The sequence below is a fragment of the Gasterosteus aculeatus genome, chromosome 2 (assembly GCF_964276395.1).
Source record: "Gasterosteus aculeatus chromosome 2, fGasAcu3.hap1.1, whole genome shotgun sequence".
Lineage (NCBI taxonomy): Eukaryota > Metazoa > Chordata > Actinopteri > Perciformes > Gasterosteidae > Gasterosteus > Gasterosteus aculeatus.
The window spans coordinates 12,353,840-12,597,632 of NC_135689.1; the positions used below are offsets into that span (position 1 = coordinate 12,353,840).

General features: G+C 43.7%; 15 protein-coding genes across 55 annotated transcripts; 11 read left to right on the forward strand and 4 right to left on the reverse strand.

Annotated features, from left to right (window-relative positions):
- Window positions 1–10,905: 10,905 nt before the first annotated feature.
- Window positions 10,906–12,961, reverse strand: her9 (hairy-related 9). 2 transcript variants are annotated; one of them, XM_040194255.2, is made up of 4 exons: window positions 12,509–12,961; window positions 12,281–12,376; window positions 12,095–12,182; window positions 10,906–11,973 (listed from the first exon to the last, which is right to left on the reverse strand). In XM_040194255.2, exons 1-4 carry the CDS (start codon window positions 12,614–12,616, stop codon window positions 11,393–11,395), a joined length of 873 nt encoding a protein of 290 aa, XP_040050189.1. In that variant the 5' UTR covers window positions 12,617–12,961; the 3' UTR covers window positions 10,906–11,392. The 2 variants fall into 2 exon arrangements, with proteins under 2 accessions (XP_040050189.1, XP_040050188.1); XM_040194254.2 differs by having other exon boundaries at window positions 10,906–11,976; window positions 12,509–12,957.
- Window positions 12,962–47,117: 34,156 nt separating this feature from the next.
- Window positions 47,118–48,935, forward strand: foxl2l (forkhead box L2-like). Its single transcript, XM_040194533.2, has one exon. The coding sequence runs from the start codon at window positions 47,490–47,492 to the stop codon at window positions 48,447–48,449; it is 960 nt and encodes a 319-aa protein (XP_040050467.2). The 5' UTR covers window positions 47,118–47,489; the 3' UTR covers window positions 48,450–48,935.
- A 642-nt stretch (window positions 48,936–49,577) lies between these two features.
- tmem201 (transmembrane protein 201) lies at window positions 49,578–59,608 on the forward strand. 2 transcript variants are annotated; one of them, XM_040193889.2, is made up of 11 exons: window positions 49,578–49,861; window positions 50,576–50,696; window positions 50,835–51,023; window positions 51,119–51,298; window positions 51,743–52,107; window positions 52,226–52,426; window positions 55,539–55,744; window positions 56,700–56,777; window positions 56,857–57,147; window positions 57,248–57,376; window positions 58,052–59,608. In XM_040193889.2, the coding sequence occupies exons 1-11, from the start codon at window positions 49,752–49,754 to the stop codon at window positions 58,147–58,149; spliced, it is 1,968 nt and encodes a 655-aa protein (XP_040049823.2). In that variant the 5' UTR covers window positions 49,578–49,751; the 3' UTR covers window positions 58,150–59,608. The 2 variants fall into 2 exon arrangements, with proteins under 2 accessions (XP_040049823.2, XP_040049824.2); XM_040193890.2 differs by having other exon boundaries at window positions 56,700–56,762.
- A 3,330-nt stretch (window positions 59,609–62,938) lies between these two features.
- LOC144383844 (uncharacterized) lies at window positions 62,939–68,124 on the reverse strand. 4 transcript variants are annotated; one of them, XM_078083507.1, is made up of 3 exons: window positions 67,993–68,124; window positions 63,256–67,855; window positions 62,939–63,118 (listed from the first exon to the last, which is right to left on the reverse strand). In XM_078083507.1, exons 2-3 carry the CDS (start codon window positions 67,610–67,612, stop codon window positions 63,015–63,017), a joined length of 4,461 nt encoding a protein of 1,486 aa, XP_077939633.1. In that variant the 5' UTR covers window positions 67,613–67,855; window positions 67,993–68,124; the 3' UTR covers window positions 62,939–63,014. The 4 variants fall into 4 exon arrangements, with proteins under 4 accessions (XP_077939633.1, XP_077939632.1, XP_077939635.1 ...); XM_078083506.1 differs by having other exon boundaries at window positions 67,941–68,124; XM_078083509.1 differs by lacking the exon at window positions 67,993–68,124 and having other exon boundaries at window positions 63,256–64,897; window positions 64,964–67,928.
- A 318-nt stretch (window positions 68,125–68,442) lies between these two features.
- Window positions 68,443–83,178, forward strand: pik3cd (phosphatidylinositol-4,5-bisphosphate 3-kinase, catalytic subunit delta). 4 transcript variants are annotated; one of them, XM_040194257.2, is made up of 23 exons: window positions 68,443–68,796; window positions 69,646–69,820; window positions 70,419–70,647; window positions 71,627–71,859; window positions 72,089–72,265; window positions 72,864–73,019; window positions 73,338–73,427; window positions 74,304–74,525; window positions 75,757–75,853; window positions 76,160–76,287; window positions 76,371–76,424; window positions 76,540–76,707; window positions 77,079–77,200; window positions 77,289–77,432; window positions 77,519–77,618; window positions 77,704–77,870; window positions 78,296–78,402; window positions 78,714–78,792; window positions 78,870–79,037; window positions 80,571–80,694; window positions 81,005–81,150; window positions 81,234–81,366; window positions 81,442–83,178. In XM_040194257.2, the coding sequence occupies exons 2-23, from the start codon at window positions 69,680–69,682 to the stop codon at window positions 81,577–81,579; spliced, it is 3,123 nt and encodes a 1,040-aa protein (XP_040050191.1). In that variant the 5' UTR covers window positions 68,443–68,796; window positions 69,646–69,679; the 3' UTR covers window positions 81,580–83,178. The 4 variants fall into 4 exon arrangements, with proteins under 4 accessions (XP_040050191.1, XP_040050192.1, XP_040050193.1 ...); XM_040194258.2 differs by having other exon boundaries at window positions 68,483–68,796; window positions 73,341–73,427; XM_040194259.2 differs by having other exon boundaries at window positions 68,484–68,796; window positions 70,419–70,564.
- Window positions 83,179–83,909: 731 nt separating this feature from the next.
- On the forward strand, window positions 83,910–102,201 carry ctnnbip1 (catenin, beta interacting protein 1). The gene is made up of 4 exons (XM_040194260.2): window positions 83,910–84,157; window positions 91,516–91,630; window positions 93,079–93,169; window positions 99,773–102,201. The coding sequence occupies exons 1-4, from the start codon at window positions 83,940–83,942 to the stop codon at window positions 99,829–99,831; spliced, it is 483 nt and encodes a 160-aa protein (XP_040050194.2). The 5' UTR covers window positions 83,910–83,939; the 3' UTR covers window positions 99,832–102,201.
- Window positions 102,202–116,333: 14,132 nt separating this feature from the next.
- On the forward strand, window positions 116,334–146,617 carry clstn1 (calsyntenin 1). 4 transcript variants are annotated; one of them, XM_040194261.2, is made up of 19 exons: window positions 116,401–116,712; window positions 128,601–128,723; window positions 130,342–130,371; window positions 131,834–132,029; window positions 132,411–132,619; window positions 133,092–133,241; window positions 133,505–133,690; window positions 133,774–134,022; window positions 135,854–135,975; window positions 136,093–136,255; window positions 136,613–136,663; window positions 137,620–137,777; window positions 138,175–138,323; window positions 139,339–139,583; window positions 140,659–140,829; window positions 141,138–141,283; window positions 141,419–141,554; window positions 142,181–142,365; window positions 143,165–146,617. In XM_040194261.2, exons 1-19 carry the CDS (start codon window positions 116,631–116,633, stop codon window positions 143,360–143,362), a joined length of 2,949 nt encoding a protein of 982 aa, XP_040050195.2. In that variant the 5' UTR covers window positions 116,401–116,630; the 3' UTR covers window positions 143,363–146,617. The 4 variants fall into 4 exon arrangements, with proteins under 4 accessions (XP_040050196.2, XP_040050198.2, XP_040050195.2 ...); XM_040194262.2 differs by lacking the exon at window positions 130,342–130,371 and having other exon boundaries at window positions 116,334–116,712; XM_040194263.2 differs by lacking the exon at window positions 136,613–136,663.
- A 1,015-nt stretch (window positions 146,618–147,632) lies between these two features.
- On the reverse strand, window positions 147,633–150,766 carry lzic (leucine zipper and CTNNBIP1 domain containing). 7 transcript variants are annotated; one of them, XR_013451288.1, is made up of 7 exons: window positions 149,742–149,839; window positions 148,998–149,115; window positions 148,760–148,895; window positions 148,573–148,671; window positions 148,337–148,463; window positions 148,043–148,124; window positions 147,633–147,961 (listed from the first exon to the last, which is right to left on the reverse strand). XR_013451288.1 is itself a non-coding variant. In XM_078083513.1 (7 exons), exons 2-7 carry the CDS (start codon window positions 149,096–149,098, stop codon window positions 147,906–147,908), a joined length of 570 nt encoding a protein of 189 aa, XP_077939639.1. In that variant the 5' UTR covers window positions 149,099–149,115; window positions 150,627–150,766; the 3' UTR covers window positions 147,633–147,905. The 7 variants fall into 7 exon arrangements, 5 of the variants coding, with proteins under 5 accessions (XP_077939639.1, XP_040050203.1, XP_040050200.1 ...); XR_013451287.1 differs by lacking the exon at window positions 149,742–149,839 and adding an exon at window positions 149,410–149,606; XM_078083513.1 differs by lacking the exon at window positions 149,742–149,839 and adding an exon at window positions 150,627–150,766 and having other exon boundaries at window positions 148,337–148,432.
- nmnat1 (nicotinamide nucleotide adenylyltransferase 1) lies at window positions 149,681–153,474 on the forward strand. Its single transcript, XM_040194265.2, has 5 exons — window positions 149,681–150,009; window positions 150,095–150,217; window positions 150,678–150,861; window positions 151,276–151,385; window positions 152,093–153,474. Exons 2-5 carry the CDS (start codon window positions 150,103–150,105, stop codon window positions 152,491–152,493), a joined length of 810 nt encoding a protein of 269 aa, XP_040050199.1. The 5' UTR covers window positions 149,681–150,009; window positions 150,095–150,102; the 3' UTR covers window positions 152,494–153,474.
- A 664-nt stretch (window positions 153,475–154,138) lies between these two features.
- Window positions 154,139–155,628, forward strand: rbp7a (retinol binding protein 7a, cellular). Its single transcript, XM_040194272.2, has 4 exons — window positions 154,139–154,338; window positions 154,517–154,695; window positions 154,834–154,935; window positions 155,070–155,628. Exons 1-4 carry the CDS (start codon window positions 154,266–154,268, stop codon window positions 155,139–155,141), a joined length of 426 nt encoding a protein of 141 aa, XP_040050206.1. The 5' UTR covers window positions 154,139–154,265; the 3' UTR covers window positions 155,142–155,628.
- A 681-nt stretch (window positions 155,629–156,309) lies between these two features.
- On the forward strand, window positions 156,310–171,516 carry ube4b (ubiquitination factor E4B, UFD2 homolog (S. cerevisiae)). 4 transcript variants are annotated; one of them, XM_040194290.2, is made up of 29 exons: window positions 156,390–156,724; window positions 157,818–158,037; window positions 158,844–158,979; window positions 159,513–159,600; window positions 159,863–160,007; window positions 160,113–160,338; window positions 160,570–161,049; window positions 161,835–161,939; window positions 163,116–163,257; window positions 163,703–163,803; window positions 163,941–164,055; window positions 164,418–164,501; window positions 165,008–165,064; window positions 165,478–165,594; window positions 165,781–165,879; window positions 165,969–166,082; window positions 166,225–166,423; window positions 166,565–166,703; window positions 166,812–166,911; window positions 167,069–167,196; window positions 167,349–167,447; window positions 167,586–167,821; window positions 167,912–168,038; window positions 168,166–168,310; window positions 168,520–168,654; window positions 168,834–169,025; window positions 169,614–169,788; window positions 170,887–171,033; window positions 171,232–171,516. In XM_040194290.2, the coding sequence occupies exons 1-29, from the start codon at window positions 156,701–156,703 to the stop codon at window positions 171,294–171,296; spliced, it is 4,140 nt and encodes a 1,379-aa protein (XP_040050224.1). In that variant the 5' UTR covers window positions 156,390–156,700; the 3' UTR covers window positions 171,297–171,516. The 4 variants fall into 4 exon arrangements, with proteins under 4 accessions (XP_040050225.1, XP_077939640.1, XP_077939641.1 ...); XM_078083514.1 differs by lacking the exon at window positions 157,818–158,037 and having other exon boundaries at window positions 156,386–156,724; XM_040194291.2 differs by lacking the exons at window positions 160,570–161,049; window positions 161,835–161,939 and having other exon boundaries at window positions 156,310–156,724.
- Window positions 171,517–173,034: 1,518 nt separating this feature from the next.
- On the forward strand, window positions 173,035–222,931 carry kif1b (kinesin family member 1B). Of its 18 annotated transcripts, none has more exons than XM_078083516.1 (51): window positions 173,035–173,404; window positions 174,542–174,684; window positions 187,550–187,626; window positions 187,736–187,915; window positions 188,296–188,364; window positions 188,747–188,925; window positions 189,444–189,555; window positions 190,043–190,120; window positions 190,211–190,276; window positions 190,449–190,472; window positions 190,850–190,925; window positions 191,441–191,519; window positions 191,633–191,775; window positions 192,172–192,213; window positions 192,639–192,710; window positions 193,748–193,959; window positions 194,747–194,826; window positions 195,319–195,394; window positions 196,417–196,496; window positions 196,912–197,018; window positions 197,380–197,463; window positions 197,720–197,900; window positions 198,033–198,105; window positions 205,211–205,316; window positions 205,451–205,468; window positions 206,113–206,261; window positions 207,038–207,216; window positions 207,464–207,601; window positions 208,523–208,774; window positions 210,117–210,235; window positions 210,620–210,705; window positions 210,962–211,091; window positions 211,395–211,548; window positions 211,697–211,787; window positions 211,874–211,992; window positions 212,148–212,203; window positions 213,436–213,544; window positions 213,689–213,755; window positions 213,970–214,054; window positions 214,503–214,608; window positions 215,887–216,001; window positions 216,092–216,225; window positions 216,313–216,374; window positions 216,460–216,605; window positions 216,765–217,025; window positions 217,127–217,198; window positions 217,368–217,489; window positions 217,754–217,906; window positions 218,108–218,300; window positions 218,517–218,635; window positions 219,692–222,931. In XM_078083516.1, exons 2-51 carry the CDS (start codon window positions 174,579–174,581, stop codon window positions 219,732–219,734), a joined length of 5,580 nt encoding a protein of 1,859 aa, XP_077939642.1. In that variant the 5' UTR covers window positions 173,035–173,404; window positions 174,542–174,578; the 3' UTR covers window positions 219,735–222,931. The 18 variants fall into 18 exon arrangements, with proteins under 18 accessions (XP_077939642.1, XP_077939645.1, XP_077939649.1 ...); XM_078083519.1 differs by having other exon boundaries at window positions 193,826–193,959; XM_078083523.1 differs by lacking the exon at window positions 208,523–208,774.
- A 599-nt stretch (window positions 222,932–223,530) lies between these two features.
- On the forward strand, window positions 223,531–229,321 carry pgd (phosphogluconate dehydrogenase). The gene is made up of 13 exons (XM_040194293.2): window positions 223,531–223,826; window positions 224,140–224,215; window positions 224,309–224,488; window positions 224,593–224,658; window positions 224,748–224,866; window positions 225,030–225,099; window positions 225,221–225,355; window positions 225,475–225,664; window positions 226,768–226,898; window positions 227,048–227,181; window positions 227,609–227,708; window positions 228,304–228,426; window positions 228,860–229,321. The coding sequence occupies exons 1-13, from the start codon at window positions 223,819–223,821 to the stop codon at window positions 228,977–228,979; spliced, it is 1,452 nt and encodes a 483-aa protein (XP_040050227.1). The 5' UTR covers window positions 223,531–223,818; the 3' UTR covers window positions 228,980–229,321.
- Window positions 229,322–231,121: 1,800 nt separating this feature from the next.
- tardbpa (TAR DNA binding protein a) lies at window positions 231,122–235,995 on the reverse strand. 4 transcript variants are annotated; one of them, XR_005713717.2, is made up of 7 exons: window positions 235,097–235,995; window positions 234,423–234,586; window positions 234,161–234,301; window positions 233,588–233,758; window positions 233,421–233,505; window positions 232,480–232,626; window positions 231,122–231,768 (listed from the first exon to the last, which is right to left on the reverse strand). XR_005713717.2 is itself a non-coding variant. In XM_040194296.2 (6 exons), exons 1-6 carry the CDS (start codon window positions 235,335–235,337, stop codon window positions 232,532–232,534), a joined length of 897 nt encoding a protein of 298 aa, XP_040050230.1. In that variant the 5' UTR covers window positions 235,338–235,897; the 3' UTR covers window positions 231,847–232,531. The 4 variants fall into 4 exon arrangements, 2 of the variants coding, with proteins under 2 accessions (XP_040050230.1, XP_040050228.1); XR_013451289.1 differs by having other exon boundaries at window positions 232,480–233,505; window positions 235,097–235,897; XM_040194296.2 differs by lacking the exon at window positions 231,122–231,768 and having other exon boundaries at window positions 231,847–232,626; window positions 235,097–235,897.
- Window positions 235,189–240,763, forward strand: ciroz (ciliated left-right organizer protein containing ZP-N domains). The gene is made up of 11 exons (XM_040194292.2): window positions 235,189–236,822; window positions 236,897–236,973; window positions 237,055–237,156; window positions 237,239–237,363; window positions 237,471–237,614; window positions 237,710–237,748; window positions 237,855–237,992; window positions 238,083–238,167; window positions 238,653–238,849; window positions 238,949–239,066; window positions 239,701–240,763. Exons 1-11 carry the CDS (start codon window positions 236,785–236,787, stop codon window positions 240,114–240,116), a joined length of 1,479 nt encoding a protein of 492 aa, XP_040050226.2. The 5' UTR covers window positions 235,189–236,784; the 3' UTR covers window positions 240,117–240,763.
- Window positions 240,764–243,793: the final 3,030 nt, after the last annotated feature.

Below are 243,793 nucleotides of genomic sequence, written 5' to 3' on the forward strand. Positions count from 1 at the left end.
AACATAACTTAATGCAATCTTGTTAATAAACATTCCGTTGAAAAATAATGGTATTGTATACATGTAATATTCAAATCATACAATATAATGTAAAATGAGTACAAGTTGTTTTTCATAGTATTTTACAAAAGTAAATGAAAGTTTATGGGTTTCTTGCCAAAGTGCAGATGTCATACCTCCTTTGATATAATAGAGATCTGTTTGTTCTGATATAAGACAGAGACAATTAGCACTGGGGGACCAACGCTGACCTGACAACAGTAGTGGGGGGAAACCGTCAGAGAACAGGCGTGTGGGGAGAAGAGGCCTCATTCCATTAGGAAAGACAAGCAGCGTGTGAACAAGACATTGAAAAGTTGACTTGTTTCATTACTCACCACTGAGATATGTGATGATGTCATTTCAGGCCTTGTGAGGGGGGTGGGGGGCTCTATAGGGTTGGCTCTTCACTCAAGGCAGCTCTTACCCTAACTGGTTATAATGAAACGATTCCTCGAATTTGTGACATTCAGGTAGTACTTTGTATAGATGAGGCAATTCCAGTAATGCGAAAAGTTCACTTATCATTAAAGACACGCCAGTTTCAGTTTTAGTTCATAAATTATTTGCTGATTACGTGATTAGATGATCATTTTTCATAGATTTAAAGGAATACTGTCAATCCTTTTTTTGCTATATTTTCTATACGCTTCGTTTTTCTCTGACATTATTTGGTTTTGACATAAATAAAAACAATTTTGGAGACCAAATTTGATAAATTAGGCCAATCCATTAATTAATACAAATTAAAAAAATAGTAATATAACAGATAATATAAAGTTATAGCCCAAACTTCCAATATTTATAATTTTCAAGTTAAATTCATTCTCCTGTGATGATCTTTTAATCAGCCATTATGTCCTTTGTGATGAGACATTAACAAGCTAACGTGCTAAACTAATATGTATGAAGTATGAACCGGCTAAACCCGTTTGTCTTAGCGCTGTTGTTGTGAGCACGTTAGTGTGCCGACATTAGCATGTAGCTCAAAGCACCGACATCTGTGAGCTTGCGAGGCTTCCTGCTAATCCAGCAACAGGAGTGTGATGTTATTTATCTTTACGGACGCTATTTTTGCTTCCCAGATCAAACTGCTCTTGAAAGCTTAGGACAGAGCGCAGGACTCCCAGTGGGACCAGAGGAGGGGGACTCACCAGTGATGCTTGGTGCTCACAATATAGTCAAAGTTGAGTGATAATGTATTTTCCGATGTTTTACTGTGAGATGGTGGCACAGAGAATTGTTTTTGTGGATACCGTTTAAAAAAAGGGAAAACCTGCACATCATTGTGCACGCTTGTGTTTCATGACAACAAGTGATCCTTGAGTACTTGAACTGTCCGACCATAAACACCCACACACACAAACATATATACACGGTAGGTCAAGCCAAATTGTCACTTGATGTCACTTGATGTGACACGTTGTGAGTGAGACCCGGAAGAAGATCTCACTTGGTTGGAGCTGGAGGTGACAGGTCCTTCTGGATGTGACCTGTCTATTCCCTGATTTCACCCCGGCCATCCGCTTGGTTGTCCCCCGCATGGACGCCTCCATTGACAGCTCTCACACTGGAGAACATTACCCTGGGGGGTCAAAGACCCCCAGGTGACCGGGTGAAGCCCCCTTTCGGACTTTTCGTCCAGGCCTGGTTTCAACTCGACACCCTGCAGGCCAATCTGGAGCTGACAAACCGGAAACAGAGAGCAAATACGCCGCGAAATTTCAAATGAAACAGAGGTCTTGATGCTCGTGTCTGCAGAGCCTTTGCCTTGATGATCCTGTCCGTCGCTTTGGATGAGATTCGGCACAAAAATATCTCAACACACACACACACACACACGCACCCTCTGGGATCATATGAGCAGACAAAGAGACCAACACATGTGCACGCGTGTACAGGCCCCACCCTTAGACCCCACACAACAGAGTTCTATGCAGAGCTCCCTTGAATTCACACAGATAGCTAAAAATACCCCCGCAAGGGAGGAAATCCCCACATTCCGAAGCAATAGACCTCCACTACAAAGACAACCGAACAATCAGCCTCTCCCGACTCGGAATCGTCCCAGACAATATAGGAAGACCGAGGCATCAGAGAGTTGTTTTTCCCGGATAGACTGTTGTGTCTAGGAGTGGAAACCTCTGACCATCGCCGCTGAGTCGTGGCATCTGGCCATGTATGAAAGAATGGGCTGCACGATGACATAAACACATATGTGGAAGACAACCTGTGTCCACAATGGGACAAACTTGTCTACACGCTGGCAAAAGATGTTGAAAGCATGAAAGTCACAGGCAGTGAGGGGTTTCCTGTGGCTACAGGCAACACCTGTTAACAAGCCTCAGTTTAATGAACGGGACCCAGGACACTGGAGGCTGATAATCGGCGGCTTGACTCACGAGTGTTTATTTCAAACAATGATATGAAGCACACCAGAAATCTAAATCTAATCACAAAGCAGTGTTAATGTAAACACCAAGAATAAAATCCCCAGGGGTCAGATCATATAAATTCAGTTCAAATCAAGTTTGTACTACTTTTCTGCAATTCCCAAAGAGAAATCAGATTTAAATTTATTGAAGGATATTGATAAATAAACAGACTAAAACCTGCAAACAATTGATTGATTGATTTATCAATTTGATTCATTCATAATGCCCCTCACAGATTATGACGGAGCCAAAGGTCCCTGAAACAACATTACTTTTCCTTGCAAAAACAAAAATCTTAACATCATATACTTGGAGAGACTCAACTCGGTGGCTTCAGACAAAAGTATTGTGTTCATGTCAGCGGGTGAAAGCTGCAGATCAGATCTCACTTCGACTAAATCAGGTCACATTCTCACTAACAGAGATCACTCATTCAGACAATGGGGTTTGATGACTCAGCTGTGACAGCTTGATAGACGCTGACATTGTCAGACAGAAAAGATGAAGGTAATAATGCGAGCCATTCATTTACAGTCCGCCTTGTTAAGGAAACGTTGGGTCTCGCTGGCTCGTAAATGTCACTTTGGGATTTCAGTTATGAAAACTTTTTTTTTTTTGAAGTTCATGCAACTTTTTGCACATACTGTAAATAGTGTACAGTTTACCGCTTATGTATACGTATAATGTTTTTACTCTTTTGAAGGTTTAACCAACATGTTCATTGCACTACTACAAGCTCTGATTTTTTTGCCACTTATTTAAATATTAAAAACAGTTAATAAACTATTCTATATTCAGTTGTCGCACAATTCATGCTATTTAATACTGATTGTACTCTTCCCACTTGGAGTATGAAACTATGGACTGAATGAGGATCAAATAAGGCGATACCTTCTGCTTGATTGACAGCTCGACAAAGGCAGTGGGACAGAGTGATTTGTCAATGGGTAAAAATCAACACAAAGAGCTATTGATTGGCAGGAGAGAAGAGGGACGAGGACAATGAGTGCGGCTGTGGGATCTTGCTGAAATGATCAATACTGGAGTTCTGCATGAGGGAGCCATCTCACTCTGTGTTTATACAGTCAGACACAGAGCAAAGAGCAGCTATTGTACAGCCGCGCTGGTGCTGTCAGTCAACGCAGGGCAGCACTGCAGGGGGTGGCCGGGCATCTCACGCACACACACACAGACGTTAACGCTCACATTACGTTCATCAGCCTGTTCCCAGACCTTTGAACAGTGAGTTAGGAGAGTTCTCAGAAACAGACACTAAGATGTTTCCTTTTCATGATAAGATTATACATCATTTCTTACGAACAATTGCATGATTGACTTAGTCAGTTTAAGCAATATAATTACAAACAAATTCATATTTTGTCCTCGGCTCCATGCAGTTTAGTTTACTTGGCAAAGGTTCTGGGACGTTTGCTGCAGCAGAGGTTGTGGTGCTTATATATTACAATAAAATCAATGCCCCTGTTTTTTTGGATTAAATTAACATGCAGTCAATAGATACCAAGAACAATTGTTGATAGAAGTACTAAGTGATACGAGAAACAGAAAATCCCATTAACAATACTGATTATTGACACTTATGATGTAAATAGAAGTAGTAAAAGTAAGTAGCGGTGTCATAATTATATTTACTGGTAAGTCAATGGAAATAATTGAAGACAACATATATAATTTTTATCACATTGATTTGAAACAAATTTCTCTCAAATATTTTCTACTACAAATCACATGTGCGGTTACAGTTAAACTGAAGATAGATTTTGAATGGTAAACTGAAGAGATGGTGGTTGGGTACATGCAAAGAATAGTTAAAATGCATGCATCGAAAGAACCATTCACGCAGACTTTTTTTTCTACATTTAAATGGATTATTTTGTAGAAAGTAATCCTAATGAACAACCTTTCTTTGACAAGTCAGACTCATGGATCCGTCCCAAACAGAAGAGTGACGGTGAGCGACATGCAGCCAGACTCTCACAGAGGGAGGGATTCCCTCGTAATGGGCTCTGACTGAGAATAACATGCCAGACACCCCCCCATGTGTGTGTTTGGCCAGGACTAATCTTATCAAGGCTCCATGAATTCATCATGAGGTGACTTCAGCTCTCCAGAGAAGAATCTGGAGATGAGTGCTCGACAGGTGATCCATCCACGAGCGATCACCGCCAGCGGGCAGAGAGACACTCGTGTTTACCGTCTGTCGGTCCATTGCCGAGCACCACTAAAAAGCTGTTTGTTATATAGATAAGAGCATGACAGTGAGGTGAGGGATGTCTGCAGGGTAATTGGAAGGTGGTGATAAATTATGTGTTTTAACATTTCCTGTTATGTCTGTTGCCAAATTCAAACTAGGTGGGTGAGTAATAATAATCGTCCACTTAAAAACAGTTGAACCAGATCCGACTCTCCTGCCAACGTTAAATTGCTGTTTGTACAACAGTTTAACTATGAAGGTATAGCTTTTTTTCTGATAAAGTTGGTCAAAACGTATCTGAAGTTTCCCAATAATAAATCCAACTGTGTAAAGCATGAATGAATGCTCAGACTTACTACAAACTGAAAATGTGTATTGCTTATATTGAGGGCCATGTGTTCTCCTCTACAAGTCTGGTTTATAATTAATATGCAAAGAAAGGTTTCTGTACAGCTTAAATAGATTTTCAAAACCTAAATCCTGTAACTGTGATGTTAGTTTTCAATAGATACGTTGTCGTAGAAAAGGCCTTTGTCCCCTTGAGACTTAAATTACAGCCACTTGATCAGTGTTAGGCCTACTATATCTCGTTTGAATGTTGTTTGAATAATGTCTTCAGGGAGATGGGGGTTAGGAAACCATTTGTTGTGTATGTGTGTGTGTGTGTGTGTGTGTGTGCGTGTGAGTGTGCATGTGTGTGCCCAGCTGCATTCTCAGCTCTCTTTGCAACGTTCTCTGGGCACATTTGTTTGGAGTGAGGCCGTCCACTTATTGACACTTGTCTCCCTTGTCTCTTGCATGACAATCAACGCAATAAAACCACGAGTGGAGCATACACTGTTCAACAGTTACCATAAGAAAAAAAACACAAGCAAGGGGGATGAGTGTTTACCTTCCCAGGGCATGAAAAGAGACGGAGAGGGAGGAAGAAAGAAAAAAAGACAAGGGTCATCTCATAACTCCAACTCCCTACATGCAGTGCAAACACACAATGACACGCATGCTCTCTACACTTTTGGTGCCTGCTTGTAAGCTGTGAAGGACTTCATGACAAAGAGAGGAGAAAAAAAAAATATGCTGATCTATTGACACGTTAAAGGAAGGAAGATCCCCACGTTTTAGAATGGTGATGGCACCTTTTCCCATCGTGGTAACATCTGGTTTAAGGATTTGCCTCAATATCCACTGACAGAGCCGTGAACAAAGGATAGCCCATATGGGACGGGACCAGACACCAGGACATCCTGCTTAGGGGACAATGCCCCCCCCCCCCCCCCCTCTACTGTGCTAAAGTGATAATGCTGTAGCAACAGGGCTGCTGTCAGCACCTAGCTTAGCCGGGGTCCAGAGGGGGCCACAGGTCTCAGCACCATGGGAGCGCTGGTCAGGATGTGCAACTTTTCAACACCTCCCAGAGAGGAATATCCTTCTGTCAAATGTGCTTGTATTTCAATTGCTAAATATAAAACAGGGGCTCAGAGTTCCTGTGACCTTTCGGTAGTAATCATTGAGGAAATTGTGTAGAATGCTCGTTGTCTTTTGTAACGCAAAGAAAGATTGACTCCAAGGAATACAGAGAAATATAGATTGTTGTCAATGAAAAATCTAAATAAACAATCCGAATATGTGTAATTAAGAGGTGAACATGTCGAAAGCTTGAGATCCAGTGTAGCCACTAATAGTACTTAATAACTTCTGCATTCCATTTAGATTTACCAGTGTGTATTGTGGCTCACTGACATGACCTCCTGTGCAGCCAGATCTCCAAAACATGTTTGTAAAAATATATACGAAAATCGTGAACATACAAATTCGTAGTGATACATACTAAATAAATACGGACTGCAACTGATGACGTCACCCTATTCAAAGTGAATGGGGACCTGCACCCCGTAAACACACCTCGTGAAGTCTAACGATGTAAAATAAACGTGTTATGATTGCATTTTTAACGAGAAATCAATGTTAAATTGTAAGAATACAATACTAACCCTAACCCCTTCAAAAAATGGCGGAGAGACGTTCACTCAAGAATCCAACATGGCGGAGAGACTTTCACTCAAGGGGCGTGGTTAACCACCGCCAGCTAGTATGCATAGTTGTTATGTCAAATATTTTGTATACATTTTTACGAACAGGTTTTGGAGATCACGTTGTACTGTGATGTGACAATGGGTCAAAGAGTCTTTGTCACATGTCACCTAACCACACACTGCGAACAAGTACACTTAAATACACACTGCTTATTAGAAGAAGAGGATGAAATACAGCCACAAATGAACAGTCGGTTGCATCTTGAGAAGACACACTTGAGTCATATGACTGCACATCATGTTTTCAAGTGTCAAATTGGGGACAAGTCTGTGCGTGTGGTGAGACGCATGGGTGGACCACGCACACACACACACACACACACACACACACAGACACTTGAATGCAGTCCTGGGTGGGGGTCACTAGGGGGTAATATTGAGTCATATTTTAATTTGTTTAAATACTAAAGGAAATTGGTATTCACCACCAATTATCACACCGAAAAGCACATGACGCTGCATATGACATCTCTCGTATTTTGTTTTACTCTTGTTGCTTGCATTATTTAAGTAACCGCGAGACTTGCTGCTGCTGAAGTCCGAAACCAGAGCTGAAATAGAGCAACAGATGCAGTGAAAAGACGGGGATGACCCCGTCACTAGATGAATACATAAATCAAGGCCACCAAGGAGTCTGCAGGATGACCTCTAGCCCTGTCAAGAGAGCCCTTAACTTTCCCTTGTGGAATCTGCACCAGTTGCAAAGGCGGTAAGCCACAAGCCTCATGCCTTGAAACGGGAGAAGCTGCTGAAAAGCCAAAACTGGCCTCAGAAATACGTTCTGTGGACAAGCAGAGAGGAGTCCACGCGGCAACCCTGTGATATTTGATCAGGCTTGGCGCGTCCCATTGCGTCTGAGCCTCACCTCCTCCGTCTGCACACACCCAACACCTCACAGCCAGTCCCAGGGATAAGTGGTCCCTTGCTAAAAATACAGAGAGAAGACTGAAGCTTCGAGGGAGCCAAATAAGAGCGACTGGTGGGAGGAGGAAAGCACGGCTAAAGCATGAAAACAGAAATGAACACCTGATAATAAAGTGTCATGGAATTAAATAGGAAGTGACACAAAAAATTCTCTGACTTAACCTCCCGTCTAAAACAAACACCTGCACACTGTGATGCGCAGTCACACGTCTGGGAACCATTTGGAACAGTTTCAACGTTTCTTAGTCAGGTTTCACTCCATTCAATCTGTCTGTCTCCTCGTCTGTCTCTCCCTATCAGTCCCTCTGATTCTCAGGAAAACAGGTGCAAGTGCACAAAGAAAACAGTTAAATGCTTGAAGCACGTTACAGCCCCGCCTTTCCCCAATCGGCAGAACCTGCGGCAAGAGCATGCCAAACATTTCCTTGTGTCCTCTTAGCTGCAGCGTCTTCACATTGAGGAGCAAATATAGCCGGGCATCCGTTTGAAAGTGAGAGCAGTGGAGCTCTCAAACAATCCAAGGGGCAGAGTGTTTCAGCATAGAGGACAACTGCAGCTACTTTTCTAAAGTTAGTTCTTTTCTACTACTACCAAAGTACTACTAAAAAAAGTATTACAATAGTTGCAGATGTCTCATCGAAAATTAGGAAAGCAGACAATAGTCCTTAAAATAAGTGGGATACAAGAAAATTGTACTAAATCTTGCATTACCTCCTTTTTTAATTTAGTTAAAATGATCAATGGTCTTTTAATATGTGATTATCTGTTCACATTTATTAATTTGATGATCTTGGCGGTCAGCCCTGGAGGGGTTTTAATTTAAAGAGGGATTAAAGGAGTGTATTTGGAGTCCTGCAGTCACGCATGAAAGAAGCAGCACTCGCTGTGGGAGAAGCTGCCTATAAAGTGCTGACTAAACAAGGAATGCAACAATGGCAATTGGAAATTTGGAGGGAAAACTGGTGTTAATGGTTTGGCGGCAACGTCGTCCGCTCGTTCCTCCATTCAGTCGCTAATGAGAATGATAATTTGTGGCTCCTCTGACGACCCCTACCCCTTTCAATAGCGACTTCTCCCATGGGACGCGATGGCGAGTATCCCCGAGGGACATTCTGTCCTCTATAGGAATCCTTTTCTTTACCAAAGACGGATTCCCGCCAGTTTCTTTTTATATAAGATTTATAATACGAGTCCATGTTGGCACCGAAGTGAAGCATATATACCAATAATGCAGAATTGAGAATCCAACGAGCCCACATCTGGATAAATAACACTAACACCAGCTGACATCTGCAGAAGGTCCTACATCTTCTGCCATCGGTGTCATCAGCATGTTAATCCTGCAACTGTTTCTTAAACAACGTTTAGTCGTTGCAAAACAGTAACATATCGTATTCCTTATCATTTCCCAACAACAGAGCAGAACTCGAGGCTTTAACCCGACTCGCTCTCAGCGTGCTGCTATTAAAAAACAATAGGACGGACTCAAGTCAACTTCCAACATCCCTGGTGTTTGCACCGGACCGCGGCTCGCTTCTTGGCGGACACGCGTGCGTGTGTGTGTGTGCGTGGGTGTGTGAGTGTGTGCATGTGTGCGTGTGTGTGTGTGTGTGTGTGTGTGTGTGTGTGTGTGTGTGCGCGCGCGTCGGCCTCCTCACCTCCGCAGAGCGGCTGCACGACCGGCGCTGCCAGCGGGGATTTACTGACTGGCGCAGTGCCCGGCCGCAGGCTGACTAGTTCGCTCGGTTCTCACGACCTCAGCTCGTACAAAGGCATCTCTGAACTATTAAATCTGACACGAAGGCAGAAGAAGCGACCGCGGAACCCACACGCGGTGCCAACACGATGTTTCGGTATGCCTCAGGGGAGGAGGAGGGTGCCTGCGCGTCGCCGGCGGCGGGTTTCGGTGCGCAGTTTGCGCCGGTGTCATCTCCAGGGCACTGGCACACTGCGGGGAAGTGAGAGAGCAAACTAATAACAAAACGGTTTGTTAAAGAAAGATGAATATCAGGTGTCGTGCTTACGTATTGGCCAAGAGACGGGAAAGCGTTTTTTAAATGTATTTATTTTGGCAACTGTTTTTGGCAAAACCTTTCCTGGTTTTTGTATATCTTTAATGTGCCTATTTTCCAAAATAAAACACTTTCTTCACTCATGTGCCAATGCCTGTTTACTTATTAACAGAAGTTTCTGAGTTGACAGAAGTTTCCACACACACACACACCGTCTGAGATTGATTTTGTGTTTACTGGAGGTCAGGGCTAAGAAACACTTTTAAACGGACTTGGATAAAAGCGTCCGCTAAATGACTTGATGTTGTCCCGTGCCGGCGGCGCGCGGCGTCCGGTGGAGTATTAAATGTCGCGGGGTCTCGGGCGGTGGTCAGCGGGCTGTAACCTAATCCCGAGAAAAGGGGCCCGCGGACCACATGTGGCCGACACACGGCCTGCGCCGCGCCGCAGACACGGCGCGCAGTTCCGAGCCCCACTCGTCAAAGAAAGATAAGTTTACACTGAGATAAACAGGGACAAATGGGGGGGTGGGTGGGGGGCACCGGGTGTCGGGGTGACCTTTAATCCACTGCAAAAAAAAAAAGTGAGCAAGAAACCAGGGCACTTCCAAAGGAAGTCATTATCCGCCCAAAATATTCGTCAACCTGCTATACGTTTCTTTATCTTCCTCCTCGCGTTTCCCCGCCATCAAAACAAAGTCTGACCGAGTTCCCCCGTCTTCTCGTTTATTGAGGGTGTAACAATTGAAACAACAAGCGAGGATCCTTCCATGTTCTCCTTTCAGCGAGGCAATCTGTTAGTGACATTAACCCCTGAGCGCATTTCCCAGGGCCATGAATGGGGTTTAAGACTTGTCAAAGCTCCCGCTGCATACAGGATGAGAGCCCTTTCTAACTTCTAATTACCTTTATGGCAATAGAAAACTATACTCCCCCCTCCCTCAATTGTCCGCTGGGCCAGATGCAAGTCGCTCCCGCCAAACTGGTGACAAGGTGGCCACTTTCAACTTGGTTGATGAATTGATAGGAGTTAAAATTGGGACAAAAGTGACAGCAGCTCCGATTTGACCTCAGCTATAAGCACCGTGCGTATTTTACGCATGACTCCAAAAAACTACAAAATGACCCATAATACTCGCAAATAGTATTACAGAACAATATGGATGATAGAAACAGGCTGTAGACAATACATTAACTTCTGAAAAGGAATTTATTCAAACGATGGGGGCATCACCCAACTTTTGGGCATCACCCAACAACCCAAGTTTTTTTCTTTTCAACACAAAATAACAACGTATATAAAACACAGCTTTGGTATAACAATCAATAACAAATCTGTACAAATCTAAAGTATTTTCATAAAAGGTACTTCATAACAAAACTTTTTTTCCTATAAATCTTCAACAAGAACAGCATATTTATCACTGACATCCAAATGTTGGAATCAGATGATAAATTAAATATATAAAAAAAAGAACTTGTGCCAAGTAAGGCAACGCTTGTTCCATAAAACGAAACAATGATAACTACATGGAGAGGGGGACATTAAGTGGTTAGAGTTACCGTCCTGTAGCGAAAAAGTCACAGGTTAAAACCCCCCACAACCGTCGGTTGTGCCGTCAGTGAAAAGTCTAAACTGGAGAAGTGATGCGAGCTGGTTTGACGCGAGTCCTCCGCGCTACCAAGGCCTCCACACGGGCTCGTTGCCCTCCGAGCCCGCGCCCACTGCGACCGGACTGACCGCCTGGGACCCCACGGAGAAGGACGTCATGCCGTGGATCGGAGACGCTGCGGTCGATCCCGAGCCTCCGTGCACCGGACTGGCGTTGACCGTAACGGGCACTCCTGCGTTCGCGTAAAGCGGGATGACGGGGGCTGTCGCGGAGGAGAACGCCGGGTTCGGGATCAAAAACGCAAACTGTCCGTCGCTCGCGGGCACGAGCTGAAAGCCGCCAAAGACCTTGGGGGAGATGGCCTCCGCGGGGCCGAGCTTGGAGCCCATGGCGGCGGCGTTGAGGGGCAAGCTGGATGGCAGCTGCACGTGCAGCGGTTGCGCCAGGTGCGCCTGCTGGGACGCGGCCTGCTGCGGGTAGTTCATGGACATCATCTGGCCCATGCAGCTGGACAGGTGGTTGAGGAGCCTCGACCTCACCTCCGTGTTCACCCCCTCTGAGGTGGACAGGAAGCGGGTGACCTCGTTCATGCACTCGTTGAATCCGGCTCTATATTTGCTTATGACGGTGGCGTCTGCTGAGAGTGCTGCTGGGGGGGGAGAGAGAAGAGTACAGGGCATTTAGAGACGCATTTTGTGACTCCCGCAACAGCACACTAATGCTTTAATAGTTGTTTTTTTGGTATCCACTCATTTGACTGAACGTACCGCTCATCTGGACACGCTGCAGGTTCCTCAAGTGCTTAACTGTCATTTCCAGGATATCTGCTTTCTCCAACTTGGAATGCCTGGAGCTCTGCAAAGGGAACAACGTGACAAGTTGAGTCTCTGTTCGAATGAAATGATCTTTGAACGTGAATGGAAAGTAAATGCATCAAAGTGATCTCAACTTACATCTTTTTTAAGTGCGTCCAGGATGAGAGTCTTGAGCTGCCCAAGGCTTTCGTTTATTCTGGCTCTGCGCCGTTTTTCCATGATGGGTTTCGACGACTGCAAAGAATAAAACAATTCCACGTTAACTTCTTGATCTCCGTTAACAGGAGTGCATCAAGTCGAATACCGCACGTCAGGCTACAAGACACTTGTTAACAGTAAAACCAAAAAAACAAACAAGAAACGTACTTTTCGATGTTCGCTGGCGCTTTTGGGTTTGTCCGGCGTGTGTGTTCCGTTTGCGGGGGCGCCGGCGAGAGGGGAAGCCGTCTGCTTCTCCATAGTGTCAGCTGGCATTGTTCACCAAACCAGGAAAACGCGTGAAAAAGTAAATCCTCTTTGGAAAAAAAAGCTCAAATCGTTCAACTGCTAAGTCGTCGGGATATATACGCGAGACGCCTGGCGGTCCCACCGGTTCGTTTTTTTTTTCTCTCTCTCTCTCTCTTCTGTTTTTTTTGTTGGGGTTTTGCGTCACGTCGCTCGTTACCAATGAGCTGTCATCCGAGTTGAGGAGCGTGCGTTGCGCCGTGCGGGGCGAGTCTCCGCTTCTGCGGTCGACACACGCCGCGGCGGTACTTATAGACGGCTCGCGTGCTCCCAGTTCGTGTGAAACCCTCTCTGCATTCTTTCCCACACTCGCCTCAGCCAATAGCAGAGAGGACTCACCCATTGGGCGCGGGGCAGACCGCTGATTGGACAACACCCCCGCGGGCCGTCGGTCACGCGCTGCTCAATCAGCCCTGCAGGGACAAACAACAAAGCGGAGCGAGCAGCAGCGGCCGAGCTGTGAAGTGATGAGGGAGGGGAGTGCGTGTGGATGTTTGCTTCCAACTTTGCTGCGTGCACGTCAAAAATGTTATCGGCTGCCGCTTGTGTGTGTGTGTGTGTGTTCAGAGTACTTTCATGTAGAGTCCGCAAGACACTGTGCAGCGAGGAGTAGAATAATCATTCATTAAAGGGGATATTTAGGTGCGAATGGCGTGTGTTGCAAGTGCCCCGATACCCGAAGGACATCCAACATATTCATTTTTGTTTCATATAAGCGTGTATTTCCTTCCTACGGTCGGAATGTCTGTTATCAACAACGTGTATTTTTTTTTTCAAGCATACACAATGCTCGCCCCTGCATGCCAACAAATAGGCATTATCTATTTTTAAGACTCCTCGTGCGCCTGCAAGGAGGAGACCTCTGTTGAGGCACGCGAGGCGGTTTGCAGTAGCACGCAGCGAGCCAATGGAATGCGGCATGGCTATGCAAATAATGCGCAGCGCACTCTGATTGGCCTCGTGAACAGCTCTCTGTCAATCATCCGGGTGAGGAAGCAAGAGAGGAGGAGGAGGAGGGGGAGAAGGGGGCACATCTGTCCGCGTGCCATTTGCCTAAAGTCTTCTCCGGTCCACGCAGAGCACGTGGCAAAACTCGCAGAATACAGCCTGGGTACCAAGAAGCACAATGGCCCGTGTCCTATTACCTGGGTAGAATACAGTGATCGGGAAAGTAGTTTTCCATACAGTACAATGTGCACATGTAAATCCCTACGCTGGATTACTCACAGGACGTGTTGCGAATATATTTGTGACGCAGTAAATTTCACTTGAAGAAGAGGCAGTTGCTCCTTCGCACTGTTAACATTATAACATTATAATATCACCCATGGAATGGAGATTCCCCACAATAAATATATGTATATATAAAAGTAAGCAAAATCAATAAAACCCAATATTAATGTGTCAATATTAAATGCACGGCTTTCGTGACATCCGCATGATGCACATTTAAGAAAAGAAAGTAAATAATGCAACAGCATATTTTAAAGATATTTCCCCTAACATTTAAAGTAACTTTGTAATTATGTTAAAGCGTTTTAAATGGGGTGTGAGCGGCGGTGTTTGGAGGAGAAGAGCACCATCTAGCGACTGATTTGTGATGAAGCTAATCGACTTGACGTGATGGATTTCCTTTAACAAAGTACCCCAATACAGACATTCAAGGTCTACGCTTTAATGAGATCATTTTAAATGGATCCTGCGTGGACTGTGGCTTAATGGAATAAGTGTTTATGGATACTTACAGCGGGTGTAATGATTACTGATAGGAATGTCCCTATTATATTATATAGTGTTTTTGCAATTTCTATAACATTAGATGATTAGGTGTTTATTTGCTGTGGCATATAAACTATTTTTTAAAAATGAGAAGAACTTGTATTGAAGGAACAAAAATATTTTTTGAGCATTGTCACAAAAATACCACAAGGTGGCACATATGTGTTCAAATAGGACAATTAGTAATAAACAGAAACTTTAAAATGTGAATGCTATTTTATATGCTACTCTATATTTCAACTCATGCTATCAGAGTCTGGTGGATTCATATTTATTCTCATATCTGACTAATGGTTATTATGTCTTATTTTACTCAACAGTTCAAGTTAATATAAGAGCGAAGAAAAGTATAATAAAGGTGAACGTGGGAAAGTAGGATATAGTTACAAGAGGAAAACCTGTGAAAGAGCCTGCATGTGAAATCAATGTGAATGGACAAACATCTAAAAATATGTTGGTGAAAAGCAGGTGTGCTTCTTAAAAAACACAATGGGAAAGTTTCCGGTGACCTTCCATAAATTTGCAACCGTGACACAGATGGAAGCTTTATGTGAGAGCGCTGCAGATTTCCATGTTAAATCAGTTGGTGTAGAGCGACAATAGGAGCATTACGAAGTCTAAGGAGGCGTAGATGTCATAGTAATCTTAAAACTGATGACAAAGTCTGTGATCCTCTTTTAGTGAGCAGTCTATTGAAACAGGCCAAATGTAATAAAATTTTGCTAAGCCCTGCTTCAGTCCCGTCTGCAGTAGAGTATCGACCTTTGTTCAGTGGCTCATGTGCCCCCCCATGGGTGAGCGGTGCTGAGGCATGCCGGACCCTTGTTTACCCAGGATCCTGAGTCTCAAGAGCCAGCTGCGTGTGCTTGGGCTCACATGGCCTTTATTTGCTTTCGGATCGGCCCAAATGATGCAGATCTAATTCTACAGAGCTCCGCACAGATTACACAACTGCTCCCTGCAGCAGTGGAGTTAATGCGATTTTGGGTTGATAATTCTGTGGAGGTGAAAAGCGGCACCTGTTGAACCTGATGCGAAGTCAGAATGAGTCTGAAAACTCTTGGTGTTATCCATCAATAATTCCCCCCTCTTCGTTCCTGCGTTTCAAAGATCCTGGGCTCAGACAACAAAGAGAGCAGGAATTCCCCTTCAACTGAAAGAATCTTTTTGAGTGACTCCGTCATTAGAGCACCATTAAAGCTGATGCCGCCATCTCGGGGAATGTAAAATCACTGCTGTGTAATAAGAGACAATCAACATTCACCGCAAGAGCCAAAAGTACTTGTTTTCTGACTTGGCTTTCTGAGGTGGTCCGCAGGAGGACATGAAAGGGTCAAAAGGGAGGGAAAAGCTGTGTTTGAAGAGTTCAGCAGTCTGTCGTCCAGATCCGGTGAATGCTCAGCAGCTCCTTTTCAATTCCGCCTTCTTAATTTGTTGTTGTACAATGAGCCTGTGCACTTCTCCAAAGCCATGCGCAGAATGCAGAGGGAGAGTCAATTATATCTGTATTAGCTGGTGTCGGCTGCACAATCCCTTTACACACACTCCCCAATCGAGTGCAAGTAGCTGTGTTTACCACGATGAATCCCAGGCGCCGAGCGGGCACAGCGCCTGTTTGGGTGGCTTTTGCTTTGTTTCAGATACTGTGGCTGTTTCAAAGAAGCAAAACAGAAAAGAGACGAATCAGGATTCTGCAAAAGCTGAAACAACTGCCTTTAGGTGCATGAAACGCTTTTAAAAAGTTGTCAAATATGGGTAAGACATATACGTTTAATCATTTTAATCATTTACTTTGAGTATTTCCATTTGAAGTTTTATATTTATATATTATTTTTCTCCGCTTAATTTAAGAGATAAATATTGGACTTATTTTTAATTATGGAGTTTTAGTTACTTTTTGCTTTGTGAATACAAGATAATTAAATGACCTCCTCCTCTACCAACCACAACTGTACGATACAACTTACATTTAGTAAATACTATTCTAATACTATAATACAATCTTTTGGGGGGGAGTATCTGTTCAACTAAGGTGTCTTAGTCAACATTGAGGTATTAATGCCAGTTCAAAGCTCATAATTCAGGTGCAGTGATGCTGCATCATGTATCAACGCACTGATCTATATCTATAGTCAAATATAAGTACGCTGAGTCTAAAGATAGTGAAGTCAAATTGCACAATAGTGTTTTTCCTGCTTGCTAAAAACACATTAGTACTTTTATTTACTTAAGAAACTTAACGACTTTGAGTGGAAATACAACTCTTTCTTAATGAAAGAATCGAAATATTTACACCAGCACTGGTGACACAAATTAAAATCCAGATACACGATGACGATCAAGACACAAACACGTGATTTTGTTGTTTCCACATCAGAGATGAGTGCAGGACTTTTAAGGTCCTGTTAGTACCTGTTGGTGCTACGAGGTTTCTAAAACAAGTAAGGCCAGAAACCCAACACCAGCAGACCTAAGCTTCCGAGTGAAAGGCCACCTGTGGCTTCTGCATTCAACTCCCACTTTAAGTAGAGGGATTTGCAGAATACCACAAACGCAGGGTTGATGGTTTGTTATGGAAAGTAATTAAACTATATATTAACAAATATTTGTGTCATGATGTTTACCCATTTCCTCACAGACATTGGCAAGCAATCTGAAGGGATTTTCCGCTTCCAGGACGAGACATTGTGCGTTGTTGCTAGGGACTTCTTACATTTTGGGAGTGGCCAGATATATTAAAAGTTTTTTTTCACACTCATCAATTGTGCTGGTATTAAAACAGCTTTTTTTCCCCAGTCAACTATTGAGTGTTTGATGTATTACCAGGACTGCAGGGTGCTTTAAAAGGGGTCAGAATTTAAATATATTAATATGAATTTCGAAATATTTCTCATGGCATTACAGGGGCGGGTGTGTTCAGTCAAAGGCTTCAAAGCTGTGTGTTTGCACCACAAACGTGAGGGAAAGTGGTATTTTTCATGCACTTTCACTTTATTCTTCCTTAATCTCATTACTCTCTCGGCTGTTTTCATACCTGCAGGAAAAATCCTCAGATCAATTATATTTGCCTCACTTTTCAAGCGGCTTGTTGTCATTTTGCCATCTGCAGACCAGCATGTCCAGTACAATGTGATGTATTCACTGAGCCTCTTTGGCTTTCTGAACAGAGAGGGACCCTTTTCTCTTGCTTCTCGCCCCAATTCAGGGCTTTCTTCTCCCTTTTAAGTGGGCTGTTGATGAGGTTAGTCTAATCAGATTAAGTCAACTCACATTGCTCTCTGCAGTTTGTTTTCCCTCCAAAGGCGTCCTGACATCTCCTATACTTTTTCTTTATCCTCCTCTTTGCACTTTTCATCCAGGCTTCCACCCAAAAAAACCTTTTCAGCAGAGGTCCCAATGGACTCCTTTATAAACCAGAGTTCCCCAATGATATAGGTTATTTAGAATGGGTCACTAGACCGCTATGCATGGGAAAAGGCCTTTAAAGTTGTGCAGTGACGCATTTGGACATTTCCACTGGTGTCTGTGTGAATGCAAGAGATTAGGTAAACACAAAGCACTAAATCAATTTTTGTAAATTGCTGGAACCTTTAATTTGATTCCTAAAATAAATGTTTTAAGGAACTTTTGTAAACTACATGGCTAATACAATCTACACTTTTATCTAGAAACTTCGATGAGAAGTTAATTTTCACGGCCAACTTGTTAAATACATTTTAAGTGTAATAAACACGATTTTACGTTCTGATTTAACAAGATGTGAGTGTTTCACACTGAGGCTAAAAAACATCACTTACCCTGTTAAATCATCAGATTCATTTGGTGTTTTTTCTCTGAAAATCTCTACTGTCTACTGAGATTGTATGTTGGTGTGACCATATTGTCTGTTTAAAACAAACTATGTTTTGGAAAGAATTTACAGAAACTGTCATTATAATACAAATATATTGTGTATATATTTTTATTACGATGGATGGGAATAGTTTCTGTAAACTTCAAGATGTGAATATATTTTTTGATTTGATGATTTTGTTGTTTTGAAAGAACAAAAACAACGCAGTGACACCAATATTTAACTATGTTTTTACAATAACTGTGTACTGCTTATAAGTACTACAAATCGAATATCTTGATTTGTTCACTTTTAAACAGATTTAATCATTAGAGGAAGTCACTAAAGGAGAATACGGTTCGGAGGGTTCTTGACCCCCCAATGAAATCAATTAATTTTCTTTACATTTGATTTGATTAATACGCACAGATGCCAAGTCAGGAATAAACCCCCCCACCTGTAACTGTAAAATCTCAGAAGTTCTCATCAGTGATGTGCCGTAACTTGATTCCCCCGCTAATAACAGGCTTACAAAGACAATGAGCACAATGAGTACAGAGGAGGTCTTTTCAGATGACTTCAGAGACCCCTTAAGAAAAGACATGGCAGCCCACCGACTGAATGGGAGCTGTGGAACCATTTCAAGCTAATGGATCTGAGAGACTGTCCACATAATTACATTACAGCATTTCAGCAGCCCTTTGAGCTCCACACTTGCAGCGAGGGCGAACCACAGCACTTCATTCATATCATAGCTGCACGGTGGAATGTGCTATGACAGATATGGCCCTCTTGGGCACTCTTGAACAAGGTTGCGCTCCATGGGACGGGCAACCCCCTCGTCCATCTGCATGCACGTTCTCGGGTTTGAAACAGAGGGTGGGCAGTGGAAAGACAAAGGATCAAACGTGGAGGGCAATGGAAATCTAAAAATCGACTTAGTGTCAAAGGAGTGATGTTTGAGTGCAACATATGCATACGTTCCTGTTAACCTTAATTTGTCCTTTTCATTTTATTTCCTGGCCCCATTTAGCACACATTAAATACAACCGATTGTACAGCTTGTTTTATAATGTGCACAAGTTTATGTTTTGTAAATTATATCATGGAGCCAAGAAAAAATAGTTTTGATGTAGACAAATGCAAGCTGCAGGGAACACAGTTTATTGTTTAGCTTCACAAACACCTACGCCGTGTCCATCCATATGATTTTGTTTTAAGCTGAATCCATCTCTCACTGTCTTTGCAGCCTAATGAGTAAAAACGTTATTGTGAAAACTACAAATATAAGTACTAATTTAAGAAAGGCTTTATTAATTAATTTGACTTTAGACTAATTTTCACTGTGGTGGAAAATAACCAATATTCACAGAGAAATGCAGGCGGTAAATCTGCCTTTTTCCTCTGAGTTTGTGTCTAATTCATTCCAGCCAAACCAAACATGTTTAAAAGGAGAACAAGACTCATCACAGGCTGTGGTGAATGCAGCTGAATAAGTTGAATAGGCGAACACAGACCAGAAAAAAGCACATTTGTCGCCACATTACCATACCAACTCTTCAATGAGTTTTGATTTATAAAGAATCTCTCCAAGCCTTCACAGGTCTAAGACGGATGTTTTCTCAATGTGTGACCGAAAGCGTAAATTACACACAAAAGTCAAAATCTGGAAAATCTAATATGACACAAAGCACCAATTTTAAGATTTCCCTCCCTTAAAGCCAAGATACCATTGATCTTTTTGTTCAATTTGATGGTTGAAGAAATGCTTTGCTCTAGTTTTTGGGGCCAAAAAATTCTATTTTTTTTTATTTTTGTGGAGGAGTGAACTCAATGCAAATCAATCCTTTATTGATTTCACTGTGAATAACTCAAGTCTTTGCACTTTGTTTGGAGCCTGTGAGCTAAACAAAATCATAAGAAAAAGTGGAGCATGTGAATGTTTATTGGCCGGTGGAAGAGAGAGATGACCCCACTCATCGCTGACAAAGACTCCTTTATGGCGTCGGTGTGAACCCGTGACGCAAGGCTATTCCGTTCTGACTGACCAGCACCACAGGAGATCCAACATGTGCAAAAACGGTGCCCCAATAAAACAAACTCTTTTTTACACCAATAATGGAGTTTAGAGAACCGAAAAAGCGCTGAGGGACGACGTGACAGGCTGCAGGCTGTGTGGCAGTCTGTCCGTCACACACAGATTTATTATCATCTTATTATTGTCAGCTGAGGAATGTTCCAACTTCTTCCTTTATTAAGGATCAAGTTATTGAAATGTACTGCAAAATGTAAAGCTGAAGGAGAACACTGAGTGTAGAGATATAAATCTGTGTCCTCAACCTAGGGAGTGGTGCTGCACATGAAGAAGCAGCTCAAAGATAGATTAACACACCTGAATCGAACTTTAGGTTGAGTTGCTTTGTGGGTAATGTAAGTACCAGCCAGGCTATACTATACTTGTTGGGTAATACCTTTTAAACCTTTTGCACTGTTGAAAGAGCTGGGAACCAAATTATTTATAGCCAGCAGTGGTTTGACAAATAAAGACTTTGACTTCTGTCCTCAGATACCTGTAATAGTTCCAGACTTTAACCCTGTTATTACTTTTGGGCTCAATTTAACCCCATTCAATGTTTAACGTCTCAAAATAGATAATTCATATCATTTTCTTTGCTTCATATTTCAGGACTTTTCCTAATTTTATGGGGACAACTAGGTAAACAAAAAATGAACATGATGATATGTTTGTACACATGTTGTATGTTTTTGCTGTATAAAACATATAAGGTTGTCCACAGGTCAGTCCAGCCTGATCTCCAAAACCTGTTCGTAAAAAATGTATACAAAAATCTTGAACATACAAATTCGTAGTGATACATACGAAATAAATACGGACTGCAACTGATGACGTCACCCTATTCAAAGTGAATGGGGACCTGCACCCCGTAAACACACTTTGTGAAGTCTAACGATGTAAAATAAACGTGTTATGATTTTTAACGAGAAACCAATGTTAAATTGTAATACAATACTAACCCTAACCCCCTCAAAAAATCCAACATGGTGGAGAGACGTTCACTCAAGAATCCAACATGGTTCGCCATGTTGTTCACTCAAGGGGCGTGGTTAACCACCGCCAGTTCCTATGTATTGTTACGAATTTGTATGTTCAAGATTTTCGTATACATTTTTACGAACAGGTTTTGGAGATCACGTTGGTCAGACACAAAATCTGCACCTGTAAGCCCAAGCACTTGCACCTGCAGTATATTATCCAATATTCTACAAAGTAACACATTTGAACCAATTTGGGTTTGGTGGGGGTTGGAGCTGGGACCGATGCACGAGGAGCCACTGTGAAACTGACCGCCTGTGAGTGCTATGAACGTTTGCACAGCAGCCTTCTAAAGCATTTATCTTGGTGCTTTGGGTGCTTTCTTATTCTGCTCTGTCTCAACTGAAAATGACTTCTAACGAAAGATTTTCTGCCAACGAGGTGTTGTCACAGCCCTTCGACCATGAAAGGGACATAGAGGAAAATGTGTCGGAGACAAAAGATGATGTTGAGGAGAATCCTGATTATGAGGCATCCTCCTCGGATGAGAATAAGACCCTCATTGTTGACCCTCCTGTTGTCTCTCAACCAGCAAACACTCTACTTTCCAAAAATGTAAAGTTATTATGGTCCGCCTCAGTTTGTAATGTCATGCAAAATGGTTCCAGGTTCCGATAGATACGCTGTCAGCCATGACATCAAATCAGCACTTGAGCTCTTCATAACACCATCAATCGAAAAGGATTTACTACTTCAGATGACAAATGTAGAGGGATGCCGTGTACGGGGAGAGTTGGAAAGATTTGTATGTGAATGACTTGCAAACTACATTGGGTTGCTCATTTTTCATTTTGGTAGGAATGTACAAGTCAAAAGGTGAAGGAAGCAACAGCAAGCCTTTGGGCTGCTGACACTGGAAGGGTAATATTCTAAATTTAAATGGTATGTCAATCACTGACATTTTATTCTGATCCGCATATTTCTCCATAGTCGCTTAACAAGTATTCCCGGATGTTTAAATGGGTGGGTTTAAAAATAAATAAATGAATACGCTATTTAGGTAGTCAACAAACAAAGTTCTTAATACATAAACCTGCGGTTTAAAAATTTCATTATGATCATTTTCTGGGTGTTTAAATTGGTGGGGTCAAATTGACCCCAATGGTAAAACATGTTAGTAAATTTATTTGAAGGTAACAGGAGGGTTAACTTAACTAGCTCTTGATCTCTGGCTCAAGCCCTCCAAACTTAGCATCGTGTTGATTTAAATCTGGTCTTATAACACAGTTCTACCAAACAGTTAAACACACTTTTCCCTGTAAAAATGAGAGAAGATACTCGGCTCTGAATACCTGCACTGGAATCCCTTTTCACCGCCATGATCGCATGAGACGCTGACTCTGCCAGACCCTGACGGGACGACGATCCCTGACTCAATCCTGTATGTCGTGGTTTCCTTGCTGAGCTCAGGACATTCCAGAGGGTAAAACAAAGGACACACACCAGCAGGACAAGTTGGCAAAGACAACTACTAAGTCCGTTGGTCATTAGATTAACCAGAATGGAGCAATGAATATCATCAAAGTCCCCTCCAAACCCAAAACGCCGCCGCCCTTCATTTTCCCTCTTATGTGGAGATTCACACACTTCACGGTGCGCACCGTCCCTTTAACTTTTATTTAGGGCCAAACATTGCAGAGGAGACGATTTGTGTTTCTGAAAACATCGTGTATCAATCACATCAAAAGCCCAGGAAACAAAAGCAGAAGGCTGGCAGCATCAGACAAACACTCCCATTAGTCACTGCAGTCTCTTTCACGTGTATCACATCGCGGACGAAGGAGGGGTTGTTTACAACGGTGTGTCACACTGTAAAGGCGAAGAGAACCTACCGCCTGGCCCATTCAACAGGCACGGAAACAAGTGGACTACTGTAGTCAATTCCAATAAACACAGATCAAAGAGCACCAAATGGACCTCTGTGCCGTAATGCACCGTGCGGCACAAGCTTTTGCCGTACAAGATCCTCACACAGCTTCCCACACTCATATACAAACTCTCCATTAATAGAGTCTGAAACGTGTGATTTTACAGCTCCTCGCTCTTGTGTTTCTCTTCCTTGTCCCATCCGCAGACCCCAGCCCCCTGCCTGGTGCTGACCCAGCCGGCAGACCCCCCTCCCCCCTCTGCCCCCTCCATGGCCCCTCCAACCCTGGGAAGAAGAGGCCCACGCCGGAGCTGCGACTGAGGCTCATTAGCAGAGCCCACCTGGAGGCCGGCTGGGGGCTAACAGGGGACCACGGGGGCTGAGTCCTTGATCTGCTGGCTGTTAGCAGCAGTGTGACACACACGTGGTGTGCAGCGCAGAGCGCCACGACGCGTACAGTATATGTTTCTATATGCATGTTTAATTGTTCCCCTAGCGAAGCGACACCTCTGTCAGCCTACCAGGATAATCCTCACAGACCCCAGAAATAACAGAAAGTTTATAACTGTTCCGTTGATGGTATCACTTCTGCAGAACCACCATCTCAAACGCTTATGGAAACGAGCACCTCTGGTGCAGCCTCTCTTTGAAGTCGAGCCATCTCATGCAAATTCGATACCACATTTTCTTTTTGACTAACAAATCACACCCTTGTTTGGAGGCAGTTTGTTTGCTGTGAATCGGTATTTACTCACAGGGGGGGGGTGTGATGCTGAGACATGCTGGTGCGTCTATGCAGTACTCCGATGGTCTGGAGCCGCCGAGGTCAGATGTCCTGTGTCTGTGGAGACACAAAGAGGTTCTTGTGAAGGAACAGCAAGTCTCCCGAGTCATGTCGCTGCAGTCAAGCCGACTGCCTCGCTGTTTGACGTCGCAGTATCTGAGCGACATCCTCTCCGGTGGAATTTAGCTGTCCGGTTATATGGTGAATTTTTCAAATGCTTTCCCATAAGTCTTTGGGGAAATTGAATAATGCTGTCCGACTGAGGGTCATCTGACCTGATTTGCTGAATAAATGTGCTCCTTTTAAACAATATCATTGATGACTTTAATTAACTGAAAAGAAAGCAATTGCACTAATGTGAGCGGAAACTTCTAAAACCTGCTCAACCATAGTATGGAACAGGCTTTTTACTATTAAAAGGGCAATATTTTGTTCACGATGCTATTCAGGAAAGTATTTTAATGATGTTTACACAATATCCATAAGGAATGATCTATTTCATTTGTATTTGTACATCAAACCATTGATAAATCAGCAGTTCTGAAGTTTTGTCCAGTTTTTCTTGGCTTACAAAACACTGAACACCAACACTCAGACAAAATAGTTCATGATTACACAAATTAATTTTGTTTCTTTTTCCAACAATGAACGCACAAGAATTCTTCCTCAACAATGCTGGTAACCCCTCAATTATTAGGAACAATAACCTTTGTAATTATTTTAATTATAGTATGATATATGTTTTTTTTTCCGCAAATACCTGAGATAAGGTGGTTTTGTCCACTCATTTATCATTCATTTGTTTTGCAAAACTGGTTTACTTTGAGGATCACATGCCTTGAAGTTTACATTAAAGGAAACAGTAGGGAAGACTTTGTTGTTTTATTCAGCTGGCAAAAAAGCAGCTGTGGCCCTGAGGCTCACTCCCATTTCAGACCTTTGGTAGTGGGAATGCATCGTGTCAGGTGAAAGAAACCCCAGAGGGTCATCACTATAATGAAGATCTTATATCCAATACTAGAATATGTGTGTGCAGATTCAGGCCATCGTGGTTGCAGAGCGAGAATATGATGTAGATCTGTTTGACTCATCTTCCCTGAAATTTGTTTTTCTGTTTAAACGCAAAACCTTCTGAAGTGGTGCCGGGTTACAATGACCATTTGGTTTATCTGATCAAAGAGGATCCAGGAAGAGCGGAATATGGACAATGGATTCGTCACGATGACTGGTAAATCTCACTCCCAGGTCACAACATCAAGGACAATTACCATTAGCTTGACTCTCCAGGCTCACCCCTTAAGCAGGATGAAAAAAGTGACCTGCTGACTAAGCACATTCCACCTGCAGCCTGCAGTTCAAAGGGCCCCCGTGATGGTCTCCCTCTTCACCTCACCGCTCCACTGCCATCCAGCCACCACCCGCCCCGAGGCAAAGCTCCCCCCTCCTCCACACCGCAGGCGACCCTGTGCTCCGTCATCAACATCTCAGCCCATTCACGACACATGGAGCTGCTCCTAGCCGAGGTGCTACCTGCCAGCTCACAGCCTCAGGTGATGTTTGAATGGGCTTCGCTGGAGAATTAGCCACACCTCTCCCCCCTGCAAGAGAAGGCACGAGGGAGGTAACATATGGCTGGCTCAGATGAGTCCCCCTACTGTTCTTAAAAGACTCTCAGAGGCCTTCAGGCTGATCGGAACTTCACGCTCATGTTTACTAGATTAAGTCTAATAATCTCCCAGTAACGAGACTTTAAATCCCGAGCTGTAACACGGGGCCTCTGGGTCTGCTGGCTCAGTGCATGCTGTTTTCCCTTTAACACTTTATTTTTATGACTGCAAGTAAGAGTTAATGCTCCTCACCTACTTTCCCCTCAAGTACAAGCAGAGCAAGATTTGTGGATAGAGATTTGACACATGTGCCATTCCAACATTCTACAACATTCAACATTCTAACTCTATCACTGAGGTCTGATAATCAAACAAACTAAGACCGTGATCTTTGCTTGTGAAGAGCCAACACTTAAGTCAGATTATCTAAACCACTGTTGTTGTGGATAAAACTGAGCAAGGTAATAATTAGTTGTTTCACATGAAAACTGAAGTGCAGACAAAAAAAATGCAGACCAGATCAAGCAAAAGGTAAAGCTTTGAGTTTTCAGGCATCTTCCATGATGCGGTTAAATCAAAACACATTTATTGGATGTAAATTGTCAGTGAGTCCTTGTTCTATTATCCACAAAAATATAGACCAGCATTTAATATCATTTATACGAAATGCTTTTTAGTTATTGAAACTTTTATATGTAATGACAAACTCTGTGAGCAACTCCAATTAAAAACGGCAAGGCTAAATGGCCCCATTGTGAAAGTTATCAATCCCCAACTCATACTGACACAAGAACAATAAAGCCTCTGGTCACCTCTCTTGGGAATTACTGTTGAGTTCTTGATGAAGCAAAGACTCCCACCGGAGTGTTGATTAGGCAGATGCCTTCACTGGGCTGCAGGACTGGACGTCAGACCCGTCTCCGGCCCTCCAGGGACTCAACTCATTCATTGACTGCAATTCACGGCCGGCCTCGACACAACCTACAAAGCATCAGAGCCGGGAAAGAATCCAGCAGCAATGGAAGATATTTGTCCATGAGTGAGAAAGAAATCATTAAAAAAAAAAAACTCTTATGATCATCAAGGACTGTCTGGAGCTGCTTCTAGCGTTTGGTGAACTGGCCTACAAACATTTTGGCCTCTTCAGACAAAGCAAGCTTCATGTATCAGCAAGAGTTCAAAACCAAAGAGGGACTCGTTTTTGACAGTATTTCTTCTTAGTGACTTCTGTCTTCTCAGTTTTTTATGCAACATTTGAAAAATTCAATAAGCGATAGTATATGAACATAGTTTAGCGTTACTCAGTGGTTGGGAATCCACACGCCTAAACAAACGGGGCAGTCAGGGACAAAACCCTTTTGTAAGGATTTGGAAAAACACAAATTAATGTCACAAAAACTCGACAGCGCTTTAGGACATGAAGACCGGTCTCAATCAGCAAAATTGTGTCTTTGAGTGTTTGTTTTACGTGCCAACGTAAAGCCTAAAATTCCGAAAGTTAACAGGTTGCGGTCTTGCAAGCAAATTATTTCCATTTGAACACACCAAAAATGTAAGGCTTGTGTTTTCATTACCAGTTTTGAGAAAAACTATCACCCTCATTATGTGATAGAAGGCATCTGTGGGTACACAGAGGACGGCGAGCACAAAAAAACGCGTCTTTGTGGTTATATAGTTGTTGTACTGCAGTAGGTCAGAAGCTGGATGTGACATTGGTTCTATCTCCACATCAGGTCAAAATGATTACTCTTTGGTTCTGCGTGGTTCAACCTTGCTGAAGACAATAACATTCCACCCAGGAGACAACCAAATCCTCATCACCAGGGAAAGGGACCAAAACAAGGTCTCTCGGCTTGACGGTGTCTCTTCCGACCTTATGCCAGACAGCCGACTGGAAATGCCAGGAATGCTAGACTGTTGCTCGATAGGAGACCATGTTCCACTTATTGGCTACTGGTGGGCAGAGCCACAGGGACAACGTCCAAGATGAGTTCCCACACAATAGGAACAAGACATTTATGACTCTTCGGCAACGGGAAAAATTAAAGGTTCACACTCAGGACACTCAGGGCTCTCGTACTCCCACCGACACACTGGGAGAGATGCGGCTCTGAGCGGACGACCCTCACATATTTGGGCCGTGTCTGAAAGGCTGAAGAAAAGGTCTCCCCTGAATCCAACCAGGCTGTCTCATTTGGGGTGATTTAAATGGCCTGTTATTACCTTTCTCAGCCATTGTCTCTCTACTGGTATGTTGCATTTAATTATTAGTTTCACCAGCACTCATTAGACAGGAGCCAGCAGAGTCCGCAGTTGGTATTTCACCGGCATGGTAAAATAACGATAGTGATAACCCAGGCAACCAAAGTAAGACATACAATCACTAAAGGACAGATATAATAATAAGCATCAGCCGGGTTTTCACACTGTTATGCATTGATTATAATTCACAAAAATTCAAATAAGTGACGGCAGATCAGAGTGAATCTCAGAAATAAGATGATAAATATTTAAGCACTGAACTTGAGTATGTTTACATTGGTAAACTTACTCAAGCTACTTCCTAAACGTCCTGTGAAAAATGTTGCATTTAATTGTTAGGATGAAATTTACCACAAGACTAAACAATTATGTCATTAATAGTCATCTGGTAATATGTGTATACAATATTTGTGTGAATTATTATTTGTGAAATATGCAAAATATTGTACTGCAAAAAACTTTGTAGCTGTGTGAATTAGAATTGAAGAACAGAGGTGTTGACCTTTACAGCCCATTCAGCTTTAATTCCTCACGTATTTTTGAGGGTTCAAATCCGTTATCTTTGTTTTAGCACCGATTAACATGACTAAATTTGCAGTTAAATGCAAATGAATTGTAATGTGAATATGATAAGAATCAGGGAACTGACCCGGGAAATAAACAATGTTTACAACACAAACTTGAGACAACTGAAAACATAATTTTTATAATATTTTGTTCATTAATGCAAACTATTTGATTATAGTTTGTGCGTCACCGTTCAGCGTTCTGTGTTGATACACTAATGTGAGCTAATTCCCTTCAGACCTGGAGTGCCACCTACTGGTTCCCCATCAGAAAAGCATGTAGGGAAAACAAAGTTTAAAATGCATAGTTTGATCATTTAGTTCCTGTAAAAAAATTAGCTTGATGCATATTTGGGTTGTTGATTGAATATATACATATATCTGTATGTACATATAAACATAATGTAATAGATTTTAGTTTAGGATGCTCCTTTTTCTTCAAGGTGTGTAATTAGTTGCTCATATTAGTAGAAGCCTCTTTTCATGCTCATTACACATTCATACTGCCAATTAGGACCATGAACATACCAAAACCTTTTCACGAGTCTCCCATTTCCTCACTGATATCCATTGTACTCTTCAGCTGGTCCACTGCTATTTGAACCCTTCCATCCAGACCCTCCCCAATTAGACCCACCTTCCACTCTGAGGTTTACTTTCTCCAAGACGAGGAAGAAAACCGGCTCCTTTAAACTAGAGGGCCCCACTCTCTTGTTCACATGGGGAAGTTTACCCACATCTGTCTCAGCACCTAACCTCTGGAAGAGAGGGGGTCAGTACCAAGGCCGGAGGTCAGCACTTGTCCCATTGTGAAGAAGAACCAACATGAACCCCAATCGAACAGTGCGGCCAGCGGGAAACAGTGCCAGGTTGGTTTTCAGGGCCACGGCTGTGTGAACTGAACAGGAGCCGTGCTTTGAGGCGGTTTGCCGCACGGAAGCTTTTGAAAGGGACTCTTACGGTTACTTAATTGAGTACAGAACAAATAGTTGTCCTGCTTTGTTGTGTCTTTTCTGCATCGTCAATGGCACAGACATAAATAGAAAACAAAGCTGTGGTTTAAGAATTTGCAGGTGTGCATGGATGCGTGTGAAACTATCGGAGGGAGTACTTCCGTGCAAAAGAGAAGAAGAAAACAATCAAGTTTATGTGGCACTCGAGGGGGAGGTCTGTGTGAGAACGGATCTAGTTAGGAGCGTCACAACAGATCTGACAAAACAGGCGACCAGGTCAGACCAGACTTGCTGCTGTGAGCAAGCAGTGTTCAACCAAACCATTAAAGAAGCAGCAGTCTTGCTCCCTCTCCCTGTTTCTCCCTCATTCTCTTGCTCGATTTCTTTCTCTCTTATCAGCAAGCTACCATCCATAATTGACCTGATTCCCAGATTTCTGTCCCTTTGACCACCCTTGCAGGGGGAATAAAAATGGGCAGCATAGGTGGTAGTGGACCGCCGGGCTGAAGGAAAAAAGGGACGTAAAAGAAAGTATTCTTCTAACGTCTTGAAAGAAAAAAGTGAAATCAGCATAAAGACCGTTCTCCCCTACCACACATTCACTCTCTCACGCACACACGCACACACTCCGTCTCCGCGCGGGCCCTCCTCCCACTCCCGTCCGCATCCAAATCTTGATTAACCTCCTCTCCCACTCCCACTTTCCCACCCACTCACATTCACACATACACATGGACACAAAGTGCCTCAGAGGCCCCCTGACAGATGGGGAGAGGGGTTTCGGGGGGTTCCTCTGAACAAATGGCCCCCTGGTTTAGTGTGGTGTTGTCAGGGTTTGAATTGATCCCCGGGACTACAGAGGTTTCTCTCTGCCAGTGTGTCACAATGGCAACAAGTGTGTAGAGCTGGGAGCAAGCTTGTACAGGCATGGGACCCATACCCCATGAATGATAGCTTAGCAAATGGCCCTCCTTTCACTGGCTTTCATTGTAGGGCCATCTCTCGTTTTCTTTCATACCCTACTCAAAAAACGTGCCCAGCTTTGTTAGTTTTATTGGGTTTGATTGGTTTGAGATTCTGAAACGTGTTGGTTTTTGTGGTATTTTGTATGTGTGCGCTATGGAGGTGGGTGAGGGTGTGTGTGTCGCCGTGTCGCCGTGTGGTGGTGTTCGGAGGGTGGGGTGGTGGGGGGTATTTTTTGTACATTTTTGCTTGTTAAATTGATGGGCGCTGTGGTCTCACGGTATGGTCTGTGGAATGATGTAAAGCTATCTGTCATTGGCCAAAGCCGGTGAATGTGATTCAGTTTTATATGAATAGCACTTCCTGGGAGGTCGTGAGATAAACACCATGTGGGCAATTTTCACAGCTTTCCATAAATTCAACCTCATACACGCCAACGATCTGTTCACACAGTTATAACGGCTAGATACCCTTTTTCTCGTAAACCCAGGTGCTGCGAGGGTTCCTCGTTCGTTCAGAAATCGATCACATGCTTTGCTTTAGTCATGGCCCCTACGTCTGAAAGTCATATAATTGTCTAATATGGTCGCGTATATCAGTATAATGAGGCTCTCTCATCGAGAAAATGAAGCCAGTTGATGGTCCACTGCGACCCCTCAGCTGACCCCGGGCAGCACTTTACAGGCTCAGGAACAATCATCCCATTGCTAGACAACAACAGCATCATCCCTCCAGGCTTATTTCATCCTTGTCCCTCCTCCTCTGTCTGGTTAATGTTTCACTAGTCCTCTGTTTTTTGCTCCGCGGGCTGCAAGAGGGGGGGAGAAGGAAAAGGAGGATTGGTAAATAACAAAAGGAAAACGGAAGGTGATCGATTGATTGGTAAACAAACAGACTGGATAGGCGAAGCAGAAGGGACCCATGAGCAGAGCGTCCTTATCTTCCACATGTGACATCTCCATTCGTCATACCTCATTATCACGGCCGTATCCAGAGGTGTTGATGGTCCTGATTACCTGCATGCCATCAAATATCGAGATGTTAAAAAACAAGGAAGACGTTTTGGGGCTCACAAGAGACAAAATAAACTAAAGAAAGATCCTTTTCTTTGGTCTCAAGGCCCCAAAACCATAAATTTTATTAAGCGACTGCAGCATCTTTATTTAGACCGTCCCTGCTTAAATAGTAACTTTTTTTCCTTAAGCCTCAGATGACATCTTCAGTGTGGTTTTATTACACTCTGGAAAGCTAAATTGTCAAGATCAGCTGCATCCGTTCCTTTAATGTCTTGCCCAAGAATTCAGAAACTAAGTTCTGCATTGATGACCTGTAATAATATTAGTTCTTCCACGCCAGGCATAATACTGCATGATCAAAGTGCCTATAGTTAACATTTTCCAATCACCAAATGAAAATAAAATGAGTCTTTGATGGATAGATCACCAGCTGCCTGCCACGTCCTGTTTTGGAGAAAATGAATCGTCAAAGCCTTTGCTTGATCAAACTCGTGGATGGATTACACTTGCAGAGAAGCAACATATATAGTAGACCTGAATATGGTAGAGTTTGCATGCAGTCATATTACTATTCCTTGGCAGGTTAGCAGAAATAGATAACTGGTATAGAAGTTGGCCACACCCCAGACCACAGGTCTGAAGCAAAGGTACACATCTCATACATACCTCAGTGTCAGGATGATGTGCTGCCTGACTCGCTTTTGTATCGTCCACTTTGCATAGCAAAAGAAAGCACATGCAATATGTTTGAATTGTTTGGTGGTGGGGAAAGCGTGTATTGTTGGAGAGGCATGGTCTGCAAATTAAAAAAACATGGACGGAGAACAGGCAGTTGAATAGGTCTTTGAAAGAAAATCAATTAATTTTCATTTACTTCCAATAGCACTGGGAAGAGATTTACATGTGTGAACCCTCTGCAAAACTGGCAGTGGTCTTTTTAGTTGAGGGAGAGGGCCACATTAAGCTAATGATGGGGGGCAGAGGGAGAGACAAAGGGCTGTATGTGTGGTAGGGCAGGCCTGGCCGTCCTCTTTTCTCATTAGCACCACAGTACCCTGCACTGCTGTCACACGGCGAGCCCTCACATGCTGATCATTAACCACAAGCTGGGATGGGAAAAATAATACTGTGACAATTTTAAAAAATGGTTATTCTTTACTATTGAGCTTACTTATTTACTTTTATTTAAAGCAGGCCTTTGTCTGAAACGCAGTATAGAGAAGCTAATTACAGATAATTAAGGCATTGTTATAATAGAATAGCTTTATCTTAAACATTAACAACTATGGATCGTACAACTACCAATTATCTCTGGCCAGTGTCGTGGCCTATGATACGACACAGTGAGGCATTCTTTAGCCTCTGCACAAGACGGACAACTTTCATATTGTTTAGAACCGAGGTTGGCGACAGGTTTAATTTGTATTTTAACCCAAACCATTATGCGTTTCCTTAAATGTATTAATAGGTTTTGATGAACCAAGTAGTTTACGGCAATTTCTGTGGTACCCACAAAGTGAGACCACGGGTTTGGACAAGGCGTCAGAGTTAGAGTGTGTTGTTATCAGTGTCAGAGGCCCCTGAGCAAGGCACTAACCCCCGAGAGATACACAAAAAGATCATTTTCAACTGCGACAACATTAAATATCTCTTTTTACAACACTCTAAACTGTGCACTATAGTGTATTATAGATTCTTGTCTCAATGCATATTATATTTACAGTGAAATTTGTGTAATCACTGGAAACATAATTGTGTAAAACAATACAATTTTGAAAATAACAGCAATGCTTTTAGGATTAAGGAGACACGAACTAATGAACTTTCTAAAGACCAACAGATCTGCATCTTTACGAATACTACGCAATAATATTTTGTAGAAGTGCATTTTCCTCTTTTTACCCAAAAGAAGATTCAAATAAGAACCATTCTACAATAAATTTATGTTTCTCTAAAGATGTTTTTTTTCCTTAATAAAAACCTCCCCTCATACACATTTTTTAGGATTTTTGAAGTCAACCCATCAATTATCTAACATCCAATGTCGCAAAACCTCAACTAAACAAAATGACTGTGCAATATAACTTGAATTTTATAGAAATAAAATTTTGCAGTTGCCAAAAAGACTTTTGGCAACGCCTACTCCATTTTATGTCAGTTATTGTCAGAATGATTTTGAAGAATGTTTTCATTAACTTTAAGTTAATGATACATTGGATCTGGCAAGTTCAGTGATGCATCCCAAGATTACAAATTTACTTGTTAACCTACCTAATACTGTGACTGCATAATTTCCATTTGTTAGTGTGTAACTGAAGCTGCAAAGTTCGAAACATGGTGCAGCCACATACGTTATATGTGAAATGTGGATTTAAATACCCTGTTTCATTAGTGTGGGAAATGGCTGCATGTCTGTGGGGGAGGATCAAATTAAAACGGAATTTGACAAGACGGTTTTGTCACCTCATTGTCGTACCATGATGCAGAGCCTTGTCTCCACTTGTTGGGAGGAACCCAGGCATTATGAAATGATGCGGAAGGTATGATCAAGGAAGGGGATGAAAGCGAGAACGGGGGAGGGGAGCAGACAGGGTCACAAATGTGACATTACACTAACAATAGGAGCGGCGGGGGTTGGAGTGTGCAGACATCCCATCTTGGCCAAAGCTGTCTCCCAGCTGTTTGGTTCACCTGTCTATTAAATGCAAACATATTTCTTGGTGACTACAGAAGGAGAGACAGGTTTATTGGGACTACAAGGGGCAGACCTTGCAGTGGATTGATTATTAGACAAGGGATAATAAATCAATTGTCCAGTTGTTTTGGGAGGCCTCACTCTCCTCTTGTTGAAAAGACCCAATTTGAGCACCAGCTGCAACCGCATCATTAGAGCATGGCATTCACGAACAAATTGTCATATCAAGAATAAATTAAAAGGTTAATTCTCATATTTCCGATGGACCTCTTTCTGAGACGTTCTGTGTAATTGAAGACCACATGGAGGGGGCTTCACATATAAGCCCAGACTGATATTGATGTGACCTACAGCCCTTTCCTGTGCTCAGAGAGCCCCATTCTAAAACAAAGCGCTCGTGACAAGAGGAGAGCAGAGAAATCAGATGGCTTAATTGTTCCCTGACAATTAGACCATCACTCAAGCGAACATTGGGCAAGCCAGCAAAAGTAGCAAAGGGAAGAGGCAGCTGAAGAAAGGGATGAAAGAAGAGGGCACTAAAACACCCACTGAGTGAGAGGGAGTGAGAGGGAAAGAGGGAGAGGGCCCTGCTATTGAGGGTCCGACAGGGCTAAAGGAGCAGAGAGCAGCTTACAATACTGTACAGCGCTGTTCGGCACCATTAAGCGGCATGTAGGGCAAAGCTGGGACAATAGGCTTCTGTCCCCGAGGAGAAGGCCAGCGGCTCCAGAGGAGTCCTCCTTTTCAGCCCATATGCTTGTGGCTGCTTTGCAGGATGCTCGTCTCGCTGCGGCCGCATGCTCAGCATCTGGACACACAAGGTCCAGCGTCTCTCCCCCCCTGGAACACTGCAGCAGCAGGGTCTCCGTGGTAACACTGTAGTGATACACAAGGATTAAGTATAGCACTCAAGAGATTAGGGAAAGGAAGTACGTCTGGATGGAGCGAAATCCCAATTTTGTTGGACTTAGAGTCCCACCAGGAATTTGAAAAGAGGGACCAGAGTCAAACCAACGTGCATAACACGCTTGAATTCAAAGATGCTGACCAGTGCATTGATTGAAGCCTAGAAATGGTGCCACAAACTGTTTTTGAACGTCATGTGAAATAACACAAGTTAACAGATATTTAATCAACAGGTTCCTAAATAACTAACGAGCATAAGCAGATAGCTTATTTTAAACAAAATTGCACAATTCACCACAAACAAATATGGCTATTGTCAGCATTATATAGAATAATTAGAAATATCATATGTATTGAGCATCGAATGGTGTTGTTCAGCAGCTTTGTTTCAAGAAATGTCCAAATGGTTCCAGCAGATGTCTAAACCATTTACATTACTTTAGTGTATTTTCTTCCAAGCTCAATACAACTGTGACTCCAGTCTCCTTTGGACCAGTGACAAAGAGTTGTCACAATGAGTGATTATGAAGCTGCTGTCTGAATTTAAAACAAGGAACCTGCCTTTACTCCCGTCCATCCTTAAACAGACCCACAAACCCCCCAAAATAGAAAAAAAAATATATAAGCCGGGCAACCAAGAGAGAAAAGAAGTTAGGGGTGAGCCTTGAGAAGGAGAATCCTAACAAGTGTTTACCCTCTTTCTGTTGCCAAGCTGTGGAGCAATAACCTACCGTAGCGAAAGGCAGTGCCTGATCCAGAAAGAAAGGCCTCAGCCTGCAGGGTCAGGGGTCACTAACTCTGCCATTGTCTCTCACGGGGCAAGCACACTCCAGCTTTTCTCCGGCTTTCAAAGGCCTGTGATGGGGGTGGAAAGATAGGCCTGAAAACACTGGGTCAGGACCAGGGGCTTTATAATAGTCAGGGGGAAAAAGATTTGGACCCCAAAGGTTAAATGAAGAGCGAAAGGGCCCTTCTGTCCAATTACCGAGGGACAAATGCTCCCTGTGACCCGTCAGGGTCAAAGTTCAGCCCAGCCATTGGTAGCGACACACTCTGGCTTTTTGTGGCTCAGATGAGATGAACTTCTTCTGTGTTTATCTAAGTGGCAACCTGACCAATAGTAAAAGTATAAATAATTTGGGGGCTTTAGAGCTGCCACTTAGGAGAATTAATTTATAGACCAGGGCTGCAGCAGGTCAAGTTTTTAAAGACATGGAGCAATTAATGAGTATTCGCATTGTTTTTCAGAGGTCAAATGAATGAAATAAGCAATAAAAAAGTTTTTTTTGTGAGTTCTAATATATTCTGAGTTGCAGGATAACAGAAGTTATGCAAAGTCAATGCAAAGTTATGCATTGATAAATGAAAGAACGGCAACTCCCACTTCCCAGAGCTTTCAGCAAAGCCAGTCAGTTCTACTAATCATGAGTCCATCTCAGTCTCCGGCGGCACTTGGGGCGTTAATACCTGCTGATACAAAGGCCCAGTGGAGCGGCATTGCGAGGGTGGCCATATCCCAAGAATGCTGGATTAGAACGTTTCTGAACCACTTCCTCCTGAGCCCATGTGCCAGGGATTATGTCAGATTGTTTAATTATTTGCACTTGTTAGGTTAACAAGCAAAGTACAATTATATTACTTGTTTCAGCCGGACCTTTATTTCTCCACAAACTTGCACAGCAGCACAGGACTTAGTCCTTCAGTCACAGTTTTGATTTCCATATGTTTACATATCCTGCCTCGTGAGACAATATTGGTCACTCAGTCATTTTAAGGGTGTCTTGCAAAAGAGTACATTTTTTCAGCTGAACTTCTCAATCACAGTCAAACTAGGTGTATCTTTTACAGGCAAAATGAGCTATTTTCATTCATTCTCCCATTATTTTGCAAACGGTAAAGCAGGGAGTTCTGGCCCATCGTCCCCTTCCCGCAGTCCTCCAGCCAGAAGAGTTCATGGAGAAAAAAAAGAAACCTTAAAGAGACTAAAAGTTCCAGCAAACTATCTTACTACTCTTATCTAAAGCAAGTTGTAAAGCGGCTTATTTGATGAAATTGCGCTTTCTTGTTTCTTGTTCTTCTGGGTTTGTATCCTTATGGTGGAAATGCACTTATTGTAAGTTGCTTTTGATAAAAGCATCAGCTAAATGACATGTAACAAAACCCCACCGCTACAAGTGAGGCTGGACCCTTTAAAGATTACATACAGGACCTTCACTCTAAACAAAATTGAATCTTGTGTTCACACAAATCCCAGTGAGCCCAGGCCGTATTAAATCACAGCTAGGTTCCTACAAATTATCTCAGAAAATCCAGATATGAACCTGAGAACAATCCATCAAAGCCCTGAGATGCGTCCGCCTGGAACACACTGAGCGCTGTGAAAGCTTTAAATCTCTTCCTCTGCCGAATCCATTTATCATGGTTCTGCCACACTCCACCAGGGGGGTGCCTTGGGCTGGATACCAGAGGGGTGCCACTGGGATAAATGAATGCGTGTTTGTGTGTGCGTGTGTGTATACCTTTGCTTGTGTTTATTGTGTGTCTCTGCGTAAGTCTGCACTGTGGATGTAGAGGATTTTCCTCTCTCTTGGACTCCTCTCTGCAGGTCCTCTCCGTCCTTCATGAGCTAGCATAAGCCTGTTGGACACACATCGGAGGGGTGGAGGGGAGTCACTGGGAGCCAGCCAGGCTCCCAGGGTTTTACAGGCCTTTAGAAGGAGCAGGATGACCTTTAATCAGGGATCAGGAGTCCAGGCTGCAGCTGGAGGCCAACGGGAACCCCGATTATCCCCCCGGTCACACTCCCAGCTGGCCGCAACCTTGAGCCAGGACGCTTGGGAAGCCCAAGGCCGGAAGTACTCAGAAGTACTCAGTGCAGGCATGAGGTGTACATTTATGATGGAGTATCATTAATCTACAAGAGCTTCATTCACACCAGTTTTGATCTGCCAGAGATCAGAGTCTGAAAAATCAGATAAAGAACAATAAATCAATGGTCCGGATGAGATTTGATGAATGACTTTTGGGTGAACTTGCTTTCATTGCTGTTAGGACTGAAGGTGTGGGTGCCAAGACGGATGCGTTTGAGGGATTTGGGGGGTCAAGATATATCCCAGACAAATCAACTTTTCTTTGATCAAATGAATATCAACAGCTGCTCCAGAGGTTACTACACTTGTATAATGTGGAATCCTACCTAATATGGAACAACAGAACGTTTCACTAATCCACGGTGCATCTGAAATGCACACCTCATCTGATAATCAAGATGTTTGTGGGTCGATGTCTATAACCTCATGGTGCCAAAGCTGATTTTACCCAAAATGGGAACTTACAAATTGGTGGGCAATGCAGTATTAGAGTATTACTAAACTAATGATTGAGATCATAAACTATTGTTTACAATGTTTGCTACGGTAAAATCAAGTGAGGAAAAGGCTCAATTTCTGAATTCTGTAAAATCATGCATTGTTTGAAGATCTGGACACTTCCACATTGACTGTTGCCTTCTGTTCGGAGTTGAAGAACCTCAACAAAAAAAAATCTAATCTAAGAATGTTGACACAGATTTGTCCTTTCTGTGCCAAGCAGCCTAAACAAGGCCTTGCCCACTACATACAAATGCACACACACACGCACGCACACACACACACACACACACGGGCACTGCTGCTATCTCGAGGAATGACACCCCCTCCTCTCACCGTCTCCTCATCACCCTCCCAAAGAATTAGCCCCCTACCCCCACCTCTGTACGCACTAACCATCCTTGCCCTATTATCATATTTGATCCACCGCCCCCTTCTTATTTCACCCTCCCACATGCACCACCAGCAAGGCATGCCCCCTTTTCTTTGGCCACTCTCAGGGAGAAGAAGAGGCAAGGGCTTTCATGGGGAACAATCTGCCAGGGAGATGAAGAATGAGCGGGCACTCAATTAAGGGCGGCCCATTGAGCCTGCGGAGTGAGCCTGAATGTGGGCCCCTCCAAAGGAATGGAGTCCCATGAATAGATTGTGGGCCTTCATGAAATATTAAAGAGTGGACGGATTTCCCACAATATTTGTACACCTCTCTTTGTGGGGATTTCTCCCTCCATTGAGCCTGAAACTGTTAACACATCCGCTCTGAAGCGCGGCTCGCGGACGGTGCTAAAAAGCCCCACGGTCCAAGCATGAAAACGCACCCCGGCCTCACCTCTGTCTGTCTGTCTGTCTCTTTCTCTTTGTCTTCCTCTCCATATCGTTGCCTCCTTCCTTTGCTTTCTCCGTCTTCTTGCCGGTGAGGGGATTACAGCAGTTTTAATGACCACCTGTCCTTGTTGCAGCACTGTATTGTGCCATGCCAGGCCAAGCAGCAAACATCCGCTTGGTATTAAAGGGTCATATTGCTAACTGGTGACCCTTGTCTCCACCAACACAAGCCCGACAGCCGAAGCCACCCAGACAGGTAACGAGAAAAATCCCCACAATCCTTTGTGTGACAAAATCAAAGACTCAGAACAATGAATGAACGCGGTTGTGGCTTTCCTAATACACATTACATACATACGTGTATATATATATACATATTTGGATAGATTCCTAATACCTCATAGATCTGGAAAGATTCAAAAGATGAGGGACTTATCTTACGATGTTGTCTGTATGTATGTGACACTATCCCAGTAGGATTAATCATTTAATCAGTGGCATTTCTGGTATTTGTTGTTCATTACATTCATCTTGAGACTATCTTTCCTGATTTCTCTCTATGCGAGAAGCCATGTTGTTTCGCATAAAACAATTTGACCATGGAGTGATATTTTTTTTCTCTATGAATCCTTCCCTTATACGTTTATTGGTAGACAATCTAGGATATAATAGCCGTGACTATTGCCTCTCAGAACCTCCCTCTCCCCTTTTCACACATACACACACACAGACGCACACACTGAGATCAGCTTGAGTAGAGTTGTATGGCGTGTGAGGACTATGTGGTTAAGTAGGTGGTTAAAGCTTCCATTAGCATTAGAATGGCCTCATATTCCTGCCATGAGTCAACATTAGTTCATGTCAGAATTCAGGGGTCGAAGACGGGTCAAAAATGTAAACTGTCACCGCAATGTGCGAGTGTACTTCATTGTTTGTAGTTGTTTTATAGTTTGACTCACAGATTTTGGAGATTTGTAAATGTTGACAATTTCCTCGTGCGTCCAGCATATCTGTCAAATGTCTCTGATTCTGATTGTGAGAAGAGCTCAGTTAACGAGTTGGGCCTGTGGCCTGTATGTATCTTCAGAATCATACAGGAATTTTCTTTAGTTTCACAGACTATGATTCAGTGGGACAATTGCTAAGATGCTGGGTCGTTTACAAGGTCAGCACAGACTAACTTTCAATCAAACACACATTTATTTGGACAGTAAGAAAACATATTTTGACTACCATAAACCACGCCAGAAGTTTGCCATGTTCCTCTAGGAAAAGCCCGGGTGTGAATAATAGCGTCGATGTTAGCTGAATTTCTTCCTTGTTGGCTAATTGTCGTGACCTACTGGGCCACAAGAACAGAGACGGTGTTAAATGTTCATGTTAAACCGTGATTCAAATGCAAAATGCACTGAAAAGAGCCTGTTTCTATAACATTTACTCAAATAGTAATCAACATTAACATAACCCAAAGCACTGAGCTAGCAGTGTAATCTATCCACTGATGTTCTGTGAAAAGTTGAAATGTCTGGTATAAAAACAAGAAAAATACATTTTGCAATGGGCAGGTAACGAACAGTAACTTAATGACCTGTTATCACAAGAAGGCTTTTTCCACTACTTGAGCAAACTCTTAATAAGACCCACAATGTCCAGCTTATCTTGGCCAGTCGGGACGTCTAACAACAAGACGACGCGGCTCCGCCGGCCACTCCGGCAGAGCTCCAGCTGTGGAGCACATTGGAGAGCGGGACCCTTGGTCTGGCCCCCATATGCCGGGGTCTGGGGTCCAGGCTGTCAGCGTTGCTCCAGCACATGGAGGGCAGTTGGGGGGCACATGGGGTGGGGGTTCTGGGTTGGTAATGGGGGGGGGGGCAGCCCCTCCACCAGCATTGTACCAGGAGGACAAGAGCTGAGCAGCACCCAGCAGGAGAGTGGGGGGCCTTTTCTAAAGAGCGATCAACTGGAGCTCCTTTTTCTCACAGCCCGCTCACTTTACCCTGCTCTGCATCTCCTCCTCTCCCTCCCTTCTCTCCTCCGCGCTCCACTCCTTCACACGGTGGACCGATGCACTGACTGAAATGTGATTTTCTTGTTTTCGGCCCTTATGAAATTGCATTCCCCCCCTCGTTTCCCCCGTCCCGCCCACTCATCCCACTCGTCCCACTAACCCATTCTCCGCTGGAATTAAATCGAGCCGCGCTGCTTTGTTTTCCAATCATCTTGTCCACATCAAAGTCACTCATGAGAGGACGGTAAAAAGGGAGGAAGGGGGCCATGGATGAGACAAATCTCTTTGGCTTTTCCTCCGCACAATGCTTCTCATTTGAATTTCCCCACATATTGCTGATCACTATACTGAATGGTGTCCCTGATGAAGTGTTGTTTTTGTGGTTCCACGCATGAATTCCAAAGACCGTGGGGATACATTTTCCTCTTTTTGTTTTTGACTTCAGAGTTATCTGGAACGGGACGTGTCGGAATGGCGAAACAGAGGGGTCCCCAGGGTCTGGCGCTGGATGTTGTTTACCAAACCTTCTCACCAAGTCAAGCGACATTAAAACTGTGGAGTCACCACAGGGATTGACCAAACATTTTTCAGGCATTGACCTTTTTTATAGAGTTAAAAGAAGGCCCCTTTGTTTGGATGGTCTTTAAATTCATGGGCAACACCCCACAACGTATCACACGTAAAGGATCATCCAGTCTAGTCTTTGTTTTTGATGTCTGTGGTCATTGTAAGGGGCTGAGAAGGCCAAACCCTGCAGGTTGTATGCATAATCATAGATAATAAAAAAAACAGGAGATCCTTCTTACATATCATATATGCGTCAAGATTAACCAAAACTATAAGTATAGTCATAACACAATGCATTTTGATGCCCTAAACATAGTGACCAAATTTAGAGTTCTGAATGAGGTATTTTAGAGGTATTTTGAAATGTGGATAAGTACTTTCTTCCGGCATTACAATAAGGAACTGAAACACATGTTAGTGTCAAATCATCCTCACAACCAACATCAACAAGTTCTACAAAAAACGAGAAGATTCACACGTTCCCTTTGCAGCTTTGAGTGTCACTCTGCCGCCCTCTGCTGTCAGAGTGTAAAACATACAACAGAAGAAGAATGTCCACACTTAACTATTGGACCTTTCATTTTTTAATCGCATAGAGTTAATACATCTTTGCATTAGATTTTGCAGTGATGAATGCCAGTATGCTGGTCATCAAGATATATACTAGAGTTAATATAAAGCGGGGGATCACACATGTTGTGTTTGATCCTCTCATATATCCCCATCGTACAACAAAAGTAGACATTATAGTTTCTAGCATATTATACTTTGCTGCTTTAATTACAGACAGTACTACACAACAAGTTTAAAGTACCATACTGGGCGTGAATGCTGAGTTTGTATTTCATGCATTATATTATTGATGTTTTGTTATTTTATTGATGTCACGTTTAATTCTCTGTTCAGCCATAATGTCATTTTATTATAGTTGATATTAATTTATTTTACACGTTTGCATTTAATAATCTGCACATACTTCTTTACATACGCATTTGTGCTGCTGCAACACCCAGATTCCTCCTCTGGGGATCGCTAAAGGTTTAACATGACTTATTAGTAAATTTGAAATGTCTTTTTTCTGAAGATTATATTCGATTTTATGATAGTTATTATTTCATGTCTTAATAATGAAACATAGAAAGATCTTGATGGGTGTAAAAACACCTTCCTCAAATCCCGTTCACCTCCAGAAGAGGGCAGAGACGAAGAATCAAGGAGACGGTTTGAGTTTTCCAAAACAAACAAGGTGATGAGTGAGCACATCAAACCGCTGTCGGGTACAGAAAGGACTGTAGACTATATTATGTCCTTAGCAGAAGATGTATATGATTATACATGGGGTATCACACTACCTGCATGGGTCACAGATCTTTCTTTAGTATCATTTTGGAGGATTACACCTGGAGTATTATGAGATTTTTACTGATTAATTTGGATTTTGGACACGAGTGATTGCCTGAAAAAGACTTCCTAGGTGGAAACACTGAAACCTGAAGATTTTACTGCACAGACAACCACAGACTAACAGACAACAGTCGTTTAAGGTTTTACCTCCCGGGGCATTAAACCCAACAGGAAAATCACATCACGAATGTGCTTGTTTTTATGGTAAAGCTTGAGGGAACTGAGAAAATAGAAAATGGGAGAAAACAGTGAGAACGTAGTACATCATGTTTATTCAGGCATGGTTGGTATTTGGCCGTGTCTTTATCAGATAAATGAGATCTCAGCCACATAACTCACTGTGCTGACTGGGAGAGCCTGCAGCGAGTTGCCCGTATAGACGTAATTTGTCAGTGAGATGTCACAGGCCTCACTGGTATCTGAATCAAGCAGGAGCATACTTGTGACAAACTCTGCACGATGGCTTGAAGATAACATTCGTGTGGCAACAGGTCGGGAGGAAACAGGTCAAACAGGAGGAGCATCAGTTTGATTCGGCCCTGTAAAAATTCTCTTTTCAGAATAAGTCTTATTCGGTTAGAACATCAGCAAGTATGAAACACATTGAGACAATAAGATGATACACTATTGTTTTTAAGCAATTTGTCACGGAGGAAAGGTTTTAACTTGGCAGAGCTCACATTTTGACAATTATCGGACTCAGAGCGTAACATCTTTACTGCGGCGGTAATTTATTTGACCTTAAACCTGAGACGGAGACACTCCAGTCCAGGATTGATAACAGCTAAAATAAGATACCTTGGCAGAGAAGAATCCTACAATCCAGTATGTTTGGAGTCATTCATTAAAACAATAACGACATTTGAGCCGGACATTTGTCAAACACCAAAGATCCAACAAAGTGGCACACACTAACACGTATCACCTTTTGCGTTTGGAGGTTCTGCGAGTGTGCTTAACTATCTTAATAATTTGGTAACACTATGTAGAGGACAGTGAGGAAAGGTTGGTTTAGGGAGTGGTTACCTGGAGATGTGGGTAAATGATTGGCACGGCGCTGGCTGACAGGCCGTCATGCGGAACCCTACAAAGGGAAGCTTTGTGTGAGGAGGCACGGGTCACTTGGATCACGAACTGAACAGGTTACTTCAGCATCTCATCACCTGAGAAAGAGCCGCGCCTTGCATGGGAACTCCGCCAACAAGCAGTCAGAGAAGCGAAAGCAATGATCACGTGCATCCCATTCGAAACGTTCGTACATGCACCTTTTGTGAAATGGGCCGGCCCACATTCATGCCTAAAAACTAAAACTCAGGCCTTCTTGTTTTGACTCTGGTGTTGGAATAACTATCTGATTCCCGTCACATTAGATCAAGTGTGTTGTTTGTTCTGTCGTTAACAGAGGGAAGTCCAGTCTCCTGTAATCCTTGGATTAGGGAGGTTTGGGAGTGGTGCCTGAAATGACTACTGTAAGTCAAGAAGCGGGCTGTGATCTGCCTCGTGCACTTATGTTTAGACAGGAGCCACAACACATACTGGCACTTCCTTTTATCGCTGATTGCAGCTTTACAGGTGCCCTGTGGGGTCAGATTTCACACCTACGCCCCACTGAAGTCCAACAACATATTTTCTACGTGCTAATTTTCATCAGTTCCTCATTTTCAAAACTAGTGGAACAAGATAAGCAAAGTAAATGTAGGTCCTCAGAAAGTTTGATTTCCTCACCATCAATTATAGTTTCTTCACAACTAAAGCACCAATTGTTGATTACCTGCCAGCTTCGCCGAGCTTTATTTTACTTCTGTTCTTTATTTTTCTGGAGAAGTTGAGGTAAAAAGCCAGAGGCTCACTGTAGCCGCTGTCAATGTTGTCAGTAAGATGTCCAACCAAGTGTGAATGTCTATCTCTCTCAATAGATACTTTGTTGCGAAGAGTGAGAGGATGAATCAAACGGATCAGTAACGTAATCTGTGTAGTGAGATTCTTAAGAGGCCCAGAGCAGAGAAAATGTCTGCAGCTGGACGTCACTCGGCACCTACAGACAGAAAGGTATCCTGTTGCCTCAATCTCAACAGCTCACACAGCCTTCGTCTTTTCTTTCCCTGACAGGAAGAAGAGAAGCAAAGGTGTTGTTGAGCCACCTGATCTGTTACGAGGAGTTCTGGACCAGTGCAGCTGTGTAGACACCATCTGTGCACATGAGGTATCCGTGGTATGACTGCTGGGATGTAAGTCATGGTTGCGGGTCCGGGGTAATATTTTTTCTTTTAAGTGCTCTTCCTGACTGCCTACCTTTAAAAGCATGCTACATAGAATATGGTAAAAGCAACGAATGTGTCCATGAAAAAGAAGGCTGCACTATTACCACGTTGGCTCAGGTGGTCTCGTGTCTCGTTAACTCCTTTAAATACACAGCGGTTTAACTCAACACACCGTATGTTTTGCCAGCGTATTGTCACAAAGTGAAAATATTCCCCTGAGATATTTAAAAAGTGAATGTTCCTCTACCAGGAAGCTGCAAAAAATAGGCCTTTTTTTCAAAGTCAGGAAAAATAGAAAAATATCCAACACAATTTTAATATCATAAGTTAATATGTCACTGTGTAATAATTAAATTCATAATTCCAAAAATACAGCAGTGACAATCCGCATTTTTATTGGGTCAAATTTTAATTTGTCAAACTCTCCTTTTTAATATTTCTTAATCTGGACGGTTACTAACATTTGGGTATTTGTTTGTTAGTCAGACACAAGTGCATTATCAACATCGTCAAGTAATATTTCTAAGACATTTGGGGTTCATTATTTAAAATGATAGAGACAGTGTGTGTTTGATCGTTCTCGATTTAAGAGAAATAACAGTCAAACTTGCCCATGAAAACGCATTAATCTGTTTATTTTAGTGATTTTTTTGAAGGCCTCAATTGATATAAACAATACAGTGAGAATGCTGCATATTCATTAAACTATAGCACAGTATTGACAAAAAGGATTAAGATTTATTTTTTAATTCTTTACACTTGAAGTTCTGAACAGATCACATTGATTATATTTCATCACAAACTCAAGTTTATCCCACTAAATGTGAATACTATGACTTGAAAGCAGGGCTGAATACAGCCATGACACGGCTTTTGTCTTTTTCTACTGTTCTGTCGGTTGTATATTAGAAACCATGGGATGACAGTGTTTTAATTTCTAGGGCCTGAGTGAGGAAAAAATCACAAGATAAATTGAAGATTATTGACAGGCTCGACAAAGTCACGGCTTGTAATTCTGTACTGCACTAAACTTCAAATGATCCAGGCATTATCTTTAATTCTGGCCAATACTTGTGTTGTCTAAGAAAAGAATCCAGCATAACTCCAATCAATATCTCCACAGTGATTATAATGCAGCCGACGTGCACTCTAATCCGTGGCAAGGACGGCTTTGCTGTTCCACTTGTTGCTGTCAGTTCAGGCCAGACAGGCTGTCTGTTGGCAGCTGATCATTATCTTCCTTCCTCAGCGGACAGAAAGGCCCGTTGTTCATGCCTACTGTATGTGGGTGGTGTGCTGCACGGACACATAAAGGTCTCAACACGTCTCTGTGACATGTTAACCTGGAAATACCGTCACATGTATCTGTGTTAACACAATGTGTGTGCAGTGGTTGAGAGTAGTGCAGTTACACTGTGCTGTATACTTGTAACAATACGTCAAAAGAAGAATTGTGATTTATCATTAGAGGCTAGAGGTTGTTATAAATGTATAAATACCCGGTTGCATTCAAACTATAACTACTAACCAAATTTCAAAGCTCGTCCGTCAAAATCAGTCTAAATATGACTTTGTAAACTCAACTTCATTGTTGTCTATCTTGTCACCCATTGGCTATTGTTGTCAGTTGTAAATGTAGATATTGTATTCTATTTATAGAATTGTTTCCAATATGTTGATAATGAAATTACTGGTACTGTGTACTTAAAACCAAATATTTGAGGGCGGAAAAAACTAAACACAAAAAAATACTTTACGGCTTGTTTGGTTCAAGTATATTGAATCCAACCTAAAATATACTATTTGGGATTCTCCTCGTTTTTTTATAAAGTGAAATCTCTCGCAAAAAGCGCGTAAAAACATCTGGTCCAAAGACTACTTTCTTTTTAACGTCACTAAAAATCAACACAACTCAACCGCGTCTTTGATCGCATCGCCCCAAAAGTGTCCGTGTCGCTTTGCTGTCAAAGCGCAGTCCTGTGACCCCGGATTCAACCCAAACACACATGCAAACTAGTATCATACAGGGGGGGGCATTAAAAAAAAGCGTGAGAAACCCGGCGAGATGAAAGAAGAGATAACTGCTGGCCTCTGTACCTGTGGGAGGAGTGTGCGCACCTGCGGACACGATCACAGCGTCTGCCGGGCTTTTTTTTCCCGGGGCGTCTGCACATCGCAGCTTTTCGCAGTGCACACACCGGACACCATGGACGCACAGCTCAACCCCCCCGCCGGCCAGGGGCTGCGGCTCCTGGACACCGTCGCCTCCTCCTCCTCCTCCTCCTCCGATCCTCCCCCGTCGGAAGCCGAAGGTGAGGAGGAGAGCAGCCGACAGGGGAAGCCGCCGTACTCCTACGTGGCTCTCATCGCCATGGCCATCAAGGACAGCCGCGACAAGCGACAGACGCTCAGCGGGATATACGACTACATCGTCTCCAAGTTCCCCTACTATGAGAATAACAAGAAGGGCTGGCAGAACAGCATCAGGCACAACTTGTCCCTCAACGAGTGCTTCGTCAAAATGCCCCGGGATTGCGCGGGGGACCGGAAGGGCAACTATTGGACGCTGGACCCCGCTTTCGAGGACATGTTCGACAAGGGGAACTACCGGCGGCGGAGGCGGGTGAGGAGACCCTACGGACCGCCGTGCGTGCCGTGTCCGCCCGGGAACCCGGTGGACTACCCGGAGCCGCTCTACCTGCAGCCCTACGTCAGCGGCTCGTGGGGTCTGTCGCAGCCGTCCGGATACCCGACGCCCCACGTCATCCCCGGGCATCCACGCAGCGCGTCCCCGGGCGGCCCCATGACCCCGTACTGCTCGCCCGCCCACTTCCAGCACCCTCCGTACGGCGCGTACCACCGCCACCCGGCCGTGCTGGTGCCGCACAACGCGTGTCCCTACGGCGCGGTGCCTCCGCCGGGGAGCCCCGGCGGAGGCACCGCGCCAGTGGCGTGTAACTACCAGCAGGTCTCCGGCTACGCGCGGCACGCGGAGCATTTGCGAGTTTATTCGTATGATCAATAGAGTTTTATAGCTTTTTTTTGACAATTGACAGCCAGTTCTCAACTGTTTCACTTGGGCTGTCACTCATTTGCCAGAACGACATTGATTTGTTTTGGTGGTTTTGTTTAAGGCACATAAATGTGTCAATTAACTTTGATAAATTGTTGGCCGCAGTTCTGAATGTTAAATGATAAATGCCAGTGACGCGAACGATACTAATCACATTTTTGATCAGGTGAATGTCAGGAATGCAGGTGATTTGAGTCTGAGGCCCAGTTTATGCCTCTTTTGTTGAGGTTTTTTTTTTAAACAAAATCAACCTGGTTAGTTTATATTGTCTACATTTAGCATGTTCTTGCTTTTGAAGAAACATATTTGTAAGTATGTTATTTATTTCTTTTTGTCTGGTTTTATACAATTCTTTGTGCTGTTATGCAACCGTTGGGGACATTTAGGCCCTGTGGTCACTTGATCACCTTTGTTCAAATAAAATGTTTTTTGCATCAACTCCTCTTATTGATTGACTTATTCCTCTGATTATGGCTTCATACTGTATATTAATCTATTAATTCATTATAAGGTTTGTAGTAAGCTACTATACAAAAGTTATTTTTTGTGTTCCACTTTTTAGGTTTATTTGTAAGTTTGATGATTTTCTGTAAACTGACACGTTTACCTCTTAATGATTTATATTTATATTTAAGTTACTGTCTTCCAAACCTATATATTACCGTGATAAGTGGTAATGAACTAGGGAGTCACATGAACTAAATATAGTTGATTAGATATGCCCCGTTGAAAGGCAAAATCGACCAAAGTTAAGGAACACATTCATTAACTAACTTTAAACCTTAATCTGTATTCATCGTATAATCATACATTTTATTACTATAACATTGATAGTGTTTTGGGGTTCAAACCATGATGAGAGGGAAGATAAGAGAGAAAATTTTTCTCTCTCACATTCCAACACTTTCATACCACCCATCGATTACACTAAACGTTGTTTAGAATCAATTAAAAGTGGGATTGATTCCAATTAAATCAAACTTTCAACTAAGAAACTCTAACTTGAATGAAATAATGCACACGAATGTAATGGTTTGATCATGGGTGGTTCTAAATTACTGTACAGTGGACAAAAAGGAAGGAATAAATAATATTGGAACGCGTCCCATGCAGTTACGCACTTTCCGTTTCCGTTTTATGGGCGTGAACAAAAGGGATCGCTGCCGCGTGCGCCCTCGCGCTGTGTTTTGCGATACAGAATCCTAATCTTACATTTCTCGTTTTTTTAAGCGTGTGTTGTTGATTTCAGCAGAAATGGAGGCGCTAAACCAGCTTCTGTTGGAGTATCCTGAAATAATGTACAGTGGAGTCGGAGCTACGGCGTCGGTCGCCGTTGCAGCGCTGATATACAAAATTGCCACCCGGTAACTTCAAGGTTTTGCATGTGTTTTAGCTAGATTTCCCTTAACGTTAGTAACACATTAGCAAACGTGTGTTAAACATTTGCATTTGTGTTTCAGTATTGTGACATTAAAGAAGGAATGCTGGCAATAGAAATGGCCCGCTATGTTTCCTATGAGTCTGCTATCGCCCCGCTGGACCGAATGCTAACGTTGCTAGCTGTGCTGCTAACTAACTTAAGATAACATAATTAATGTTATTTTTTCTTATTTGAATGCACATTTTCTAGTTTTTGAGTGCATGAAAGCTGTTGTTTGCATACGTTAATGTAATACTCAGTCAGTAATGTCCCCAATTTAAAGCAAAATAACCGACGAAACAGTTGTTGTAACCCTCCCCTAATCTATGACACCACTGTTCTGCATTGATTGTGATGTATTTTAGGAACCACATGGTACATCTCAAGGGTTTTCATCCCATAAACACATCTACACTAACACGATTGCTTTGCAAATATGCAATCCCAAAGGAACATCAGTGCTTCCCTAAGTTTTGCACATAATAACCCACAAACAAATCTACACAAGATTCAGTGTAACAGACTTACTCGGTGTATTAGACCAGTAGTGTCTCTTTGATATAGCAGTGATGTATAATAAATTAAGTAAATAAATATTAGCCTAGTTGATTGACAATATTATGTTGCATCATGTAAGAAATCCATTTCTATGTTACAGAAAGAAGCCGTCCCATGCAGAGGTGAACTGCTGGTTTTGTAACCAGAATTCTGTGGTGCCCTTTGGGAACAGGAACTGCTGGGACTGTCCCAGTTGCGATCAATACAATGGCTTCCAGGAGGTTAGTTTCAAAAGTACATGACTGTTCAGCGTGTCAAGAAATTGAAATTTACAATTATTTGTATTTATTTTTGCCACAGCCGCAAAATGTTTTTTTCCTTTTCATACTATTGTTTTTGTTTATCTGTCCTGTTTTCAGAATGGTGACTACAACAAACCCATCCCAGCTCAGTACATGGAACATCTTAACCACGGAGTATCTGGCAGCCTTCCCCCGACCACCAACACGCAGCAAAGCGTCACCAGTCAGATGCTCCTGTGCAGAAAGTGCATAAAGAACCAGGCGGTGGTGATAAAGCAGTTGGCCTCGTTTGTCCCACGGGATGATGTATGTACTCAGTTCTTCTCTATTCACTACAACACTGCCATTATTATTACCATAAATGTATACTTTAGATTTAAAAATGGTTGTCGTCTTTGTAGGAGAACTACGATGAGGAAATCGAGGCGTACAAGCACCACCTGGAGCAGACCTATAAGCTGTGCAGGCCGTGTCAGACAGTGGTAGAATACTACATCAAATATCAGAACCGGCAACTGCGCACCGTGCTCCTCAACCATCCGCTTCGGCGCAGTGGAGAATCTGACAAGGGCTTCATAAAGGTTCGTGGCATCCAAAGGCACAAAGGTCAACGTTAACTTTATAGTTTTAATATATGGTCCTTAGAATATTTCCTCTATCCCATAGTTCTCTCTCTAGTCTTTATACTTTGTTTGGAGGACATGGTTTTTATTTTCATGTAGCATTCTTTTTATTGAAGTAGGATTGTGGATTCTCTGCCACCAGTAATCGTTACACTGCTAAGTACTTTTTTGAAGCATTTTGACAACTGAAGTTGTCAAACTGAAGTGAACGGTTACTGTGTGGTCACACCATTAGTATAGTCGTGGTTCAAATTGCAAATATTTATCAGATGCATCCTCCTTTCTATATTGTTGGCTGTTCCTATCAGATTAAAGGAATCAGTCTTTGCATCGATTACTGATTTCCGTATGTTGTGAAACTTATCAGGATTCAGATCAAAAAACCTCTCCTTTCTCCCACAGAGCTCCTACTCTGTGTCATCTCCCTTTGGGGTCATACTCTTACGGACCCTTGCCTTCCTGATATGTACTTTCCTAGTTGCCACATCTTTGTGCGACTTGCCGTACCAGCCCGCATCGCTGAGTGCCCCACAGACATTAAGTGGTGGGGTGACTCCTCCAAAGCCTGAGCCTCACAACGCGTCCAGCCCCAGCAATGAGAGCGGTGGAGCTGTGCCCGTATGGCAGGCTCTGCTGGAGCTGCTCCCAGACCAGCTCATAGGAAATACAAAGCTGGTTTGGCAGCATGGAAAGGACAACAGGTTGGCCGTGGTGTCCGTTGGCCTGCTGACTTGTCTCACTGCAATCATCTTCGCAGGACCTGTGAGGTAAGTGATCAATGTCTCTTTATCCCGCCCCCCCCCACACACTTTTTTTTGTTTCAATCTCAGATGAGTAAACAAAACCCACTCTGCCAGCTCATGTGTTGCTCCGTCTTGTTTGAAGGTTGAGGAGAATTGATGCTGTCGCTTCTGTCCTGTGGTTCCTCATCCTGAGCCTCTACCTGGCTGAGGGCTACTTGACCGACGCCGCAGGCTGGATGGACACGGCCAAGCTCGCTGCCGCCTCCCTCTGCTGCCTGGTCAGCTGCGCCGCGGCCCTGGCAACGCGCAAACCACTGGGCCCGAGAAGAGCGAGATATCGCAGGTCAGAATCCGAGCAGTGATGTTCAAATTACGTTTGAGGTGTGGGATTCTGTGCTCATTAGAACCAGTGTTAAACGCAATCTGTTATGTATACATGTTCCATAATCAAACAAGAAACGAGCAGTTTATATTTACCGTCCACTTTTTTACTCATAACCCCCTCTCACACGCACATATCTGCCGTGCGGCGGTGTGCGATTGACTGTGAGGTGATGATGTGAAAGTCGAGCTTGAAGCAAAGGATTGTGTGAGTGGCTTGATGGGAACAAAACAGCAGAGCATGTGGCTCAATCACATCAAAGCCTCACCTTCAATGACACGTGCACAAGTCTACAGGTGTTTGCTGGTTGTAAAATGTTGAAAGGTTGATATCGATTAAGATGTTATTAAAACAAATCCTAAAAGAATATTAGGGTGCAAACTGCAAACAATTGTTAATCCGTCTGGTTTGATTTAATGGTATTCATTATTATTTTGGGACCTTCAGGAATAAAAAAGGCTTAAGAGTTATTGAGAAACCAACACTAATAGGATTCTTGTAGTTACTGATTCTCAAGAATACTACAGAATATGTCTGGGGGGAGATTTTATCGCATGTTCTAGGACTGATTGCAGTTATAGAGCCGTTTTTATATAGTAGTATTAGTACCAGTATTACACTAAAATGTATTTTAAAGCATTTTGAATATACTCATTTATTTATTAACACTGGTTTATTTGTGGCTTGAATATAACGAACTTACTACAGCCAATAGCATGAAGTACTAATTTGTGGAGACACTGCGGGCCAGGCTGAAGTTTTTATTTCACATCCCTCCTTGTTGAACAAACATTTCCAATAAGTGTTCCACTGCGAGCCGTTTGAAACCCCTTTTCATTTGTAACTGATCTCGTATGGAATCTAAACATCGGTGATGAAACGACGCATCAGCTCTTAGAGCAGAACCCAAAGGTTTTTTCTATTGCATAGCGTTGTACTTTGTTTCCTATCCCTTGAGGCTGCTACCTGGGGGGGAAAAGTCCATTGTTCAATAATGTTTTCCCCCCAAATTTGCCCTTTAGTCCAAAGGCCCTGCTGTGTCCTGCCCTTTTTCTTTTGTTAGTTCCGCCAAGAACTTAAGCATGGACTTAACCGTCACCCAATAATACCCATTATACATTTTTTGCTTTGTATGCTTTAATTTTGATTATGAGTTGTCACCCTCGGCCAGAAGCTGAGGCTTAAGATCAGCGCTCACCTGTCGGCTTCCTGGCTCGTCTCCGGCTCTGCAACGGAGTTCGGCCATCAGATGGACAACAGTTTAGTCTAGAACTTCAGGCATGAGGATCCCAGAAATGGGCATTGATATAGTTTATAGTATATATACTATATATAGTTTGACCTGTGAAGGAACTTGATAAGATTTGAGTAGCTTCAAGCAAGTCTCAACAGAAATGTTGGAGAGTCAGCACTTTCCTGTTTGCTTGAAATATTATATTTCTTCAGCACTTTCAGTAATACTGAACTTTCTTTCGCCGACATCTTGACATAGTTGTGGATTAAAATCACTGATGGACGTGAGAGCGCTGACATTTCACCTCTTTATTTTTACTTTTTTGGAACTTATTGAGTGAAGAGGGATATTTATTTGACACTGAATTAACTGTAGAATGTGTTTATGGATTGTATTTGGTAATATTGCTGTAACTATCGCATGTTTTTCTGTTCTGTGCTTGGCGTTACGTTTTCAAACTCTCACCTTTTTGGTGTAGTTGTTTAAAGGCTTTAAAATGTTGTAACGATACTTTGAAAACCAAAGTGCTGCCGAATGTAAGACACTACGGATCATTTGCAGCAGCTGTGGTTTGACTCTTTGCCTATGAAAAATCAATTGCATATACTGCAACGCCGTATTTCGTAGGTGTCTTGAGTTTTAAATTAGTTGGATTATTGATTAATCATGCTGTAGAAGTAATTATTAGTAATTATTAGGCAAGTCATTTTGTTCTTTGCCTTTCATAACTGTGTTCTTTTTTTTTTTGAGGACAATCTACCAGATGAACTGTATAAATGTGTCTAACTAGCGTCACTACATTGAAACATCTCCATTTATAATGTGATGTAACTGTAGCATTGTGCCATTGTTTTACCAGTGATGGCTCTTTTACAAAGGGAGTTTTGAATGTTGTGTACTGTACTCTTTCACTATGCACATAGTTAACAAGATGTAGTTGTGTGTGTTTTTGAAGGAACACTAAAATTAACCGAGACGTAAACAAATTATAGGTTCTCATTTCAAATCATGATATTTTACAAACAACCATTTTCCCAACCTGAATAAGCTCTTTAACTAGATCTCAGTTTGATCACTGCGTGTTTTCTATATTGTGTATTCGCCGCAAACTACATCCGTCCATTCTGGAAGGTTTCCTGCAACAAACAAACTCCACATGAGAAGTACGGCGGTTTGGCTGCTTTTGTGCCTGAACTGTGTTTCTTCCCTTCTATTATTGTAAGGCTCCGATGTGAAGACTGTAGGAATGCTTGCTTTACAAGGAATGTAATAAAAAGCTGTTGAAAGGATTTGCCTCTGTTTGTTTTCAACACAAACACTATTGTTTATTTCTGTATTTTTCTCTCCAGTTTTTAAGAAAAAGCCTCATTACACACCATTAAAGTCAAGGAAAATATCACCTTAATGTTGAGATTATAGAGTTTAGATAAGACAGACTTTATTAATGGTCTCCGTTGCTGATACGAACGACTGTGACGCAGGTCACGTCTGGGCCACCGGATGTCTGTGGTGGAAACGTGAGCTGCATTTACTGGGCAGAACTTTCCCTCCGGCTTTTATTCTTTTAGGAGCTTTCAGCTGCTGCAAGTTGTTCGACAGCTGCAACAGCAGTTCGGCAACAACGAAGCGCTCTCATCAGAGATGTGTGGGGAAAGGTTTTGATATAAGACATGCACTCTCATTGGGAGGCTACTTTCTTTTATATAAGTCCCAAACGAATCATCCAAGTGTCATTTTTAAGTTCAATTGTAAAGCTCTTTCCTCGATGGAAACCCGGTCGGTCGGTTCTGTTGACGTTGTGATTCCAGTTAGACCGATCGGCTGCTCTTGTGTCTGCAGGTACCTCGCAGGCAGCGCTGCTGTCCCGCCCCCTCTGCTCGCTCAGGACCCGGTGGACTCCTTCGTCCTGACCCCGCCGCCCAACCTCTTGAAGCTCGTCAACCGCCAGCAGAGTCCCTACGAGCGCAAAGCCTCCCCCACCTCTCTGCCCGGGCGCCTCAGCAGGGCGCTGTGCCTGGGCACCATGCCGTCGCTCAGCAGGACAGGTAACGGCACCATCTCAACCCAGAGACGAGACAGAGAGATGGATTTATCTCATACGGCCAAGAGCTACTATTTGACCTTTTGTTTTATTGTTGTGTGATTGGGTTTAGTGAATTGTTATTTATTTGCAGTCTTTTACCACAAAAAAAAGGTAATTGCTCGAGACAATTGATGCAGTAGTGCAAAGTCTTTAGTAGGAATATTCAGCCCACTTCTGCCTGCTGTCATGTTGCACAGCTGCTTATGGGATCTATAATTGATAACATGCAGTAAATATACTTTAAACTTCTCCTGCTCGTTATACAATTTGATCCCGTCCCTCTTTCCATGTGTTGTTTTCATATCAGAGATGCACTGCAAGGTTTATTTTTTTCTTCTATAAAAAGCTGAAAGTATTATTGTTTGAATATTTACAATTCTCCTCTGGAGGACAAACCATGTAATGGAGATTGCTTTTTTTTAACGGGCCCCCAACTGCAACCTCTTCACTCATTTGCCAACATATTAATACACAGAAAGTTGTCTATTTTCAAGCAGCAGCAGCAGTTCAGCTACCAGCAGGATTTGTTGCTTTTGTCATGTGTGATTACTGACATTGGATATTTTTGGGGTCTTCAAAAACGTTTACATTATATCTTTCACTATTCTGACATTTTATAAATGAGCAATTTATTATTTATATCATTACTAGATTAATCATTAATGACAATAGATAGTTGCAGCCCGAGCTGCATTTATTATTCTAGTCCACTAGGGGGCAGAAGTTAACCAAAATAACCAGACACGATGACCAGCGCCGCATTTCACTGTTTTAAAATTGTCATTGTCCTCATTTAACAGCCTTCTGTTTGCTAGTGACCTTCATCAGACGGAACAATATTGGCTTTTATTTTCTAGTTCTGTTTCTGCTCTGATGTGATGGTGGGATCACTTAATGTGTGATTTCTTCATTTTCAGATTCCGGTTACCTGTTTAGCGGCAGCAGGCCCGCCTCACAGTACAAAGACTCCCCTTCCTCGGGTATTAGAAATACTGGTGATTTTTGTGTTCTCCCCCTTTTGTCATTGTCATCTTTATTTTACTGTTTGACATTTCTTGCCGTACTTTGCTACAGATTACTTTTCCCTGATGTCTGGGAGCCGCCCGTCCTCCCCGGGCCCGTCTCCCACTCCTTCAGTAGCCGGCTCGGTGACCTCCAGCTCCAGCTCTGCCAGACATCGGCGCCCCCTCATCAGCCCGGCTCGCCTCAACATCAGCGGTCGCAAACTCCGGCTGTTCGCGGCGGAGCCGGAACCCTCTCTTATGTCCCCGTCGGTGTCCTCGTCGCATTTCCACGTAAAGTCGGCTTCGTCCGTTTACAGTGGCCACTTTTCACCGGACGTGTCACCCTTCCAAAGCCAGAATGGTGAGTACAGCCGAGGTTACGCTGGTGGAAATGTCTTGCCTCTTTACGGAGAGACTTGTTGAGATCTTTTCATCCATGGCTTTGTGGCTTGGCTTCACAGATTTGAGTTCCTTTTTGAGGGACGGCAGTGTGATTGAAGAGGAGGAGCGGCGAGGCAGCTCCTCGGAGTCTTCCGCGTGCCTCGTTGGGACGACTACACAGGGACCCGAGAACACCCCCCCTCCCAAAGGTAAGCGGTCCGTCCCATGGAAACAAGGCAGGCCGATGGAAGCGGTTTGCGAGATCTGTCACGCAGAACATGGCAATCCTAGTTTAAGGAATCCCATTTTGTCGAATCACTCAAATGCCGATATGAACATTTGAAGCATTATTTATGTTCCCCGCTAGTCGCAAACAACACACCCGACCAAATCAGTGTCAGTTGAGTGGTCAACTGGCCTCGGCCGTTCCTTTGTCCATTTGGAAAGATCGCTGCCTACTACCTAGTTCTTGGTGCTTAGAAATGGATGTTGTCCTGCGAGGGAAGTCGAGTGCCTCCTATGCGGCTTCTGTTCTGCACGCTGACAGTAATTTCACCACACCGTCCACTATGCACCTACTTGTTAAACTTTCTTCTTCTGATTATTGAATATAATAGCTTGTGCTAGTTTCAATGCCCACCCTGTTACTCTCTCTGAGGCGGAACATCAGCTTCCTGACAAGTGTAGCAATGACTAATTGCTACAATGTAATAGAACAACTGCACCTGGAATGAAAGTAGCCGAGACTCTGATCAGCCTGAAGAAAAATGAATCAACAGTAGAATTGTGACATTCACAACGTTTACACGAGAGGAAAAACATTCTCTCCACATGTAATGACAGTCAACCTAAAAATGAATTTTCTTTCGCTTTGACTTCTGCAGGTTTAATAAAGCGGTTTATCTGGCCGGGCCTTTTGCTGGGCAGCCTGACCTCCAACCTCTTTTTCGCCTGCCTCTACATGTACCACAACTGGAGATGAAGTGCGAATGACTCTGCTGCTTTTCCCGTCTCAACTGCACAGAGTGAGTTGGCGTCTGACCTTTTGACGTCCAGGGTGCGTCTGTCGACCTGGAGGTCATTAAGCCATGTCCGGAACCATCAGATTTCTGCACGCCACTTGCTGTTTGCTGGGGCTCAGGGGAATACAGACGTCCGGCTGACGGGTTTTTGAAAGTGAACCTCCCATCTGCTTGGAGGAACGAGCTTTGTCATTCAAGACTTCTTTTTTTTGGGGGGGGGTGGGGTAGTCAGGGTGGGAGGGAGGGATCTGGCCTGGATCTGATTTGGTCTTTTGGTTTGTCACTGCTCCTCTTACATGAAGGCAGGCACATGTGAAATTGAATCACGTGGCTCAATTCCTGCACTGATGCTCTAAACTGTGCAATAAACATCCTGTTCAGATGATGCTGCTTGGACGCAGAAGTTCACGTCTTATCTGCTGATGCTGATCGTGATGAGTGCTTTACTTCTCCAGACTGAATGACATTTCTGGTTCTCTAAATGAACCAGAACTCATCCATTAAACAGCATGTTGTGTTTGTGGTGCGCACAGAGTTTTGCATTTTGGAAAATCTGTACAAATCTTTCCTTTTTTAACATCATGATTTCAAAACACTGATCTCTGCCATAGTCTAAGGCTGTTCTGTCAAACTATTATCCCATTGTGTTGTTCACTACAGTTTACAGTAAACATTTATTCAATTATTTTATGGTCTTTTGTATCTCAAGGTGACTGTCACGATCATTCACTACAGAAATGGTTCTTTCACTAATGCTTTCTTCTGCATCTCTCTGATGTGTCGTGTCTCCAGGTTGTTAGGGGCAACGCTCTGAAAGTCAAGTGCAATATCTATTTTAAAAGAATTACACTCACACAATGTTTGCATAAAAATGGCACTGGGATCGAAGATACAATTTTATTCCGAACTGAGCTGTGAACTGATTTATAGAAACGTTTTCTTAGAACTTGTAGGCAAAAATCTTAACTTTGCAGTCAAATGCATATTCAATTTTAATGCATTTGTACTTGTTTCCACTTTTTGGGGTTTATGTATTTGTATTTTGAATATGTGATTTGAAATTGTTTTTTATTTTAATAGTGCGTGCGTGCGTGCGTGTGAGTGTGTGCGTGTGGAAACAAGAGTTACTAAACGTTGTACATTTTAGACATGAAAGATGTTTATAAATACCTTTTGTTAGCTTGTGTTGCTTCTTGTGTGAGAGTATCAGGCTTTCGGGTCTTTTATTTTTACATGTTCAGTATTGTACTGTTGAATGGAAACACACTTGATTTTAGACCGGAGTCTTTTTGTCAACTTAAAAACATTGCTAGGTTATGTGGTTTTTCTCAGACTGTCCAAATTGAATTTGTGTTCATTGAATGTGTCTATTTAAAGTTCTTGACCTGAGCCAAAGTAAAAATGTAACTTACGTTGAAATGATTTGAAAGTGTTTTTCTAACTGATCCTGGGGGGGGGGGTAAATGAGGATGTACACAGCAGGTCGGTTGGAAACTACTTTTATCGTGGACACTTTTCCGTAGTCAGTGGGCGTCCAGATCACGTCGTCTGGCTGCTTCGCTCTCCGGCGGATCGCCACTACTGTGTTTCAAATACAGGGAGACAAACAACCTTCATTCCCAGCAGCTGAGGCCAATTACGCCTCCACCTGGCACCGTTCCATGAGCGCCCCCCCCATAAAGCCATGTGATCAAATTAAATTAATGTATGTACAGGAAATGAGTTGCAGGCATCAAGTGGTGTTTCTTTTAGTGTAGACTTTTTAAATTTGTGGCAGGAATGGATTTTATCAACCTGGACCATTAGTGGTAAATCAGAGCTCAACCAGCAGCTGCTGTGCAGAGAGAGAGAGATACATGATATAGAATGACACTGCTTACTTAAAGCGACAAGAAGCCGAAGCCTCGATGTTGAAGACATTCAGATCCACGTGAACGGTTCCAGAAACCGACTTGGCCTCGGTGGGCACGTTGGAGAGCGTTTCAAAGTCCTTGGACCTGAAATTAATGAATAAAGGTTGCGGAGTCTTGGTTTCAACGTTGACCGGTTGGGAAAAGCCAGCTCCAGGGCCCATGCATGCAGCGACGTATTTCAAAATGGATCAAACATGTTGGAGCGCTGTGTGGATTGTTACTGTAGGCGATTTCATCCTCCCGTTTTCATTTGAGCTCTAAGGATGATGAAGCCACATTAAAACCCCAACAGTATGTTGTGCAGAAGAATGCCAAATCCTCTGACTGGGAGAGAGACGTGAAAATAATGTTTTTGAACAAGTCGGTCACGTTGCTCAGGCTATTTCTGGACAATAGTAATTTAAAATAATTGATTTGTGAAATTGGGCGGCACGGTGGTGTGATGTTCCGCACTGTCCCCTCACAGCCAGAAGGACCCCGTGTCTGCGCGGGTTTTCTCCGGTTCTCTGGCTTCCTCCCACAGACCAAAGACGTGCTCTGGTGATTCGGTCGATTGGAGACTCTAAATTGCCCGTAGGTGTGTGCGTGTGCGTGTCAGTGGTTGTCTGCTTGTCAGCCCTGCGATTGGTTGGCGACCAGTCCAGGGTGAACCCCGTCTGTCACCCGATAAATGTAGTAGAAAATAAACTAGTGAGACCTTCCTGTTAATCTGACATAAGTCGTTTTTTTGTCACTACAAGATGGTCGTAAGTTTCACCTTTACGAATGACCTTTTCACAAATCGATCAATTGACCAAAATCATTCAAACTGTGTAACGATATGTTAAGAGTGGTACTCTAAACTCTAAAACTCGAAACGTTTTTCAAGTTTTCCTGCTACTGATTTACAAATGGATATCCCATCTCATTGAAGGTCAGCTGTGATATCTAATTCCTTTTTCGTAATCCAAGCACTTCTTGTTTTCACGCAGTTGCCGTGTGAGCAGCTCAGCCACGTGCGCGTTCGTTCTCTTCACACGCACTTGTCTGGTCGATTACGGCCTGCGCGTCTGTTACCTTCCAGAGGTCTCTTTTGTCACGTCTGTACGAATGTCATGATGTCATGAATGAGTAGTTGACATGACAAATGTCATGTCAACTACTCCCAAAGCGACTCACCGACAGTTTAATTGTTTTGTTTTTTAGTTGTGTGTCCCTGATACATTTCAGCATGGATTAAGAGAAAGTGAATCAGCGCTCATGACATCGTTGAAAGAAAAAGAAACGCTAGACCCAAAGACGGTAAATATAGGTAGCACGTCTGAATATTACATGAACAAGTCAGTGTTGTTTTCACTTATTGTCAGGGTAAATATGTGTAACGTTATCTATTTTGTGTTTCCCTGCACTGAAAGAGTCGGGTTTTAAAATAACAGCTTGTTTAGCCTGTGTTTATTGCAGGTATTTCCGCAGTTTCATTTAAATCTCAGGAAAGATGATCTGAACTCTGTGACCTGTAATGCGATATTGTGGCTCCGGAGTTCCTATCAAAGCAGGTGGAGTTTACGGACGTGGCTGACTACTTGTTGACTGACAGGGCTGTATTGTTGATACAAGTGCACTGACTGTAGGGGGGGAAGTGGGTTCATGCTTTCAGTCTGCAGCTATGGCCAAAAGTTTCTCTTCTGTACACTCACTTCCTGTTTTTTTACTAGAGCTACTAGACCACCAAGAGGCTAATGTTCACATGAAGGATTAACACCTGCAGACCAAACTGACAAGTATATCACGTGTGTTATTATTTACTCACTCTGGGGTAGATTTCAAGTCAATGAATTTGGTACCTTTGTGCATCAATTAGCTGAGCATGAATAGTTGTAATGTCATGCTGTTGATGTATTTCCCCTGCATTTCCCCTTTCCAGGGTAGTATTACTGTGGCTTATGTTTCACTCCCATGAGACGGGTGTCACTGTTAGCGATTTGCTGCCAAACTGACTTACTACATTGAAATATGTGAAAGTCAGAAGTCAGGTTTCCCATCAAAAGAGTTTCTAGTTTTATTACAGACATCCACCCTTGAAAACTCCAGATAAATGAAGACTGAGGAAAGTTCACTGAGGTTAACTGTGAACGTTACGGGTAACTCCCACTACAGTTTCCCTCCGTCTTTCATGACTGGTTGCATATTTTTACATCCATTAGAAATTGTACAATTCAACCTCATTTCAGTGCTATGAAAGCAGAGGGCTTAACTAGCTCCTAATATGTTAAAACTAGGAGACACCTCTGGTTTATTTTTGATCGCATTTGTGTGCGTTAGACTTGTGTCAAAGCAATAAATCCTCTTGACGACACAAGATTATTGCTGTTGCATCCAATTCATTTTATTACTGATCATTAACCAGTTTTTTAGTCCAAAAATGGCATCCTCAAAACTCTTTCATCCAAACAACAGTCCAAAATACATTGGACCTAGAATAGTCAAGTACTGTTCTTAAAATTAGAATTTCTTTTACTTAACTTGCATATTTGTATTTCATGCCAAAGAAGACGGGAAATCCCACAAATGATCGGTTTCGGTTAATGCGAGCTTTCGCAACAGGACAATTCAGCTGGACGTCATGAGCGGTGTGAATGAATGAGATGGTGCGAGAGCTTGCAAGGAGACCCAATGCTACATGCTACATGCACGTACGGGGACTATTCGTCTCTAGGCTACTGAAATGCAATACACAACGTTTGGTGGCTAATTCTATTTTGAGCTAAAAGGCAGCTATTTACTTATTATTTATTATTTAGCTGGGAACCGTATTATAAAAGCAATAAGGTACCAGAGGCTGTACTTTATCGTACTGTGGCAATCCACGGGTGTGGGCAAAAAGAATCTGCTGGGAGTCACGAGTGGTTGCACAAAAAAGGTTTGATTTATTTCTAAACGTCCAAACAAAAAGAAAAAAAAGCCAAAGTAAGTTCTTCCTCTTTGGAGGGTTTGGGTCCTTCGGTCCCGCTCGACGGTCCAGCACTCGATCTCCTCACTGCAGGGAAAACAGAAGAAAAGTCCTTAGGGGTTAACGCATATGTGTTAGCGCAGGCCTCGGCCTGACGTCAGCTCCTACTCACGTCTAGTTCTGCCTGGCTGTTGGAACGGTTGGTCCTTTATAGTGGGGCTCACCTTCATCAGCCTCATGAGCCGCAGCTGTGCCGCTCGTTGTCTCCCGGGGGGGGGGCGGGGCGTATCCCCTTTTAGTCACCTGACCTTGGTGCTGATTGGTGCTCCTAGGGACCTGCACCCGTGGGTTGCCACAACTCCCCCACCCCAGCAGAAAGCCGGGACCCCGCCGTCCCGCCCACATACAAACGTCCCGCCGGGACAGTGCATCCGCGTTAGCATGTTCCTTCCCTGGTCGGTGCTCCACCGTGAATTTATAGTCCTGGAGGGTCAGGAACCAGCGGGTGACCCTGGCGTTGGAGTCCTTTGCCTGCGCCATCCATTTCAGGGGGGCATGGTCGGTCACCAGGGTGAAACTCCGCCCCAGGAGGTAGTAGCGAAGCTTGTCCAGTGCCCATTTTATGGCGAGCGCCTCCTTCTCCACAGTAGAGTAAGCGCGTTCGTTTGGCAGAAACTTTCGGCTGATATACATCACCGGGTGCTCCTCTCCGTCTCGTACCTGAGATAGTACTGCGCCCAGTCCCACTTCCGACGCATCTGTGTGGACTAGGAATGGGAGAGAGAAGGCAGGCGTTACTAGCACCGGTTTGGTGCACAAAGCCTGTCGTAGGCACTCAAAGGCCCCGTTAGCTTCGGTGTTCCATTTGACCTTGTCCGGCCCCCGTTTTCTCGTCAGGTCATGCAAGGGGGCTGCCATAGTTGCGTAGCGGGGAATGAACCTCTGGTAATACCCCACCAAACCTAGGAATGATTTGACCTGGCGCTTGGTCTTGGGTCTTGGCCAGCTGAGAATGGCCTCTACCTTGGCATCCTGGGGTCGCACGTTGCCCCGTCCTATGCGGTAGCCCAGGTAAGAAGCTTCCTCTAGGCCCAGCCGGCACTTCTTTGGGTTTGCCGTGAGGCCTGCCCCGCGAAGGGCCCCCAGAACAGCTCTCAGTCGGCTCAGGTGAGTCTCCCAGTCGTCGCTGTGAATTACAATGTCATCGATATAGGCTGCGGCATACCCTTGGTGCGGCCGGAGAATCTTGTCCATTAACCGCTGGAATGTGGCGGGGGCTCCATGGACACCAAAGGGCAACACGGTGTACTGATATAGGCCTTCGGGGGTGGCGAAGGCCGTCTTCTCTCTGGCCCGAGTTGTCAGCGGCACCTGCCAGTAGCCTTTGGTGAGGTCCAAGGTGGAGATGAAACGGGCCGTTCCCAGCCGGTCTATCAGTTCATCCACCCTGGGCATAGGATAGGCATCGAACTGGGAGGCGTCATTGAGTCTACGAAAGTCATTGCAAAAACGGTAAGAGCCATCTGGCTTGGGCACCAGTACCACTGGGCTGGACCAGGCACTGTGGGACTCCTCAATGACCCCCAGCTGGAGCATTCTACTCACCTCCTGCCTGATGGCCTCTCTCCTCGCCTCGGGGACACGATACGGCTTCACCCGAACCGTTACTCCTGGCTCGGTCCTTATGTCATGGGTGGCCACGGCGGTCCTGCCCGGCAGGTCGGAGAAGACATCCAGGTGCTGCCACACTACCTCACGTAGGTCTTGCAGCTGACTCGGGCTGAGATGGTCTCCCATGGGCACATTCGGTAACGGGATCCGAGCGGTAAGGGCCGGGGTGGGTTGCGCCGGCGGTCCTGGAAGACTCTGCCATTTTTTAAGAAGGTTAACATGGTAGAGTTGTAGGGGCCTGCGCCGGCCAGGCTGACGTACCTGATAGTTGGCTTCATTGACCCGTGTCACCACCTCATAGGGTCCCTGCCACTTAGCCAGGAACTTGCAGTCTGCGCTGGGGACCAACACAAGAACACGTTCTCCTGGTTGGAAGGCACGTACCTGGGCACCCCGATTGTACACTCTGGCTTGGGCCTGCTGTGCCTGTTGCAGGTGTTCCCTCACTACTGGCCAGACTTGGGCCATCCGGGTCCTCATTTGGTCCACGTGCTCGATGATGGTGCGATGGGGTGAAGGCTGACTCTCCCAGGCTTCCTTAGCGACGTCTAAAAGTCCGCGGGGTCTTCTCCCGTACAGCAGCTCGAACGGGGAGAACCCTGTGGACGCCTGAGGCACTTCTCTTACCCCAAACAGAACGTAGGGTAGCAATTGGTCCCAGTTCTTCCCATCGGCCTCCATTACCTTCTTAAGCATCCGTTTTAGCGTCTGGTTGAACCGTTCTACCAGGCCGTCCGTTTGGGGGTGATAAACTGATGTTCGTAGTTGCTTCACCTGTAGCAGTCTTAACATTTCTTTTAAAACCCTTGACATGAAACAAGTGCCCTGGTCAGTGAGGATTTCCTTTGCTATTCCTACCCTACTGAACAATAAGAACAATTCTTTACCCACCGCTTTGGCGGTGGCAGCTCGCAGTGGTAGAGCTTCCGGGTATCTGGTTGCATAGTCTATGATCACTAGGATGTATCGATGACCCCTACTAGTTTTGGGCAGTGGACCTACAATGTCCATGGCAAGTCGCTCGAATGGTTCTTCGATAATTGGCAGGGGGATTAGCGGGTGCCTCACTGAGGGCCGGGGGGCCACTAGTTGGCACTCTGGGCAGCCGGCGCAATAATCCACGACTGCCCTTTTCATGCCGGGCCAGTAAAACCGGGTTTCTATCCTCTCCCGTGTCTTATCCATCCCTAGGTGAGCGCCCATAAGGTGGGAGTGGGCCAGATACAATACCTTACTGGTGTAGGGGCGAGGGACTACTAACTGTTCGACTGTCTGCCCTCCTTTCTGGCACATCCTATACAGCAATGAATTTTTTGTAACAAAGAAGGGGTAAGACAAGGCACTCACCGGGTCGATGGGCTGTCCGTCGTGGGCGAGCACCCGAGCCCAGGCGTGTTTCAGGGTGTCGTCTTCTTTCTGGGCTGTAGCAAACTGGCCCTTTCTGTTCCCCATCCCGTCCGCGACTAAGGGGAATTCTGAGAACTCCGTAAGGCTCCCGCCCTCCCCCCCTCTGGGGATTTGGGATCCCTCCGTAGCGGTGTCCGTATCGGGGGTTCGGCCCCCCGCCCGGTTGGAGCCTCCTGGGGCAGTCGAAGGCGAGGGGGGAAGGGGTCTTGCCTCTTCCGGGGGGCCCTCGTCGGACGAACCGGACGGAGCGTGGGCCGCACAGGCAGCCCTGGGTCTCCCGCGTCGGATGGGTCTTGGCTGGGAGGCCCTATCGTGCCCTCCCCTCGGTCGCAGACCCCAAAATCTCTCAAAAATGGGGCAGTCGCGTCCAATGATCATGGGGACCGGGAGGTCGGGAACCAGCCCAGCCCGTATGGAAAAAGATCCCCGGGGGGTACACACCTGGATCCATCTCGTTGGATATGCCTTGAGGTCCCCATGGACGCAGGTCACCTCGATGCGTGGCCCCTCTTCTCCTTCCGCCCACTCAGGGCGGATCAGGGTAACCACACTACCCGAATCTATCAGGGCTGAGGTGTCCTGGTTCCCGACCCGAACCGGCACAGTTGCGGCGCCGGGTATTGGGGGGGTCCAACAGGTAGTCATGAGGCACCTCCCTGGGCGGTGCTGTTCCTCCGTGCTGGCGGAGGGCATGGGCACATCGCCCGCAGGGCACTGCCGGGCAATATGTCCTAACTGGCCGCACGAAAAACATCTCCACTCAGACCTGTCGGGTGTTGGGCGCGGAGCGGTTCTCGGAGCCGGGCGAAGAAGGGTTGCTGATGGCCGGATCGGAGCCCGTCCCTCAAGGCCTCGGGGAGCAGGGCATGTCCCCGCCGTCATCTGCTGGCTGACCCGATGGTTCTCCAGTAGGTTAATCAGCTCGTCCACCGACGCGGGGTGGTTCTGGGCTGCCCATCGCTTGGCGTCGAGAGGCAGGGCCCGGATGCAGCGGTCCATAACGACGCGGTCGATGGCAGCTGGACCCTCCCCGGTCACCAACCAGCTACGGGTAAGCCTCCCCAGGCGCACCACCTGGCTCCGCACGGGACCCTGGGGGTCGTACACCCAATCGTGGACCCGCTGGGCGCGGCCGGCTAAATTGTGCCCATAGTGGGCCAGGATGGCCCCCTTCAGCGTTGGGTAGTCTGTAGCCTCCCTGGTCCCGAGGTCTTGGTACGCCCTCTGGGCGTCCCCTGTCAGAAAAGGCGCCAGAATGTGTGCCCACCTGTCTTCCGGCCAGCCTTCACGTTCTGCCGTTCGTTCGAAGACCTCAAGGAAGGCCTCCACATCGTCTCCGGGGGTCTGCTTTGTGAGTAGAGCTGTTGGGGACGCGTGAGGGGCCCTTGGGGTTAAGTTCTCAGCCAGCCGGTCGAATGTCCCCTGAAGGGCTGCCATGCTCTGCACCTGCTGCGCCTGGGCTTGGAGAAGCCTGGCCATCGCGGCCTCCATTGCTTCTCCCATAGTCTCCTGCTTTCGGGGTTACGGCGGTGGAACTAAAGAAGCGCCCGCATTCTCCACCATATGTGGCAATCCACGGGTGTGGGCAAAAAGAATCTGCTGGGAGTCACGAGTGGTTGCACAAAAAAGGTTTGATTTATTTCTAAACGTCCAAACAAAAAGAAAAAAAAGCCAAAGTAAGTTCTTCCTCTTTGGAGGGTTTGGGTCCTTCGGTCCCGCTCGACGGTCCAGCACTCGATCTCCTCACTGCAGGGAAAACAGAAGAAAAGTCCTTAGGGGTTAACGCATATGTGTTAGCGCAGGCCTCGGCCTGACGTCAGCTCCTACTCACGTCTAGTTCTGCCTGGCTGTTGGAACGGTTGGTCCTTTATAGTGGGGCTCACCTTCATCAGCCTCATGAGCCGCAGCTGTGCCGCTCGTTGTCTCCCGGGGGGGGGGCGGGGCGTATCCCCTTTTAGTCACCTGACCTTGGTGCTGATTGGTGCTCCTAGGGACCTGCACCCGTGGGTTGCCACAGTACAATAACGCAACGGTTTCGGGAGTGTTGTTTAGTGTAGCTTAAATAACACATGGGACATTTTTCTGCACTGAGCCATGGTCATTGGGTTTTCTCACAGAATATTCTCTCCAAAACCCAAAGTTATTTAGTAAGCTCATAAAGAGCAACTATTGCGAGTGGTTCGCTTGCGGTGTTGAGCTTGGTGAGGAAAATATCTATTAATAAAACAATAAATAAATAGAATGCAGCGTTAAAGCAGCTCATCGTCACCTATGGGAAGCTCAACCTGGCAGAACAAACCGGAAGCAGGGCGGGGGGTTCAGAGACTTTTCTTCTTTTTTTTCTTCTTCTCTTTTTTTTTTCTGTTTTACTTTCACTTCGCGTGAGCAGAAGTTTTTGTCGGACGGTCCCTTGAGCCCGCAGCGAGCTGGAGAGGCGCAGCGGCTCAGTGCGGGTCAGCGCAACGCCGTCACTGCACGGATGACAGCGCACTTCGCCGCCACGCAGGAGCCGTGTAGCGAGCACTTCGTGCCTCGGAGTTGGATTAATAATAACAATAATAATAATAACAATAAAGTCCACCTCACGGATACAGCCGGCTGAGCGACGCGTGTCGCGGTGATGTTACAGCCTCCGTCTTCGCTGGAATTTAAACCGTGAAGAGATGACCGGCTTGGAGAGCTCATAGGCAAGTGGGTCTTTTGGGTTTTCTGCCAACAGGTTGGCAAGCTTTCCGATGTTTTGTTCAGGGCAAGTTTTATTCAAACAGGAAAATATCAGGTTTTATCGTTGTTGTTGTTGTTTGTGCACCTGTCGTTTTCTTTCCCATTGGAGATTTTTAAATGTTTCTTTTATAAATGTTAATTTGATGTATATTGTATGTTTAAACATACATTTCTATACCTGTATATTTGTACACATACTGTATATATTATATATTTGATGTACAGGTATAAATTACCCTACATGGCTCATATTTATTCAGCTCCTCTTACCAAAATCAATAGTGTAGAATTACTTTATGGTAAGTTATTGGAAATTACAGTCGATGTTCTGTCCGTTGAATAGATTTACGGGAAACAGGAATCTACATAAACTGCACTTTTTTTTGTCATTTGATTTATCAGTTTGAATATTCTTTGTATTGTGTGTTCACCTCATTTTACCTCTGGGCACTTTGTTCCCTCTAGAGAAGGTGAGATAAATGAATTAATTAGACTGCAGACCATAAGTGATCGCACTCAAAGACTCAATACCATCGGCTCATTTTAACATTTTAAATTCTCATATGTGCATTTAAAAATATTGCTGTGGTGAAGAAAGGGATCTGGTGAAAACAAGCTACTGTTTATCAGCCATATTGTCATTCATTCATGTCGTACACACTCTTCACATGCTTTTTAATCCCAATAAACAACCATCTCAACATACACCATTTGGGTTTTAGGAACAAACAAAAAAAACCTGCACAGTCACATTAATATTAACCCCGGCTGTGTTCCCTCTGCGGACGGCTGGCTTCTGTTCTGGTGAGCAGCAGAGGAGCTGACGGTAAATGAGAGGCCGTCACCATGCCCCCAGGGAAGTATGGGATGCAGGAGGAATGGGAGAAGGAGTGGGACCAGCAGATAGGGATGGAGTTCCTGCTGCCCACTGGGATCTACCTAAAATTCCCTGTATCTCCAAATGACACCATCAAAAGCATCAAAAAGGTAAGTCACCGCACATTCCCATTTAATTAGCAGTAACTGCTTTTACAGACTATAAAAAACAACAATGTTATTTACAATATTGAATCGCGATGCTTTAATGCAAATTGCTTGACTCCAGACATTAGGCTTATTAAAATGTGACATAATCCGAGCAATACTTCCTTGTGGCTCTGACACATCTGCATTTTTGATGCAACTATTAGAGAAGGAGCCACATCTTTCATGCACGGCCAGCTCTTAAAGCTATTTAAGCCAGCTGTTAAACGTGACCGTGCCGGTTTCTATGCCAACAGCTCCGCCGCTTGAGGGCTGTGTTAACCGATGACACTCGTGGAAGCATTTGAAATGCTGAAGACGTTTGCACACTTTAATATTATTCTTAGAAATGAGAGTAATTTGAGTGGTGGCCATTACGTTTTTCTTTCACGGCGCCTCTAAAAACAGTCGTGACGCATGTGTTTTGAATCACTGTTTCGATGGAGCTTGTTTTTCCTGACGCTTCAAGCACACGTTTAACCGGCCCGTGACCACGCGTCCACCTCAGGACATCCCCCGCTGCGCTCTCCACCTCATGTGCTCTCGCTGTCTCCTGTTTCAGATGGTTTGGAAGAATGCCAGCAGCGAGGCCCTGTTCAGTGCACTGGGTGACCCCGAAGCGTACGTCTTCACGTGCATCAACCAGACGGCCGAAAGGGAGGAGCTGGAGGAGGAATCGAGGCGCATCCGTGACGTGCGGCCCTTCATGTGCGTTTTGAGGCTGGTGGCGAGGGAGGGCGACAGAGTGGAGAAGCTCACCAACACCCAAATTAGCCTGTTGATTGGCAAAGGTTAGCAGCGTCCGTCACCGATAAAGCGAGTCTTTTGGTGGTGTGTGACATTGTAGGATGGTTTCAAAGTTTTCCATCAGAAGACGTCTTCTGCCGCTGTCAAATCGAAGATGAGAGTTTTTTCTAACCTTGTTCCAGTCCTCCATTCTTCTGTCAGCAATGCAAAGTGATTATATTAATAGAATCAATCATTTATGATAATATAACATTGCATTATAAAATATATTGAATACAACAATGAAGGGAAACAATGGGGCAACTCACGTCAAATTGCTACATCATTCAGTCTGACATTATTGTGCTCGTGTTAGCAGCTCTCTGTGTGACTTACCCATCTTTAGAGACGGTTTCCTTTATTCGTGTCTCGAGGGTTTCACCAGTGCCGTGCCCCTTCAAGCAGCAGGCCCGGGGTCTATTAACTCCAATAGAAAAAGTGAACATGAACACAGATTATGACCAATTCTTTGGTTCCGTAATCACCAAAATAAAATACTGGAATCATTTTGCACAAGCCACATATTTTCTAAGCATTCTGACAGTGAAATGGCATTTTTCACGGAGACAAATCAGGATTTTACAACTAACGTTCGAGAACAACGACTTTCATGCTATTATGACTGTTGGTCTTCGAGAAAAGCATCAAGTGTAACCGTATCTGCTTTCATCCATGCACACAACATTCACAGCACCAAACAAAATAAGGGGGTGTCCCCCAGTTAGAGGACTGGAAGTGGATACCATTTTAAACCATCGGTGGACCGTTTAATGCAGCGTCTTTCTTATGGACGCGCTTCAATGTAGCCTGGAGGCAGAAATCCTCAAGGAGCAGAACCAAATTCCAGCTATTTTCCTGAGCATTTAGCAAACTAACAGTTGAATGACAAATATCGGGCACAGTAAAGCAATTACCTTTTTTCAGTTTAATAGATTTCACTGTACGAGGCTTGGATCTCTTTTTGCTTTCATCATGATCTTTCAGGTCTGCATGAGTTCGAGGCCCAGAAGAACCACGAGGTGAATGAGTTTCGGGCAAAGATGCGTGCGTTTTGCGAAGAGACGGCCCAGGAGAGGCAGATGTTGCCGTGGCAGCAGTGGATGGAATACAGCTTCCCATGTGAGCTGGAGCCGTGCTGCTCTCCGTGTGGATTTGGCCGCGTGAAGTCGAAAAACAAGAAGAAGATTTTCATCAATGTCAAGTTTGATGCTTGTGATGTGAGTTGATCTGCTGCTGTAGTTTGTGTGAGTCATATTTTTAAAAGGTTAAGACCAATCAAAGAATGATTTTGAGTAAACGTGAGAACCGTTGGAAATCCCGCTGGCACACCAGAAACACCTCGCTCAAAACATCTCTCACGGGCAACAACTCCTGACATGAAAGCTGCACTGTGTGATTTTCTGCAGTGGTGTTGCTTTTATTGGTGTTAATGTATCTCTTTCATAGGAAAGCTTCATGGTGCAACAGGACCCTCAAGACCTCCCCGTGGCTCTGATGAGGAGCGCCCTGAAGAAGAAGGCCGCAGTCTTTCCCACATTGCGACAGGAGCCCCAAGACTACACTCTGCAGGTCAACGGGAGGTGGGAGTTCATCTATGGGAAACATCCCATGTGCCAGTTTAAAGTGAGTGACCACAGCAACGCCGCCTTTGTCATAATTGATCCATTTTTCCGGTTCTCATTTTCCTACATGACGTGTTCCTTTTTTGGTGAGTTTTTCAAAATCTCCTTTTGTCTTCATTATGTTATTGCTTTGTTTTTGTGCACAGTGTCATAGTGAACGGGTGAATAATTAGGGAATCAAAACCCCACCTGTTTTTTATACAAAATTGAGCTGTTATTTTCTTAGTGGATGAGGGGAATTTTTTTCTCTGTTGTTTGTCTACATCCTGCCCCGTGAGTTTTCCCCTCTGGTCTGCAGTGGCAAACATAATTGTCAGATCAAGAGTGGGTTGAGTCAGGGGTTTTGGTGGCAGGGAACTCCATCGTTGACCTTAAAGCTCCGGCTACCTGCAGCGGTGACTCATATCTGTCTAGCAGCCCTGCAGAAAGGACGCGCATCCATCCACACGTAATGAGATTTCAGTTGCATTAACCCCCAGCAAATGAACAGACTCGAGGAGTTAACCAGTGCTATCAGACCACTGGGAAATATCTGCGGGTGAGCTGACTGATGGCCGTAACAAAAGAAAAAACACTCCTCCCGTTTTCCTCTTTTACAGTACATATTCTCGTGTTTGAGGAATGGAGAAAACCCTTATCTTACCATGGTGCATCACTCCGCCATCCACAAATATCAGGAGGAGCAGGGCAGAATGTGCAGCCAGTTGTACAAGAGTCGCTCCTTGTCCAGACCTCCTCCTCTGCCCCTGAAGAAGGTAAGAGTGCAGCGGACGGCTCTTTCACTCTGCCTCACACCTTTGCTTTTATTTACTGCAGCATCACCGAGGGCACGTTTCTACCTACTTTGAAAATGCACAAAGGTGTGAAATCAAGAAATATAGGCGGTGAAGAACGAGAACCCTTTTTTGGACTTAACTCAAAGTTCCCTTCAGGACTGTTTTTCAGTTTGTTCCCCTTTTTCACGTTTTGTTTCAAGTGTGCACGTGGTGACAAACAGAAAATTGTAGCAGTTGTGTTGAATGTTATAAATGCATATTTTAAAAGAATGCTCTCTCTCTTCTGACTCCTCGCAGCAGAATACCTCCTCTCTGTGGTCCATCAGGGAGCCTTTCTACATTCACCTGCTGCAGGGCAGTCGAGTCAATGCAGGCGAAGGAATGAAGGTTGGTGTGGTTTTGCGTGGGTTCGATACTCAATGAAATGTGGCATTCACTTGTTTACCAATATCTCAATTTCAGTTGTAGGAACAGCAGGGTTGACATGAAAATGACAGGGGTGTCACATGGTCCAGACCACACGTTTCCCATAATACATCAAGGCGGTTGGTTGAAACTTCAAAACAGGAAGTGGGGAGGGCCTATCTGCTTTTGACATCTCATTCTGAGGCCTAGATTCTAAGAAAACTGACAGAATGCATGCTGTCTCTCCCTTTCTTGCCTTCAGTACGCCTCTGAATTTTTTTAAGGCAATGCACACATTTTGTTACTAGATAGAAGTTAGTTAAGGTGCGTTTCTATAAATGAGAATGGCAAAAGCATGTTAGAATTTCTAGTAAAACCCTGTGTTCTCTCTCCCTTTTTTATCCTCAACCAACTGTAAAAAAAAAAGAAAAAAGTCTGTAGATGTGTCTGTGTTTTGTGATTCAGATGTATAACTAACTATGTTACTGTTTGGACGGGTTATTTAATGTAAGTGCACTTCCGGCGACTGCCGTAGAGCGCATCATGACTCATGGCAAATTTGTTGTGACATAATTATCAGTCAAGCTGCAGTTGGCAGACGGAGGTCTGAAAACACCCTTGGGGATAATGTGCACTCTTATATTTTGGTGAATAGATTGAGACTATCTTGGTTTGGCAAAAGAGAGGGGCTTAATGGCTGTTACGTTATGAATGTTTAGACCCCCTGAGTCATAGCCGGGGAGTGAAGCAGGAAACTCCAAATCATCTCTTGAAGTCTGCAAATCTTCCACAAACAATCTACCACACAAACTCTTCTAATCGCCACTGTGTGTGTGTGTGTGTGTGTTTCCCCTCCAGCTGGTGGTGCAGGCCGGTCTGTTCCACGGCAGCGAGCTCCTCTGTAAGGTGATGACCACCTCGGAGGTGTCCGTGTGCTCTGAGCCACTGTGGGATCAAAAGCTGGAGTTCGACATAAACGTGGCCGACCTGCCTCGCATGAGCCGCCTGTGCTTCGCGCTCTATGCCGTCATTGAGAAAGCCAAGAAACCCCGGGGCACGAAAAAGAAGAATAAGAAAGCGGTGAGTTTGTCAGAGACTCGAGCCGTTTTTAGGGTGAGAACTTGTTAGCAAGCACAAACAGATCTGTTTCCTCTCTCTATTGTGTAGTGTGTGTAGTCAGAGTATCCTGTGTGAGTGTGTTTTGCTGCTGTCTCTGGTTGTGCAAGTGCGCTCAGTGGCAATGCTGCGGTTAGTCATCCGCCTCAACGCTTTTATCTGTACACCACTCCAAGGAAGGAAGGGACATTTTCAAGGAATTTTAACGGCCACCATTTCTAGTTACGACAACTTTTGACATTTCATAGAAAGTAATCAGCAGAGCAGTCATCAATAAAGGTTTACTCATAGACTGCATGGCCTGGTTGCATTCATAAATGTAAACATGCTACATCTTGCTATAACTATTAGTAGCATCAATAATAAGCCACAAGAGCCGTACTGAGTTTTGAGTTTTACCTCTTGACATTTACTTGTTTTATTCAAATCCTGTTTTATGAAGCAAACCACGACAGCAGTAGTGCTGCACTGAGTAACGGCACCTCGCACCCGCTCAGTGTACAGTGACAAGTGCAGAGAACAACAACTGAGTCCCCTCCGCTCTGCAGCTGGGCTCTCGTGTTCAAGTGATTGTGGACAACGTGTTTTAGAGGTTCGCTCAGACATGTTGCCCAGGTGCGTTTGTGGGCATCGAGGCCACTTCTGCTTTTCGAGCCACTTCTTGCTTCTTTTGCCTGCAAGAGAAGTTCTGCAGAGAGGCAGAAGTTGAGCTATTTTAGCGTATGTTTAGCAACTGGTTTTTGCTGGGGGGTTTTTAACTGGCTGCTTTCGGTCTGAATGTGTTTGTTTTAAAGATCTGCCCAGATGCTATTTCCAATTTTGCCCATTAGTGCAATTGTTAGGCCTCATACGTGTAACATTGCTAGCATGTACATTATTTATCCTTTGTTTCTCTTGACTAAACATAATTGATAAATAAGTAAACTGCCAAAAACACTTTACACTTTTCACTGTCTTTGTGCTATTGGATTTGAATTCAGAGGAATGTCTAACACAAAACAGACTTTATACAACAGAGGTTTATTAATTCAATAAATTACTTTTTGGCAAATTAGACATTTAGATTAAAAACATCATTTAGTTGATAATCAAATGTTAATATAACTTTGATTGAACATCGGAGTCCTCTGTGTGTCGCTGTCCCGCTGCCTCTTTGCTTGATAACCAATCCAATCGTGTCGTCCCCTTTCTTCAGGACTGCCCGATCGCCTGGGTCAACACCATGGTGTTTGACTACAAGGACCAGCTGAAGACTGGGGAGTTCCTCTTGTCCACATGGCCATCTGTTCCTGGTACTTTCAGGCCTTTTCTATTCTTACACTCCTCCACAGCAGCTAGCAGCAACAAAACCACACATATTTACACTTTATTTGTTTTCTGATGTACAATGTGGCCTTTTGGATTTTTGGATATCACATCTGTCTGTTGGTGTCGAAATTATTTATTGACTAAAATTGATTGAATCTTTCTCTGCGGGTTGGAGGAGTAAAACACGTTTTTAGCGATATAGGGGTTGTTTGAATTGAAATGTTTTTTGACTAAGTGGAATAAAGCATCTACCAAATGACTCATTTGATGTATGATTTTTTTTTTTACAGACAAGAGCGATCTGTTGAACCCAATGGGAACAGTTGAGAAGAACCCCAATGTGGACAGTGCTGCTGGGCTTCTCATCCGCTTCCCTAATATCCGGCCACATCCTCTCTATTACCCTCCACTGGACAAGGTAACTATTCTCAAAAAACCTGCATTTGAGTACATTGTGTGAAATTGCCATTTGCATTACATTGAGTCTTTATCTGTTGTCAGTTAAGTGGTGACATGGAGAAAAATGGGGATGCAACTGTTGCCACAAAAGAAGAGGTAATACTCCACATCTTCACTTTTTCCAATTCTAACACAGTTAAAGTTCAAATACAAACAGTAGCTGTTACTTGCTGAACACTTATTATTGGAAATATGTTTTGCTCTTTTGCAGTACTTGAAACTCAAAGAAATCATGGACAACAAAAACTCCACAGAGTTTTTCGAGGACGAGAAAGAGCTCCTGTGGAAGCTCCGCACAGAAGTCCGTGACCGTTTCCATGAAAGTCTGTCCAAGCTGCTCCTCGTCACCAAGTGGAATCGGCACGAGGACGTAGTTCAGGTACCAATGGGGCGTTTTGGAAGAGAATTTTCTTCCTAAAAGACCTTTTATTGTTAAATTTAAAAAAGAAAAATCTTTATAGAATTTAGTTTCACATAAAACTAGTCCAAAATATATTTGAATCCTCACAATATACAATATACAAAACTACTACCATTAATGTCCCCTCTTAAGGACTCTATCTGAGATTTAACACATTCCCCATATTTTCAATGTTAAAATAGCTTATCAATAGCTTTATCTTATTTTTCTTTAGTGATCATTCTGACCAACCATCAGCCACAAACGCAGAGATGTTTGTCATCAACAAAACACATGAGAGTTTACATTTTTGTCATCCTGGTAGAAAATGGTAATGTGATTCTCCTCAGATGGTGAGCTTACTGAGGAACTGGCCGGACCTCCCGGCCATTCATGCCTTGGAGCTCCTGGACTACAGTTTTCCCGACCCAGCAGTCCGTTCGTTCACAATCGCGTGCCTCAGGAAGCTCAGGTACACTCATGTCCTGGTTTTTACTTGCATCCATGTAACATCACCCACATCAGCGAAATCATGTAAGGAACATTTTCTCTTCCCGCAGTGACGATGAACTGCTACAGTACTTAATCCAGCTGGTCCAGGTCCTAAAGTACGAGTCCTACCTAGACTGTGACCTCACCACCTTCCTGCTAGAAAGGGCTCTGTCCAACTGGAGGATTGGACACTTCCTGTTTTGGCACCTCAGGTGAGACACGGATCAGCAGAAAACACGAGGTTGGGAAGTGTGCATCAGAAGCCCCTTTTTCTTGACAGCAGCATTTCTCATTGAAGGTCAGAGATTCACGTGGCCTCTGTGAGTTTGCGTTTCGGGCTGATTCTGGAGGCCTACTGCCGGGGAAACATCCATCACATCAGGCTTTTAACCAAACAAGTAATCTCATCACACTGACATCAAAGTCTGAAATGATGAGTTTGGGTTTTGCTCTGAATCTCCTTACCTCACCTCTCGCACACAGAATGAGGCTCTGGGCAAAATGAAGGCCCTGAGTGACTTTGTCAAGTCGGGCTCCCAGAAGATGACAGCAGACGACCTGAAGCTGTGTATCAGACAGGAGTCCTACCTGGAGGCCCTGTCAGACCTGCTGTCACCACTCAACCCCAGCATTAGCCTTGCTGACATCTGGTTAGTGCCAGACACACACACACACACACACACACACACACACAACAGATGATATTTTTTGACTCCTTAACTGGATTATCAAGGGCAGTTTTGGTTCGTCTCTATTGAATTACAAAATAATACTTTTACGTAGCATATTGACAAATGATCCTTTATTCCTTACAGCACCAGTAGACTTGGTTTTATTTTGAATTGTACTATATGCCATTGTATCACCACTAAAAGCCTTACAGATGACAAGGTTCAGACAACTGTTCATCATCCCCATAAGCGCCGCTCTTGAGACATACACGACTTAATACATAACATGGCAACAGGGGGAAAACTTCAACGTCAATGTCTTTTGTGAAACAAACATTTTCCTCAGTCCATGACCCTTGTGCGGTTATTAAGTGTTTCCACTGTGTGTGTGTTTGCTGTTGCAGTGCAGACAAGTGCAGGTTTATGAACTCGAAGATGAAGCCCCTCTGGCTGATGTATAACTCCGGGGCTCAAGGAGACACGGTGGGCATCATCTTCAAGAACGGAGATGGTGAGATACAAGACAACAGAGAGACGTGGCGGCGCACAATTAGTACACATCGTACAATAGCTCACAGTGCCGAGACTCAAGCTGTAGTTCACTTTAGCTCAGCTTAAAGGAAATACACCGAAGCGTAAAAAGATAAGGATTGTCTCACATTAAAATGCACTGAAGGTAAACGTACCCAGCTGGTTTGAAAAAGGATGTCCCCTATATTTTATATATAAAAAAAAGAGGAAGTAATCAAGTAGTCAAACACATTTAAATGTGATACGTCTTCTGAGAAAATGAAATGAACTTTTTTCACTTGTCACCACAAGATCTTCGACAAGACATGTTGACCCTGCAGATGATCCAGCTGATGGAGAATTTATGGAAGAGAGAGGGCCTTGATCTCAGGTACAGCGGGAGCAGCCGTTGATGCGTTCTAACAATGAGCACTGCTGGAACAGCCTAACACTGTTACACACTCACAGGATGCTCCCGTATGGCTGCTTGTCCACCGGGAACAAGATGGGTCTCATTGAAGTGGTGAAGAACTCCGACACAATAGCCAACATCCAGCGCAACAGCAGCAACAGTGCCGCCACCGCTGCCTTCAACAAGGACGCTCTGCTCAACTGGCTCAAATCTAAGAACCCTGAGTGAGTACGATGGACAAGCTGGACGCGGTGGTTAAAAGCCTTGTCATTGTTTAAGATCTCAGTACTGTGTTGATCTTTTTTAGAAGTGATGACCCTCTTTAACACCATGAAAACACCAAACCGTTTTAACCCCCTAAAACTCCCCTTTACATCCAATAGGACACGCAACACAAACCAATTTTCTACTTCCTGTTTGTGAATCATTTACATTTGTATTAGGTCTATGAAATTTAATTTTGCTTGAAGGCCCACAATGCACAACTGGTATTATTTCTGTAGTTCTATTCCTATTTCTGTAATGTAGTAAGATGTATTCACTACATCACCTACTGATGTGTGCAAGAACATCGTGATGTGGGTGAACAAATTCCCCAGAAGTGCGCCAATAATAAAGTCATTTGCATGTCTTAGGGAATTGCCATAATGTAATGTGGGAAATGAGTCACTGCCTCTGTTTTGTACGGGCATTTTAGTTGTGTCAGTAATACTTAGTCAGTAATACTATATATAATACCCATTAACCCTCCCCCTGTTTTATTATCTATAAACAGTATTGAAGCAAGTTTATAACACACTATAAAGCTGATGCCAATTTAGATTGTTGAATGTTGTATTTGTTATCAACAAAACACAGTGTATGTCTAGACTTTATGTCTTCATAGAGAAAGTTCACTGAGGTTATAACTAACTGGTAATAAGTACTGTACATTAGTTAACATTTTATAATATCTGCTTAAAACAACATTTTAGAAATGTTACCAATTTCTTACATTGTTTTCAAATATACTAATCCTTACATACATCATTAGACCCTCCGCAGTGATATGCAAATTAAATACATTATGAGGCTTTGAAAATTCCAATCAAGATCCAATGTTATTTTAAAAGTTTGGGTTTTATTAGTTTAGGTGCTGCATGAATAAGTAAACATTGTAATATTTATTACAAATTTTATTATTAACTGATTTAATACAGTCACTGAATAAAATATAATTTTCTTCACGGTATGGAGAAAGAAGGCCCTTATTTTTTTGCCCTTTGGATGTTTGCGTGGTTTAAAGAGTTTACTTCAAAGTATTTATTGTGCGCAGCATTTACTACAGACTACAGGTTTTAGATTTTTAATTTGTGGCAGAGGGTCTGAAGGTCATGTCTATTCTAAAAGCTTCGGGAAAAGAGATAACCATTCAAAGTAATGAATAAGCCTTTGTGCGTCACGTTGAGAAGACAGGCCCAGCTGACTGCTGACAGACCAGAAAGGTAATTAGCTTGAAATGCTGCAGGGCCCAAAATGGAGCGGAACAAATTAGTAAAAGTGTAACACTGTGAAAGCACCGGACAGTCAATCATTATTTATATTTCATATAGCACTGAGGAAATCCTGCCTCATTACTTTGTCTGTAAGTGTGTGTGTGTCTGCGTGTGTTCATAAAATATATATGGAGATTATATGATGAGAAGTTGTACATGTACTGTAAGAACAAAACCCACTTCTTCTTTGCTTCCTTATTTCTCTGATATTTTGGTCACCAGGGACAAACTTGATCCAGCAATAGAAGAGTTCACGTTGTCCTGTGCCGGCTACTGTGTAGCTACATACGTCCTGGGCATCGGAGATCGTCACAACGACAACATCATGATCAGGGAAACTGGACAGGTGGGGTTTGCCATTTTGATATTTGTCATCCCATTACCACACTGAAATCTACCACTAGGGTCCATGTAGACATGTAGTGGGAAATAAGTGTGATCCACTTCATAATATATATCAGAATATAGCTAAACATATTATATTTCCAAGACAGGGTGACTATTTTATGAACTTGTTTGATTTAACATAGTGTCAGATTTGGCCACTTTGGAGTGAATTCCTTCATGTCACTCATCACCAGCTAGTGAGTCTTTAACAATTGTGACTGCGAGCAGTGACTCAGAACCCACAAGTCACTTTCACCTTTGCTCCCCAGCTGTTCCACATTGACTTTGGGCATATCTTGGGCAACTTCAAGCGGAAACTGGGGATCAACAGGGAGCGTGTGCCTTTCATCCTGACTTACGACTTTGTCCACGTGATCCAACAAGGAAGGACCAACAACAGTGAGAAGTTTGAGAGGTACGGTATTTTTTGTGTCCGCCTGTTTTTACCGATCTAGGAATCGTAATTGTATTTTATAACATCCTTCTGATTGGTGGCAGGTTCCGGGAGTACTGCGAGCGGGCCTACAAGATCCTTTGTCGCAACGCGATGCTGTTCGTCAACCTGTTTGCTATGATGAAGGCGGCAGGACTGCCAGAGCTCACCTCCTTCAAAGACATCCAGTATCTAAAGGTACGCAACAACGACGACGCCGCTGATGAGCACGATAAGGGGGATAATAATACTGATTTATTTATTTTCTCAAAGGACTCTTTAGCTTTGGGCAAATCAGAGGAAGAGGCACTGAAGAATTTTAAGGTGAAGTTCAACGAAGCTCTGCGGGAAAGCTGGAAGACAAAAGTCAACTGGATGATGCATTCCCTGGCCAAAGACAACAGACCGTGAAGAACACTGCACCCAGGAAACCAGACTGCTGAGCGAAAAGTAGGGATTTTAATTCATGGAGATAAAAGGAAAGAATGAAATATTTTACTTTATTGATGGCATTGAAAAACTCTGAGCGCTGTGTTTACGTCGGACCGGCCTGTGCGTGGTGAATAATGAAAGTGGAGGCATGAAAAAACGATACAACAATGGGGCATAAGCTCAGTACGTATATTTTTCACATGGAGATCTTTCCCCCATCAGACGTGGAAATACCTTTCACTCAAGAACATATCAAAGAAAAAGATTCCCAGGCTTCATAGATGTGTCAAGAGTCGCTGATTAAAATCCACCTGCACGTGCAAAGGTATCATGAAGCAATGAAACAGCATCAGAGTTCCTCGCTCGGGGTGCAACGCTTAGCAGCGAGCAGACTGCAGACACACTTTAAAATGACTTCAGACGCCGCCGCTCAGTTCAGCAACAGGACGGCAGTTTAACCTCTTTTCCACGATGATGGTTGTGCCATTTCCTCTCATTTCAACTGCCTCGTTGCAATTGTGTTTTTGTTTTTTTTGTTATATATGATTTGATTGTGGTTTCTCTGAAGTATTTGCAGAAAAAGGTGTGTCTAACTGCTGTTTGGTTGTATAATATTGCCTTGAAATGCAGCATGTTGCCTCTGGAGTGCCACATGCAGTGTGTGTGTTCCTTTTGTCATTTTCTGATATTTAAGTTATGCGTTGTGATATCCACTGCATTTTAAACTGATGAGCAAGGTACTTTGAAAAATATTTGTTTTGCCTGTACTGTCAAAAACCTCAATACTGGTGTGCTGTATGATCTCATTTTATGGTGCTTTCAGTATATCTCACATGCTGCATGTCTTGCTGTCAGTTATGCAAAGAAGACTATGGGCTTTTTATCACCTTTTTTATTTCATATAACATATACAAACAATCCACGATGATGAGTTTCAGAGAATAACAAGTGTAGCTTACCTTACGGTACTTACCTTACCTTACTCAATAAGTCACAGTGGGAAGCCTTTTTCCATATAGGTCATTAATGTCCGTAAGAATGGACTCAACCAAACTATGCTGCTTTAAGCCAGAAGGAGTGAGTCCATTGAATGTATGAGCAATGTTTGCAAATAGCTAAATATTCTGCCGTTGGCTTTTTAATTGTTTGTAATTCATGAATTCTGTCAGATGGTACAATTATTTTATCATTCAGATATTGTTTACACGTGTGCCGCTAAAGCTGATAAATGATCCTGTCAAGATATGTCCAATGGAGACGCATCTCCTTTATCTGCATCCTGTTTTTGCAACCGCTTCAGGGAAACACACACACACTCAATAAGCAGTGTGCAACAGCAGAGCTGACTTTCTAGGAGCCATATGTTAGATTAGTTTAATTTAATTTAAATGCTTAATTAATTTAAAAACTTTAAAAAAGCCTGATCAAAGATGAAGTCCCACCGAATTCACCCAATCATTAAGTAGGCGCAGTGTTTCAAAGCAATAGCTTTTTGTACGAGTCTGTGGGAGTTTACACTTCACAAAAAACACGTTTGTTAATTAAACTGAGTGGAAGGTGGTTACTACAAACAGTCTACATATTGTATAATACGGTCATTGTTTTTTGTATGGTTTTCTTTCTCTATTTTGGACACAGAACCACATTCTCATATAAGACATGTGGCGAATTCTAGTGAACATACTGTAAGGATGAGAGATACTGATGATTTCAAGTGTATTCAAGTTATATATTCATAGCACAACTTGAATGTTGTGATCGCTTTACTAGTATGTACATGAAACATTTACATATGAATAGCATCAATGTTGGCTGCACATTTTTGTAACTTTAAAGCCAGTACACATTTGACACTGGAATACTTTGTTCAATTTTTGTGGGTAACACTTTCCATGAAGGACTTGCCTAAAAAATAAATGAGCTTCCTTAAAAAATACATTTGTCAGATTTGGGATGAACATTTGACAAGCAAGGACATCAGATTTTTCCAAATTAAATTACTTCAATCAGTAAGGTTTTGTTCTTTAGCAGACCTGCGTTTAGCAGTGCAGTACTGTACACTTGTGATTTGATACTTGGGTATTTTTTTTTCAATTTAAATCTACTTATATTTCTTCTACACCGTATTTTTTTAAACAGTGTTGTACTTTTCACTGCACTACGTGCATTTGTTATCTAGTATCTTTGAAGATTCAGATCATTAATACAGTACCTAAATGTACTAATACACTTATGAGGTATTTGTGTTGATACAGCAGTCAAAGAAAAGTAGTTTGAATAACTCCTTGCACCATTAGTAATTCCCACACTTTAATGCAGTTATAATCCAGTGATATGCCATGTGTAGTTCTGAAGAGGGCCAGCGTTTCCCGGTGCGGTGGCGCCCCCTGCGGCCGGTGGCGGTACTGAACATGCAGCAGGACGCTCGCTGCGCTGAGTCGGTAGTTCGACGAAGCTGCGCCGACTGGAGGGATGTGACCCCGGAACAGGACGCCCTCCCTACAACAACACACCATTCAAACAGAGCACAGAAGAAAGAAAAGCTGGACCAGGAGGGGTAAGGCTCACGCGTGTCGTTTCTTCTTGACGAGGCTCCACGTTGTCAGGCGTCTTTTCCCTCTCGAAACGATACGTGCGTCTGATTCCCGGGCGTGTGCACTCCTGGCAGAGAGCGGCGGCACCTGGATGGGTGTTTGCACCCATAGGAACTTCATTCAGGCTTTTGTCTCGGGCATGCTAGCGAGCTAGCGCGGCTGGTTAGCATCGACCGCTTTGCCAAAGCGCACAGCGAGGTTTGAGTGGAGACCAACTTGAATTTGTTGCCCAGACGAAAACGAACGTGTCTTCGGGAGCCTTTGGGTGAACCGTGCGGGTGTTTTAACCGCCGCCGATATTGAGTCGGATTCACGTCGAAAGAAACTGCGTTGAAGGCTCGCTGCTCGCTAGCATGAGCGCTGCTACAGTTTCAACGGTCGGCGTCCCGCGACATGATAACAAGGTCCGTTTAGTCATGTGTATTCGTCGGTTTCTTGTTTTGGGTTATTATCTGTTTTTTAAGTCCGAGGTTAGAGAAGAAGACTAGGAAGAAAAATTATCGTGGTTTAAAAAATTTAAAAAAATGAAGAAAAAAAAACTCGTGGAAGAAATCTCGGCTAACGCGCGTGCAACGTTAACCGTCGCGTTGTGGTAACGTTCGTTAACGTGAGTTTGTGACGTCGCCAGCACTGTGGTCTCCCAAATCACGCAAATCATGACGTGTAGCAGACTTCATGTGTAGACTTGTATTCCTACTGCAGACCCGTCAGTGATCCTTCACGCAGGAGATCCACTGCTGCTTCTCTACTATGTGCTCACTTTCTCTCTCCATCTCCGGGGTCAAGTCCCATTTTCCCAACTCTTCTCGATTCTCTATTTTTGGATCACCCATGGATGCATTGTGCCACGCTGCCTGTTACCCCCCCCCCCCCCCTCCGCCATGTCAGATAGCTGACAACCCCGTTGGGGGGTGAAACTGGCAGGCTGCCGGCAGCGGGGCATTGATGCCTGATGAGGGTTTGGCCACAGGCGAACTTCCCCAAATCCTTCTGGCAACTGGAAGAGTCGGTCATGGACGATAGTGTGTCAAGGCCGCCTTAGTTTGCGCACCCCTCCTCCACATGGATGGGGGTTTTTTTGGAGAGAGATTTGGGACCCCCCCGCCCTGCGTCCCTTGCAGTCGGAGCAGGTGGTCTTCGGCGGATCTCATCAGCTGCCTGCAGCAGAGTTTGACAAAGAGTTTCTTCACCTCACAACCCCTTGCTCAGCGCTTGGCACGCTCACTTGTCAGTCTGTCGGCATTTACCCGGCCCACATAGTGGTGATGCCACCACGATGATACCGGAGCGGCCTGGATCCATTTGTGGCTTACGCACGCAGTTCCAAGTGAAAAGAGGCTTCCTGGCGACGGGCACGTCTTTCCAAACGGTTCCAGAGAATCCAACTTCTCCGGGTCGTAGTCCGTCGCCTGGTGTGTATGATATCGTGCACATTTGAAATGCGTTACATTGTTCCATCGCACACAAAAGGCTATGACTACGCTTTTGAAATCATGCATCCGCACCCCGATGGGACCTCCTTGAGGCAGCAGCTTCTGTTTCAATTCCTTTGAGGCACCATGAGAAGTTAGCTGAGATGTTCTGAGATCATAAACCAGATAAACATGGTACATAGCATCAATGTGTGAATCAAATATTATTTTCTCTCTTCATTTTTCATACATATAATACGGTTCAATTATAAAAAGTATTATTTATAGCCTGGTGGAGTCGCTAGTCAAATGTCATGTCCTGCCTGCTGTAATGCGGCCAAGTTTTGAAGTAATGTGCCACAGAAACCCAGCTATGAACCACGCCTGTAACGTTGGGCAGGATTTAGGAGTTCATGCCTCGCATGGTGACAACAAGACATGACCTACTTATCAATCATGTTTTCACAATACAGTTCACCACCATTGTCCCCAAATACTGTAGCCATTGTTGTGGGCACTGTACTTATTAGGAGATGGCATCACACAGAGGGAGCATGCAGATATCCAACATGTCCAAGCCGGAGCTTTTCGGGGCGGTAATGTCCACCCGTCTGGCTCCTGCTGTTTCCATAACCCGAGGTAGAGAAGACACATGGTTTCATCGTGTCTGCTGCCGGTTCGGATGGGCAGAGACTGGCGTCACTATCAAAATTATAATAATAATATTAGATTTTTCTTGTGCTGAAATATTAAGTGGATTGACAGAAGTACACTGTACATAATTTGGATTTTCTATCAATCTTCAGAAATAATTTAACAAGCAAGATGGCTATTTAGTGCTTCCAACATGTAAAAAGTGAGTATTTACTTCCTTTATCAATTCAGAATCATTAGGTTGACGTTTGTTTGCAAACAAAATGGTTGACGGAGTTCATAAATGTTTTGTGTAAGATTTCTCAGTGACGAGATAAAAGGTTGAATAAGAAGATTGTTCTGTCCCAATTTCAGCGTTAATACTAGTTGTTTTTAGTAGATTTTGTGACATGGCAAGCCATGTGTACCTGGGGGGACACAGCTGCTCGGCACCACCAGGACAGGTTGTTGGCAGCTCAGCTGGCAGCCACACCAGACTTCTGACTTACTGAAGTTTCTCACACGTTTGTTTGGGATGTTGGCGCAGCTCATGATTGAATTCTTGGTTATTTTTCCTTCTTGGTTTTGGCTGGAGGCTCGTGTCCTCTCGGAGAGTCTTACAGAGTTCAGCCGGTTTGTGTGGCATCTGTTTTAGGCTAAACTTGGTTCGTCTGTCAACTTTTTCAGTTTGCAAGGAGGATTTGATTTCTTAAACAAGGAGACGTCAGTGTTTCCCCGTGGATCACAACTGTAGTCGGCCAACGTGGCATGGGTGGTAGTATTATGAACTACCGTGCACAATAAAATATAAAAAGGTTTTGTTTAAATTCCAGCCATTTTTGAGGGGTGCGGGAAGCCCTCCCCCCCACCCCCCCGCCCAATATAATAGCAGGGGGAGCACTGGGCCCAGTGCCTATGTGCACAGCTGATTCTAGAGCCAATGACCAACCTAACAAGTGGACTGGGCAGCCTCTGCCCCGAATGACCCGTAGCAAATGTGAGGGCCTATCACATTGCATACCGTAATCTCTGGCTGCAGATCTCCACTCCGCCGCGTGGCCCGCCCAAAAAAACTCTTTTTGTTTCTCAGAGTCACTGATGGACACTGATGCACAAGTGTTCATAAGAAATCTGGAATGCGGAGGCTGGGCAGTGGATGGGCTTCCCTCCCTGTTTAAGCAGCATTACTAAATGTGTAATTTTCTTTTAGCTGTATTGCATTTTTGCAGTACTTCTGGTAAACTCTGAAGTTAACTTACAGTGATATCTAAATCACAATCCTTGCATGCTTTTCACCAGGTAAAAATAACATTCCTGCAGCTCTGAAATGTTTTGAGCTTATTGCTGTAATAGTTTATAATAGTTTGTAATAGAAATTCACGTATTTCTTTCAAATGTTGCATACATTTATCTTAACATCTTCAAGGTATCTTAAAGAATATGTGCACTAGTATCATGGTATTAATTCCGACCGTATTGCTACCTACTATACCAACAGCAGGTTTAGTAATCTGTTGTGTGCACAGATGGAGTGAGATGGTAACTGGTGATACCATAATATATATGTTAACATCGGCATGCGGGTCATTCTCCAATACACATCTGATTTAACAGCTGTAATGCATAATGTGATATTTCCTTTTAAAGTTTTTTTCCAAACTCTGCAATACGTATATATGTTGACGCCATCATTTAAATGATGATTCCTAGATTTCTCTGTTCAATGCCAGCGGTGCTTTGGTAGCTGTGCTGGCAAAAGGGGCTCAACATCTCCACCCAACATGACAACACTGACAAGAGCCCAACAGGGGCTGAGGAGGAGGTGCTGGGGGAGGTGGGGGGGATTAGGCCTAGATCAGCATTAAAGAAAGCCTTTGATTACGTCTGGAATATTAGCCGCGCACGTCTGAGGCTGGCTGAGCAATCCCTCGGGGGATTAGTGTCGAGCCAGCCCACCCCGAGAACCTGACATCGGGCCCACACAAAGGACTCTGACGGGCTTCCCGTTGTGGTCCCAGAAATGATTTCAGACATGTTCCCCTGAGGGGTGCGTACGTCAGGATAATGCTAGAATGCCCAAAGAAGTCTCAAGGACAGTTTGTTTTCCAGAGCGCTACTTATAGGTTTTTAGCAGAGTTGTGTCAATCGCCATTATTCTTTGTCCCATCCTGATCGAATCTATTCATAAAATGTTGTTTTTTGCCTCCTATTTCTAAGCGGTGTTGTTAGAAATGATTAGGCCAATGGGTCAAATCACACAGATTTTCCTCGAAAAAATAGGAGATGAGGTCTAGCTGTCTGTCAAGGAAGGATCTGGAGATCCTAGTAATTGTGCTTTTGTCAGCACACGTTATTCTTCCAAGTAAAGTTTCATCAACACTGGTGCAAGAAATATTACATGAGAATCATGCCACTCAAACTTATTGTCAGTCTGTATTTTGAGTAGTACAAAGTTGGATGTCTGGAAAGCTACTTCTGCCAAAAAAAGCAGTTTAATCCTCCCCGTGGGATGAAAAAAATGATCTAGTTGCAGAATTATTATTATCTTATGTGCTATTTTAGAACACAGGCCACTGAAAATATACTTGCCAACAATGACAACATACTGTTAGGGACGTTTGGCTTTAGAATCATGTACTTTGTCTCGACCCGGTGTTTTTAAAATGCTGTAATCCAGCAGTGTTACGCAGGGAGCCATTGTTCAGAGGTCAAGTCTGTGGCAGTGAGGCCTGTATGCCAGGCAGCCGAGTACCATCTGGCTCATTGCTGGAATTAGAAACACGGTTGGAAAGTTAGTTTGTTCAGCGGGATTACACAAATGAAACCACACATTAGTTAATAGTACACATCGTTGTCACTGTTGTATACATGTTGTCACTGACTACCACAACTGTAATGACTGATGAAGTTCTGTAGCTACTCTGATGCCCCAAACGCTCTACTTAACAGTGGCACTGCCCCTTCTAGCCTTGCAACATTAATTATGGGAAATACACAAAAGAATGACTCCTTTACCTTTCCTCTTTTATACTGTGATTTTTAAACATGTCATATTGTTTATCAACCTTTCACCTTTCCACCATTCTTTACCTCCCAGAGAGATTCTCCCTGCACTACTTTTGTTTTTATAGCAGATATATAAACTGTGAAAATACAAAATGCAACCCTCAGAACAGCAGCCTGGGCAGAGAGGGTACTAAATCTATCCAGTCTTCACAGTTCAAACGCAAACATCAGAGGATCAGCAATGCTTCAGTCATGGAAGCACCAGGCCAAGTCATACAGATGATGAGTGTAGAATATATATATATATATGACTTTTGTACAGCAAGGGATGTGAAAATGGTTAAATGTCGAGTATCTATGGATGTTTGGTTCATCGTCATCTTTTAACTATTCTAAGACGAGATGCGACCTTTCGACAGTCAAGAAACCACCATTCTCTCCACTCACCGTCTACTCTCACCTCACGCACAGGTGCCGCGTTGCGCCCAGCGAGCTCCTGACGCGCCCGCGTTTGTACCAAGCTTGGCCTCTCTGCCTCAAGTCGCCGCTCCTCCACTTGTCTGGCGAAATGCGCTTTGAAACTTGATCAAAGGCGTCACTGCTGCTGATACACGGAAACACTGCCACCCAGTTTCACCCTTGCCGCCACCATCCTCGCCGAAGGTGTACTGAGCGACCGACACCAGTCAGTCATGGCGCTTTGGGATTTTACCGGCTCTCCAAATAAACCCCGGCAGATGCTCAGGTGGAAGTGAATAAGTGATGCCTTTCCCTCGCTCGGTGTCCTGTGGCTGGAACACAGAGGTGAAGACCAGAGTCAAGTGTTATTTGCCTGCATTAAACAGCCGCCAGAGATTGGTGTGATTCTACGAGGACATGGCCAGAAGCTCGGCCCTCCAGCTGCTCTGATCTGGATGAATCCCCGCGCTCACAGTCGCACCCAAACGCCAGCCAACGGTGCCCCCATTCAATCCCCCTCACCCACCCGGCGCTGGGTAGTGGGGACGACGAGCCAGCTCCTCAATTAAATATAACCCCACATCAAACGGACTGTCAACATGCATTAGTGGCCCTTTGTACAGATAACAGGCCAAAATAAATTGCCAGAACTATCGTAGTGAGTGTGTTTCTCTCTGGATTTTTGTGATTCTTCGGAGAGAACAAATCCTGACTCGCATACTGATGTCCTCTCTGTGAAATCTATTTTCAGACCAGCCTAAATCTTTAAAAGATGTTTTTTTCTCGACGAGTAATTGTTTTCTTTTTAGCTATATCAATTAGTACATTTAAGGCTGGAAGTCAAGGCGCGTCGCAAACGGAGCTCTGGTGCGACGGCGGCTGACCTTGATGTGTGCACATCACAGCGGAACCTATCCCTTTTCTGTCATCCGCATTAGCTTTGGCAGCTCCCCCCTCCCCCCACCCCCTTTCTTCCATCTTGCCTATATTTTGCATCTCTGCAGACTGACAGAGAAAATAGGTCATTAGTAAGACGGGGAATATGAGATGGAAGAAGCGGGCCGTGGCGAGATCTGCGTGAAAACTGCCATGCAATATTAATGACGGCTGTCCACGCTGCGGAGTGCCAAACCCGCTCTGTGACTTACAATATTGCCACTGATTTTAGACCACTGGATAGAGACTCCATTTTTATCCAAACCGTCTGTACCTCTAGCTCCAGCCTAGTGCTGGACGTCAGAAAGGTCCGGTCAGAAAAACGTGATCCTTTACACATAGAGTCATGTAAAAGGCGGACATGGTCCCGATCATCCATTGCTTGGTGGACGGCCATTCCGAAACCTCGATCGTCGCCATCTGGGCTCATGTGTCGGAAGAGGGTGGAACTAAGTACAACTGAACGCTGAGCAACATATTGTTAGGTGACTAAAATGTGACATTTCATATTGAGCTGAGAATGCACATTGAAAGAACTAAATGCTCATAATTCACAAACTGAACCCAATGGTGTGTTGAAAAGGTTTGCTGAGGTAATAAATCACGGCCGAAGCACTTTTTCCAATAGAGTAGTAAAGAATTGAATTGTTATTCACTCCTGCTTTGTCTTCACCTTTCAGACTCTGAAATTGCTGCCTGATAAGGACACACACAAACACACACACGGAACAGGAACAGCAACTATTTATCGCTTTTCAAGATAGTCTGGCTGAAAAACATCACTCTTTAAATATTTGTTATCTTCTGACAACACCGAGTGTGCAGCTTCATCCTTTTGCAGTTCCTGTGTAACATTTATTTGTTGGTGTGTCCAGAGCCACAGGAGCAGGGGGGATGAACCGCGAGGAGGCCCCGGGGAAGTCTCCTGAAGACATGTACATCCAACAGAAAGTGCGGGTCCTGCTCATGCTGAAGAAAATGGGATCCAATGTGAGTGCAGTGTCTCCACTAACAAACTGTGGCCATGTTGTTTGGTTATTCACATTTTGCGTATTTACATGGAAGCAAAAATGAGGTTCAGGCTCTGCTTTGTGTCCAGCTAATGTCAGTATGCTACTTGAACCTACCTTCTTTTTAACAATATAACAATGAATAAATGTACTTTAAATGTCTTTAAACTAGTGTGCTAGGGTACCACTTGTACCCTAGCGTCCCTCTGTGGGTTCTTTTAAGCCGCAGAAAGACTCAGCAATCTGGTCCCAGCACACTGATAAATGTTTCACTTTGGACTTAAGGCAACTCTCCAAAATATTGTTTTCGGAAGATTAAATTATCAACGCTTTCAGAAAGAACAGCGAGAACCTGTTACGAGGCGTTTCGGCCCGATCAGCTGTTTATTTTCACACTCGCTGTAGGAAGCTCTGTCTTTGAGGACATAAACTCAAGGCTGTGCAGTTCTTTGTATACAGTCGCAGTGTTATGTGAATGTACAGTGGAGAATTCCTCCACGTGTCCAACGGAAAGGGGGGCGGGCGGCAGAGGGACCACTTCACGACTGCTAGGGCCCGTAACCTGTTAGTAGCTGCTAGGCTACTTCCATCTCAACATTTACCCTGCGCCGCACGCAGTCTGCAGAGGACCACCACTGTTTGTAGATTGCTGGCACTTCAGACACAGCCCAAAACAAATGATGGAGAGTTGAGAGAAGTGCACAAGGACAGCGAGTTGCTATCATGTTCCACCCGGTGGAATTCTGCATCGGAGATCATCGAATGTGTGTAGTGTTGTGTCTGAAAAAAATTAAACTACAGTCTAAAATACATGTTTTCTAAAGTGATTACTCGTTAATTTATAAGATTCCGTCTTTAAAGGAAAAACAAACCTTTAAACGATATTAATGAATTTCAAAATGTGAGATTAATTGGTTCATTTTTTCTTAATCTATTGACAGCTCTGAATGTTTATTTATGACAATATTTTTGTATATAGTCAAAAATATTTCATTATGACAACGTCCGATACAGCTGGTGTAATGACAAATATAAAATTTGAAAAGTACTTAAACAGGTGTTTTGTATGTTTGTTGTTACTTTTTACAAGTAGCTGTTGAACAAACCACAGAGATGGAAACATTACATTACATTACAGGTCAGAAACATGTTATGAGACGCTCTACATTAGGTGACTGAAACACTGACTTTGTGATTGCAGCAACACAACCCATCCTCCGATCAATCCCTTTCACTGTCTAAACGAGACAAATGGTCCAATATTCCCGAGACCGTGGACAGAAAAGCAGATGCATCAATTATTTATAATACCTAACCCTTAACCAAAACTATATAATATAGAGCAAACGTGTGTACTCCCTCAAGATAAGCTATGTAATTTGTCCTTGTTTGCAAACTGGAATAGTCACTTTGTTCACTCCCTTTCAGCTCACGCCCAGTGAAGAGGCTTTCCTCCGGAGTTACGCGGGTGTGGTCCACAGTCAGATGAGCCAGCTACCACAGCACAACATAGACCAGGGTAAGGCGCACGCACGCACGCACGCACGCACGCACGCACGCACGCACGCACGCACACACACACACACACACACACACACACACACACACACACACACACACACACACACACACACACACACACACACACACACACACACACACACACACACACACACAGCTCCTCCTCCTTAGTCCTCAGGCCCAATAGCTTCCCAGACGGTGCACAGGACTGTGAGATTACTAACGCACTGAGTCACTTCTCCTCTGTGCCTGGGTGCATCACGAGAGGCCAAGGCAGAGTTCAGATATTGACGTGTTTGCACGATAAAGCAAATGGCCATTGATAAAGGTCGTCGACAGATTATAATACTATGCTATGTTGCACACATATGATATGATGGTCATGCCTTTACAGGGCATCAGGGGGCGCTGTTGAGCTTTCTTAATCTTCACCGGTTTCTTCTTTTTTCAAACCACTAGAGGGTGCTGGATGAAATACAATGGTTTTGTGTGTGTGTGTGTGTGGAGGGTGACACTGCAGTTACCTGGAGAAGTAGCAGCAAATTGCTTAAAAATACTATTTTCCTGTAGACTTATCTGCAGCTTTCCAGGCTCGGTCCCAACACGTCTCTTCTGATATTTGTCCCTCAGGGGAGCTTTTTAACTCGGGGAAATTGCTTTCTTCACTTTACCTGCAATGAAGAGTTATGTCTCCTTGTCCGCGTCCTTTCTCTGCAGCTTTGTTGGAAATGTTAAACATGTGGTTTCCTATAAAGAAGGATTTTACAGGGGTATTAAGGAGACACGTTTGCATTTTTTACAGCGTTTCTTGATTAAGCAGCAAAACATTATGCAGTGACTGGCAAGGATGGTATCAGGTCTACAAAAAGCACATCAGCGCATATTATAAGATAGACATTTTGAAGGACCCTTTCTGTCTGCTTAACTGACTTCAGACAAGCGGCCTGTTTGTACCTTCCTCTATCGTCATGCTTTTCAATACACACAGGACTCCATGTCTCTGTGCCATCACTACAGCTGAGAAGAGCCTCATTAATATGGACGAATAGTGAGAGGTGCTCAGAGTATGAATTATGCATCACAAAAATAGACACATTTAGTATAATCGGCAGCGTGCTACGTACTGAGTGCGCCAATAAAATATTTGTTGTGTGCATCTTTTGCGAAGGAGTGTGATTATGCGAGTAGATGGATGGGAGGTAATCACTTTGGATTATTCAGCGCTGAAGGACAGCGGTTTGAAGGTATCTGCTCATTCCAGATCCTTTGAGGTAGTTTGAAGAAGTCCACCATTTGATCTCATTTAAAAGAAAAGAATACCAGCATGAATAATAACAAAACATTTTATTCAGTTTCAAAATATCGGTATTTGTGTGAGCGACTCCTGCACTTTGTGACAAAGACATTCACGTTGATGGAATTTCAATGTCTTAATTATACTGTACATGAGTGCGGAGGTAAATCAGGTTGTACTCTCTGTTCTCACTCCATTCTAATGACAGCGGGCCCCTCCCCGTCTGTAGTACCCTCTGTCCCAGTTGAGCATCGCGCCGTCTGACTAGCCAGCACATTTCCAGCTGTTCATCTTTGTGTGATCTTGCATCACAGCAGTTCCACCATCAGACTGCAGACGGGCCTGAAAAGAAGCTTTAATTCATTTAATTTTGTCTGAATAGGCTAGTGTGGCTTTTTTAACTTAGTAAAACGGCGGAATAACAATTTGAAGAGTTGTCTGAACTCTGAAAAACTGAACTGAAGACTGCTGTTTGATGCCATTTGACAAAGCTGTTTTCGAAATGTAAATGCCTCTCTGGCCCAGGTTTTTGATGGCAATAGCTAGTAATGCTAGTAATAATAAAACCTTTTTTTTTTTTAAAGCACACCGTTTACTATCATTACTACTCTGCTTGCTGTAATTATTTCGAGTGGATGATGCACCCCTTTTAGCTTGTCAAATAATACCATTTTGTCAGGTTTATAGAATAATTCATAGGCTATTCCTTAACATTTGGAAAACTCACACTGTGTTTAGTTGGAAAAGCATTTATGGTATTATCATCATTGGAGATCTGACCATTAAGGGTCAAGGTCAGTTTGGACATGCTGGTGCAGGATGCTTTCGATACCAGCATCCTCAAGGAGTCTCAGCATAGAGCCAAAGCGTCACGTGTCAGACACCACCTCATCGATCGATCGTCGGGATGCTCAGAGGGCGCCGAGGGCGCTATCCCGATGTTGAGACGCGCTCGGGTATTGATCGCGATAAGTCAAGGGCGGGTTGAATTCAGGAAATGTTAGATAGACCTGGAGACGTGAGAGCAGACACAAGCTAAAGTGACAAATGGAAACCATTATGTCTGGGGTCAGCTTTGGCATATTCTGATAAGGAAACGTGTGTATGTGTTGTGTGTAGAATCTATTCATGACATGTGATAGCGCTGATTGAAATGTAACCCGAAACCTGGATCGTTCCCTCAAACTGAGAAACAAGAGTAAATCCACCCTTGTTCTGCCACTCGTATATCTTTTATATCTACGGGGTCATATAATTTGCATTTTTTACATGTTTTAATTGGCTGATTACCATACATTGAAATGCATAATTGTGTTTGGCACTTTTAATGAGGCCAAATAGGAATTCTCAGGCAAAAGGCTCTGATGCTTTTTTCTCATTCAGCTCTTAGCAGGGGTAGCTTTACGTAGCTGAGGAGCGCCTGTGTGTGAACGCTGTTATTCTGTTTGTAAATGAAGTGTGAACTCATTCGGAGAGGCCTGTTTTTGTGTAACCACTGTGGCTTTCAGAGCACCGAGGTTTTGTCTTCTGTCATTCCATCAATTTAAATTGTGGCTGACAACCTGTCAGTTTGAACCGTAGACTTGTTTGTTGTGTCTAATTTGACGAGGAACGTTTATGCCTCCCCAGAAGGATGTCTGAGGACGTCAACAAAAGAGGACGGGGGGATGTGGTTGTCATGGAAACCTCAGCTGTCCCAGGAAAGCTACGGTTTCCTGCGAGCTTTGGTGCCGCTGCGTCGTGCCGCTTCGGTAGATTGGAGCGTGTGTCATTAAGGGGCCTGCAGGCAAGCTGGAGTGCTGATGACACAGCAATAGTGTGATTATCGCAATCGCCCTCGTTCCTTCTCTCCTTTCAGCGGCCGCGCACAATGCTCAATCTTATCTACGCTTACAACCATGTAGAGTGCGATGCTTACACCAACCTTCTGGAGAGCTGGCCATGCGAGGGTGCGGACTCGCCTTTGTTTGGCGACCTGGGGCGGAGCGGTATTGATCCGTTATCTGGTTTGTCACTGCAGCATGAATCACAGCCAGCGACTGCGTGGCTCAAATCCCTCTCGTCCGCATGCCTTAAACTTAATGTCATTAAGTCTAAAATATCATTGTTAGCTGAAATTTAGTGCAAGCAATCATCTGCATATGCAATTAAGGAGATTTTATCAGGTTTATCTTTTCTGTTCAAATAAAATAAAATGGCATTTATGCTGATCTGAGTAATCATTTAGTAATGAATCAGCCGTCTGTAGTTCTGTGAAGTAGACCTGCTGTGTTTATTGGTGTTAACATGTGGACCACATACACTGGTCTGTTGTGTGTCGTGCTTCTTTCCTGGCCTGAAGCCGTTTTTAATGGGAGGACGGCGTGTCGTAAGTTGACTCCAACGACAGACCGTGACCTCCAGCGGCGCTGCTGCTCCCACAAACACCTCTGTGCTTCATCACTGCAACAGTTTCTCTGTGCTTAGTTCATTTTCAGGATACCTTTTTTCAACTATGTGTTCATTTAAAGTCTGAAAGGAGACTTTGTTTATTTGAAAATTAGTGGCTGTAAATTGATCTGCCTCTCAACACTCGAGAGGCAACGATTAGTCATTCATTTAGTTTCTTATTTTCTTACGGTAATAGATTTATTGTTTGTCTATTAGCTGTCAGAAAATTAGCAAAGCACCATTTTAGAAACACTTCTTGGCTGTTGTTGCTTTGATATTCAGTTGCTCAACCTATACAATCATTGTTTTAACACCCGAGGGTACAAACGGGACTTTCAGACGTGATTTTATCAATGTTTGCCCTCTTTTAATGTATTAAACAAAAACACTATATAAATACATCTATATGAAAACACTTATACTCTTTTGCCTGAAAAGTGCATTCGCGGGGGCTTTTCTTCCTCTCTAAGTATCCATTGAGGACAAATCGGATGCGTGTCCTTGCTGTTGTTTATGTAATCCTCTGTCCGGATCTGCTGTGTGGAGACTGGGATCAGTGCACTGCGGAGGGATGAGCCGGAGAACGGACCGACACGGATCCGCCTCCTTGTCAACGAGCCGTTGGCTCAAAGGCGGCAGCCGCCTGCCATCCTCTGCTGCCGTCTGATTTTTATCTGTCGCTAGGCAACAGCTTTAAGGGACTTGACGTCTTCATCGATTTGGCTTAAGCGTGTGCGTGTGTGGCAAGATGAGGTCCGCACATGACTCTCGGTCAAAAGGAAAACAGATATAGTCCACTTGGCTCATATTTCGGGGGCATTTCTGCTGTCCATTCGGCTCCAGTTGCATCGTGTCCAACGCGTCCTGCCCGTGAAGGGCCTGTCACACGAGGGTGAACTTATGCCCACAACCACAGCATGATTCTGATTTATTGTGACAAACGAGTGTTTCTGCAACACAAAACCATCCTCTTGAACAGAAGTGGTGTTCAGCAGCAGTGCGGCTCCGGTCCATTGTGTGTGGCAGTACATAATTGTCTCCTGTTCAAGCATCCTTATCCCGGCGTGCTGTCTCAAAGCGGAATGAGGATATTAACTGAAGTCGAACAGCACGTCTGTGCCAATATTGGTACGTGTCTAGTTGCTTCTCCTGCTTCCGTTTTCTCCATAACCTCATTTGATGGCCAATGCGCTTCCGAGAGCAACTTGGCAGTTCTTTGAACCCGCCCCCTCCCCCGAAAGAAACATGGTAATCATCTTCCCCGCAGAGATAACCAAACAAAACCCCAAATTCTGTATTTGTATTTGCTGGCTGAGGAGGGTCCGCCCAATGTGCCAAATACATGTGGAGGCTCACAGCCCCTGGCCTACTTTCATGTCTGCACAATAATTAAATCCAGCAAGCGATTGAAGGCTGTGGTCAGGAGCGTTTGTTTTTAATGTGCCGTTTGAAATACTCAACTCTGCAAAGGCGTAAAAGTCTGTTAATATTTGTATGATTGCAGCCTGTGAAGAGTTTTTTTCCTTCACTTTATAGCCCTTACTGGAGGCCCTGGGCCAAGTTGTCATTTCCCCCTCTCGCTTTGAAGAGGTTTTTTTTTTTTAGATGTTACTGTACTTTCAGGTCTCAATCAATTTCCTTCCCTTACTGGAGCATCTCACCAGCCAAGAGGGACTTCATGCTTTCCTACTTCATCTGGCGGAATTATTTTTAAGCTCTCACACGTTCTTTCAGGAATGTCTACGCACGTATTGCAAGTCTTTGCAAGAACAATCTAGCCTATACGAGAGAATACTTTGATACATACATTGAGGTAGAAAAGTAGTGCGTCAGTTTTATCTTACGAATTGGAAATGGAAATTGTACATTTAGTCATCAGAAGAAAAACCGTCTCAGCGGGTGTGGACGCCCTGAAATGACCTGATGAATTGCAGTAGGCAGACTAATACGTTTTATAAGTTACTTATTGAACAAAACCCAGTTGACAGTCTCACTGTGTAAAGGATACCGTAATCATCGCAGGCACAAAAGGAGGATAAAGGAGGAAGGAACAACACAGCCCTGCGTGCTGCAGACCATATCTGTTCTCTTTCCTTCTCCAGAGCTCAGTGAGGTTAATATCACCAGAATCTGGTGGTGTTGCTCACAGACCCCACCGGTGCCACACGGCCCGGCTTGAAGCCTCAGATCTCAGTGTTATCACGGCCGAGCAGGATGCCGTGCGTGCGTGCGTGCGTGCGAATTGGGTCAGAATCCAGTGACCTGTAAGAGACTCACATCTGATCCCAGTTTGTGACTTGTGATACATTTGAGCTCCTTGTGGACACATCTGGATGCAGATCACCTGTGCGAGGTGTGGTTCCAAGTGTTTGGTTCATTTAGACGGGAACTGCCCGTTACAGGTTGCTTCTAGTGTGGATTTCAAGCATAGAGTTTTATTCCTATTTTGGACATGGAAGTAAATATTTAGTATTTCTGTCCTAGACATTAATACAGGAATTCTAAAAATCTCAAACAAATACACTACCCAGACACAATAAATGAACCAAGCGGTACAATAGTGACATCATGCCTTGATGTTATCCTTATTGCATTTACAAAAGCCTCCAGTTGATAAATACTCTCACATTCTGCATTTGTTATTTACTATCGCTTTGGCCTGTATAATAAATAAACACTTAATCCTCTTAAAAGCCCTTATTCCCAAGGTGTACGACAAATGCATTAAATAAGATTGTCATTTTGCATGCATAATGTTCTTGTGGACATTGTCTCCCGCTGCAGAAGGCAGAATGTCAGGTCAACGTCTCTGTTTGATGGAATTACAGCTGCCACCCATTTGGAGGGCTAACCTGTCAATCTGCTGTCGGTTTTCAGGTGCAGAGGACGTGGTGATGGCGTTCTCGCGGTCAGAGGCGGAGGACCGGCGACAGTGACCCTGGGCCCCTCTGCCCCCCACCTTTACTCCCCAGTGCATCCACCTCACCTCCCCTCCAACCCCCTTCCCGCACGTGATCCACAGAGCAACTCCTCAAACACGACACTGATGAGCTCAGGAGAGGAGGGGAAGAGACTCCACGAGGTGGCTGCCCCGCTCCCGCCCCCCCCCCACCACCACCACCAACCCCCCCGAGCTTTGCTGCAGGTTGAAACCTCAGCCGCGAGGCAGTCAATGAAAACACTCACAGGTTGTGGATGAATATCAAATGTAGTTTCTTTTTATTTTTTTCCGGGTGGGTTTGTTTTGTATTATTTTGTCTGTGTTGAGGTTCAGGCAGTGTTACATGTTACATGTTGTCTCTGCTGACCGGTCGCTGGAGGAAGTGAGCGGTCAGCAGCTAATTGAAGCAAAGAGAAATATAGTTTTGGCCAAGCAGCGAGTTTGAGGATTTATCTTTTTAGGGGAGAGATTTCTAATTATTTCTGCTTGCCCTGGTGGGGCTCAAATGTTTTTTGATTCAGCCGGTGTGTTGTAAAGGCCTTTGTGTCTGTCATACAAGGTGCCTCATTTATAAACATTTGACCCCCCACAGCCAGATGTTGGGATGTTTCTGAAGAGCGTCGATACGTCTCTTTAAACCTGCATGCTGAAGGCCAAGTAGTCAAATAAAATCTAATGTGTTCAGAACTCTTCCCAGGCAATTAATTTCACTTTATATCCAATTCCAGCCTTTTTATTTATCACCTTGCGCAGGCGAGTTGGTCGTAAAAACCAATCAGAGAGCCGTGAGCTCCTGTGACCCTTATGTTAATGTACAAATACTATAATGATACCCTGAGTGATGTGTGCATTAACACTCACAACAGGCCGGCCGTGAACCATTTATGTTTGATTAGCGGGGTCGACCCAGTGGGAAGACGAGGCCGGCAGACTCTTGTTGTTCTGCTGCTGCTTTATTTTGAACCACATGCTGTTGAGAACGAAGCAATGCTTTTCTCTCGAGGAAGGTGCAAGAATTAAAGACACTAGCAGGCGTAATCATACATGAAACATACACCTTCCCCAAAAACAAAAACTGGTTTGGGGTTATTGTGACAAAACTTTTTTTTTTATTGTACAGTTATCTTGGAAAATGGATTGTGCCTATTTGATTTGTTGTTTTTTTCTTATGTTTAATCTGTAAGATAACATTAACACAATGATTTGAGAATATTGATGAGAGACGAGACGCTGTAGTGGTAATTTATTGTTTACTGAATTGACTTCCTCCAACGCATCGATGAAGACGGAGAAGCAGTAGATCGTTTAATGTCATCAGCAGTGACTTTGTTCACACACACACTACATTTCTAACTGGGCGCGTGAGAGCCGAGCATGAAAGCTGTGTGCTGTTTCTGACTGGACTGCATCTCTTGCACTGTCATCAATGGGATATTTGCAAAGAATGCATTTTGATATTTAGGGAAGAGATTTTTTTTGTTTGGTCAAATGGATAAAAGAAAACTTTGTAAACGTGTTTTTATTCCTTCGATGATTTAAAAAAAAAAAGGTATCTTCTCTGTGTTAATTGACTCAACTGGAAAAGCTCAAATGAATATTTGTTAACAACCAACAGATTCTTTTAGTGACATTATCAATATTTAATGTATTTTAAGTACAGTTTGTCAACTTGTATAACTTAAAAAATAATTGTACCGTGATGTTTTGAAGCCAAGCATGTGTGCCCCGTGGTTTATATGTTCATCAAGTCTTTGAATCCGTGGCACATTGACCATTGTTTGTGGAAGCTACTAGCTCTTTTAACATGTTTCAGAAAAAAAAATCATTTTTTTGTGTGGGTAAAGTGTTATCCATTTTTTGTTGTTGGCAATAACTTCTGTTTTGAATGTCCTCAGTAATCATTGCGATGTAATCAGCCAACCGATCGATCACGTTGTCCACTTCTGACAAGGACATTTGTCTTTTTACGTTTACTCTTGTTTTAAAACATTCTTTATTACGCTATGCATTGTTTTCTCTCTCTAAAAGGCGTCTTACTGTACATTTGACCTATCGAGGATTGTCATGGACAGCCTCCATTCTGTATGTGTGTGTGTGTTTGTGTGCGTGTGTGAGATCATCGTTGAACTTGCGACCGGTTTTGTTTTTCAGCGCGCTGTGGAGTTTGACCAGCATCGATGTATCTTTTTACTGTGATGACCTGACGTTGCCTAATTGTTCTTTTCTTTGCATTGCTTTTGTATTTTATTTCCCTCTCAGTTGACATTGATTAGTTGGTTTTGTTTTGTATGGCTGACCATGTCTTGACTTAATGCTTCCAAATCCTATACCAACTGAACCATTAAAGATATTTTAAACAGTGAAAGATTACTTTTCCTTCTTTTCTCCATAATTGGATAGAACTCGGAACACACGGAAAGGAGAAACTGTGATGCTGGGAGAAAGTATTCATCGTAAGCAAAGTATCTTAAGACTCTATTACCAGAATATCTGTGTCCAATCAAACGAGGGAGCAAAGTGGGTGCCTTTTCTCGGGGATGCAATTCAGCTCACTTTTTACTAAGGATGATGTGCGCATGAGTATGTAAAGAAGTATGTTTGATAGTTAAAATACAAATTTTGTTATTTCTATACTAAAATTGTGGTTTGTTGCCTCAAGGCAGCGTTGTGCAGTCAGACCACTTGTAGGGGAGATGCAAAGTACCAGGATGTAGACGTACCAGGAGCACAGGGCCAGAGATGTAGCAAATGTGTTCTATGTCACTGATTGAAACCCTGACCCAAACAACAACACTGACTCAAATGGACGCTGGTTAACATGAGTTCACACGTTTTGTGCATTTTGTACATAAAGTGTTAAAAAATACAAGGCAATAAACCAACATTCAGTTGGAGGCTCATGACATTTTTCCTTAAAAATAAAAACTCATGCCATTGAAATGTTATAAGAAAAATAATTAATAATAAAAATAACCCTTTGGTCTTGTTACCATGTACGTGCAGAATAAAGTTATCCTTTTATTCAGTCGGGATAATGCAGTTGCGAAGATAAATCTGCAGACGGCAAAATATGTTACTCAAGGTCCACTTTCCTGATTGTAATGGGCCGTCAAAATATCTCTTTTCCAATTCAAGGTCCACTTGCTTGCTTCTTCTGAGTTTCCAAATATATCAGTTCTCATGAATTTTGAGGATTTCTGGGGACCGAAAAAGTTTGCAGATTTCTATAAAGTGTGAACCGTCACAGTCTAATGCTACACCTTGTTAGCCCCGATAAGGACAGTGTCTCTAGCAGAAAGCTTCTTGGTCTTTCAGGTAAACAAAACCTCACACAAATAGCAGCGGCATTTTGCATTTCTCTCTTGTTAACTGGCAGTAACTACCCACAGTCTTGTACATTTACCTCTCAGGTGTTCAGGCAGATGTTTAAAATGCTGACTCGTCCTCACATTGGGCTCCACGTTTCTCCCGCGCTAATGATGAACATCTGTTCGCCGTTCCCGTGCCTTTTTTTCACAGATGCATAAAATCGTACGATTTAGAGAGAACAAGCTCTGGGAATAACACGCCAGCTGTCGGCACATTTTCTTATTCAATATTCATGCACAACTTAGGAGCTGTCATTTAGTGCCATTACAACGTTCTCTCTATAACGAGTTGATGCTTAGCAATACAAACGCCGGCCCTGGGTGTTGTGTCCCGGTACGACTACATGAACACCTCTGAGCTCCCTCTCCCCCCCCCGTACACGTGAGCTCTGACACGCTTATCCGATGTCAGAGCGATCAGACCCAGAGCTCAGCAGACAGCACGAGCCAGCCGATCACTGCCACCACCACTATCATCACGTTATACAACAGTGTGTGTGTGTCTGTGTGTGTTTGTGTACTTGCACGGTGCCAGGAGCCCACGCGTACTGATGACGGCAGCTTTAGAGCAACATGAGACGCGCGGCCACACGATAATCCCACTTTACACTATCTACAGATCTGGCTTTCTATAATTGCACATATGGACGGTTGTCATGAAGGTGATTGTTCAGATTATTCTGAAATAGAGAATATTGGGATATTTCCCTGTAAGAATATTGAATACATTTTCTAGGAACACGTGGAAACAAAACAAAAGAAGACGTAGTTACTGCATCATATTAACATTGTGAATAAAAGTTCTTTGTCATCCAACAGGACCCAGGTAGCTTGTCTCTGTGCTTAACATGTATGGAAGGAAATGATCCAATTATTAGAGTTTTATAAACCTTCAAAAAGCATAAATAAGCGTGTTTAATATTTGCCCATTTGGAAATGATAGCTCTGTAAATAAGTGTCAACACAGTAATAATAATAATGTACTTTTATAATATCACATTCTTAGGCTAAATGAACTGTTTATGTCCCACTGAATGAACGCTTTATCTTGGATATACATGTTTATTACAAATAAAATATCTGTTATTTAAATATAACTGAACTGATAATCGGAAGGGACCTTTATTTTGTGAAGAACACGTTGACTAAACGGGACTAAAATAACTCCACCCCATGAATTTCAGAGGACGGATGCAGCTTTACAGCCCAAATTAATATGATCAGCTCCAACTTTCATCTTCAAAGGAAAAGGAAAAACGAGCATGCGGCAACTCCAGGAGCGAGGGAGGTGACCCCCCCCCTCTCCCCATCTTATGACTCAACATTATTAAGCAAAAGCCAGGAGCGATTCAGAGAAGAGGAGGCGGCGGCACGTGGGCAGAAAGGCTTTAGGTTCTCCGGCCCTAAAGCTGTCTCCAGGGTGGGAGAATGTCTCCCTTCACGCCCTCTGATCTGTAACCACACACCGACTGCTCAGCATGACAGTTACATGCAGAAATGGATGTATTCATAGAAATAATTCTATTGAGAAATGAGGGATACTGCCCTTAATTTAGTGTGGTTTGGCTTAGCATGGCTCAATAGCGATGTACCGCACCCTGTTTAAAGAGCTTTGCAGGTGGCCTCAGAATGAACTTTATTCACTCAGTTACCTGTGAACAGTTTTTAAAGCCCCCGGAGGAGATCGTGAACACCACTTGTTTGTTTTTTCTTCATTTTGGGAATTCCCGTGCGGCGTGAGATTCCTTTTCACTTACCTCTGAAAGTACTTCATCTTTTTAATTTCCCTTTAAAGTTTTGATCCCTGTCGCAGTGACGTGAAACCTTCTTCGTCACGAAAAGCACATTTTCATTTCTGCACTGATTTCCTGCTGCACCAGGTCGCTCCGGATCCGGGGCCCCACGTCGGTTTCGCTGCTGGGAGGTTGTGAGCTCGCTGCTGTGGACCTCCTGTTTTACAGTGACAGTTTTACTCGAGACTTGCAGCAGCAAAGAGGTTTGCAGCCTCCAGTCTGTTTCCTTGCCGTGCCGTTATGGCACGCTGCTTCCCTGAAGGCGTACTGACTGCAGCCATCTGCTCCAACCCTTTCTAGCTGTGATGTTTTTCCACAATATACTCTCAGGACCAACAGTACCTGTCCTCCTCCAGGATTCCCACTCCAATGCCTTCCCTGAGTCAGACTCCTTTCCTGTTCACAATACAGTGTGTAGGCAAAATGTCTGGTGAAGCCATCTCTGGTTTTTGCATGTGACACGTGTGTAGTCAAAAGTGGTCTCTTGCGGTTGAAGTCATATCGCTGTCCAGCTTTTGACTTGCATTACCTTGACTACCGTCTATAGACTACAGTTTGAAAGTGTAACTCATATTAAAACAGAAAATCCCTGTTGATACGAGTAAAGGGTCTGCAGGCGTAATCTGAAAAGAGCTGAAAAAAATCACGTAATTTGTGTGGAAAGGGCACCAAATGTCATAAATGCAATAACTATCTCTGAATTCATGCACAAGGTTTAGCTAGGGCCTAAAAATAACAAGCCATGCCTTCGACTGGCTGTCATAACAAACAGATTCTGGTTGTGCCATCAGGCCTAAAGCATGCATCACGTTGACTGAAATAAGCACGAGTGACTGCTGTTGCTGCGGGAGCGGCGTATATACTTAAACAGCGTTCAGGGAAGATCTACAACAATAACACAAGTGCCAAAGAGAACTGCAACTGTCTGAAACATTAAAGGTCCATAGGAATCCACAAACGACAAAGCAGTGTCTTTGTCCAATGTGGTGTTTTTCCGTCTTTCTTTTCCTCCGAGTGAGTTAACCTGATGAAATGATGTAAACTTCCCTTCTCATTTTGATGAGGAGGTTTGTAGGAGAAAAGAAGGATGCACAGCAATCCCGGCATTGATTCACAGACTCACAGCCGTATTCATGTCTCTATTCAGGAGACGAGATGAGTCTGTAAACCATAGCAACAGGTAAGACTAATGTCAGTGTATTTGGATGACTATATCTCTAACGTGTTTGGACCCGGTACACTTTAAACCACCTAACAGGCCATTAAAAGCAGGATAACGCCGGCGTGCTCGTGGACTTTGACCCCGGATAAATAATTGGAGCAGTGAAGCGGGAGCAGCATCCGGGCTGCATGCATAGAAATGACTCAACATTCTCCCGAGGAGTTGGCAGGCTGGACAATCAATCACGGCACTACTCCGCTCTGATGGTAGCAACATTACATCTGCTCTCCCCGTATTACAAACCAGTTCTTCTTCCCAGATGGTGAGTAATTAATCAGTGAGAAAAAACATTAACGAAGAGAAAGAAACAAAGGTGGGGGGGGGGGTTACGGATTGTTGTTGCTGTCACATCCCTGCTGTCTGTAGCTGTGGCTTCCGCACCCTCCCCGTCCTACTCAACATGCACGGATGCACAAAATACCAGGAAAACATTCTCAAATGAATGCAATCCAATCTCTTAGTCAAAACACAGCGTTTGTGTCAACCTCCCGTAGGTGTGTTACATGATACCCGTCACCTACAGTTTCTTCTTTAAAGACGTGTAACTCATGGTTGCCGACGCAGGGACCTGGACACCAGCCTGTGGAGCTGCTTACTGTATGACCTTGACGTAAGAATTTGCAAATCCACGTGTCAATACCACTCCCTGAGATCTTTATTGGCATGAATGGACGAGGTTCAGCGCTGCCAAAGCATTTCAGTACCTCAATAGGCTGATGGTGATGCGCAATAATGAACCACCTGGATCTCATGCAACAGCGTAATTGATGACTGACGCAGCAGCCGCTCCGACAAGCAGCACTCGTCAGATGACGCAGATACTACTGAAGACCCTGTTACCAGGTTATTATCTGCTGGATTGATACATCCACATAACCACACACACACACACACACACACACACACACACACACTTACACACACTTCAATCACACTTTCACCACACAGCAGAAGTGGTTCTGAAGTGTCTCTAAGGACGCTTTCATACGTGCGCGGGTGCTGTTACCATGGCAACAATGGACGAATCACGAGTTCATTGTCAGTTCACTCGCTGCCCTGAGATCAGGTCCTTACCTCCTCGGGGCAGCGGTGGGAATAGTGTGCGAGAGAAGTCAGTGTCAATGAAATTCTGCCCTGCTCGTGCGACGTGCTGCTGTTTTTTTTTTTTTAAACCAGCTATTCTGACCTCTCACCATGATGCGTATTCTCGGGCCCTAAACTTAAAATTAGAGAACACCTGTTCCTGGATTATTTTATCCTGAGACAGATTCCTGGAATATCCCGGACTAAATTACCCTGAGGGTGATGCAGAGAGGAGAAATGGAGCTGGGAGCCATTTTGTTTGGGGGGTAAAGGTCTATTTTGAACTGTGTCGGTATCCTGGCCGTGGCATGCGAGGCATAAATGCTTGTTGGTTATATATGCATCTGCTAAAGTGGGGGCTTTGCGTTCGACCTCTTCACTTAACGCATTAGTGTCAGCGTAAGGTTAGCGTGCAGGTACGGCCTTAATCAGGGTTCAAGAGGGTGACTTTTGTACGTTAATATAACTCCACTTTTAGTATTTTTTTATTCGCTGTTGCAAGAGTTGAAAACCAATCGCAGATTTTGAGTTTTTATAAACATTTTCTATTTTTAGAATCAAAAATGAAACACGCAGCCAAGCATCTAGTGCATTTAACACTAATGTTTTATTTTTGTCGGATCCTGAGGAGGTTTTTGAGAGAGTCGCTTGTCACTGAGACTGCAACTGTATTCTTCTGGGTGTGAGCTGCCTGCTTCCCTAACAGAGTCTATTTACAGTAGCATCTCACATGGCCGGCCTGGTGCTCTATGGAAAACATATCCAAACCTCTTGTGGGTATAAAAACATTTGGGGGCTTTTCATAAACGTGCAACCGCCAGTAGGGCTGTCGCATTATGTCCAGAGTAAAAATCTGCAACCAAAATGTACAGCTGTGAATGCAGTGGTTTGTGCTTTCAGGGACACTCTCTTTGAGTCTTCCATCCGTCTTTATCTGGGCTCCAACTATACAAACACGGAGGCAGAGGGAGCGTGCGGTGTTTAATGAGACGTCGTTAGTGCAGGGAGAGGAGCTGGATTATTGATGCCTCTGAGCTCCTCGACTGGACTCATTTCTGGCCGACTCCTCGGGGGAAGAGATGTGCTCACTCACCTCTAGTCTGGGTGACAGCCGGGTGTGAATTACCTTTCGTTACCCTCCGCCTGCTGACGCTGCAGCAAGTGGGGCCCGGCAGCTATGCATTTCAATATGGAGATAAGTCTGTGAGAAACAGATAGGATAAGCGAGTGGGAGAAGAAAAGGCCGGCGGTGTTGCCTTGTGTGTGCGTGGGTGTGCGTGTTTAGGCGGCTGCTGCGAGTGCTTTTCTGTTGGAAGAAAAAAGGAGCCAGAAAGATAAAAAGAAGGAGAGCGGCGGTGAAAAAGAGGGAAAGGAGGAGAGAGATGAGAGGAAAGATGAAGCCTGGCGAGTTGGAAATCAATAATTAAAAGGTCATGTGGAAGCAGAGGGAGGGAGAGAAAGAAAATAAGAGACAGAGAGAAGGTCTTTTAACTCCAAAATACGTTACCCCTCCATTAGCATGCAGCAGCCAAAATCACACGAGGTCGCATTGAATGGCGGCAATGGAATTTATTCATGCAATACTTTTATCCTGCTATATGAGTCCACACACACTACAGTATGCACACTGAACTAGTTCTGAGTTGACATGTTATACTAAAGGCACACTTAGCTACAGCTTCATGGAGCCTTAAACAAGTCGCTTCAATAGAGGATTTGTTTAATTGCAAACGTTTCGTTCAGATGAATTTGATTCTCATGAACGGATGAACTTTTCACTAGAGAAAGGGCTGGTAATACTCAACAAATCCCATAAACAGCTAACTTTGGAACACGCACACAGCAAGGTGAGTAATTCTTAATTCAAACATGATATGAGAGTCTGATGTGTAAAAACCCATTTATTTATTCAGCCAACAAAACATGTAATAACCGTCCGACAGGTCCAGTTGAGAGGTCCATAAGAGTGAACATGAAATTAGCCTTGAAAATATGGTTTCCAATTAGATTTCTTAGAAACATTTTGTATTATTAATGATGTATATCAGGAAAGCCTATAGCCAAAGGGCCTCTGGACGAGGAAATATCCTTCCATTGACTCTTTGGGTTTTTGGTTGTGAAGACTGGATGTTTTATTCAATTATCAAATAAATTCAGTTACACAATTGAATTCCCCGTTTAGACACCCGGTGTGATCAGTAAGTGCATCTCTCACTCTACTCGGACCAGAGTCCGACTTTTGTAAGGAAAATGCCGAGCTTCACAAAATCTATTCTGAATTAGCACAATTACTGTAATGGATGCATTAGGAGCACCGATTGGCTGATTCTGATAAGCGTAACCATCGACTATGAAAGCGTCTAAAGAGGCCAAAGGGCATGAACTGAGTTTGACCAGACGTATTTCAATTGCTCCACGTCTGCGTTGCCGACCTGTTCCGTTAATAATCACTGATCTCGGTTAATGGCGGGCTAACAACGTAATTATAAGCAGCGAGGGAGCAGGACGGAATCTCTGTAATGAGACCTGAGCCACAACACCCGGATGTGTTGTGTGATTTACTCCATTATGTCTCAGCACCAGACTCCAGTCTTGAGTGTTTGTGAGTGCAGCTGCAGGACACAGGATTCGACTGTGGTTTAAGGAGAGAGAGAACAAATCATCCTCATCAGAACCGACTGAACCGACTCACCTATTTTTGTTTTGCACTAGATGTCAATTTGTTATCACACAAGGTCACAGAGGATGACATTGACACACACAGTATATTAAACAAAACACTGTACAAACTCATGGAGCCTTAGACCTTTCTCAGGTGTTTTTTTCATCCGTGTACACAAGATGAATCCCACCATTTATTCCCATGACTTCATAGACCTATTTTGCACTAATTAAAGGATAAAGCTGGTGATTTTGTGTTGTGTTCAACACATCTCAGTTGTTATATGATTTGTTCTTATACAATTGATCAGATTTCTGTCGGCAGGACGTGTTTCGGGTCAGCGTGCTCCCAACTACGCTGCACACAGGGGCGAGGGAGTAGACACCGGCCGCGAGCCAATATGATCCTCCTCCGCTTTAATATCACCCACTCGCCTCCTTTAAGGGTAATGAGGGAGCGCCTGCTCACTTCCACCATCTGGACGGCAGGTTTTGTCATTCGCAAAACACACAGATTACAATCACAGACTTGGGGTTTGTTCAAACGGGTGTGCACTGCCTCTCGCTCACTTCTGTGTTCATATCTTCATCCGGCGTGTGGGTGTGCACACGCGGCCTATTCTGTGCATGTGGAGAGTTTGTCCCCATTTATTTTCGTCTGACTGCACCATTGCTCAGTCAGGTTCCCTGAAGGGCTCATTTATCGGCCCCCCCATCATGTAACACTGATTCATAAGTGTTTTTCTGCTTTTCGAATGCAGGGTACACACGTGGTATTATTAAACATGTAATACTTTCAACCGTGTATCCGGTGCTTTTAGCTTTACCAATAAGGGTATTGATTTTTTCTAATACTATATGCAATGCTGTAGCTAGCTATCACACACTGTTACAACACTTTCATGCGCTCGTGTGTTACTGCTCATTGGGCTCTGACCCGTTTTGTCAAATCCTGTTTTGTAAAATTGGTTGAGCTGCTCTCTATCTTAGTTTCCCTTGTTGTAAACCATGGGCCGACAGTACTGTGTGTATGCACACTTTTCTTCATTTACATTTGGACGTAAACAACAACTTGACAATGTTTACTGTGTCTATTGTCATTAGCTGCCCTCCTCTCAGTGTTCAAAGTGAGTCTCCGGGGAGCCGAAGGACCCGTCGCATACCAGATGAGTTATTGGACTTGATGTGACTCTGTGCCGCCTCCCAAAACACTCCAAGGCAATAAAGTCAAGGAGGAGAGATTTGACACCAGCATGACCCACAGTGGGAACCCTCCCCATGGCATGTCGGAGGTGACCTTTTGTGCGGGGTCAGGGGTCATTGTCTTAAAACACGAGCACCAAAAGCATGGCAACCGCCGTGCCCCGATCGACCCGGTGCTCATCTGGAGGAATCTGCTGCACACAAATAGTGGCAAATCGAGATTGTTTACATTGATGAAAAATGTTCTTTTGTTGTTCCATATAATGAATGTAAATGCAATCAAACAGGTTCTGGTACCAGTGATAAAACCTAAACATAGCTCTGGTCAATATGCAGGTAGCTGAAGGTGCTGACTGAAGGCTGCTTGTGCCCTGTAGAGATCCTCCCATGTGTTTTCAATGTACTGGGCTTACTGGTATGAGTAACACTGGGGCCAGAGAGACAGCTGAAACAACTGGCCTCTGCCATCCAAACAGGCCACAAAATATTCAACAAACCTTCAGCGTAACATATGAATAAGGAAATGCATGAAATTATGGGATGTAGATCGCAGCCACCGGACAACATCAGAGGAAAATTTCTTCCTAATGCTTCTTTGTACTCAAACTAAAATAAACTGGCAGGATTTTGCGATGCATCAGTGTAAAAATGAAAGAACTAACGGGGAAATAAAGATGAATGAAGGTGAGATTAGTTTGATTTTATTTTTAAATGGACGACTGACAAGGCATTTTTTTAGGACATTCAAAGTGTGCACAGTTTAAGGACGAGCCGGTGGTTAATAAATGACTGCGTGCTGCGGCCGAGTCCGTGAGATAGATGAGAGCAACTTGAGTGGAACGAAATCAATCACAGTGAGTACGTTTTAAATGTCCCCTGTGGAGAATGTATGAATTAGAGAGCAGATGCAGCTTAAAGGTGCACGGCTTCAGTTCCCTGTGTGATTTGTTTCCAGACTCCTACCCATAAAGACCCACTGGCTTTAAAAGAAATCCCAAGAAAGGAACTTGGTAACATCCGAAACTTCTAAAGTGAGATTTAATTTCCCCCAGCCAAGGATTTATGAAATGTATTCATGAGCAAAGTTGAGCAGACATCTATGCTGAAGCAGAAAAAATGGAGGTCTCGCTGTGTATGAAATTAATCTTTCAACAAAACTGGAATTGAGGCTTATACATTCATGCGGCGACACACATTCAGGTTTTCAAGCGATATATCTTTGATTATCAGATAAAGAAACTGAGAATGAATAAAGAATTAGGCCAAATGGTCTGCAGAGCGACAAGCTTCTAAAATAACTTCCATGAGCTCTTCCCTTGGGCTCATTAAATCCTGGGGCATCTTCTCAGATGTATGCTGCTCCTTTTGAGGGAGAATACGCCAAGAAGCACATAACCGGCTCTGTAAATGTAAACGGAAATTACACTTTACAAAAGTTTTGGCCACTCCAAGAGATTGGTCTCTGAGCAATTATTTGCAGTAATTATCTGTTCCGATTAACAGAAAAGTGGACCGGATAGTCGATCTCCTGCTGGGAAGAAACAGGAAAAGCCCACAGTCGTTAAAGACGCGAGCTGCAGTCTAGACACGCGGGAGGAAAGAGCGTATTGAGACGCTGTGGCGCGTAATGGTCACCTCCCCTGTGACCACCAGGAGAGCAAAGTCCTTTCTATGCTCCGTCTGCTGCCAATCATCCACCCTGATTGCAGCAATGTCTCCAATAACTTCCTACTGGCCAGTGACTAAAAATGTACCAAACCTCCCCACCCGTGCATCCACCCTTTGTCCACACTGGCAGAATGATCAACTGAGGCAGAAGGACCAAATCCTCTGGAGAAGTGAGCTCAGTCACTGGGAGGGACGGCAAGTGAGAAGAGGAAAACAGCGCTGTGTGACTGTGCTGCTGTGGCTACACTAAAACATGACTAATATCAGTAAGATGTCCCAACCCTAACCCTACCCAGTATGATTAACCAAAACTGAGTTTATGAAGGGTTCATTAGTTGCATTTGTTGCGTTGGATTGAGTAATATATTCGTACATCTGTATCAGACATGTTTTAATTGATCATAGGGATACAACAAGGAAACACTCTCGGCTAAGATTGATCTTGACTAGTTTAATGTTGGTTATTTGATAGAAGGAGGTAAGAGTTTCTCCTTAAATAATCATTTTTGTGACTGACGCACTGAAGTTTGCAGGTTGTAACTGGATGTTTTTATGAATCATTTAAAATTGACTTCCCATTCTTGTGCCGTCTTGTCGTCTTTTGGCTGAAATTTAACCCCAATCAAGACTCAATTTAAGGGCGATAGCTTCATATGACGGCTAGAAAACAGGCATTCACTTGCATACAACCTTAGTTCGATCAAAGTAGTTGCCAACAGAGCTCCGTTCACATGAAACCACCCCCAGTCACTGAGATCCCTGAAGGGAAGCAGTCCCTTGAGACGGTCCAGAGGAAGTAACACCTTTCTGCTCATTCACCAATGTCTAACACCTATCCACCAAGTCCTCCTATTGCCGGCCATTGTCCCAGAGAGACACGATAATGGGCCCTCTATCCCTTCCACAGAGAACTGGACATCTGCGAGGGAGGGGGGGCGCTTCCACTCTCTTACGGCCACTTCATTTGTTGCCAAAGTGGAAACAAACAGGCATTGTGCTTCGGCTTTGCTGCGGCCCTGATGTCCATAGACTGTCTCTGTTTATAGACCCGTCACCTAATTGTGGCCTCACACAACTATGTCTGATCTCTTCTGTTTCTTCACGATTATTGCAAATATTGAGATAGCTGACGTCTAACCGGTGGCCTTTATTCTTGTTACATTTGTATGTTAAGGTGGTTTGTTTGGCATCTTTTCCAATAGTATTTTAAGTAAGGACATTTGAGAAAAGGCTAAAGAAATACGGCTTGTGCTGTAAAGGCCATGTTCGCTTTCCATCAACAAACTCATCACAAAATGTTCCATCTTGGCCTGATTTGTACAAAATCACACAAAAGCCAAACTTGTCTGGATTTGCAGGAGCAGCAGACACCTCAGGTTGCTCAGTATTATGCAAAAAGGTAGGATATAAAAGTGTTAATTATCTGATTGCGTCGCAGCCTCTTCTTCACATCTGAAGGTGTTGATTAGATAGCAGCCTCCACAAGTCTATTCATACATTCCCATGCACTTGTTGTGGCGGGGTTGTACTGCAAGGTGAAAATGACAGTTAACTCATACATTATGAAGTCTCTTTGTGGCCAATCTTTCTGAAAGATGCTCTGTGGAATAAAATGTAATAAAATGAACATAAGATTCAGATTTTCCGTTCCCATTTTGCTCGTCTTTTCCAAAATTCCAAGACTTTCTTTGGGCTTCACAGGCACATAAACACTTCATGCATATTAGTTTGTTATATTCTGGTAGTGCATGATATACCTGGATATATATATATATATATATATATATATATATATATATATATATATGTATGTACCTATCCATCTTATCTAGACAGGGCCTCCTGGCAGCATGCTGGGTATGTGTCTGCAATCTGACCAACGCTTAGGGGTGACTGACACGTAAAACATCTTATTTCAGGACTATAACCATTGAAGACTATTGGTTGGAGAATAACACAATTTGGCCATCGTTGTTGGCCACTGAGCTTCAGGTGTAGGTGTTTAATTTGGTCATGCACTTCACATTGGGATAATCATCGGTTGTCTTTATTTCTCACCGACCCCTTTGTACCACCAGAAGGCATTTGGCCCCCACCGTCGGTCTTAGTTTAGCCGGCTGTGCTTAAAGCTGCATGCGCTCCCACAACAACAGCATTGACGTCACTGGCCATCGTTGGACACGTGCTGCCTTCAGGTTCTCCGTTTTAAGCTTCGATTTCTAAGCACTTGCTTGCGCTGTAAAGCGGAGATGAAATGAATTGGGTTGGAAGGAAACTAGACAAAGAAAAGCAGATTTGTTGAGTTAGCAGTTGTTTTAGAGACCAGGAGAAACAGACCCATTAGCAGCAAATTTAAAAAAAATAGGCTTAAGAAAAGCAAAATTGTTATTACATAATTTTATATTTTAGGCCCTTAATAAATAAGGTTTTGACAGCATCTTTATATATTTGAATGACCTAACACAATTTGTCAGGGACATAAATATTAAGTCTTGTTTATGTTTTTACTGTGCACCTTTTTCGCAAATGTCAACGCTCTGCAATGTCATCACAAACAAACAGCCTATTTTGTGCAATATGTGTCAGTGTTCCTACCCATGGATGGCAAATAATGTATCAGCAAATTGTGTATTACAGAAAATAAAAGTTTGTTAAGGAGCACAAACACTGATACTGTTGAGCATGTGTCATTACTGCAAATGATTAAAAGACGGATGTTTATTTTCTTTCAGGAAGAATATATCAAACATCCCATGTGACCAAACCTTTATACTGGGAGGGAAGGGGGTTGCTTGTAATCTCGAAAACAATAATAGTTTTACAATATACATCAGCTTACATTGATATCATACAGGGAACTATAGTTTGAGACAACCAAATGTATCTCCCATTGTTGGATTACAAATATAACCGCTTGTGTAATTCCTCCCTGTCTTTGAGCAAGGCATTTATGCAAGCTTTATGTGGTCATTTACAGATAAAATACATCTAAAATGTTCAACATGGGAGCTCTTTAAACTTTTATTTTGAGACAACAGGTAACAAAGCAGCCTATATTATGTGTACTGGTTTTTAGTTAACTTTGGTTGTGCATCCCTCAAATAGTCGAGTGTATGATTAACAACACCAAGTTTCCATCGTGGCACACAATCAACTGGGAGCTTTCAGGGCCCTGGGAGTTTTGGGGTTTTAGGACAGTTGCGTGCTTTTTCACCTGGTGATTCAGTTTTCGTTCCCATGCATTCTCTTTTGTGGGTTTAAAATGAGACATAACAGGTATCAAGGACGGGTGACTCTCGCGGTTTGTTCTGGTTTAGCAGGTCAAATCCTCATCTCATCATCATCAGCATTATGTCTACTGGCTATGTAAACACACGCTGTACGTCTGTTTATTCGCGTGGGTCCTTTGTGTATTCACCCAACATAATGCATGCGCCTGCGGGTTATACATCACATTAAAAAAACACAGTCAAGGGTGGGACGCAATAATGCGCTACGACAAAGGAAAGTGTATCGTCTAGACTCGAGTGCGTGCGGCTTGTGTCGCGAAAACCCCCACTGCCCTTGAACGCATCAAACTGCAAAGCTGGTTCGAGGAGCGCTGATCGGAGAGCAGAGCGGCGGCGACGGCGTCCATCTTAGAGCTGCCGTGGTAACCGACATTCATCCTCTGGATTTTATTCTTTCTTGCGGGAGAAACATTCCGCCAGACCGACGAGGGAAGAAGAAGAAGAACGGGTTTTCTTCATTTAAAAATAAATAACAACACTGCGCCGCGGTTGAACTGGGAGTCGTGATGCGGTTCCGAGGGAACGCACACTTTGCATCCGCCGTCGGGCTGGTCCTCGGACTTTTATGTGCGGCGGAGGCAGCCAAAGGTAACTAAGACGGGATGTTTGTGTGTGTGTGTGTGTGTGTGTGCGCGTCTCTTTGTGGTCGGTGTGCGGTCGTTTAACGCGGGGAGCCGGACCCGTCGCCGCCTCCCGGCCGCGCGGTGCGGAGGGATGTTCGGAGGGGACCTGCTCGGGGGACGGTGGCCGGGTACCGGATGGATGCGGCGGAGCAACATCGGCGTGTCCTCAAATCACTGAGAAATAACAGTAGATGTGACGCCGACGGCCGTTATCTGCGTGCAGTGTTTAAAGAACCAAGTAGGCTACTTTGGAGATGATGCCAAGGCCACGAAACGACCCCCTTTTGTCATCCGCATCCAGTCTATTTTTGGGGCGCTGGTTATTTCCACACATTGTCTTTTTTTAAAGTCTCAGCGTATGTATCCCATTTATACACGCTCACGTCGTATGCGCTCTGTTCTCACCCCTCAGTCCAATTTCTGATCTAATCTGATTCCGGGCTGGTGATGACAGTTTATTTTAATACGCTTGCTTTGCCGACGTCGTGGACGCATTGCAGATCCTCCCCACTGGTTCCCCCTCTTTGGATTTTAAAAAACATGTTTCTGTATAAAGCCCTCACTCGGCCTTCGTGTGATCACACGCCGCCGCACGCAGACCTGCGCGTGCAGCTCGCGCGCTCCTCTTCGGCCCGCCGACGCACGCGCGTCTCTATTTGCTGCAGGGCGGCGCGGTCCCCTGCTTACAGATGGATTTACACCCTCTGTTTGCGTGTTAAACCCAAAGCGATGACTCCCCGTTGCGAGCTTCCGGTTTTTGTGTGTGTGTGTGTGTGTGTGTGTGTGTGTGTGTGTGTGTGGACGCAGGTGCACGTTAGTCACTAGTCATATCAGCATGCTGTGGCTGCAGGCCACTGTGTGTGTGTGTGTGTGTGTGTGTGTGTGTGTGTGTGTGTGTGTGTGTGTGTGTGTGTGTGTCGGCGTCTTTCAATATGTTACACCCTGTTTTATTCTTTACACACTGTATTTTTCAAGCTATAGAGGCGCCCAATCAAAGTCTGTGCGGAGGTTAATATTTTGTAGTAGTGTTTGGCATTTAGCTTGTTATGTTGTGTGTGTGTGTGTGTGTGTGTGTGTGTGTGTGTGTGTGTGTGTGTGTGTGTGTTTGAGCAGTGCACCTGCTTACTTCCCTGTTCTTATCAGCACAGCAGACCTGTGAAATCACCATCTTGTGAGGGCTTATCTTTTATTATCCAAAGGTCAATCCCTTCATTTCAGCACCACTTCTTGTCACCCTGCAGTCCAGCTTTGCGTTTCCATGGCTGTTTTCGGCACGTGAGTGAGGGATGCCGATGACGTGGCAACGGCAGACCTGTCGGCATAAAAATGTGTCTTTGATCCACATCAAGTTCTTACCTGGACGATGTGATTCATCACACCGCCAGCAGGGAAATGTCAGACTGGTGCAAACACACAATCTCATGTGACAGGCCTGTTGAAGCCTCACAGCACGTTAAGCTTATAGCTCTTTAGTTTCACATCAGCGTGCCCGGGCAGTCGCTGTGGCCGCAGGGCACCGAGCGTCGACCCTTTTTCAATAATGTCCCACCCCGTTTTATTCTTTACAAACTTCAATTGTTAAGGTATAGAGACACCCAATAAAAGCGGATTCAAACCCAGCTCTCTTTTTGAAACCTCCGCTGGTCCCGGTGGAGTTTCTCAGCTTGTCCATCAGAGACTTGTGTGGACAGGCTGGTTTTGGGACAATTTTTTGGCCTCGCCAGTGTGATTCTTTCTTCCTTCTCTAATGAGCAACTGCGGGGTGTCTTCATGCGCTGGAGTCCAACATTTGGTCTGCTGAAATGCCCGGCTGTGCGCGCGCACACACACACACACACACACACACACACACACACACACACACTGGCAAACAAAGGGAAAGCTGACCGCTGGGAAGTTTCTTGGCACATTCGTCATGAAAGTAATTCTAGTTTAACAAATTGGACGCCGGGCCTTGAGTGGGGCTGAGTGTACGCAGCAGTGCAGGGTTCTCCTCTTCCATTTGCTGGAGAAGCCTCTTATTGATCCGCTGAAAATTACACGTCAGTCACGGTTAGCAAAGTATCGGGTCAATATTTTACTTTATAAATTGTACGACCTCTTGACGTTTTTCCCTGATCACGGCCTCATTGAATATTCTGTTTATTTCATGCTTGTGTATCAAAGTATCTTTATCAGTTATCAAAAACAATATTGGTTTATAACAAATCTCTCTCAGCCAAGGTAGTTCCTTGTTGGTCGGGGACCAATAAGAGGCATTTATATGATGGCATTTGCTATTCCTACACCAAATCTTTGACAATCAGTTGTGACGTAAGACATCGTGCTGTGTTATGGGACACAGGAAAATATGTGGACACACACACACACACACAGCTGACAATGACTACATTGTTCAAGCCTCCCATGCAGCTCTCCTCAGAACGGACACCGTTAGATGACAACAGGATGATGGCTAACGACACAAAGGGCGTTTAACTTGTCAGGGCTTCGGTCGGATGGTAAAACAAAAAGGAAAAAGTCATCTATCATCCCCGATGTGCCACTCTGGGTCGTTGTGATCGATGGGACCTATTTAATTTGATTGCTCAGCGATCTGCTCCGCCTATTGCGCAATGTCTTTGTCACGTCAAGATTCAGCTTAAACATCAGTCGCTGGACGCAACTTAGGACCTCTAAAAAATAGCCATTGTGTTATTTCTATTCTCCTCAACGAATGATTTACAATCAATACTGCAAGTCTGTACAAGGATATCAGTGATTTGTTCAGGGTGAATTTGGCAGAATCATTGTCACGGAGTGACCGTTTCATTATTACACGGTTGTACTTCCTCACCATTTGCCATTTCACATCGCTCTGAGATTTGTCCCACTGGAGGCGATCCTAAGGAACAATACGGCCCTTCACCTGTTAGGACAGCATCGATGTGTCCGGTCGAGCCTCCTCAAACGCCCGTGCAGCCAGTAGCTTCAGTCAGACCTCATCAGACCTCCACTCCTCCTGTCACTGAAATCTGCTCCGTTTCTGCAGATATATCCAAAATGGCCGAAGATCAGGACTGAGGTGGGAAGGAACTTTGCATCGTCATTATAGTGTTTTTTTAAAACCAATTACTGCTTCTGTGTGGAGAAGGCCGAGCATTTCAGCCCACAGTGTCCTGAATAACAGTTTACTTGCCCTACACATAGATCCTGTCCGGACAAGTTAACTCTTACATTTTTTCAGTATTTATCCAGAGAATTCTCCGAGGAACAAAGGGCTCTGAGGCCCAGACTTCAGGGGTCAGGATCCCGACTAAGCGCGTCACAATGGGGTCACTGTTTGAAGGATCACCACTACAGCCCCTGAAGAATGTGTATCTGAGATAAGCCCACAAAAGGGAAAAAAAGATTTGGAAATTTGCCACTTAGCGCTGGAAGGACAGACCACGAGAATTCGGGACTCGATTTGGGTCGGTTGTGACTTTCTTGTCATCGGTTCCTCCGCTGGCTGAATGGAGTCAGTGAACCGTCAAGAATGGGTCATTCAGTTGTGAATATTAAGTTGTGCCAAATGACTGGGAAGTTGTGTGCGCTACGAAGAACAAGTTGACACTCATGTGAGCCCTCGGTCACGACCGTATACATTTCAACATCAAGTGTTTTTTTAAATGAATTAACCCCATATTATGTAATTATGTCGCTTTCTAAAGTCTGGTAACATTATTTTCCAGGAGCACAATTGTGTGGACATGATATTCAACCCACAATCAAGATTGTATTAGCAAACAGATAATTTGGTTCCTCAGTGTCCCTTTGGAAATGGAATACTCTGAAGTAGCCGTCTCATTGTGTCATTATTGCTGGTGAGCGTGTAACAAAAAACAGAGCAAACAGGTTCCAGGTTTGGCCCCACATCTGCGGTCTAGCTGGTCCTATCGTTACCTCCTCCCTTACCTCCCAATGCTTCCGGGGGGGGGGGGGGGGGCTGCCACTGCAGAGCTGTTCGGGTTTGGGGCGTGTCCGCATGAGGGTTCAGGCTCCGTGGGAAGCGAGTAACCAAAGAGCACTTTACCTGCCGCAGGTTCGGCTCCACCCGTCTGCCTCCCCAGAGCTCCGGCCGCCTCGCCCCCACTCCTCCGCCCCTCACTGGCTCTTTTGTGCCGCTCGCACAGAGGGGCGATTGAGTTGCATTCAAGGCCCGGCGCCTCCCAACGACCCCCCCCCTGCCCCCTCCCCCACCCCCCCACCTCTTCAGAGGAGCACCACGGTCGTGGAGAGCGTGTTGGTTCGGTCGGGCCGGTTGAGGCGACGGCGAGGACAAACAAATGTTGTGGCCTGGCAGGCAGACTGAGAGGCTCTCCTGTGAGACCGGGGTGTTTGGGGAGCGAGGCCCCCCCCCCCGCCCCGAGGGTCTGGGTTTTCTTCTAGGGGTCCCTGGAACAGTCCCCCGTCTGTGATGGAGGTGGCTTGCGTCAACAAGCTGGGGGAGCTTTTACTGCAAAGACGTGTGCCCACTGTTTCAGACCGCGAGCAGATTGCCCAGTGATTACTCCCGCTGCGTGGTCTGAGGGGGCCACTCCGGTTCAAGTAACCCCTTGACTCGTACACACCAAGTGGCAGGCCGTTTGGTACTTTGGGTCCCGGAGGGGCCAGGTGATGGTTGTTGAACGCTCCTTCTGCTCAGCATAGAGGTGATGCGTAGTTAGAAATAAGTCCTCAGTTGGAATTGCGTACTCGGAGGTAGTTGATGTTAAGTGGCGCATTTTGCAAATTCTTCTGTATTTTAGTTGTCAGCTCGACACTTTTCCGTCTACTTGGAAACCACTCAAGGTCGGAACTATCACCGGACCCCGGACAATATTATCTCCTTTACTGTGGACTGCTGCGGCTAATGGGGCTCATGTGAAAAACCTCCTGGCTTTGTTTTGTACTGCGCATGCTGCTTGTTGTCTTTGTTTGGCGTTCATCTTTGAATTATTCCTAATTTGGTTAGCTTTGATTGGTTATTCAGTATTTTTCAATCAATTTCATTCAATGAAATAAATGCAGCACCAGCTGCACAGAACTTTACCAATGCAACATTTTCACACTCCTTTCTGTCAGTATGATGGTTTAGTCATATGTACTGAAGAGTAGTCTGTAAGTCAGAAGACAATATAATGGTTGTAAATCGATACATTGACCTATTATTGCTTGTTGGGTGTTGCTCGGTAACCGGGGGTGCACCAGACCTCCACGTCTGCATGAAATCTAAGCAGGTGAAAATTTCCAGGCTGTCGCACATCAAAAGTAAAATAGGCCCGAATGAATGAAGCAGAGCTCCACTCGCGCCACAGGCCTGACACTTGGTTGCACCGTCATCGTTACACAACACGCCCTCAGAGGCTCCCTGACATCATCAGGCTTCATCTGATAACCGCAGACTGATCATCTGCTGCAGCTGCTACTATCTGGAGAGCTGGCGTGTGTCTTCTTGTGCTCAGTGAGCGATGGCCATCGGCAGCAGTGATGGCTGCGCAGACACGTGACACGTGCAATGCTTTTTGTGCGTGAATCAAGGGGAGGGAGGAAGGGTGGGGGGGTTTAATCCCCCGTCCACAAAGCAACGTTACAGCAGCGACGCAAACTAAAAAGAAAAAAAAAGAATCTCAGGATTAGCTGGAGCTATTGTGGGCCTAACATTCCTGCAGGAAGCCCTTCATCACGGTTAAGAGGTCACACTGTAAAGGTTGAGCTTCAATAAAAGCCACGGCTTTGTCTTTGTCTTCATGTGGATAGTCAACGTGCTACCACCGTCCCCCCGTGGTCATGAAGTAAGTCAGAGTGACACTAATATAATAAGTCGGGATGACATTACTGGGTCCAGGTGGATCTTATTTAGCCGTTACAATATGAGACCCTTCATCGTCCTGAAGCCAGTGGCTGCGCTGTGTCACAATGGACCACAGACGATTTGATGAAAAAGACAATTGGATTTCAGTGTCTCTGGTTGGATGAAGGGGAGATAGCTACTGGCTCTATTGTCTCACCATTAGCTTAGCAATGTTATTTCTGCAGCAAAGATATTTCTTTCATATTTTTACCCATTAAGACACAATAACAAGCTCACTCCAAACTAAATGCAGCCTCAAATAATGTTAAGTGATCCTTAAATAAGAGCTTACCCCTTTCGGTATAATGGAATATATTTCAACAGCATTCAAAGCGTGCACAGTCCAGCTGATCAGTAGATGACCGCTCACACATTGTGCTTTATTCTCTTCTGCCTGTGTCGTGTGTGTGATCCATGCCCCCCCCCCGTCCGTCCACCATTTGGACATCTTAAAAGTCGATTCCCTGGTGTTGGCAGGCCGCCCCTCATGCCATCGTATCATGCGCTCATTAGACGTGCACAGTGAAAACTTGGGTCCGCTGGTTGCTCGACCTTGTCTGTGAACGAGGTAGACGCATCCCATTATGGGATTAAGGGTCACTGGCTATATTTGCTGCGTAACCGGATTGCTCGCTGGGTGCTGCGTTGTTGAATGTCTGGCTGTAAGTGGGTCCAGTGACCCGCCATCTGTGCTCATACAGCAGCAGCTTCTCCCAACTCGCTCCTAGATTCTTGTATTTTATTTTATTGTGTTTGCTAGATTGGGGCTGAATGTGTCACCCGATACAGCGGAAAGCGGGGTTCCTTTTCTGTTTGATTTTTGGGGTGAGACGTGGTTCCTTTTAATCGTCAGCGTCGTCATATTAATTATTTAGCAGGAGGCAAACATTAGCGCATCCTATCTGTGTATTTATATCCTAACTCATCTAATATTTACACTCAAGCCAGTGGCTTCTCTGTGTGCTACGAACATGCTGGCGGGTCTCTGTAGTACGCCGTGAACCCCACAATGTGTTCAGGTGATGGAAGAAGCTTCCTTCATCCTTCCACTGTTTGTGCCTTCTGTCAAGCAGGCATTCAATAGAACAAATATCGTAAAACGTTAGAAACAAAGAAATCAAACATGTGACGCACATCTGTATCAGATTATGGTTAAAACAAGATAAATGGTCAATTTACTGGATAAGAATCAGTTGTTCGATGTTTCAGAAGTGGGGCGATTCCTCTCGGATCATCTGCTTGGATGAGAGTGAAGGGCTGAGTCTGCAGGTTGTAATCCAGCCGGTGGTGCGTATACACAGCATTAGAGGAATTGGTCTTCTAATTAAGTTAAATTAGGAAAATGGCAGTCTTCCACGCTGAGCATCCTCAGTGCTGCCTCCAACGTTTCAAAGCCCCTTTCCTAATCTCATTCCACCTTAACTCACAAAGCCTTCCGTCCTGAAAAAAACCCACTAGTCCCTGCCTCACAATACAGAGAGTCCTCCTCTCTAATCAAATAAATCTCCTTACAATAGGATGTAATAAACCACTCACTTACCAGGGAATGAGGCTGTCTGCGCTTGTGTAAGTAATATCTTTGTTGCTCTGTGTCAAATGTTCACAGCGGAGCAAACGTCCTTCACATTCACTGGAGCTTTGCAGGGCGATGATGCAGCTCTCCTGTCAAATAGAACCTTGTGGGCCTGCTTTAAATGTTGTGTGTGTGTGTGTGTGTATGTGTGTGCGTGCCATGGGCGTTGGTTTGTGCTTTGACTTCAGCGCTGGTGCAGTTTGCTTTTAAATTCGTCCGAGGCCTCCTGGGTGTGACTCCTGCACACTTACCCGCGTCACGTTTGCACCTCCACATTTTGCCGTTTGTGAGCATTACAGTTGAGCCAATTTAATTTAGATATACAAAGTGCAAATCACAATGGGCTGTGCTGTGTGTACCGAATACAGGAACTCAAAATGTACTATTGGAATGCCCTCGTTTATCTGTCAAGGAGGAGATAAAGGCTAAACATGGTTTAAATTAAAGGGAAATTACACACAGGCCACAGAGGAAGGGCACAGCCAGACCGCCTCCATGCTCATTTAACTTGTGGTTTACTGGTTAGAATTAAACCGAATTGTTTGGCACAGACCTGCAGCAGTCGTGGGAGCCGCTTGATGCCGATCCGCGGCGGTCGTGGTTCAGTGCACCTCAGTGCCGAAAGGCCGGGAGCTACTCACCTGTCACCTGGCCAACAACTACCGTGACTCTGTGGAAGCTGAAGCCGATTACTGTGGCAGCGTTGTGCGGGTCAAAAGACGCTCCGCCGCAACCATCTATTGTTCCGAGGGATTCGGAGCGACCCGTTCTCAATCACCACCGACGAGATCCAACCAAGACAATTAAGCAAAGTAACATTTAGTACATCAGCGATTTCTTGCTTCGAAACAGCAAATACATTTTCAGCTATATACATATATATATTTTGTTAATAATTATTTAAGGCTGCAGGATATTTAATGATTATTAAGCCATGGGAACATTTTTACTTTTTTGGTCTGTGACAAAATTTGAAAGCGTGTCTTTTGTGGACGAGCTCTTCCACTGGAAAAGAAGTGGGTTTGGTTTGTGAATAATTCATAGTGGTGCACACATCCCACAAGGCCTGTAAGAGTAGCTTGTAATTACTTTTGGTTGATTGTGCATGCTAATCACTGCCCTAGAATTACACTACATTATGTGAGGACAAACATCACCAGTCATTTGCTTTGCTGAAATTGGGTTTGGTAGATTGACTTTTAAAGTAGCATGAAAACGTCCTAATTTATTCATGCTTTTGGAGTCTTTATTGTTTTTATCTGGTGACAGCTTGAAGCTCATAATATAATTGTAGCTCAGATTGTTTTATTGAACACAAGTTGTCTCTCTTCTTGTTTGTCAGACTATGAATGTTTGAGACTTTCTCCAACACGACACGGCTGCCAATTTGATTTACTTTAATTTAGGATTTAACTCTTAAGACTTTTGCCAATCATTCTGGATCCTTTTATATTCAGGAGCCTTTTGGATCAGCTGATTTAAAGAGACTTGTAAAAATGTATGTTAATAAAATGAGGAGTATGGCACTTTCAAGTAATTAAATGCTGTAATTTGATTTCTTAACAACTTTTAGTCCATTTTTGCTTAATGTATTTTAATGACTGTTTTAAATGTTTCACCTAATATTCTTAATTATTTTTAAATGTATTTTTCTTATGACGTACGTTCTGGGGGCGGCACGGTGGCGTGGTGGTTAGCACTGTCGCCTCACAGCAAGAAGGTCCTGGGTTCGATTCCGCCCAGTGGCCTTTCTGTGTGGAGTCTGCATGTTCTCCCCGTGTCTGCGTGGGTTCTCTCCGGGTTCTCCGGCTTCCTCCCACAGTCCAAAGACCTGCTCTGGGGATCAGGTTCATTGGGGACTTTAAATTGCCCGTAGATGTGTGAATGTGAGTGTGAATGGTTGTGTGTCTCTGTGTTGCCCTGCGATTGGCTGGCGACCAATCCAGGGTGTACCCTGTCTATCGCCCGAAGTTGGCTGGGATGGACTCCAGCCCCCCCGCGACCCTGAGTGCAGGATAAGCGGTTTGACAATGGATGGATGGACGTACGTTCTGATGCTTTTTATGTAAAGCAGTTGGTGATATTTGATTTACAAAGTAAGTTGCCTTCTAATAAATTGCAGGCAGTTATGGCGATCAGAATTATTAAGGTGACTTTCTAAATACCACATCTATATTTTTAAATGAACTTTTTTTACGCTCCCAGGTACTAATTAACCTTTTAGTTTGGCAGCATTAGCCGGCGCTCTCATCAGAGACACGGTAATGAACCCACTGTCACTTTACGTAATGCTGCTCGTCGAGATGAACGTTGTACTCGGTGTCATTGTGCGCAGTAATTGGATGAATGGGGGCTGGAGGACGTGCTTCAGTCTGTAACGAGGCTGGTATTATTCAGCATTTCAAAACACTTTTTCAACAATCGGGTCACATCATGAGAACACATGTGAACACATCAAGTTTTATCAAGTACTATCGCTGAATTTCACTCTATGAATTCATCGATCAACTCTTCATCAGTTGATTTGTTTCATCAAATTGACCATTCTTATTTAAGTGTATTGTATTAACTGAAGCCCACGCCTCTGTGTAAAACACCACAAAACAAAATATGCCACCGCAGAAGTCTTAAATATTGTATAGGAGTGTCAAATTGAGCTTCCCACATGGTCCAGCAGGCTGTGTAATGCAGCTTGCTCAGGATACAGCTGGTGTGTTATAATTAAGTCCAGCTATACACTCTCTGTGTTTACAGGCCTCATCACCAATACATAATAATGCGACGTGGACAATAGTTTGATGGAGCTGCACTGATGTTTTCCCATCAGGAGGATTCTTTCAATTTCAATTGAGTTTGTAAAATCTGTGACAACACGATGTAACTGTTTATCACAGTATTTTGATGTATGACTTCATGACGATATGATCCCATTACGTCAGGAGGAATTATCAGGTTATCCCGCAGCTGAGGCATGAATAAGTTGGCATTATTATGATTAAGAAAAAACATAATGGGCCTTAAGATAGCGAACAGAGCTGATTTTGATTTCAGAAGCTCAGCAGTGCAGCCTTGTCCTGCAGTGAAATTAATGGGAGAAAATGCTCACCAGGCGTGTAATTGATGTTTAACTTTATGCCAAATGTCCTATATTTGTCTCAGTCTTATTCACACATAACATTAATCAGGACGTTAGCCATAATTGGCTTTTGCAGCTACTTGAGTCAATTATCTCAGAAACGTTCTAGAAAACACAAACTTTTACTGCTTTTATTTTCCAACGTCTGAGATTTCATTTTGTGCTCTTTCATTCTTCTAAAATCTTTAATCATTTTGTAAAACAAATGAGGCTTTTGTTAATAACAAATTATTAAATGGATCATGGTTAATCCCTGATGAATTACAATTACAATCCCGTGTTACATTTGGGCTGAATACGTATCGTGCTCTGTGACTGATGATCTCCTGTCGTCACATTGAATTGATCACAGTGTTTGCATCAAAAGTGACCTTCTCCATGAAGGCCGCGGGGGTTTAGGGGAGGGGACAGAGGCAACACGTCGGAAGAGCACTGATCATTTGACCGAGCTTACACAAAGCATAATGTCGTCTCTGCAGTCTGCAGCCCCCCGTTTCACATACTTGGTATGATAAGGTGCCCGAAACTGAATGACCGTTCCTGAATGCAGTCAAACCGCACTCGATGTTTCCATCGCCTGGCAGTGAGCCGTCAGCCGGAGTCAGCATCATCTCTGCACATCCGCAGCAGGGGATGGCCTCCCTCTCCCTCTCGCTCCAGAGCGAGAACATACGGGCTGTAAGAGAGCGCCATCTCCCCTGCGTCGACGCTGTCCTAAACAAGCAGAAACATGTCACTCACCGCAGCTTTTTGTGCAGCCGCTCGCTACAAAAGAGCCCTGTTTGCAGCTGGGACGCTTCCCAGGACAACTACCACACAGAGGCCGGCTGTAAACGACCTGGACGTCAGAGCCCTAGTGATTTATTTAAGGCTTGATATGCCTTGCCGTGGTCTGTGAGTCTCTGAAATCCAAAGATAAGGCATTAGTGAATTTGTTGGGGAATGATGTGCAATGTAGGGTCAGTAGGTGCGGATTTTCACTGCGCCAAATGTCCCACAGCACGTGCTCCCGTTGTGATCCACCCTTTCATCGTGTGCGTGTGTGAAGCTTGTAAAAATGATATTGAAAGCATCCAAATCCTCAACAATCTACTACAGCTGTTTCGGGAAGAAAGATAAAAGTCAAAGTGGCAGCAGGAGAAAACACCGATAAAATCTATTAAAAGCACAGGAGAAGAAAAAAGTAAATCGTTTCCTACTTCCATCGAGGGAGAAGCAACTTCTCAACTCTGACCACATTATTCAACTTTGTTTTACAAACACTGACTTTTCCTCTCTCTTGTTTCTCAGTCAATAAGCACAAACCATGGATCGAGACGACGTACCACGGGATCGTAACAGAAAACGATGACAAAGTGCTTCTGGACCCTCCTCTGATTGCTCTGGACAAGGACGCTCCTCTACGCTACGCAGGTGAGCGAGGAGGCTTCAGGGTTTTGCTGCACCTGGAATTAACTCATTATGAAATGAATTAAAAAAGAAAAACCTATTAATTGATCCGTACCATTAACCCTTTGAGGTTCTCTTCCACGTAAGAAAAGAAGAGCTCATCTTTACATATTTCTATTAGATAAAGGTTGCAGTTCAGGATAGAAGTGCCACCCCAAATCTAGCGTCTGCATAATGTTTTTTTTTTCCACTCTTTTTAATCCAATCTCTAATTTTAGATGAAATGTTTGTGCACATGAAATGAGATCATTAAATGCACACCTGGTGGTGGACTGTCACATTTGCATGACCGTACCGACCGGCTACCACGTCCTCCACATCGGCCCTTTTGATATCAGATCAAAGTACTCTCATACTTTTGTGTTTTTTGAGCGCAGTCGAGTGTGCTTTCTGTGCCGAGGAGGCGTTCGCTCTGGTTTTTTTTTATCTCTCTGGAAAACATTCAGAGCACCACAGCGTTGTAAATTCATTTCCCACCATTTCACATCACACAAGCTGTGCGATATTTAAAAAACGAAAATCTCCGCTTACTTCAATGGACAGACGGCACCGTGTTTTGGACGGCTTCAGCTCTTCCTAAACGCTGGGGCGGGGACCACTACGGGCAGCCTCTGCATGGTGCTGGTCTTCTTTCGCAGAGCTCGGCGCTCCTCTTCTGCTCGCCAGCGAGCGGGTCCGATTCCCACCAGCTACGGGTTATTTGATTGATCTGTAGGCAACAGCAGTTCCTGCAACGTGGATGCCAGCGAATACACAACCCATTGATCTATTGGCCAGTTAACACTCTCACTCTGTGACTCAGCGCGTGAGCTTAGTGCCAGCGGTTAAGCGAGCGCTGCAGGGGCGAGGCTGCAAAGTCAATGCGTAACAATCAGCGTGACGGGCGAGCCGAGCCGCGGCCGGGCAGCAGCCGAGGAGCTCCTGAACGCCCACCGCCCCCGTCCCCCCGCCGGTGTGAGCCGGTCATTAGAGCCGCGCTGAACACGGAGGCCCATAACTCCCACTGCACGACTGACCCCCGAACAGCAGTCCCTAATGTGAAATCCATTTCTAATTATTTACAAGGTGAAAAACTAAATGACCAGCACCGAACCCACGGGAGGCCCCTCGACACGAGCAGCTCAGCAGAACAGCACTTCATCATCTTCATCATCTTCAGCTTCGTATCTGATGGAATGAATCGTTTCATTTGTAGCATAGCGACGTTAGCTATCCATCCACTAGTTTGTAATATATCTGCAGAAGTGAGTTGAACTTGTTGAAGGACCAGAATACTGCAGGATACCCGTGATCATGACAACATTAAAAACGGAGCTTTCTCTTCTCTCACTTGTTGTTTCTTCTAAAAAGAATTTAGCCATTTATATACAAAACCAGCCTTCCACAAATGCTTTAATCCTTTCTTTCTTTCTTTCTTTCTTTCAACTGGCAGAAGAAGTTTTACTCGTGAGAAAATACAATCTGCTGGTGGTTTTGTGAGCTTATTGCGTGGAGTATGTTTCCTTCCTGTCCTGTGCTTTCTCTGAGATTCTAACTTTCTCTTTTAACTGATCTGGGTTTATCTTCTCTCCCTTCCTTGTAGAGAGTTTTGAGGTGACCCTTACCAAAGAAGGTGATCTTGGGCTCTTTCTTCTGTGCTTAGTTGTTACTATTAACCCACTAACGCAAAAAACAGCATCCACACTTTTACACAGAAACTCCCGCTATGCTCTGTAATCTCCCCATTTGGTTTTCTCGATTTTATTTATGTTTTTCTCACCCTCAATTCTTTTGACTTCCAACAGCTGGATGAAAAGTGTGATGTGGGGCTGACTTTCCTTAGAAATATCTGTGCATGAGACATCCATTGCAGTTTGCAGACCCTAACAGTTTTTCAGCTGTCACCTGGAAACAGAAAGCTGCTTTAAAACAGGAGTTTTCGGTCACTGCTGCCATTTTGTCCAGTTCAATTCTTTCAATTAAAACAATATGAATGGAAAGCCAATTTTGGACTATTTCATTAATAAAGTAAATTCTGAAAGAGCAGAAGATGATTTCTCAACCTCCCTAAAAAAACTTAATTGGTATTTAATGAGGATAATAGCTGTGAAAAGGTATCCTCCACCTTTGTGATGTCCTCTTCGATCTATCGCATCTGTGCAGGTAACAGTGACTTCTGTGGACTTTTGTGACATTAAAGTCTTCAACTGAAAGCTGCTGAGATTGTTAACTAATGCAAACTCTCTCTGCCACTAAGTTTCTGCTGTTGCATCTTTGCCTCGGTGGAACGCTTGAGTTAATTCTCACTAATGTACCATCAGCATGGCTGCAGTTCTCATTCGATGTGGATGTCGAGCAAGTTGATATTTCTAACCCCAGTTCTCATCCAGTACCCTTTGTTACGGTTTGAGTTATTCTATGATTCCATTTGATTTGATTGATTTTGCAGTAGCTTGGGGTCAAAGGCGAAATTACACACGCAGACTTTATTTTGTTAAGAAACAATATTTCCGCTGGCGTTTGCTGAGGTTTTATTTTCAGACCTTTTGGGGTTTTTGATGACTGAATTTATGCTTTTTACGCCGCTATTTTACAAATCTTAAGTTTGTAATTTTATTATGTTAACTATTGTTTCTATTGCAAAAAAGGCTGTAATTGTTATACATTACAGAGATAAATGATCTTTGCTTCAAATACTGTATTTGATGTCCCTACGTTTTGGTTTCATTGATTTGATTTCTAATATTCTAGTACCCCTTTGAAATGCCTGTCCATATCTCTTTGGTTTCTGCCTGCATGACTGGATGGAATGTTTTCAAGTGGCTTGGAAAAGACACTCCGTCTTCTAAGACACTAAATGTCTATCCCCCCCCCCCCCCCACTCTCTCAAGTACTCACTCATATGACGGTGCTTTTGGGCTTCCTCCACAGACACCACCCCTCCCAAATCTACAACTCCCTGGCACCCAAAAATTGTGGCTGATCTTTTTTTTTTTTTGCGTGAATTTAACGATTTCCTTTAACATCATTTTTAATTAAGAAATAATGCATCAGCCATTGTGAGCAAAATCTCTCTTTGCTCTTGACGTGTTCAGGGGAGATTTGCGGCTTCAGGATCCACGGGCAGAATGTCCCCTTCGAGGCAGTGGTCCTGGACAAGTCCACTGGGGAGGGGGTCATCCGAGCCAAGGACAAGCTGGACTGCGAGCTGCAGAAAGAGCACACCTTCACCATCCAAGCCTACGACTGCGGAGAGGGGCCTGATGGCGCCAACATGAAGAAATCCCACAAGTGAGTCGACCTTTAGACCTCCGGTCGTGTTCTCGGGCGGGTTTTGTTTGGTTTTATTTGGTCAGTTCTTTAAAGAGATTTACAGTGATTTGGCGATTCATTTCGGGTGCTTTCACTGATCAATGATTTCTTTCTTTCTGAGAAATGCCTGACCGCCAGACAAGATAAACACATATTCTTTGCTTCCTTTCAGTCAGTAAATTAGATTTCTCTGAGCGTGTCCACGAAGCAATGACAATGCAGGATAACAGTCAGAATTGATTAAATAATGGTGATGCCCATCAGTCCGTGTCACATTTCCATTCTTCTACGCTGCTGATATTAATGAGTCGGTGTGAACCTGTGAGGTGAACAGTCCTAACCAGAGCGCCTCCATTTCAGGGCCACGGTCCACATCCAGGTAAACGACATCAATGAGTACTCACCGGTGTTCAAGGAGAAGTCCTACAAAGCCACCGTTATCGAGGGGAAGAAGTACGACAGCATCCTGAAGGTGGAGGCAGTGGATGCTGACTGCTCCTTCCAGTTCAGCCAAATCTGCAACTACGAGATCGTCACTCCCGATGTGCCCTTCACCATCGACAAAGAGGGTGAGAACCTCCAACGAGCGGCCTTTCTGTCTGTGCAGCAGTGCAGGCCCTATCGAGCCCCAATACTATTGACACACGCCATATTGATCTGTGTGAAAACAAGACTCATTTAGAAGTCAAGGCCGCTTGTTGCCTTGTGAAGCAGTAATGGTCTCCTTGAAATGTCACCCGAGTTGGACGTTCGTTTCAGACCAAAGATTTATTCACGCTTGTGTCTTGTAAAAGCACGTTAGAGGTCCAGTAAAAATAACATCAGGTACGAAGGCTTGCCATATAAAAATGAAAATACAGATGGGGGATAATAGGAGGAGAACCATCAGTGTGAAGATGCAGAATGTTGGTGAAGGTGCTCTACTGTGAGCTAGTTAGTGTTTAAGGTTAAGATGGTGCATCACGTATTGGGCTTTTAATTCAACTTTGAAATCTAACAGAGCTTCCCTGGCACTCTCTCCCTATTTCCTGCTTCCCTCAGGCTTCATCAAGAACACAGAGAAGCTGAGCTACGGCAAGGAGCGCATGTACAAGCTGACTGTGACGGCCTACGACTGTGGAAAGAACCGGGCCTCCGAGGACGTTCTGGTCAAGATCAGCATCAAGCCCACTTGCAAACCCAGCTGGCAAGGTACCGAAGCTCCCCTCCACTCGTGGTAGCTCGCCCACCACCACTGTCCGGGGCTGTCTCTGTGTTGAACGGAAGCTCTGTGCAGAGCCCACACAAGCTGCCTTTATCAAAAAGACTATTTAAAATGCGAGGGCTTCTTGTTGTGTTTATGAAAGAACTGAAGAATTACTATTGACAGCCTCAGTATCGACTGCTCGTGTGTTATTGATGCTGTGCTCAAGGACCTCTTTTCATTGCACCCTACCTGTGGGTCTGTCTTTCAGGTTTTAATAAGCGGATCGAATACGAGCCGGGCACAGGTAGCCTGGCTCTTTTCCCCAGTGTACACTTGGAGACGTGCGACGAGCCGATCACGTCCATCCGAGCCGACATTGAGCTGGAAACCAACCACATCGGGAAGGGCTGCGACCGCGATACCTACTCCGAGAAGTCTCTGCACAAGCTGTGTGGTAAGTAGCTTCTCCACGGGAAATGGTCACCGTCAGTACTGGCCTGAATTATTTCCTTGTGAAACCCTTTGATTGTTTTCTAGGAGCCAGCTCCGGCACCGTGGAGCTCCTGCCTGCACCCAGCAGCTCCGCAAACTGGACGGTCGGTCTGCCCACCGACAACGGGCACGACAGCGACCAGGTGTTCGAGTTCAATGGCACCCAGGCCATCAAGGTCCCCGAAGGCCTGGTGAGCACCAGCCTGAAGGAGCCCTTCACCCTCTCGGTGTGGATGAGACATGGCCCCGGGGCCCACGAGAAGGAGACCATCCTGTGCAACTCCGACAAGACAGGTGATGTCCCTTGAGAAGCTCCACTTTCAACTGTAGGTGTTTCTGTTGGTTTATGAGCCGATGCTGGTTTGCAGGTCGTCGACTTTTAGGAAGACAAAATAACATACATAATGAATTCATTGTGATTTGATAAATAACTCTCCATAAAACAGATGTGAACACGGCTCACTCCAGTGTCGATTTTCAGTTCCTCTAATTTAAAGACACGAAAGCACATAAATTCCATGCAATATTTATAGTTTTTGGTGTTTTTCAAGGGTTATTTAGCGGAGTAACACTAAAGACTTCTACCTGTATTTTTCAAAGGAAAGTCAAACTCTAAACTTTATATGTACCTGTCAGAAAAAACACAAAATGGGCCTTTTGACATTAATGGGGGAAACCCATTAAAGCAGTCTGGTACCATACAATAATTGACCAGTGTTAAGACCTGACATGGAGACACTCCTCTGGGAAACGCATGTTAAAATAGCCGCTATCTACTGATGAACTGCTGGCCTTTCTATTTCTGTCACTAGCTGTACATTCTGCCTGCTGTCTCCTTGATCTTATTGACGGTAAAGTCTGTGGCGTGGTCGGTGAGAGGCAGTTCATCAGCTTCTGTTGGACTGCTTATATAAGAAGGATTACATCAGAGCGGCTGTGCCCTGGACAGGAAGTTCCCAAACCCATGATCTCAGCAGCCTGCATGACCTCCATTCAGCGCAGCATCTGTTTCACGGAATCATTCATGTCTCACATTCAGTTCTACATTTTAGTTGATATTACAAATGCATTTGAAATGCAATTTCAAACCACCAATGCGATCGCCAATTTGCTTAAATAATTATGTCAACTATCAAATGAATCTGTCGTTTAATGATTTATTGATTTTTTTTTTTGCTCTTTAAATGTCGTACTTTGTCTGACTAACCACTTGAATATCCCACTGCAGCATCTTTATCTTTAATTCATCTACATTTGAACTGTTACGTCAAGCCAAATGTTTTATTTATACGAACATGTTAAATACATTTTTCAAAGTGTAAATTTAATTGACTTTCTCTAATATAATATACTGTAGCAATTGATTAAATGTCTCATAATGGACACTAATTCAGCTATAGCAATGTGTTACATATAATCCAAGGCATGAATGTGAGTGGACTCGTGACTGTCTGTGAGGATGGAGATTGATAAACTGTAACTTCTAATTACAAACAGGCACGACTCTGGGATCCCGTTTCTAAAGCCTCATATGTTACTATGTTGTGCTTCCTAATAGCTGTTGACGTGATTATCTTAATCAAATGAGACGCAGCTTTTCATGTCTGTTTATGGAAGATAAATTCATGAAAGACCTGCCCAAAGCTCCCTAATTCTACAGTTGCATCATAATATCACCAATGTTGCCAAGCTATTGTAATAGACTAAGCCTATATATATATATATATATATATATATATATTGACAAAAGTATTACTATTCATCATATCTGCTCAAGGCTTAAGAGGCAGGAGCTGTTTGGTACAAAGACCTTTGTACCTGTTGTTTTTTCGACAGCCTCCGCTACGAAAATAATCTGTGGTTGCACGTCCACTTCAGAAAACAATAGAAATTGGTCGTGATACTATTTTGCCGTTGTGAAAACCTATTGAGGCATGTGTTTGTTACGAAATTGTCAAAAGCTGATAATGACAAATCCAAATCAGGCACATATCTTAAGCCTCGTGCTTTTAACTTTTAATTAATTAATAATTTTACAAATATTACATATCGCTGCAAATTTGCATCTCAACTCCAGAGCTGCAGTCTCACATCCTGACCTCCGCTCTCACATTCTCCCCTGCAGAGATGAACAGACACCACTACTCGCTGTACGTCCACAACTGCAAGCTGATCCTCCTCCTGCGCCAAGATCCAGCCGAGGCAGAGAACTACAAACCAGCAGAGTTTCACTGGAAGCTCGACCAGGTCAGCTTCTAATACCGACCGTTCTCTGTGGGCTTTGTGGGGTAACCGCAACACATGATGATCAACCAAGAATACATTTGGGCATAAATACATTCTCCGTTTTTGTGTTCTTCACAGGCGTGTGACAAAGAGTGGCATCACTACGTCCTGAATGTGGAGTTCCCCACCGTGTCTCTGTTTGTGGACGGCACTACGTTTGAGCCCTTCCTGGTGACAGAGGACTACCCGATGCACTCCTCCAAGATTCAAACGCAGCTCACCATTGGTGCCTGCTGGCAAGGTGAACTCTTCAATACATTCATCAGAGGAATGCTGTGAAATAATTCATGAATAAATACTTATTTTAATAAAGGTCTGTAGCACAAATACATTGGAAAGTACATATGCTTTCTCTAACATGTTTCTATTTCTGGTGGCAAAGAGATGCTTTAAAGCAACCTAATAATCTATTGTTATGTTTTGATAATTATTATATATTTGTTGATTACACATTGTGTAAAAATGTAGCATGCATTAACTCTTTGTCAGATTCTTAAATGATGCACCGTGGCGTACCTGTTTAGCATCTGAATCTCGACTACAGAGCCTCAACCTTCCCCCCTGTCTCTCCTTGCTCTCTGCTTTCTGTCCTTTACAGACAACTCAGGACATGACAATGACACTGAGTCAGTCTCTGAGCCCACCTCAGGTTGCTCAAATCTTTCCCTTACGCCTTGAATATGTCCATGTTTCCACAATGTCCCACCAAGCTAACTGCATCGTCATGCCATTTCAGCTCAAATGATTCTTACACGCTGTAGATACAGAAAGATTTGTTTTTCGTGTTTGGAGCATGATGCAATAAGGATGAGTTTTATTTTCAATACTCCCTGCACCATTTTGTTTTGTTTTATGTTCTTCCCTCTCTATTTATGCGCTTTTGTCACTACAGCAGACGGTTTTTCAACACCGCCTAATAAAACTGATTAGAAACAGACGCACAATAAGCACAAAAATTCGATCTCGCTGCAGCATTTTGGCCCTGCAGGCTCTTCTTTCAGAACATGACCTCGGGGTCAGAAAAATAAACTCCTTCATATCAGATAACAGTGCTTCAGCACACACACAGACACACACACCACTAGATGACAGTGTGACCTTGAGACGTGGAGGTCCAGGTTTGTCTCTGACTGCAGTGGCGCAGACTTGTGCTCATTAGGTTCTAGAGGGAATAAACAGCACTTGCTCCCGCTCTCATTTGGCAGAATGAATGTATAGAGAAATGGTCATATCTGGCATATAAACATTTCAGGGATGATCATTTTTTGTGTATGTTAACATTTTGCAGTCCTTCCTTTTTATTAAGTGAAAATCCAGTGACTCATTACATTTTTCTTCCTCAGAATCTGCATTAAGAAGGGGGTCTGCCGTCTTAATGCAGATATTGCATGCATAAGGCGTGTATAGTCTCTCATCCATCATTCTCCCGTCTCCCTCACTGGGCCTCAGGCCTTGTAAGGGCACACATACTAACTTGCATGAACTCCATTCACGCCAGCGTTGCACCTTGAGATTGCATGCTTGAACGCAGTCTGTGCGATGTACACTTGAGTAACTCTGCGTGTTGCCGTGTGCTTCTCCTCTTCACTATCCCGATGTACCCAGGTGGAAATGCTAGGATGGCTCAGTTTTTCCGGGGGAACCTAGCAGGGCTGATGATCCGCTCTGGCAAGCTGGAGAACAAGAAGGTGATCGACTGTTTATACACCTGCAAGGAAGGACTGGACGTGCAGCTGCCCGAGGAGGTTGCTTCAGCGGTCAAGGTGAGGAGTGCAGTGTTGTGGAGAGCCAAAACACACTCAACCTCAGTCAAGTGAGGCAGATCATACGGATGCATGAAGAAAATTGTCTAAATCAACGTTTTAGGCTTGTTATCCTAGTAGGGTGAAGCACAATTGTGAGCTCTGAACTCCTTTCACAGGTGTGGATTGTGATTCATTTAAAGAGTGGTCTTCACAGTTTATGAAGACGTTGAAATACAGTGAAAATGTAGACTAGAGAAAAATATAAACAATAAATTAGGTTTAGATCTTGTCTTTGATCATCAAACCCCTCAGATTATTTTGCAAACCCATGTAACACACTCCCAATACATTTTGGGGCGTATGAGACAATCTTGCCTCAAATCACATAGTCTGTCGCCTTGATTTCTTCTTTTAGGTTGAGTTCAATCCCAACCAGTCCTCTATGACCGTGGAGGGCGACGACATTGATGCCTTCGACAAGGTCATGCAACACATCTCCTACTTGAACTCCCGCCAGTTCCCGACCCCTGGCATCAGGCACCTGCGCATCTCCACCACCGTCAAGTAAGTATCAGAATCCGGAGAAAGAAACACTTCACCAGCTATTATCTTGTCACCTCTTCTGTCTGCAGCAGCCAGACTTTTAAGAAAAATGGATTATCGCTGCCTAATAGCCTAATTCAGAGGGGCTTAGTCTGTCTTAATTACGGAGTTCAAAAGTTTTTCATAATTTCCATAACAAAGAGGGAAAACACAAAATAGATACAGGGCTGTACGATTCTGCATTTGGTTTGTCAGTTTTCTTTGATGTAGCTTTTTGATGACAACAATGTATTCAGAGACTAAAATGTGAATATGCAAAACAGCATTACATTTATAGATGATGAATAAAAGAATGCATTAGGCCAGAAGATACTGCTCCAGTTTAACATGGCTGCTTATTAGCATGTGCACACATTTTCATCAACACAGTTTATTTTGGTGGACGGAGCAATTATCTTAATAGATGAAGAGAACACATTGTAATACGCTAAGTTTAGTTACATTTGCAGGAAAACAAAAAAATACTCCTTTTTACCTTATGACTTTGTTACCCACATAATTACGTATACACATTTAAACTTGTTTTTTTTCATCCTTGAAGAGATAGTACATATATTACATAGTATTTTTTAGAACTTAGTAAACATATGGCCAGCTGGAACAAATAAGACTGCAACTACACACATTACTCCAGAGTAGTTTTAAACATTGCTACTTGGAATCATCTCACAAACGATTGTTCAATTTTATCTAACTTCTGGAATTATAAATATGAATAAAATAATGCGTAAGCCTATTTCCGTCTTTGTGTGTATAAACAGTTGTGAATCCACACAGTTTTATGCAATCGTCACATTTGTTTTGGAAAGGTAAACACTCCATTCGAGTGTTTTCTCTTCCCCCTCCCCTCGCCTGAAGTCAACACAGATGAGATTATGGAGGCAGAGCACATCCAAAATGCCCCTTCTTTTAAACTTCATCAAACTGTGCTGAAACATCCGGGTTCCCAGTTGTTGAAACTCAAATCTTCTCCCAGATGCTTCAACGAAGAGTCCTGCGTCACGGTGCCAGATGCCGAAGGTTACGTGATGGTGCTGCAGCCCGAAGAGCCCAAGATCAGCCTGAGTGGCATTGACCACTTTGCTCGCAGCGCCGCCGAATTCGAGAGCCAGGAAGGCGTGACGCTCTTCCCTGAACTACGCATTGTGAGCACCATCACCCGCGAGGTGGAGGCCGACGCAGAGTCTGAAGCGGCAGAGGGAGCTGATGATGACCCTACGGGTGAGAGAGATGCTCAGATGTATCTGCAACCATGCCAGATAATGGTATTATTCTCAGGGCATTGATTGTTTCGTGAACAATCGTTTCATCTTCTGAGTTTTACTCACTGAATTTCTACTACCACTTATGTGTTGTTAGACACAGTGATACCCCAGCCGATGTCTGGGTTTCCATCTCCTCAGACACCGAATGTGAACGTGCAGAGGTAGATGGAGCAATGGATACAGAATAGCAGGTGATGGTGAGATATTGTGCCCGGAGGCCGAAGGGATTGGGCACAGACAAGAGCGAGAGGGAGGGAGAAAAGGGATAAGTTGTTTACTACTTTCTGGGAAGGGCAGTGACCAGCCGGCCATCTGCTGTGTGAGCCGTCTTGTGTGTGAGCTAAGTTGTGTAGAGACGATAGACCTGACACAGATACAGGGAGGTGCAGGGTCCTGGTGAACAGCAGGCCATATGGGACAAAGGGGCTTAGGGAGATCTGTGGCTATTACTTACTGTACCCTGACTCGCCCTCCACAACCCACAAGCCAGAGGTCCCAGCAGACCATTAAGAATCACATTATTGCAGCTTCTACTGAGTCAAACGCTGCAAGCTGCTTTTGCATGGAATATTAATTGGTTTTACATTTAAAATGGTGAAGAAACGCGGCCCCAGCTCGGCTGTTAAAAATAATAAAAGTATGATTTTATTTTACAGACAATACAGACAATGTGGTCAATCTGCAGTAGATCATGATGGAGCTCAGCTATCAAGTCTACCGGCTGTATTGACAATGACCGTTTTAGCTGAAATGTTGAATACAGTTCTACTCTAATAAAAGAGTAATTGAATGGCATTCTGGGTAATAGGTGATTGCTTTTGATAAGGAAAAAGAAAGCGTGGACTAAACTAGACAGTTTCTCTATTTCTGCTGTATTGATTTTTTTTAACTGTCAATCATTTATTCCGACATGTTATAGTTCAACGCAAAATGAGTTGAGGACTCTTTTAACACTTGGAACAGACTTACAATACAGGCCGGACATGCTGACAATCGTAATGCCTAATGTATGTTCTCCATTGCTCTTTCAGTCCAAGAGACGGTGGTGTCAGAGGAGATCATGCACAACCTGGACACATGTGAGGTGACGGTGGCGGGAGACGAGCTGGACGGGGAGCACGAGGGCCTGGAGCTGGACATGTCCCAGCTGCAGCAGCATGGCTTAGAAATGAGCTCCTCTAACCTTGGCCTCGTCGTCACCGGTACGCACACACAGCTTTCCAAACATATCTGTGACACAATGGTAGTTTGGCAGAAGATGTCTCCTTTACATGAAAAGGAAATTCTTTAAACTATGTTTAATACCAAGGCCTAACATACTAACAGATAAACCGAGTCAACTGTCTGAAGGGAGTACAACCTTTACGGATACATTTCTAGATCATTTCAAAACCAGGATTTTTGTTAAAATAAATAATAATGAAAAATGTATATATTCTGTTTAAGGAAATGTTTTGGAGATTGCTGTTCAAATATCTCCTTTACACAAGCGCTTCCCTGTATGATCCAGGTGTGAACACCATGGCCAACTACGAGCAGGTCCTGCACCTTATTCGTTACAAGAACTGGCACACAGAGGCTCTCTTTGACAGGAAATTCAAACTGGTCTGCTCCGAGCTCAACGGTCGCTACATCAGCAATGACTTCAAGGTCGAGGTATGACTGAGCATTTGTCGTGTGCCGCATTCACACCAGAGGAGTACAAGCTGTGCCCTGACCACCGGTGTTATATCTCACACTTGCGACAAAATATACATTGTTTTTATTTTTTCTGTTTTTAACTATTCCAAGGTGAATGTCATCCACACCACCAATCCCGTGGAGCATGCCAACAACGCCATGGTGCAGCCAAACTTCATCAACCCTGTGCATCACGCCTCTGTGGACCTGTCCGGTCACAACCTGGTCAACGCTCACCAGGCCTCAGGTACTGCGGCATGTGAAGTGTCCGGCTCCAAAAACAACTTCCTCTTGTCCTTTGCATCCTACAAGCCTACAAACATAATCAAACTCGTATTGTGCTTAATCGCTGTTGAAAAATGTTCAGCTTCTAGTGGGTCAAGCATTCCTCAGGGATAGATTACAATCTATTTGCCAGAAGTAGGACACGTATGAAACACTGCTGGTTTGCCTGTTGTTGTTTTTTATTGGGGGGGGCAGTGGCTCAAGTTTAGAGATTACACATAAGTGCTGTCTGTGACATCTGTACACATGGCCGCCTGAACTCAACCTTTTATTTCCTCACTCGGTAATCCTCTGGGCTGTAAGGCTCACTAAGCCGGCCACGCAAAAGAGGCCCTTTTCCTGCTAATATGGGGCTGAGTGGAGCAGGGTGGAGGGAGAAAGATATTTAAAGAAAGACGCACCTCGAGCTGCAGAATGCATTCATTCCGCAGTTTACTGAGAAGCCGTTAACATCGGCGCAAAGCCCTTGAAATGCCCCCAGGCAGACCAGGGCGTTGTGCCCCCACATAAAGCCGCAACAGGGTTTTTTATCTGCAAGTAGGCCGTTGTTTACCTCTGACCTATCATTTGGTGTTTGCCTCATCGCAGTGGTACCCAGCGCCGCCACCGTCGTCATCGTGGTGTGCGTCAGCTTCCTGGTGTTTATGATCATCCTGGGCGTGTTCCGCATCCGAGCCGCACACCAGCGTACAATGACCGACCAGGAGAGCGGCAAGGAGAACGAGATGGACTGGGACGACTCGGCCCTCACCATCACCGTCAACCCCATGGAGGTAATGACACACGTTTGTGTGTGCATTCTGTGAGCTGAACAGAATTTCGCCTCTGAACAAGATGTGGTCAGGCTGTACAACAGACATTTTTGTACCCGCTAATGCGCTCTGGATGCTGAAAGTCAAATCACTCAGTATTCAGAGACATGTCCCCGGGTTGTAGCTCACTCCGCATTCAGCAGTGATGGTCCTGTGTTACTGAAGCTCACTGCAGCAGAGTGAAAACTGGTCAGTGGGTGTCATGGTGCTCTTTAACTGCCGACGTTTAAATTAAGGAATTGCTGCCGCAGTACTTGATGGAAGTGAAACAGTCAGCCCGAAATGCCATCAGGGGTTGCAGTGGAGTAGATCATTGCGTCGTATTTAGTGAGAGCTCCTAGCTTTGTTGAAATACTGTCCGCCGCGAGGAGCGGACGCTTGTTCTAGTGCGTTAATTGGTGAGAAGCGAAACTCAAACGGTCTCCTGGCGGCAGATCTTTGGTTTCTTTAGTCTTAACGCCACAAACCAGCCAGGATGGTTGACGTAGTGTGCTGTGTGTAGCTCACTGTTTCTAGTATTGATGTTAAACTAGAGCGGCTCCCTGGGACAAAGATCTCTTACTGATATCAGTTTATAACACGCTAAGGGAAAGTATATGCAAAATCACTTTATTAAAATAAAGAAAGCCCTTATTTGCTTTTTCTAGAATTAGCTATCTAGTTGACCTTCGAAGCAGAATGTTTGTATCGTAAGTAAAAATGTGAAGGAGTTTGGATCTCGAGTGCGTCTTCACAAACAACCCCTGCGTCTCTAACGCAGACATACGAGGACCAGCACAGCAGCGAGGAGGAGGAGGAAGAGGAGGAGGAGGAGAGCGAGGATGGGGAAGAGGAAGATGACATCACCAGCGCTGAGTCAGAGAGCAGCGAGGACGAGGTGGGCGCGGAGCCGGAGGACCAGCAGGCGGCCAGCAGACAGCAGCAGCTGGAGTGGGACGACTCCACCCTCACTTACTAAAACGACACGCACGCACACACACACACACACACACACACACACACACACACATAACACTCAACACCAGCTCACACACAGGCACCAACTCACACTCACTCAGATCCTCATACTCACGCCTCCACACACACCCCCACCCCCTATAAGGAGCCATGATGTAATAATAAATACAAAAAATACAAAATACAAATAAAAAAGCCAACAAAAAAGCGACACTAAATTTCCTTCAGCATATGTATGGTCAAGGCTTTCCTGTTGTTATCTCAGTGGTGGTACTCGGTGTAGTGTAGTAATCACCGGATTGCTGATTTTTACTGTTCATTTTTTTATTTATTATATTTTAATTCCCAGGAAAACTTGGCCTACAATTCTTCTGAACTGAGTGAGGAAGCCAACCCTGCACTTTTGTTTTCTCTCAGACGTAAAGCTTTCAAATGGAGACCTTTCCCCCTCTAATTTCTTCGCGTGATGCTTTTAGAATTGTTTGCCGCTAATCTCACATATAGCTTTCTCGATTTCTAGTCCACATTGAACCGAAAGGATGCTTTTAACAGAAATATGGCATTTTCTTTTTTTTTATTATTTTAGTGCATGAAGATATTTGAGAAGTCGTGTAGAGAAATCAATTGCTTTTTAAAGATTTTGTAAATATAAATACACCATGTAATTAGTCAATGTGTTAGTGAAGGCCTCCTCAACAGGGTCCAATATCTAAAACGACGCGGTTCGTAATGTAGAATATTTGTGTCACACCGGGTGCAGCATGTCGCTAAATTTCTGCAAAGGTTGTTCATCATGCTTGTACAAAAATGTCTGCTTCATGACGAGAAACCCAGGACTGTTGAGCGGAGGTTTCCATGACAAAGTGGTGTCCATTTTGTCTTTTTATTTTTTTGCAAAGAGGAAAAATCTATTATTTAGGATTTTCGTAGGCAGGACCGGTGGATGGTTTCAGCTTCATACATCTCGCTTTGCTTTGCTTGCACAGGTGGCAACGTTCTACTCCCGGCGTAAGTGTATTTCATTCCCATTAGATCTCACTGTTGTACAGAAATGATCTTTTTGTTCAGATTTCTGAGTTCGATTCTGATTAATCGTACTCAGAAATGCTCATGTAAAACCTGCATTTTGTGTGAAACGGTACCAACGCGAGGCCATCGGAGCACTGCAGCGCTGTTGGGCTTGAAATATGGCGACTAGCATTTCTGCCAGTGAATTTGGACGAGTAGAGAGATTTCCTCAGCAGCTTTAAAAGCCTTTCTCGCGTACGCCGCTGCTGCTGTGTGGACAGAAGCAGCGAAGAAAAAGCTCTACAAACTACTGAAGGAGCGGAGGAATGACGGACGCAGCGGATAGCTGGAGCCCGGTCAAATAGTGCAGTTGCTGGCATTGTAAAGTAGGGTAGTGTAAAGTATTTTTTAGGTTTTGTTTTTATTGCCAATTCCTTTTCCATGTCACGGGCTATTTAACCGGAAACAATAATAATAAAGACATATATTGGATGCATTTTTAAACTTGTTCCAATTGCAGAACATGCAGTGTCTTTCTCGTGGAAATCCAGCTGAGGTTATGACCGCATTGTTTAAAAAAAAAAAAAACGGTTTGAAAATCAATCTTATTCTTAAAATGAAATATTTTTTGCCGTAGACCACTAGATTTTATTGTACATGTAACTGTACTGTAGAGTTGTTCTAAGATATTTGTTTACATTTGGTAAACTTGTTTTCCTTCTGGTGTCCGTATAAAGCTTATACAATTGATTTGGAAAGTGTGTCCAGCTCTGTCTCTCAGAGACTGTGTGTGTGTGATTTTATATATATATATATATATATATATATATATATATATATATATTCCACAAAACCAGATGCAGATGTACCTCCACGCTAAACTATTTGGTGTCTGTCTCATGTGTTTGGCTACCAAGTTAAAATGTTATCATTTCCCAAACCGTGACGAGTTAAAGCAGATCAGATTTGGGGAATAAAGGTGAACAGAATGTGGCGTTAAATCGGGATTAGAAATGTTGTTTGTTTTGAGTCTCATATTTAGCACAAATCTATTGTCAGAGGCCAAAATTGAATTCATATTCACACATTCATGGCTTTTTTTTTAATTAAAGACAGTTTGCAGGCTTCTTATGAAGGTTTGACTTGCACAGTTGTTTCTTAGCTTCAATTAATTTATACTTTATAAACAGGTATGTGGTGGAATTGTAGTGAACAGTCTCCCCTCCATGACAACTGAGCCGGCTGAGATGGGAGTGCCTTTTTCCGGTAATAGCGCAATTAGCAGGTCTAACAGAAACACTCGTCTGTGCTCTTTTATTGAGGCATTTTTTGTTTGTTTTTTATTTGTGTTTGTTTAATGCTAGATTTCTTACAGAGCAGGGGATTACATCTGGTTTTCAGTTCGTTGTAACAGTAGTCCACTGCTAGTTTTACTAAAAGTGAAAAAACGTTTTACATAGATGTCATGTGTCAATGTTGGTGTGTAGAGGACGTAGATCCATATTGTATGTTCAATAGATATTGTACTAAATCATTGACGGAATACACAGTACGGTACATTATGAACTTGCTTTGCCAGCATACATGGGTGTACTGTTAGTTGACCCAGTCGTGTGTAGTGGAAGGTCATTTTGAACGGCGTCCTATTGCCTGAGTTGTTGAGAAATGATTTTGAGGGCAGCATGAAATTCACGACAACCAGAGTATAAGCCGGTCAGAATTCTCCGTTTTCATTTCATCAAACACTTAACGTCTATATTTCATCTGGGATTTTAACGTAGGAACCATCGGTCACAGTGAATCATCAGTGACTCCACCAGTTTTCTGGGTGTGAAGCTTTCCGATCGGCCCCAAAGCAAAATGTGAGTTGGTTCAATTCAATGTCACTGCCTAACGAGCTGAAATGCAGCCATACTGTAATAACACTAAGATTTAAGGGGAATTTAATTTGCATGAACCACAAGTTTGTGTACGTTTCATGTGGTGTTGTGAGACAGGAGACGTGATACACTACTGATCCTCAGAATGTCTGTTTCACACGTCCACAACACTCCAGATATATATATATTTTTTTCTTTTCTTTTAAAAATGTGCTCAAAACCGAAGGTGACAATGTTTTCAGAACGGTCGAATGCTTCCTTTGTGCTTGTTGGAGCTGCTCTCACTTTTTTACCAAATTCAAAGGCAAATTGTAGTGAAGTTGATGCTTGCTCGTAAACAAAATAAAGGATGATGAGATGGGATATGACTTCCGTCTCCTGTGGTTTTTCTTTTAACTGTTGGTGCATCAGTAGATTCAGTGAAGGTGGTGCACAAGGTGTGTCTGTGCTATCAGCACTGTGCCACTGAAAGTATTTTAAAGATGGAGCGCTGGTGCCGTCTAGCGGTGGAAAATGATCAAATAAACACGTGGATGTTTTTTTTAATTCACATTCAAATCAACATGCCTTTGAATCTCAACTGCTCCTTCGTGGTGGTTGAAGAGATGCTCTGATCCTTATTTAGTTTGTAACCCTGATTCCTCGTGACCAACCGCACAGGCTGCATGTGGTGATGCAAAGTGAACTCTGGTTAATTGGTGGTTAAATGTCCAACGCAGACTCTTAATATAAACTGAATCATTCTCATGAGGTGGATGCTGAAATGTGCACGAGAAAAACTAATCTGATCAAATTGTTTTCAGTTTACATGAAGACTTACAAAGAGTATTTCAATGGACAGGCTATAGTTTGGGGGGCGGCACGGTGGTTAGCACTGTCGCCTCACAGCAAGAAGGTCCTGGGTTCGACTCCGCCCAGTGGCCTTTCTGTGTGGAGTCAGCATGTTCTCCCCGGGTTCCTCCCACAGTCCAAGACGTGCTCTGGGGATCAGGTTAATTGGGGACTTTAAATTGCCCGTGTGTGTGAATGGTTGTATGTCTCTCTGTTAGTCCTGCGATTGGCTGCAGACCAGTCCAGGGTGAACCCTGTCTATCGCCCAAAGTTGGCCGGGATGGACTCCAGCGACCCTGCGTGCAGGATAAGCGGTTTGACGATGGATGGAGGCTATAGTTCTGTTTAGTACCTTTTCTGACACCTTTCCATCTATTCTTCTCAAAAAGCCCTGACTTGTTGCTGCCACTGTAAATAGCATATGTTGCATGTTCTCTACTGATAGTTTGGATTTATCTGTAGTTTGATTGGTGTTAGACCTACTTAGTGTGGTGTGGTTGTTATATGCAACTCCCTTTAACAGCAGACTTTAGTTTAAAAAATATTAGAACATTTTAACTGTTGAATAGTTTAGGTTTTAAGACAGATACAGTACAATTTTTAACAGCATTTCTTTGGAACTGGAATATGAAGACATGTAAATTAATGTTTTACATTCATGTATGTCTTCAAATACCCAAATCACAAGCCACCGGACAAATAAAAGACATTTACAAAAGCTGAGGTCTATACAAGAAAACTCGTTAAAACGTGTTTGCAGCTACACTGATTATTTACAAATTGACACAGATTTTAAAGACATAAAATTAACATTTTGTAGGATTGCTATGCCTTGGTTTTCACACCAGAGCAAGCTAAAGCCAGAATCTTGTCTTCAGAGCCTGAAAGAGAGAACAAGAATAAATATTCAATTATAATTTAAATAAAAAACATATCAGTGAAATCACATGTTTTTTTCTCACCCAAGTTTGCCGTCACTTTTTCAAACTGGCTCAGAGTAGCTGTAGCATTTTCAGTGAGAAAAGTCTCATCCTCTGAAGTGAGCTGTTTGCAAAGAGAAACCAAAATAATGTTGTTAATTTAACCTTTGAGAAGAGAAGTCTCCTCTGGAAGTGAGATTCAGATTGTAGCAACTCATCCATCAGCTTAAAGGCCGCAGACTAAAGGAAGCCGTGCTGACTCATGAGCACAAGCCTGTGAATCAACCATGAACCCGAGGAAAAGCACGCGACATGCATGTCTACTGTGACCCTCACCGTCTCTCCAAGTTTTCTCAAGGCTGTGAGGATTTCCATTTTCTGCTGCATGTACACGTCCCGCGACAGTTTTCCCACTATAACATCCCGGTCCATCTGCGCAGAATATCACGCACTGGTTGGACAACTTTCAAGCAAAGCAACACACGGATGAACACGAGGGCGTGATGGAGCAGGAGTGCGACTGTGCATTAAACCACTGCGGTCACATCAGGGCACGACACTGCGCGGCTGACCTCTGCTAGTCTGGTTCTCAGTTGTCCCGGCTGCTTCTTAGCAAAAAGGCGGATCACCTCTGGCGTTTTGAAAGCTTGGCTGATGGCTGCCTGAGTTGCCTGATGAAGAAATGTGATTTTTTTTTTTAAAAACAAGAGTTTAAAATGGACACGCGCGGTATTTGCACAATCAACGAATCGTCCTTACCAGCTGCATCCCACTGAGTTCATCCACAAGTGTCATGTCTCCTGTCATGATCTTCTTCAGGGAGTCGTTGAATTCACTCAACTGTTCCAAGGTTTCTTTTTTTGTCTCTTCATACTCTTCGTCGTCCATTTCCTCTCTAGAATAACAAAGAGGGGACGGCGGAAACTTAACGTTAGATTAGATCACTTGCCATCTATGACAGTCTTATTTGGTAGGTCAGTAGAGAGCTTGTGTGCACCTGCATTCCTCCAGATCTTGAAGCTGCTGCATCAGTCTGTCGAGCTGCCCTTCCATATTTTGCCTCAATTTCCCAGTTTCTGATTTCCCTCGAGACGCCATGCTTCGTTAATATCGACCTATGGAGAACGCAAAAATGAATCAAACAGTAAACAAGTAGGACGCGAGACAGTAGCCATTGTTGCACAAATAACTTGACTGCAACCTGGTATACTTCATTAGAAAGGCGTTGTTGTAGCTAGCATTGCAGCAAACCCCCTTCAGCATTCATTGCGACATCGATGGTATTATTGGGCGGTGGTCATTTCACTGGAAGCTTAGACCTTTACAGCTTTAAGTGCAAGCTATACAGTTGTTACGTTATTTACGTTAGCCGACCAGCTAGCTTGCATGCTAGAAGAAAAATATCTCACCGTGACTCTGTAGACAGTTGGAAATGAGTTGTGCGCGTCAAATATTTGCACCAGCTTGACGAGTATACGTAAAGGTAGCTGTTTCAAAAACTCCCTTTAAAGAATAGCTACTTTTATGAAGGTTTACAGCACGTATATTTGCTGTCGACGCGTTTAAGGATGCGCGTTTGTGATTGTGAATGTAGCTTGGAAGAGTAGGTGCAGCTCTCTTCTTATTGGTCGATTGTGTCCAATCAGATTTCTCAATGCAACGTCAAACCCGGAAGTCCCCTGTTCCATAGCTGTCCACAGCAGCTTGTCGTTTCAGCGCAATGCATATTTTCACTATTTACCTTCCTCTTCTGCGGTAGAAAACACGTCCTTGGTTGACTGAGCGCCGCTTTGATTCGTCTGCTTGAGCATCTTGTACCAACCGGCTCGCTCGCGTTGCCTGTTTAGAGAGAAAGCTAACTCTGCCAACGTTTTATGAATGAATGGCAATTGAAGCTAGCTAACATTAGCTTTAGTCACCAACACGTTATAAGTTAACGATAGTGGATAGTTCCGTTTCTAACTTGTGTAACTCCCATCACAAAGTAATACTGTGCTCCCCCCTCAGAGGTCAGAGAGCCAGGGGGGGTCGTTTGTATTTCAACCAAAGTATCTTAAGTTCAGTCGGTTTTATTCTGCATATTTGCTCTTCTAGTATGAGACATGGACGGTCATAAAATAACCAAAGTGGTCCTGCTGGCCTGCGGGTCCTTCAACCCTGTGACTAACATGCACCTGAGGATGTTTGAACTGGCCCGAGACCATCTGGAGGACACAGGTTGAGTGACAGGACAATGAAACCTTTGAGCTATATTAGATGTATATGGTTGAAAGTATTTAGATACTTCACTGAAGCAGATGTTGGAATTCCTTGATGTAAACATTCCCAATTACATGCATGACATTATGTCCAGCATTCACTTGTAATAATATTTGTGTTATTATTTGCAGCAGCATGTAATCTGTGACAGGACTCCGTATGAGAGAGCCGCATCCTTAATCCACACCCGATTATTAATACCGATGCATACATGTGTGAGGAGTTTAAAAGAAAGTAAAGTTAGCTGTCAAACAAACATGGCTGGGAAAAAATGTCTTCCCTTATAAATAGAAGTATAAAGAAAATGATAAATGAATGGAGTCATTGAATGGAGTCACCACTGATGGCGTATATGCGTGGATGTTACCTGCTGTGGCGTTACTCTAAACCATCTGTTCATGCTGCTTTCTTGTCTAAGGTCTGTACAGGGTGGTGAAGGGCATCATCTCTCCGGTGGGCGATGCCTATAAGAAGAAGGGTTTGATCGAGGCCTGCCATCGTCTGGAGATGGCCAGATTGTCCACAGAGAACTCCGACTGGATCACGGTTGATTCGTGGGAAAGCTTGCAGCCAGAGTGGGTGGAGACAGCCAAAGTCGTTCGGCAAGTTTACACTCTCTGCTATTTACGCCTTTGCTGTTAAAAAGGTGTAAGGACATCTTTTTAGGAATCTAAGACACTACCTGTCAGACATTTCCGTATCCTCAATATGCTGTTTTCTATTGTGCTGTGTGTGAAATTGGGCTGAATGAATGAAATTGATTTAACTTAAAAAGCGAAGGCCTAAGCTGAATAAATGTTTAAACTGATTTTGAAAGATGAAAATGCGTTTTGATTCAAATTAACTTAATGTGGTATATAATAGACATATTGAGTGCAAAACACAATCACAAAAATCATACATTTTAATTTAGAGATGAAGGACATTTATTTGCTGTTTGATTTCCCTGAAGTATAATCCACAGCATGAAATCGAGCTGAAGAGCTGAATACAACATTTTGACTGTATCGTCTTAGGCATCACTATGACCAACTGCAGCCAGCAGAGCAGACCGACGATGACGTGGACACGGTCAAGTATGCAAAAAAGAGACGCGCAGAGAAGCCATCTCATCGCACAAAGAGAGGTGGCCCATGTTTGTTTTTGTCTGATGTACTGTTCTTTTTTTAACTCCTCCCTTTTTCTCCAATCCCTATTTTCAGACGTGTGTGATCCTGCCTCCACCATATGCATGCATGTATTATTGTATTCAGTTCAACCGACAACAAGAGACAAAGGTGTCGGGGTGTGGTCGTGTGTGACGGGTGAAAATGAATCACACCACCTATAATAAGGAGAGGGGAGCGCAAGTGTCACACAACTAAAACGACATTCCTCCCACTACTGACGAGTTTAAACCTGCAAATCGCTCACATGTCTCTGCACTTTAAAGGATAATATACGTCAGCTGGAGAAATGCATTCAGTTTTAAGTTATAACTATAATTGATTCTTGATTAATCAGATATTATTTTAAAACAGTGCATTGGACGGTTTGTTTACAACACTGTGATTGATTTTAAGTGTAGCTAAAGTGTTTTTGTAGCAGTGACTAAAAAAAGATGAACAGCAATATTGGACTCACTCCATCTGTAATGTCTCTTGATAAATATTTCTGTAAAACAAGTTTTATAAATACTTAACATGTATTTATATATTTCTTAGCTTCATTTTGGAGTGTCCTGTGAGTGACAATCGTCTTGCTACTATTTTTATTGTTTTATTTTTTCATTTAGATCTTTGAGTACCCTTTATGGGATGTGTAAATATGATAACATCCTTTCTTCATGCTCAGGCGGCCCTCATCTAATGTTGCTGTGCGGGGCTGATGTCCTCGAGTCCTTTGGGGTACCGAACCTGTGGAAGCAGGACGACATCGCTGCGATCGTGGGCCGCTACGGTTTGGTCTGCATCACCCGCAGCGGCAGCGACCCCCACAAGTTCATCCACGGATCAGACATGCTGTGGAAGTATCGCAAGAACATCCACGTGGTCCACGAATGGGTGACCAACGAGATCTCCGCCACTCACGTGCGGCAGTCGCTTCGGCGGGGTCGCAGCGTCCGGTACCTGCTGCCGGACGCCGTGGTTCGTTACATACAAGAGCAGGGCCTCTACACCGCCGAGAGCGAGCAGAAAAACGCCGACGTGATTCTAGCCCCCCTTCAGAGATACTCTGGTGCCTCCACAAGCTGAGGAAGATATGAGTGGAGCTGCTTTGTTTCACAGTGAGAGCTCCCACCAGTGCCTTCTGGAAAATCAGCAGTTCTTTCTAGACATGGGTGTTTTTTAATGAGACAAATCTACCACTTTTCTGAGCAAAGTGATTTAGTAACAATTGATTAGTGTGTGTGTGTGTGTGTGTGTGTGTGTGTGTGTGTGTGTGTGTGTGTGTGTGTGTGGAAAATTACAATATAAAGAAACCGCACAACTGCGTGGAAAATCATCCAAACGTCATTGCTACTGTAGAAATAATCGGGTGTGTGATTATTGAGCTATTGGTTTGCAAGTATTTTGCCAAATTAAATAACTCATTGAATACTTTACCACAGTTTACACAGACGTTGTTGCAGTAAAACATTGAAACACTACCCTAAAGACGAGCAGGACTGATTGAAATGTTGATTTATTCAAACATCGACAGATATAGTAGATACAGGCAGCATTGTGGAGACAAAAAAACAAACATGAATTTGTGCCAATACACATCTTTGAAAGCAGGCTTCTCTGCATCGTTTCCTTTTGACAGTGCGAGATTCAAGCAATCAGTTTGGAACGTGTATTGCCAAACGGTCCGTGGGTGGGGAACTTTGAGTGGCAGTGTTTTGAAAAGGATAACAGGTGACTTTACGTCACAGAGAACTGTGTGCATCGTGTTGCAAAATGTGCCATGTTGAATAATGACAATAATTGTGCTTTGTGTCACATCACTGTGTTGGATTGAAAACTATCGCGGAGTCCTGAAAATGAAGGAGGGATTAGCAATGTCTGGAGCTGAAATAAACAACACCTCTTTGACTCTCACATCGGGAGCTTTTTATTGCTCTTCCGAGAAACTCAGTAAAGGAAGTGCAACCTTTTCTGTCATTAAAATGCTGTTTGTCTGCTGGGGGTTAATTATCTTTCAGCTCATCGTCACTGATGGAATATGATTAAAATAAAGAAATCCTACTTCTGAAGACTGATAGTAATGTGTTGAAATTGAAGTTGTGGAAGTAATAGTATTAAATTTCATTAAGCAGATATGAATTCCAAGTTAAAAGAGCGAGTTCTTATTAAAGGGCTTTTGGGGAGTCGGTTGATCCTGAAACTTAAGGTATTATTTTCTGTCAATCTGGTTGTGCATGATTTTCTTGCACACTGCATGCCAGTGTAGCTGTGAATGCTTTCACATTTACAGGGAAAAGGTAACTCGGAAAAAAACAGCACGTGTTTGATGCTCGGGAGATTTCAGTTAGATTATCTCAACTAACAGATCCTTTCTTATAATATTGCAAAACAAAAATCTATCGAAAAAGTATTCTCATTTGCATATATGAATATTGATTATTAAAGAGTTATGCTCATCCAAAGCAGTTTTTCTTTTATAGATAACCTTTTATCACAGGAATCATTTGAGCTGCTATAATAACATTGTTTAAACCAAAGAAGGATCTGAATTAACCGTATAATTGAGCATTTCGTCTAACTTTATAGTCAACGTCCATGGGTTTGTCTGTGAAATTAAACTGTGGAGCCGGGTCGCTTGTGAACAGCGTATTAGTCAGTGGTGAAACCGGTCCGACACGTCTGACCTTCCTTTTGCACCATGACACAGAACAAACTCCTCCTTCGCTCTTACGCCATCCTGGCCACGGCTAATGAGAATGCAACAACTACCTTTATAAGTCCAGGTGTCTCACAAGATATCGTCTTTTCAGAGCTCCTCATCATCGCAGCAATTTGAGGATCACAGAAAGGTCATCAAAATGCCAGCCAGCCTCTGTGGTACGTGGGACATCATCAGCAACGACAACTTGGAGGGCTACATGGTTGCAATGGGTAGGTCCTTAAAGCATCTTTTAATCCCGACAACTTTCTCAGATGTTATAATCTCTGTGCGCCTTTGCTTCAGTGCTATTCTTGGGATGCGAGTGTGAGTGAAATAATGTATTTTAGCCCATGGGTGGGTTTGTCCCACAGATTTACAAACAAGGACATCACTTCCTCTACCGTTCAGGTATCAGCCCGGGTATACGAAAGATTGCCCTGAAGCTAAAGCTCAAGAAGGTGATTGAGCAGCTGGAGGACCAGTACGTCATCAAAACTGTCAGCAAGTTCCGAAACTACTCGGTCTCCTTTAGGGAGGGTCAGGAGTTTGAGGAGTTTACCAAGGGACTGGACAACAGACAAGTCAAGGTGAGGAAAGGTGCCTGGTTAATTACGTGTAACCATTGCGATTGGTTTGCAGATCATGTGATGAGTTTTACGTTTTATTTGGGCTGCTAAACCTGTTGTGTTGGGATGTGCACTCTCTCTTCTCTGCCAAACGCGCAGTCACTGGTGAAGTGGGAGGGGATTAAACTGGTGTGTGAACAGATTGGAGAGAAGAAGAACCGGGGCTGGGCTCACTGGGTCGAAGAGGACAAGCTGCATCTGGTGAGAATATGAATTTGGTTTCTGGATTTAATCAAAATTATTCCACACAATGCACAACTCTTAATTCATTAAAGTTTTATTTTTGAATTGCATTGCACCATACTGTATATTGAATACACATTGATGTGCCTTAGGAGCTGTACTGTGAAGGAGAAGTCTGCAAGCAGGTTTTTTTAAGAAGAATGGGAAAGAGTGAAGAGAAATGAACGAGGTTTTTCTGAAGGAGTTACTCTGTGATGACCAGCATTGTGTGTTGGATTCACCACTCGAACCCCTGACCTGCTAAACCACCATAAATCTAAATGTATTGTGTGTGATTTTCTCTGTTATCTAACTGCAATGCTCAGTGCTCAATGCTTCAATGCTCAGGTGAATAATAAAATATTTCCTGATGATTTGGATTTTCACCACTAGATGGCAGCAGTACGTTATATTTGCTGATACTGTCTAGTCTACACTGGTTTGTAGCTCAATGGTGCTGGGCCTCCAATAAAAAGCAATGCCTGTCTTCGGTTCCCTTTAAAATGGCTTAAAAAACAGAACACTTTGTATATATTTTTCGTTTTAAATATATTTCCTTTGCATGGGCTTTCCATCTGTTATTTGGTTGAGCTTTTGGTAGAAGGCAATGATGTGGATACATGTGTATCCAATGTAGTCCAGCCTGACCTAATAAAATGCTTTGTCATTCAATCGTTCATTTTTGTCATTATAGCTATCCCTGGTCAAATAAGTGAACGTATCTTTCGCGCTGTATGCCATTAGAGTTCTCTCACTCATAGATCAGGCCTATGTCATCATTCAATGATGAAGCTGTGAGGTGACAATGGGGCAATATATTGAGCAGCATTAGCAGACAACTTAATAACATGAATATGTAAGTTGATACAGTCTGATTTGGGCTGTGCACAAGGGGCTTAATTCATGCACACCATAACATTGTTACCTACGTTTCGATTATCCTCCAATTGCATCTTTCCATTGGCCAAAAAAAGATAAATAAATCAAAGCAGGTGAACTAAAGAGCCCTGCTGCGCTGATGTTAACTGTGATGAACATATGATCTGAAATGTTCAGCTCAAGATGGCTAAAATATTCTATGAACTTGTCTGATCATTTGAGAAAAGACTTGCAGGTGAATTTATCAGAGGTTCGTATGATTCCGATCACAAGGGCTCGTCTCATGAACAGCAGACAGCTTAATGAGCAAACACCTCTGAAGAGATCAACAATATCTCTCTGAAATCCCCCACTGAGTTTAATGAAAAACTGAATTTGTATTTTAGAAGGCTACGGTAAACATACGCGTAATTTGGATTAATTCAGAACAGCGAGCAGTCAACTCATTAGTACTGAAAACCATTTGACTGACACAAAAACAAACACACGTATAACCTGTGAAATATCACATTCATCTCTGGGACACACTGAAGCTTCGCACCTCCCCCAGTCGTTAAATCACGTGACACTACAGAACCAAAATGTCTGCCCTTGTATTTTGACGTATAATAGCTAGCTACTTTTCTTTTTGTTTCATTCTTGGTAGGAATCTAGCAAACGAGAGACTTTTTTGAGGATCTATATCTCGCAGCCTCTCGTATACCGGAGTCATAGTTTGTATCTTGAAGACAATCAAGACTGACGCGTATTTGCTGATCGAGTTGGACAATGCATATTTAGTTCTAACACAGGCTAGCTAGCTAGCTGGCTCTGGCTGGCACACATCAAAGCAGTTGAACGTGAAATAGCGGCTAACCTAGCTGCGATGGAGGAGCTGAGCGCAGACGAGGTGAGGCAACATGGGGAAACGTGCAGCGGGAATGCTGAATAATGGGTTAGCTCTGTTTAGCTAAAGTTATTATTTGCATCGAAATGTATTCCTTTCCCTCGGACCTCATGTCAAATGGTTTGCCACTAGCCGACCTGCTACCAAAGCTAGCTCAGCAGCTAGCACCAAACTGAACAAATCCTCGAAAAAAAAGCCACAATTGATGCGTGTCTAATACCAGCATAACGTCATCTAGGCGCATGTTGGCGCACGCGACCCATGACATGTTTACTGGGAAGTCCTGCTGTAGAACTGTGGGGTTTAACTCCGATATGGTTTCATGGGCTTCTGTCACCTTTGCCAGAAGCTTTCGTTCATTTAAATTAGCCGGAGCAAAATGCTAACCTGCTAACGTAACGCTGAGTCTGTGCACACTGGCCACCGGGTTACATTGTTAAAATATAAAGTGACCGAATTGATATAAATACATTGAATTGTTTTCACCTGATGGTGTGTTTTCCTGCACCTAACGTTATATCATGACGGTGCTGATATTCGATTTGGCACATTTTCCTGCGGTAACCTAGCTGTTAGTTGCTAACGTTGTTTTGCTAACAGCCTAAAAAATTAGCCTGCAAGACGACTCAGCATAAAAAAATAAAAAAAGCACCGGGCCACCATTGTGCAATCACTGTTGGCCCACCGTGTGGCCGCTGAGCTTTTCCACTTGGGCAACACACATCATTTTACAAAGTGTTCCTCCTTTGTCGCGTTGCACTCGGTCAACTCGTGTTGTTTTCACTGTAGAAACGTCGGTGCTCTTCTGCCGGGTGGCACCAGACTTTGATCATTTGGTCGGTTACATTGTTTTGTGGGCGGTGAATGAATGATAACCGAGCATTGATCAGTCGTGTGTCTTTCGACTATCAAAGATGCGTAATGACAAAACGTTTCTATATCGTCGATTTTGCCAATCGTTTAGCTAAGCGTATATAAAATATATGCCAATCTCAACTGTCCTGTTCCAAAATAAGTTGATCTTGTGCAGGTCGGTAGAGTCACCGTCCGAGGACCCTTTAGTGATTATGTCAATTTGCTGGAATATTATTTCAAGATCCGCAGAAGGCGACTGGTACGATTGGCAGGGGGACAGACGTCACAGCCCAGCACCCCTCTCAGCACACCCCTGACGTCTCCACAGAGAGAGACTCCCCCCGGACCCCTCCCCGGACCCTCAGGTGTCGCACTCCAGCCCCTGCCACCAGCTTCCTCTCAATTGTTGGGGCTCAATGTACACAGTGGTACCCCTGCCTCGTCCCCTATGGGCACCTCCGGTAAGAAGAAATGAGCCGGATCGCGATTAAGATTATTATTAACATCATGTCAGGATCCAGTCATCTTTCAGCCGTTGTCACCGTAGTTATTGTTGTCAACCTCTTTGTTTGATCTTTTGTCTAACCCTATTGTCCTACTCGTCCAGGGTTGATGAGATTTCTCTGAAGACTGTAATATGAATCAACCGCGGTTGTTCGAGTCGGAGCTCAACGCTGAAAGGGACCTTTTGTATTTGTGACTTTGACTTGGAACCGGCCGTACTCCCGCAAACAACAACAGCATCAGCAGCTTGTGTCCCTGTGCAACAAAGTGTAGGCCTGCCGTGCAGAGGGAGATATTATTATTCTTTTATACATTGCTCTAGAAAACACAGCAGTCAGTCACGAATGGGTCGACTGACCATCCCCAGGCATTGTCTGTAGGCACGCATACATGTGGTGCTGCTGTACAGGGCTGCCTTCTACGGCTTGTAGGGCCCGTGGTACTTTTCAAAATTAGCGGAATTGGAGGTTAATGCATTTCTTATGAATATTGAAGTTGACACAGGCATGGATCATATGATTATTGGGCCATGAGTTGCTAACTCCGACGCTAGACCCACAGTAATATTCTGTGTCTTAATCAGCTTGCTCTCTACCTGATGGCACACCATGTTGATCTTAACTTAGTGTGGCCAAACAATGTGTTCTTCACTACAACTAAAGTCCTGCAGACTCTTGATCAGTGTAGACATTTAAAGAAAACAGAAAAGCAAAGAAATGCATAAATTGCAAAGGTGCTCAGTTGTGTTGTATTGCTTTTGCAGGGGTGGCTTATGGTAGTCAGAGCAGCGAGGGTTTGAGCTCCCTCTCCAGCTCCCCGTCCAACAGCCTTGAGACTCAGTCCCAGAGTCTGTCCCGATCGCAGAGCATGGACATCGACACCGCCTCCTGTGAAAAGAGGTGAGCGTCTTCCATTGAGCTGAGAAACTGAGAAAATTGAGAAACTTTGAAGTGTGTGTGTGTGTGTGTGTGTGTGTGTGTGTGTGTGTGTGTGTGTGTGTGTGTGTGTGTGTGTGTGTGTGTGTGTGTGTGTGTGTGTGTGTGTGTGTGTGTGTACGTACGTACGTACGTTTTCACCCTCATGGACAATAGCCTTTGTTATCGTGTTGAAATAACAGTAGATTCCAGTTTTTATGATTCACACCAAATAGGTTTATCAGAACATTTATTCTCACAATGACCACATGCATTCAATGACTATCCATAATTTTGTTCTATATGGTGTAACAATATTAACAGCGACTTGATCCATCTACCTCCGACAGTTATATACTTGTTTTTAATCATTTGTAGCATAAACAATTCACGTGGCCGTGCAATGAAATACTGAGATTGGAGAAAATGGTTGAAATAAATGCGCTGCTTGATGTTTGAATGTCAGCATTGTCTGCTCGGAGATGAAGAGAATTTTTAAGGCTCTTGTCTCATTCCAGCATGTCCCAGGTGGATGTGGACTCAGGGATAGAGAACATGGAGGTGGAGGACAGCGATCGCAGGGAGAAGAGGAACTTGCCTGAGAAGGTAAATGGCAGCAGTGAACATTGCTCAAAAGAGAGGGTCGTTTATCCTTAATTAACCAGCCTACTGGACTTTGATCATGGCCGTCTTGAGATGGTATTTAAAGTATTTGGGGACTTTCCGTGGATGCAATTTTTGGTTTTGTTTTCACGTATTGCAGTCCGTTGATGCATCTTGATGTACCGGGATGATTATGAGATAAAGACTATGATTGCACTCGGAGTAATGCTGGTCCGTCTAATTTGTCTTTCTAATTTCACCCCAGGAACCCTCTGCAAACTCTGATGTCTCAGAAGAACAGGCTCTGCAGCTCATTTGTAAGATCCTCCGCGTATCGTGGAAGGAGCAGGATAGAGATGTCATCTTTCTCCCTTCAATAGCTGCAGAGTTCCACCAGAACCCTAAAGATGGTACGTCATTAAATAATGTCTTTATCCCACTGTAATAACCCTTGTTTTTGCTTCCAATAACTTCCCTGTAATAATTTTTGCCCCCTCCCCCCCCCTCTCATGTAGTGTACTCCGACTTCAAAGACCTGATTGGCCAGATCCTGATGGAAGTCTTAATGATGTCCACCCAGTCGCGTGTCCACAACCCCTTCGCCAGCTTGACCGCCACCTCTCAGCCAATTGCAGCAGCCAAATCCCCGGACCACCGTCTGACGCTGGTGCAGCCCTCCAGCCAAGGTGGCAGCCCCATGGCCCCCAGTGCAGGGTCTTTCGGAGCCAGCTCTCTGTCCAGGCAAGTACCTCGACTCGGCATAACGAGCTTTGAATCTGACCTCCAGAGACCTTTCAAGGCTCCGGGTTGGTCACCGACACTCCTGCTCACAGGTGTGCTTTGTTGATATTGATTTGGTATCGTGTGATTGGGAAGTGTTGTTGTTGTTTTTTTTCTCTTCTCCTCCTAGATGTTCAGCTTTAGCTTTTGATCATTTCTATGTGCCAATCATCGTCTCCATGTTGTCCACAGTCTGTATGGGTGTGGTAGTCCTCACTCGATGGCTTTGGACGCAGCCAAGAGGACGTCCCCGTCTCTCCCCACCCCTACTACACCCACTGTAGCCTCCAATGCCTCCACCCCACAATTCATTGTGCCGCCGAGCCCCCCCGCTGCCGCTACTCCACGACACACACTCAACCCTCCAACCGCCCCCATGCCCATCTCCCAACGCTATCGCCCTTACTCTGTCACCTCTCCTTGGGGGGCTCCCTCCCCATCTAGCCCCGGCCAAAGAGGGTTCAGCTTCCCTGGACCGTCTCCCAGTCCTGCAGGGCCCTCTGTTCCTCCTAACACCCCATCTGCCGGGCCGCCTCCCAGCCCCCATTCCCTTTCCTTGAGCTCCCCTAGAGTTCGCAACCAACCGTCCTCCACCCCCCTTTCCATGGTGCCCCCTTCTCCCAGATCGAATACCCGACAGGCGGCCTTTGCTTCCAGGATCCCACCGTCTAGGTATCGCATCGTCCATTTGCATGCCGGTGTGCAGAGAGATCAGACTTACTAAAACATAACCTTTTTAAAAATGATTTAAACCACACTTTTGAAGTTGGGTTTGAAGAGGTTTTTGTTGTATACATTGATTCTTATGCTAAATTGAATTCGGTCAGTGCTTAACTACACAAACAATAATGATTCATAATTATGCCGCTAGTCTGAAAGGCAAAGAATGCCTAAAATATGCGGTATAGTCTGTTTATAAATGGTGATTAAGATTCATTAAAGGCATAATTAAACATCCCAATCTTCATATATTCAATGCATTTTCAAATGTATTACTTATGTACTTGTGTATGCTGATGCATATGGTGTCCAGACAATCAACAGTTAGTTTTGCTTGTCTCTAACATGCATTAATTTAAAAGATCTAAACCATTTGCATATTACTAACATGGGACGTAGTCCTACTGTGCTATGAAATTATGAAGCAAATGAGAGGTGGCTTCCGCCTCTTTGAATTCAGTTCAGTTACTGGTGGACACATTTCTCTGTGTATAAAAGCCGCAGACAAAATGGCACTGATGAATATTTAAAAAGCTGCTCAATATAAATAAATAGTCTCGAAGCAGGCATGTAACCTTCCAGCATCCATTTCTTAGCGCTCACCTCTCCCTTGTCCTCTTTTCTCGGCACTTGTAAGCCTTCTACATTTGTCTCGATGTTTTTCACTTCCCCTCCGTCTGCACAACAGCCTCTGTTCTTCCAACCTTTGTCCTTGTTTCCTTTCCTCGCCACGTTAGCCCCTTGTCGGTCCTGTTCTCTGCTCTCTCTGACATGTCTCAGGACAGCAGTGATGAAGATTCTGAGGAAGAGGAGGATTTTTCACAGGTTCAGTTTGGGTCCAGGTACACCGCTGCACGGTGTGTGTGTGTGTGTGTGTGTGCTTGCTCAGTTATGGTCCCACTGTAAGGTCCAGTGGGCCCATGAGGCTTTCCACTAACGGCACACGGACACACCAAGGTAGAGTGGTGAAGAATAAACCGCTATGGGCTCAGGCATCTCAGGAGTGCCGTAACTTCTTCGCTCACAAGGTCATGTAAATAAAAAAATAAATGGTTTTACGATGTATAAAAGTGGTAAGTATTAAACGCTGTTTCTACAGGGGGGGCAGAAGCTCCCTATAAACCACATTCATTGGGGTTTATCTTTGCCAGAGCAACTGACCCCTGTTTTTCTAATCCTGACTCGTCCAAATCCTGTATTTCTTTTTCGAAGATATTTCCTGGAGAACTGGTCCCAGTTATCTTGGTTTTCTTGGTTGGCTTCCATTGTGAATGTAAATAACAATAACATACAGTGTACGTATGGGCAAGACAACATTGTGCATCCCAGAGAATTTATCCTCAATCCCCCTTAAAAGAACTCTCAATATTGACCCATCTTCGTACAGCAATGAGACTGTTATACTCGTGGTAAACCGGAACATTGTGTCATCATTTAAAGACATTGGAAATGTCATGATGCAAGTCTTTATTCTCTGCTCTACGGACGTTTATTTTGCAACATTGTTGAGTGCATGTTTGTTTTAACTTGCATCGCGTTGTTATTGAGTAGAAACTGTCATGAAACCATTAACTGGATTAAGTAGCACTTATTTATAGCACGCTGTAGTTTGGCTCTGTTGAAGAACTTGTATTTGTGCTTTATTCTTGTTGCTCTGGATAAAAGCGTCAACTAAATAAGCAAACGCAGTTTTGAAGAGCATCGCATACAACATTTGAAGTTGCAGCAGGCCACTAACAGCAGTTTGCGCTCTTGTCACTACATGTGGCCCGCTGAATCCTAATCTCAGCTTCAAAGACTTTGTGCAAAAAGCCTTTTTGTTGTTCAATATCAACACTTTTTCTTTCAAGAGCCCATAACTGTGATGCAGCTGCTGTCACTAATGCTTCATGGTTTTGTTTTTTCAGAAGCCCAGACAATGGGCTGAAGTTTAACTCTATCTACGTGGTTATGTTTGATATTTCCTCGTGTTAAATGTGCGATCCTGTGTCTTTTGTTTGCTTTTTTCCAATCCGTAGTCTTGGTGCATCTGGAGGGGGAATGTCCTGCAATTCAGCCAGCGATCGCTTTACCATCGAGACATGCAAAGAGACAGAGATGCTGAACTACCTCATTGAGCGTTTTGACAGTGTTGGCATGGAGGAGAGGAAAGCTCCCAAGGTTAGTATCTGTCTGGAATACAGAAGATAATATGATTCACGCTAAAAGAGTTTATTTTCCTTTTTTTTTTGTTCATTCCAATGCTTATACCTGCTTATTATTGAGAGGAAAAGTTCAGAGATGAGGCAACTTGGTTATATTGATTTATAACTTTTTTTTTTTTTTTTTTACCATAAAGTCGACGCAATATGCCCAAAATGTTCCATCTTCTATGTGTTGTTTCATACCTCGCTAACTAGACGTCTATATTGGTCACAAAAAAACGACAGAACAGTCAGTACCTCCGACTAGCTGCAGGCCAGATGGTCTGGAAACAAGCGGCAGTTTGGCTCGCGAAAGAGAACTGCGATTCAAGTCCGGAGAGGGTGAAGTCAGCAGCATACTTTTTTCATTAAACCTGGCCGCTTTTCTGTCTTCTCCCATCCTTTTTCTGGTTCCCTCTCAGATGTGTAGCCAACCAAATGTCAGCCAGCTTCTCAGCAACATTCGCTCCCAGTGCATTTCTCATATTGCCCTGGTCCTGCAAGGCACCCTGACGCAGCCACGGTGAGAAAGCCCTGCCACACATTGTGACCACTCCGTTTGTAGCCCGTGTCTCCATAGCAACTACTCTAACCACCTTCACTCGAGAAACTTTTATTTATTTCATTTCAGCACAATGCTTCTGTGTTTTCTACTTGCAGGAGCCCTCTCCATCAGTCTTTGCTTGTACCTTATCTGCTGTGTCGGAACCTACCATATGGCTTCATTCAGGAGCTGGTGCGCGTCACCCACCAGGAGGAAGGGGTCTTCAGTCTGGTAGGAAGCACCTCCGTCCATTTTGGATACCTCCTTATTACGTTTATTGCAGCATACAGTGGTGCAGGAAGACAAAGGCATACACTCTTGTATGTAGGATGAAACTACAGTGCACTGACTCTTACGGTTTTATAAATACAATCTGTCCTAATGGGTGAGAATGAACCGCTGAGGTAGCCGTTCACGTAGAATGTCATTCCAGTGATGCCATGTCGAGGGTGCACCCTCCACAGCACCTTCTCAGTCACTCACTCACTCACTCAAGACGGTGCAATCATTTAGGCCACTTTAAACCGTAAGCTGGAAACACAGTTGTTGACATAACACTGATGCATGACACGTTTTCTCCTTTTACCTTTCAGATCTTCACTCCCATCCTCCACGGGCTGGCTCTTGCGGTGAAAGAATGTTCCTTCGACAGTGACAACTTTAAATTCCCCCTTATGGTAATGACTTGTTGTCCTTACCCTACCAAGCTGGAGTTGAGACTTAATGCTGTTCAAATTTCTGGGGATTTGCATTGCGACAGGGATTAATGAGGGTCCTTGCAGCCTGTCGGACAACCTGTCTGCTCAGTAGATGGACTGCTCTATGTACAGTAGATGTATGCTGACATGTTTAAATATTCAGTATAATAGTGTTGCCAGTGTGCAGCTTCTCCCCTTGGATGGATACTGATTTTCTTTCTCATCTAATTGAATCTCACCATCCATCCTAACATACACACATCTGTATAATCGGGTTTGGGCCCTCTGAATTTTTCTGTGTTCGTAGTTCATTTCTGACAACTTTTGTCAATTGAGTGTCTAAGATAAGATATGTTGCAGCATCTGTTCTAATTAGCTTCTTACAAAAGCACCACTTTGATTTATATATTGAATAATCCACTCACCTCTCACCTGCTTGTCAATCCATGTAACCCACTTCACCTGTTTTATTTTGTCTTTTATAGGCATTAGCTGAGCTTTGTGAAATCAAGTTCGGAAAGACTCACCCAGTGTGCAATTTGGTGAGTATACCTCTGAACGACCCAAAGTATTCGTCATAGCATCCGCAATTTAGTTCTGCTAAGTACCTGCAAGTCTGGTTACTGTCTCTATTGTCTGTTCATACCTTCATCGTACCAGCACGGCCAGTTAACATCAGCCCAAAACAATGTGCTCTGCTTATTTTATTCATGACAGTCCTTTCTATTATTCACAGGACTGTGACTGTGTTTTGTTATTATTACAGTGATAACTTAAGTGACATTAAGCCGTTCAGTATTTGTGACCTTATGCTGAAGGGAAACCATCTTCCATACTGGCTTATTTAAACCTTGAATGATCGGATGCCTACTGCTAATATAATATGAAATATCTTTGACGTCAAAACAAAAAGGTATGTACTCTTGTGTTATGTCTGTCATGGCGGTGTGTGCAGGTAACGTCGCTGCCTTTGTGGTGTCCCCAACCCCTGAGCCCTGGTTGTGGCAGAGAGATCCAGAGACTTTCCTACGTGGGAGCTTTCTTCAGCCTTTCTGTGTTCGCTGAGGATGATGTGAGTTGTCTTAATTACTCAAATAATCAATGGACCCGACTTGTATTAGATGGTAACGAATGTTGCCAACTGTCCACGCGTGGCGAGTTGACCCCAATTCAACAATACTGCAAAAAGAACAAAGCTTGGCAAGCCGTTGAAAGTACCGAGAATGCTTTTACAGGGAAAGATATTCTTTTCCTTAAGACAAAAGTGGGAGACAAGTATTTCTCTGGCCCAGCCATCACCACGGAGAACACGCGAGTCGTCAGCCAATCATTGCAGCACTACCTGGAGGCCGCTAGGGTGAGTCCCCGCTTCGTAGCGTGTTTATTAAACCGCTGTCCTTGCATTCGGAATAAGGCGCTCAAGTTCTTTATTGTTTCTTCTTTCAGGGGGACCTGTTCAAAGTTATTCATAACATCCTACTAAATGGAGAAACGCGTGAGCCAGCTCTCAATTACATGGCAGCGCTGGTCAACTACAATGTGAAGAAAGCGCAGATGCAGGTACGTTGCAAAGATCTTTCCTCCCACAGAAATGGAATTACTCACATATGAAACATGTGATGTATCTGATCTGTATCTGATAGTCCGGTTGTAGCTTTTGCGCATTCGTTGTTCTGAACTCGCCCTTATTTCTCCCCACTAGACCGATGACAAGCTGGTGTCGACAGACGGCTTCATGCTCAACTTCTTATGGGTGCTGCAACAGCTGAGCATGAAGATCAAGCTGGAGACAGTGGACCCTTACTACATCTTCCACCCACGGTGCCGCCTTGCTGTCAGCCTTGAGGAGACGCGCCTGAAAGCCACCATGGAGGAGCTCAAGAGCTGGCTGACCCAACTGCGTGAGTAAAATCATTGAGGATCGGGAGGGCTGCTTTTCGTTTATATTGAAGTTATGAAGAGATTTAACAGTAATGCTACTAGCAGTCTGGTTCTGTGCTATGTGTTTTATATATTCGAGTTTCCTTTGTTCACATGGACAGATGAAGACCCCAACAAGTTCTCAGAACCCAAGTTCCCCACCGAATGTTTCTTCTTGACGCTGCACGCCCACCATTTATCCATCCTGCCTGGCTGCCGGCGTTACATCCGCAGGTTGCGAGCCATCCGCGAACTGAACAGGTATTTATTCATTTTGCGGGACCACGCATGTGTTGATCAACATACCCTGTAAAAGTGGCATGTAGTCCTAGCATGAGTGTTCGTAATGCTGTTTAATCCCCTCGTTAGGACTGTAGAGGAGCTGAAGAACAGTGAAAGCCAGTGGAAAGATTCTCCCCTGGCTAGTCGTCACAGAGAGATGCTCAAGCGATGCAAAACCCAGCTCAAGGTCAGTGTGATGTCGCAGGTTTGACGCCTACAAACACCCTCGCTTTACTGTACTTGATATTCGAGGACTCCCCGTGAATGCTGACACGTGCAGGATTTTCTGAATGAGCATACTGAGGGCGACGTGATCCCTATTGTGTGTCGCTTTGTCGTGTCAGAAACTGGTGCGAGCCAAAGCTTGCGCTGACGTAGGCCTTCTGGACGAGAACCTGCTGCGCAGATGTCTGCAATTCTACAGCACCGTCATCCAGCTCATTCTACGCATGGTGGACCCTGCCTACCCCAAGTGAGTCTCTCCCTGCCGCTGACGGACCATGTCACTGTTTGTTGGGATATCCATGTAACATAAACCGACGCCATCTGTCGTGCAGTTTCCCTTCAGAATGTACTACAAATCCAGATGTAAATGCCATGTTTGTTTCTTCATTCCCCGCACAGCATTAACCTGCCGCTGCACCCCGAGATTCCCAAAAGCTTCGCCGCTCTGCCTGAGTTCTACATTGAAGATGTGGCCGAGTTTCTGCTTTTTGTCGTGCAGTAAGTCCGTACTTCAGTCTTGCACACTTGTCTCGTTGGTCGACCATGTTTCGGCAAATCACATCTTGCGGGCAGAAAGATGTAGGTACAAAACACACGAAGCTAAAGCTTTTTGTTTCATCCTTTCCTTCCTTCAAGGTATTCTCCCCAGGTGTTATATGAGCCGTGTGTCCAGGACATTGTCACCTTCTTGGTGGTGTTCATCTGCAGCCAGAACTACATCAGGAACCCTTACCTCATCGCCAAGTTGGTGGAGGTGCTGTTTGTCACCAACCCTGCTGTACAGCCTCGTACTCAGCGATTCTCTGAAATGATGGAGAACCATCCGTTGTCTGTCAAACAACTGGTCCCCGCCCTCATGAAGTTCTACACTGGTGAGTTATATTTATACTGTTTATCGCAGCTGTGGTGAACGGTATACGTCAATCCTTTTCCAACTAAAAAAAACTGTCTCCTCTGGTCAGATGTGGAACATACCGGCGCCACCAGCGAGTTCTATGATAAGTTCACTATACGGTACCATATCAGCACCATCTTCAAGAGTCTGTGGCAAAACCTTGCCCACCATGGAACCTTCATGGAGGAGTTCAAGTGAGATTGCTTTTGATTGCCATGCGTATCCTATAAAAAAAATGACACCATTAAGGCTGGAATCAGTGGATCAATTCTAATCTGACCTACTTTTGCATCTTCTTTCATCGTTACCTCCCCCCTCTAGCTCTGGCAAGCAGTTTGTGCGCTACATCAACATGCTGATTAATGACACCACCTTCTTGTTAGATGAGAGCCTTGAGTCTCTCAAGCGTATCCACGAAGTTCAAGAAGAGATGAAGAATAAGGAGCAGTGGGAACAGCTGCCCAGGGTCAGAGCTCCATTTATTTACCATGCATTTATAATTGACCCTAGTCCACCAATGAAACGCAATATTTAATAAGTAATGTGTTAAATTGAAGCCGCACACACAAAATCAAGCAGTATTTGGAACATATTATTACCTCACTCATATTTCTGCAGAGCTAGGAATGTAACTCCGAACAGAATAATAGTGTTTGTTGACTTGCAAACTTTCAGGAGCAGCAGCAGAGTCGGCAGTCGCAGCTGACTCAGGATGAGCGGGTGTCCCGCTCCTATCTGGCCCTGGCCACAGAGACGGTTGAAATGTTCCACATCCTCACCAAGCAGGTTCAGAAGCCTTTCCTCAGGCCTGTGAGTGTCTCTGCCCCCACTGGACATTTCATTTTAATGTTGTCACTTGATCTTGATGTCTTTTTGAATGGCGGTCTATTCCAAGTAACAACACATCTGTATGAGGGAAGCTTTATCCGCCTCAATTAGACACTGAGCCCAACAAGTTGTTCTAAACGGTGCCTGTTTTTTTCCTGCAGGAGCTGGGGCCTCGTTTAGCTGCGATGCTAAACTTCAACCTCCAGCAGCTCTGTGGGCCTAAGTGTCGGGACCTGAAGGTGGAGAACCCTGAGAAGTATGGCTTTGAGCCCAAGAAGCTCTTGGACCAGCTGACCGACATCTACCTACAGCTGGACTGTGCCCGCTTCGCTAAAGCCATTGCAGATGACCAGGTTGGTAGATTACCCTTTACTTTGTAAGAAATACTTGCTGATTGTGTTAGATCATTGCCTTGAAGACATCAGCATGGATTACTCTATTGTATGTAGTATGCAGTTTGAATGAATACCCACTTCTTCCCAAATCATGCAAGTAGGAAGCAATTAGTGACCAAATTCAGTTTTAATGTGTGACGTTTCAAGCATGCACAGTAACGTGTTGATGTAACTGCATCCTTTAGAATTGTTGAACGACGCCTAATTGAATGACTTGTTAGTGGTATTTCATGTCAACTCATTCTTTTTAATTATTAGTCCGGCGGCGGGGAAGTTTGTTAATTATTTGCAGGATACGTTAACAGAGAATACTTTGAATGATAAAGTTCTGGTCACGTACCCGTAAATCTTCTAATTTACCCTTATAATTGTGTATCATAAAGAATCATTTGGGGAACCCGGCTGCAGTTTGTTTACGTGCACTGTCGAGACCGATGGAAAGGTCTTGTGTGTAGAAAGAAACTACACACGGTAGTGAATTTTTTGCAGTACCCTCAAAAGATGCGCTTCCCTAATAAATGTTCCCTGGTTTTGCTCTGTGTGCAGCGGTCGTACAGTCGAGAGCTCTTCGAAGAGGTGATCTCAAAGATGAAGAAGGCTGGTATTAAGTCTTCTATCGCCATTGAAAAATTCAAGCTACTATCGGAAAAGGTGGAGGAAATAGTGGCCAAGAACTCCCAATCTGAAATGGACTACAGCGACGCACCTGACGAGTTCAAAGGTGTGTGTGTGTGTATCTGTGTGTGTTCCTCCACGGTGTTTGAGCATCACACCTGCATTTTTTGCTTTGTATGTCCAGTGGAATTGAGTTATATCAAGAATAATCTGGACTAACTCTTTCTGAATAGTCGCCAACATTAGAGGCCGAGGCTTCAATAAATTTAGGTAATTAGTTGGAATCGTGACATGTGATCATATTGCTTATAGCAGCATTATACTGAACATCAATCAAGTTGACTCTTACATTTTAAATGCAAATGTTTATTGTTTTTATGATGTACCAAGTCACAGAATCTTCGGCCCTAAAAAGAGAAATTTACTGGCCTAGAAACCCGGTGTGAGGTCAGTCAGTGCAGACAAACAGGATCTTCAACAGCCTCATTCACTGCTGAATTCCACACATATGCAGCGGCTTCTGCGCTCATAAAGGTCATCCTGACGGCTTAGAGGAAGGATACCGTGTAACTACGGTCTTAATATGATCTACAAAGAGAACGTGGCCCACATACCTCCCTTGATTCCCTGATATGCCAGCCAACCCACCACGGTCAACTGGAGCGTGCCGTACAGGAGGCTCCAGTATCGTCTTTCCCCGTGGTTGAAATTTCCCACGCCAGGTTTTATTTTTGGAACACATGGGTCCTACTGTAACCATGTGACATTTCAATATAGGGCACACTATCAAGAGCTGTCATTGAGTATTTATTTGATATATTATTTAGTGTTTGCCAATTCCAGCTGCTGGGTTTTTAGCAAGTCACAAATGTTTAAAGCCATATTTAATTTTGTGGGATGGTTTATTTCTCAAAACAACCACAGCTTTTTAGTTTTAGTCATTCTTAATTCAAAGACCACTACAAAAGCCAGAAAAGAACCCTAACACCCACAATGGCCACGTTCAAACACAAGAAGCAGCATATTATATCTGTTCCATCTCTATTTGAGAAGAAAAAACAAATATGACATGAGCTTTTCACTTTAATGAAAGCGGTAAAACTCACATTTAGGATTTTCAATTGAAACCTTTTTGGCTTTTGCTTTTCCACAGTCTGAAGTTCCTACTGTCTCTAAGATGTACGTCTTGTCTTTATTACAACAGACCCTCTGATGGACACGCTGATGACTGACCCCGTGATTCTGCCTTCGGGCAACATAATGGATCGATCCATCATCCTGCGCCACCTGCTTAACTCCCCCACTGATCCCTTCAACAGACAGCCACTCACAGAGAGCATGCTGGAGTCCGGTAAACCCACCAGCATGACATTTCATCAGTAGTTACGTATGTCGTACTGTTCAAAGTAGGCAAGAGTAAAAATCAACTCCGCAACACAGCAACTATGTCGTTTTTAGATTCACGGCAAGAGACTATAGGACACCTAAATTGAAACTTACAAATGTCAGTTGTTTGTTTGGTCCTCACCATCTGTTGTTAATTCTGCAGTGCCTGAGCTGAAGGAGAGGATCCATACCTGGATGAGAGAAAAACAAGGCGGCCGGCTTGTCTGAGGACCACGTCACTAACGTCTGGGCCTGCTAACCATCATTAAGAGAGCCGTCTAAATCGCCTGAATTCAGCGTCCCAACTAACGGCAACAACAAAAAACAACAACATTTGAATGAAAAAAAAAAGAAAAGAAACCTGATTTGAATTTTATTTGCATTTACCCTTTTTGTCTCAAACCATTATGGTCGAAAAACAAAAATATAATAAAGTTAAGACTTTTAAGTTTTTTTTCTCTTGAGTTTGTGTATATTTATAACAAAATATATACATATATTTAACAAAAGTTAGTTAATGCAATATAGTGCTGCAAGAATATGTTTCCACAACCAACCGGTTTACCAGCGAGGTGCATAGAGCCACTTCATCAATTATTTTCCTTTATAGTTCTCCCTTTATTTGGAAATACTCTGTTTGCTTCATTAAACACTTTATGAGTTTAGGGTAAGGGGAGGGCAAAACATTTTGGGAGAATGTGGTCGGGTTCTGATAAAATTGCTATCCCTGCGATTTCATTATGAAGACTGACGGTGGTGAGCTCGAGTCCACATAATTTCCCAGAGCTAACATGTGCACAGTTTGTGCTTGTAGACAAAGTTCGCAACAGGAAATATCCATTAAGGATGTAGCTTAACGTCAACTAATCCTAAATGTCAGCTTACTTTTGAGTACAGTAGGAAGAAACAGTGAATTACCAAAACAGTATGTTGAGATGTTCCTCTCTAGTCTCATTTTCCCAGCTGACTTAAATAGATGAAATTTACTTCTTGCGTGTGCATGGCCTCAAGTCAAGAAGCTCCTAAGCGCCTGATGGACAAATAACCTTCTAGGTGAAATGGAAGGAACATGAGAGAATGTAGCATGTCCACCAGAAACACCATCATAGGAGCGCAATACAAAGTCTGCTCTTGAGAAACACTGACGTCTCGCGGGAAGGCGGTCTCTATCAAATGGCACTGTACTTAACGTTACCTTGCTGTCCTTAACTGTACAGCAAATGATTTCCTTAAACCACGTACTTGTTTTGGAAGCTAGGATTTTGAACTGAAATAAATGATGATGCACATTAATTCACAACTCGTCACTGTTTTTTTTCAGATAGAGGCCAAAGTGATTTTGTTCAGTCCTTTTTGGCCTAGGTCGTCATAATTGACCATATGAAATAAACGACTTTACGTCACTCGTAAATACAAAATGTCAGATTATATACTGTAAGAATCATGAATCATTTGCAAGGTGCAAAGAATATCAACTGATTTTTGTTATGTGCCAAAATGCATAGGCTGACTTCTACTGTAAATTTTAAAAACTGATGGATTAAACTTGGCGACTGTCCCAATTGTATCGGTAAAATGTAAACAATGTGTATAAACTATTAGCTGCTTATCTGGAAAAAAACAAGTAATCCTTCGTTAGTCTGGAAGCTAGTCTACACAACGTATTGCAGAAGCCTATTCCAGACGAAAGTGAATTGCACCCAAGTAGAACATCTACATGCAGATGTGGTTATAAAGACCAGATATGATTGTATACATTGTGAAGTTCAGAAGCTGGGCAGATGTGACAGGCTCCATTTGTCACTAGAAGGCGCTCTTTGCGGTGACCCTGGGTGTTGCGGTGACAGCACTGTGGGGAGCGGTGGGTAGAAATCCTGCAGTGTGGCGTCACGGCAAAGAAAAGAGACCACACCCACTCCCCCCCGCCCTTCCGATTCCGAGCATCGCCATTGGCTCAGCGACACGTTAGTCACCGCTGCCTCCCCTCCATTGGCCATCCCGGCCGTCGGTCATGGTTACCGAGAGGGAGTTGACGTAATCTGTTCGCTAAATCAAGGCAATCTATCAATTCTTTTCGCTTGTGTGCAGGCGTCCGCCTCGTACCTTTACTGGAAAATAAACTCGCCAAGCAGCAACTGATTGCGATTACAAGTCCATCTGGTGAAGGATACCGCTATAATGGGTGTTTTTCACCAAAGTAGACTTCATAACAGTTTCCTTGCTCGTGGATTTTGATTTTTAAAAGCCACACACACCTTGACGCTCGCCAGCTAACCTTAGTGGGGTTTTTTTCTCGCCACTGTCCTGTGGTGCCGTCTTGGTGAGAGTCTTCAGACGTGAGTAAAAACAACCCGATGCATTAATTGATATTCTGAATGTCTGTGATGAACGAGTTTGTAACACCGGATGCATTGCAGGCAGTTGTTGGTGAGCAGTTATAGCTAACGTTAATCACACGTAATGTAAACGCCAGATAGCCCTGATTCCGACACCAGTTTACGCTCTAACCGTGTGCTATTTACCTGTCTAATGGTATTATACTCCGTGTCTGTGCCTGAATAGTTGTGTCCGTGGGACAGACAGCGGAGGTTGCTCAACGCTGGTTCCGTCTGCCGCCGCGGACCGAAGTCAAAGCCGTTAACGTCTAATGCTAAGCGCTACGGCTAGCTTAAAACGACCAATAACACCTCGGCTCCTCTGGATTTAAACGTGTTAAAATCCTGAAACCCGACCAGGTTGCGCCTAGGACATTGGGTCGGTGTGTGCTTCTAGAATAAGCGTGCAACTCCTCCCTGTGCGATTCCACAACATACAGCAGCGATGAGGAGGAGGAGGAAAGGGGGGGGGGGGGGATTAGCCTACTTCCCTAACATCGGCGAATCTCATTTCTAAAAACGGAAAATTAAGCCGTGTGCCCGAGCAGAATGACGACGGACGGCCCGGCTCTCTGCCCCACTGTAACTACCCCCCCCCCCACACACAAACAGGGTAGCTATAGAATGTCATGGGCGTATGCGTTGGCAAGTATGGCTGACTGCAAGGACGTGGAAGAAACACGACTTGTGAGGCTCGTGTGGTCCCGGGCCGCGGCAGGGGGGATGTATTCAATTGCCGCTCGGATAAGACACGCTGCAAAGTTATTTAGACATATAAAACATGCAATGTTTTTGCAGCCCAATCATTGCATATAATAAACTTTTATTGCATTCGTAAAAGGTGTATTTAGCATGTATTGATACATTTATAGGCATTCCCTGTCATCCTTTATTTATCTGACCGTTATGTGTCTGCTGTTTACAAAATACTCCGGCGCCTTGGTGGTTCTGGTCGGCCATGTTTGTTGTACGCTGTTATGACTGGACATTGGAGGGTGGACTTTCATTGCGTTATGTGTTGATGGCCATTTTTTTAATTCACCCAATGGCTTTTACTAATGCAAACATCACATTTTCTGTGTTTTTTTTCCCGTTTAGGAGGTACATACACGAGGAGTTCTACTGACCCGCAAACATGTCTGGGGCCTCTGTAAAAGTTGCCGTCCGAGTACGGCCTTTCAACTCCAGGGAGATGGGCAAGGAGTCAAAATGTATCATTCAGATGCAAGGCAATACTACAAGTAAGTAGCCCACCGGCACGCACACATACACGCAACCAAACACGGTCCCCTGAATCTTTAGCCCTGCTTGCTTGGGGGGGACGTTTGATATCCCACGCATGCACTCCCGTGGTCTTCCTTTGGGGCCCTTGGCAGAGAACAGGAGAATGAGCAAACTGAATAGTGGACGGTTGGGGACAAACAGCCTGAAAGAGAATAAAAGGCTTACAGAGTGAAATTCCTCCTCCTCCTCCTCTGAAGGGGCCTGCATGCCTTTAGGAGTCTGTGTGTGTGTGAAACGCTGAGTTGGTTCACACTGGGGGACCCGGGGGTCACCACGCGGACTGTCCCGCTAATGCCTTCGATTCATTAAGGCTTCATCACACAGGGATTTAGACTAGATATGTCTGTTACTTTGGTTATGATTGTGTTATCTCCTGGTGTACACAACGGTTGTAAAGCACTTTTACAGTGTATATATACCATTCATGGCCAAAAGTCAATCATTTGCAATGGTTACTGCTTTTTATTTTGTTGTATTAAGTTACGAAACCTTCCGACATTATGGAAAGCTTTAAGTCATTTTGTAGATTATGCAGTTGTCCCCCGATTTGTGTAACCTTTGACAACATAGTAACGGGATAAGGGAGGAAGAGGGATGTTGTACAGATTAGATATGCTTCCATATTTTTATTGAGGATCAGCAGTTTCATGTGTTAGTCATCCTTGGCTTTAGTCACATGTGCAGAATGTGTGAAAATAGGGCTGCGAAGTTAGTTTCGTATTGCTTATGGACATTAGAGGAGGAGGAGCTACAATGGAGGACTTAAATGTGGTTTGTAGTCTTGTGATTCAACCTTTCTACTTGTGAGTCATCAGATGCAGTGAAGCGCTAGCTGCTTCCTTACTGATGGTTGTGCCGTACGTCCCTTTTTTAGCGGACACATGAACACAATCCGCCCGACACTAGTACGGAAAAGTTTAATGGCCTCGTAACAAGACGGGGTGTGATTCCCTCCAACCAGTCCTTGCAGCAGTCCTTCTTATTTTCCTCGAGCTCCGTCTGCCCGTCTTACCCGGCGCTGATTATACTAAGCCTTTATGAATCTTCCATAAGATCAAGTGTTCCTACACCGGTTATGGCTCACTTGCCCTTTATCTCTCCGGCTTTACCAAAGAGACGCTTCGTGTCAAATCCCTAGTACTTTTTACTACATATCCCTGGGTTTTTCATTATGCCAATGTCACCCGAAGGTGCTGGAGGGTGACTCGTGGTTCTTAGCCGAACTGCAGTGGAATATGCAGTGTTTTGGGGGGGGGTAAAGAGGAGGCTGCAGCACTGCCGACTCTAGCTCCGATCACACGGGCAGGTTGCAGAGCAGAGAGGGAGGCTGGCAGGCGGCCATACTCTCCCTTCATCTATGCAGATGGCATGCTGAGAATGCTGTCTCGTTAGGAATCTCTGAGGTTCAACACTAACACTCGTGGGCCATTTAAAAAAAAATCTTAAACAAAACTATCCAGCAGTAGTTTGTCAAGGTTTTCACAATATGGTAATTGATGGTCACACACAAAATATTGATCACAATATGTAATTTAGTTTTTATTTTGACAAGTGAGTCATTCGCTTTAGTTGGCTGTATGTATTTTACTTTTCATGACTACCAGGTGAGAGCAATTCCCCAATTAATTCTATTAAATGAATGTATAATTATCCAGAAACAAATTCCCTTGATTATTCTTTCTCTTATCAATCTATGACTCATCACAATTTCACGTCGTCGGCCAGTAAACATCTTTCTATTGAGTATCAAGGACTCCTCAATGTGCTTGAAAGGTGGCTATTACTTGTTGGTAGATTGGTAGCTTTTTTTCTGTCATTTTAATGAAACTAAGCGCGAGTGTGTGTTTTTGGTCAACTTGTAGGTGTTAGGCAGATGTGTGGACGAGGCTGTGACACTCCCCTTATTGTTGGTCACTCAAGGGCGTATGTGTCAGCAGCACAGAGAAAGCAAAAGCCTGGGGGGCAAGGGCAGGGTATTCTCCCCCAGATACCCCCCCCCCCCCCCCCCCCTTATTCTCTCTCTCTTTTTCACCATGCGTGGCGGGTTGTCGAGGATGGGCTGCAGGCAGAGGGGTAGCAAATTGATTATCCAGTGTGCAGGAAATGTGTCCAAGGCCTCTGCAGGCAGGCTGGAAACAAGTAAAAGGCCTCTCCCAGTAGAAGCTCTTAAACATACCAGTGCTAATGTAATTATAAAGGGGTGACGCAATTGTGTGTTGCATTAGTTTGTGTTGCTGCTTACAAATGTTGAATTACCTCAGGTCACCCAAAGCCTGCCTTCATTGGGGCTCTGATGTGTTCTCCACATTGGTCTTTGTTTAGTTATGTAACCCATGTTCCCCCTCAGCCACTTATGAGTGTACAGCCAAAGATGGCTGGCAGATCTTGCACAGTGCAGAAGAGAAGGAGATCACATATGTTAGACCATGGCATTGACTTTAGTGGAACAAACCTGCGATCAGATCAGATTATTTCCCTCTTTTTTTAAGCTATGATTGCAATTTGAAAAGATACCCGCCAAGCCTGTCCACATTTTCAAGAAACGGGTGGATGTTTCACAAAATTATTCCCTAAGGTTAAACTAATTGCCAATTGTACGCAAAGTACCAATGGAAGGTCACCATATCAATTAAACCTTCACCTTTTTCGATACAGTGTTCTCTCAGTTGTCGAGTGGGTGGTGACCTTACAAAAACCCGACCGGGAGGGATCCACGCCGCTCTAGTGTCTGTTACACATAAGAGGCCATGGCAATGAGCCCATGTCGTATGAATGAATCGTGGTCATTGAGGAGGCAACAGGAACAAGTAGGGGAGTAGGGTTGGGAGCAGGGGTTTGGTTCAGGGTCGGTCATCCTGCTGCTGAACCCTCTCCTCTGCTCACGGGGACAATCCACCCTGATTGGGTCCAGAATAATCCACAGGCTTGCCTCAGGTCAGCACGCCCTGCTTCCCGTAATCCTGGTGATCCTTGTAGGTGTATGCACGCCGACACACACCCACTCAAGGTGTTACATTCCTCAGCGGCCTCACGCTGAGAGCGACGCACGCTTGGCATTGTGCACCACTTCCACTCTCCAGACTGACCTCCCAATGACCGGCATTCTGTGTCTGTGATCCCATCACACTGTGTCGTTTCAGGCCCGTTGTGGATATACACGTTGTGCAGCTCCAGTTTTCGGTACACCTTTTCGTAAAAGCCTCTCGGTATGAGAAAGCGACTCGGGGCCCGCACTACACTGCCTGTGTGAGCAGAGCGTGACGGGTGCATCGCTGAACTTGTGTCTGTGGACACACAAGTAATGTCCACACTCACGCGGTGTTTTTGTTGCTGCTGCAACTGCCAGCACTTTCCTTTGTTGATATTGGGAGCATGCGGAAGTTCTTTGAAACGTGTTCACAATAATTATCAGGAAGAAACGACCCTCAACGTTTTGCAGATAGATAAAACATCTGGAAGCATAAGAAGGTAGAAAAACGTAGAGTGGAAACACTGAGGCTTTCACACAGGCTATATCACTGGTGAATGAGTTGGAATTTCCCCTCTCAACAACATAGGGCCTGAGGATCAGATCTCTTTCAAAAGAAGGTTTTATTGGTGACGAAAAGCTTAAATCTTGTGATCTCATTTTGGTTGGTTACATTATTTGCTAATGTAAAATGAAGGGATTTTCTGTCAGATTTGCCCAACCGACCCATCTTAAATCCTTCCTCTTTTTGCAATGGGCTCTAATTTAGAAAGCATGGAACTTGACAGAACCCTAGCTTGATGTTTCTTGTAATATTTAGTAATGCTACCTCTGATCAAAGGTAACACTAGTATGTACGTCACATTACAAACAAACAAACGCTTTTGCAGTGTTGGAGCACCAGAGTCCCTCTTTAGAAAACCCTACTTTGCTGCAGCAGGGTCTGACAGTCTGCCCACTCTGGGTTTTGGTTCTCCCATTCATCCTGCAGTACGGCCCGGGCCTCCAGCAGCGAGGCGTCGGCTTTAAGCGCCGCCCGGCGGAGCATCACGGCCATGCTCGGCTCCTGTTTGGAGGAAGTGGAGAGCTGCTGCTGCTGCTGCTGCCAGGAACGGAGCTCTACACCTCATGGTGTCTGTCTGGGTGGGCTGCTCGCAGCCAGAGGCCCGCCTAGAATTTGCAACAGTAACTTAGGGGGACGGGGGGGGCGGCAGGTCTTGGTCCATTTGGTTTTGTCTGGAAGGATCTCGCATAGCAGCAACCACAGTGATTAAATGTTTCAGTAGCCACCATATATCCGTAAAATGCTTTTTTTTCTCAAGACCAAGACACCAGTACGTCCAGACAAATACACATTCGTTTTCAGATAGTATATTTCTTTTTGCAAGAGAATTGAGTAGCATCTAGTGGCCTGATTCCAAGCCACAACAAATACTAATTGATTCTTGGTATCAGATGATTCTACATAGTTAAACATAGTTGTACATTATATTCCATTTCTTTGGAATCCCCTTACATCCTTTACGTAGTTCCTTTTTCAAGGCAACGTTTTGATCTGTAAGGATCTGGCCAAAGGAAGCTCTTAAGTACGAAACCATTTGGAGCCTCACTGTTCAGACCTAGTTTCACCTCCCCTTTCTAAGCCCACTCGCCGTTCCTCCAGCGCAAAAACTGCGAAACAAGATGGGACGATGGGATGGGAGCCTGCTAAAGGGGAGGAGGGAGGGCGATGAAATGCAGCTACAGCCGCAAAGTTTGACAAGAGCACTATTCACGTGTAGGGCAGCGTGAGGCAGCATCACATATAGACGGAGGTTAAAGTGACGCCAAGTTAACCCAATCTGACTGGAAGTTAAGAAATGGTAATGCAGAGGAGCTAAAAGGCCATGCTATCGTATTTGTATCCATCCATGAGTTGTCATCAGATATCTGACTGTTTCATCATTATTTCATAAACGGGCCCACCAATGGCATTGGATAATTATTATAATTTTGCAATGCTGATTGAGGAAACGGCCACCAGAAACAAATGTATTTAGTTGCAGATCACCAGACATGCATAAGATAACTTGTGACGTCTTGTTTTATTGTTAAAGGGAGATGTTGATTTTTATTTTTCTTCCTGGCATGGAACCCTTCAGAAATGCTACGAGATAATGATCAAAAGTGATGCTCAGCAGAGGGGAGGGGGGTCCCAAGGGGACACAAATCCGATAATGTTAGTGATACTACCAAAGAGACAAGGCCAACCGCTCACGCTCCAAGTGGAACAACAAAATGCTGAATTAGTCTGGTGAAATACAGTTCAGCCAAATCCTCAAATGTGCCCCAGTTTTATAGCATCACCCAATCATTTGAAGCTTTCAGAGATGGTCTGTACAACAAAAGGGTCACCAGCTGTTTCTTGAGCATGGGAGAGGGGGAATTAGGAGTGTGTGTGTGTGTGTGCGAGCGAGTGTACGCATGTGCATCCACATGCTCCAGTCACATGGTGTGTATGGTCACTGCCTGATTATCCCATAGAACCACTGTCTTACTAACGGATATCTTGGTCTCTATGAACATCGGAATGTGCTCAGAACGTCGCTCATCCGTTATTATTCAACATTGTCCTGGTGTCTTTGTTTTAAAGTTATGGTTCTCGTGGCTTTTATTCCTCTTGCCTACTCTTTTTGGGCCATTGCCTAAATTCAGTGGAATGGCTCAACGTTTCCACATTCAAGAGAGTGAATGTGTTTTGAGTGTTGTCGGCCCGACGAACATAGCTTTTTTCCAGACTACATTGTTTCCTCTCACAGTCTGAGGGCTGAATTCAGAGACAAACTGGAGAGCTTTGCAGTCCAGGCACGGGTAGCTTGGTGGTGAGCATGATGTTAACCTTAATTAATAAGACTGGGGCCTGTCTATCAATCTGGTAACCTTCTCTACTTCTCCAAAATGGAGCCATTTCCTGCCACTGTTTGAATACAGCGAAGCTAATGGAGATCACTAGTATGAAATGTGGATACATTTTTTGCAACCTCTCTGTCCCCCCGAGTGAAACTGCTGGATAAAAGGGACCAGTCTTCTCTAAAACGGCTCAGTCTTCTCACATTTTTGGCGTCACAGAACATGTTAAACATGATGCGGATTCTTTGTTGTAGTTTTCATTTCGAGATGAGCCTTTTGTAGATTAAAAAAAACAAATGAGAGATGCGAGGTCCATGTGCCAGAGCTGTATTCATGATGTCACAGTGCTTACATAAAGCCAGAGAGCATTTAAAGCGAGACTTCGGCCTCTGAGATGAGTTCTTTGAGGAAATCCAGGTCACTGCTCTGTAAAATGGGTTCCTGTTGTCAGCAGTGAATGTAAGGACTGTGTATTTTTCATGTCTGCACAACCTGTTCTGCACTGTTGTCTACACACTGCCCGGATCAGAGCTCTATGTGGTTTTAAGACACACTTTCATCATGTTTTAAGATTTAAAACAATTATTAAACTGTTTTGAATGGACATTATAATGCACAGGGGCTTTTGCCCCTCAAGGAATTTAATATTTATAGACTAACCCACTTTTAATATTTCAAAGCATTCCCGGTTCTAGTTAAGTCTCAGAATGTTGGAATCAAGTTTTATTACTGTTGTACTCTATTTTTATTGTTGTCCTGTGGCATCTTTATCATGCGAGTACTATTAATTCAGTTTTTCAGTTGAGCTGAAGAAATTTGAGAAATGTTCCACATTTACGTTAATACGTTAAGTGCTATTCTTAGACGGTAACATTTCCATGACACAGGAGGTGTTTGGAAAGCCCCTGATCTTTTGCCTGCGCACCTTCAAGGAGGAGAAAATATCCTTCGTGGACCCGATCCATGGGAGTCATTGCCTCTTGGAGCTGTGAAAACAGCTGAAAACCCTGAGCGAAGATCCTGTGTCATTTTGTTAATGTTAGCATCGAGGTGACAACAATAAATATGATCATTAAACACATTGGCAGATGTGTCCTCCCAGACCTTGGTTAGAAAACACCAGCCACTACATAAAAGCCATTGGCATGTCATTTGAACATTACAGCTCTTAATTTCATACCACTGGGTGCGTGTTGGGGGTTCGGGCCCTGTGTCATTACCTGAGAGGCTCCCCCTCTCTTTGTTGTGTGTGTGTGTGTGTGTGTTCAGCTTCTGAATGGAGTCCTGCTGGCTTAGCACGTTTCCTGTCTGGTAGCTTCCAGAAGCTTCTCTTTAGTCCGCGTGAGCAGCTAATATCAAAAGGCACTCGCGGCTCGAGCTAGCCCTCGGTGTCGCGGGGTTCGGAGCAGTTTACGATTTGCCGACGAGCTCGGCGGAAAGGTTGAGCGGCTGAACTCTGTCCATTCCTTCCTGTCACTGACGGTCCGTCGGCATGCAAAGCGCTAGCTGCCATCTGCTGCTGTATAAATAGACGGTAGTCGGAGCAGGAACAGCTGGCACACAGGACGCCACCTTTTCCCTCTGCTTTCTAGCCAGAAAGGCCTCCCCACCCAGAGCCATTTAAATGGAGTTCCTTTCTCACTTCCTGGAATAAAGGCACATAAAAAAATGTTTTTTTCAATTATGAAGAGCGCATTTGTTTAAATGCACTAGGCCTATTATTTAAAAAATGACTGAAGTTTTTAGATCTCTGGTTTTCAGATATAATGAAATAACGCAATTGGTTTGGGTGAGGACAGTAAGAATTGATCTTAAAATTATTTTTTTTCCAATTCCATTATTTTGACTTAAGTCCCTTTGCAACAGAAATAGTGACTGTTTTATTATTTCTATCTGTGGGGATCACATGTAGGGGGTAAGGCATTGTGTTAGAGGGGACGGGGAACCTAAAGCCTTGTCATAACACATTACCTAATGTGTTTTGTGGGCTCTTTTAAAAATTGTAATACCCTGCATTCAGTGCATTGTTCTGGGGTCTTCCTGTGCTTTCTTTCCTCCCCCTCTCCATGAAAACAAAAATGACGTGCTTAGCCTTTGTTTGTAGGAACTCAATGCCTTCTATGGCAAATTTGCTCTGGTGTAGTGGAGAGAAATGGAATTGCTAATGCAAGAGCCTATCATTGAAAGATAGTTGCATTTTGTCTGTCTGAGTGGATGATGGAGATTTTGGTGTGACGGGTCACATCTTCTGGTTCGGAAAGTTCCAGGGTTCTTTTGGCAGGAGTACTTTGCAGAGGAGTATTACATTGCTGTTAAGACATTTTCCTTTTTAATTAAAGCCTGCAAGGCATCGCCCTGACCAGACCGTATCCAGGGGGGGTAATCAAGATACCACATGTTTGTTTCTGTTTTGGAGATGTTGTAGGTCCAGTGTTGTGGCTGCGGCAAGCTCAGCTGTTTGTCAAATGAGCGCCTCGGTGCTCCGACGCTACTTTTAGCCCCCCGGCTTTGAGCTGCTTCCAGTGACAACTCTGTCACCTGTGCTGCAGCCCTGGCAACCGAGCCATCACACACTCGCTTCCAAAGACACAGGACACAACACGCAGAGCGTCTCTGAGGCCACGTCAGAATGCAGCCCATCTAGTCTTAGTCTGACTACACTGAACAACCATATTCGCATTGCTGTGGCAGCGCTCAAGCCATCAGCTCATGTCAACTGGCGCTGTGCTTCACCGCTCATGCGCCAACCGTGACCCAGGTGCACATTTATAATTTATGGATGCAACAAACGAGAGCAGTGATGGTATTGAGTTCTCTCTAAGTGGCAATTGGATAGAGCACCCCAAAGGTTAGGCCTCATTTGGGTGTGTACCCTTATGTGTGCACTGATTTAAGTGATCCCGGCTAAGGTTGCTTTGGTGCTGCGGATGTGAACAGTAAGGTTTTGGTGGAATGCGTCTGTAATCCTGTGAGTGAACAAAATGAATGAACAGAAGTGAGCTGTTACGTCACACTGCTGACCATATGCACACAAGCCCCAGGGATGCTATTAAAATGTCCGTCACGCAGACATTTCTGTGTAGATGTTATTTTGCAGAATGCCTGGGCTCTCCTGGAAACTCATCCATTGGTTTTGTTTGATACCCAAGTGTTTATTTCTCCTTCCTGCGATCACGGAGAGACATTGACCAGCTCAAACGTACAGCTATCTGGTCCTTGGGGGGTTACAGGAGGAGAAAGGCAGTTAGTTCAACCATTTTAGACACCGTTCGCCTCGTAGTCTCAGGTGAATGGGTCTAGCTTTTAGTCCCCATCTGGTGTGCGGAGACCTCCTAACAACCTAATTACTGAGGGGTGTTATTGCTTTCCCGTCCAGATTATAGGCCCCATGTTGAACAATGGAGCACAAAATGTCTGCTGGCTGCAACCAGCTGAGGGATGTTCTTTAGATGGCAGGATGTGGTTAGTTAACTCGGGTTTCCACCCTGCCTTGAAATGGAAGGCTCCTGTGGAGTGCCAGCATCACATCAGTCCTGTGATTTGTGGAAGTGGAACTGAAAAGGTGGAGCTTTGGAATTTAGGACAAAAAAAAACAAAACATGCCCTCGTGTGGCATCTGCATAATCTTTCCCCACTGAATCTTTCTATCTTCTAACACGTAGATTTGCACGACAACCCTTTGTTATTGACTGTTAATGTTGTTCAATGGACTGATGGTGACTGAGGAAGGATAAAACATTCCTTTTTATATGTCTCTCTATAACCAATAGATGATTAGAATCTCAATAATATTGGTTTTCTCCCCATGGACCTTCGTTTGAGGTGTACCTGGTATTTAGGCGGCAGCCAATCAATGTGTTCTTTCTGTGCTGCCAAAAGTAGTGCCTTGGGTTTTGTAAATAAAAGTTGTTGTTTTTTATTCACTATAATATGCATGTTGTTAAATGCTCCATTTACAAACTAGTTGTTTCTGTAATTCCTTGTGGTCTGACATGGTACGTAGCGTAATGTCTGAGTTAGAAATCCTAAAGCTTTTCACATTTTGCATGTTGTAGTATTTTTTAAAGTATTGAGTCCTGTATTTGGAAACGAGTGTATTTGACCTTAAAACCTGCATTTTTGTAGATGTACATTGTTTGTTTCTACGGAGCAGTTATCAGGATTGGTCGGGGCGAAAGAAAACGGAACATAATGTGCCACATCCTCCCCTTGTGTGCCAAGTTGAGGTTGTTATGGCAACCAGATTTTGGTCCTATACCTGTTGCCATGGTTGAGAAAGACGGAGTAGTGATGATGATTATACAGCAGCAGAATATACCCGCCTTTTAAAGTCATGCAAGTGACTCTGATGGGAATATTTGCTAGAAATGGTACACAGAGGGATTCCTCGTTGACGTTCTAAAGGGAAAGTGTATAAAGGGAACAGAGTGGCTGATATACTCCTAAGTAGGGGAGTTATGTCGGAAGATAGGGAGTCCTCCTTTTGGATTAACTCAATGTTCGATTGCGGGGATACAATTCACTTTATCCTGTTTCAATCTTCAACATTGAACAGTTTGACTGATGTACAACACCAAATCGTGGCGTATACCACGAGAGGCAATCGGTCATTCTTTAATACGAGTAATCAGAAATTAGAATGCTCACACATGTAACCCCTTTGCCAGCCCTAATACATCAATGCCTTCAACACATTTATAGACTCTTACGTGTGAGAGTGTGACGCACTAGCAGCATCACATGGGGGAAGCAGCTATCTGTTCTGAAAGCAATGAAGTGGGCAATCCAGTGAGACGTCCACATGCCACGTCATGAGCATGATGCACCTTCAGGATTTGAGCAGTCGCCCACTAGCTACTCCCATGCAGCTTAGCTGTGCTTGGATACACGTTTACACCACCACATCCACCCTGTTCTCTGGTGAGAGCCCATGAACAAAGAGCGAAAGTGACAGAATCAGGTACTAGAAAACTCACATCTAATTTCTTGTCTTGCTGGTACACAGCTGTGATTCCCAGTAAGACAGTCAGTTTGCGGACCAGTCCTGGGCATCCATCCCGCTGTCCGCAAACTGTCCGCTCTCTCATCATCTTTTTAAAAACATTCTTTATCGCTGGATTCGTCTGACACTGAATGAGTCTGAATTTGACTCTCTTCATTAATAGCCACTGGTGATCCAGGAAAGGGGAATAGGTGCTGTGGAAACTTACATCAACCTTCATTTCCCAGTGTACTAGCTCCAATTTCCCATTGGTGACAGGTCAAAGGTGCAATTGGGTTTTATTTAGCGAACTGTTTGCTGTATCCTCTTGCAGTGCCCAATATGGAAGCTACTGCCGTGCATTTGCACCATAACCTTTTGCAAAATAGTTGGGATTGGTTGGGAAATGGTTTTACCTGTGCTAGGTCGTAGCTACCTGGGTTTCCGTGCAGTGAGTGAGTGGAAGCTGCTATAACCATCCCATATTTAGCATGCAGCAGTTCTGAGGACACGCTGTGCTTTTCTGTCAGCATGTGAGCTGTGGAGGGTGATATACAATCCCTGTCTCTCCCCATCTCCTGCATTATTGATAAGTGTGCTGAAACCCTCTCCACACGAGGTCCTCTGCCTCACCGTGATGCCCTCTGCCTGGGACGTCTTAATGCAAAAGCCTCTCAAGCACCCTCATGTCGAGGACCCAGACCTGGCTTCAAATTGCCACTTGCGAAGCACCAAATTGGCATTAAACAAAGCTGATTGCTCATTTGTGGTCCACACTGAGATTTGCCTAGAAATGGCAAAAAACAAGAAGCTTTCCTGGCGGTGGAGGTGTGCGTGTGTCTGTAGCCTAAGTGACCTCTACACTGGCCCCTGATGCAAGGCAACTCTAGTCAATACCAGTTCACTTTGATTTAAGACAAGGCTATGAGGCATACTTCTCTACCAATATCCTACATCAAATTTCATAATGTCCTTTTCTCTCAGTCACATTTCCAGTGCGTGTGTGGGAGTGTGGAAAGCCTGAACACAAGTCCCAGGGGTCCTAGCAAGCGTGGTTGAGAGGGATGACATGCCAGGCATGGCTGCAGATTCTTCCTCATTAAGAAATGTCTGTGTGGCCATAGGGACCGGCAGGGTAGAGCAGAAATACTGTGTCATCGGGTCGGCTGCAGATACAACAGGTGCAGGTGGTTCAATGAGAACAGGCTCCATGCGTCATTTGAACTCTGCATATCATGATGCATATCCATGCATATCATGAGTAAAGACACGGATTACAGATGGCGTGTTTTCGTAAAGGTTGACAAAAAGAGTTGCAAAAAAGCTTTCTATCTTATCACCGGTCACTACTCAGTTCTAAATCTATAGCTGTTGAGGCTCTGATTGAAGAACCTAATCTTTTAAAGATGGACCCATTATTTGCCAACCGGATTATAATAAATTGTATGTGAACGGTACATTTGAAACTTAAGATGTTTTTTCGAGAAGGAAAAAAGAGTCTAAATAATCCCTTTAACTGAAGGATGGGAATTTGGTAAGATTTATTTTTAAGCAACTTTTTTTTATTCAAACAACCGTCCTCACTGGTCTTGAATTAGATGAAGCAAAATGAAAAGCACGATAAATGTGCCAGAACACAAAAAGAAAAACTGAAATGTATTAGATTCAAGGCTTGAACTAGAAAGAAACTCATTCATTAGACACAAAGGCAAAAGGCTTGCAAATAGGCAACAAGGCCATGACACAAACTTGTGTTTCAACGCCCGGTTGGTTCAAGATTACCTGCAAGATTACCATTTCATTATTATTATTTAAATGACTGCAAATAATCAATGTTTGCTCAATACGTAACAGTGGTTTAAAGGTTTGAATCAAACTTTTTCCAGTGACTCAACAGACTACGAATCCTAAATTGATTAACTTAATGGAGGCCTTCCGAAGATCACATTAAAACCACATTACTCATTTTCTTCTTTCCCTACAGCTATTCTCAACCCCAAAGCCCCGAAGGAACCAGCAAAGACCTTTAGTTTTGATTACTCCTACTGGTCACACACTACGGTGAGTTTGTGCGTAGTTTAGTGTTGCGTCCGGTTGGAAACAACATTTTTAAAAACTAAATATAAAGGTGTATGTATATTTATGTTGAAATACTCTGTCTTTCCCACAGCCGGAAGATCCCTGCTTTGCGTCACAGAACCTTGTGTTCAATGACATTGGCAAGGAGATGCTGGCACATGCGTTCGAGGGCTACAATGTCTGCATCTTTGCTTACGGCCAGACGGGATCTGGCAAATCCTACACCATGATGGGCAAGCAGGAGGAGGGGCAGGAAGGAATCATCCCCATGGTTTGTTCTACAATGCCTCTTTCTGATTTTAGTGATGGGACTTTGCCCACTTTGTCCACCACAGAAATGCAAACCGGGTGCTTTACATTTCTGCTTTCTTTGTTTCTGAATATCTTTCCCTGCTCATCATCCCTCTTATACTTCAAGCCAACTGTTTCTCACATTGTAACATCCAACTTTGATTCATTCCAACAATAATTCTATAATGTACTGTAATGATTTGAAGTTTCACATGCTGATTCTCTCCCTCTCTTTTCTAATGTTTAGTTACTAAATGTGGTTTCCTTGACATAATAAATAAGTTGTTAGTATTTGTTTCTATTCATCCTTCCTTTCACCTCCCGACATGCTGTTAATTTTCTTCTTTCTCTGCCGCTCAGCTCTGTGAAGATCTGTTTGAGAAAATCGATGACGTCAGCAACAAAGAGGAGCTCTCCTACTCCGTGGAGGTGAGTCTCAGTATGGTTTTTCATCTGCAACCCCTGTTTTCAGCCTCTGCCTTGTCACTTGACTCTAATAAACCATTGCTAGCCTTCTCAGTATATCTGGTCATGGTCAGAAATCCCTTCAATGCTAGGATCCTTTAGCACATTGCTTTATAAGATTTAGTTGAATTGTACTCTTTCTTAAAAGTGTACAACTGTGAGATGTCTCGCAACAGTAAATTATCATGATGTTGATGAACAAGTAGACCATCAGAATGTTGTGAGGATGTAAATTGTACCTACATTATTTGCAGTATAAAACTTCATATGCCGCTTAATTTGACTGACTTTAGGTGCTGCCGTGCATTATGACATCTTAACTACCAATACTTTTGACTCTTTCTAGGTCAGTTACATGGAGATCTACTGTGAGCGAGTGCGAGATTTGCTAAATCCTAAGAACAAAGGGAACTTACGAGTGCGAGAACATCCGCTACTGGGTCCCTACGTAGAAGACCTGTCCAAGCTGGCTGTCACATCCTACACAGACATTGCTGACCTAATGGATGCCGGCAACAAGGCTAGGTGAGCCAAGCCCTGGGACCATGGGAGGGCGGGTGATGTGCTCTGATGATGCCCCGAAGAAGTATTTAATTAAGGCTGCAAATTGTTGGCAAGATAACGATAAGATGGAACCACAAAATGTTCTTATAATATTGAAATATCGATGGCTTTATGAGTCAGCGTCTAGGAACAGCCAAACGCTAAAGTTCGGAATGTGTGCGTGTGCCGGGCTCCTGTGGGGAGGAGTGAACCCTGCCTTAATCTTCCTGTGCCGACTCGGAGGGCTTATTTCTGGAACATGGCGTGAAAAATCCGTACCTCCCCTGTGACTGTCCCTCTGACTGTATTTGGTGTATTCTCCTCCGCCATACCTCCATAATGCTTTAGACTCAATTCACCCTAAAAATGGGTAACACTGAGGGATGACAGCTCCTTTTAATATCCAAGACCATGAATTTTGCTATTAAAAAAGAAACACGTTGCATCCGGGTTGTTGTTTTTTTCATTTTCTCACAATAACCCGATGTGCTCACCTACAGAACTGTGGCTGCCACCAACATGAATGAGACCAGCAGTAGGTCCCATGCTGTTTTTACCATCGTCTTCACACAGAAGAAACATGACAGCGAGACCGACATCTCCACGGAAAAGGTCAGACGAGATTTGAGAGACTGATATCAACTTTTCATGACTAACTTGTTTAACTCTGATACAGCGCTGAATGCAGTACGTGTTTCTATACTAGTGTTCAGGCCATTTATTTAGTTTGCTCCTTATGATTTCAGCTAAGATGTCTCCTATGGCCCCTCAGTTGGTGTTGATCGCCATTTTAGGACTTGTAGCATTTCCTCTGACAGACAAAGACCACTGTGTTGTTCTAAACACAATGCCCATTGTGTTTAGACACCACCAGATTTGAATGCCTGGTTGCGTCACACTTGATGGTAATGTTTGCATAATTAGAATGATACAAAAAATATATTTTGACTACATAATAACTAATAATAACTTTTATATTGTTGTCTGTTCTGTTATTTTTTTTTCCAGGAATATTCTCATCCCCGCTCTGTTTCTTAACATTCTAATGTATATTATTCATAAGCTTGATGCATCTAAAATATATTTGCTCCCTATTCAGGTCAGCAAAATCAGTCTGGTAGACTTGGCAGGGAGTGAACGAGCAGATTCCACTGGAGCTACAGGCACCAGGCTAAAGGTAAGACTCCTACTGTCACAGACAGCATTAGCAAGCAGCTGACCAGCATTACCTTGATGCCTCCTTAATAACAAACATCTATGGTTGCAGGAAGGAGCAAACATCAACAAATCTCTCACCACGTTAGGAAAGGTTATCTCTGCCTTGGCTGAAGTGGTGAGTGTTTTATCTCTTTCTTCCTGTCTGTTTGCTGCTTTTCCTTCTTTTTCAGACTTTTCTCTTACCCTCGAAAACGTGTCCCTGTCCTCTCAAGGAATGCATGTTTTTAGTCTCATATGCTGTAATGTCTGCCATTTTCTTTCTCTTTCTCTTGTTCTAATGCTTGCAGACTCAGGATAACTGTACAAGCAAGGTAAACCCTTTTAACAGCTCAACCACTAACCTCTTGAATCCCCTCATGAGGCAGATGTGACATCCTCTTCCTGTGTGCTGAAGCTGTAGCTAAATGCTTTGTCGCCATCATTTTCTTATTGTTATGATCTTAGTCTTGTCAAAAGCTGTGCTTTTAGCCCTCACAAGCAGTACAACCTACATTCCTTGCAGCAGAGCAAAAGCTAAACCAATCAGGGTTCTGTTCATTTCACTCGACCTCTTCTCTCTAACACATGAGGTGTTTGTCATGGTGCATCGTAATACGGTCTTAATGGCCAAGACTAATTTTCAGTTTTAAAACGGACATCTTGCATTACTTTTATTTTTCCTTACTCGCTTCATTTGTGTCTCCTGCAGAGCAAGAAGAAGAAGAAGACTGACTTCATCCCGTACAGAGACTCTGTTCTGACATGGCTGCTAAGGGAGAACCTAGGTATCAACATTAATATCTCCTGCTTAATATCTTTTACCGGTGGAATTTAGATCAATAGACTGTGCTGCAAAATCCTTATTCCTGGACAGCAAATAAAATGTAACCATCTGTGTCCTGTAAGATGAGGGGGGAAAAACACAAGCTAGTGTACATTGCTCTCTGCCAATTTAAGAAGAACACTGTCAGCAGACTGTAATTCAAGCTAACTAGCTAACAAGCACCTCCATCAGCACTCTGTTAAGTGTACCTTTAATCTTAGCATGCATGACCCAAGGAGTACTTTGCAGCTTAGTCTTAAGCACACCACATTTTTGTATTCATGAAATTAGTATCCATCTAATTTTTCCTGATGTTTTTGTCCATGCCGCACACTGCAGTGGAAATCATCGTGTGGTGCTTTAAAAAAATGAATCTAATACTAGTATATCTTGTCTTGGTCTAGAGACTGTGTTTGGAAAGTGGCCTTTTACCCACATTGTTGCATAGTTAACTTTACTTTACTTTACTGATATCAGGTGGAAACTCGAGAACAGCCATGGTAGCCGCCCTCAGTCCTGCAGATATCAACTATGATGAAACTCTCAGCACGCTCCGGTAAGGTTCCAATCTAGGACCTAAATAATAATAGGAATTCCAGTTAATTGTATAATTATTTTTGCATTTAATTGTTTATTATATATTAAGTTTATCACTATTCAAATTTATAGCTATGCTGACCGAGCAAAGAACATCAAATGCAATGCTGTCATCAATGAGGATCCCAACAACAAGCTGGTGCGCGACCTGAAGGATGAAGTGGCTAGATTGAAGGAGCTTCTCCGTGCTCAGGGCCTGGGAGACATCCTAGACAGTGAGTTTAACGCTATCCCCACTGGCCTTACTTGCAGCCACACCGCTTCTACCCCCCCCCCGGGGTCTGCCACACGCTGGTGACATGTTCTTTCTACTTTACTGTCTCGTTTCTTTCAATCATCCAACTTTGTCTTCATCACTGTGCCTGAATTCCTGCCTAGTACATGACTAAAAGCACTTATAACAGCTTTTAAAACTTGCCATGAGACCACATTGGATTATTATGCCTCCTTGCTATAAAGTAGATTTGATCATGCTAAATGACATGGCACTTAACTAGTCATCCTACGCCATTACCGCTCATCTAGCTCACTAAGAAATGTCTGTAACCTCTTCGTCCCCATCTACTTGTGTTGACCTCTGACCCTTCTCATCTTTTCCTGCTTCCTCTCAGTTGATCCTATGGGAGATGATTGCCCAGGAAGTGGAATAAAATGTGTGTATATGTGTGGTAGTCATGACTTGTCCACCTTATTAATACTAGCTAATGTTGCTTATCCCCCTATTAACTGCATATCTAATCCGCTACCAGCTTTGCATGTAAATGCTAAAAGAGCAAAAGCCTGATCGAAGCAGACTCAGAAAGGCCGGGCTTCTGTAGATGTGCTCATCTGGCGAGGGCTAGCATGCCACTAGCTTAGCATGCGCTGTGCGCCAATGGTGGCGCCCAAGCAGCTTTTCACTGGCTCCAATCCAACTATATCGCAGCTTACTTTTAGAAACTTTTTAGGATAGCTCGTCTGTCTTGTCCACCCTGCAGGCGCCCACACCATTTCATTACCATATCTGTCTTTGATTCACTTTCTGAAAGCTCTTTTGTGTGATCTTTCTGCTTTCTTGCTTACCAACCGTCCGCTGCAGGTGACAACGCTCAGCTTTTTAGAATGGCTATTCTCAGTTCGCAAACTGAGGCTCAGAGCTACAGATGGGAAGGTGCATGATTTAAAATTTTCTATGTAGCAGAGTGGAACTCTATGTGTATAGTTGACTAGCACGATGTGTTATGATTCATTTTTATTAGTAATAGTTAGTTTGCTAGTGTGCTGTATTCTCAGACATCCCTTCCCTTTTAAAGCTGATAATGCTAATGTTTTTACCAGACTTCCTGAGCAAAAGCAGGCTTTCACTTTTCCACGTGTGCAGAATAAGAACATACATGTTGTTGCTAGTTGTGTAGCTCAGTATACATCCCTATTTTTATTGAAGAGGAAAAGCCTATATTGCCAGTGTCAACTCAAATGTCAGCACCACCCAAACCATCAAAACTTAGTTAGTTGAATTAAGCTCCGGAAGGCCCAGTCTGTAGTCCTTGAGAGGTCCTAGGCCATTATATCAGCCGAGTAATCTTCTCCTCGTAATTCGGCTCCTCTATGGTGGATTTGTGAGTGCACGTTGAAACCAACTTCTCAACTGCAGGCTGAACTTGTATGCATTTGTCTGTCTCCTCTCTAGATCCTCTTAAAGTCTCCCATCCTGTAATAGATACACTGATAGCAGTTTTCATTAAGTGTGTTCTTATGCAAAACAAAGGGACATCATCCTGTCACTCAAAATTGTACGGTCTAGATATTAAGTGCACAGAGTTCATTGCACTCTAATTCTTGCCAACATAAAAAAAAGCCTTCTGGAATCTCTTAAGTGAATAAAACCAATAATTGCAAATGTATTTGCTCTGGGAGTTGAAGAAATGTTACAAGCAGACTGTTGCAAACCACCTGGATGAAAACTGCTTAGCTCTCTAGTTGACCATCATGCGTGGTGTTTGTCTTAATCCCTTGACGAAAAACGTGTGTCTTACATTGGTCTTCCCCTCCCCTTTGTCTTCTCTCTCCCCATCTTTTTCTCTCTTATTTGGCACCTCCATTTTATGTATTTAATCCCCCTATCCCATTACTACCCTACCCTGGGCCTATTCTGCCTCTCTCTCTCTCTCTCTCTCTCTCTCTCTCTCTCTCCTGCTGTTGGCTCAGACCTCAAAGACATTCAGAACAATAAGAATAGATACTTGATAGCCTCAGAGAACCAACGCCCTGGCCATTTCTCCACAGCCCCCATTGGTTCCCTGACAGCCTCACCATCGTCTGGCTCACTGTGTAACCAAGGGGGCCTTCAGTCGGTCACCAGCATCCAGGAGCGCATCATGTCCACCCCTGGAGGAGAGGAGGCCATTGAAAGACTCAAGGTAAATCTGGCCTGTATATAAGGGAGCAGTCAAATCACACCTACGTTTTGTTTTTAACAAAGAAGGGGTCCACGGCTATCTCCCACCAGGCTACTTAGAACTCCTCATCTCTGCATTTATCAATATCTCAGTTATTGAATATGATATAGAAAATATTCACCAAACATGATTAAAACACACTTGTAATTATTGATACAAAGATGCCTCAGTAGAATGAGTCCTGTAGAATTTACACGTCCACAGTAAATATCTGTTAATTGGTGAACTTCAAACTAATTTACAATAACACCTTCACATTGTAATATTTGAGTAAATTACATGTTGGTGTGATAATGTCAACATGGCTGTGGTTTAGTTTTAGCCCACACATGGCCTTTATTTACCATGTTAGCCTGTGAGTCTTCTCTCACGCTCGCAGTAGACCTCTCACTCATTTGATAAGGGAGCATAAGAATTTAAACAAGCAACCAAGAGGAGCTGCAGTTTCCATGGCAACCACAGTGCCCAGTCTTGTCTGTCATCCAATGACGTCAAGCACCAACGCAGATAAGGATGATATTCGACTAAAATAGATCCAGCTTTATGGGCTTTTAAAAGCCAAACGCTCATTAATGAGGCACATAGTATTCACATTCTTTGATCCTCAAAAGTATCCAATAAAAGTCGTCATCATTGTCAGTATTTCCCAATACAGCAATTCATTATGAACCTAAACAAAGATCTGGTATAATAGAAGAACTCTCTTGAAACCACTGTTGTTTTTGTTATACTTACCTCTTGTGTTCAGGAATCAGAAAAGATAATTGCCGAGCTCAATGAAACCTGGGAAGAGAAACTGCGAAAGACGGAGGCCATTCGCATGGAGAGGTCGGTACTGGATTTCCCACCTGTATCTCTCAAGAGGAGAGATGTGTGTGTGTGTGTGTGTTACACGTGTCATCCACCCGTCTTTCAATTCGTCTGTGTCCTGTCAGTGCTACACCCCCCCACCCAATAGCTTTGTCTGTCTTTTCACCCTGTGGTATGTCTCTTCTTTCACCTATCGCTCTCATTTCCTCTGCACTCATTCTGTCTTTTTCCCTTCCCTTCTCTGCTCTCACACTCCGCTGCACAAACACCCCGCTCACACTCTTGTCTTCCCTTTTATCCACTCATCAGTGGCCGCCGACATCAACCATGTCTGTCCGTTGATGGTGCCACTCTCTGCCTGTTGCCATTCCACAGATCACTTACTGTTGCACACCATCACTTCTCTTCTTTGTTATAAAGCAGAGGCTCTTTAAATAGATCTGAAGAGTATGGGCTTCTCTCTATGTTCTCTGTTCATTCCTGAGCCTACAAATGTTTTTCCTTCACTAGGGAGGCCTTGCTTGCAGAGATGGGTGTGGCAATCCGTGAAGATGGAGGAACTTTGGGGGTCTTTTCTCCTAAAAAGGTACAAAAGACATGATCACCAAGGACAGGCGTTGATGGAGAATTTGCTCATCATGACCTCCTCACTTCTGTTCCCCTTTGATTTATCTCATGTGCTCATTTCATCATTCTGTCTGTCTTTCCACGCTGTTACTCTCTTCTTTCACATAATCAGCTTAGCCATACAAGCCCATTTGATGACCAGCTTGAAACCAAGAAGGTTTGTTAAATTGAATTGGAAAACAAAGAGCCTTCCCTCCAGCAGATCAAGTAGTGATTTTCAACATAAATGTGCTTATTTCTGTAGGCAGAATTCCCCCATAATTTTGCACATGTTTACACAGACCAGTTGAATAATGGATTGTCTTTGAATATGGCCCTTGCTTTTGAGTAGATTGTTAAAACGCTTCCCTTAGAACTCAGTGCATTCCCTTCACTCTCTGCACGTCTTCAGCACCTTCTAGTAGATAATGTGCTGTGTGGCCGCAACATAGAGGCCGGCTGACTTGTCTGTACAGGCTTCTGAAAAGAGGCTCGCTAGTGATGGGAAGATTACAAAGTCGTCACTAGATCATACATTCCATCTTTTAGGATGTTTAGATCACCCCTCCTCTACTGCTGATTATGCTGGTGTGTTTTTTAGGTTTTCCTTCCTCCATTCATTCATTTTTTTTTCTTTCTCCTTTCACTCACTGCCGCTCAATGGTTTAGCATTTCGCTGAGAAGCCTTGTGATCTATATGCAGACTTTAACGGGGTGTTTTCCCCCAAAAAGGTTGGTGGTTTGACGGCGTAGCTGCTAGTAGCTGTAGTGATGCTGTGATTCATCTAGACTCTAGAGGTGTCGGCACTGTGTCAATGAAACCAGTTCTGGCTGTTTGGGTTCATGTACTGCTAACCACGCATCACTGAGAGGTCATCAGCGATGACACTATGCCAATTGCTCACTTGATTCAAGTTCTATTATTGACATGTACTTGATGCAAGTAGAAACCCTATAAATGTTTTAGCAGCAAACTGTTGACCTTTTATGTTTCACCTGTAGACTCCACACCTGGTTAACCTGAATGAGGATCCGCTCATGTCAGAGTGTCTGCTCTACTACATCAAAGACGGAATTACAAGGTAACCGAAACCTGAATGATGACACTGAAATGCTTCAGAGGATATGTAAAGGTTCTGAATTTCTTCCAGACAGTATCTCGGTAGCGTCTGAACAGCTACGCTGAACGCTTTTCTTTCTTAACATCAAAAGATGGAAAATGAAATTCAGAGTCACAGAAAGCTTTAAATGACAAAAGGTTGGCTGTCTAAAGTTACGTTCTTGCCCAGTTTCCTTTTTGCCCACTCTGTAGTATACCCATGTTGAGTATTTGGCCTCCAGGGAACAATAATAGCTGACGAAAGAACGTATAGTGCTTGAGAAGTGGTGTCTTCCAAAAGTATGGCTTAAAGATTTCATCCAACTTCTGCCTGTGACTTTTTGACAAAATGGCCGCTGATGGTCACTCTCTCAAAATGGCCTCTCTGAATTTTTCAGGGTGGGTCAGGCTGATGCTGAAAGACGACAAGACATCGTTTTAAGCGGTGCTCATATCAGGGAAGAACACTGCATCTTCCGCAGCGAGAGGAATGCCAATGGAAATGGTGAGGCACCATAATAAGTTTCCCTTCTTCCGTTTGCCTTCGCTTACGTCTATTCGAGTACTGGGATTGTTTTTTGAATTAAGCGTAGTTGATAGAACCCTTTCGTGCTCTTATTTAAAGAAAGATACGTGTAACCCCTAATTGCCTACAAAGTACAAATGTGCGACCCAAGGCTCACCGGATGGGACAATAGACGACATTGTGCAAAAATATAGACTCAAGATCGATCTTCCGCTTCTAATGAAAACACAATGCCCTAAATGTCAGTAATCACTTCGAACTCTGCATTTACCATTTTAATATTAGCTTTTGATACTCTTCGAATGAGTCTCTGATCAATGGGTGGGGTGTTTTTGTGAAGTTATCGTCATGCTGGTGCCCTGCGAGGGATCAGAAACCTACGTCAACGGCAAACGCGTCGAGGATTCTATCCAGCTTCGTTCAGGTATGTATCTCAAATTTGCTAGTAAAGTTGTAGATAATCTGTAAAAGCTTTATTTGTATTCTATCTTTAGATGATAAAGGCACGTAATGGTATTTTTCTCGGCCTTCATAAATAGTAGTTGCAATGCGGCTTGTGGTGCTCTAACTTAAATGAGAAAATAACAAAAACAACAGTTTGATATCTCTGTTGTGTCATCACTCAAAGCTCGATATCCTATGATGATACTCTCAACGCTTATGGCTGCCCCACCTTTCAGGTAACCGCATCATTATGGGAAAGAACCACGTGTTCCGGTTCAACCATCCAGAACAGGCCCGAGCTGAAAGGGAGAAAACGCCAACTGCTGAAACCCCGGTGGAGCCGGTGGATTGGACCTTCGCTCAGAGGGAGCTTCTGGAGAAGCAGGGCATCGACATGAAGCAGGAGATGGAGAAAAGGTACGCAACCCATCCTGTTTTCTATATTCAAACAAGCTTCTGCCAACGGCGGCAGTGTGATTGGTCGTGTCTTGCACAGTATATCACAAATTGTATCATGTATTTCACAATAGATTTTGCTCATTTATTTAGGCTCACTGAGATGGAAATCTTGTACAAAAAGGAGAAGGAGGAAGCAGACCAACTTCTGGAGCAGCAGCGACTGGTAAGTACAAATAATCTGGATATTATTCCAACCTACTTTTTAAATTCTATGGATTCAATTTGTTTTGCGTAACCACCGTGTTAGAAGTTGTAGACACGTTATAATAAACGGCACAGTGGGTTTAATAGATTTTAAGCCATCATTTATGCCCTTTGCAAGTTAAGTTGTGACTAAAAGTAGCACATTGAGTGCTTTGGCTTATTTGTGTCATTTTTGTGAGTGACTTGGATTTAATATTCACAAGTGGAACTCAAAGTTAAAGCATGGTTTTTCTATAGTCAAGTACAAATGGATGATAGTTTCACTTGGCCCATTTGTGTCCCTCTAGTACTAATTCTCACTCTGAGCTCTCACACTTTTGAGTTTGTGTGTGTGTGTGTGTAAGAGAATCACACATTTCCTAGCGCATGTCTGTTCTTCTTGCATGGAAGGTTTTCTGGTTTGAGACGGATGATTTTTCTTGCCTTCCTCTTGAGTTTAACTGTTTTATTTTGTAGCAATTCGATCAAGTGGGGATTAGATTGTGAAGCTTTCTCCTCTCCAAATCCCTGTTTTCCCTGTTCTGTTTTCTGTAGTGCATCTGAATCTTGCAAAACAGCAACTTACAGCTGAAGTCGATTTAATATTAAGATCCACATTCATTTAAAATGAATTGATTATTGGTCGGCATTGCGTTGCCTTGATTTTTACCAAGTCCTGTTGCTTTTGCATGGTTCATGTTAATAGCATGTTTTATTAACTCCTTCTGTACTGGATTTGGACTAAGTTGCAGTGTTTGGTGTTGAGCGGCTTTGAAGTAGCTGTTGATTTGCTTGGATTAGATTTCTACTCTAGATTTCTTGCTCTGTTTAAAGTTTAATCTCTTCAATGCAGTTGTTGACATGTACAATGCATTGTGATAACAACAATTCCTGCTGTAGTTCTTTGACAGTTAGTGACAATGTGGTTTCTCATTGACTTCTTTGGTTACTTTGCTAGCCTTACCTGGTATCTATGCAGACGGCTAAGAGCACAACTCAACAACAAGTTATTCAACTGCAAGAGTTATTACAGCTTACAGTTGAATTATCGAGACGTCTTCCAAACTCCGGTGGTTTTATGTATTGAGCTACAGGTATATTGGGCTTCAGACTCCCAGGAACATAATAAGTCCAATTCTAGCCATGGATCCTGTATCCTACACAAGACCCGATTATCTGTACCAAATGGTTGTGATCTGTAATGTACTTTGTCAACAAAAATGAGAAACTGCATTCTTCTTCCAACTAACGCCTTTCTTGTAGTGGATTAACACTTACCCTCACTGCTGCCTCTCCTCTCTCTACTGGCTTTCTGATCAGCTGCAAGAAAACTCTTGTCTTCTAACTCACTGCTAATGCTAAAGCCTCTGAAACCTTCTGGACCAAAGGGAGAAAGCTCCAAACTGCATCTACATGCATGCCACTGTAGCATGTTTGGGATCTGGCTTTCAAATCACGACATGTTCTTTTTGAGAAGAGGAGTATTACAAAACAATACAAAAGCGCTCCAATCAGCAACTGTTCTCTATTCATATTTCTTTTCTAATCATTCTAGACATGCTTTACCTTTACTTTATCTATATCAATGTGCAACATTGGGAACACTATTGTTAAAGTTGATCTCCCTTTTTGTGCGATGTAGACAACCTACTCTTTACAACAATCAATGTTGAATTAAATTATTCATATTATTATAATAATTTTACAAGAAAAAACATGACTGAAAAAAAATCACCAGCAAAAAAGTCAATGAAACTCACTGTTTTTTAATTCAATTTTCCTATCTTTATTTTTGGATGGATGGATTCTGCATGTTGACATACATCTTTTACACTATGATGTATGCAAACCATTTAGATTAAATCAATTCAATAGGAATAGGAATATTATAGTAAATATTCTAAAATCTCTCAATTCTGAGCTGGAAAATTGTTATATATATGTTTTGATATGACTTCAACTTAACTCACAGTTGAAGTTCCCATGTTGCAGATTTATATGTTTTTTTTTTTTTCATTCTTAAAAAAACAAAAACATTCCTTCATCCTGTCTTTGATTTCCCATTTTAATTTCTCCCCCTTTTTTTTGGCGAACCCTTTGGTTTGTTTCCTGTGTCATTTTCTCAAGGATGGAGACTCTGATAGTGGGGATGACTCAGATAAGAGGTCTTGTGAGGAGAGCTGGAGACTGATCACTTCCTTGAGGGAAAAGCTGCCCCCCAGCAAGCTACAAACCATAGTGAAAAAGTGTGGATTGCCCAGCAGTGGGAAGATAAGAGAGCAAGTAAAAATGTACCAGGTCCCCCAGCGGCGTCGCATCACCAAGGACTCCAAGTGGGTGACCATCTCTGACCTGAAAATCCAGGCAGTTAAAGAAATTTGTTACGAAGTTGCGCTCAACGACTTCCGCCAAACGCGGCAGGAAATCGAGGCGCTGGCCATCGTGAAGATGAAGGAGCTTTGCGCAAGCTACAGCAAGAAGGACCCCAACGAGCGGGACTCGTGGAGGGCAGTGGCTCGGGACGTCTGGGACACCGTGGGCGTCGGCGACGAGCGCATCGAGGACGTTTTCACCAATGGGGCTCGAGCGGGAGGGGTGGTGATGGATGACCTAAAGGTGCACATCGATAAACTTGAAGACATCTTGCACGAGGTGAAGAAACAAAACAACATGAAAGACGAGGAGATCCGCGCTCTCAGAAACAAGATGGTCAAAATGGAAAAGGTGCTTCCGCTCATCACCCCAGAGAGCCAGGAAATGCCTCAGTTTGGCACTTCCACTTGCCCCCCCACAACTCAAAGGCCCCGTGAGGGAAAACCTCCTTTGCGCGATTATACCGATGGAGATGACGTTGATTTACAAACTGGCCAAAGCACGGGAGATGACTCCACACTAAAGCGAGGCCACATGCGCTGGATGCGTCAAGAGCAGTTGCGCCTCAAAAGCCTTCAGCAACAAGAGATCTCCAAGCAGCTCCGCAGGCAAACTGGACCACACCGCTTTATACCGCCCGAAGACCGAAAGCTACGCTTCCCTTTCAAAAGCAACCCCAAGCACCGCAATTCATGGAGCCCTGGTACTCATATCATAATAACAGATCAGCAGGTCATCGAGCTAAAGGTGCCCAAAGAAGCTGTAGAGGAAGAAGAGGGAGAAAGCCAGGTTGGAGATGGACTTCAGTCTAGAGAACCTGTGGCTGCTTCGCTGATCCAAGTCACTCCCCCGTTGCCAAGCCCGTCGGTCCAGCGCAGGAGCAAGGACCCGGAGCAAGGTCCGAGCCAGGGTCACAGGCACGGCTACAGGAACCACCAGAACCAGCAGCCCCACGAACGAGGCCGCAGCCACTCCTTCAATAACCGCCAGCGGCCCTCGGGTTCCATGGAGTCCCTGCAGCAGTCTGAGAGCAACAGGAGGCACACTCAGGCCTTCTACCTGCCCCGCCACCACCAGGGCCAGCCAGCACATCCGCATCCGCAGCAGCACCATTACCATCACCATCAGCCCTACCATAATAACCCCGGGGTGTACACAGACGGCCGATTCAACGGATACCAGCAGTACCCTCCCGCTGACCACGCTAACTATCCCATCAGCTTTCAGGCTCCCCCGCGAATGCGCAGGCAAATGTCTGCACCCAATCTGAAAGCCAGTAGAGAGACGGCAGTCTGAGTGGGCAATCGGAGAATCAAGAACTAGTTTGATAAACTTCTAGTTGGCAAAAACATTACAGATCACAACAGCTCATAATCACGTGACTTTTGCACTGATGGGTGCGTTCTTGGTTGATCCGAAAGTATCGTGTGTATTATAAGAGGACATTCTATCATCATTATAATAGATGCCATTTCATCTGTTTTGCTGCATTGTGTGTGCGGTCTTTGCTGCATTGGGAGTCATAAGGAACTGAAGCCAACAGATAATAAAGGGACTTCTTTGCATCTGAAGAGATTTCATGCCTTCGCTGCACATTCTTCAGCACATGTGACAATTCATCAGTCCTGCCTTTATTTGCCCAAATTCTCCCCATAGTTCAATCATGATAGGTATGATTTATCATGAATGTTTTAGCCACTACAGTATACACTCATTACAGTGCTTATTTTCGTCAAGACTTTTGTTGATATTGTAGCCCAATTTAGGAACCTAGTCCCTATTTCTTTCTTTCTGTTTGACATGTAACTGAATCTTAATACCAAATAATCAGTTTTCTTTGCATTTATACATTTTGTGTTTAATTGTCTCATAAATCAGTACTGGCCTTGATCTGGAATCAAATCAATGGTATGTTTTGTCATTTTGAAATTGAATAACTTGATGCACTAGTCAATAACATGACAGCCTTTTTAATTGACTGAAATAGACTTTTGGGAAAGTATTATCCAAAAGGTGCCTTTTTATACACTAACTACATTAATCCTGCTGTGCATATAACTGTTTATACCCCCCCCCGCCCCCCCTCCTCTTTTTAATTTAACACTCATGCAAAACTGGCAACCTTCATAACTTTACTTTTCCAAACTAACTTTTTGGTTATATCATTTATTCAAATTCTTAGTAGGCCACTTTTTTTTTTTTTTTCAAATATGCAACTGTGACATAATTGTATTTCAGTACTTTGCACCTCCTCAATCCATAGATAATTAGTTGATGACATTTTATATTTAAGAGTTTTTAATATTGTTCTCTCAGAATCCTGGAGTTTACTTAAGACCCAATCAAAAGTAAGAACCACTTAGTGGAAATGAAGGAGAATGATGTCATTATGAAGGAAAGTATCCACAAAAACTATTTGACAGTTCCACTTTACCCAGTACACAAAGTTCAAAATCCTTTTCTGTCCCTCCTGTATAAAGAGACGGAAAGCTGAGCTCTGATTTCCGTGTCACGTGGTCTTCTGATAACATTCTAGGTTTGTGCTTCACTGAGTAAGCACAGAGGGCTCTGTGTTATGATTGGATGTTGTCCATAGTGTTGTCATGGCTGCATCAGAGTTGCCTTACAAATGTTGGAAAGCTGACAGACTTGAAGCATTTGCATAATGTTTTGTGAGGGGAATTATCCAAATTTGATTTTTAAGACTGCCTTGTTTTAGCTGCATCAATGCGGCCTACTCATGAAACCCGGGTGGTCAATCACGATCATCCTTTGCCTCCGTGATGTCGCTGACGCTTACTTGAACAAGCATATTGTTCGCTTGTCGATTTTGCCTTTTTCTTTTTAATGCATTTCTTCTGCTTTTAAAGAACCCGTTAGTTGTAACAGTTATCTTCCAACCGTGACACTCTGCACCATGGAAGAGACCATTGAAGATTTTAGAAATGTTCAACTTTTTCTGTGTTTTCTACTACTAGTCTATATTCTATCAAACTATGCTGTTACAAAAACCAAATGATACAACAACGTATGCAATCCCCGACCTCCATGTCTTTGACTATCTGTGCATGCGATAGCCTACATTCATCCCTCATAAATGCTCCATTTAAAGAATTTTATTTAACATATGCAGTGGTGCTGATGGCGGCCAGGTAAGCTGGTAAAGGGTATACAACATCAAATGAACCGTGTACTGTTCTCATGAACTATGTCTGTGTCAGTGCTCAACTAAAAGTGTTCGTGTATGTGTATGAGTGTTGTACACCTGCTTTTCGAATCCACAATATCAAGTGCCTCATAGCGTCTGTGTACCAAGTTGTTAATCCCTATCAAGCATGTTGTACAACACATGCGGTGCATACGTGAATGAGGCAACGATGTACTGAATCCCTGTGTTGCTGGAGGATTTGAAAATATGACTGAAATAAAATGACATGCGATGCGAAAAGTACACTTATTTGTTACTTATGGTCGGGATTTTTTTACTGTCAAATGACCAGCAGAATGAGATCCGTGCAAGTTCTATACAGCAGGATTCTTGTGGGACACTTTAGGAAACATCCTGCGTGAGGTTAAAGGCTTTGTTAAACCTTTTATATTATTGTACAGTTTACATTTTTAAGATTTCAAGTTCAGGATTCTCAATGATTATCTACAGACTTGTACCGCTATACTGTGCAAAAAGAAACACTGCTGTTATAATTGAACGCTTGTACACCTTCAGCATGAGACAGTGAGGAAAGTTGGCTTTTACCTAATTCCATTATCATGATTTTGGAATTGCATTTAACCTTTTCCACCCTGTAACGTATTTGGGAATTTTAACATTATGTTTTTAAAAGGTTAATTCTTTATTCACATGGTGTATTAATGGTACACATTGTACGTTACACATACAGGAATTTATTATGGTTATTGGTGCAGTATTATGGGACAAATACAAAAAAACAGCAGCTTTCTGCAGATCACTACATTTCAGTAAAACATTTTGGATTTCCAGTTGATTTTGAATAAAGGAAATTCAGTTTTCAGCCGGAAGGAGGTTAATGACAAACGAAAAGAAACATTTCTGCTTCCCAGAAGACAATGAACAAGCAGGAAGAGGTCACCAGGACCAAAGCCCGTCCTGCACTGATGACGTTGGCGTCCCTCATTGGATTACAGTTGACTCGGCTTCCACCAGCAGCACCAATCCTCTTCCATCCACTCAGGCTTTTTCTCCCAGTCTCTCATCAAGTTATATTTCCAGAGCGTTGAGTTAAAATTTTAGATGAGTGTTTTCAAAAGTCGAAAGCTTTTCATACTTTACATTGATTGATTTGAATTGGGGTACCCAAACTTTGCGTCAAAATTACAATATCCTTTTGTAATTATTTGGCTTTTTTTTACTGAAATAAATGTTTTCTTTAGATATTTTGTTATGGAGTATGTTGTATGCTGTGGAACATTTTGGCATTTCATGTCTCATTGCTCTGTTTACACATCGGGCCTCATGTACATCATGCATCATTTGGACCAGTAACCAAAGGTTTTGGTACTTTTAATGAATAAATGAGTAAATAGGTCTCTGGTCGGATTGGCTGTCGAAGTGAAGAATGTGCAGTAGTTCTGACATAATGGTTTGTATTTTGGCCAGCTCCTTTCACTGGTTGTTATAGCTGATGGACACTTGTCCATGTTCTCTGTCTCTGTCCCTGTGTGTTGGTGTCCAGGTGTACGAGAGCAAATTGCAGGAACTTCAAAAACAGGTGGAAACTATTTCTCTGGTCGCTGAAACACCTGATGAAGAGGAGTTGGAAGAGGAGGAGGAAGAGGAAGGTGTGTACTGTGAATGTTCTGTCTTGCCGCTTATTTACTTGTTTAAACCAATAATATATAGTTTATACTTTTATACTTATCTTATGTAAAATATATAATGTAACAATGCACTGTATGCTTTTCTCACTGTCCAGAGCCTAAACTTCTGGGATGTGCGTATAATCTCTCCTGTTTCATAGATGAATGTACTTTTTCACTTCATTCAAATTCCAATTTGTTAATAGTGTCATACTAATTACCCATTTACGGTTTTGAATGAAACTAGTCCATAAGTATTTTCTAATTCCTTTAAAGTGTAAAATACTACTAATGATTAAAACATTTCACTTTTATTAAGGACCACACTTATAGTCCTTCGTTTTTTGATGGGGGACAAATCTACATTTTTGTCTGTCTGACTTGATTTATTTCAACCTTTTTAAAAGCATAGAAAAAATGTACTTCAACGTTTAATACTGATATGATGTTAGGTCAAAATTAAACCAAGGGAATGCAGCGGTTTATCCGGCTGAGATCAATACCCGGGTCTGGGGACGGGGTAAACATTTCTGTGTATTTGTTCTCATACATTCTAATCTCGGAGGGTCCCTGAACTCATCATAAGGGGAGGTTTTCAGCTCATACGCTGCTTGCAAGACAAATTGACTAAAAATACGTGATAAACAACCTGTAATTAAAAGCATTACTGTAAATGACTCTCTTTGTAGTTTGACTAAAGTAAGTAAAACCACAGATGTTGTGTGCGTGTGTGTCTGTATGCATGTTAACGTCACTTGTGTTGCGTCTTTCCCTGCAGTGCCGTGGACTCCGCACGAGTTTGAGTTGGCTCAGTGGGCTTTCAGGAAGTGGAGGTACCATCAGTTCACCTCCCTCCGTGACCAGCTGTGGGGGAACGCAGTCTACTTGAAAGAGGCCAATGCCATTAGTGTAGAGCTAAAGAAGAAGGTAAGCAAAGATTATGTTTTACTTTATCGTAGTTTTAGAATTGGTTAAAGCTCTGAGAATAAAAATATCATAAACTTTTGATTCACTAAACAATATAATTTGAAACCGCTTTATTCAAAGACTCGAAAACAAAACATAAAAATGTAAGTAAAAAAAAACCATTGCGACCTTTGACGGGGGAAATGTTAAAAGCTGAATGCATTTTGTTTTTACAAGATGATGTAAAATAGCGAGCGTAAGTATAGCTGTCTTCAAATCCTGTAATTGCCTGGCAGCCACATTCACACAGGAGCATCAAGGCTCTGTGCTGTTTAACCCAGGAAGCTACATGAAGGTGCAATAATATAACACCAGTGATTTATTCATCTGGACACTCAATTGATAAAGTAATGTGTTTTTTGTGCTGAAGGCAATCCTTCATATCTCCCAGAGCGTGGAGTTGACCCCTTGTGACAGAGAGAAATGGGATTTGTTAAGAATCGATAGCTGGTCTGCGATGGAAAAACGTCTCCACTTGTCGACCAGTGTGATTTATATTTGCATCCACTTCCGGATCTTTAGACTTCTGTCTGTAACTTATGTCAACTGTTACCTTGGTAAATCTGCATTTAAATAAAACCCTGCCAGACAGGACAGTGAGCCCAGCATGTTTTAACTGACATCCAATCTTCAATAAACGGTCAGAGCTTTAGTTCAGGACGCTTCAAGTCATAATAGATGATTATGCCCATTCTTTCATTTGACTTGATGTTTTTTTTTCTTCCCTGTCCCTTCAGGTCCAGTTCCAGTTTGTCTTGGTGACAGACACTCTGTACTCTCCACTGCCCTCTGAGCTCTTGTGCCCAGAAGCAGACAAAGAGCAGGACTCCAGGCCTTTCCCTCGCACCGTGGTGGCCGTTGAAGTTCAGGACCTAAAGAATGGAGCCACGCACTACTGGTCCCTTGATAAACTCAAGTAATGCCAGCATCATACCAAAAGCTAGCCCTGGCTTTTAATATTTAAATGCTTTACCGGTGCTATTATGCACTGCTGCTTTTGCTCGTTGTTTGCTTTGCCTTCAGTACCACAAAGATTTTACAAAAAGAACAATGAATTGAATGAATGAGACATGTCTACATCCCTCCTTCCATCAGGTGTGCCGTATATTCTCTTTCTGCTTCGCATTAAAGTTAAGTGCTCTGTGCTCCATCGTCATTTGCAGGCAGAGGCTGGAGCAGATGAGAGAGATGTATGACCGAGCTGGAGAAATGGCCTCGACTAACCCGGAGGACGGCGAGGGCACTCTGACAGGAAATGACCCCTTCTATGATCGCTTCCATTGGTTTAAACTTGTGGGCAGGTACGTAACGCCACTGCAGAACAACGTTACCCATCGAACATGCTGTTTATTGTGCTGCTTCTTTTGGGTTTGATTTCTAGAAATATTCGTTTCCATTGCTGTACTTGTAAACGGGTTGATTCATTTCCTTCCGTTCAATTTTTCATTTCATTAAATTTTTCATTTAATTCTGTTCGGCAGAATTCTCTTTTTTTTTTATTTTATTATTCATGTGTTTCATTGCTATCACATGTTTTGGAATTGTTTGTCTGTTATATTTTTTCACTCATCATTGATCTTTCATTGTATATGCTGTCATGTTTATAATTTGATGTTACATTTGTGTCTGTATTTGGTGATCTTAATTTTCTTTTTTTTAAACTATTTTTGCATTTGCTCATTTTATTTGAAATCACATTAGGATTTTCTTTTTGTATCATTTCATGTGTCTGTTGCCATTTTCATGTTGTCTCCAGGTTCAAAAGCTTGTTAATGATGTAATGAATTTGGAAGTGGAATTTTATTAGCATTTAGTATTTTATCCTCTTTTGCCAGCATATGTACATATTAGATACATCTGTTAATCCTTTTAAAGTCAGTTTACTTCCTCTAACTTGCTGCGACACCTTGTAATACCAGCTCTTCAAATCATTCTGTAGCCTGTAGTATTTTTATTACTAGAATCACATCTTTACAAATCAATGTATGGCTATTGGTTGGTCTTTGATTACTTTACAAATGAAATGTTACTAAATGTTTTCTTTTTTTGATATAGTGCATTAAACACCATATTGTATTTGTTGTATGAAACTACTACTACCAACATACCATTTATGACAGAACAATGTCAAAGTGAAATCTCCCGTCTTTAACATTTCTATTACTCCATTGTTACCTTTCCTTGGTTCTTGCCACTGTTCCCCAAACTGCCAACCCGCTCAGCTCCCCCATCTTCCACGGGTGTGTTAATGAGCACCTGGCTGACCGCACTCCCTCGCCCACCTTCTCCACCACGGACTCCGAGATCACCGAGCTGGCGGACGAGCGACAGAGCGAGATGTCTGACTTGATTGACGACGAGGCCTTCGTGGACGACACCAGCTCGGACGCCGGCACCGAAGAGGGCTCGGACATCTTCAGCGACGGCCAGGACCCCTTCTACGACCGCTCCCCCTGGTTTATCCTGGTGGGAAGGTTGGTGACTGTGCCGCGGCGTTGCCACGTCCTCCCCTCCTCACCCCCCCCGCCCCCACACACACGCACACACTGGAACGGGGGCTTGGGGCGGATGATGGCTTGGTTGAGGGTTTATTTTTAAATAGACACAGGTAGAGTGAAATGAATGAAACACTAACCGCACATTAATTATCTTTAAGCCCTCCATGGTGAAAGAATATTTCAGATCATGTATTCATAGCAGCTTTGCAGAGATAAATTGGAATACATTTTGAATTGAATATGATTAGTCATGCTTCTGTGCTCATAGCTCTGCCTTGTATGAGTTACTTTTAATTTAGACTTAGCTCCCACAAATTGAAAAGCCACCATTCCCTTTTCTCCTCCCAGCGTGATGTGTCACCCCCTGCCACAGCAGTGCAGACTTTATTAACGCCCATCTGTGTGTGAACTCCATGTATCTGCTGTGTCTGAGTCCATTTGTGGTCATTTTATTTTATTGTTAAATCCTTTTTTTTTTAAATATTTTATTTATTTATTTTAATTTTTTATTGCATTACCTGAACATCTGTATGTATAACCTTGTTTCTGTTAACATTGCTTTTGGAAACTAGATAATATTAACTCACTTGTAGTTGACAGATTAATGCTTTTTATTGTTTGTTTTAAATCGTTGTCTGGACAAAAAGCTTTTGAAATCACAGCACACGCACCAATGCTGTGGCATCGCCGGGGCGAACAGTGTCATTGGGACAGAGATTGATATGTTTTCTTAGCCTTGAGTCTCCTAGAAGAGGGGGCGGGGGGGTGACTCACAGACTGGGTAACCTGGGCTGCACAAAACAAATCAATCAATCCGGACAAAACGTCAGTAAGTTGTGAGTTAGAGACCAACACATTAACATTCATCATTTTTACTGCTGCATCCCAGCTGGTCTGTCGTCACCCCATCGCGCAGTTTGAAAACCGTTAAAACTGCCTCTGATTTTAGTGCTTCGGAGCTTTCATAATTTTACGTCACTTTTTCTGTTCTTTAATGTGTTTTTGTTCTTTTCTTAACATTAATTGCCACTAATGTTTTGCTGCTTCTAAAAGTAGTCTTTAATACACACTGGAAATGTGCTGGAAATGTGTGTGTGCTCATTTGACATATTTGTCAATCTGTGGATGATAAATAGCAGATATAAAAAATATATATAAAAAAAGCAGATAACTAATTTGCTTTTAACAGGCTTTAATAAATGCAAGATACGGCATTTATTTATTCATCTATTTATATACACACACACACGCACATTATGATGTTATCTGGATCCAAACACTGCATCAGGATCAGGTTCTAAGTCTTTTCTACTCTCAGGGCTTTCGTGTACCTGAGCAACCTGCTGTACCCTGTACCACTGGTGCACCGTGTTGCCGTAGTAACGGAGAAGGGCGAGGTGCGTGGTTTCCTGCGCGTGGGGGTCCAGGCTATAGCTGGTGAGTAATTATTGTTATGCAAAGGCTCGACCCTGCTTGTAATTTGTGTGAAATTGTTTTATGAGGTTTATTTTGGTGATTTGACAAGGTCTCGGAGAAAAGTGTTTCATTCTAGCAGTTATAAAAGCTTACTTATTGCCACTTACTGTTTGAACTTTTCAAATATGTTCTTTATATTTAGATCTGAAAATGTATTTAATGCAAATTGAAATTGTAATTGGTTCCATTTTCTATTTTGGTTTCTGTGTTAGAACATTTTGAAAAATTGGTAGCAGAAAGAAGATCCACTTAGATTATCTGTGTATTCCTTTTGATGTGCTCTGAGAAGCTTAAGTCAGCTGTTCCTGTGATACGTCCTGTAAAAAGTCTGCTTTGTCTCTGTAGCTGATGAGGAGGCGCCAGACTACGGCTCAGGAGTCAGACAGTCAGGAACTGCCAAGATTTCTTTCGATGATGAGTATTTCAAAAAGGTAAGTCACACGAAAGTAGTCTCCATACATTTGAGAGTTGGTGTATAATAAGTAAATTTATAATAGGAAGTTTTATACTGTTTATTAATCATGTTTAAAGTAAATATACATAAGAAATGGGAAAAGTTAAACTTTTCATCTTTAAATCATCCAATGTGACGCTGTATAAAAGATTATAGGAGATTAGTTTATTTGTTTTGATACAATCTATATTCTAATGTCTTCCTACTGTTGCATCTATCTCCCTTTGAACCAGAATGACTTCCCTTCCACGGTAATGACCCACTCCGGCTTGTCCCAGGAAGAGCTGCGCTTCGTGGAGGGTCAGGGTCAGAGTTCAGAGGTTATTACACCCTCAGAGGAGCTCAACAGAATCAATGACATGGGTACGGCTGCCCACACCTTCCCCCCTCAGCTCGTAAATGTTGACCTCTCAGCCCACACTTGGCAGATGGTCCTGTTAAATGCAAAGGAGGGCTTCAGCTCTATAGTTATGGAAATAAGACCGATGCTGTTTTTCTTACTTTGTGGAGGAATGTTTCTACAAATCACAGCCTTTATTATATGCAGAAACCAGTTTGATTATATTGTGCAACGCTTTCAATTCATATGCAGATTACAAATTGCAGGTGCAGCTCATTTTCAATAAATTTCAGCTCCTAACCTCCTCCCCCCCCTGTTTTCTTCAGACCTCAAGCTCGGTAACGTCGCAGACACCAAGCTGAGTTGTGGAGATGATCTGGCAGGTCAGCTGGAGGTGGGCAGCATCTTTACCTTCCGTGTTACTGTCCTTCAGGCCAATGGCGTCCCGCCAGAGTACGCAGATATCTTCTGCCAATTCAAGTAAGTGCACAAGAGTTTGACGTATCTAATTCTTAATATCAAAGCTATACAGTTAAAAAGCTGAGGGAGAAACTGTGATTGCATTCTGTTTATTTATGTTCACATATTAAAGTGACACATTGACACTCTTTCATGTTTCCTTCCATAGTTTCCTGCATCGTCATGACGAGGCTTTTTCCACTGAGCCTCTGAAGAACACTGGCAAGGGAGCTCCTCTGGGCTTTTACCACGTCCAGAACGTGAGGACGCACACATACACACACACACACACACGGTATACTTTAAAGATTCATTTTGACACTTCCCTTTTTGACTGTTGGAGCAGATTTCGGTTGAGGTCACAGAGTCCTTCATAGAGTACATCAAGACCAAGCCCATCGTGTTTGAAGTGTTCGGCCACTACCAGCAGCACCCGCTGCATCTTCATGGCCAGGACCTGATCAGGTTGGTGTGGTTACTGAAGAAATGCCTCTTCAGGGATTCATCCGTATTACCTAAAAATGCTTTTCTTATGCTGTAATTATTACCATTACCATACATATTACTTATTAGAACTAGTTTCTGTGTTGGAAGTTAACTGTACATTTATTTAATTACAGTCCTCCAACACCGTCTAGGAAATACTACCCAATTCCCATGCCTCTGTCTAAACCAGGTGAGGATTTTAATATCATCCCTCCACTTACTGTTCTGCACGTGTCAACCTCATATCATCACATTTCTCCCGTGTGTTATGGTTATATCAGCATGCCTCATATTTCCTTCCACTTTTTCCATTTCTCGCTTCCTTTGGATTTCTTGTCTCTTATTTAATCACTCCCACACCATCCGTAATCCTCTTACCCAACTCCATCCTCCCTCTTCCACGTTTCCGTCTTCCACACGTCCCCTCCAATCTTTCTCACAATGTTATGCATTGAAACCCTAGACCACACCCGTAAGATAGAGTTGGTCCGCTACCTGATGAGCGGCTATGTGAACGGCAAAGTGCTGGACACGCTGTCCGAGCACGCCAACGCCCTGGCCTCCTCTGCCGTGGCCAGTCTGGAGGACGAGGCCGACCAGCTCTCTCACTTCATCTTCCTCCCAGTGCCCAATGACCCCGTGCTAATTGTGCCCAAGCACCACGGTTGGTACAGTGGACACTGTCGTAGCTGAGGCATCAGATGCGTCTGCGTCGTAGTGATTAGACTAGCGTCGTGCTTGGCTCGTGGTGCTCTGACTGCAGGCGGAAGCTCCACACAGCCCTGCAGGGGTTGTGTGGGCTGCACCTTGCTGCAGGTCTATTTAGGTCCCGTCATCTCGGTCCAACCCTCCCCTGTCGCTTACAAACCGGCCTCAGCCGACACCTTCAGGTAAATCTGCTGCATATGCTGAATCTTAAGCCAAATAATAAAAAAAAATGTATTTATCATAATCGTGGAGGATTACTGGCGTACCGTAATATTCACGGCACGATTCAGAATTAAGGAGCATAACAGGCTCAGCTGCAGTCTAATTACGATAGTCGTCATGTCAATTTCAACCATATTGAACACAAATAAATGTCGCTATATGCCTCAAAGATTAGTTTTATCAGGAAGATAATCCTGATGTGTTAGACAGCAGGGTGTGGTGTAATCTTTAGCTCCTTTATGGCATCTCAGTATCTGCAACTGCTGAGTTTAGTTCAGTGTCCATCTTGTTTCAGTGATATCGGACTTAAAGATGAACACGTTCTTTAACTAACTACAACAGAATATATGTGGGCTGTTTGCTCAGTGCAGGGTCAGCAAAGTGTTCACGTTACATCCAGCCCTGACTTGGTAATGCAATTAATGTAGTTATATATCTATCGCTTATTTTCTTCCCTGAAATGAATATAGAGCCTATGTTTGTATATTTCAGTTGCAGCTACCAAGTTGAATACCATCACCAAGTCCAACCTGGGTCAATGCGTCAGCAAGTATGACCTTCTAGTCTGGTTTGAGATCAGCGAACTGGAGCCCACTGGAGAGTGAGTGTCAATACATTCATCTTATACTCTTAAAACAGTTTGGCTGTGTTTCCGCATAAGAAATGTATATGCTTTGGAAAAAGTACACAAGACATTATGATTGGTTAGGATGACATGAGAATTGTGACCTCCCTCCTTCCACAGGTACATCCCGGCTGTCGTGGATCACAGTGGAGGGCTGCCCTGTAATGGCAACTACCTACTGCACCAGGTACTGGAGATCTACACATTTTCTACAAATACACTGGTCACACTTCTCATGAAGTCCATCACAAGGATAAAGAAGCACAAAAGCAAAGGGAACATCCATTTTTTTGTTCTTGTAATCCAGTAAATGACATTTCTTCTTTACAAGAAACATTGAGAGGCTTAATTTAGTTCTAGCTCTGTACTATTATCCTAAGCTCCTGTCATGTGTGCTGCAGGGGATCCAGCGGAGGATCACTGTGACTCTCATCCACGAGAAGGGAAGCGAGCTCCACTGGAAGGACGTTCGCGAGCTTGTAGTGGGTGAGCATCGGCAGTCTCTCGTTCAGCGGCCACGCAGCGGAGAAACGGCGGTTTCATTTTTTCCTGCATGGCGGCTGCCACACAGCAGAATCAGTTGATTCCCTGACCATAAGATACAACGCCTTCTATTGTCTCTCTCAGGGAGTCCAGTTTGAGGCAGGGATGGAGGCATCTCCTTAGTCATAATTTCCCTTCGTGCAGTTGTTTCAGTTTCGCCTCACGCCACCTCTCTCTTTAAGTAGTGTAGCTGCAGCCGATGACGAAATAATTTAATTACATTTTTCACAGTGAGCTGCTGACATTTTTAATCAGGGACGCGGGCGTGAGTAAACGGGGGCATTTGTGGAGTGTCTGGACACGCGTGGCTATTAAACTACTCTGTGTTCATATCCAATGCATTTTTTAATCCATGGTAACATCTTGATGTCGTGCTGCTGTGTTCCACCAGGTCGGATCAGGAGCAAGGCGGAAGTGGATGAAAGCGCTGCTGATGCTGTCCTGTCCCTCAACATCATTTCTGCCAAGAACATCAAGTCGTCCCACAACTCCAACAGGTATTTAATAAACTGCTCATATTCACCGGAAGCAATATTTCAAGGCTCAATATTTCAAGGATTTATTGATGCTAAGAGAAGGTTTCTGACATTCTGCTCGTTAGTCTGAGCCTCACCTCAAATAATTTGTTTTCGAATTCTGAAAATATCAACTCTGTTGTTAGGTCAATTTTTATACTATTACATGTTGTCAGTTACAGTTTGGAAACGGAATCAGGCAACATCTGTGTATGTGCCATTGTCCCAACTAAGCTGAAGGCTCAGTGGAATCATTGCATGATCGTTTCCATTTTCACTGTTGTTGATTTTCCTGTTAATTTGCTCCCTTGTCTTTGTTGCCTGACTGTGTGCTTCTTTCTTTTTGTCTGTGCACTCTCTCTTTCCTCCTGCTGCGGCTGGACTCTTGATTGTGCTCAGGCTTTCTATTGATAAGGATATTGATAGGTACCATTGACCAGAGAACATAAGGCTCTTTCGTTGAAAGATCGTTACGCTTCTCTTTTGTCCCTTAGATTAATAGAAATAAGTTATCTGTGTTTTTGTTGGTATTTTGCATTAAGTCTGCCTTTATTTCCGTCCAAGCAAAAACTCTCATTCAAACATATTTATGGAAAATTAAAGGCAATCTTACATGCAAATGCAAAACCTTTTTTGTATTTGTTTGCGTAACAGTATGTTGGTCTTATGTGGCACCCAGATTCCAAATGAATGCCTTCCTCTCAGCTGTTATTCACTGTGTGAGTCATAGCTCAACAACAACCAAGGCCATTGAAGCGCCCACAGGGCAGTCTGTAGGGAGGAGTGCCCCCTGCTGCCCAAAACGGGAACAGTGGAAACCCCCGAATGGGCCGTTAAATAGCAATAAAGATAATGTAAAGTAGTCTGATCTTTACATTGATACTATGAAGTATATTATGTTGTAGTATAAATACGAAATGCGGGGCAGATGAACTTTATGTTCTGCTTGCTGCGGTTTGGGTCACACGCACATTCCACATTCCTGTCGCTGTTAACAGCTGTTTGAGTTGTGTCCATTGTTGGGCTCTCGTGACTAAGGATGAGCGGTGGGGCCACTTCAGCCATTACTCAATGTGTCATAATTGTATCTGTTACATCAATTACCGTATATCTAACCTCGTGTTTATTTAATAAATGTGTCTAGTCTGTTTGTAGTAAGACTGGATCCCACACACACGCTGTTGTTAAAGCCGTGTGTAGGACTTTACAGAAGATAACACTATGGATGTTAATATCTTATTTTGTCATTTTGTTTGTAAGGACTTTCTACCGCTTCGAGGCAGTGTGGGACAGCTCTCTGCACAACTCTCTCCTGCTAAACCGAGTCACTCCTTATGGAGAGAAGATCTACATGACCCTGTCTGCATATTTGGAGGTCAGTCATTACTTCTCGGTGCTGAGCTCAGTGTTTTACCTCTCTGTATGCAAACCCATCGAACATCTTCCCTTTGTCTCCTCTTTGCAGTTGGACCATTGCATCCAGCCTGCTATTATTACCAAAGACATCTGCATGGTCTTCTACTCCCGAGATGCAAAGATCTCTCCTCCTCGTTCCCTACGGAACCTCTTTGGGAGTGGATACTCTAAAACCCCTGACTGGTAAGGCTTTGGACTGCCACAAATGTGACAGCTAGATTACGTAATATCCAGTTCTCTTAAAATGGAATTTCCTTTGCCTCATTACAGCAATCGAGTCACTGGCATCTACGAGCTGAGCTTGTGCAAGATGTCCGACTCTGGAAGCCCAGGTGAGCAGACAACATAAAGAAAGCCACCACATTATTAAGACTCCTCTTAGAGCTTCGTCTTGAAGTGTAATTCTGTGCTGAACAGGGATGCAGCGGAGGAGGAGAAAAATTCTGGACACATCGGTGGCATATGTGCGTGGAGAGGAAAACCTGGCCGGCTGGAGGCCCAGAGGAGACAGTCTCATCCTGGAGCACCAATGGGAGCTGGAGAAAATGGAGCAGCTGCACGAGGTGGGTCACTCTCCTCTGCAGTCTGGAAATATAAATAATTTCTTATCGCCCCACTGGGTCCCCATCTAATACCCACTTTCCTCATCCAAACATTCATCTTAAGATGTAAACTTAACTCCTCCCCCCCCCCCCCCTCCCCCCCCCCTTTGGTTCATCCAGGTGGAGAAGACCCGGCACCTGCTGCTGCTGAAGGAGAGGCTGGGAGACGACGCTCCACTGGGAACTGCTCCCACCCCAAAGTCCCTGAGCGGGTTGCTATCCCCCAGCATGAGCACAGACAGCCTGTCCACCTCCACCTCCATCTCCTCGCAGATCTCCAGCACCACCTTTGAGAGCGCCATCACGCCCAGCGAGAGCAGCGGTTATGACTCGGCTGACATCGAGAGCCTGGTGGATCGCGAGAAGGAGCTGGCCACTAGGGTGAGCGTACCTTCAGCCTTTACTGCACAGTTATGAACCGGTGGCAGATGCCGCTCCTCCTCTGCTGTGAACAGATCGGTCTAATCCTTGTTCTCTTGCAGTGCCTGCGCCTTCTGACGCATACCTTCAACAGTGAATACAACCAAGTGGTCAACAGTATTAGTGACTGCAAGGTGAGTGATGATAGAAAGGAACTCTGACTCTAGTTACTTAATGTCCCCTCTCTGGTATAGATCGGTGTCAGTGCTGTAGAGTAAAATCAGCAGCACACTCATTAATAACCAAATATTTTTCCTCCTGTAGTGTTCACTTTTGAAAATGATTTCCTCTTCTTCCCCTCAGCTGTCTGACATCTCACCAATGGGACGTGACCCATCAGTAACCAGCTTCAGCAGCGCCACTCTCACCCCCTCGTCCACCTGCCCCTCTCTGTCTGACTCCCGCTGTGGTTCCATGGACCAGAAGTAAAACTTATTTTATTTCTAAATAGAATATTGCAAGCTTCCTTAAATACTCAACACTATTCATGATTATAGATTATATATATATATATATATATATATTCATATTCATATATATATATATATATATATTCATATATATATATATATATTCATATATATATATATATATATATATGAATATATATATATATATATATATATATATATATTGATATTGGCAGCCTGTCACCACGATGCTTACTTAGTGTAATTGTTTTTCCTTAGGACCCCGGAGAACAGCTCCCGTGCCTCCAGTCCCTCCTGCTCAGACTATGAAAACTTCCCCATGGTTCCGACTCTGGAGTCTTCCTACCTTGCACGGGCTGGAAAGAACGAGTTCCTCAACTTGGTGCCTGATATTGAAGAAATGAGACCAGGGTGAGTGCTGACTTGTTGGTTCTTTTGCTGTTTTAAAAAGTCAATATGAGCCCAAACAAAAATAGATATTCTTGTTCTCCAATCCAAGCAGAAATTATGTGAATGGATTTTTGAATCTGGGTGTTTTCAACTGGAAGCAATCCTCATTTTAGTTCGCTGAAGTAGAAAAAAACTGTGTATGTGTCTCCCCTGTTTTTTTAGATCGGTGGTTTCTAAGAAAGGTTTCCTAAGCTTCATGGAGCCGCGCTCCAACTCGTGGGTGAAGCACTTTGTGGTTGTGCGCCGGCCCTACGTCTTCATCTACAACAGCGACAAAGACCCGGTGGAGCGAGGTGTCCTCAATCTCTCCACAGCACAGGTGGAATACAGTGAAGACCAGCAGGCCATGCTCAAGGTAGAGCCTCGATTCCCTGTTCCGTATCAGATGGTTACTTTCAACAGAAGAATAACTGACATTCACAGAGTAAATAATGAGGTATCAGGCAAAAGGATCAAGTTATCAGACTTTGACAAAATGTGAAAAATAAGGTGAACCATTTAAAAAAAAAAGAAAAAAGCCATATAGATAGAAAAACTCAAGCATAACAACTATTTGATGCTTTCTTTTCAGACTCCCAACACATTCGCTGTGTGCACAAAACATCGAGGAATCCTGCTGCAGGCCAACAACGAGAAGGACATGAACGACTGGCTGTATGCGTTTAACCCTCTGCTAGCAGGAACGATAAGGTACGCACGCACGTCTCTCAGGGCGCTTTCACGAACCAATACACCTGTGCTGTGACTCAGCGTGCGTTTTAACCAGGCAGTATTGTGGATAGAGTGTTGTGAGTGCTGTAATCTCACTCTGGCGGGGACCAAGACAACATGTGTGCAGTTAGATTACAGTGAGAATATCATTTTACCCGATTGTAAGAAGTGAACCAAAACAATAGAGGATTAAAGGATGGCTGCTGTTGAGATGCACACAGGTTAAATAAAGGCTGACAGGAGTGGGAGAGGTCCGGTGTCGGTGGCTAGGGAAGAATTATCATAAATGCATTATATAACCGTAACATAAAATGTATAAATGATAACAGCCGTTTAGTGCGAGAATGCCAACAAACGTGAATTTGAAATGGCTCGGACACAAAGGGATGAGGAGAGCAGACAATGATGTGTCTCCTCATGAGCCGTGTGATTAGAATTATTAGTCTCAGTGTCTAACGAAGGCGACGAGCAGCATGTGACATACGTCCCTGGCTGCTGCCGGGCGTCTCCGTAGCTGGCTGGGATTTTGCGGTCACGTTGGTCACGCCGTTGACGGGAGGTCCGCTCACAGCACACTGGAGGTTGAGCAACACAGAAGGCCAGAGAGCCTTTTTCCATTATATTTCAGAAATGTCTGAGTGCTGTGTTTTTATTTACTTAAATAAAAGCATTTTCACCGGATGTTAATTAATTAACCAGAATGCTGGAAATTTGGTGGGACGGGACTCCCACGACCCCCACTTGATATATATTTCCCTCCATGGTGAAACAAAACCTCCACAGTTGTGTCCCCCTTGGAAATCGGTTGACTTCTGCAGCAGTTATTGAAATCTTGACCAAAGAAAGCTCACATTTGCACAGTTAGAAAACCAAAACGGAGCAAAAAGAGCAAAACAAAACTCTGAAAGAAAACGAAAAAAACCTTCATTTTAATTTTGGTTCAGACTAGTCAAGTGCTCTCCCACTGCTCTTAACTCCTAATTCCTCTGAAAACTGCTGTCTCTTCTCGTCACAAAATACCTCCTGTTCCCACAGATCAAAGCTGGCCAGGAGGCGCAGTGGCTTAATGAAGAAGTGAGAGGCTTGACTGGCGCCCAGGAAACCACGGCTTCCATTCTTTCCCGGCAAGCCTTTTGAACATACCAAGTGTTAACACTTATTAATCATTGTGATTCTTGACGGTTTTCTCTTGTTAGTAGACTTGTGGCTTAAGTCTCCTTTCATGCAACTAAAAGCTTCAGTTTGAGAGAAATTTGCCGCCCCCTTCAACAACCCTGTGTCAACTTAGCGCTCCTGCTCTCTATTTCTCTTCCCCTCCTCTTCCTCCTCAGCTCTTTGTGTTCTTTGTTTTTATGGCACTGTTCATTCCCTAACTAGTAGCATGTTGTGATAGTCTACTTGTGTGTGCACGATTCTTCAGAAACTTTTCTTCAGACACAAATCTTCAGTTTGCCGATCATCTGTAGAAAAAAAAGTTGTCTCCATCAGTGTTACTTGTTTCCCGAGAACAGTTTGAATTCTATTTTTGGCCTTTTAATTTTATTTTTTTTATTAAGACGCCTGCATGCGAACAGCAGAAGTCCTCAGGAGACGACCGGGTTTGCTTACTCAAAGAATTCTAACGAATCGGATAACCTACAGTTTAAACCATGAAGGAAAATATGAAAAAAAATGCGAAGCTGCTTCCAGACTTATTGCTGCTAATGAATTAATTGTTTTTCTTCTTCTCTTCGTGAGGCCGGGCCGCCGCCTTTGGCTCCCCTCTGCCGTCCCCTACACGGCCTTAAGATACAAAATGTTAAGTCTGAAAAATGTGTACCAACTCGGCTAGACCCGGGGGGTTCGGGCTGGATTCCCACCGTCATCCATGTGCTATTTAGATCCCACTCCTCCGTCTGTGCACGTCCATCCACGCCAACCCGCGTAGTGCCGTCAGTCAAGCGATTACCTACAATCACGCATTTGTGTCAACATCCAAAAATGCGTCATGTCTCATCCGTGGAAACGTCACAGTGGATTGTTGCTTCAAGAGTAGATATTTATCCCTGTCTTTTTGCTATTTAATCTAAAGAAAAAAACAAGTTTTGAGGAGGAGGAAGAGGAGGAAGAAAGACAGAAAGAATATGCTTTGTACATACAGTCCGTTCTGGGATCAGCGTGGTAGTTAACTCTTATTTAAGACATTCCGCTCAGCGCAGTTTTTCTTCCAGTAAAATGTTGATAAAAGCCCAACATTTAGTCCTCCAGCCATCACATATGTGATCGAAAGACAAACGACAACTTGGTGAAATGGAAGGAAGGAGTGGGAAAGAGATCAAAGTGTCGATGCTCGAGTCGTGACGTCAGTAGATAATTGATGACGCTGACAGATACCGGATGGTCTACCACATGACTCCCCTCTCTGTCATGACATTGTGGGGTAAAAGCTCTAAAAGAAGTACTTACTGTTCAGCACACCACAGGTCACCATTGGTTATTTTCTATTTGTGTTCTTGAATTGAAACTCATCTCTACCAACTCTCGTTGGTGGATTTTTTTTTTTTAATTCTTAACCTTGTTTTCTTTTCTAAAATGCTTTTAATCATTCCACAGTGAAGTTTTATACGACATGTAACAGGGCATTCATTTCATAAGTTGTAACCAGCTTCATTGGTGTTTAACCTTATTTTGCACATTTACACATATCTATAGCAAGACAAAGGCAGATCACCCATGTTTCGGTTACGGTTATTTATGATTATCAGGAACACCGATAAGAGCACATATCAAAGCTACACTGGATAGCTGTTTATTGGAAAGGAAGAAGTGATATTAAAGGGAAGAAATAGGCAAAGGTTTTATTTCTGATATTCTTAATGAAAATATTTGCTCTCAACATTGTACTACAACTGGCTCCTGATAAATTCTACCTCTGTTTCTTCAAAAGGTAGAAGTGTGACATGCGCAGATGGGCGTTAGATAAACGCTGGCCAACCAACCAGTAGTACGCCCACTCTATCATAAGGAAGGGACGTTATGGTTGAAGGAAACAGAGGTGGCCTTTGCCTTTGCCAGATTCTAGTGTTGTTGATGTAAAGAAATAACAATTCTGCCTCAGGAGTCAGAATGATTGAGAATCGTGGAGCGTCACTGCCCTCGGGTCAGCCAACCTGCTGGTCAGAGAAACTCAAACCTGCTGGATTGTTTCAGAGATAATGTTTTGCCTGATGGAAAAAAAATAATAATAATAATGATGAAAAGCTATCTATGCACTGATAAAGGCTCCCTGTGCAACGTGGCTCACATTAACCTCAGCGTGGTGTGTGACATGCATGTTGATAGGAAGACTTTTTAGAGCAAACATTTTCACGTCACTGACTAATTTGCAGAGATATATTATTTTGGATTGTGTATTTATTGTTTGCAATGTACATATTAGTTTGCAGCTCTTTGCACATATTAATAAAAGGTTCAACTAACCGATCAAATAGTCTGTGGGGTTTAGTTGTTCTACTCCGAGTGAACCAAATGATGGTGTGGCAGCCTCTTCCGCTCTGAACCGGGAGAGCGTTGAATGTAAAATGAAGAGGTGTTTTTCCATCGTTTAATATGAAGAGCAAAAAGAAGATGAACTAAAATAAACCCAGAGCACTTTTTCAGGGGAGGTGAGTTAGAGTAGGTCCTCTTTATTAGAAGGTGGTTTGAGTGAAAGTCTGTTTTGGATTTGAAGAATATTTACTACTACTCGTGCTAGCCAGCCACTTGAATTATAACTAAATTAGGGTGGTTTTTAACTCATTCATTTTTTTTTTTCTAATATCAGGGAATATAATATGAAGTAGCTAGTGACATCAAAAATGACAGTATACTATTGTTGTAACGGTGTCTTTCTTCACCTAAACATTTTGATTTATTCTTCCGTTGATGCCTTTCAAAACAAAGCTACCAATGATAGTTTCCATCTTCCCCTCTGATAATTAATATCAGTTAACTGCATTCTCTTTGGATTTGTCCACCAAAAAAAGAAAAGAAAAGACAAACCACAACATTTACCACTGTACATTATTTGTCAGACTGGTTTCATTTTCATACTTATTTTGTAAATATTTGTGTTGTATGGAGCTTGAATTAAAATGTAAATATGTTTACTGTATTTGTAATAATTATAATCCATTCGCTGTATAGCATAGATGTGTCATGCAGATATCCTAATTCTGTGTATGGTAATCTTGCACCATTGAACTGTTTAGTGAATGAGGCAAAAATAAAAGTGCAAACTTTGCGTTAGCAAAACAAGTGCAGCCTGTTTGTCTTCTCCTTTGTGCAGTTGGAGTCCTATTCGTATTGTTCTTTTGACATATTACTACTTCCTGGTACCAAAAAACATCTCTACCAGGAAAACCGATTAGGAAACGAAAATGTTGTAAGACATTCTGACACAAAACTGCTACAACAGTGTATTCATATTCCACAAGTTAAGTATTAAAAGCAGAATGTGTTTACACTTTCAGTTTTGCTGATTACATTTGACATTATTAGATTGAGATTGTGATGATGAGGAAAGAGGTGCAGGAGAGGAGTTCTGCTCAACATTTTCATAGTAATTGGGACATTAAATGTCACAAAGGCCCCCAGATTAAAACTGGGTTAATGTAAAACGTCACAAGCAACTTGTTTAATCTTGAACAATATTTACTATTATGCATACTATTATTAATTTAAAAACGAAAAATACATGTAGTAGAGTAAAAAGTAAATTTATCTCTGAAATAGAGTCCAATTACTTTGGTGCTGGTGCAAGTATTTCAGAGAATACTGTCTTCCCCTTTAAATGTATTTAGTACGTAATTGGTCATGAAACGACGCAGCCAATGAGCGGGTGGAGGATGGGGGGAGGGGGCGTGGCTGACGCCTTGTAAGTGACGGCCAAAAGGGCGAATAAGAGAACGGGTACATCTGCTCACGATTCTGGACCAATGGGGTTTCGAGAACAACATCGCTTCAGCTCACTGGCCGCCGTCTGATTGGCGCCTCTACTGGATTGTCTGCGTGAGCCCCTCCCCTCTGTCGTCACGAAGAGGAACGAACAAGGAAGTTAAAAACGAGCGAGGAGGAAATCCGAAGTGGAGTCCTTTCGTCGTTTGAACTCTGTCACTGTTAACATACCTGATCCACGGCGCACCATGGCGACGTAAGTCCTCCGAGTAGAGTTTTTCACACAGCCGTTAAAGTGGGACGAAAGCTTTAAATCCTCGCGTTTAAATGCTCGTAACGTTAGACTGTATCCTTTAACGTATCATTCGTTCGCAGCTATTTTGTTGAGCTTTTAGTGAACTTGGTTCTCGGATTTAAGAAAAATAATATGTAAAAATAACAAAGCGATTAAAAACACCGATTAATTACACAGCATGTAAATGTCATTGAATGTTTTGGATGTGATTGTGAGCTTTAAGGAACTTTGTTGATGCTCGTGTCTGACTGAACGTGATCTCTTCTCCCTGCAGAGCAGACATTGCACTGATTGGCTTGGCCGTCATGGGCCAGAACCTCATCATGAACATGAATGACCACGGCTTCGTGGTAAGATGACGACTCCGATGATTCCGTGTCCCACTTTTTAAAATGAATCCCTTCTTTTATTTCACTCAGTGCTTCCCTTAACCTCTCCAACAGGTCTGTGCTTACAACCGAACCGTGTCCAAGGTGCACGACTTCCTGAAGAATGAGGCGAAGGGCTCCAAGGTGATTGGCGCCGAGTCTCTGGAGGACATGGTGTCCAAGCTGAAGACGCCCAGGAGGATCATCCTGCTGGTCAAGGCGGGACAGGCTGTCGACGACTTCATCGACAAACTGGTCGGTAGTTCGGGTCTGAACCACGTTCCCGATTCGCTTGAGGGAACTTGAGTCCTTCCCAACTGCATCAACCGGCCCCGTGCTGCGTTTTGTTTCTCCTTCAGGTTCCTCTGCTCGAGGCCGGTGACATCATCATCGACGGTGGCAACTCTGAATACAGAGACACCACAGTAAGTCGCGCAGGAAAAAAAACCCAGATGGCAGTGAGTGTCTTTCCGTTTGTGGAACTTCTCATGGTGTCCGTGTTCCCGACGTGCAGCGGCGGTGTAAGAGTCTGCGTGAGAAGGGCTTGCTGTTTGTCGGCAGTGGAGTCAGCGGTGGAGAGGAGGGGGCGCGCTATGGACCCTCGCTGATGCCGGGAGGACACAAAGAGGCCTGGTGAGTCCTCACAAACGTCTCGCCTGCTCGCGCTTTCAGCTTCGTGGTTAAACGTTGGATACGGGGCACAGAAATGGCCAAATAAAGAGCTCCGCTGCCAGAGACGTGTGGGACTGTGAGCAGGTGAATCAATTAAAACCCTTCCTCTTGCTTTATTTTGAAGGCCACACTTGAAGGAAATCTTCCAGAGCATCGCTGCCAAGGTCGGAACAGGAGAACCTTGTTGTGACTGGGTGAGTGCCGTGAAATGTGTGTGTGACTGGTCCTCGTACCTATTGGTTGTAGCAGCAGTAGTCGTTGTTGTTTTGTGTCGAGTCGTTCTCCCAATATTCTGATTTGATTTGACTGGTGCAGGTTGGAGATGAGGGTGCAGGTCATTTTGTGAAAATGGTCCATAACGGCATTGAGTACGGCGACATGCAGCTGATTTGCGAGGCCTATCACCTCATGAAGGACGTTCTGGGTATGGACCACGATGAGATGGCACAGGTGAGCTTCAATCTACGTCGTCTGCATTGGTGTTTGCGCGTGAGTTGTGTGTGTGTGTGTGTGTGTGTGTGTGTGTGCCTGACTAATGTATTTCATCACGCTGTGGTTGAATCTCTCAGGCTTTCGACCGCTGGAACAAGACCGAGCTGGACTCCTTCCTGATCGAGATCACGGCCAACATCTTTAAATACCGGGACTCCGACGGTACCCATCTGCTGCCCAAGATCCGCGACAGCGCCGGACAGAAGGGCACCGGGAAGTGGACGGCCATTTCAGCCCTGGAGTACGGCACACCTGTGACTCTGATCGGTAAGAGGAAGAAAGAGCCCGTCGACGAGGAAGTGGCTGGTTTCCTTCTCTCTTCTTCCAGTAAAGACGGTATTACGTCACACGTGTAAAAGATTTCAGCACCGACTGAACAAACTGGAGGGCAGCTAACAAGGGTCCCAGTTGTTTTCACCCACCTTTATCTCTGCTGACACACTGATGTGTGGCGGCCACTAAGCAGATTGACGGCTTTTCTGGTCCTCGCCGGTGACATAAGGAGGATTTGTCTCTGCAGCTTTGCTCTTTGCTCTGACTGTATGGCGGCCGGTTTCATAAAACGCCGAGGGACAAAATAATGTTCAGGGAGTTTAATCAACAGGTGCAATGGGTGTCTTTTTATATCCGCTCATATAAAACCAAACCCACTACTCGTGACCGGGACATCAGACACCTTGAGTTAAGGTGCGTTCATGCAGATATTATGTTTCCCTCAACCATACTAGAGATTAGATCTTGTATGAAAACAGATTTTTGTTTCCTCGATCCCTCTCAGTGCTGTAGATCCTTTTGTGATAGAGCGACATCGAGGTGTAACAAAGCTGTCATTGTGTGAGCGCTCAGCCGGTCTGAGGGAAGCGAGCTGACAGCCCGTTAACGTGCGCATGGCCGCATCTCCTGTTGGGAAAACACTCCCCAGGATCGTCCCCTCCCTGTACACCCTCTGCCAGTCGATTGCATCACTTTTTTTTTTTTTTTTTTTTTTTCTTTTTTGGCAAGTCATGCTTACCCAACAGTTTCTTCCTCCTCTCTTGGTACTGTGGTAATCTAATGGACATTTTACCATGGCAACGGCATGTCTCTCTCTCTCCTGACGTCGCCGTGGCATGAATCATTCAAAGCTCCTTTGAGTCGTGCTGATCCGTCGGCGTTTGTTTGCTCGGTGTTCCTGCAGTAAAACTGGGAATGTGTCATCATAACCTGTGAAATCCTTTTTATTGTGAGGAATTTCGGAAAATCAAAATGACGGTTTGCAGAGTTCTGTTGTGGAGTTCTAATAACTTGGAAGTGTTGTTACTTGTCCCTTTTTTTTTTTTCTGTGCCTCCTGTGTCCTTAAAAAAAAAATAAATAATGAAATCTGTTTCAGGGGAGGCTGTCTTCGCCAGATGCCTGTCCTCTCTGAAGGACGAGCGAGTCGAGGCCAGCCGCAGCCTTTCAGGGCCACAGGGGGTCAAGTTCAGCGGGGACAAGGCTGCCTTCCTAGAGGACATCAGAAAGGTAGAACACAGTGCGGTGTACTTGGTGTATAAGGCAACGTTCAGTTTTGGCTTGATTGCCATTGTGAAGAGGATCATTGCTCTTTGCTTTACGGCTTAAAACGAGTTCCCAGTTTCATTTATCTACCGTGTACTTCTCTCCTTTTCAAGGCTCTGTACGCCTCCAAGATCATCTCCTACGCGCAGGGCTTCATGCTCCTGCGGCAGGCAGCCAAAGAGTTCGGCTGGTCCCTCAACTACGGCGCCATCGCCCTGATGTGGAGAGGAGGCTGCATCATCCGAAGGTACTTTTACCCTCATTTGTGTCCCCATATGGCAAGTGTTGCCTCACTGCTGTATTGTGCAACCTCTATGTCAACCGGTGTGTTTCACACAGATGGTGAAAGCTGTTGGTAATGTTAATTGGTTGTGTAAGAGAGACTTGCTAAAAGCAATTGATTCAACTCCCCGTTCGAGATTTCCCTACAGGGTTTTTAATTATGATTCTTAAAGTAAAAGAGCCGAGTCTCACCATAAAGGAAGTTTAACTCTTTTTGCCGTTTGTAAAATCAGAAATCGAGACGGATGAGGAAATGATGGTTGTGACACTGGCTTGTTTTGTGTAATCTGGCAAAAACTGTTGCGTAAATCCAACTCAAATAACCCTCCGTGTGACTTGCACTTATCTAATGACAATCTTTTCCTTCTTCTGCTCTTTGCTCTTCCCACCAGTGTGTTCCTGGGTAAAATCAAAGAGGCGTTTGACCGGGACGCCGAGTTGCAGAGCTTATTGCTGGACTCTTTCTTCAGTAATGCCGTGCAGGATTGTCAGGTATGATGGAGGAGGAAGTGGCCAAAGATCAATCTGCAATACCCACATTGACTGAAGACACACAAATAGATATTTCCTCTTCCACAAAGAACGTGTGGACACCACTTTTTAGCTTCATTGTCACTCGTAGGGAGTCTGCACCGATCCACAGGGAACATGTTGTCTCACAGACCTGAGACCCTCTGCAGCAGACTGATCGACTATAATCACATTGGCTCCATGTGACTAGTGACCACATGGCCGTATTACAATGTTGTTGTGTAGGATTTGGTAGTGCAGCTGCAGGTTGCAGCCAACTGGGACTTCTCTCTGTGTGGTAAGCGTGTAGCAGAACTACGGTTGAGCAAGTTATTGGTTTGTCCGTTCTTGGATATTGTGGAAACTTCTCATTGCAACTTGGACTCGTAGAAGACCTGCTCCATTTTCAGATATAAACTGCTCCTTCTGCACTAAAGAGAACTTTTATCATGTTTATATATTCAGGTGTCCACTATCAAAAACACATGCTATACTTTTCTCTTTTTTTTCTTTTTCTTTATTAAACTAAGTTTTACAATGAAAAGTTGTCAATCCGGTTCCTTTCTTCTGTTTTTAGGAGTCCTGGCGTAGAACAGTCAGCACCGGCGTCCAGCACGGCATCCCGATGCCCTGTTTCACCACGGCTCTGTCCTTCTATGATGGTTACAGAACCGAAAAGCTGCCAGCCAACCTGCTGCAGGTGAGACAAGGGATCACACGGAGCTCCTCTGTTTGCGATCTTTGGACTAGACTTTATTTTTATTTTTTATTTAATCTTTTGAAACCACACAAATGTACTCTGATGGTCAGTTTGAATCTCTTTATTACACAGAAGGTCAAATGTTCCGTGTGTGTGATTCTCGCTGTTCTCAACTGGGAGGCGCAAGTGATCGTTATCGACCTCCTGTAGCGATTAAAAACAAGCGGATATGTTATGAACCACCCTAGTTGTTGTGACATGAATACGTCCTTCGTAACGCCGTCACCATCTGCAGCGGGAGTGAGATTCAACACGTCCTTGTTCGGGAGGGAGACACGTTTTTAAAAAAACTGACAACTAGTTTTTACAGAACGGTCCAGTGAATCGCGTGTGTAACTAGTTGTTGTTGTTGTTGTTGTATTTGTTTGTTTAGGCCCAAAGGGACTACTTCGGAGCCCACACATATGAACTGCTGTCAGACCCCGGTCATTTCATCCACACCAACTGGACCGGCCACGGGGGAAACATCTCCTCCTCCTCCTACAATGCTTAAGGATCGCCTTCACCTCACTCAAAACAAAATACAACCAAGAAGGAAGGTCGCGGGGGAGGAAGGTCGCGGGGGAGGGATCCGCGTGAGCAGACGACATGTTACACGTTCCCACTTCAAAACCATAATAACCACTGAATTTGAGGGACTCGTCTGGGACAAACCCTGTAATCAAACGTCCTACTTCTCACGGTTGTGTTGTTGCCGTTTTTATTTATCAAGTGGGTTGCTGTCGTGCTAATGTTCACCGGTCATGTTGCCCTCCGGGTTCACGGTGTTAACTCTGGATTAAGGTGAACCGTTGCACTGTATTAGGCTAAATAAAGATTTCAATCCCTTTATAAATAGCTCGTCTCCTCCTTACGTGTCGGGTGTTGTGATCAGTTTGTGCTCTAACATGGAGTGAACATATGCTATGATCACACACGCTCCAGTCACATGTGGAAAAAGTTCAATCTTGAATGTGTATTGGGACCAATATCGGCATCGTCTCTAGCTTATTGTGTTCCAGTGATTGTCCAGCAGATGGCCCCAAGACTGACGCATCTCTAGACAGTAATACTAAGACTTAAGCTGAACACTGCCGTGTGTCAGAGGACCCTTTTATTGTAGAAGCAGAAAGTCTGACCTCTTATGAACATCCAGGTTTTGAGCAGTAAATCCATCGGGGTAAAATGTGTGCCAGAGGCCTCAGCCAGCCAGGCATCTCTAGGTAAAACAAACCCAAACCACGCGAATATATTCAAAGGGGAAAAAGAGAAACCACGTTAGCGGCGGCATTAAGGAGCCCTCTATTCCCCGCTGTGCTCTCTCAAATCAGGCTGCTCTCCTCAGCTGTTCTGTCGGTTGCTGAAACCAAAACGCAAACACCCCCCACAGCTAACAGGCGTGTGTCGCAGCTGCTCTCACACCTGCTGCTACACAGTTAACAAAGCCTCACCTCGGTGCACCTGAGCTGCTATGGCTTCTATCTTCTATTTGATGCTCTAGACACCTCCTTGTTGGACAGTCACAGCTTTCATCCTGAAACGGGAACACGGCAGATCCAACAAATGAAACATTCAGCTACACACACTTCAAATAGCAGGAACAGGCAGTGGGAGGCTGTCTGCCAAATTATTGCTGCGCTGTTATTTGGATTTCTCCAATTGGTTGAAAACTACATGTTTGTGAGCTTATTTTGCCCCCTCTTCTCTAATAAAGAAAACTCATTGGATTATCTACACGTTCTCTAACTATTCTAAGAGGGCCACGAGGAGCCACGAGGAGCCACGAGGGGGAGGACGAGTCAGCTGAAGACCAATGACGCAGAATGAAGCCTGGATAACAGGTACCAACTAGTCCGAGATGCTTTCAAACTATCATTTTCTTCTGGCTATTCGCTGACCGGCTATATTGTTTTTATTTCATCAATTGCTCCGATGAATGCCATACAACCTCAGACTATACAACACATTTTTAGACATTCAAAATACAGACTTTACATAACTGTCAAAAACATTGTATGCTAGAACTTTTAAGGCCTTTATTTGGCATATTTAAATGTTTTCTTTCACCATATACTTTGGATCACTGCTCTATGACTTTTAATAGACGAATATACAAATCAACACAAAAGTGTTCACATACATTTAATGAATAAATGGGTTTATTTTACATTCTAAACTGACTTTCTTTTTTTTACATAATACGGCAAGACTTAAATGACTTTTTCCGACATTATACTATGCCCTTTATTTGAGATGTAAATACTGAACTTTAAGTTCTTGTCAACATACTTGATACAATCACTTATGTTTCAACATTTTATATTTAGAATTACTTTTTTCAGAATGACATTTTTTATATTCTATATTTTGACTAATATTTAATACCAGGACTTAAAAATATATATATACTGGCGATTATTGGGACATCCTTATGAATAACTATACCAGTATTTGTCACACTGTACAATTACTTTCTTCTCCTTAACTGTCCATTAATGAAGCATCATTAACAGCAAGCACCAAAATGACAAATTCTCGTTTTACCGCCCAAAAAAAGAAATCTTTGAATAGAAGACATGAAGTGTCTAACTAAGAGTGGGTTAAAGCCCTGTAACAAAAATATTTGAATCAATCTACATTGAGAGACGACAGGCGATTAAAAACTCAAAAACCTGTTTATTTTACACCGCAATACTAAAATATTTCAATACAGAGTGAAAAGTCCTGCTGGCATGTTTAATCAGTCGTTTAAATCCCTTTCTTAAATCTCAGCGTTACATTCGGTCCAAGTTCACAAACAGGATAAACAAAATGACAGAAACATCTTGCTTTGTTGAACTGCTTTTTGATCACATTGAAATGAAACCTACCAGTTAATACTTCCATAAGTTAACAGTGACAACTACGAGGACAAAGAATAAAGCGTTCACTGACAGAATTGCAGGTTTCAGATTGAGAAAAAAAAGGCAGACTTTGTGTTTTACAAGTTTGGGGGAAAAAAACAAAAGAAATAACGACTAACACCAAACTGTAAGCGTGACTTTGGTCCTATTTGTGTCGTTTGTAGGTATGAACAAATACCTCAGGCCAATTGGAGTGTGGGCCGCTCTAAAAATTTGATTAGGGGATGGTCCGAGGTGTCTTGCTAGTGAAGGAGATCCTTTTCAGGATTAAGGCAGTCGTGCAGCAATCCCATTGTTGGTTTTGGTTTGTGCCGGCCCACCCACCAATGTCTTCAGCTTCTTCACAACTGACTCCAACCTGGATTCTGACGAAAACCCGGGATGTCCGTGTCCGAGGTCCCTATACATGTGAATTAAAGTGTTGGCATTTGAATTAATGTGAAGTCAAAAATAAGTCACTGTCAAAGAGTGTATCATACCTAGTCAAATTCAGTTTTTATTTCAGACTTCCCTTTGATTCACAAAACATAGAAAAGCATTCGTAACCACTTCAAACACAAACTTTCAATGGGAACACTCACCACACCACCTCAAACTTAAACACACTTTCTGTAATTTCTTTCCACACAGACTCAAAGTCGCATTTTCACACAGAGGGTGGTAACAAGGAGAAAATAAAGCAAACAACCAGACACAGCATCCACATTAAATCAGACGGCAAGAGAAAGCTACTAAAGGGATACAAATACTTGACATTTCACTTATTTTTTTTAAAGAATTAAGGATGAAAGATGATGACAAAAAGCAGAGACCAGAGGGATCTCGAGATGCAATAAATGTCCTCGTGATGGCCATTTGGGACACACTCGTACTTGCTTCTTCCGCTCACACTCGCACAAAGCCACAGGTTCTTCTCCACTCTCGCAGGCATTTGTTTCTTTAAAAAAATGTTCCGCACAAACAGTCCTTTCCACACTCCTCTCAATTTGCTCTCCCGTTCGCGCACTCACTCGGTCCAACATCAATCCCACTCATTGATCTTGAAAAGCGACAAGAGTAGACAAGATTTCTATATCCTTAAAAAAAGGGAGGAAAAAAAGACAACACCCACCGTCTAACACAGAATATGCAGAGTGAAGCTGTGTTCTTTGATGGCAAAGCATTTACACATGGGAAGAGGGGAATTGATACTGAGATCGGTCGAACATTGCAGCCAATGAGGCGCTTCCTCCCGGGAAATTGGGAAAGAGTTGATGAACTGCAGAAGAGATTTTCATGAAGGCGTTTCCAAATGACGTCAAAACAAAAAGAATCAATGAACTGCACACAGATATAAAGTTCTATCAAGCTCATTTTACACGGGGACGAGGGGCTCTCAAGATACTCGTGCATGTTTAAATATTTATCTTGCATGCAGCCCTCTGTTTTAACATTTAACAACAAAACAAAATGAAGTGTAGGAGTTTCCACTAACAAACTAAACTTTCCACCCATTCAATGCATGACATAATCAGTCACACGCAAGTATAAATTTTCTCTTTTTAACAAAATAAAAAGGCAGTATATGTTTAATAATAGGAACATAAGATATAAGCAGTTCCCAACTGTATGTATACTTACCGGATTAGCCTAACAGCAACAGAGAAGCGCAACTCTAAGCTACCTACACTCCCCAACTAGAAGACTTGGAATCCATAGAGGTACCAAAGCCAGAGCTGAAGCCACTAGTGGAGGCCGTGTTAGTGCCTGCAGCCCAGCCGAGGCTAGCCGAGCTGGGGCTGCTGTAACTGGTGCTGGAGGAGCTGTACGTCTGGTCTCGGGTGGTCGGGGCCGTGCCTGCCGTGGTGGTCAGACCCTGCTGGTTAGCCAGCATGCCCATCATTCCCCAACTGCTCTGCAGCGCCGCCTGGGCAGCAGCGACCATCGCTGGGTTTAGACCGAGAGCCCCAAAGTTTACCCCACCGCTACCGCTGCCTAGCCCCCCGCGATTACTGCCATAGCCCTGACTGAACCCCCCAGCCCCAAACCTCCCACGATCCATCATTTGCCTACTATTATTGTGTTTGGGCTCGGCATTGGAGATGTGCACGCTGATGCCCTTGATGATCAGGTCCTCTCCACACAAGGCTTGGGCAACCTGAGAAGGAGAGGAGACCATCAGTGGTCGTCAACGTAGCAGCCATTTATAATCCAGCTCTGCCTTTGATGGCGAATCTCACCTGGTCGTCGGCAAACGTGACAAATGCAAAAGCCCGGAACGGTTTGGGGATGAAGACATCCGTGACTTCGCCATACTGCATGAAGTACTGCCTCAGCTCGTCCGTGGTCATGTCCTCTGTGCAGCGGCCAACAAAGATTTTACGGCTTCGCATGGGCTCATCGGGAGACGCCTGAGAGGACAAACGCGCACAGCAATGGATTAAGAACTCTAGGGTTGAGCTTTTTTTTTAAAGAAATACTTCTGCTCAATTCTGAATTCATTTTTCAAACATTTAATCTGATTCACTGCAATTCAGCAAATGTGTAATTTCAAATCTTTTCGATGAAAAAAAATGGGACAGAGACCAAAAACTTTGAGGTTTGACATAATTTGTAAATGCTGTCAACTTTCTCAAGGAAATTAACTCTGCATTGAATGGAAAGGACAGGATCGGGACAGAATAATCAGCTCTTTGAACGGCTTAACAAAATAATATCTAAAAGCAGAAATCCAATCAACTGACCCCCGACCCAAAGGCCACGTGAATGTATTCATACCAACTGTTCTTGCACTGAAATGGTCCCCAAATTACCTTTGAGTTGGGGAGTTTGCAGTCACACCATCGTCCATCAATCATGTGTCTCTGAGCAATCACTTTGGTTTGTGTCTCGTACTCAGTGAATCTGACAAACCCAAACCCTTTGGAGTTGCCAGTCTTTAAATCTCTCTTGACCTGGAGTGAACGGAGGGCAGGCAAGCTTAATTACAACTTGTAAATGAATGCGAATAACAAGGGTCACATTACACTCCGGGGCAAACAAAAAGATATTCAGATCAAGACCAGATGTCATCACCTGCACCATGATGACCTCCCCGAAGGTGGTGAAATAATCCTTCAGGTCTTGTTCCGACGTTTTCCACGGCAGCCCGAGGACGATGAGATCCGACGTCTTCTGAAAGCCTCTTTTCACTTTCACAGCCGAGGCCGCATCAATTTCTTCCATCTTTCTTTTGTTATCTGGGGAGAATGGACGGGAAGGCGCGAGTCACATTAGGAAAAATGGTGTAATAAATGAGATGGAAATACAAACCCTGTGGTCTCTTTGCGGTCTGGTTGTGGCAGCAACACAACAACCAAGTAAGACAGCACCTCAACATTTGATCCGTATCTGGCTGCAGACCACCTTACTCCAAACCCATGCAACTCACTGAGGGTCTGCTTTAACAGCCCTGACTGGTCTATGGAAACTGGCTGCGGGGATCTTCTCCCATTTAGGGAGCATTGCAGAAGTGATGTTGCATATGTTGGAATATCTAAGAACTGCACCCTGTTGTGCATGGGGGCAGATGTAATGTTCCATCAGGAAAGGAAACTTTTCCCCGAAGATTGAAGCTTGATTTCTTCAACAACAACAAAAACTGAAAAAAGGAGCAGTAACATCGATCTTCACTCGAAATAATGGACAAGAGGGAAACCGGCTAAAACGAGTGCGGCCTAAACACAACAAACCCTACGCCAACATCTCACCTTTAGGGTAATTGACGACATAGACCAGGTTTCCCCAGTCGTTCTCGGGGGCATGAAGGACCCCCTCCACCAGCCGGACCCCCCTCATGCACTGGGACTCCGGGTTCCGGTACCGCAGCCCGCACGCGCCTGGAAACTGTGCGGCTACAGATGACAGCAATATAGTACCGTCATCCTCGGAAGGAATCTCCATGGGCTCTTCGCTTTCATCCTCAGCCACACGAATGTACAACTCCGACATGGTCTCTAAAAGGTCGATCGCCGGTCCAAGTGGAAGCAGCCGATGGAGTTAAAAGTTAAAGACCGGAATGGTGCACGCGAGTTTTTGTAGAGTCGATCGTCGATGAAGTTTAACGTTACTTTAGTCAACCGGGGGACGAGACTGAACTATATCGGTAGTCAAAGGCACGCACGAACTATGTGGACCACAAACGCTCACTCAATAACCCTTCAACATTCACTAGCGTTCTTCTCCGTTTGTTAGCACGCGTAAACACGTTAGTCGGCTAGCTAGCTAACAAGCTAGCGAACGGCTTGAAAAATGAATGACCATTCAGTTTCACGCACTGTTCACCGCTAACGAACACGCGGGCTCTGTTTTTGTCTGCGGGTCTGTAGCTAAAAAGTGCACGCTTACATCAACATCGACAAACTATCTCGTTCGTTCAGATTTACGCACAAAATCGCAAAGAACACATTTATTGCAGCAGTACGCGCGCGGCTAACCTCTGTAACCTCAAGCTAGCTAACAAAATGGCTGCGCACTTTGTAGAGATGACATCATCCAGATGGAAGAGTACACTTTTGAGTTTTTGTGGGGTTGTTTTACATGTCAAACTATAAACATTGAGTAAATTATTTGAATCCAGGTCATTTGTCCCGGCCTAACTATTTGCACACATAATTTTGACGTTATTTGTTTGACTCCGTTGATCTTGTCGTGTTATATAACTTTCAATGAGAAAGGTTTAAGAACCAAGGCATACCCTTTGAAGTCGTATATATAGATTTGCCCAGAGTCTAAACAAAAGGTGCGCACCATGCGCACTGGGAAATTATATCAAAAGCAATCGCATGCAATACCATATCACCGTGAGGATTGGGAGATTGTTTTTCAACCGAAGTATAAGAGTTTAATCCATATTCAGGGATACTAGGTTTACATTATTTACATTTATATTATTCTGTGTAGCCAAACATAACCAGAGGATTACAGCAGCAAAGGTTAGAGTGCAACATTGTTGAACATCCTCAAACCCACAGATTCATAGATTTTGTAAGATGTCAGGATGAATGGTACCAAGTCTAAAATAGTGTAAGATATATAGAATATTTGTATTTGATGGAATGGTCCATTAACAAGAAACATATGTGACAGTTTGGTTTTAACATTTCCCCTTATTTTAAACACGTTCTTTCAATAAATAGATGAATGGACATGTGGCCTACGATTATTTACTTTATCCATAATAGATGACCACTAAAAAAGAGGTGTTTCAACTGCCTCAAATCCCACTGTTCACACATCCGGGGCACAATGATCATTTCAACTTGAAAGTGTCAAAGCAAACACACCTGTGTTTATTCCCACTTCCCCTGAATGAAGTCACATCCCTGAGTGACATCAGTCCACTTACCTACAAATAGGCTCAAGGGTCAGACTGCCCACATACGTCAGTGGAAGGGACATGGATCAGATCAGATTGGGCATTCCACTTAGAATCATGTAAGTAGCATAATGTTGTACAAACATGAACTGCACTATTTTCAAGATTAACGTCTAATTTTCCCTCTTTCTAGTGTTTTACAATGTTTTGTCATGGGGAGCGCACTTTCCATTCAGTCAACAGAATGGAATCGTACGGCAAGATTGACAGGTGAATCATTTTAAATGTTGTTTTGACATCTCTGGACATGTTGTTGTTATTTTCTGAAATATTTTCTGTCTTTACTTTCAGAAGGAGATGTGGAATGCTTTTCTGAATACATGGAGATGTGGATACACAGTGGAAGGATTGGAGGATTGGGACTCTGGCTGTCTGCAGCCTTAAAGATCCAAGGTAATTCTTTCAATATATTTAAAAAAAATATTGACATAGATATGAGATAAACTCCCTTTAACTCACGTTCTCTTTGGATAAGTACACCTTGCTTCCTTGGACCACCTGAACCTCCAGCTGTCTGCCTGTGGATTCTCACTGCACAAATACCCTGACAACAACTTTATTTTTAGAGTCAGTTACACTGGATGTTTTGTCCAACAGCTGGTACGTACGACGCATTTAGAATTGTCTAATGCATATTCACAAACTCGGACGATTGCCCGCGATGGGCCTAGTGCTGATAATTCTCTGGCTGCATATTGATCTTTCAGAACAACCATCATGTTCTGAAACTGAATTTGGTGAAGAGGATAAACCGATTCAGGGAAAGACCTTATAGTTTCACGATGAAGTGTCCCGTGGCTCCTGTACTGCCAAGCAGAGAGCAGATCCAGTGTGACCCAGAGTGCATTCAGGTACTTGTTGATTTCACTCGGTCATCCGTTACTTACCAATGTGTTCGTTTGAAGAATCTTATTCGCTTTGTGTGTGTGTGTGTGTGTGTCTGTAGGTGACCAGACAAGTTCCCCATGACAACTGGGACAACAAGGTAGTAATTCACACTAATCCCAGTGAACTCAGCCCTTAGTAATACGATTGAATTATGCATGTAAACACCTACTTGTGTACTTGCATGTGTGGTTTTTGCATCACAGTTGCGTTGGTCGCTGTCGCTGAGCGATCACCTCGTTGTTGCTCTGGAGGATGCGAGTCTGATCCAGATGAACGTTGACATGAGCGGACCAGACATTACAGTTCAAGGCAGGAGAAGGGAGGTCTTGAGCCCCGTGGAAGTAAGAGAATGTGCACAGCATCCTGCCACCTAGTGACCAATGGCAGCATTACAACTAAATCTCACTGCATTACTTTAATGTTGAACGCAGGTATTGGGAAATGAAGGGGAATTCCTGGCCTTGAAGCTGGTTAGTGGCCAGTATGCTTATAGCATGGAAGCCACTTGTCCAAAAGGTGGGTAGCAACATAGAATCAGACTCAGAAGTTATTCTTTTTTCCACACCACAAACTGTAACATATTCACTACTAAGTAGTTTACTTAGGTAAATCCTGCACTACAATGATGTAAAAATGCACCATTTAAAGTAAAGTGCTCTCATTTCAAACTATAAAGTCGAGTACAAATATAGTGTTTCCCAAAAAAGAGTGGGGATGAGAAAGAAGAAAAAAGTTCTGTAGAAAAACGTTTTGAAATGGTGGATTATTTAAAGTTCACAGGGGCCCCGACTACAGATTGCTCTTTTAAAAGGGGTTAGGTACAAAATGCTGTTTATCACATAACTGACTTATGAATAAATGCTGTGGAATAAATAAATACAACATTTACATCTAAAAGTAGTATATCCTTGAAAGAACCATGTAGCAGTACCTCAAAAGTGTATTTCAGCAAGTGTTCTTCCACCACTAATCTGACATTGTATCTCTGATCCAAACCTCAGTGACTGCGTTCACGCCGGAGGAGACTGAGCTGCACATTTTCAAACGCCGTATGGGTTTGACAAAGCGAGGCAGTCGCGACAACGAAGCACTAACACTCAGTGATGTGTCGGTGAACCAGACAGACAATTTCACCGTGCATGAGACGAGGGAATTTGTGACACTGATCATCACTACAGCCCAAATACTCCAGACCAAGGTTAGTGCTGACAAAAAAACCTGTTTGAATTATTACCAGCAGTTTACCGTCAGGGTTTCACTAGAGTGTAAAACATCTAAACCAGGTTTTCTCTTAAAGACCTGTGGCGACAGGAAACAATTCCTGCAGCCATTTTACAGGGTGGATGTTGTGCTCACCTTCAAAGAGACAAATCACAAAACGCACTGGACCATGGAGAACACACTGCCATGCACAGGTGAGTGTGCGGCTGATGATCACAGTAAAATTAAAGTGGTGATTTATTATCGGATGATATTTTGACCACTAGCCATTGAAACGCGTTTATTGTGGTCACACAAGGCTTTTACTTTAGATTGTTGCTCAGTCAATTCCTCTATTAAATATAAGTAGCACATCGCATACAATTCAGAGCGAGACAGATGTGAACGCAGAAGTAATTGATGGAAAACCACAAATCTTTATTGTATCATGTTTTAAGACATCGGAAAAATACTCTGTGTCTGGTTTTCCAGCAATGAAAAGCTATCTTGTTAAAAATGCAGCGTTCAAATAACGTTGTTCATTAGAAAAGTTGAACTTCTAACTAAAAAGTTACACATCACACATCATTCCGCAGCTCAAACATAAAGGACAAGTGACAGCATGTAAAACAAATGTTTAAGGGGTGGAGGGATACTAGAGTTACAGGACTAGTTATAACACATGGATGTGTTGATGTTGAGTTACATGAGTTACGGTTAGTGTTGTGAAGGCAATCCTAACTCCTTGATCTTATATCATTTATTATTGAATCATTTTAAAGAATATTAGATAATAATCACGGCTTCGGGATAAAATCTCACTAAAATGATGCCATCGTACCTCCGCAGCCGGACCCGCCGTTCCACACAGCACACCCGTTCCAAACACTACAGCGCCACCAACGGTCAACTTTGAGCACGAGGGGTCAAGCACAGAACAGCCGGAGGACGACCAAGATGATCGAGCTCCAGTCGAAGAGATGCCCGCAGAGTTTTCCTCCGCTGATTCCACCCATACACAGACCGAGGCCCGCGGCTTTCATTTCCACACTGATGAGGGCCAAAGGATAAACTCGTCCTCTGGGTTAGATGGAGGCCACATTGCTTCCATTAATACCACTGAAATAAGCGTTTTAAGTCCCATAAATGCGACCCTGCATACTTCAGCAGAGCCAGATTTCATTGAGACACCTGCTACAGTTGATCCACGAGGAACCGTCTCACAATGGTTCGACTTGAAGAACATCACCAACAATTCAACATAACGGACCGCAATAAAGTGCAGCAAAAGCAGACTGGTGTTAGTGAGGATTAGAAATCTGTCTTTTTAGGTATCACTTTAGCAAACTTACGTATAATTCATATCGCAACAACAGAGAAGTACTCACACTGAAATATAATGTCACCCATTAACAAAATAGTACATGATTTATTCAATATCATATTCACAGTTTTGTCACTCAGGGCTTCAAATACAGTTCCACCATAGTAAAAACGCCGTTGTTGTTTTTAAATTGTCATTGGTGCCAATGGCTGCACGTCTGTTTGCAGTCTTGTAGGTGATGCTGTGGTCAGTCAGCCCTGTGAATGTTGATTATACAAGCAAAAAAAAAAGCCCCGACCTATGCCAGCCGTTGCCTCAGGGTGGACATTATCCAGACATAGACAAGGCAGGCGTTAAATAAACATGTCTCTATGCGAGCTGCACAAAAAGCTGACGAAGAGAAGGCCCTGCAATTGTTACGGCCGATGCCACTTCGAAGCTCACAATAACATTGGGTTATTCGACACAGAACATCTGGTTGCCAATGACGATTATCGAAGAATTTCAGATGGTTGGTTTTTTGTAGGGCAAAATTCACAGTTTATTCATTGTTTTAAAAAAATAAAATAAACCGAACCCTAAACATTGAACTTGTGTGGTTGCTGGTTTTCTGTTCTTGCTGCAGTACAATGAACCAACAGGAGAGGGCACTGTTGCATATGTTTTTAGAAATGCGTATGGATGGCCGGCAGCCTTCATGCAGATGCTTATTTTAAAATGAACCAGTGTACTGTGTAACATGTACGCTTAACATTTTTATCTTCCACGTACTTGTAGTCTGCATTGACAATTGAGGTTCATGTGAGACATGAATTACCGTGTAGCAATTCAAAAGCTGCTAGAAGGTTTATTTTAAATGTGGCCTCATCTTTGCTAATTTAGTGGATGCTTTAAATATGATAACCTTGATTGCCCACAAAATCAAAGGAATGAACCGGATTACTTTGAACTAAAGGACATGAAGACGTTTGGCTGTTGTGTACGCACTGTTTTCACCTTTATTATTGTGACCTCCCGTTATGCACCAAAGCATCTTTAAATGATAACAGTGCAGTGTTACGCAGTTACATGCATCATATACAATAGGCTGTGGGGCAGAAAATCTAAACTTCCTTGTGCCTTTGGTCCCCATCTGCTCAGTGAACTTATGAGCAGGAAATGGAATGAATGGTGCAAAAAGCCCGCCAACATCTCTTGTTCTTTCATGTGGCCTCTCTTGGTCATTACGCTATCTGTACCGACCGTTAACTGTCTTTACAAAGTTAGAAATCCCTTTCATGTCTCACTGTTTCTTTTTTGTTTTAATTTCAGTCAGAGCATATGGTTTGCACATCTGGGAGATGCTAAGCGTGGTGGCACCCAACCTCCACACACACTGCTTCTGAGAAGTGATCCATATATGGTCTTCATTGTTATTGCTCATAATCACTCATCATTATTATCAACAAGCCTCGTCTTCATTGGCGGCTTTGAGTTTGCCGTCTAACTAATGTGAGCTTCCAGTATTTCAAACAAACACCCCACATTTGGGGGAAGTTAAAACTTTGGGGATTTATTCAGAGCTGTGAAACATCATAAAGGCATTTTTCTTTACTCTATCCAGCAATTGAGCGCCGCTGACTAATCCCTGTCTCTTTACACGACCATTTGTGGGTGTCGTCCGTTTTTGGAACTCTGAACACTCTGGAGACATTTATGGGACATTCTTGGCCTACGTGTTTCTCCTGATTGAATCTTTCTGAACATTCTGCAGAAACCCTCTATGGGGGTGCAAAAACAAAATATTCCTGGTAAAGGTTGTCCCTTTGTCTCAGACCAAAGCTGTCCAATAAAAGAGCAGGGTGACAAACTGTGCAGCTTGTACCATGTGACCACAAACAAGCAATCAGATCAGATCAGGAGATTTAATAAGTGCCTCTCATCCTTGCTCTTCTGAGAATAACCACATTTGATCCTGCATAATAGAAAGAGTGTCATTAACTCACTGGTAACGTAATGACACCAAAATTAAGTTGAAATTACTATTGTGGTAAACTTTGGGTCATTAAATGCCACTTCAGCATCCTCTGCTCTCCCAATACCAACTCCCAGTGCCACGTTTTGGCCAGGCAGACGGGATTTAATGCCACTGGAGAGATGCAGTGAGGATGAGGGGGGATGAAGGCTACGTGTGGCTTTGAGTGGTTTGCCGGGCCTCTTCATCTCGCTCGGCGGGTAATTACAGAATCATGGGTGAACCAGGCATGTAACCACGGTTACGTCGCACAGTAGCAGATGTGCTCTTGACATTATCCAGCACCAGAGCTAAAGGTAAATAAAAACAGATGCAGCTGGTTGCTACGGACCTTTGCCAAACTTGCGTATACCCCTAATTGTTCCCATGTGGGCCTGCTGAGCTGGAGCAATAAAAGGGGCGGGTATGCTCTGTGCAAGATCTGCCTGTATTTCTCAATGAGACAAATTTATGAATAGGACAAGGGGCCTCTGGTACGTGTTTATGTGTGTTTGGCCTTTTTTTCATTTGTAGAATAGCAGTTTCTTACAATCTCCCACAATTTTCTTGTGAGGACGAAACATGACTCGTGTCTTCTAGGCGTTTCTACAAGCATCACCACGTGCTTGAAGGCCTCGGAAGGGTGAGCATGACGCCGCGCGATGTCTGCTGCAGGCCAGTTGAAATGTTGAGGAAGAGGCTTGATGTCAGTGGTGCCCTGCATTTGCTGGACATCTGATTAGTGTGTGCATCCTGCACAGGAGCCACAATCTGCTGTGGTTTGTCATCGTGCGGGTTTCTGTTCAGGTTTACAGATTTGTTGCAGTGTGCAGTTGCAGGCCTCAGTTTGGACTTGAATCTCCTGATTAGGCCTGTTTGAAAGGTCAATAAACAATTTCTAGATTTTTTTTTACAATTCTCTGTTTAGATGTGTGGTGTCACACTGACTCAAGAGCACACACACACACATCTTCCACTATGAAGCTCGCTGCCAGCAGTGTGTGTCTCTCTCTCTCTCTCTCTCTCTTTCTCTCTCATTAACCGCAACTGTCAGATCCTCCAGATGAGGAGCAATTAAACCAGATAATAAACACTCGCCATCAATTCCTGTTTGTTGATGTTGTTGTTGTTGTTGTTGATGTTGATGTCGACGAGCTGGGGGCTCCTCTCCTGCCACCTTAGTGCTAACTAGTACTTGAGTAACACGCGAGAGCAGCGAGGCTAAAGTCCTCTACCTGCTGCATGAATGCCAACGCCAGGCTGATGGTGAAAAAAGTCACCGTGGATGTTAACAATTGGATCCTAATCAGACACAGCTCACACGGGCTGCTCTTTTATCCCCGGTCTTCACAGAAAAGGCAAACAAGGCGCTGCAAACTGTCAAGATAAAACACTGCTTGGGATTGGTCTTGTGTTAGGGCTTCTTAAAGGGCAGTAATCTTGCCGCGCGCTGCTTCCCGAGACAACGTGCTGTAAAAAACGCCCGTGTTTGCTCTTGTATTGGAGTGATAAGGCCGCTCCTCATCACGCCGCGCTCCTGGCGAGGCTCATCTCCCCTGGCGATGAGAGGAAGGGGCCGTGTCGGGGGGGGGCAGAGAGGGCGGCCATTGAGGTTTCGTTGACAT

Excerpts from the sequence above, each read along its gene's own strand:
- her9 (XM_040194254.2), bottom strand. The coding sequence starts at position 12,616 with ATGCCAGCTGACACTATGGAGAAGCAGACGGCTTCCCCTCTCGCCGGC. Across the intron at positions 12,377-12,508 it reads GCGCCAGCGAACATCGAAAA|TCGTCGAAACCCATCATGGA; the intron begins GTACGTTTCTTG and ends TATTCTTTGCAG. Across the intron at positions 12,183-12,280 it reads TGGACGCACTTAAAAAAGAT|AGCTCCAGGCATTCCAAGTT; the intron begins GTAAGTTGAGAT and ends TTCCCTTTGCAG.
- foxl2l (XM_040194533.2), top strand. The coding sequence starts at position 47,490 with ATGAAAGAAGAGATAACTGCTGGCCTCTGTACCTGTGGGAGGAGTGTG.
- tmem201 (XM_040193889.2), top strand. The coding sequence starts at position 49,752 with ATGGAGGCGCTAAACCAGCTTCTGTTGGAGTATCCTGAAATAATGTAC. Across the intron at positions 52,427-55,538 it reads AGAAGAGCGAGATATCGCAG|GTACCTCGCAGGCAGCGCTG; the intron begins GTCAGAATCCGA and ends TTGTGTCTGCAG. Across the intron at positions 56,778-56,856 it reads CTCGGGTATTAGAAATACTG|ATTACTTTTCCCTGATGTCT; the intron begins GTGATTTTTGTG and ends ACTTTGCTACAG.
- LOC144383844 (XM_078083507.1), bottom strand. The coding sequence starts at position 67,612 with ATGGGAGAAGCAATGGAGGCCGCGATGGCCAGGCTTCTCCAAGCCCAG. Across the intron at positions 63,119-63,255 it reads GGCTCATGAGGCTGATGAAG|TGAGGAGATCGAGTGCTGGA; the intron begins GTGAGCCCCACT and ends TTTTCCCTGCAG.
- pik3cd (XM_040194257.2), top strand. The coding sequence starts at position 69,680 with ATGCCCCCAGGGAAGTATGGGATGCAGGAGGAATGGGAGAAGGAGTGG. Across the intron at positions 75,854-76,159 it reads CACATGGCCATCTGTTCCTG|ACAAGAGCGATCTGTTGAAC; the intron begins GTACTTTCAGGC and ends TTTTTTTTACAG. Across the intron at positions 77,433-77,518 it reads TTCCTGTTTTGGCACCTCAG|GTCAGAGATTCACGTGGCCT; the intron begins GTGAGACACGGA and ends TTCTCATTGAAG.
- ctnnbip1 (XM_040194260.2), top strand. The coding sequence starts at position 83,940 with ATGTGTAGTTCTGAAGAGGGCCAGCGTTTCCCGGTGCGGTGGCGCCCC. Across the intron at positions 91,631-93,078 it reads TGAAGAAAATGGGATCCAAT|CTCACGCCCAGTGAAGAGGC; the intron begins GTGAGTGCAGTG and ends ACTCCCTTTCAG. Across the intron at positions 93,170-99,772 it reads ACAGCACAACATAGACCAGG|GTGCAGAGGACGTGGTGATG; the intron begins GTAAGGCGCACG and ends GTCGGTTTTCAG.
- clstn1 (XM_040194261.2), top strand. The coding sequence starts at position 116,631 with ATGCGGTTCCGAGGGAACGCACACTTTGCATCCGCCGTCGGGCTGGTC. Across the intron at positions 130,372-131,833 it reads GGTGACCCTTACCAAAGAAG|GGGAGATTTGCGGCTTCAGG; the intron begins GTGATCTTGGGC and ends TGACGTGTTCAG. Across the intron at positions 133,691-133,773 it reads GTCTCTGCACAAGCTGTGTG|GAGCCAGCTCCGGCACCGTG; the intron begins GTAAGTAGCTTC and ends ATTGTTTTCTAG.
- lzic (XM_078083513.1), bottom strand. The coding sequence starts at position 149,098 with ATGGCGTCTCGAGGGAAATCAGAAACTGGGAAATTGAGGCAAAATATG. Across the intron at positions 148,896-148,997 it reads CAAGATCTGGAGGAATGCAG|AGAGGAAATGGACGACGAAG; the intron begins GTGCACACAAGC and ends TTGTTATTCTAG. Across the intron at positions 148,125-148,336 it reads TGAGAAAACTTGGAGAGACG|CTCACTTCAGAGGATGAGAC; the intron begins GTGAGGGTCACA and ends CTTTGCAAACAG.
- nmnat1 (XM_040194265.2), top strand. The coding sequence starts at position 150,103 with ATGGACGGTCATAAAATAACCAAAGTGGTCCTGCTGGCCTGCGGGTCC. Across the intron at positions 150,862-151,275 it reads GAGACAGCCAAAGTCGTTCG|GCATCACTATGACCAACTGC; the intron begins GCAAGTTTACAC and ends GTATCGTCTTAG. Across the intron at positions 151,386-152,092 it reads ATCTCATCGCACAAAGAGAG|GCGGCCCTCATCTAATGTTG; the intron begins GTGGCCCATGTT and ends CTTCATGCTCAG.
- rbp7a (XM_040194272.2), top strand. The coding sequence starts at position 154,266 with ATGCCAGCCAGCCTCTGTGGTACGTGGGACATCATCAGCAACGACAAC. Across the intron at positions 154,696-154,833 it reads TGGACAACAGACAAGTCAAG|TCACTGGTGAAGTGGGAGGG; the intron begins GTGAGGAAAGGT and ends CCAAACGCGCAG. Across the intron at positions 154,936-155,069 it reads AAGAGGACAAGCTGCATCTG|GAGCTGTACTGTGAAGGAGA; the intron begins GTGAGAATATGA and ends GATGTGCCTTAG.
- ube4b (XM_040194290.2), top strand. The coding sequence starts at position 156,701 with ATGGAGGAGCTGAGCGCAGACGAG. Across the intron at positions 161,940-163,115 it reads CAGGTTCAGTTTGGGTCCAG|TCTTGGTGCATCTGGAGGGG; the intron begins GTACACCGCTGC and ends TCCAATCCGTAG. Across the intron at positions 163,804-163,940 it reads GGCACCCTGACGCAGCCACG|GAGCCCTCTCCATCAGTCTT; the intron begins GTGAGAAAGCCC and ends TTCTACTTGCAG.
- kif1b (XM_078083516.1), top strand. The coding sequence starts at position 174,579 with ATGTCTGGGGCCTCTGTAAAAGTTGCCGTCCGAGTACGGCCTTTCAAC. Across the intron at positions 190,121-190,210 it reads CTACAGGCACCAGGCTAAAG|GAAGGAGCAAACATCAACAA; the intron begins GTAAGACTCCTA and ends CTATGGTTGCAG. Across the intron at positions 217,490-217,753 it reads TGTGGTTCCATGGACCAGAA|GACCCCGGAGAACAGCTCCC; the intron begins GTAAAACTTATT and ends GTTTTTCCTTAG.
- pgd (XM_040194293.2), top strand. Across the intron at positions 224,216-224,308 it reads TGAATGACCACGGCTTCGTG|GTCTGTGCTTACAACCGAAC; the intron begins GTAAGATGACGA and ends CCTCTCCAACAG. Across the intron at positions 225,356-225,474 it reads ACCACGATGAGATGGCACAG|GCTTTCGACCGCTGGAACAA; the intron begins GTGAGCTTCAAT and ends TGAATCTCTCAG.
- tardbpa (XM_040194294.2), bottom strand. The coding sequence starts at position 235,337 with ATGTCGGAGTTGTACATTCGTGTGGCTGAGGATGAAAGCGAAGAGCCC. Across the intron at positions 233,759-234,160 it reads GCAAACTCCCCAACTCAAAG|GCGTCTCCCGATGAGCCCAT; the intron begins GTAATTTGGGGA and ends TTGTCCTCTCAG. Across the intron at positions 233,506-233,587 it reads TCACGTTTGCCGACGACCAG|GTTGCCCAAGCCTTGTGTGG; the intron begins GTGAGATTCGCC and ends TCTCCTTCTCAG.
- ciroz (XM_040194292.2), top strand. The coding sequence starts at position 236,785 with ATGGATCAGATCAGATTGGGCATTCCACTTAGAATCAT. Across the intron at positions 236,974-237,054 it reads TCGTACGGCAAGATTGACAG|AAGGAGATGTGGAATGCTTT; the intron begins GTGAATCATTTT and ends CTTTACTTTCAG. Across the intron at positions 237,749-237,854 it reads ATGACAACTGGGACAACAAG|TTGCGTTGGTCGCTGTCGCT; the intron begins GTAGTAATTCAC and ends TTTGCATCACAG.